Source organism: Calypte anna, chromosome 33 (assembly GCF_003957555.1).
Source record: "Calypte anna isolate BGI_N300 chromosome 33, bCalAnn1_v1.p, whole genome shotgun sequence".
NCBI lineage: Eukaryota > Metazoa > Chordata > Aves > Apodiformes > Trochilidae > Calypte > Calypte anna.
Window position 1 is genome coordinate 1,568,409 of NC_044275.1, and position 262,196 is coordinate 1,830,604.

The 262,196-nt window shown below is 52.5% G+C and overlaps 18 protein-coding genes and 1 long non-coding RNA gene across 37 annotated transcripts in view; 7 read left to right on the top strand and 12 right to left on the bottom strand.

Moving 5' to 3' along the window:
- The window catches only part of ACVR1B (activin A receptor type 1B), an 18,681-nt gene extending 1,254 nt beyond the window's left edge, over positions 1 to 17,427 (bottom strand). Inside the window, exons 1-10 of one of the 3 annotated variants that reach the window (XM_030468246.1) lie at positions 17,243 to 17,425; positions 10,343 to 10,379; positions 8,936 to 9,175; positions 7,400 to 7,648; positions 5,951 to 6,181; positions 5,466 to 5,633; positions 4,760 to 4,916; positions 4,189 to 4,313; positions 3,224 to 3,354; positions 1 to 1,917 (exon numbers count right to left, since the gene is read on the bottom strand). The exon at positions 1 to 1,917 is cut by the window's left edge and continues 1,254 nt beyond it. In XM_030468246.1, coding sequence (XP_030324106.1) covers positions 1,792 to 1,917; positions 3,224 to 3,354; positions 4,189 to 4,313; positions 4,760 to 4,916; positions 5,466 to 5,633; positions 5,951 to 6,181; positions 7,400 to 7,648; positions 8,936 to 9,110 — 1,362 coding nt within the window. In that variant the 5' untranslated portion in view covers positions 9,111 to 9,175; positions 10,343 to 10,379; positions 17,243 to 17,425 and the 3' untranslated portion in view covers positions 1 to 1,791. Of the gene's footprint in view, positions 1,918 to 3,223; positions 3,355 to 4,188; positions 4,314 to 4,759; positions 4,917 to 5,465; positions 5,634 to 5,950; positions 6,182 to 7,399; positions 7,649 to 8,935; positions 9,176 to 10,342; positions 10,380 to 17,242 lie in introns of all 3 variants that reach the window. The other 2 variants (XM_030468244.1, XM_030468245.1) reach the window with 2 other exon arrangements.
- Positions 17,428 to 18,658: 1,231 nt separating this feature from the next.
- On the bottom strand, positions 18,659 to 26,881 carry ACVRL1 (activin A receptor like type 1). Of its 3 annotated transcripts, none has more exons than XM_030468241.1 (10): positions 26,628 to 26,881; positions 24,324 to 24,394; positions 22,908 to 23,132; positions 22,441 to 22,640; positions 22,257 to 22,356; positions 21,854 to 22,000; positions 21,498 to 21,773; positions 21,099 to 21,296; positions 19,765 to 19,895; positions 18,659 to 19,660 (listed from the first exon to the last, which is right to left on the bottom strand). In XM_030468241.1, the coding sequence occupies exons 1-10, from the start codon at positions 26,735 to 26,737 to the stop codon at positions 19,526 to 19,528; spliced, it is 1,593 nt and encodes a 530-aa protein (XP_030324101.1). In that variant the 5' UTR covers positions 26,738 to 26,881; the 3' UTR covers positions 18,659 to 19,525. The 3 variants fall into 3 exon arrangements, with proteins under 3 accessions (XP_030324101.1, XP_030324102.1, XP_030324103.1); XM_030468242.1 differs by having other exon boundaries at positions 26,624 to 26,721; XM_030468243.1 differs by lacking the exon at positions 26,628 to 26,881 and adding an exon at positions 24,675 to 24,720.
- A 2,428-nt stretch (positions 26,882 to 29,309) lies between these two features.
- Positions 29,310 to 32,083, bottom strand: ANKRD33 (ankyrin repeat domain 33). The gene is made up of 4 exons (XM_008492282.2): positions 32,024 to 32,083; positions 31,644 to 31,773; positions 31,038 to 31,178; positions 29,310 to 30,097 (listed from the first exon to the last, which is right to left on the bottom strand). The coding sequence occupies exons 2-4, from the start codon at positions 31,762 to 31,764 to the stop codon at positions 29,310 to 29,312; spliced, it is 1,050 nt and encodes a 349-aa protein (XP_008490504.1). The 5' UTR covers positions 31,765 to 31,773; positions 32,024 to 32,083.
- Positions 32,084 to 65,011: 32,928 nt separating this feature from the next.
- Positions 65,012 to 67,180, top strand: FIGNL2 (fidgetin like 2). The gene has a single exon (XM_030468176.1). The coding sequence runs from the start codon at positions 65,012 to 65,014 to the stop codon at positions 67,178 to 67,180; it is 2,169 nt and encodes a 722-aa protein (XP_030324036.1).
- A 5,352-nt stretch (positions 67,181 to 72,532) lies between these two features.
- On the bottom strand, positions 72,533 to 125,568 carry SCN8A (sodium voltage-gated channel alpha subunit 8). Its single transcript, XM_030468075.1, has 27 exons — positions 125,478 to 125,568; positions 117,511 to 117,846; positions 110,617 to 110,735; positions 109,963 to 110,052; positions 109,720 to 109,848; positions 107,525 to 107,616; positions 104,178 to 104,399; positions 103,458 to 103,521; positions 101,833 to 101,974; positions 100,963 to 101,169; positions 100,162 to 100,449; positions 98,569 to 98,961; positions 96,644 to 96,779; positions 94,610 to 94,848; positions 94,094 to 94,267; positions 92,818 to 93,174; positions 91,633 to 92,103; positions 91,144 to 91,261; positions 90,383 to 90,537; positions 89,423 to 89,596; positions 85,851 to 85,973; positions 82,415 to 82,699; positions 80,856 to 80,909; positions 80,044 to 80,181; positions 79,417 to 79,521; positions 78,548 to 78,818; positions 72,533 to 77,441 (listed from the first exon to the last, which is right to left on the bottom strand). The coding sequence occupies exons 2-27, from the start codon at positions 117,790 to 117,792 to the stop codon at positions 76,294 to 76,296; spliced, it is 5,976 nt and encodes a 1,991-aa protein (XP_030323935.1). The 5' UTR covers positions 117,793 to 117,846; positions 125,478 to 125,568; the 3' UTR covers positions 72,533 to 76,293.
- A 4,153-nt stretch (positions 125,569 to 129,721) lies between these two features.
- Positions 129,722 to 132,888, top strand: METTL7A (methyltransferase like 7A). Of its 2 annotated transcripts, XM_030468128.1 has the most exons (3): positions 129,722 to 130,467; positions 131,266 to 131,535; positions 132,491 to 132,888. In XM_030468128.1, exons 1-2 carry the CDS (start codon positions 129,964 to 129,966, stop codon positions 131,500 to 131,502), a joined length of 741 nt encoding a protein of 246 aa, XP_030323988.1. In that variant the 5' UTR covers positions 129,722 to 129,963; the 3' UTR covers positions 131,503 to 131,535; positions 132,491 to 132,888. The 2 variants fall into 2 exon arrangements, with proteins under 2 accessions (XP_030323988.1, XP_008490477.1); XM_008492255.2 differs by lacking the exon at positions 132,491 to 132,888 and having other exon boundaries at positions 131,266 to 131,730.
- A 164-nt stretch (positions 132,889 to 133,052) lies between these two features.
- TMPRSS12 (transmembrane serine protease 12) lies at positions 133,053 to 137,616 on the top strand. Its single transcript, XM_030468086.1, has 5 exons — positions 133,053 to 133,158; positions 133,559 to 133,757; positions 135,376 to 135,647; positions 136,381 to 136,523; positions 137,383 to 137,616. The coding sequence occupies exons 1-5, from the start codon at positions 133,053 to 133,055 to the stop codon at positions 137,614 to 137,616; spliced, it is 954 nt and encodes a 317-aa protein (XP_030323946.1).
- Positions 137,617 to 138,281: 665 nt separating this feature from the next.
- On the bottom strand, positions 138,282 to 152,332 carry ATF1 (activating transcription factor 1). 8 transcript variants are annotated; one of them, XM_030468210.1, is made up of 9 exons: positions 152,079 to 152,332; positions 148,460 to 148,505; positions 147,349 to 147,465; positions 145,412 to 145,540; positions 143,554 to 143,651; positions 143,266 to 143,396; positions 142,333 to 142,512; positions 142,081 to 142,240; positions 138,282 to 141,144 (listed from the first exon to the last, which is right to left on the bottom strand). In XM_030468210.1, the coding sequence occupies exons 3-9, from the start codon at positions 147,460 to 147,462 to the stop codon at positions 141,000 to 141,002; spliced, it is 957 nt and encodes a 318-aa protein (XP_030324070.1). In that variant the 5' UTR covers positions 147,463 to 147,465; positions 148,460 to 148,505; positions 152,079 to 152,332; the 3' UTR covers positions 138,282 to 140,999. The 8 variants fall into 8 exon arrangements, with proteins under 8 accessions (XP_030324070.1, XP_030324068.1, XP_030324067.1 ...); XM_030468208.1 differs by lacking the exon at positions 148,460 to 148,505 and having other exon boundaries at positions 138,282 to 140,887; positions 140,991 to 141,144; positions 152,079 to 152,330; XM_030468207.1 differs by lacking the exon at positions 148,460 to 148,505 and having other exon boundaries at positions 152,079 to 152,330.
- A 1,670-nt stretch (positions 152,333 to 154,002) lies between these two features.
- On the top strand, positions 154,003 to 159,337 carry MARS1 (methionyl-tRNA synthetase 1). The gene is made up of 21 exons (XM_030468206.1): positions 154,003 to 154,138; positions 154,329 to 154,404; positions 154,680 to 154,758; positions 154,850 to 154,984; positions 155,163 to 155,238; positions 155,328 to 155,500; positions 155,628 to 155,740; positions 155,860 to 155,976; positions 156,086 to 156,289; positions 156,415 to 156,616; positions 156,717 to 156,791; positions 156,863 to 157,033; positions 157,125 to 157,220; positions 157,317 to 157,434; positions 157,618 to 157,831; positions 157,912 to 158,043; positions 158,156 to 158,260; positions 158,329 to 158,512; positions 158,614 to 158,685; positions 158,942 to 159,049; positions 159,125 to 159,337. The coding sequence occupies exons 1-21, from the start codon at positions 154,003 to 154,005 to the stop codon at positions 159,275 to 159,277; spliced, it is 2,739 nt and encodes a 912-aa protein (XP_030324066.1). The 3' UTR covers positions 159,278 to 159,337.
- On the bottom strand, positions 159,305 to 160,652 carry DDIT3 (DNA damage inducible transcript 3). Its single transcript, XM_030468215.1, has 4 exons — positions 160,514 to 160,652; positions 160,159 to 160,206; positions 159,928 to 160,084; positions 159,305 to 159,839 (listed from the first exon to the last, which is right to left on the bottom strand). The coding sequence occupies exons 3-4, from the start codon at positions 160,057 to 160,059 to the stop codon at positions 159,378 to 159,380; spliced, it is 594 nt and encodes a 197-aa protein (XP_030324075.1). The 5' UTR covers positions 160,060 to 160,084; positions 160,159 to 160,206; positions 160,514 to 160,652; the 3' UTR covers positions 159,305 to 159,377.
- A 3,447-nt stretch (positions 160,653 to 164,099) lies between these two features.
- ESPL1 (extra spindle pole bodies like 1, separase) lies at positions 164,100 to 175,211 on the top strand. The gene is made up of 30 exons (XM_030468087.1): positions 164,100 to 164,288; positions 164,394 to 165,491; positions 165,688 to 165,792; positions 165,947 to 166,067; positions 166,285 to 166,421; positions 166,623 to 166,816; positions 166,969 to 167,211; positions 167,405 to 167,549; positions 167,729 to 167,873; positions 168,006 to 168,145; positions 168,245 to 168,379; positions 168,460 to 168,579; positions 168,756 to 168,927; positions 169,100 to 169,228; positions 169,324 to 169,480; positions 169,972 to 170,081; positions 170,422 to 171,521; positions 171,607 to 171,907; positions 171,966 to 172,187; positions 172,535 to 172,748; positions 172,858 to 173,042; positions 173,145 to 173,272; positions 173,353 to 173,472; positions 173,553 to 173,708; positions 173,783 to 173,953; positions 174,036 to 174,140; positions 174,259 to 174,377; positions 174,463 to 174,546; positions 174,641 to 174,805; positions 174,878 to 175,211. The coding sequence occupies exons 1-30, from the start codon at positions 164,208 to 164,210 to the stop codon at positions 175,077 to 175,079; spliced, it is 6,504 nt and encodes a 2,167-aa protein (XP_030323947.1). The 5' UTR covers positions 164,100 to 164,207; the 3' UTR covers positions 175,080 to 175,211.
- Positions 175,212 to 176,085: 874 nt separating this feature from the next.
- On the bottom strand, positions 176,086 to 190,528 carry CSRNP2 (cysteine and serine rich nuclear protein 2). Of its 2 annotated transcripts, none has more exons than XM_030468073.1 (5): positions 190,438 to 190,528; positions 182,314 to 182,546; positions 181,199 to 181,458; positions 179,786 to 180,082; positions 176,086 to 179,086 (listed from the first exon to the last, which is right to left on the bottom strand). In XM_030468073.1, the coding sequence occupies exons 2-5, from the start codon at positions 182,462 to 182,464 to the stop codon at positions 178,220 to 178,222; spliced, it is 1,575 nt and encodes a 524-aa protein (XP_030323933.1). In that variant the 5' UTR covers positions 182,465 to 182,546; positions 190,438 to 190,528; the 3' UTR covers positions 176,086 to 178,219. The 2 variants fall into 2 exon arrangements, 1 of the variants encoding a protein (XP_030323933.1); XR_003988759.1 differs by lacking the exon at positions 190,438 to 190,528 and having other exon boundaries at positions 176,102 to 176,146; positions 176,227 to 179,086; positions 182,314 to 182,540.
- Positions 190,529 to 190,652: 124 nt separating this feature from the next.
- LOC115599991 lies at positions 190,653 to 191,610 on the top strand. Its single transcript, XR_003988760.1, has 2 exons — positions 190,653 to 190,813; positions 191,402 to 191,610. It is a non-coding gene; the product is annotated as an uncharacterized LOC115599991 (long non-coding RNA).
- Positions 191,611 to 192,316: 706 nt separating this feature from the next.
- Positions 192,317 to 205,910, bottom strand: TFCP2 (transcription factor CP2). Its single transcript, XM_030468074.1, is given in 18 exon segments — positions 192,317 to 193,635; positions 193,781 to 193,832; positions 194,386 to 194,528; positions 195,606 to 195,689; positions 195,692 to 195,711; positions 196,524 to 196,614; positions 197,209 to 197,287; positions 197,289 to 197,303; positions 197,763 to 197,811; positions 198,383 to 198,471; positions 199,013 to 199,123; positions 200,095 to 200,247; positions 200,772 to 200,846; positions 200,849 to 200,880; positions 201,064 to 201,169; positions 201,568 to 201,644; positions 202,193 to 202,344; positions 205,544 to 205,910. Coding segments are annotated over 18 exon segments (1,488 nt in total). The 5' UTR covers positions 205,666 to 205,910; the 3' UTR covers positions 192,317 to 193,597.
- Positions 205,911 to 206,577: 667 nt separating this feature from the next.
- On the bottom strand, positions 206,578 to 221,586 carry POU6F1 (POU class 6 homeobox 1). Of its 4 annotated transcripts, XM_030468237.1 has the most exons (12): positions 221,256 to 221,586; positions 216,647 to 216,737; positions 214,129 to 214,222; positions 213,254 to 213,452; positions 211,378 to 211,502; positions 210,712 to 210,848; positions 209,804 to 210,039; positions 209,316 to 209,444; positions 208,928 to 209,146; positions 208,332 to 208,446; positions 207,817 to 207,988; positions 206,578 to 207,661 (listed from the first exon to the last, which is right to left on the bottom strand). In XM_030468237.1, the coding sequence occupies exons 4-12, from the start codon at positions 213,296 to 213,298 to the stop codon at positions 207,316 to 207,318; spliced, it is 1,524 nt and encodes a 507-aa protein (XP_030324097.1). In that variant the 5' UTR covers positions 213,299 to 213,452; positions 214,129 to 214,222; positions 216,647 to 216,737; positions 221,256 to 221,586; the 3' UTR covers positions 206,578 to 207,315. The 4 variants fall into 4 exon arrangements, with proteins under 4 accessions (XP_030324097.1, XP_030324095.1, XP_008490481.2 ...); XM_030468235.1 differs by lacking the exon at positions 221,256 to 221,586 and having other exon boundaries at positions 206,642 to 207,661; positions 210,712 to 210,937; positions 216,651 to 216,734; XM_008492259.2 differs by lacking the exon at positions 221,256 to 221,586 and having other exon boundaries at positions 206,642 to 207,661; positions 210,712 to 210,937; positions 216,647 to 216,725.
- Positions 221,587 to 227,964: 6,378 nt separating this feature from the next.
- Positions 227,965 to 232,532, top strand: DAZAP2 (DAZ associated protein 2). Its single transcript, XM_030468180.1, has 4 exons — positions 227,965 to 228,079; positions 229,219 to 229,334; positions 230,222 to 230,464; positions 231,114 to 232,532. The coding sequence occupies exons 1-4, from the start codon at positions 228,067 to 228,069 to the stop codon at positions 231,240 to 231,242; spliced, it is 501 nt and encodes a 166-aa protein (XP_030324040.1). The 5' UTR covers positions 227,965 to 228,066; the 3' UTR covers positions 231,243 to 232,532.
- Positions 232,533 to 232,972: 440 nt separating this feature from the next.
- SMAGP (small cell adhesion glycoprotein) lies at positions 232,973 to 236,541 on the bottom strand. 3 transcript variants are annotated; one of them, XM_008492261.2, is made up of 4 exons: positions 236,366 to 236,541; positions 234,243 to 234,315; positions 233,486 to 233,560; positions 232,973 to 233,408 (listed from the first exon to the last, which is right to left on the bottom strand). In XM_008492261.2, exons 2-4 carry the CDS (start codon positions 234,271 to 234,273, stop codon positions 233,239 to 233,241), a joined length of 276 nt encoding a protein of 91 aa, XP_008490483.1. In that variant the 5' UTR covers positions 234,274 to 234,315; positions 236,366 to 236,541; the 3' UTR covers positions 232,973 to 233,238. The 3 variants fall into 3 exon arrangements, with proteins under 3 accessions (XP_008490483.1, XP_030324037.1, XP_030324039.1); XM_030468177.1 differs by having other exon boundaries at positions 233,486 to 233,563; XM_030468179.1 differs by lacking the exon at positions 236,366 to 236,541 and adding an exon at positions 235,604 to 235,666 and having other exon boundaries at positions 233,486 to 233,563.
- Positions 236,542 to 236,915: 374 nt separating this feature from the next.
- On the bottom strand, positions 236,916 to 241,768 carry BIN2 (bridging integrator 2). The gene is made up of 12 exons (XM_030468139.1): positions 241,526 to 241,768; positions 240,408 to 240,488; positions 240,225 to 240,279; positions 239,926 to 240,020; positions 239,672 to 239,767; positions 239,482 to 239,589; positions 239,311 to 239,396; positions 238,701 to 238,776; positions 238,415 to 238,497; positions 237,432 to 238,143; positions 237,208 to 237,288; positions 236,916 to 237,075 (listed from the first exon to the last, which is right to left on the bottom strand). The coding sequence occupies exons 1-12, from the start codon at positions 241,688 to 241,690 to the stop codon at positions 236,986 to 236,988; spliced, it is 1,728 nt and encodes a 575-aa protein (XP_030323999.1). The 5' UTR covers positions 241,691 to 241,768; the 3' UTR covers positions 236,916 to 236,985.
- A 5,383-nt stretch (positions 241,769 to 247,151) lies between these two features.
- SP1 (Sp1 transcription factor) lies at positions 247,152 to 262,152 on the bottom strand. Its single transcript, XM_030468088.1, is given in 15 exon segments — positions 247,152 to 247,478; positions 248,346 to 248,436; positions 248,438 to 248,546; positions 249,378 to 249,546; positions 260,260 to 260,353; positions 260,355 to 260,429; positions 260,432 to 260,558; positions 260,560 to 260,992; positions 260,995 to 261,168; positions 261,171 to 261,242; positions 261,245 to 261,395; positions 261,397 to 261,552; positions 261,555 to 261,583; positions 261,586 to 261,772; positions 262,054 to 262,152. Coding segments are annotated over 15 exon segments (2,289 nt in total). The 3' UTR covers positions 247,152 to 247,155.
- Between the last annotated feature and the right edge of the window lie 44 nt (positions 262,153 to 262,196).

Below are 262,196 nucleotides of genomic sequence, written 5' to 3' on the forward strand. Positions count from 1 at the left end.
TTTTTTTTTTTCTTTTTTTTTTTTTTTTTAAAGTGATTTCTTTACAAACAATCAGGTTGAGAGGTAATCATTATAGATTGTTTCTCTTCTCTTAGAAAGAACTGACAATATTAAAAAAAGTTTAAAATCCAGAGCCTCCCATAAAATAATAATATTAATTAATAATAATAACAACAATAAAAAAAAAAAACCAAACCAATCATCAAACCCACTCCAGTTAAAAGTTATGGCTTCAGAGTTAGATATCACAGACACTGCCCTATCCACCCAACCACTGGTGCTGCTGGCAGCAGCAACCACTACACTACTGCACCCTCATTTGGTTTTTAACCAAAATAAAATTCATGCAGTTTCCCCCCCCACCCCACGAGTTATACACAGCCACGTCCAGACTATGAGATATTTATATATGTATATTCAAAAATGGACATTGATTTCCACCCCCACCCACTGCTGGGGGATCCTGCTGGGTGCAGAGCACCCCCTGACTCTCCTCCCAACTCTGCCCCGTGCTGCTGGGGGTCCCTGGGTGGTGGAGAAGGGAATGGTGCTCCCAGGGGGTCTTCAGCAGGTCCTTGTGGCCTGGTCTCCTTCCAGCTCCCCCTGACATCCCCCCCAGCTCTTTCCACCCTACCAAAAAAATTCTGGGGGGTTGAGACAAAAGAGAACCCCAAAAACCTGGATTCCAGGAGTGAAATCAGTTCCTTTGCTTTGTCCTTAAAATAAAATAAAAAAAAAAAACAGGGAGAGGGGGGTGGCAGTGAGACAACCTGGTGGGATGCTCCTGCAGCCAGCGTGGGGATAACCAGGCCACAGCACCCACCAGAGAGCTACAGGATCTGGTGTGGAGCAGTTTGTCCACGCCAGACCAAACGCTCACGACTCGACGAGGAAGGAGAGCACCAGCACGCACAGCTCCAAAACCAACCCCAAAACCAAAACCAACCCAAGCAGACAAAAAATCCAGCAAAAAAAAAAAAAAAAAAAAAAAAAAGGGACACTGGAGATTATTTGCACATGCACAGAAAGCACAAAGAGAGATGAGCCACCCTAGGGGCAGACACAGCACTTCCACAGAGGAGAGGACAGGCACAGGGGACACGCGCACCTCGCGCATGCAGACACCAACAGCCCCAGCCCCTCACTGGTCTGGGCTGGGAAGTTTTCAAGCTTAAGTAAAAATGAACAAAAAAAATTCATAATAATAATAATAATAATAATAAATCAAACCCAGGAGGAACCGGGTTTGGTGAAGCTGTTCAGGCTCAGCCTCTTGGAAGGGAGCACCATTTGTTTTGCAAACGCTTGGTTTTTTTTTGTTGGTTTCTTTGTTTTTCCTGCATTTCACCTGCCAGTCCCTGGAAACATCCTCAGAGGATGGCAAGAAAAAAAAACCTTTCCCTTTCCCTTCCCACTCCCAGCCCCAAACCCCACCGAGGGGCACGCACGGAACTTGACACAAGATTTCCAATAAAAGGAACAAAAAAACGAGCACAGGGCTGAGATCCCCTCAGGTGAAGTCCCTCTCTCTCTCTCTCTCCCAGTCTTCACGCTGTCAGGAGGTGATCATAAAAGGTTTCTGATTTTGTTTCATACCCAAGCAGGGAAGAGAGCAATTCCAGAGGCTCCATCACCCCACCGAGCAGCCTGGAGCTCAACGCTGTCTGGTTTGTAGCAGTAGATTGGGCAGAAACACGAGGTAGGCTCCTCCATCACACGTTTTAACTCCAGCATGGCAGCTTCTGTGCAGCTTCCTCCTCCTGCTGGGGGGGTAAGGGGGGTGCTCAGGGCTTAGATTTTGACATCCTCCTGGACACTCAGCTGCGAGAGGGTTTTCTTGATGCGGAGGGCGGTGAGGCGAGCGGCCCCGTTGGCGTACCAGCATTCCCTCATCATCTTCCCCATCACCCGGAGAGCCTGGGAGGGAACCAAGGGCAAGGTGTCATAAAATCACAGAATCACAGAAAGGGCTGGGTTGGGAGGGACCTCAGAGCTCATCCAGTCCAACCCTTGATCCACTCCCCCCGTGGTTCCCAGCCCATGGCACTCAGTGCCACATCCAGGCTCTTTGGAAAGATCTCCAGACACGGAGAATCCACTACTTCCCTGGGCATTCCAGTGTCTGGTCACCCTCTCTGCAAAGAATCCTTTCCTAATATCCAACCTAAACCTCCCCTGGCAGAGCTCTTCCAGGGGAGGTTTAGGTTGGATATTAGGAAAAAATTCTTTAGTCCGAGCCCTCTTATCCCACTGATACCTCCCCGACCCCCCCCTGGCTCCAACCTCCTTTCAGGGAGTTGCAGAGAGTGATGAGGTCTCCCCTGAGCCTCCTCTTCTCCAGCCTCAACACCCCCAGCTCCCTCAGCCCTTCCTCACAGCAATTCTGCTGGATCCCTTCACAGCCTCCTTGCTCTTCTCTGGACCTGCTCCAGCACCTCAAGCTCCTTCCTGAGCTGAGGGGCCCAGAACTGGACACAGGACTCAAGCTGTGGCCTCCCCAGAGCTGAGCACAGGGGCAGAATCCCTTCCCTGGACCTGCTGGCCACGCTGTTCCTGAGCCAGCCCAGGAAGCCATTGGCCTTCTTGGCCACCTGGGCACACACTGCTGACTCAGATTAACTCCACTGTCAACCAAAACCCCCAGGTCCTTTTCCAACTTAGGAACACTGTGGCCAGCAGGAACAGGGAGGGATCATCCCTCTGTACTCAGCTCTGGGGGGGCTGCATCTCGAGCAGTGTTCAGTTTTGGGCACCTCACTATAAGAGGGACAGAGAAGTGCTGGAGGGTGTCCAGGGAAGGGCAACAAAGCTCAGGAGGGCCTGGAGCACAAGACCTGTGAGGAGCAACTGAATGAGCTGGGGGTGTTTAGTCTGAAGAGGAGGTAAGAGGAGACCTTGTGGTCTGCCTCAAGGGTGGTTGGAGAGAGGAGGGAAACAGCCTGAGTGGTGTGACAGGACCAGAGGAAACAGATGGAAACAGATGGAAGCTGTGCCAGGGGAGGTTTAGACTGATGTTAGGAAACATTTTTTCACTGAGAGGGCTGTCAGGCATTGGGATGGCCCAGGACAGTGGTGGAGTCACCATGCCTGGAGGCATTTAAAAGGTGTTTGGACCTGGTCCTGAAGGACATGGCTTAGTGTTGGTCAAATGTTGGGCTGGATGATCTTGGAGGTGTCTCCCAACCTAAACATTCTGTGATTCTGTGATGGAAGCAGAGCTCACCTCATAGCTTTGCCACCAGTTGGGGATGTTGGGGCGCAGTTTCTGGTCACAGACAACCTTCCGCATCTCCTCGATGGAAGGATCAGAGGGAACAAGGTCGTAGTAGGGAAGTTGATATTCCTCATGGATCCCTGAAAGGCAGAGGAGAAGGAGAGATGCAGCTCCTGGAGGGACAGTTCCTCACCAGAGTGTTTGCCTGAGGCAGCCAAGCTCCTGGTTCCCACTCCGTGAGTCAGCGCTGAGCTGCGTCAACACTCTGCGGTTATTTAGGACAGAAAAGGAAGGATCTGGGATTGGAGTTTACAAGAAAAAAATATAAAAAAAACCTAAAAAAAGAAAAAAAAAACAGGGAAATAAAGTGCAGCTGCCCCAACTGGAAGGGAGTCAACCAACACCTCCCAGCAGAAGGGCAGGGTCAGTGAATCTGGGCCAAGGCAGAGGGGTGGGCACATGCTGCTGCCAGGAGATGTTTTGATACTGATTTTGGGGGAGAAAGGCACCCAGAAAATGGCACCCCCACTTCTGCAAAGCCACCCAAAGGCACAGGGGTCAGCAGCCAGAGCACTGACACCCCCTCCCACCTCCAAGGGCCATCCTGAACTGCTGGCATGGGGCACTGCTGTTAATTCCCTCCTCGGAAGCAACACACAGACACAGATTCACGGCCTGGGGGGGGGCTGGAGGTCACCCAGTGCCACCCCCTGCCAAGGGGACATCTCCCAGCAGTCTGGGTGGCTCCAAGCAAGCCCCACCCAACCCTGCATTGCAAACTTCCAGAGCAGCCACAGCTTCCCCACTCCAGGGTCTCACCACCCTCACGAGGAAGATTTTCTTCTTAATGTCCAACCTAAACCCAGGCAGGTCCCCAGCCTCCCCTCAAACCTTCACATCACCTCAGCAACAGGAACCAGCAAGGACAGGAGACCCAGGAGCCAGCCCATGGCCAGAGGAAGGGCATTAATTACCTCCAGCATTGCACCTTCGAGCTATTTCCCAGTAGACCAAGCCCAGGGCGTAGATATCAGCACATTTAAAGGAATCAAAATGTTTCATGTTGATGGTTTCATCCAGAACTTCAGGGGCCATGTATCTGGAAAAGGACAGAGTGGTGATTTTTGAGAAGGGATTATCTGGAAGACAGCAAATGGCAAACTTCCCCACTTCTCAGCAGACAGAACTCTGCTCTGCACAGCCTTAGCTAGAGCAGGAATGGGCCCCATGGCCCAACAGAGCAAACAAAATAATAAGAGCAGCAAGTTGGGTAAGAGGTGATGTCAAAAAGCACATCAGACAGCAGGCCTCAAAAGGCTGCTGAGAAGGCCAGGTTTGCTGTCAGTTCTTATCCAAGCCCCCTGGAGCTGAGTTCCTGTGGTTCCTACACCTCTCAAGCCTGATGACACCTGGAGATCCAGCACCATCAACCCAGGCTCCCTGCTGACCTTCTGTGGGAATGCTTAAGAGAATTTCACCCGTGTCCAACCAGCTCAAGCTCCTGCTCTGACCCCTTGGAGAGCTGTCCCAGAAGAGTTCTCTTACCGTTTGGTTCCAACCCTTTGGTTTGGGGCAATATCAATGGTATCTGTGACAGAATCGTGCCGGACAGCCAGGCCAAGGTCAGCGATGGCACACGTGCCATTCTTCTTCACCAAGATGTTCTTGGATTTCAAGTCCCTGTGAGCAATCCCAGGCTTTCCTAACAGAGCAAAATTAAAAAAAAAAAACAAGTGGGAGGACAGGGGTCAAGGTCTGGTGCAATCTGTCAGTGAAACTGGCGCAGAGGCAGCACCGGATTTCAGGGCGTTAGTTAAAACTCTGGAGTGTTGCAACACATTTTCCTGTTTGGATCCACTTGGGCTCTGGAGAGCTCTGCTGGCAGCCCGGGGCTTTGCTCTCTGCTCGGCGGGCACTGCTGCTGCAGTTCCAGCCGGAGGCCTCCAGAGGGACATGAACTCCACCATCGCCAGCACCAGGCATGTGATGGTGGATGGGAAGCTTGTAATTCTGCTGCTGTCTGCACTAATACCCCACCCAAGCAGAATGGGGTTTAGGATGGGGATGTGCAATGCTGACACAAGGCCCCAGAGGGAGGAGTTAACCTGCCCTGCAGCCAGCCAAAGCATCGATATTGACCAGAGGAACCCGGGCTGACACAGCTGGTGCTTTCTGTGGTTCCCTCCTCATCGATTCCCCTTTCTTCTCCCCCAAAGAATTGCCATGCACCTTTTAAAACTTTTGCTCTTACCCTGAGTCCCCACAATCTCCATGTGCAGATGGGCCAGCCCACTGGCAGCAGACAGGGCAAGCTTGATCATCCCCTCGATGGTCACCGTGTAGCGGTTCAGGTAGTCAAAGAGGGAGCCATGCTCGTGGTAATCAGAGACAAGCCACAGCTGGGTCCACGTCCCGTTATCTGCAGCAGGAAAAAGAGACACAACCATCCAGCATCCTCCACCCTGAAGTTCTGGTGGAGTGGGAGAGCTGTGGGCTCAAAGCTGGGGCTCAACAGCCACCCTGGGGGCAAAAGAGGTGAAGGACTTGGAGGCAAAACCCAACGTTGTGAGGTGCAGCAGGTGAGTCGCTGGCTCCCAGCAGAATTTTTATCATTTTTGGTGAGAGAAGTGATTAAGAAAGCACCCTGACTGCTCTTTTAACCACTTAATTGTCAGCTGCAGCCCCCTGGAGCAGCCTGGCATGCTGGGGAAAGTCTCTCCCTTCTCCCTTCCTTACCTTTGTTATCGGCAGCGATGAATCCCAGGATGTTCTCGTGACGCAGCATCACGGTTTGGTAGATTTCTGCTTCCCTGAACCAGGAACGTTCCTCCCGGGATGAGAAGATTTTCACAGCCACGTCCCCCCCACGCCAACGGCCACGCCAAACCTCCCCAAAACGTCCCTTCCCAATGATCTCCTGCAGGACAATGGTCCGAGCCACCGTCCGCTGGACGAAAAGCGGCAAACCTGCGGGGCAAGAAAAGGGGCAGTGGTTTCAGAGGAAAAGGGAAAATTTTAAAAAGAGGGGAGATTTAGGTTATACATGAGGAAAAAGTGGTTTGCTGTGAGGGTGGGAAGACTTTGGAACAGGCTGCACAGAGAAGCTGTGGCTGCACCATCCCTGGAAGTGTTGAAGGTTGGATGGGGCTGGTGGGAGGTGGCCCTGTCATGGCAGGGGGGTTGGGACTGGATGAGCTCTGAGGTCCCTTCCAACCCAAACCATTCCATGGTTTTAAGGAATGGGAAAAATGAGCATCTGGTGCAGCAAAAGAAACTCCTGAACCACCCCCAGGCTGAAGCTGAGCATCACCAAAATGAGAGTACTCTGCATTTATTAACAACCAGCTCTTTTTTTTTTTTTTTTTTGTAAAAAACAACAAAACCCCAAAACTTCTCTAGAAAGGTTCTAACAGAGCTTCCACCTCTTACATAAACTCCTGAGCTTACCTGCTGGGAGTCTGCACAGCAGAGATCCCAAACCATGTTATATATAGCAGATGTGGTGCTAAAGGTTTATTCCCTGGTTGAATTCAGGCTGCTATATTCACTGCCTCTGGGAAGCACCTCAGGTTTCCATCTGCTGCAAAATTAATTTTTTTCTTTTTTTCTTTTTTTTTTTTTAACCTAACTGCTTCCATAGTTCAAAGTCAGGAATCAAACGATGCTTTCCCTGCCTGTTTATGGGGGTGATTTCTTTCAAGTCTGCTTCAGGAGACCCAAGGACTCTCTAGGCTGAGCCAGGCTGTGCAAACACAGTATTTGGACACAGCAGAATGCTCACTGCTGGGATCTTTCCCATTTTCCTGCCAGCTTTGATGCAGGTGACATCCTGCATCCTTCTTTGAAAGCCAACAACCCACAATCCAATTCCAAAGCTAAACCTGGGATAGGTGCAGCCACCTGAGTTGTCCTCTCGTAGAAAAGGAGTTAACACAAAACTATTTTTAATTTTTTTTTTCTTTTTAACACATCAGCAGTTAGGGAGGGGTTGAACTCTTGCTCTCACCCAGCCTAAGCACTCACCACCAACCTGGGGCTGTGTTGTCTGCTGCAGGAGTGAACACACACCCTGGCATTACTCACGAGAGGGCTGGCGGGGCAGAGCTGGGGCAGTCAGAAGCCCCAGAGCAAGCTGCTCAATTTCTGCAACTTCTCCATTTGTCATTTCCAGACAGATCCCAATACCTGAGCCAGAGCCAGAGGTGGAGAGATCGTAGACAAGATCTTGCAAGGTCTTATCCTTGGACAGGCACATTTCACAAGAAGGGTCTTCCATGTCCAGGCGCTGGCGGTTGTGGTAGACTCGTTGGTGGTGATGAAAGACAAAAACCACGATGATCATGACAACAAACACCAAGAAGACAGGTCCAGCAATCACTGCCACCAGCTCCACAGGACCCCAGCTGGAAGGGGGCTCGTTCTCTTTCAGGTGGCCTTGAGAAGAAAGGGAGGATTAAAACCATAAAGGTTTCAGAAATTTTCACAGGATTTTCTTCCTGTGTGTGAATTATCTGCTCAGAGCCCTGGATACTGGCACAGGGAGGTTGTGGAGTCTCCTTCCCATGAGACATCCAAAGCCCCACGTGTTCCTGGTGACCTGCTAGAGGTGACCCTACTTTGGCAGGAGGGGCTGGACTCCATCTTTCCATGCCCCTTCCAACCCCTCCCTTTCTGTGATTCCATGGATTTCAGCAGGATGGCAGAGGACACAGCAAATAACCAGAGTTAAGATGGGGCTGAGTTATCAGGCAGGTAAACTACAGCTTGAACCCCTCTGGTGCAAGAGCAGAGGGATCAGGGGTCATGGCACTTGCTTCAACTCTCCAAGTGGGAGTTAAAACCAGCAAGGAATTGGCTCTTTTCTCTCCTTCCCTTTGCTCCTGTACCAACTCCTGTCTGAAGACAAAATTTTTCCCTTTTTGAGAAAAAGCCAAGACCTCCCCACTGCACCCAAGGGAACCTGATCCCACAGCCTTCCTACAACCCACTAAACAACAGCCAGAAGGGAGAGGGGTGAGGCCTGAGGAAGCTCTGCATGCCCTCTGTGTCCCAGGAAGCAGAGAATCAGACGCTTCCCACACCCTCACTCAGAGGCAGGGCTCCTTCCTCTCCCCATTTGCCCAGTTTGGGCACCTCACAGACTTTACTCTGAACCTGCTGCAACTTCTCCTGCTGGCTCATCACTGGAAAGGTTTGCAGGCTTCAAGGAAAGCCACTCAACCTGATGAAAAGCAGGCTGCAGCCCAGCTCAGCACCAGAAAAAAGGATCTGAGCTGTGCAGGAACACACACCACCCCCAGGCCACTGCAGGCACTGAGCAGCAGGCAGCAGAGACTTAAATGTAAAAGTGTAGATGAACACAGCTGCTGCTTTCAGGCTACCAGGGCAGATAAGGAATCACATGGAGCTACTGGGTGCAGGTGGGAAAAAAAAAATCAAAATGAAACTTAAATTTTGGAGACTTCTCCTGCTCCAAAGGCCAACCTCACCATCTGGTGAGATTTTGTTGGCCACAGAGGAGTTCAAGCAACTTCATATTTTAATTTGAAGTGGTTTGTTATTATTTCCACTTGAAAGATCAAGGAAATCAACCAAGTGCCTGAGTTCACACAGCATCCTGAGGGAAGGAGTGAAAACAGGGCCGAGAACTCCTTGTTCCCAATCCCAAGCAGAGGGTTTTTTCTCCTCCCCACTTCAACCAGAAATCAGCTCTCTACTCACCACTGGGAACCATTAAATCGATTTTGTTGCAAAAATCAGAGTAGCAGCAGTGAGTATTACGCAGATCTTCTGAGCTCAGACAGTAGAAGGGCTTCCCAGCAGGAATCAGCTTTGCTTCAGGAATGCAGGTCCGAACGTGGTGTTTGACACCATCCAGGTTGAAGACTGAGACCATGCAGGCCCCGTCGGTCTCACAGGTGGAGTTTGCTTGTTTGCAGTCAGAGCACAAGCAAGTCAGAGCTGCAGAAAGCAAAGCAAAGCCAGCTCCTTAAAAATCCACCCAGTGCTGGGAGCAGAGGAAATGTTTTATCCTGAGATCTCCCCCTCGAAAAGGAATGGTTGATTCTCAGCAGTGGGAATCAGGCACAGCACAAACCACACTCAGCATTCCAGACCCACAAGAACCAAGCACAAAACACATCCTGGAAGGAGAGGAACCATCCCAGAGGACAACAGCTTCCACAGCCTTTTTCCCTGACCCTGCCATCCCATGTCATCCCTGTAGACTTGACTCAGATCCAATCCCAACCCAGTGCAGGGTCAGAACACAACACCACCAATTCCTCAAGCTGACAGACTGGGTTACACCTGAACTCCTTGTCCTGTCCTGAACTTGTCTCCCCCACAGATGAGCTTGGCAAGAGGTGACCACCCCAGCTCCAAAGAGCCAACAAGCAGTTGGGAGATGCCAAAACAAAACCCACCCATAGCCACCCCACAATCCAAGTGTGCTGCACCCAGCCAGATCAGTCACTTCTTTGGTAACTGCTTTCCTGATCCCAGACACTACCTTGGGTCAAACACATTCTTGGCTTTTTGCCTGCTCACTGTGAAGATGATTTAGGTAAAGAGAGAAGAAAAAAAATCTCCAAGGCAGATTCCCACATTTTTCCTCCTCCCAGCTGTCACTCTGCTTTTCTCAAGCTGCCTGACAAACTGTAAGCAAATCCCCCGGCATCGCCATCCTTGGGAACAAAGAGCCAATGCAACAATGTCAAGAAGAAGGGTGGGGCTTGTTTAGCAGCAGGCAGGATTTTCTTCAGCTTTCATCAGATCTTTCAGCTTCCCTGGAGGGATTCAGAAACATGTACTTACCCGCTAGAGAAATGCTCTTTCAGGTAGAGAGAGAGAGTTTGGGGAAATGTTTGAAAAGATACAAGCACCCATTAACTCTCCCCAGCCCCACAGCCAAACCCTCTACATCTGCTTTACCCTCTTGGTTTAAAAAAAAAAAAACCAAAAAAACCCCCAAAACACAAAGAAAAGTCACTGTCACTGCTGTGTGTGCCAGACACCTTCCCGTGGGGTAAAGGAAACACCAAACCCTCAGCCAAGCAGGAGATTCCAGGAGGTTGTGGGCACTGTGCTCCCAGCCAGCACAGGGTCACACTGCTGGGGACACCTTACCTTGAGCTTCAGGAGAAAAGAGCAGGTTCTGACCAAACTGAGGGGTTGGTTAGGAAGAAGACACCCATTATCTCTCATCTCTAGTGTCCCAGGCAAATCAGTCAGGCTAACTGCATTACTGTTCACTTCATTCTCCCTGCACCCTGTCCTGGCTGCTGCTGTGAGCTGCTTAGCAGAATTTCAGAGAGGTTAATGCAGAGGTGAGGTCTGACCCACCAGAATCAGCAGGGCAGGAGCAGTGAAAAGCAAAACAGGAGGCAGAAGAGCTGCTGAGGGAGGTGTCTTTAAAAAGCATCGCAAGCAAATGTAGCTCAGCACAAAGAAAAGGGACGTGGAAGAGAAAATGGAGAGGGAAGAGACTGAGATGGAAGCAGGGCTGAGAGTTCTGTCCATGGGTTGTGCATTTCAGGGGAAACTTGACAACAAAAGCAAGAAAATCAGCACATCAGTGTTCAGCAGAGCACAGAAAAGACAATTCTTCTGAAAAAAACAGACACTTGGGGGAACAAAGGCTGGTTAGACAGAAGGTTTTATGAAAACATGAGATAGGGAAGAGCAGCCGGGGCACATTCCTACCTTCAAGTGCACTTAAAAGGAAAGAAGTGTTCTAAAGAGTCTCCTTTATCAAAAACTCAGGGCAGAAATTAAAAAAACTTAAACCACACACACTTCATCATGCTCTCCAACTTGATTTAGATACAACTGAACTTGGTTCCTGTTGGGCTCATCTTGAAGGTCTCAAACCCCAGATTTAGGCTATGGCTGTTTTGCTTCCAGAAGCAAACAAAACACTTCACTGCACTTAAAAAACTGGTTTTGTAAACTTCAATAAGAAGTATCTAGCCTGAAACTAAGCATCCCTTTGAGGAGGGAAGCAGAGGAGCTGGTTATATCTGCTCAGTTTCATTTGCAGAATTAAAAAAATAAAATAAAATCAGTTTACCTGCAAGGTATGAGACCAGAACCTCAGTGAACAGAGTTAAGATTTTATCTGCTCTGCACAGCAAGCAGAAGTTTCCTGCTACAGGAGGGCTATTTTTGTTATGAAAAAGCCCAGGATCCATGTCTGCAAGCATCACCCCCTGCCAGTGCTGCACACAGGATTCTTCTCCTATCACTGAAACCAGAAGCCAGGAAAAAGGCAATTGTTGTTTTGCAGAAACTGGACAGGTAGGTGGAACCCCCAGGCTGGGCACCTCGGGTGCTGCTGAGAGCAGCTGGGGACACCCGGGTGAAGCAGGAGGCAGAAGTGAAGCAAAGCATTGTTCATGCCAACAGCATTCTTTCTTTATTCGGGAAGAAAAGCTCCTATTGAGCAAAACATATAATCTACTTAATAAAAGAAAACGACTGGGATGATATTAAAAAAAAAAATAAAAATAGATGGGGCAAAGGAAAACAAAAGAGCAGTTCAGAGAGCTCCCCTCTCACCCAGGGGATGAGGCTGCACCGAGGGTGCTGGGGAAGCTGGCAGCAGAGCTGGCTCTATCTGCTCCACACACTCCTGACATTCTGCTCACAGACAAACCCAACCCTTGAAAGAATCTGTTTAAACAAGCCTAACATTAAGCTGCAGCTCCTCAGAATGCAAGCTTTGTTCTGGAGCTGGAGCAGGCCCGAGGCTGCACCCAAGCCAACCCTGGCGGTGCCTTCATCCCAGCCTCATCCTCTGCCTAAAAACTGACACTTGGCACTGCCAGAAAATGATCAGTTCTCCTGGGTCCTTGACTAACGCGGCCCAGGGATTCCCTGAGTGACCACCTGGAGCCCAAGAGGTGTTGGGAAACTTCACCAGCAGAGAGGAAAGCAGGAGAAGGCCCCTTGGTACCAAATCCCCCCCCAAAGGTAACTTATTTTGCAGAATTAATCCAAACAAACAGACGTGGGGCTGTGGATTAGAGCTCTGGGCTCCAGGGAGACCAAAATATGAAGCTCTGACAGTGAAAGAACATTTCCTTTTTTTTCCCCAGCAGCTCTCTGAGCTCATTTTTTTGCACATATTTATTCTCACAGAGACTGCATGTGTCAAGATGTCGACACAGCGAGACAGGGAAAAGTTTCACAGCAAAAAAAAAAAAAATCAGAAAAATCTGATGTGGTGGTGTTAACCACCTCTTGGAATACATCTTCCAAAGAAACCTCCTGGAGCCCTGCTCTGGGAGATGATGTTTCCTCAGGGTCAATCACTACCTGCTCAAGATGCACCAAGCTAATTAACCTGCAGATGATCATTGGTAAAATTGCCAATAACCACCCCCGTATTTACCAGATAAACAGATTTTTTTGCAGAGACTGTAAGCTGCTGTTCTTTTTCAACAGTTTGTAGGGAGAGGGGGGGTGGGGAAGAACAGAAGAACAATGATTCCCCTGACTTCTGAGCCTTGGTGAGGCTCTGGAAAGGGAGCTGCAATTTATTCTGTCTCTGCACAGCACCTAACCTAATGAGAGCCAATCTGGCCATGAGGTTTCAGTGCTGCAGCAGCATCATTTTAGCAAGAGAAATGGAAAACAATTGGATTTGTACCTCTGCTCTTTCTTTAGATGCTCTAACAAAGAGGGACATGTGTAAACATGTTGGGTATAAAGAAATAATTTTCAGTGTTCCACTGGATGCTGAAGTAAATCAAGAACAACCTTTATCACAGAGCACTTTAGGATGAAAACCCTTCCCCCTGAGGCAAAGGAGTTCCAGGAGTCTTTGTGCTGCTCCTTCCACCACCCTGGGACACTCAAAGTCATCAAAAACCAAGGATTCACTTTCCATTCTGTTTCCTTCAATCCTGCTGCTGCCCAGGGTCAACAACTGGGATCCCTACAGCCCTGTCCAGGTCCAAACTGCCCGGCAGAGCACACCAACTCCTCCTGGGCTTAGATCTCAAGATCTCTTTTGCTCCTTGCTGGTGGTTAAGAAATCTACTGACCTGCTGCTGCTAAATGAAACAGAGTTAAAATTAGCTGCAAAGTACTGTGGAAAAAAAAAAAAAAAAGAAAAGCACTTTCAAGCAAGACATTCAGAAACTAAAAATTATACCAGGATATTTAAAGTCAGAAACAAGACTCTCAACTTTTTTGAGCTGGCTGCAGTCCCCTGGCACAGGTTGAACCTGACATGAACACATCATGGCTGACTAGAAAACATACCAAATGGGAAAGAAAGAAAAAAAAAAAGGCAGGAAGAACATGCTCTCACCTCTGAAGTGAAGAACTTTCCCTGCACCTACTCAAGACAAAAGGATGGCTCCTAAATGAATTTTAAATAAGCAAATTGACAGGAGTCTCATCATTAATAGCTAATTAGAAGCAGCCTTGGCATTTCTGCTGCTGTTGCTCTTCAGCACAGAAAACAGACAGAGGGCTCCTGAGGCTCTGGTCTGACACCTATTTTGTGTTTTAACTTGTTAGGAAACCAGTTGAGGAGCCACCCATTCCATAGCAGGGCTGCAGAAGAAAGTCCTGCATGGTGAGGCAGCAGTGCAGGTCAGTACTGATGGTTTCCAGGTCTTACAACCAGTGCTGGGTGTTCCCAGGCACGTGTCTGAAGAACCATCTGGGGAACTGTGACACCCAAGGGGCCACAGTGTCCTTCTGAGGAACCCACAGGAGGCCCCAAGAGAACCCTTTGTGGAGGGGCTTTAACGGGGAGTCTGCTTTTCTGCTGGAAAGAAGGAAACACACGGGAGAGGGGAAGCTGGAGGACTAAAAGGACAATAAGGACTGCTCACACACAAGGGGCTGACCCAACCAGCCTGAGTTTCAACCCTGTCAAAGCTGCTTTCTCCCTCCAGACGAGTGATTCCTTGGAGAACCACGTTGTCTGTGCAGTGGGGAACATATTTTCACTGGTCACCACCCAGTGAACTTTGCTTGCTGTTCAGAGAACTGACGTTTGCTCCTTTCGCAACAGCCATTTCCGGAGCATCCACTCCTGGCAGGGACTCTGTGCCCAGGGAAAGAAAGAAAAGAAAAGAAAAAAAACCAACCCAAAAAACCCACCCAAGCTGTCTGGCCAAGGAGCTGAAGGAGTTCAAGAATGTGTGTTGGACACTGGTTTTCATTTCAAGTCAGAGAAGGCTTTCTTGGAAAGCTGTAAGATGGAACTGAGGGAGTTTGCCTGATTTAACTGGGTAAATATTTTAAGCAGGTGTTAATAATAATAATAAAATCTGCTGGCCCAAGGTTGCTCCCCATGGATCTTTTGCTTTATTTCAAGCAGGCACACAAAGCCTACCTAAAACCACCTTTAACCATCACTGCAAAACACATTTTTCCCCTCCCCTTTTCCTTTTTTTAAAAGGAAAAATGGGGTGTTTTCTACTCTTATTTTACCAACACACACACAGGTTCACAGCTCCCAAGCACTGTAGAAATTAGGATTGTTTTTCCAACCTACCCTGACATAAGCAGCTGTTAAGACCTCTGGTATAAAGCACAGGAGCCTGGGCAGCTCTTGCTGGCTGAGAAGCACATGCTGAGTGGGCATCATGGCTGTTCAAGCAGCAAACAATCCCCAGGATCAGAATCCCTGTTGTCCCTGTTCCTGCCACCCTGCTCCTTGGAGCTCACATCTTCCACAAAAACCCCAGAGCACAGAGAGGAAACAATAGCCAGGCTGACAGGCCCCAGGATCAAAGGCACTGAGGGTTTCCAGGAGAGACACACACACACTGAATTGGCCCTTTCCTGTTTATTTATTTAATTCTTTTTTTTTTTTTCCTCCTCCTTTTTAATAAACACCAGCTGTACATGAAATGAGAAGTGAAAGTCTGAGAGCAGACGGGTGAGGAGTCTCTTGTTTGGGTCCTGGCTTTGCCATTTAGCACAGAAAAGCTGAAAAACACCTTCTGAAGGCTGGAGCTGACTTGGGGTTAAAACAAAGGCCCAGCAGCTCTCCTCCCTTTGAGCACATTCGTGGTTCCCGATTCAACAGGACTCCCAAATACACCCCTAACCTACTGCCCTAGTGGGGGGTTGAAGCCATTTTCTCTAGCTAACAAGTCCAGATCTGCAAGGCACAAAGTTATTACCTCCTGACAGTCGGTTGGTAACACAGAAACACGAGCGGCGAGAGGGCTGGGGAGGAGAAAAAAATGTTTCAGCTCCGTTCCTGTTGGAACAGGCACCGGTTACACAAGCAGCGATCGCCCTCGATAGCCACAGAGGGACGGGACCCAGCAGCAAAGCCTCGGATGCCGGAGAGCCACTGCCACCAGCTCCTCCTCTGTCCCTGCCAAAAGGTGCTCAGAGATGCCCTGGGTCCACCCAGCCCCCGAGGAAAAGGGCAAATCGCTTGAAAAACGTGGAGGAGCCGATTTCTCTCGCTTTTCCCCCAGAAAGCAGCAGTGGCAGCACCCTCCCCCCAACCCCCCCTCCCCAGGTAAAGCCAAAGGATCAGCACAGAACAAACAACTGAAACAAAGAGTTTTCCCTCATTCACCTCCCTCCAAACAAATATTTACAGTTGCTTCAATCCACAGGCACTGAGGTTTAGAAAGGTTTGTGTTGTTTTTTTCAAAAAAAACCCTTCCACAGACTCCCAGAGGCTGCATATTAAGCATAAACAGCAACCTCTGGTGTATCGGGGGGCTGCTGAAGCCCCTCCCCGGTCAACCAAACTCCCCAAATCTAACCAAAGCTCCCCAAAAACATGATGGCACTTTCCCCCTTCTCCGGGGGCTGCTCCCTCCTCCTGCTCCTGCTCCTGCCCCAGGCCAAGCCCGGGGTGACCCCCACACCCAGAAGCCCCCAGGGGCTTCCTCACTCAATGAGAAAAATCCCATAAATTTCCAGTTTTCTCCCTCACATCCCGCAGACAGGCTGGGAGCCTCCCAGCCAAAGCCAAGGCTGCGTCTCCTCCGTGCAACCCCTGCCCCCCCCTCCTCAATTCTGCTGCCTCCTCATCCTCTCTATAGAGGCTCTGCCCCCCCAAAACAAACTCAGTGGTCCCCTTCCCACCACACACCCTGGCAAATGCCCCCCAAGCCACACTCGACCCCCCCAACCCGGGGGTCGGTGCTATCAAGGGCCATACCCCAAATAAAGCTCTTTGATGCCCCCCCACTCCATGGATCCCCCCCCAAACCCCTTCCCCACCACAAAACACCCCTTTGCCCCAAACCCCTCAGAGCCTTCCCTGCAGCCCCAGAGGAACTTCCAGGTCCCCAAACCCTCCCGCACCCCCTTCCTCCCCCCCCATAACTAAAACCTCATCGCCAGACCCAGGCTCACCCCTACCAGCCCCCCTCTTAAGCTTCCCCCTTCCCTTCTCTTCACTGACCCCCGAATCCCTACAGAATCCCCCCCTCCATTGCCCCTTCCCTCCGGTTCTCCCCCTGGGGTCTCCCCTCAGCGCCCCCCAACCCCAACCCTCACTTCTCATTGATCCCCTCTTCCCCACAGATCCCCCCCCTTCTCCTCACCATTTCTCCCCCCTCCCGTTCCCCTCAGACCCTCCCCGGTTCCTCTCACCCCCCACAACCCCGCTTCCCCTCAGCTCCCCCCAACCCCATCTTGGGGCTCCCCTGACGATTCCCCCTCACTCCTCCTCATTGATTCCCTTTTCCCCACAGATTCCCCCCCCTTCTCCTCACGATTTCCCCCCCCTCCCCTCGGTTCCCCTCAGACCCTCCCCGGTTCTCCTCACCCCCCTCTTCCCTTCCCAATTCCCCCCCCGCGTCTCCCTCAGCGCCCCCCAAGCCCCCTCCTCAAGCTCCCCGGCCGATTCCCCCCTCGCCTCTCCTCCTCGACCCCCGCTTCTCCTCGACCCCGCTGCCCCTTCCCCCTCACGATTCCCCCTTCCCCCTCACGGTTCCCCCTTCCCTTCTCCTCCCGGTTCCCCTCACGGCGCCGGGCGGGGGCGGGGCGGCCGCCATGTTGTGCCCGGGCCCGGTGGCCGCCACTCACCGTGAGCCCTTCCGAGCGGCCCGGCCAGGAGCAGAGCGAGGAGCAGGAGGAGAGCAGCGGGAGAAGAAGGAGGAAGAGGCGGCAGCGAAGGGAGGAAGGATCGGCGGGCGGGGGTCGGCGGCGGTGGGGAGGGGGCGGCCATGGCGAGCGCCGCGGCCTCGGTGGCGAGCGGCCGCCAGCGCGTGCGGGAGGGGCGAGCGCCGGCGCGCGGCCGGGCGGGGGGCGGGGCCAGGCTTAAAGGGGCCGCGCGCCAGGAAGGGGAGGGGCGGCGGGAAGGGGAGGGGGGGAGAGGGGGGGAGAGGAGGGGGGGGGGGCCCCGAAACACGGGAGGGGGGCACCCCAAAACCCCCCAGAGGGAACCCAGAGCCCCGCAAGGGAACGCAGAACCTTGTAAGGAATCCCGGGATGTGCGCCCCAAAACACAGCAGGGCCCCCGTAAACACCTCAGGGCCCCCCAAAACACGGCAGGGCCCCCAAAACACGGCAGGGCGCCCCAAAACACCTCAGGGCCCCCCAAAACACGGCAGGGCCCCCAAAACACGGCAGGGCGCCCCAAAACACGGCAGGGCCCCCCTAAACACGGCAGGGCCCCCGTAAACACGGCAGGGCGCCCAAAAGACGGCATGGCGCCCCAAAACACGGCAGGGCGCCCCAAAACACAGCAGGGCCCCCGTAAACACCTCAGGGCCCCCCAAAACACGGCAGGGCGCCCCAAAACACAGCAGGGCCCCCAAAACACGGCAAGGCACCCCAAAACCCCTGCTCAGCATCCCAGATCTCAGTTGAGCTCCCCAAAACACGGGCTGGGGCACCCCAAACCCTCTGTTCAGCACCCCAGATCCCAGGCAGAGCACCCCAAAACACGGTATGGTATCCCAAATTTGGGGGCTGAGCACTCCAGCCCCTGGACTGAACACCTCAAATCCAAGGCTGAGCACCCCAAAGCACAGCTGAGCACCCCAAGACCTAGACCGAGCACCCCAAACCCCGGGCAGAGCTCCCCAAATCACTGTTCAGCCCCAAAAACCCTGGATTGAGCACCCCAAGCTCTGCTCAGCTCTTCAACCCCCACTGCCCTGCACTTCCCAGTTTCTCCCAGTCCCCAACTGGGAGCCACAAGAGCGGGACAAAAACACGTCACGGGGGGCCAGGAGCACACGGGGATTTTTTGGGAAACATCGAGGTCCAGTGGAGACCAAAACCCCCCCAAAAGCTGCATTCTTCGGGAGCATTCCGGGGGGGTTCTCCACCACCCCCAGACCACCAGTAAGACCAGTAGCCCCCCACTGGTGCGGTCCCAGCCCACGGAGGCTGGGGCAGGTTTATTGGGGGCTCCAGCATTTCCACGACACGGAAATAATAAATCCAGTCATGGAAAAGGTCGCGTCCTGCCCGATGAGAGAGGTTGGGCGGCTCTGGAGTGATAAAAGAGCTTTACACTTTATTAAATATATTAAATCTTAATCATTAAATAATTCTGCGGGAGGGCGCAAAGCTGGTTCTGCTGAACAGCCCTTGGAAAACGGGGGGAATTTTGGGATGGGGGGGCTGGAGCTGGCCACGAGGTGCACCAAAACGCGACAAAAATACCCAAAAAACCCCAAAAACCACCAAAACACAACAAAACCACCGAAACTTTGGCAAAGACCAAGAGGCTCCTGGGGGTCCCTGCAGCCCGGGGGGTGCTCGGGAGCCCCGGGGGGTGCTCGGGTGTGGATCCCACCCAACTGGGGCTCCCGGCTCAGCCTTTTCCCAGCCCGGATCCAAACCTCCTGCGGCAGGAGCTGTGCCGGAGCTGCCGGGGAATTCCTCAACCTGCCGCCGAGCATCCCCGGGGCTGCACCGGGCGGGCGGGTTTGGGCACCCCCCGTTGCCTGGGGGTACCAAGCGTGGCGTGGGTGCCCGAGTGGGTGGGTGGGGGGGCTGTGGATGGATGGATAGGATGCCAGAGCTGCTTCCAGCTTCCTCCTTGGCCCTGGGGGTGTGCTCAGGGTGGGCCCATCCCCGCCGGGCCGGCGTCGGGTGTCGGATCCCGAGGGTATTTTTGTAACCGGGCTGGAAGATTCCTTTCTTTTTTCTTTTTCTTTTTTCTTTTTTCTTTTTCTTTTTTTTTTTTTTTCTGTTTTTTTTCCTGCTTTGTTCCCTCCTTGCTAAGGCTCCCTGGGTGGGTGGGCAAGGTGGGGGCTGCTCCCACCATGACCAGCAGCCATCCCGGTGTTGACTTCACCCCCATCCCCGGGGCAGCTCTCAGCGGGTCGGGCACATTCCCGGTATTCCCGGTGTTCACTGCTCCGGTTTGGGCTTTTCCAGGGAATTGTTCAGCTTCTTCAGAGTCTTTTTAATCCTCAGGGCGGTGAGGCGGGCCGAGGGGCTCTGGTACCAGCACTCCTTCATGATCTTTGCCAGCGCCGACATCACCTGGGTGGTGGTGGGAGGGGGGGAGACACAAAAAAAAGGGGAAATGGAGGGGGCTGCACGGGGAGCAAAGGTTGGGGGGGTCTGGGGGAAGGGGGGGAACTCACCGAGTCCGAGAAGAGACGGTTTGGGATGCTGGGGGTCTGCATGTCGATGCACACAACCTTCTTCATGTCCTCGAAGCTGGGGTCGCTGGGCACAACATCAAAGAAGGGCGGGCGGTACTCCTCCACGATGCCTGCGGAGGGGATGGGTGGGGGTGAGGGTGGGGGGCAAGGCAGGGGTCCCCCCCCCCCCCTTGCACATCACGGGGCTTGGCAACAGGGGGGACACCTGGGGCCCTGGGAAGTCCTGGAGTGATTTGACCCCCCCTGTGCCCCTGTGCTGGCTGCACCCTGGGACCTTACCGGGACGGAACCGGGAGGCTGGGGCCTCCAGCACCGGTTCCAGCACCGGTTCCAGCACCCATGACCAAGATCTCTAACATCTCTACCATGAACAAGAGCTCCAGCACCGGCTCTGGCATTAACGGTGGTTCTGGAACTGGTTCTAGCATCAACCACAGCTCCAGAACTGGCTCTAGCATTAACCACGGTTCTGGTACCGGTTCTAGCATCAACCACAGCTCCAGCACCGGCTCTGGCACCGGCTCCCGGCAGGGCGATGTGCCAGCTGGCCCAGCTAAATCCCCTTTTAGTGCCTCCATATGTTCGTGTAGCCGCGGGGTTTAATCCCCTTGGGGCACCCCAAGCACCCACCGGCTCCCAGCACCCTGGGGGAGGCTGAACCCCTTAACTTCGGGCTCTCCCATCCCTGATGTCCCGGGGCTGCTCAGCCCCTCCTGGAGGTTCAGAGCATGGGCTGAAGGTCACCCCCGGCACACGGCTGCTGTAATTCGGAGTAAATGTTTAATCTGAAGGAGCCCCAGGGAGGGAAATGAGATTATCCCGGCCAGACTGCGCCCGGGGGGACCCCCTCCTCCTCCCCCGCCAGCGCCCACCATTTCCTTAATGCTTTTAATGGACTTGGCCTGGCAGCCCTGAGGAGGCTCCTCCGTGTCCCAGGGGACCCGGTCCCTGTCCCTGTGTCCCTGTCCCCCAAGCCGAGCCCCGCTGGCCGGAGGTCCGGGCCGTGGCCGCTTTCCAGGCAGCGCTCGCCGCTGCTTGTTTTCTAATCAGCGCTGAACAAACAAAGCGCTGATTGAGTCTAATGGGCCCTTTAATCAGGGAGCCGGGTGCTGACACTAGATTACAGTGTTTATAATTTACAGCTAATCTGCTGGGCGAAAGGAAAGGGGGAAGAAAAAAAGAAAAAAAAAAAAAAGAAAAAAAAAAAAGAAAGAAAGAAAAGAAAAAAAACCAAACCCGAAAACCAGCACCAACGAAAAACTCCCCCATAAAAAGGAGGGAAGGAGGGAATGCAGATCCCAGGAGCTGCTCACCGTTGACCACTGTCCTGCGGGTGATCTCCCAGAGCACCAGCCCAAAAGCCCAGATGTCTGTCTTCTTGTAGGACTCGAAGCAGTCGGTGCGGATCTGCTCGCTCAGCACCTCGGGGGCCATGTAGCGCTTGGTGCCCACCCGGGGGTTGTTCCCTATGTCCAGGTAGTCGCTGCCTTGGGAGTGCATGACAGCCAGCCCTGAGGGGTGAGGGGGACAGTGTCCTCAGTGCCCTGCTGTGTCCCCAGGGTGCCACATCCCTGCGGCATGGCATCCACGGAATGACACATCCCTGGGGTGCCCCAAACCTGGGGTACCACCTCCCTGTGCCACCACCTCCCTGTGCTACCACATCCCTGTGCCACCATGTCCCCAGGGCTCAGCATCCCTCCCCGTCTCACCCAGGTCAGCGATGCAGCACTGTCTGTTGCTCTTCACCAGGATGTTCCTGCTCTTCAGATCACGGTGGGCGATTGCAGGCTTGCCCTGGGTGCCAAAGATCTCCACGTGGAGATGGACAAGGCCACAGATGATGGAGGAGGCCAAACCCAGGCAGGTTTCCACATCCAGGGCTGTCCTCTGCAGGTAGTCGTAGAGGGACCCGTTCTCGTGGTAGTGGGTGATGAGCCAGAGCTGGGTGCTGGAGTTCCTCGATGTCATGTCAGAGGCAATGAAACCTGGAGGGGAGGAGAAAAGCTGGGAGCATGAAGCCACCCCCCAGCCACCCCCACTCCCCACCTTGGGCCCCCCAACTCACCCAGAATGTTGTCGTGCCTCAGGAGGACCGTGTTGTAGATCTCTGTCTCACGGAACCAGGACTGCTCATCCCGGGAGGAGAAGATCTTCACGGCCACGCTCTCCCCGTGCCACACACCTCTCCACACCTCCCCGTAGCGTCCCTTGCCTGCCATGGCCACGCCACTGTGTCACACACAGCCCCTTGACCCCACACCCACTCCCGTGGGGCCCCGTGGGGATGGACCCGTGGGGATGGACAGTGGGGTGGCATGGGATCCATCAACCTTGGCCCACCCAGATCATCATCATCCAGATGGGGAGAACTCCCTCTTGAGGAGGTTTTGGCTGAGATGGTGGGGTCCAAACCCTCCCTGTCCTGGGTCTGGTGTCCCGGTACCATCAGCACCCAGCCCCCTCCTTACCCACACACTCCACCAGGGTGATCTGTCGAGCCACCGTGCGTTGGACCAGGAAGGGCAACCCCGAGCCGCTGCCCGTCGTGCAGTCATCATTCAGCAGGTCCTGCAGAACCAGGGTGACAACGGGGTCAGCTTCCTCCCCGCCACACCTCCGGGGCTTTTGAGGTCCCCCCTGGAGCTCACCCACCTCCATGGTGCTGTCTCCCACCATGGATGCCTTCAGCATGAGGTCCATGTCCCCCAGGTCACTTTTCTTGTGCCGCTGCTGGGTCACCTTCCAGCAGAAGAGCCCTGTGAGCGCGGCGAGGATGAGGAGGGTGAGCAAGGGGACGAAGATCATCAAGAGGAGGTTGGGCATGGAAGGCACCTTTCCCAGGGCCTCTTCTCCTGGGGGGAGGAAATGCTGGATGAGAGCATGAAGGTGATGTTTGGGCTTGGGAGGGTGGAGGTGTTGATGCTTGGACCTTGGCCCTGCTCTGCAGGTGCAGCCCAAGAAGGAACAACCAAGGACATCTCTGTCCCAGCTGGGAAAGGGTGACCCTAGAGATGCTGAGCGAGGAGGGGATGATCTGGAGACCCAACCACATCTCCAGCCACGTGGGCAGCTCTGCTCCTCTCCCCTCCGGCTTCTTGAAGGTGCCCCAGGCCCTGTACCTTGCAGGAAGATCTCCAGCTCGGCATTGCACATGCTGGAGTTGCAGCATTTCATCCCATACTGCTCCGTCACAGGTGTCTGACAGTTTTCCAGGATGTGTTGGGAGAAGCAGCCCCGGTGCTGGGTGATGGTCCCCTCCTCCTTCCTCTTGCTGACGAAGCAGATTTTCCCCGTGCAGGTGGGCAGACTGCAGTGGGGCACATCACAGGCACACAGCAGCTCCTCTGCAGGCAGGAGGACAGGGGACAATGTGCCACGGGGCATGCTGGCAGTGCTGGGGACAGGAACATCTGTCCTAAAGGCTCTCCAGCCGAATTTTGAAAGTGGGAAGCCTGGGACCACTGTGGGGAAGCTCAGGGCAGGTGCTCAGTGCCATTTCCCATCCTGAGCCATCATGGAAAATGGCCTCATCCTGGCTGGGACCCAAGCACCAGCCCCGAGGTTGGGGGCCACCTCCCCCCGCATCTCCGAGAAAGCAGAGGAGGGGCCGTGCAGGGGACACACATCCACCCCGACCAACTGGGATTAACTGGGAGGCTCTCGTTCCCATCCTATCTACAGTCCCAGTGGGTGCTGGTGCATCCCTCTCCGGACCCTGGTCCCGGGACCAAGATGGGTCCAAAAGCCCCAAACTCAGGCTGTACCTCCCCAGGGGTGGATGCTGCGATTCGGGTGCCGACCCCGGGGTCTTCCCCGGAGCTTTGCCACGGCCCTGGGACCGGCAGAGCTCCCGATTTAGCTCTGCCCTTTCGCGCAGAAAATATCCCTCCTGGAATCAGCGAGTTCAGCGCGGGGGCAGCCAGACGGACGGCGACCAAGGGACGGACAGACGGCGGAGAGGGGACAGACAGCTGTGGCCAGGCCCCCTCCCGCACCCATTGCCCCCCTGCCCCGGTGCCAGGGCCAAGGGATGGTTGGGGGCTTGGCGGGGGAACCCTGGGGGTTGGTGGCCCCCGTGGGCAGGACGGGGACCCGGTGGGGATTCGTCCCCTCCATGGGTTCTGCTGCTCCTCGCTGCCCACGCCCCCGGTCCAGCTCTGTCCCCAGGTCACCCTGGTGGTCCACGGGGGTCCCGAGCAGCCCATCCCGTCTCCCCGCCACCCTCGTGAGAAAAAACCCACGCATTTTAAGCGTGTGCGTGCCACCTCCCCGTGACGCCAAAGCACTTGATGAACCCTAATTAATTAAGCCGAGCTACCCCACGGGAGGCAGGTCAGCGTCCCCGAGGGGAGAAGCCCCTCGCTGGGGACAGTGCGGGTCCCCCAGGGAGAGCTGCAACCAGCCCCCCCCCCTACACCCCAGGCTGGTTTATTTTGAGCCAGAGACGACGCTTTCCAAGAGCCGAGGAGGTTTATTTCAAACCCCCCCCGCCCCCTCCTCCCCGCTCTTGGCACCGGCACCGGTTCGGTACTTACCGGCTGCGAAGCCGAGGGACAGGGACATCAGAGCCAGCACTGCCGGGCCGCAGGCTCCGCACGGCATCGTCCTGCGGTGAGAAGGGGGGTGAGAGGGATCCCCACACGCTCCACAGCCCCCCACATCCCCGCACAGCCCCCCGCATCCCCGCACAGCCCCCTCGCAGCCCCCACAGCCCCTCCACAGCCCCCACAGCCCCCGCATCCCGTGCACCCCCTCACAACCTCCGCACATCCCTGCTCAACCCCCGCACCCCCTTCGCAGCCCCCCGCATCCCCGCACACCCCGCAGCGCCCCGGATCTGCAGGACGGAGCTGAGGACCCCCCCGACCTCGCTCTTTATCTCTCACCAGAGCCACCGGGGTCTGAGCTGGGGGGGGGGGGTGTGCGATGGAACTGATCGGTGACACAAGGGGGGGGGCAGCCAAAAATGTCCCCCCCGGCGCCTTTGGGGGGAAGTTTGGCTATTTTAATTTTTTTCCCTCTATTTTATTTTTTTTTTCTTTCCTTCTCAAGGAGCCATTTCACCCCCAACCAAACCCGATGGGGCCGACGCTGCCCTCCCGTCCCCTGGTCCCCCGCCCCTGTTCACATAGGGGGGGGCTCACCGGGGGCTCCCCAGCCCCTTCCTCGCCTCATTCTTCGGCGTTCCCGACATAAACACGCCGGGCTCGCCGTTTCCTGGAATTGAAGGAGCCCAGCCCAGGGCCGCCGGGACAGGAATCAAGATTGTTTAGATTCTGCCCTTGATGGGGAAGAGAAGTCACGCACTCCCGGACCCCTCCCGGTTAAGGCCCCGGTTGCGCCTTAAAACGGGCTTTTCCTCCCCAAAATAGCTCCTCGGGTTGGTGCTTGCGGGAAGGGAGCTGGGGTACCCCGCGCCCGAAGCAATTCCGGGAGCGATTCCCATTTCGATTCCCGGAGCGGCTCCCAAACTCATCTCCAGCTGAAGCACCTCCCGCTCCCTCCGTTGCCCCAGGATCGATTTTATTTAAAAAAAACCCAAAACTCTCCAGCGCTCGCTGTTGCTTCCAGAGCCTCCGGGATTATCCCGGGCTCAGCTCCTCTGCAATTCCCAGAGCTACAAAACCCACTTTTTTTGAAGGGAAGGCGAGACTCCCTGCGGTGGATTCCCTCCTCGGGGACACTTCCATAAAATCTTCCAGAAATCCCGAGCCAAGAGCAAACCCTGACCCAGAGCATCCCATGGGAAAACCACCCCGGGTGCCTCGTCCCTGTGACGGGTCGTGTCCCCATCCCTGTCCCCAACCTCTCTCCTCCTTGCTGGACCTGCAGCTCCTGCACCCTCCAGAGCATCTTCCCAGCCCGAGAGGTTCCGGAGCCGCCTTCCAGCCTTTGGGATTCGAGGCATAAGCCGGAAAAGGGGGAAAAAACCCAAATCAATTCGGAGTTCAGGTGCCGGCAGAAGCGGCTGGGAAGATCCGGAGGGGCCCTGGGGAAGGGGAATTTCCCCACGAAGGGGCTCTGGGGAAGGGGGTGGCTGGGGGGAACATGGGAACATCCCCTGCCATTCCATGGTGTCTGGGTTGAGCTTTGTCACCCCGTTGCTTCCATCCTCCCCGGCGGTTTCTGCCGCTTCCCGGGTGTGTGTGTGTGTGTTTCACTGCGAGATGCCGTTCGTGACTCAGTTTCCCCCATGCTGCTTCTCACAGGGAGCCAGACACGGCCCGGACCTTCGTGCGGGGGCAGCTGCCAGCCACGAGTGACACCGGTGAGGTGCGAAGGGCTGGATGGACGCTTCTGAGAGGAGACAAAAGCTTCGCCCCCCGAGGCTTCAAAACTTTGCTCCCCAAACGGAGCCTCTGGAGCTGCCGCTCGGCTCCTCCTCGCCCACCCCCGCTCGGGGGGGACCCGGGGTTTGGCGTGGCCGGAGGATGAGCCCCCCCTTTGGGTCATTCCCATACTCATTCCATACTCATTCCAGCCCCTGCTCAGCCCAGCCCTCACCTTTCCTTCCTTTTCCCTGTGCCTTCTTAAAATAAACCCAAATTCCCCATTTCCCAGCTCAGCTCCGGGCTTGGCGCAGGAGGTTCTGCCAGGACCCGGGGACCGATCCTGCCGCTCTCCCACCGCTCCCAATCCGGATTTATCCTCCCGGACTCTGCCAGAGCCCCAGTTCCAGCCTCTGCCTCACTGACGTCAACCTGGAACGTGAAGGAAACGGGGCCAAATCCTGATTTCGCCTGCCCTGGGGTCACTCAGGAGGGAAAGCACTGAGCTTGGGACAGCTCCGGACTCCTCCAGCCCCCCACAACCCCCCCACGACCCCCCCACTCACCTACAGCATCCGTGCCCCCCGGCAATGCCCGGTCTCGGCAAAACGCTCCCGGCCGCGGGGGTAGCGGCTGTGGCTCAGCTCGGTGCCGTGTGTCCCAGCTTGGAGGAGCTTCATGGGGCTGTCCCCACCCTGTCACCTGTCCCAGCACCCCGGGGCTGCAGTGTCACCTGTCCCAGGGAGGGAAAATCCCTGTCCCAACCCCGGGCTGAGCTCGGTGGTCCCGTTATCCGCAGGCAGCCGCTTGCCGAATGCTTCTGTGGTCTGGATGTGGGAGAAGTCAAAGTAAAAAAAAAAAAATGTTTCTTATTACTGCCTCTTCCTGCCTGGCTTCTCTCCACCACTCCCAGCTAATAAAGCATTTCCTATTGCTGAGCACACATCCACGGCTGCCCTCCCTTCCTCCTGCACACCAGGCCCCAGCTCCATCCTGGTTCCTTTCCCTCTTCCCATTCCTCCTGCCCTCTCCTTCACCAGCAGCTTCCCTACCCCCTTACCCAGCCCTCCTGGCAATCCCAAACCCCTGGGGAGGGAATACCCATCACAGCTCCTGCCCCAAGCACCCAAAGGTCTGGGAGAGTGGGGTTAATGGTTGGACTCGATGATCTTCAGGGTTTTTTCCAACTAGAATGATTTGGTGATCCTGTGGGAATGGTCTGGAGAGGTGCTGGAGCAATGACCTTGAGGTCCTTGGTCACCCCAGCATCCAGCCCAGGGGTGGCAGCACCAGAGCAGAGCCCAAAGGCTCCCTGGTCATTTGGTGCTTGCCATGATGTTTTTGGAGTTTTCTCCCCTTGGGTGTGGGGAGATCTTCTCTCTCTCCCCAAGTGCCTGAGAAGAGGTTGGAGCCAGAGGGGCTTGGTCTCTGATCTCAAGAAACAAGCAACAGGACAAGAGGAAAAGGCCTCAAGCTGTCCTGGGGATGTTTACATTGGAGATTGGGAACAATTTATTCTTGGAAAGGGCTGTCAGGCCCTGGAAGAGGTTGAGCATCCATCCCTGGAGGTGTCTCCAAGCCATGCAGATGGTCCTGAGAGACATAGTTCGGCACTGGGCTTTTGTAGAGTTGGGTCACTGGTTGGACTCAATGATCTTCAAGATCTTTTTCCACCTGGAATGCTCCTGGGATTCTGGAAGCTGGGCTGTGGGGAGCCACAGGGCCTTCCTCAGTGCCCCCAGCCCCCAAGGTGCCCCAGAGCTGGTGCTGGGGCCATGCCCATGGGGAACTGGGCACTTCCCATTCCCCCAGGACCCAGGAGGCCACAGAGGCTGCAGAAACATCACTTCCCCTTTGCCACATCAGCCTCGTGTTTTGGGACACCCCCTCCTCAGCTGCTCCATGTCCCCCCCTGCCCCCTTCCACCACCTTTCCAAGCCCCATCCTTGCTGGGTGACCCCCACCCACTGCATCCCCTGCACTGACCAAGCTACAAGGGCTCCGTTCCTTCTCCATCCCCAGTCCCATCCTGGGCACGGAGCCGAGGGACGGGGGGGTGGGAAGCGGCTGCCAGGCTTTGAGGTCTTGCCGGCCGCCTTCCCCCCTCTTCTATCTCCCGTCATCGAGGAAGTTCCAACAAACAAAAGCACAAAACCAGGATAAAACACCAAGAACCTTCCCCCGTGACCTTGCCCACGCGGGGTGCGGGGGGAAGCGGGCAGTTTCCATCTGATAGGAGCCCCCCGGGAGGAAGTCGGTGCCTCCAGACGCTTTTATCACCCCTCACCATCTTTGCACCGGGCTCGGGGGATCCGAGCAGCCTCTCCCAGGGTTATTCCTGGATGGATCCGGGCTCCTCGTTACTCTCCCGCAGCACAGGGCGGGCGCCAGGATCCCGACTCTCCAGGCAGGGCTGGGGCTGGTTGCTTTGATCCCAGAACTTTGCCTCTTTCCAAAGGGGAAGATCTCATCCCACCCTCAGGGATGGGGCTGGATTTAAGAGAAGCCTGGAATCTGGGGAGCTCCCTGCAGCCACCAGAAAATTCCATCTGCCTGATTCCCTGCAGGATCCTGGGGGCTGCAGGAGAGGGGTCCCAAGGGGTTTGTCAAGGGTTTGCTTGGGAACAGGGACCACGGGTCCTGTCCTGGGTAACAGGGTACAAAATCTGTTCCAGCTCCAGAGGGCAGCTGGGCTGTGGGGACCCCAGGTTTGGTTTCCAGCCTCTTCCTGGAACCCAGAGCTCCTCTGAACCCTCCCGTGGAGAGGTTTTCCCAACCCTGAACCTCAGTTTGTCCATCTGCAACCCGGGAATCTGGAGGAGTGGGGGAAGTTAATGTCACCCAGAGGGTGACGAGGTGGCTGCCATTCCAACAAGCAGCCCTGAGCCTTTATTCATTAAATCAATCTCGTTAACATGGCAACTGCTCCCGTTTTAATTTGTGGGGCCGCGTTCCGCTGCGAGACCAAGATCTCAGGAGATCAAAGAGGCAAAAGAAATAAATAATTAATAAACAAATAAGAGGGAAAAAAACTAAGAAAAACCCCAAGAACCTTTCCTCCAACAGACCCAGCCCAGAGCAGGGGCTCAGCAGTACCAGAGCCAGCCCAGAGGCTTGGGGACCTTGGAACCACCAAGGCTGGGATGTCTCCACTGGTACCTCCCCAGCATCCCCTTCCCTGGGGCATCACCCCCATGCCAAGAGCCATCAGGTCCAAGGGGACCTCACCCCCACCCCAACACCTCCCTCCCCTTAACTTTTCTTCCCCTCTTTCTTCTTTTTCTCCCCCTCTTTCTTCTTTTTCTCCTCTTTCTTGGCTGCTTTCTTCTCCTCCTTCAGCTCTTTGTACTTCCACTTGGGGGGCTGCAGGAGGTGCTTGTCCTTCCCACGCCTCCTGTGCTCCTTGGAAGGGGCCCCGGGGGAGGAGTCTTTGCTCACTTTGATTTTGGGGACAGGTTCTGCAGGGAAGATCATATTTCCAAACCTCAAGCGCCGGGGCAGGAAGCTCAGGAAGCCCCCGGGGGGTTGGCGTGGAGGCAGGAGCCGAATTTCCGACATCACTTGGCCATTGCAAGAGGCCAGGCTGGAGGAGCAGGAGCTGGATTCTGTCTCATCCTCTGGATCCAGCACGTGTTGCCCCAGGATCTCTGGCACAGACAACCTCCGTTTCCCCACCTCGGGGGGGCTGTCAGGGCAGATGGTTTGGCAAGCAGTGGCCACGAAGGGGCTGGCAAGGGAGGTGGTCATCCTCACCATGTGGTCCATCACACCGTCCTCCTCTGGGTCGCGGGGGATGTTGAAGGTGAACACGGATTGGATCTTCTCAGCCAGCCTCTTCCCCCGGGATTTGGGACTTATGGCTTTGGCCACCAGCTCAGGCAGGGCTGGCCACTCGGGTCGGTACCGGGTGCTGAACTGCTCCGCCCGTGGGTGCCTCAGGAGGCTCCGGATCCGCACGATCGTCTCGAAGCGCCCGGTGAAGGACGCCCACTCCCTGGCTGTCTTCCCTTTGATGGGATCTGCAGCTTGGAGGTCTGCTCCTGGAAACACCAGGACACAAAGAGCATCACCCCAGGGGCCCAGCCCGGAGTACAAGGGGTCGGTGTCCCCCCTGTGCTGGGCACTGCTGGGGCCACACCTCGAATCTCAGGGTCAGTTTTGGGCTCCACAGGACAAGAAGGACATTGAGGGGTTGGAGTGTGTCCAAAGGAGGACAAGAGAGCTTGGGAAGGGGAAGGGGTTGGAGAACTTCTGAGGAGCAGCTGAGGGTGATGGGGGTGTTGAGCCTGGAGCCTTCTGGCTCTCTGCAACTCCTTGAGAAGATGCTGGAGCCAGGAGGGGTTGGTTCCCTGCTCCAAAGGAAGGAGCAATGGGACAAAAGGAAATGGCCTCAAGTGTAGTGAAATGAGGCAACCAGGTGCTGCTAATTACCAGGCAGTGGGGATGAGCTGTGTTAAGCCCACCTGTACCTGATTAGGGCAGAGTCCCCACTGCCATGAGCAGGATTAGGGGGCCAATAAAAGGTGAGGCTTGAAGCACAGGCTCAGCTCAGTCCTGAGCAAGCCAGCAGAGAGGTCAGATTGGAGCAATAGCACCGAGCCAGGCTGGTCAGCCCTGAGGGCTGTGGGCTCAGAGCACCATTCCTGAGTCTCTGCTGGAACACCTGGCTGGACCTTGGAGCACCGTGCCCTAAAAGAGGTTTGTCTTGCAACACTCAAGTTGCACCAGGAGAGGTTTAGGTTGGAGATTAGGAGAAACTTCATCCCAGAAAGGTTGTCAGGCCCTGGCAGAGGCTGCCCAAGGTGGTTGAGCCCTAATGTCTGGAGGTCTCTCCAACCCTTGTAGATGGTGCTGAGGGGCAGGGATCAGCACCAAACTGGGTGGAGTTGGATGAATGGTTGGACTGGATGATCTTTAAGGTCTTTTCAGCAACTCCACCCCTTCCCAAGAGATCCTGGGAAGCCCCTGGGAGGTGCTCACCAGCCAGGAGCAGGGCGGTCACGCAGTCCTGCCGGCCCTGCACCGCTGCCTTCATCAGTGCTGTCAGGCCCCGGTGGTCCCTCTTGTCCACCTCCAGCATGGGGTAGTAGTTGAGGAGGTAGTTGACAATGGTGATGTGTCCTGAGGAGCCAGAGAGAAGCTGTGTTAGGGCTTGGGAAGTCGAGGACTGGTGGAAAGTGCTGGTTCCCTTTGGCAGGAAAAGGGTTTCACAACTGCATCTCACGAGGCCAGAACTGAAGGGACTTGGAGGGATCAGAACCAAAAGGGGTTGGGTCTTGGGCTGGTGACCAGCTGCTGGGGCAGAGGATGTAGGAAAGAGTCCAAAACTGCAAAAAAACCCCATAAATCCCAGCAAGGGCAACATGGGAATAAAGGATGACCCCGACTTTGAGATCTCCCTGCACACCCCATGGACAATCAGGGTGGAACTCTGCTGCTGGGAGGAGGAACCTATCGTGGCTGGAGGTGTGAGCCCAAGATAAACTGGGATGGGGAGGCTCACATCCCCCGGGATCATTGGGTGCTTGGAGGGGAGGGGTCCCATCACTTCCCAGGGGGGTCACCAAGGTCCAGCATGGTCCCTACCTGCCTGGGCTGCAATCATCAGGGCCGTGTTCCCATCCTTGTCCTGCTGGTTCACATTTATGTAGGGGCACTTCTGCAGCAGGGGCACGATGTCCACAAAGCCCTTATAGCAGGCGACCATCAGCCCGTTCTGGAGAGGGGACATGCTCAGCACCAGGGCTCTCCCTCCCCAGACACCCCCCCCCCAATTCCTCTACCCACCCAGATGGGCTCAGGAGGGGAGGCTGGATGAGGTTCTGCTCCAAGGATTTGATCCATCAACCCAACCCTTGGCAAAACCATCCCACCCAGCCCTCTCCTTCCAACCACCCCCTCTTCAGGCTCTGCCTGCTCCTGGGAAATCCTTTTCCTGCCCCACCAGGTGCCCCCCAGCCTCTCACCCTCCCGTTGATGTCCAGCTCCGTGGCCTCACTCCTGCTGACCCCTCTTTCCAGTCTCTCCTGCACCAGTCTGGCATCGTTCTTGGCGCAGCGCTGGTAGAGGCTGAGGTCCCCATCACTGCCAGGTCCTGGGGATGCCTCGTAGCAAGGGTAGACAGAATCATCAGAGCAGACACTGCTGGTGTCTGAGGGCTCCAATTCACTCTCCTCCTCCTCCTCCTCGTAGTGCAGCTCTGGGTCAGAGGCCTCCAGGTTGGTGGTGGGGTCTGCAGCATCTTCTCCTCCACCACGGGCATCAGTCATCCGGGCTGGCAAGGGGGAGTGAGCCCAGCTTGGCCCCGAGCCCTGCCTGGGGCCAGGAGCCCTCCCAGGGGACGAGGAGATGCTCCAAAGAGTTCACACCCAGCTGTGGGGACACAGAGTGGGACATGGGAACCATCCTGCCCCCCCCTGCACCATCACATCCCATCCCAACCCCATCCCATCCATCTCATCCATCTATCCCGACACATCCCAACTCAACCCCACCCCATCCCCATCCCATCCATCCCATGCTGGGCTCCCAGCCCTCCCCACTGCACATCAGAGCAGCTCCAAAGCCCTTTCCCAGCAGCAGCCTTGGAGCAGCCTCCTGGGAGGAGGGATAAAGCTGGAGCAGTTCCCAGTTCCTCAAGGAGCCCCTCAAACCCCACAGCCCCAGGGACAAGTTCCAGCCTGGTGGCTGCAGGAATGAAACCCCTTCTGCTTCTCATTAGCAGCAAACCCTTAACTCCTCAGTGCTGAGAAATTAAACGTTACCAATTCCCTCCATCTCTGCCACCCCTCTTAGCCCTTCCTGAAGAAAACCCCAGGGATGAAGGACGATTTTCTCTTACCTGGGGCAGCTCAAACCTTCCCTGCGAGTCCCTCTGGGGCCAGGCAGCATCACGGCTCAAGAAAGAAAAAAAAAAACCCAAAACTTTGCAGGAGAGGGTGGGAAATTAACCCCAGGCTGTGGAGAGAGGCAAAGGCTCCTGCTGAGGGGCTGAGGTGGCCTTTGAGCACCCAGAGCTGGGTTAACTCCTCACGTTGCTGTGGGCTCAGCTCCCCAAGGTATCTTAATTTAAACTGTTGCTTAAAATGGCTCCATCCAGGCTGAGCAGGATCAGGGCTGCTTGGGTAGGATTTAGCATCTTGAGCTAAATGAGGAGCTGGTGGGAGCCCTGGGCTGGACTTTTATACCTGCCTCACCTCAGGAAGATGCTGCTGGGTGAGCAGCCCCACACAGCTCAGCTGAACCCCCCCTCCCTTCCAGGTGGATTTATTTGCTGATGGGATAAACTTGGGGAAACGCCTTGGCCAAGGGCAAAGACATCAAGACCTGCACAGGTACGTGCCAGAACCTCAGCAATCCCCCTGGGAGTGCCCCAGAGCCTCCCCCTCCTCTCTTCTTCCTCCTCCTCCTTCTCTCTTTCTCCTCCTCCTCCTCCTCCTGTCCCCCTATTCCTCAGGACACCAAGGAGCCTGCAACAACCCCTGTCCTGAATTCCACATCAAATTCATCTCCTTTATCTCCATCTTTAAAGGTTTTTTTTCTTATTATTGTTGTGGGTTTGGGTTTTTTTTTACTTTTTTTGTTTTTTTTAAATTATTAATTGCTTTTTTTCTGTGGTTTCTGAGGTCGAGGGCCCAGCTGGGCTCTGGGAGCTGGGAAAGGGCACATCCAGTCCCCAGCTCAGCAATTTTCATGGCAAAAAAAAAAAAAAAATAATGGTTGGAGTTTGGTCCCAGGGCAGCTGGTGGGTGGCCCCTGGTCCCCGTTTGGAGCCATCCTGAAGGCAGAGTCCCAAAGGTCACTTTGTTGGCAGCTTTGAGCAGGAGGAGGAGACAGAGGAGCTGAAGGCTCCCAGCTGCTTCCTCCTCCATGCTGGGAGCATCCTGCCGGGAAGCACGACCTGAGGATCCTGGTGCTGGAAACTGGTTCTGGAATGGGAAGAACAACTCTTTTCCAACACTTAGGTTCAGAGAATTCCTGTGCAGTGGCAGATGGGATCCCGGACCCCATTAGTACTGATGAGAACTCCCAGAGTCTGCTTAGTGAAGGTTGGATAGCAGGGTTCAGAAAATGGACCTGGCACACCAGATGTAAATATCTGTGGCATCCCTGAGCAAACCAAACCCCAGCTCTTCCCTTTTGCAAGGAAATTGGATATGGGCAAGCTCCCAAAAGAAGAAATCTGTTCTGCCCCTTGGGCTGATGGGTTTTGCCTTGTTTCTATCTACCAATCTCCAGCCAACATGGGGCAGAAGATGTAAAAGTTTTCTTGCTGTATCCAGAACTTTCCTGGTCGAGAATTTTACTGGTTTCATATGGAAAAGTTTTATTTGAAGCCCTCCAGACCAGTCACCAGCTTCCCACACCAGGATCCTGATGATGAGCACAAAGATCCCCATGACAAACACCAGGATCCTGATGCCAAACACTGGGTGGACAGAGCCAGGCTCTGCTCCTGCGTTGTCCTCCCAAACCCTGGTGTCACCTCAGCCATGAGAATCCCAGCAAGGGGACAGGACCTGTCCCAAGCCCCCCTCGGGGACCCTCAGAACCCAGAACACCAGAACCCAGAACACCCCCCCAGCCCCTCACTTCGGGGCTGAGCTCTTTGGTCCCAGCACCCCAGAAGGATGGCGTGGCCAGCACCGTGTCACCTTCTGTGTCACCTCCAGCCCCACGGCCACCCCAGCACCGTGTCACCTTCTGTGTCACCTCCAGCCCCACGGCCACCCCTCCCGTGCTGCCTGATCTCGGGAGAGGTTCGGGAGCAGATTTAGGGCTTAGGGAGTTATCCGGGGAGCTCGGGGACGTAATCTGCTGCCTGCAAGAGAGAGCCCTGAGCCTGTTGCATAAAGGAGAGGTCGGGGGGCCCCGGGCTCAGCCCCCCCAAAGTCTCAGCCCCCCCTAAATCAAGGCTCAGCCCCCCCGGTCTCTCCCGTTTGCCGGAGCCCTCGACGGGGCCGGGAATCCGAGGTCCCGGGAGGTGGGGGGGGGGTCTGAGGTCCCGGGGGATTCCCCGCAGTCTCGGGGCGAGGTGGCCAGGGAGGGGTGGCAGCTGGGGACATCTCCTGCGGGGACTTCTGCTCCTGGCCGGGCTCTGCAGAGCCTCCGGCTACCACAAGGGGATGCCGGAGCCCACGGGAGGGACTGGGCTTGGGGGGGAGTGAGAGGGGGGCTGCGGGCAGGGGGCCAGCATCGCCTCTGTCCCCTGCCCGGCTCAAAAGGCTCAGGGGACACCTTAGGGACAGCGGGCGGGCTGGCTTGGGGACTTGTGTATATATTTATTTATTATTCCTATTTATTTTTTTAAGAAGTTTGTATGGTGTGGCAGCCTCCCAGACGTCACAGCATCCTTCCAGATGTGCCGGCATCCTTCCAGATGTGCCGGCATCCACCCAGCCGTTCTGGCAGCCTCCCAAGAGTCACAGCATCCTCCCAGCCACCATCGCATCCTCCCAGATGTCACAGCATCCTCCTCGAGCTCACAGCATCCTTCCAGATGTCACAGCATCCTCCTCGAGCTCACAGCACTTTCCAGATGTCCCATCACCCTTCCAGGCACCCTGGCACCCTCCCAGATGTGACAGGGTCCTTCCAGATGTGTGAACACCCTCCCAGACATCACAGCACCCTCCAGGTGTCACAACATCCTCCCAGGTGTCACAGAATCCTCTCAGGTGTCACTGTGCTTCACACCTCATTGCCTGGGAAGGTCCCTTCAAGTCACCCTGGACAGACAGAGGGGGTTGAGGCACCAGCCTGGAGATGAAGAACCCAGCTGGGAGGTGGGATGGGTGGTGGGACAGGGACATCCCTCCCCAGGGAGCTGCTCCTCTGTGCCCCACCTGCACTAAATCACAGCTCAGGAGCACCCAGACAGGTAGGAGGGGAAGGAGGGGGGGTTGGGAAGGGGCTGTAGGACAGCTCTGATCTTTCACCCCTCTCCCAGGGTCTGTTTGGGACCACCGAGCCTGGTGGTCTGGCCCAGGTCACTCGTCCCTCCCTGCTTGGTCATCTCCATCACAAAACCAGGGGCAATAACTCAGCCTGGAAGGGAAAGTAGTGGGGGGGTTGATTTAAACCCCGGGGCTGGGTTCTCCTCACCCTGGGATGTCCTTGGGACGAGGCACAGCTGAGTGCAGGGGTGTGGGGGGGACACGGTGACATCCAGCCCCCCCAGCCCCCCTCGGGTGGCACCCTGGGAAGGAGCAGAGCAGCAAGGGAAGGGTGAGGAGGTGCCCGGGGTGTCCCAACCCCCTCATAAATCAGTGGGACAAGGCCACCCTTGGGCAGCTGGTGCAGACCTGGGGGGTCAAACCATGATTTACACCCTGGTGCCTGGACAAGGGGGGACTTTGATGAGTCTGGGGGGGGTGACAGCAGGGGCAGGATGGGTGATTGGGGGTTTCCATACCACAACCCCATCCTGGGCTTGGTTTTGGTCTCCAAATCACCCTTCTGCAGCCCTTTTCCTCCCCCAAAACACTTCGGAGGGGAATCACCCCCCAGGAATGTCACCTCCTGCTACCAGCCCTGACAAAGCAGTCGCTGCATCCATCACACCTCGGGGACACCTCGGGGACATTGCCAGGAAGCTGGACAGGAACCAGCAGTGTGCCCAGGTGGCCAAGAAGGCCAATGGCATCCTGGGCTGGCTCAGGAACAGCGTGGCCAGCAGGTCCAGGGAAGGGATTCTGCCCCTGTGCTCAGCTCTGGTGAGGCCACAGCTTGAGTCCTGTGTCCAGTTCTGGGCCCCTCAGCTCAGGAAGGAGCTTGAGGTGCTGGAGCAGGTCCAGAGAAGAGCAAGGAGGCTGTGAAGGGATCCAGCAGAATTGCTGTGAGGAAGGGCTGAGGGAGCTGGGGGTGTTGAGGCTGGAGAAGAGGAGGCTCAGGGGAGACCTCATCACTCTCTGCAACTCCCTGAAAGGAGGTTGGAGCCAGGGGGGGGTTGGGCTCTTTTCCCAGGCAACTCTCAGCAAGACAAGAGGGCAGGGTCTCAAGTTGTGCCAGGGGAGGTTTAGGTTGGAGATGAGAAAGAATTTCTTTCTGGAGAGGGTGCTCAGGCATTGGAATGGGCTGCCCAGGGAAGTAGTGGATTCTCCGTGTCTGGAGATCTTTCCAAAGAGCCTGGATGTGGCACTGAGTGCCATGGGCTGGGAACCACGGGGGGAGTGGATCAAGGGTTGGACTGGATGAGCTCTGAGGTCCCTCCCAACCCAGCCCTTTCTGTGATTCTGTGATTTTATGACACCTCGGGGACACCTTGGGGAGGAGGGGACAATCACCCTTGCCTGGTGCCTTTTGGGGACACCCCGGGGAGGTGACACACGTTGAGCAGTGATGCCACCCACCTGCCCGCTCCAGCACATGCTCAGAAACGGGGGATGGCACCGGGATTTACCTCGGATCCACTTTAAGTCCAGAAAGCGCCTTATCCACGGGGACTTTTCCTCTCGCGGGACAGCCCCGGCCCACGGGGCTGCAGGGAAACCTCTTCGGCACTGAAAAAAAAAAGTCAAGACACCCCCCAAATCGAAACCTGGGTTTGATTCCCTTGTTTGTCAGAGTTTCCCAGCCTGGAAAAGCAATTAAGGACCCGGGCAAGTGGGTTACAAGGATTTCTGGCTCGTTCCTGCTCCCGTCCCAGCAGTGTCAGGTTTTTTATGAGGTTTTTGCCTCAGGGTTCTGCCATTTGCTTTGGTTTTGGGAAATCCAGCCCGAGGCCAAGGAGTTTCCCAGCCCCGAACCCAAACCGGAGCAGAGGCACCGGACTGAGGTGGCTGCGGGGTGCAGGATGGGTCCATGGGGTGCAGGTTGGGTTCATAGGGTGCAGGATGGGTCTATGAGAGATCAGGGGGGGTCCATAGGGTTCAGGTTGGGTCCATAGGATGCAGGATGGGTCCATGGGGTGCAGGATGGGTCCATGGGAGGCAGGATGGGTCCATAGGGTTCAGGTTGGGTCCATAGGATGCAGGATGGGTCCATGAGGGATCAGGATGGGTCCATAGGGTTCAAGATGGGTCCATAGGGTTCAGGTTGCGTCCACGGGGAGCAGGATGGGGACTGGGACACGGAACCAGCACAGAACCACTGGTAACCCATTGGCAAAGCCCCGGGGGTCTCCATGGCCAGGAGAAGCTTTGGCCCCCACTGCTGCTCCGGAACCTCTCAGCTGGGGCTCGGGCTGCTCCGCTTCCCACCCCAGGAGCCTCCTTTTTAATTTAGGACCTTGGGGTTAAAAAAAATAAATAAATGCCACGAGAGGAGCTTTTCTGATTAAATTACAGCCCGGTGCCGGAGCCAGGGATCAATTTCAATTTCTCCTTTTTTTTTTTTTTTGGGGAGGGGGGGGAGGAGAGGGAAGCACAGGGGAGGGCAGAGAGAGGAGGGGGGCTTGGGGGGGAGGGGGTTGAAAATCAGACTTGGTAATTCCCTGGCTGTAATTATACCTAAAGAGAGCCGGGGCCGCATCCAATCCCTGGGGGGCTCGGGGTAATTTCGGGTTGCTTTGCCAGGAAATTCGGAAGGAGAGGGGCTCGGGGGGTGGGGGGATGTCGGGGGGGGGTTGTGTGTGTGTGTGTCCCCTCGGTAATTGGATTTCTGGTGCCGCAGATGGTGCCGGCCCCGGCTCGGTGCTATAAAGAAGATGAATCGTGGCAGGGGGAGGGAGGCGAGGGGACAGATCCCGCGTGGGGTGTGATCCATCAGCCCCTTTACGAGGCCGTGGGGACAATAAGGAGCCCCCCCAGCAGGTAGAAGCCCCCACACCCCCTGCCCGATCTCCCCGCGTTTGTTCCCAGCCCGGTTCCGTTGTCGCCGGCTCCGTCCCCGCACTCCGCAGATCCAAGGAGGTGACACGGGGGGGTCTGAGGTGTCCCCCGTGGGTCCGTGGCCCGGATCAGCGGAGCTCGGGGGTATCTCCTGAGTCTGGGGGTTTGGGGTGTGAGGAAGAGCCTGAGAAATCCCGAGCGCAGCAGACGAGCTCCGTGGGCTGGTGGTGACCGTGAACGAATTAATTGATTTTATTTTTTATTTTATTTTATTTTATTTCATTTTATTTTATTTTATTTTAGTTTAGTTTAGTTTAGTTTAGTTTAGTTTAGTTTAGTTTAGTTTAGTTTGGTTTATTTTGGTTTATTTTATTTTATTTCGCTTTGTTTTGTTTTATTTTATTTTGTTTTGTTTCATTTTGTTTTCCTTTATTTTATTTTACTTTATTTTATTTATTTTATTTTTATTTTATTTTATTTTGTTTTGTTTTATTTTATTTTACTTTATTTATTTTATTTTATTTATGCATTGAGCAGGCGAGGCAGCTGCCTCGCAGGCCGGGATTTCCCCGCCTTTGGGAACCGGGTTTCTTGGGATATATCCCATCTTAGGATCCTGCTCAGCCAGGCTCACCCCCCCCTCCCTTCCTCCTCCTCCCCATCCCCACCAAATCCCCACGGAGAATTTTCCAGCTGCTGCCAGGGAAAAAGCAGATCCTAGAAAAACCAAAAAAATACCAAAACCCTAGAAAAAATAGGAAAAATATAAGAAATAGAAAATAGGAAAAATAGAAAAGATCCCCCCAAGGTGTAGAGAGAGGCAGAGGTCTCTTTTTTTTTTTTTTTTTTTTTTTTTTTTTTTGAGAAACGGGGGCTGGAGGAACCTTAAAAACAGCTCCGGGGCTGCTGAGCACGGGGGGGGCTCTGCAGATCCACGTGGATCTGGTCCCACGAGCAATAAATAAGGAGAGGAGTGGGGTGCAGGGTGGGGGGACACCCCCAAAGCCGGTTCAGGGGGGGGTCCGGGGTGATGTACGAGATGTGACAAGGACAATGATGGATGGGGAGGGGGCCCGTGGCTCCCCAGCTGGGGACAGGAGGGACAGGAGGGGACAGGAGGTCCCCAGCTATTTGTCATCTTCCCCAGACCCCTCTTGTAGGGTGGGCACCCCGCAGCCCCACACCGGGGGGGTTTAACCCTTCCTGAGGGTGCCTGGGGGTCTCTGTCCCCTGTACCCCCCCTGTGGTTTCTCTCTTCTCTGTTGTTTTTTGGTTTTTGGGCTTTTTTTGCCCCAAAACACCCAGCCACGGGGAGGAGGGGCTGGGTCTGCTGTGGAAAACGAGGTTTTTAGCCTTTTTCCTGGATTTTTAGGGGTGAAGCAGAGGGCGGAATAAAGGGGGCAAAATACAAGCAGCAGCTGGAGCCCCTGGGACCCCTCCCCAACCCGCCGGGTGTTCTCCTTCCCCCCCCCCCCCCCTCTTGGTCCCTTATTAGATTTGCCAAAAAATTAGGGGAGTGTTTGGGAGGTTAATTAACACAAAGCACAGCTGGACGGGAATGCGGGGGCACCAGGGGGTTCCCCCCCTTCCATGCCCCCCCCCGAGCTGCCTGGGACCACCCGGGGTATCCTGTGGATCCCAGGATCCACCCTGGGGAGCCTCAGAGCATCCCCTGTGTGATGCTTCCAGCCCTGCAGGAACCGGGATCTCTCTAAATCGATGTATTTAGGGATGGAGAGAGGAGGGATCTGCTTCCTGAGGGGGGAAACTGAGGCAAGAAGCTGCCAAGGGGGAGGGGTGGGGGCTGCTCTGGGGCTCTGCTCCCCACCCAGAACCTGCTTTGTGCTCTCACCTGGGTGCTGCTGGGTCCCACCTGGACCCTGAGGACCTGGCGGACCCAGAACCAGCTCCTCGTGGTGCCCTTTGGGCTGAAGTTTTTCCTACAACATTTCCCACCCCCCCTAAACCCGAAACGGTTCGGCTGAGGGCGGTCCCGATTGGGCTCCACGCTCTTTTCCAACCAGAAGGGTTCTGGGATTCCAGGAGCTGCGTTTTAGAGGAAAATCCTGGCAGCTGGGGGGGGGATCTCCCCCAGCATCACTGTTTGGGAAGAGATGTGCCGGGAAATGTCCCTGGGATGGGGGGAAGCCGGGGAGCTGAGCTGGATCTGGGGGGGCAAATGGAGCAGAAATGGATCCAGGATGGGGATGGGGGGGCAAGTGGAGCAGAGATGGATCCGGGATGGATCTGGGGGGGCAAATGGAGCAGAGATGGATCTGGGGGGATAAATGGAACTGAGATGGATCCAGGATGGGGATGGGGGGGGCAAATGGAGCTGAGCTGGATCTGGGATGGATCTGGGGGGGCAAATGGAGCTGAGATGGATCTGGGGGGATAAATGGAGCTGAGATGGATCCAGGATGGGGATGGGGGGGCAAATGGAGCTGAGCTGGATCTGGGATGGATCTGGGGGGGCAAATGGAGCTGAGATGGATCTGGGGGGATAAATGGAACTGAGATGGATCCAGGATGGGGATGGGGGGGTAAATGGAGCTGAGCTGGCTCCGGGATGGGGCTGGGGGGGGAATGGGGCAGAGCAGGAGCTGCCTGGGGGTCGTGTCCCCCACCCCCCCGCTCCCTGCAGCCCGGTGCAGGTCTGGGTGCTGCCCGTAACCCGATGCTCCCATTCCTGTCATGTTTTACATGGCCGGGCATGTGGTTATATTTTGTTTTGCCAACCTTTGCTTTCCCCAAAGGAGGGAATGAAAGGGCCACTGTGCCTCCAGTTTATTGTGCCTCCCGAGAGCCCCCGGCTGCCGAAAAAAGCAGATGCCTTCTTGCTTAATCTGCCCTGTTGCTATGTAAACCTCCTTCCCCCTTTGATGTCCCCTATAAATACTCCATGTGTTTCCAATAAACTGGCATTTTTATCACTGGAGCTGTTAAAGGCAGATCTGGGTCAGATTTGTCCCCGGGCTCGGCCGGGGGTGCTCTGGGGAGCTCCTAAAGGGGAGCTGGGGCTGGGGGCCAGGATTGGGAGGGGACGATGCCACCGTAGCCCTGGCACCTCTCCCGGAACCAGGAGGATGCTCCTCAAATCCCTGAGACCACTGGATCTCCCCGGAGCTGCATCTTCCTCCTCCTGCATCCTTCCCAGAGGGGGGGGGGTTGGTGGGGAGGGTCCTGGTTGTGCTCCTGCAGCTCCAGCATCTCCATCCCGATGTCTGGACCATCCCCTGGGTCTGGGCATCTCTGTCCTGTTGGGAAACTGGAGGAGGGGTTGGGTTTTTTTTGTTTTTTTGTTTTTTTTTTCGGGGGGTTTGCTTGTTGGGGTTTTTTTTTGTTTGTTTGTTTGTTTTTTGGATTTGCTGTTTGGGGTTTTTTTTTGTTGTTGTTTTTAATCCCTACTTTTGGTCTGAAACCTGGTGTCAGGAGCCTGGCTGATCTATGCTGCAAAAAAAGGGGTCGGGAGCTCCCGTATTCTTTATTTTGACAGGGCAATGAAAGTGTTATGTAGTCGTGACGCCTCCCTGCTGCTCCACCCCCCCCTCTCGGCCTTTATCAACCTGAAAGAGCCCCGGATCCTATTTATAACCCAACCTGAATCGGGCTCTGCGTGGGGAAGGGGCCACAAAGAGCTGTGATTTATGGAGGCGGAAAAAACAATGCAGCCCCTCCCGGTTCCCCCCTTCCCAGCCCCCAGGGGAGAGCCCTTCACCCAGCCCCAGCCCCAGGGGGATGAACTCGGGGGGGTTGGGTCTGAAATGCCCCCACCCAAGGTGGAAGCAGCCCCCGAGGTTGGGAGGGGGGAGGTTTGTTGGTGACATCTGGATGTCCCTCGTGGGACCCCTCCCCTGGGAGCTGATGATGGGTGAAGCATCCCAGGAGGGTCTGGACTTTCCCTGCCGGGGGAATGGAGCTTCCCTGGCTCTCCTGGGTTTGGGAAAACTCACCCTGATCCCAGCATCCCCCCGGGAAAGCTGCAGCAATTAGATGCTGAGGATGCTGATGAGATAATTTCCAGGGGAAAAGTGTCTGGAAGCTGAGCTGAGAGGTTCCTGAAGGATTCTCTGCCTGCTGGTGGCATCTCCTCCATCTCCTCCATCTCCCCCATCTCCCCCATCTCCTCCATCTCCTCCATCTCCTCCATCTCCCCATCTCCTCCATCTCCTCCATCTCCTCCATCTCCCCATCTCCTCCATCTCCTCCATCTCCTCCATCTCCCCATCTCCTCCATCTCCTCCATCTCCTCCATCTCCCCATCTCCCCATCTCCATCTCCCCATCTCCTCCATCTCCTCCATCTCCTCCATCTCCTCCATCTCCCCATCTCCTCCATCTCTTCCATCTCCTCCATCTCCTCCATCTCCTCCATCTCCCCATCCCTGGACCCTCAGCAGGGTCCCTCTGCTGGGTACCACCACCCACCAGGGCTCCCCCCTGCCTGCACATCCACCCCTCCCCAGGCTCAGTTTTCACACCAGGAGCTTAACGAGGGTGTTTCTTCTCTCTGGACTAATTTATTCCCCTGTACATGGAGGTCAGGCAGGGTGCAGGGCCCTGCAGCCCGGGTGAGAAAAGCTCTTGACAAGGCAGATCTTGCTCTGCTTTCCATCAAGTGTCAGCCCTGCTGGGATGGTGCTGGGATCCCACAGCCACGTTCTGCTGAGGTTGGGTCCTGCTTGTGCTGAGCCCCAGACCCAGCAGAGCTGCTTGGGAATAACAGAAAAGGGATTTTTAGGAATTATGGGGAAAGCAGCTCCAAGGGCTGCACTCACCCAAGCACAAAAAACAGGGAAGAGGGAGGAAGGGAGGGACCTGCAGCTTCTTCTCCCTTGGAGCCCTTGAGGAGCTGGAATCCCACTGGGTAAATGTCCCCATCCTGGGTGTCACAGCAGTGATGTCCCAGCCCTCTCCTGCTTCCACCACAGCCTCAGCCCAGAGGAAAAGCTTCTTCTCACTGCTTTCAGGACCAAGATCCAAATCCAGACTTTCACAAGCCTGGAGGTATCCATAGTGTTGGTTCTTTGTCCTAAATCCAAACCAGGGTGGGACTGGTGTAAACCCACCCTGCCCCATGGTTTTCTCCTTCCAAAACTGAGCCAATTTTGAGGTCCAGAGCTGCCAAACCTTGGGATTTCAGACTTTTTTCCTCAAAATTCCTCTTTCCTGGTGGCTGGAGGTCATCAGGACCATCCTCAACGTGTTTGGAGTCCTGCTACCTCACCAAGAGTCTTGCAGAGAGTCAAGAGGATCCTCAATGGAGAGATTCAGAAGGCAACAAAACCCACCCGGAGTTCATGTTTCATTGCACGTTGATTTATCATCCCTTGAGTTAATTATTGACCTTAGCTTTGCCTTGGTCAATATTTACCTCCCCAGGTCAATAAATCTTGACGTTCACCTTAACAGAAGTCAATATCTCCTTAGTGTTTATCTATTCCTTCTGTTGCTAATTTTGCTGAAAGCTTTTATTTATTCTTAGGAAGAGGTCGCCCAGCTCTGGGTTTGCTTGGAGAGGAGAATCCTGGCTCATCCACCATGGACAAAGCCTTCACTTCCCTGCTGTGGCTCCTGGGGGGACATCCTGGACACAAAGTGTGAGTGCCAACCCTCCTGACACTGCTCTCTTCCATCTGGTGTTTTCCAAGACCAGTGGCACGGGATTTTCTGAGGCTGCTGAGAGGCCCAGGCATGGAGCTGGGGCAGGAGAAAGAAGAATCCCAGTTTTTCTTCAAATATTTATGGAAACAAACCCTCAGGGATGTCTGTTTGGTCCCTGAACTTCCCAGGCAGCTCGTGGGTGTTGTTCTCATGCCCCTGCTCCCAGTGGAGATGTGTCCATGGTGGGGATGGAATCATGACTTTCCAGCTGCTGTTGCCAAGCTCTGGAAATCCTCTGCTCCAGCTTCTCCTTCAACCCCCAAGGCTGGGGGGCAGGAGCACCCAACTCTGTCCCACTGGGCTCTGGGGTCCTCTCCAGTGATGTCTCTGCTCCCCCTTTCCCTTCCTTCCATGAAACAGAATTAGAGGAGCTGCTGAGGAGGCCATGAGTCCCATCCCCTCCCCTTTGGATCCCCCGTGACAAGGATTAATTGGAGTAGCCTCCTCCTGGCCACCATGTGCAGAAAAACCCCAGAGCCCCTGGAGGCCCCGTTCCCAGGGATGGAGGTTGGGGACATGTGGGCTGGAGGTGGCAGTGGAGGACACACAGTTTAGGGGATTCCTCTTTCTCCCCCCCCAACCTCATCTGCAGAGCCCGGGGAGAGCTCTGGGAAAAGCTGGATCCTGGAGCACTGGGTTTGGCCAGAGATTTCATCCAATTTGGGTCTAAACCTGCTCCTTGCCCCTGGCTGTGTGTCCTCTTGTCCACCAGGACCCCCTGCCATAATCCCTGATCTCTCTCCCCCTGTCAAGAGGAGAAGGGAATAACCTCCATCCCTGGGCCCTTGCCTCCAACTTTTAATATTTTAATTGAGTGAATTGACCTGGAGTAGTCTATTGAACTCTGCCTGACCTTTTAAATAACAGGTCAAGGATTTAACTTTGCAGCTCTGACCTCCTCCCTTATCTCCTGGCCCTGCTCCTTTCTCAATTAGCTGCCACCCCCCTGGCCCGTTGGGGCTGGGACCACTCGGCAGGAGCCAGCGTGTCCTCCAGGCACGAGTGGGAAATGCTCTGAAATGGAGCTCACTGGGGCTCCCTTGGCCTTTGCTGTCCTGCAGGAACCTTCTGCAGGGCCAAACATCCAGGAGCATCCCAGCAAAGCTTCCTCCTCATCTTTTGCTGCTAGAGAGGAGGGGTGGGAGAGGGGAAAGCAAAGGGAAGCTGAGGGTCCTGGAGCAGCCCCAGCTTCGTCCCAAGGTGTTTGAGGAGACTCTGAGGAATGTTCCTCATCAAGAGCTCATCCAGAGGAACAGCTTGAGGTCCCACCCACCCTGGTGAACCAAAGAAATGACCCCTCAGAGCAGATGCATCTGGAAAGCACTTGCTAGGGGGGGTTGTGTCAAGCTGAGGGTCAACAGAGTTTTTTTTTTTTTTTTTTAGCCTTTCAGCAGACCTGGGCCATGGGACCCTCCACAACCACATCAGCTTCAGCAAGAGGTCCTGTGCCAGCAGCCTCAGCAGGTCCCTCGTGCTCTGTGGGCCGGGGGGTGTCCAGAGGATGGACTCAGGTCCTGGCAAACCCTTGGGAGCTTTGAACCTCCCCAGGTGTCCCCTCCTTGGAGGCAGCTGGTGGCCATGTCACCCTCTGCCACCCAACAAATCTGGCTGGGCCATTGCCCTCCAAGGTGTCTGGTGCCATCCAGACAAACATCCTTGAAAATATTGCTAATTAAATGACAGGAACAGGATCCAATCATTCGGGTCAGAAAGAACCTCGAAGACCAAACCAAAGGGAGGAGGGGGGGAAGAGAGCCAAAGATTCCCAAAACCCCAAAACCTCCTCCTGGTCTCATTTTCTCTGGGGGAAAAGCTCAGGTTGGAGAGGAGCCCACCCTGGGGTTGGTTCCCCTGTTAAATTAGCGCCGGGCTCCACATTCCAGGGTATAAATATCTGCTATTGTGGTGCTGAGGAATGCGAGAGCAGCGGAGGCTAAAATTAAAGAGCGGGGACCGGGCAGCTCGGGTTACCGGGAACAAACCCTCATTGTGCTTCCCGGGAACCCGAGGGCCGGGGCTTGGAAACCACCCGGCCGAGACACGAAGTGGTCTTTAGTGACAATATTTGGACACAGACCTGAGGGTAAATCCACCCCCCACACACCCTAAGACCCCCCGAGGTTTCACGGCTTTTTCCAAGGGGGGGTTTCCTCTCGTCTGAGGGATGCTCTGACTGAGTCTCCTTCTCCTGCCCCGGCCTTAAGGATGAAATTCAGCCCCTCTGAGCCTCGTTGGGAGCTCCGAGTCCTTGCTTAAGGTGAAGGGGGAGGAGAAAGGTGAGAGCCCCCACCCCTGGTCTCTGCCCCTAAAACGCTCCCGTGGCAGAGCCGGAGATGCTGAGCTGAGATTTGCCAGCAGGGAGGCCACGGGGAATTCCTGGCCCCTGGAAAAAGTTGGTAATGGGCAAACGAGTGTCTTTAAAAAAAGAAAAAAAAGAAAAAAAAGAAAAAGTCTCGATAATCTGCAAAGGAGTGAGACTGGGGTTGTGCTGAGGTTGCTCTGGGGCCGTGGGGTTGGTGTTGGACATCCTGGGGATCCTGGTGCTTGGGGAATCTCCATGATGGCACCAAATCCTTCAGGAGAGCCTCTCCCTGTTTCCCTCCTCAGATGTGAAAGTCCCGTTGGCTGAAAACAAGGAACAGAGTTAGGAAGAAGGCAGAGGATGGAGGAAAGGAGAAGAAACCCATCAGATTTGCTTCTTATGTGCTGTTCTGCTCCACTAGTTTTGGTTGGGGTGCTGCTCTCAGCAAGGAGGGTGACTCTGGAATGTTGCTTCCCAGCTTAGTGCCAGTTTGGCTCCACACTCCCAGTTCCTGCATCCCAGCCTCAGTGTTGGACATACAGCTGGAATTCCTTGGGATGGAGCCTGGAGCTCCTCTACCTCCACTGGGGGTTTCATCTCATGTCCCAGGGGTTCCCTGGGATGTTGAACCCCCCTTTGCCCAGGGTCCAACCTCCTCTTTTCAGTCCCACTCCGGATTTCCACCTGGGGTTTCAGCCCCAATTTGTGCTGCAGAAAAGCCCCAGAAACTTCAGTAACTCCGGAGCCGTTTCCTGCTGCCGGCTCGGCGTCCCCAGAGTAATCAATTTATGGCCCCTAAAGCTCCTCTAAGTGGATTTAGCCTCTCCTGATAAATCTTTTCCCTTTGTCCGTGCCGGTTCTGCAGCCCCGGGCGTCAAATCGGCTGCTGGGGGGGATTAAACCCCCGTGGCTGGGACCCCCGCCCCACGCTGGCATCACTGCTGGGGCCTTGTGGTTGCTCCTCCCCCAAATCGTGGGAGAAATCGTTGGTTTTTTGTGGGTTTTTTTTGTTTTTTTAATTTTAGTTAGGTTTTGTTTGTTTGGTTGTTTAAGGGGAAACCTTGCTCCTGGGGTAAGTTATGATTTTTCTTCCACAAATGGACTAAACAAAGAACTCCTGGAACGGAGTTCTTTGAACCCCCTGCCGAGACAAAACCACCGGGACCCACTCGTGTGTTTATCCCCAGGAGACACTTGGAATAAATAAATAAAGTCACAAATGGAACCCGGCTCCGCGGGGGTCGGTGTTTTGGGGGTGACGCTCGGGCTTTCCCATCACTTTGCTCCTCTCTGGAGGCGAAGCCACCAACCCGGGGCTCTTCCTTCCCTCGGGAACGGGTCCGGCTCCAGGGGGTGGGGGTGGGTTCGGTGCCGGAGGGGTGGGGGATGCTCGGGCCGCTCATTCCCCGGCTCCAGCCTTCTGCTGGCGTTGCCGAGAGCCCCCTGAGCTCCACGGCTTTTAAGCACAACCAGATGTGGGAGATGAAGCTGTTAAAACTCCTTTTGTGCTCCCGGCTGATGCTGGGGGGGTTGGGGGGGGAATTCCGGGCTCCCACCCCCGTGCCCCCCCCGCTGGGGTTGCTGAAACCGGAGGCTTCGCTGGGGCTGGGGAGGGGACGGTGCCACTCGGATAATTCACGGGTGACAATTCGCTCGTTGTTCAAACCCAGATTGAGTTTTGTGCCCTGAGTCCCTTCCCCATTTTTTTTTTTTTTTTTTTTTTGCTCATTTTCAGGCGTCGCCTCCTCCAGAAACTCAGTGCAAGTTCTTGTAACCGGGGGAGCCTCTTCCCAGAGGCAAACCCCAAATCCTGGCAGGACTTTGCTTCCCAAAAGCACCTGGGGATGCAGCAGGGAGGGTCCCTCTGAGCTTGTGGTCTTGTCACCGGGAGCAGGTATCCCCCAAATCCCAGGAGAGAGCCAGGATCCAGCAGCCAATAAATCAGCAGCTCTCTGTAATTTTATGTAACCTTAATAAATCAGACAAATGAAAATAGCTCCAGCCTTGTAAGGCATAAATCAACCTTCTGCTCTGGCATGGTGCTTTAAAATAATTTGTAGATTGATGGTTGTCTGCCCGAAGGAGGGAACTGGGGGCCTGGGAAGATTTTTAATGACCGCTGCGGTGCGATGTCCCCCGGGCAGAGCCCCAGCTCCTCCCCCCGTCCCAGTTTGCCAGAAGAGGCTCCAGGGGAGCTGGGGGGGGGCTGCAGGGGGACAGGTCCCAGCCAGCTTGGGTCACCTCCCCCTGGCCTCGGGGTGGCAGGAGATCCGTGTCCCCATCAGGAGGAGCTCCAAGAGCTCCTGCCAGTCCCCAGAGAGAGCTGGTATCAAACCAAAGGGACAACATCAGTTTTTTTTTTTGGTTGGTTTGTGTCGTTCATTTCTATCCTCGTTTAATTTCTGCTGTGCTCCCAACCCCAGCCACTTCCTTGGGGTTCCCCCAAACCCACACAGGGTTTCTGGGGAGATGCTTTGCCTGCAAGAGCTGGGGTGAAGGTCTCTCCCCCACACCCTTCACCCTGATGGGATGATCTGTGGGGATCCCACCTTCCTGCCAGTGCCACGAGGTCGTAAACCCTCGGTCTGCTTGTTTGGAAGAGCTGCAATGAGCTTTTCTCCAAAATGGAGCTTGTCTCCTGGACCAGTATCCCACCTCCAGCATCTCCCTTCCACCCGGAGCTGAGCCATGACTGCTTCAGCTCCCCCTTCTCCTACATCCAAGGCCAGATTTTAAACCCTTCCGAGTGGGAATTTATAGCTCTTCCCAATCCCCAGGGAAGTGGGACATTAAATAATTAGAGGCCTCTTCAATGAATGCCTCTGGCTGGGCGTGGGGTGGGTTCAGAGCCCCAGCCCTGCTCTGGGCACAGCTGCTCCCACCCAGGGAAGCTCAGGGAGATGTCACCCGGCCATGAACCTGCAGCAAATATTGGGCATCACATGTCCCAATCCCAAGGATTATCATATTTGATCGTTAAAGCCCTGATGTGAGCTGTGGAATGCCAGCTTCCCTGTGGGAGAAGAGAAACCCCAGTGTTTTCCAGCAGAAGGTGTCAGCACAGATTTTTGCTGATGGTTTCTATTGCTGATCAAACGGGGGAAGAATTAACGAATTCGGACTTTTGATTAGGAGTTTATTTCTCTGAAAGGAATCATGGGGAGTGATTAGTGAAAATAAATTGCATGACCCCGTGGTTCCCATCCAGCGTTTCCTTGGCTAATGAGGTGAGGCTGAACTCTGCAAGCAGGGCTAGGAACCTGGTTTCCCAGTTTAATAAAAGTCAGCTCATACCCAGTGAAACCAGAACCATGGCCAATGTCAGGCTGGTTTTATTGCTGGCTGGAGTGACTGTCATTAGGTGCTGCCTGCAGGACAAAATCCTGGTGATCCTGGCAGGGATCTGCTGCTGGAGCTTGCTGGGTGACCACGATCAAGAGGATGGAGGGAAGGAGGTGGTGGGACAAACACCTTCATGGGATCCTGGGTGCTTGAGCCCATCAGCAAACACCTAAATATCCAGTCCTATCCCTACCTCCCTCTGGCAACAGCCAAATGTCCAGTGGGGAAACGCATCCAGGCCCCTCTGGGATGCAGAAAGAAGCTGAGTTCATTCCTTGCCCTGTTGAAGAGCCCTGGATGTCCCTCCTGGAGCACTGGGATTCCTGGAAAAATGAGTGGTGGGCGCAGGGGTGGGTGATGGCCCTGGGTGGGGACAGCTGTGAGGCAAATCCCCTTGTTAAAAAAATGTAGTGGTGGAGATGAAATGGGAAACTCCAAAGCCTGGAGGTTTGGGGAGAGTGGGAGGAAAGCTGGGACACAGAATCCCTCTCGGAAAGCTCAGAGGGACAAGAACTGAGACTCCAGGGTTGGAGCTCCACGTCCACGCAGGGCTCTGGGCTTGCTAAAAACCATCTGCTGCTTTGTCCCACCCAAAGCAAACGGCACAATGGTGCATTGTTAAATCTGGGGGGGGAGAAGAAAAATTAGGATTTTTTTTTTTTTTTTTTTGCATGTAAATAAACAAGGTGGGAGCAAAACACACTCGCAGATGGGGCAACCTTTGAAGCAGCAGAGGGGGAAGGAGTGAGGAGCTGCCCGAGTTGGTCTCGGTGGGAGAACCCCAATTAGTGAAATCGTGTCAAATCGCTGAGGCCAACACGAGGCCCCTTCTGCAAACGTCCCCTTTGTGCCCTCGGCCAGCGGGGTCTGGAATCACTCCCGGGGCAGGGCTGGGGCCAGAACGACAGCCCCGGGACGATGGGGCAGGGACCCGTCTCCATGCTCTGCCCAACTCCAGGCTTAAAAATCTGACTAATTTGCCTTTTTCCAGGCTTTTCCCAGCCGGAGAAGTGTGTGTGGGGGGTTCCAGTGTAGGATTGCAACAGGGTTAAAAGAAGGAGCTCCCCCATTCCGCACCCGTTTTTTCTGCTGCTGGTTTATGGGAGGGGTGGATCCGGGCAGCTCCAGCATCTGCCCCAGAAGTGACAACGCTCGGCTGCTCCCGAGGAGAAAAATGTGTCCCAACCCCTGGGGAAAAGGACATTTGCCGTGATGTGATTGCTGCAGGGAAGAGCCTGAGCTGGGGACAGAAAATGAAGCGGGATTGGGAGGAGGGGGGGGAAAGCAGGGAGCAAAGGCTGCGGGGCATGCAGGGAGAAAACCCACCCCCAAAAAAGGGTGAATTTTAGGCAAGTGTCACCCGCAGCCCCAGCCTGGGCTGAGCAAACCCTGTGTGGGTCTGGAGGGTTTTCTGTGGGGTGGGTAATGCCTCAATAAATGGGTTGTCCCGCGGCCACCCCCCAGTGACACAATATCCTTGGGGCAACTGTTTTATTTTTGCACGGTAAACTAATAGTAGGAAAGTATTCCAGGTATTTGGGATTCCTCTGAGTGCAGTGCGGCAGCTGAAGACCCAGCCCAGGGCTCCCCACAGCCCGAGGGTCCCCGGGGGGATGGCAGGGCTGGAGCTGGGGTGCAGGGCCAGGGTGCTATAGGGTGCATAGGGGATGGGGTGCTGGGGTTCAGGGGGCTGGGTTGCCGAGGTTCAGGGGATCGGAGTGCCAGGGAGCAGGGGGTCGGGGCGCTGGGGTTCAGGGAGCCGGGGTGCTGGGGTTTAGGAGGTCGGAGTGTCAGGGTTCAGGGGTTCGGGGTGCAGGGTCGCAGGGGTTCGGGGTGTCCCGCTGCCGGGCTCTCAGCTGCCCGCCCCCCCGCTCCGCCCCCTCCCCAGCCCCTCGCTGGACTCAGGGTCGCCCCCGCCTCCCCCCGCCCCCTCCCCAGCCCTGGGGCCGGCTCCGTCCCCTCCGCTCCGCCCCGCAGCGGCGCGGGGGCGGGTCGGTGGGCGGCGGGGGGCGGCAGCCCCAGCCCCAGCCCCGGCCTCGGCCCCGGCCCCGGCCCCAGCCTCAGCCCCAGCGCCGGCCCCAGCCCCGCCGCCCGCGGGCCGCCCCGCATTGTCCGGGCAGGATGCGGGGCCCCGCACGGCCGCCCGCCGCCGGGCTGAGCTAGAGCCGGCATGAGGAGGTGAGTGGGGGGCCAGGGGGGGTGGCAGGGGGGGCAGCAGGGAGGGAAGGACGGGGCAGACCCCCCCCCACACCGTGACCAGCGGGGCTGCCCAACGCCAGGCGGAAGGCACTTCCTCCACCCCCCTCCCCCGGCCACCCCTTCTTCGGTATCCTCCGAGCTCGGGTTTTGGGGAGAAAAGAGCCGGATTAGGGGTTCCGTAGCAGGGGGGGCCGCGGGGGGTTGGAGCGCCCGGTAACCCAACCCCTCCCCGGGGGCCGGGGCATCCCCCGCCCTGGGTTTTGCCTTTCCCCTCCCTCCTTTCCCCAAAAAGGGCTCAGAGAACGTGCTCATGACATGAGCCTGCTCGGCCGGGACCCTCCCGCCAGGGGGGCTCAGCGGGCGGCCCCGGGGGGAGCGGGGCCCCGGCAGCTCCGGTGCGCACAGAGGAGGGGACTGTCCGTCTGTCCTCCAGCCGGTCGGTCCATTAATTCCTCCATCCATCCAGCCATCCCCACCTCCATCCATCCCTCCATCCCCCCCTTCCATCCATCGATCCATTGCCCAGGAACAATGCGCGCTCCCCTTGGCCGCTGCCGCACGTCAAGCGCACGCTGGAGCGCTCGCCTTCAAAACAGTCCTGGTGTTGAGTTGCTGATGGCAATTTCTAATTAGCTGCTTTGCCTGAAAGGTCCTTTTCTTTTCGGTTTTGTTTCTCTTTTTCTCCTTTTTTTTTTTTTTCTTTCCCTTTTCCTTTTTTTTTTATTTATTTTTCCCCTTGAAGTGAGCTTTTCCCACTCGGGGGGACAAAAGGCACTTGGAGGGAAAAAAAAAAAAAAACCAAACCAGAAAGGTTTTAAAATAGCTTTAGACTGCGTCTTCCCGTGTCAGTTCTCTCGGGTTTGGGTGGTGTGCTGGTTTGGGTCATTGCTGGCTTCACTCTGAGATCCCAGAAGTGAACGCTGGCATTAAAACTGGACCTTGGGGTTGTGACAGATTTCAGGGGATTTCAGTGATTGTGCCGGGGTGAATTTGTCAGAAGAGACCTTGGACAGGCGAGGTGTTTGCTTGGGGTACCTGCTCGATTGATTTACTGGTGCTGTGTGTGGTTTTGAGGTGGTTTTTCCCCCTGATTTCTTTCCAGTGGTGCCCAGAGCTGGGGATTTCTGGGGTCACCACTCTGGTTCTGGGGTTCCTGGGTCCAGCGTGCGGCTCTGGTGCCTTTTTGCTCTTCGAGGTGGTTCTGAATGAAACATTTCTGTGGGGGGCTGAGGCCCAGGGGTTGTTTAGCACATTAAACATTTGTTTTAGCTCTCTTTAGCAGAAGTGTGTTGACATTTTCTCTTGGGGGACCGCTGGGGATAATGAATGGCACGTACTGTATTGTGCTGCTGGGCCAGCAGTGGGATCCTGCACTAACATAAACATCCAGGCCTGAATCCAGCCCAGATCCCAGCAGAATGGGCTCCCTGTTTACAGCAGTGCCAGTCCTGAGCCACAGCTCCCATTTAAAGTTTATTCTTGATTACAAAACCACCCCTGTTAACACTTGCCAGCTCTGTAGATAGATAATATTTTTAATTTTGGCTTGCTGACAGCTCCACCTTCACTCCCTGCTCCCTGTCCAAGCTCTGAAGCAGAGGAGAGGGAGCCAGCTGGGTGGGTTTCAGGGTGGTTGGGCCCTGGGAGGAGCAGCCCCGGGCTCTCCCTGCTCAGGATTCGTTTTCTCTGGAGCTGGGAAGGGTTTTGCAGCCGCCTTTGTTCTCCCTCTGAGCCCCCGCCGCATTCTTCCCTTTTGCCATTATCATTTTGGTTAAACAGCAAGGGGAGTTGTGGACCATATGGATCATGTTAACAATTGCTTATCTGGAACTGGTGTTTTCTCCTTCCTCCCTTCCCCCCCCCCCCCTTTTTTTTTTTCTCCCTTTCGGGGGTCGGGGCTTTGGGAGCATCTTGGGTTTGGTGACCCTGTAACTCTGGGCTCTCCTCTTGCATCCCAGCAGAGTTCATTCTCCCAGGTTAAAACAGGGAATAAAAGCTGTGAAACCTCCAAAGTGGGTTTCCTGGGATGGTCTGAAACACAGAAAGCAGTCTCTGAGGAGAGCAGCATGAGTACATCCATGAAGGAGCTTCTCCTCCCCCTGCAGCCCCCTGGTTGCCTTTATTTGGGGAGGAGGTTGGTGGCCAGGGGACCATCCCCGTCCTGCTTTGCCTCCTTGCTCAGACAGATGCAAGCTGAGGCCGTGGCTTTCCCAAATCCCCACTTCCCATCACTCCCAGCCCTGGACTTAGGTGCCTGAGTCCAAGTTTTGAGCCCTTACCCCATCTCCATCCACTGCTCCTGGGAATTTCAGCAGCTACCCGGGAAAAAAAAAAAAAAAAAACAAACCATCTGTAATTTGTATGATTTGGGGGCTCAAATACAGATGCGAGGCCCAGCCTTGGGCCACAGGAGTGGCTATCAGGTCACTGATTCCCCTCCTCCTTCCCCTGCAGAAAAAGTAAACACAAAAGCCTGCAGGAGCCGGGATCCCAGCGCCGGCCGATTCCCAGGAACAGTCGGGGTCTGTGTGGGGTCACCTGGGACGGGTGGCAAAATATCCCTGGTGTCCTTCAAAAATATCCCTGGAAGGAGCCTGGCACCCTGGGCTGGGGCTGCTGCCCTTGGCAGATGCTGGGGACTTGATTTGTGTCTCACTGAGCAGATATTCCAGAGGGCAGGAATGCCACCTCCGGATTTCTGTGCAGCCAAATCCTCTCCTTTCTTCTTCTTCTTCTTCTTCTTCTTTTTCTTCTCCTTTTCCTTTCTCTTTCTCCTCTTTCTCTTTCTCTTTCTCTTTCTCTTTCTCTTTCTCTTTCTCTTTCTCTTTCTCTTTCTCTTTCTCTTTCTCTTTCTCTTTCTCTTTCTTCTCTTTCTCTTTCTCTTTCTCTTTCTCTTTCTCTTTCTCTTTCTCTTTCTCTTTCTCTTTCTCTTTCTCTTTCTCTTTCTCTTTCTCTTTCTCTTTCTCTTTCTCTTTCTCTTTCTCTTTCTCTTCTTCTCCTTTTCTCCTTTCTTCCCTCCTATCCCTGCTTGGTTTTTTAATGGTTTGGGGGATTCTCCACCTCCCTACTTTCATCCCTACAGCTGGAAGGAGATGGATTGTGTGGAGGGTAGGAGAAAACCCTCCCTTCCTCCTTCCCTCTCTCCATCCATCCATCCATCCATCCATCCCTTAGGGCAGCAGATGTGGGAGCAGCAGCTTTGAGCAAGGATTCCTACAGGGAATTTTCCCCCAGATGACATTAATGCATCTCCAGGAGCCATCGTGACCCTTGCACCACTCTGACCCCTCCTCCGTGCCACACTTTGCTGGTTTTTTGTTTGTTTGGTTTTTGTTTGTTTGGTTTTTTGTTTTGTTTTGAGCTCCAATGGGTCCGGGGCTGGCAGGGAGGTTCCTTTTGTCACCCCAAGGCCACATCCCCTCACATCTGCCCAGATGTCAGCTGTAGGGGTGGTGGTGACCCCCAGCTTGGGGATGTTCCCTCCCTCTGCCCCAGTTTGGGTGCTGCTGGGGCAGAACTTTTTCCTGCAGCTTTTCAGCACCATAAAAACGTTTTTTTTGTTGTTGTTTTCTTCCTTTCTGGGGCTGGTCAGTGCAGGTGGGGGGCAGCTCTGTGCTGGTCTGCTCCAGGGGACTGGTTCTAGGGGTACTGGTGTTGCTGGTTCTGCTGGTGTTGCTGGCATCTTGTCACCCATCCCTGGGGACACAGCTGATGGATCCCCTGGGTCCAAACCAGACCCAGGCTTCAAGCAGGAGAATTCCCTGGGATCCCTGGGATCAGCATCCCAGCAAAGAGTAAAACCAGTTCCCCCCCAGTGCAATTCCCTGAAAACCAGTTTAGCCCCTTTGGAAGGTGCTGCTGCCACCAGTTTTGGTGCTGTGGCTCCTTTTGGCACCGTGGGATGTTTTCCTGTATTGTTTTCTTTGTGGGGACACAGACACAGCCTGGGGGTGCAGTGGGTGCTGGTTCTGGGGGTGGGTGATGCCGTGGGTCCTCCTGAGGGCAGGGGGAGCTGGGAGCAGGGGTGGGATACTGGGATGTGTTCCTGGTGGGATACTGGGATGTGATCCTGGTGGGATACTGGGGTCTGTTCCTGGTGGAGAACTGAGGTGTGGTTCCAGTGGGATACTGGGATGTGCTCCTGGTGGGATACTGGGATGTGGTCCTGGTGGGATACCAGGGGGTGTTCCTGGTGGGGATACTGGGATGTGCTCCTGGTGGGATATTGGAGTGTGTCCCTGGGTGGGATCATGGGGTGTTTTCCCAGCAGGATACTGGGATGTGATCCTATTGGGATCCAGGGCTGGACACTCATCTGGCCGAGTGTTTTCCCTCCAAAGATAAAAGAACCAAATTTTATTTTTTTTTTAAATTTTCTTTCTTTTTTTAAAATTCTTTTTATTTTTTAAAATTAAAAAAAAATAATATTATTTATTTATTTTCTTTCTTTTTATTTTTTTCCCCTCTCCCTTTTTTCCCCCAGCAAAAAAAAAATAAAATAGCTGAATAGTAGCAGAACGAGTGCCCCTTCCCCTTCCCCTGCCCTGGCAGCCCTCGGGACAGGACCCATCCCCTCTCAGAGCCTTCGTGGTGTCCCCACAGGGGCAGCACTGAGAGGGAGGGGACTCGCGGCATCGTTTGGGGACACCGGGACCCGGGTCCTTTCTCTGGGATTTTTTTTTTTTTTGGGACCTGCAGCCGGGCTGCTTTGTCTCCGGATCCCGAGGGAGGTTGGGACCGATCTTTGGGAAGAGGCTCCGGAGCACTTGGCTCTGGGATCGGGATGGGCGGGGATGGAATTGATGGCGAGGGGCTCGGTGAGGCCACGCCGGGGCTTGGAGGGGTTGTGTGGGGTTTCTGCCACCTTGGGAGGGAAGCTCAGGGGGTGCCCCGTGTCCTGTGTCCTGTGTCACCATCGGGACACCGGGATTTGAGTCCCGTGCCCCTGTGCCGTGTCCCCATCGCAGCCCCAGGCAGGGGGGTGGTGCCCGGGATGGGTTTGTGGTCCCGGTGCCACTGGCAGGGGACACGGTGACACTTCTTCAGGTGACACTTCTTCAGGTGACACTTCTTCAGGTGACACTTCGCAGCTTCACACTTTTCCCAAGCCGAGTTTTAGTAAAAACCCAAGGAGATTTTGGAGATTCAATGCAGGTGCCACCAAATCCTGAAGTTTGAGGCCACCACTTGGACCCTGGGGGTTGGTGGCCACGCAGCCCCCTTCCCCCCAGCTGGTGATGGGGAGGGGATCTCTCTGTTCCTATCAAGAGATTTCCCTAAATCTATGGATAATGTGGGATATTTGGATGCTCCCACTTCCACCTTCATCACCCCCAGCTCGAGGGGCAGGGTTGGGGGTTTGTCCCAAGCCCCATAAAGAATATTGTGACCTTGGGCTGCTCTCCTGCTCTAAGGTGATTACTTTTTAATGAGTGGCTGCTGAAAAGGGAGAAAAAAATGAATTATTTCTGCCCTAGGATGAGCTCTGGGAGACAGGAGTGGCTCTGCCCCCATTGATTTGCTCCTGTGTGGAGCCAGAGTGGCACCAAAGTTCTCCTTGGGTTCCCTGGTGACACCTTCACCCCCACTCTGCTGCATCCTTATTATTCTTTAATAATGTATTTTTAGCCTTATAAAAATATTAACAAGAATAATTAATAATAATAATAACAGCCTTAGCTTTTTTTAATTTTTTTTTTTTTGAGCAGCCGTGGCAGGTTGAGGTGTTTGCACCCTGCTCTCTGGAATTACACATAATTCTTGGCTTGTAAAAAAATATATATGCATATATAGATAATTATATATAATAATTAGCCTACAACAGCCATGGAACTGCAAATTCCTGGGTGCAGGGAACTAAATTCTAGGGCCCAGGGGATCCCCAAGTCTGTGCCCACCCGTCTGAGTGAAGCTGCAGCCTGGGGGCTGAAGCAAAGAAAGAAGGAACTTCCCCCCCCCCCAGAAGAAAAAAAAAAAAGGAAAAAAAAAAAAGAAAAAGGGAACTTCTGGAAAATCCATTAGTGAATGGTGTGCGGGAGGGAGCTTTGCTTTTCATGCTGCTGAGGCTGTGTTTAAAAAAAAAAAAGAAGCTGGGAGTCAAAAGGCTTCTGAAAACAAAAGCCACGGAGAGGCCTCCCCCAGCCCAGCTCCAGGCTGGGAGGCTGCAGGAAAATGGTCCCAGGCCTGGGGTCCTTCATCCCATGGGGACCAGGAGCTGCAGAACTGGTGGGAAAAGAGGACTTTTTGGTTCAGCACGGAAGGGTTGGGAGGTTCCTTGGGATGAAGAGATTGGTTTGGTCCATGGAGGAGATGAGCTGGAGCCTTCCTGCTCCCACTGCCAAGAGGCTCTGGTGCAATATTGCTCCTTGCCACAGCCCCCGGCACAACCCCAACCCAAGGAGAAGATGCACCAAGGGTTGGTGGCTCCTGGTTTTGGGTCCTGAGGAGCTTTTTGTTGGAGCTTTATCAGGGAAAACAGCTGGAGAGGAGAGGGCTGATGGGTGCCCAGCCCCTGGGCCCCTTTTGAGCATCATCTGCATCAGATGCATCCAAATGCTTGGAAGATGCTGAAACCCTCAGAGGAGCCCATCCAGGAGGACACAGAAAGTCCTGGGGGGGGTTCCAACAAGTGGTTTAGGACAGAGCAAGGTCAGGCAGGACAAAGAGGTTTTCAGAGCAGCTTCTGACAGCACAACCTGTGCTGAGTGGCTTCTGTAGGACCAGAGATGATCTCGAGGTGCCTTCAAAGCCATTTCTCTCCCTGTAAACCACCTCAAGGGGCATCTCCACAGCCAGGATCTCCACGGGTGGCACATTTCCAGGTGGGCTTGAGGAGGACGTGGCTGTGGTCAACTCTTGGCCAAGCCCAAGCCAAGTCCTTGCCTCTCAGTGGCAAAACCCTGGGGTGTCCCTGTGGGCTTGGGTGGTGGGACCAGGAGCCTTGGGGTGTGCTCATCACCATTGCTGGCTCAGCTGTTGTTATGCAGATTGCATGCAAATTGGGCCCCATTTGACCTCCCAACCTTTTTCTGGGGCCAATTTTATGGGGGGAAGGGGTTCTGCTGATTGGAAATGGATTTTTCACTCCAGTGTAATCCCCTGGAAACGGGATGGGTCCAATCCTGAGGAGCTTGTCCAGCATCAAGGAATGAAACTGGGATCTGAGCAGCACCCGTGGGCTGTGGGACCCTTCCCTGAGGGTTCTCCTGGCCCTTGAGCACCTGCTTTGAGGGGTGGTGGGCTTTGAGAACCTGAATGCTCAGGGATGCTTTTCCTAAAAACCTCCTTCCTACCTCATCCCTCAAGCAGTGAACATCCCAGCTGGAATGTCACCCCCAGGAGTGTCCTATGGAGGAGACACAAGAGTGTGGACAGGAGCCACACTTTGCATGTCAGAGGGTGCCCATAGCTGGGAGTGGGAGGGAGGAGGATGGATTAATGCCATAATTCATCTTTTGGGATTAATGTTCCTCTGGGGAACACTGGAGGGATGTGCCAGTGGTGTGGCAGGAGCAGGCGGCTCCATCCAGGCCCCCTTAGGGATCTGGAGACCCAAACTCGTTGTCCCTGTGTTCCTGGGGGTGATGAGAGATGCAGCCCAGGTCATACACCCAAGGCCTCAGATATAAACCCCAAGAAAGAGGCTGATTTGTTTATTTGGTTTTTTTTTCCCCACTTGTAGTGAAATGAGGCAACCAGGTGCCACTGATTGCCAGGGAGTGGGGATGAGCTGTGTCAAGCCCACCTGTGCCTGATTAGGGTATGGTACCTTTTATTGGCCCCCTAATCCTGCTCATGGCAGTGGGGGCCCTGCCCTAATCAGGCCCAGGTGGGCTTAACACAGCTCATCCCCACACCACCTGGTTGCCTCATTTCACTACACCCACTTTTATTTTAGGTCCCTTTTCTTGCTGCTCTTTCTCCCCACGCTGACCCCCCTAGAGCAGAATTCCTCAGATGCCCCAACTCCATCCCCTCTCCCAACAACTCCCAGATTTCCTCCCCACCTCCCCTGGCTCTGGGGACTCCCAGGGACACCCTCTTTGCCTGGGTCCCTCTTGGTGACATTGAGCTGCCACTTTCTCCCCTTGCCCCACCAGGTGGGGGATGCTCAGCTCTTCCACATGGCATTTGGTGGCCAAGTGTTGGCACCCAAGTGCTGGGTGCTGGCCCATTGGTGACTCCTGGGCTGGGTTGGTCTCCATCTGCTCCACACTTGAGAGATGAGTGGGAAAACTGGAGCTGAGGCTTCTTCTCCTGGGGGTAGGGTGAGGGCAGGGGGTGGGGAGTTACCCTAAATCCTTTTAACATCTGTACATTGACCCTGTTGATTGAAATCCCATCCCAGGCTTGGTCAGCACCCGTGGGGAGGGGATGGGATGGGGAGGGGTGGGGGGGTGGATGTGGTGGGCAAAGAATTGCAGCTCCTCGATGGATTTGTTGCCAAACAACCCCCAAAAATTGGGAAAATGTGATGGGTGGGGGGTTGAAAGGTCCTGTGCTTGGCTTCCATCACATCCAAGTGTGGCTTTGGGCTCTCCTGGTCCTGGTATTGGTGGTGGGACTGGTTCTGCCACCAGTACCAGGCTGGTTTGTGTGTTCTGGACCCGTCGTGCAGGGATGCAGCAGGAATGAGCAGGATTTAAGTTAAATGTATGCAACAACATCCCCAGCAGTTGCTGTAACCCACAGCTGGGATGTTTCAGAGCCATTGGCACAAGCCTCAGGTTCACAGGGAATGTGAGCAAAGGATCTGCAGGGGTCATGGTTCTGATTTACAGCCATGGTTGGACTTGTAATGCCCTTGCACTTTGCCTCCAGTGCTCTCAGGAGGCAGGGACAACCAAAAGGATCATTGGGAAACACCTCCTTTAAGAGAGAAGAAGTCATTCCCCTGCCTCCTGCTCTCTGGAAAGATTTGGGGAATTTCTCCTCCTGCCTCCTTTGGCCTTGGAGACATCCCTGGAACCTTCAGGGTTGCAAAATCCCTGGAGGTTGCTGGGAATCCATCTGCAGCAGCCAGAGTCTGCTGGATTCCTGCACCTTGGGGGGCTGGGAGCAAAACCCAGCCCAGAAAATCCACCACACACAAAACCCTGGGTAGGAGAAGCCTCGGTGAAGGACGTGGAGCTTGCAGGGTCCAGGTTTGCTCCTGCTGGGCCCAGAGGTTGCATGTGGGAGATTTAAAAAGCTGGGAATTGGGACAGCAACTGGAGATGGGCTGGGAAGAGGTGGCATTGGGCCATCAGACCCCATCTGGGGGTTGCAGGGCTGATGGAACCACTCAACCTCTGCTGAAAAAGGCACAAATCCTCCTGTCTGGCAGCTCTGCAGAAAAAGGAGCCATCAGCATTTCAACCAGCAGGACAGCACGAGCAAAACCAGGAGCAGAGGGAATGGATGGAAGCTGTGCCAGGGGAGGTTTAGGCTGATGTTAGGGAATCTTTTCACTGAGAGGGCTGTCAGACACTGGGATGGCCCAGGACAGTGGTGGAGTCACCATGCCTGGAGGCATTTAAAAGGCATTTGGACCTGGTCCTTAAAAACGTGGTTTAGGAGTTAGATGATGGTGTTGGTCAAAGGTTGGGCTGGATGATCCTGGAGGTCTCTTCCAACCTAAACATTCTGGGATTCTGTGAAATCGTGAGCTCCTCAGCTCCTTCCTGCATCAGGACCTGAAGGGTGGCAGTGTCTGCCCCTTCCCAGGGGCTGGGATGCTGCCAGGGGACCTCAGGACACATCCACCAGGCTGGAAGTGGCTCCTTCTGGGATGGAAACCTTTGGCTTTCTGCATCCTCAGCCTGGCTCTCTTTGCTCTTGGGCCATCCTTCTCCTTCTTTGCCTTCCAAATCTATTCCAAGCCTCTCCCTGGGGACACTGGGGGAGGGGGGGGGCTCAGCTTTGCCATCACCCACCGAGGTTCTGCCTGCGTGTGATGGGACCACGACACGCAAAGCACACGCGTGTGTGTGGGGTGCCCCGTGTGCAGGCTCGAGAGATCCATGCTCCAACAAAGAGGGGATGCTGCTAAGGGGCAGCAAAATCCCCTGGTGGGAGTTTTTCCTTGTGGGGGTGGGGGGAAGGAGGGAAAAGGGGGGGGGAAGCACCCCAACGCTCTGAGCCGTTGGACACCCTCGGCCCCGAACAAAAGCCCAGTTCAGAGAGGCTGCTGAATAGATTAACAAGATTTCCATAATTAGGGCAGGAGGGAACAATAGGATTCTCCCCTGCCCAGCCCCCCCTGGCTGCCTTTGTCTTGGCCTGGGGGATAATGGGCAGCAGTGAGGGTGGGAACCAGCCCGGCCATTTGGTCACTGGACAGTAATTTTCTCACACTGCCAAGGGGAGCATTGAAACATCTGTCCCGCTCCGCACGCTTCGTTTCAAACCCCCTGACAACTTCTCCCTGCCCTCCCTTCCCCCCCCACCTCTGCCTGGTTTTCCCCCGGGAAAAGGGAAACTTTGGGTGTTTCTTATCATAGAATCCCAGAATCACAGAAAGGGCTGGGTTGGGAGGGACCTCAGAGCTCATCCAGTCCAACCCTTGATCCACTCCCCCCGTGGTTCCCAGCCCATGGCACTCAGTGCCACATCCAGGCTCTTTGGAAAGATCTCCAGACACGGAGAATCCACTACTTCCCTGGGCATTCCAGTGTCTGATCACCCTCTCTGCAAAGAATCCTTTCCTAATATCCAACCTAAACCTCCCCTGGCAGAGCTGAAGCTCTGCCAGGGGAGGTTTAGGTTGGATATTAGGAAAAAATTCTTTAGTCCGAGCCCTCTTATCCCCCTGATACCTCCCCGACCCCCCCTGGCTCCAACCTCCTTTCAGGGAGTTGGAGAGAGTGATGAGGTCTCCCCTGAGCCTCCTCTTCTCCAGCCTCAACACCCCCAGCTCCCTCAGCCCTTCCTCACAGCAATTCTGCTGGATCCCTTCACAGCCTCCTTGCTCTTCTCTGGACCTGCTCCAGCACCTCAATCTCCTTCCTGAGGGGCTGAGGGGCCCAGAACTGGACACAGGATTCAAGCTGTGGCCTCCCCAGAGCTGAGCACAGGGGCAGAATCCCTTCCCTGGACCTGCTGGCCACGCTCTTCCTGAGCCAGCCCAGGATGCCATTGGCCTTCTTGGCCACCTGGGCACACTGCTGGCTCCTCTTCAGCTTCCTGGCAATCCAGACTCCCAGGTCCCTTTCTGCCACTCTGTGTCCAGCCTGGAGCTCCCCATGGGGTTGTTGTGGCCAAAGTGCAGGACCCGGCACTTGGAATGTTGAACCTCATCTCATTGGAATCAGCCCAACTCTTCCCCCAATTCCATCTCCTTGGGTTTGCTTCTCCCTTCTCCCTTCTCCCAGGGTTCTCTTGGCTCCTCTCTGCTCCTGAGGGACAGGCCAACCCCAGTCCCAGGGTGCTGGGTTGTCCATCCTCTTGCAGGCTCTTGGCCAAAGCAGTTCCTGGTATTATCTTTGTTTGGAGATCCCAATGTTGAGCTGGCAGTTGAGGTGGTGGAACCCATCTGGAGAGAAGTTGGGTGCTCCTGGGAGGGATGGGCCTTGGCTGCAGGGTTGTCCTGTTGTCCTCAGGGTCTCTTGTCCTCAGAAATGAAGCTCATGCTGCCTGATTCCATATTGCAGGAGAAGACAGATGGGGACTTGCTCAGGATACTGGGGCCTCCCTTCTGCAGGAGCAGTGGGTGACATTGTCCAAGTGACCACTGAGGGTGGTTTTGGAAGAAATGGCCTGGAAATGCCACCACTCGTGGTGATGGTGGCAGATGATGCAGATCCTCAGGGAGTCACCCATTCTCCCCTTGAATAGCTTCTCTGTGCAAGGCAAGGCACTTCCATCCCTCTTCTCCTGGCCAGACCTGGGCTCAGGGATAGGGGGAGAGCGGTGGCATCATCTCAGGCAGCATCTCCTTTGTGCTGGTGAAAAAAAAAGTCCCTTCCCCCCCCCCGGGCTCTGCCGGGGCATTGATCTATCGGGAGCACTTTAATGATGGGCATTAAGTGCCGGGAAGCTGCCGGCTCTGGCTCGCAAAGCCACCATTTCAATCCTCTTGTGGAAGTTTGATACCCAAAGTGGAAGCACAAATGCCGGGGGAGGCAATTAAAGCATTAAGGAAATCTAATTGTGCAGCTGAAAGGCTGAGATGTCCCCAGCCCGCACAAGGTCCCCTCCTGGCTCCTGCTTCAGTGTCCCCCGAGGCGCTGGGGGAAAGGAAGGGAAGGGGGACAGGGGGGTCCTGCAGCAGGGTGGCAGTGGGGGACACTGCCACGACCCTTGGGGGGTGCTCTGGGGCCACCTGGGATTTGGGCTCTGGAGAACAAGAGGATGATGTGTCCCCAACCGTGGTGTCGTGGTTGGTGGGGTGAGTGGGGGGACCCCTGGCATCTTCTGGAGAGCCCCCCCGCCCCACACGGGATGCATTTCCACTTGGTGGAGCTGGCTGGTTCTCCCAAGTGCTCCTGGTGGCTCCTTTTGGGGACATTTGTACCAATGGTGGTCGAGGAGGAGCTGGCACGGAGAGCTGCTGGCTCAGAGTGCTTTGCAATCAGGAGGTGACACCAGGACAGGGCGCTGGGGGGGGGGGTTTGGAGGTTTCCCCCATGTAGGGAAGGAAGGGCTGGTCCCCATCTCCCCCCCCCACGCTGTCCTGTCTCCCCCACAGGTCTGTTGAAGATGCACTGGTCACCAGAGCATGCCCAGTCCCTCAACCAGTGGCCGGAGCAGCACCTCGACGTCTCCTCCACCACCTCCTCTCCAGCCCACAAATCCGAGCTCTACCCCAGCACCCGACAACGTTTCAACTACGCTTGGGCCAACGACGACATCTCGGCCCTCACCGCCTCCAACCTCCTCAAGAGGTACGCCGAGAAGTATTCGGGGGTGCTGGACGCACCCTACGAGCGCCCGGCGCTGAGCGGCTACGGGGATGGAGCCTTCGGGACGGTTAACGGGCAGAAAGGGGACGGGGAGCCCTGGCCGGGGGCTCACGGCTCCGACGGCTCCTACCCCCTGACCCCCCTCCACGATGCTCTCCCGGGGGCCAAGGGGGTGGTGCCCCCCGCCGTCCCCCCCGGCGGTGGAGCCATCAGCCTGGGGGGTTCCCCCGTGGTCTCGGCCAACCTCGCCGACCCCATTTATCCCGGGAATTCCTGCGGAGGAGCCGCCGCCGGTTCGGCTGGGTTGGGGTCATCTCAGGAATATCCCTCAGGCTACGGCGGCACCTACTTGCCCTCCGGCTATTGCACCCAACCCGCGGCCGCGCTTCCCCCCCCGCACCCCCCGGGGCTCCTGCAGCCCCCGCACCCCTCGCCCGCCCTCGTCCCAGCCTACGGCTCCTCCGGTCCCGTCTACAACTACGCGGCCGGCACCTACCCGCCCCAGCCGGGCTACGGGGCCATCCACCCGCCCCATCCCTCCGCTTCCTACCTCCCCTCCGCCATCGCCACCCCCACCCCCATACCGGCCCCCCCGCCCCCCACTCGCCCCACCTATGGCTACCAGGGGGCGGGTTTGGCCCCGCTGGCCGTGCCGCCCCTGGGCACCGAGGCGGCGGGAGCCCTGAAGCGTAAAGCCTTCGACATCTCCGGCGGGGAGGACGAGGGGGAGGGCAGGTACAGGAAATACAGCTACGAGCAGCCAAAGTCCCCCTACCCCATGTCGGACAACGGCGAGTGCCGGGGCAACGGGTTCGGTGGCAGCACCGAGTCCCCTCAGGTGACCTTCAAGCCCGGGAAGCGGCCGTCGGGAGCCGGGAACGCCGAGGAGCACAGCGGGAAATACGGGGGGCAGGCAATGAAGAGTATGGTGTCACCACCCTACGGTGCTGGGGATGCTCCTCTGAGGCCACCCGAGCCCTTCGAGAAGTTCAGTCCCCCCCTGGCCAACGGGGAGCGGGCAGCCGAGCCGGGCCCCCCCTTCCCGTTGCGGCTGCCCCCCAAAGCACCGCTCTTCGGCATGGAGGAGCAGCCCAAGAACGTCGACCCCATGGTCTTGGAGCTGGTGAACACCAAGATGGTGGAGAGAGGGCCCCCCGTGCAGTGGGCAGACATCGCTGGGCAGGTCTCTGTCAAAGCCACCATCGAGGAGGAGCTGGTGTGGCCCATCCTTCGTCCCGGCGCCTACACCGGGGCCAACCGGCCGCCCCGAACCATCCTGCTCTTCGGTCCCCGGGGCACGGGGAAGACCCTGCTGAGCCGCTGCATCTCCACCCAGCTGGGCTCCACCTTGCTGAAGCTCAGTGGAGCAGCCCTGCTCTCCACCTGGAAAGCTGAAGCCGAGAAGATCCTGCAGACCGTCTTCTTCGTGGCCAGCTGCCGGCAGCCCGCCGTGGTGCTCATCACCGAGGCCGAGTCCTTGCTGGTGGCCCGGGCCAGCGAGGATGGCAGCCAGGTCAGCAACCTCAAATCTCAGCTCCTTTCCTACATGGACAACGTCTCTACCTCATCCGAGCAGAACGTGGTCATCATCGGCACCACCTCCAGGCCCGGCAGCATGGACGAAGCTTCCCACCGCCGCTTCGCCAAACGCTTCTACATCTCCCCCCCCGACAGCATCGCCCGGAGACAGATCCTCCACCACGCCCTGGCCCAGAGGAGCTCCTGCCTGAGCGAGAGGGAGATGTCCTCCTTGGTGCAGCACACCGAGAGCTTCTCTGGCAGCGAGCTGGTCCAGCTCTGCCAGCACGCCGGGGCCACCACCACCCTGCACGCTTTGCCGGGGCAGATCCAACCCACCTCCTACCAGGACTTTGAGAAAGCCTTCTGCAAGGTCCGCCCTGCTGCCTCCCAGAAGGAGCTGGACTTGTTCCTGGAGTGGGATAAAATGTATGGCACCCGGCACTGATGGTGTGGTGGTGGAAAAGTTGGGGGGGGGGACAGGCTTGGACCCTTGTCCCCAACCCCAGGGACATCCCGGGGACTCGGGTGAGGGATGGAGCCACCTTGGGCTCCGTGGGAGTTCCCCATGAGCCAGGGCCAGACCCATCTCCTGAAAAGCAGGGAACCCTCTCCCTAAAACCCTCCCCCCCCTCCCCCCGGGCCTCTTCTTTCCTATTTTGGGACTCAGCTGGGTTTTTCCTCTCCGTGGTTTTTTGGGAGCCCCCCAAACTCAGGACAACCTATTTATTATTTTCCCGTTCAGCCACCCCTGGACCAGCGAGCGCCTCGGATCCGGCCTGGGATGCACCAGCTCCCCCTCTCCCCACCCCTCCTAAGCCTCACTTATTATTATTTTTATTTTTTGGGAGGGGGTGGGGGGGTTTGATGGCTTTTCTTGTTCCTACCAGAAATACCTCGGGCATCTTTCAAGTAAAGCAGCCCCCTGGCACATGGCACCAGCAGAGTCCTTGAGCAGGGAAGGGGGGAACGGGACACAACAGACACAAAACCAGGGAGTTTTGGAGTAAAATGCTGTAGATGATTATAGTAGGCTCCTTTCTGTTTGTTTGTTTTTGGTTTTGTTTTATTTTGTTGTTTTTGTAAGGTATGCAGTAGTTGTTTTGATTTTGTTTTCTTTTTAACTACTCAGGAAAAGAATTACCTCAGAAAAAAAATAACACGAAGAATGTGTTTGTTGTTTTTTTTTTTTAAAAAAAAAACCTCTTTTTAGCTTTTCAGAAAAGGAAAAAGAGATTTTTTTTTTAAAAAGAAAAAAAAAAAAAGAAGAGTTTTCAGACCTGGGCAAAAGCTCCTGGATTTGCTTCCAAAGGGGCAGAGGAAGAAAGGAAAAAAAAAAAAGAGCGAAACAAAAACTTGAAGCTGTTACAAAGATGAAAGTTGAATGTATTTTGGGTGCTTTTTACTTATATTATGCCATTATTTTCCCTTTTTTTTGTTGTTAAAACCTCATTTTACTGTAGCATTCGGGGGGAGTCATGTCTTAGTGCTGTAGCTTGGAAGCTGGTGCCAGCACCACTTTTTGGATCAGGATGGTTCCTCCTCCCCCCCAGCCATAGGAGGGACCCCAAACCCACCCCCCCGGTGCCCTTTTTAACCTGGGGTGGAACTGCAGGGCTCAGTGTTCCCTTTTCACCCCCAAAAAAGGGATTTTTTTGGCTTCAGTGTGGGCTCAGTGCTGAGAAGCCCCTCAGAACCTGGTAATTGGGGCACAAAAATTGGAGAAATATTTCCCCCCCCCCAAAAAAATGCAGCAGGGCTGAGTGGAAGGGGGTGATGGTTTGGTTTGGGTTTTTTGGGTTGGTTTTTTTTTCCATTTAAAAAAATATTAATTTTGGGGGCTTTTAGAGCTTTGTGTTCTGGGGGAAGCAGCTGCTCTGGGGCCACAGCTCGGATCAGCCCCCCCATAACCTCAGGGTCTGCACAGGCAGAGAGGATGCACCCCCCACCACTGGGCACCCCACACACACACTTTGGGCCATTTCCCCCATTTTTTTGCAGTTTTTTGGCATGCTGGGTGTGAGGGCAGCTGCAAAGGGCATTACTGGGGCAGACACCTCCCTGTTCTCCCTTCCTCCAAAAAGTGGCACTGGGTTCCTGAAGACTTTTTTTTTTTTTTTTAATTATTATTATTATTATTAATATCATATTTGACTTTGTACACTCTCTGTAACCATTTCTACCTCATTTTGCAACGTATTGTACATGAAAGTATTTAATTCCTGGCTTATTAATGTCGGAGAAAGAAAAAAGCTTTTGAGCTGTAATTCTACCTCAAGAAATGCTGTATTTTAAAAAAAAAATATTACACAGTATTAAAGAGATTACATGAACTCCTGACCCCCCCACGATGCTTTCCCCCCCCCAGCCCCCCCTTCCCAAGGGTTTTATCACCCCGGGTGTGGGTGGGGGGCTCTAAGGGGGTATTGGGGGGAATGGGGGGGATATAGAGGGGTATTGGGGGGGGGGAATTGCAGCCAGAGCCTCAACCCCCCCCCCCACTTTAGGAGGGTGTTAGAGGGGGGGTCTGTGTGTGCCCCCTCTGCTTCTGGGGGGGTTGGGTCTTTAGGGTTGGGGGTCTGCTCCTGACCCTTCCCCTCATTATCATGGGGGGGTCCAAGTGTGTCCTCTCCCCTCATTAAGGCGGGGGGGGGGGATGCGGCTGCATCCTTGGGTCCTGCTGAGGGGGGGGGGGTCCCTGCTGGAACAGCCCCCCCCAAAACTGGGGGGTCCCGGGGGGGCTTTGGCTGTTTGGCTGGTGAGGTCTCACCCAGGAACGAGAGGGGACATGGAGGGGGTTACCTGGGGGGGGGACACCCATCCGTACCCCTAAACCCCCCCAGCGAGGCGGCTGCAGGGGGGGGTGTCACTCGTGGGGTGGGGGCTCCATGGTGGGGATGTCCTCGTCCCCTTCTCCTTCTTCCCCCAGCCCTGGGGAGGGGGAACCGAGGTTCTGAGCCCCCCCAGGAGCAGGGTCCCCTCGTTCCCATCTGTATGATGAGGGCCTCGGGGGGTCCCCACCTCGCCTGAGCCCGCAGAGAAAGAGTTTGGGTGAAATTCGGCTCCTGAGGTTTGGAGGGGTGGGGGAGGAAAAACTCCCAGCAGGGTGGGCTGGGGGGGAGCAGAGGTTCGGGTGGGGACAAATGGCCCCACGAGTGGGGAAGGTGCCCCTCAAGCTCCTCACAGCCAGCACTGAATGCCCACCTGTAGTGGAACAGAGCGACCAGGTGCCTCTGATCATCAGGAAGTGGGTGTGAGCCGCTATCTTTAGTGATAACTGAGAGATAATGGATCTTCTTACCCAACTGCCGGTTGTCGTTTGCCCTGGGTCAGGTCCTGTTTTTTTTCTTGATCTGACGGAAATTTGGGCTAGACCAAGGTCTATGCCCACATTCTCCACCAGATGTAGCCGGAAAGGAGTCTCTTGTCCGGAGTCGATGCGTTGATACGGTGATATAGACTCGGATGTGATCTGAATCTATTGCCCACAGTGCGGAACTAGCAAAGATGTTCTGCTGCTAAGGAAGCAACCAGTCACTCTCTCAGCTAGCTCTAGAATGAGCTGCCTCGGTGGGTGTGAGCCTCACTATTTATTGGCCCCATGGTCTTGCACATGCTCCATAGGGGCCCTGCCCTGACTGGGCACAGGTGGAGTTGATAGCGGCTCACACCCACTTCCTGATGATCAGAGGCACCTGGTCGCTCTGTTCCACTACACCCACCCTGTTAGGATCGTGGTTGGAAAGGACCTTCAAGACCCTCGAGTCCAAAGTCGGGAACCAAAGGGACCATTTGCTGCCTCCCCACGTCCCCCCCTCCCTGGTCCTGCAAGTGTTTGGGGCTTGGGTGGGCTGCCTGGGAAAGGAAGGGTGCCAGGAGGGGTGCTGGGGCACCGCAGTGTGGGTGGGGGGTTGCTTAGTGTGTTTTTTGGGTGGGTGTGTGACGTGGGACAAGAGAACGCATCCCTGGAATGGGTTTGGTTTGTGAGGTCAGGTGGCGTCCTGCATTTGGGGCCCGATCCGGTGCTGAGGAGCACCCAGGCCATGCTGGCACCCGTGGGACTCCTCGTGCTCGTGGTGGCCGCGGGTGGGAGGTGCGACAAGGCGGTGGCTGCCAACGTGGGGCACCACGCCATGAGCCGCATCGCTGAGCTCCTGTCCCCCTCCGAGTGCCGCCGTCTCCGGGGGGGGTTGGAGCAGCCCGAGGTGCTGGGGGGCTCCCAGGAGAAAAAGAAAACCCAGCACCGAACCCTCCGCGGCCGCTCGGGATGCTCGGAATCCCTAAGGGTCTGGCTGGAGACGGCGGGAGAGGTGACAACGTGGGACAGGCTGACCGGCGTCCTCCATCAAATCGGGCGTTCGGACATCGCCCGGGAACTGGGGAAAAACCTGAACCAGGACAGGAGCCTGGAGCTGAAGAGGAACGTGGAGGGGTACGGGCGCAGCTTGCAGCACAGCACCTCCTCCCTGCTGCTGGATGTCTGGGAGCACGGAGGGGAGAGGGGCAGGAGAGCACCGGAGGAAGAAGGGGACCCGGGGGACCTGCGCTTTGAGAGGCGCCCACCCCCCCCCTACACCCGCAGCCTCCTAGGCTGGGTGGGTCCCGTGGTCTCGGGCATCCTTGGGGGGTTCCTCGTCTCCCTCCTCTTCACCGTGGGTGCCCTGTGTTCCTGGCGCTGGACGCTGGGCTCGGGTGGCACCGGGATGTGGTCCAAAGCCGAGCATCTCCCAGGAGGGAAAAGGGGACTCAATAAAGCCTCGTGGAGGAGCTGAGATCCAGAGACTGAGCCCGTGTGTTCTCCTGGGGCAGGGAAAGTCCCACCCGTGTGTTCTCCGGGGGCAGGGAGGGTCCCAACCCCCAGCTCAGACCCTGCCCCCGCTGCCGGGTTCTGCTCCTCATGGAGCAGTGACCTGGGGGGGCTGGGGACGTGGGGACGTGGGGAGGGACAGGGGACAGGGCTGGGGGTGGGTGCTGAGGTGCAAAGGTAACAGAAGGACAGGGCAGGCAGGAGAAGTTGTTAAAACAAGACGGACAGAGCTCTTTATTGCAAATTCCAAAGTAAAAAGCTGTACAGTACAAAGTTGAGACAGGGAACGCGTTTCATTCCCTTCCTCCTCCCCTCCCCTCCCCTCCCCCGGCTGCCTTCATCCTCCTCCTTCCCTCGTGTGAGATGGAACAGGAAAAAAAAAACCAAACCAAACGAGGAGGGGAAAGTGAGAGGGGGGAGCAAGAACAGCGCAGAGAAAAATGGTGATGGGAGCAGATTGGGTGAGGGCCAAGGCAGCTCTGGTGGGGGGGTGGGGGTCACTGCACCCCAATTTGGGGCCTTTCAGCACCACGGAGCACGGGGGGATTGTGCCCCACGAGTGGGCAGGGACCTGGCCTGGGGACACCTCGACAGCCAGGTGGGTTGGGACCCCGTGGTCCTGCAGGGATGTGTCCCAGGGGATGTCCCCCCAGGAGCTGCTGGCCAAGGCTTGGTGGCTGCTGGGGACTCTGCTTTGCAGCCTCTTTCTAAGGGGCTCCAGGTGGGGGTCTGGGGGCTGCAGAGCCAAACCCCCCTCCCCAGGGCAGGTCCAAGAGCAGGGGCCGTGTCCGTGGGTCCAGGCAGAGGCAGGGACCGGTCCCACAGCCCCCAGCATCCCGAGTGACCCCAGCCCCTTCCACCAGGATCTCCTGAGCCTTGTCCTGCTCTGTGCAAGCTCCAGATGAGCCCCAAAAAACCCAAAAAGGTTCTGCAGGAGGGGGGAGGAGAATGCAACCAGGCAAATAACTGGGACACCGAGACAACCTGACCTTGTACAGTGAAAAGGGTAACATTTATTTCGTTTTCTTTTGACTTATAGTAACGTAATCGTTAATCATGTTGGGTAAGATCATTATGAGCCACCATGCAATTTCTAATACACTAATCTTCACTATTGATCTTTTACAGCTTTAACAGTTGTTTGTTTGTTTGTTTGTTTAATTTTTTTTTTATTTATTTATTTTGCGGCAGAAAAATCAAATAATTGGAACTCGGGTGTGGCCTCTACGTAAAGTCCTGGTTCTCTTTGAATTTGGTTGGTTCCACATTGGCTTCTCCAAGTTTTTTTTTTTTTAAAAAAAGGTGAACAGGAAAAGTGAGTAAAGCAGCTGGAATTGGTTCCTCTCTCGCCCTTCCCCCTCTGGCTCTTGGAACAGCCACAAATTAACCCAAAAGGGAAGATTTGTTTTGGAAGTGGGGGGAGGAAAGAGCCCGACTTGTTGTAATTTCAGTTTTATTTCCCCTTGGCTTCTCCTTTTCCACCCCCACCCAAGCCTCATTCCCACCACTTGGAATCTCAGCTCCCTGCAGGTGACCCCGAGGTCCCCGATGCTCTTTGGCCTCCACTTTGCCAGGGAAGAGAGGCAGAAATTCTGCCCCACCACAGGTGCTGATGGAAAAATTCGACCCTGGGGAATAAATGAAGAGAGGAAAAAACCACCCTGACCCCCCCAAAAAACCAAAAATAATAATTCTAGGAGCAGAAGAAGTTCAGCCACCCAAGAGCTGAAGAACCAACTCCTTCCCCTCCTCCCAGCGCTGCCATCGTCCTCTCCTGGTCAGCACAGATCTGATGGTACAAAAAAAAAATCAAAAAAACATCCTTGGAAGGGATTTTTTTATTATTATTATTATTATTATTTTCCAGGTGTTGAGGAGCTGAACGGAGCTGCCAGCACCAATGCTGAACGTACCAAGCTTCACCTCCGAGTCAAGAGCTCAGCTTAAGAGCAATGATGAAGTTTAGCCAAATTTTGCATAGAAGTGGTCAACTTATTGCACGTTGGAACCCCCCAAAATAAATAAAAAAAAAAAGGTTTTGCTGTTGCAAAGGTCATTTGCAGGAAAGCTTTTTTGTTTTGTTTGGGGGGTTGAGGTTCTACGTGTCCTTGTGGGGTTTTTCTTGGTTTTGTTTTAGGGGCCGTTCACTGGCTATCTAAAGTCAAAGGAAAACAGAAAAAGATTAAAAAAATAAAAATAACCATGGACAATGGCATAAGCCAGAAGCCATTCTATTATTTTTTTGTAGTTCTTTGTATTTACAAAAAGGCATGCTGATAAAATAAAATGATATATTACAGTATTTATAATATTCTCTTAAAAAGTTCAACCACACTTTTCAGCTATTTTTTTTTCCCTTTTTTTGTGCTGTTTACAACATTAGCCTGTACATATGTTTTTTTGTTTGTTTGTTTTTTTCTTTTTCTCTTTGTTTATTATACACCATATCCTAGGAGCAAGTAGGGTCAAGAGCTGAGAGGATAGAAAAGGTTCCTCACTGTGTTCCTGGGGACAGCAGAACTGCTCCAGGCTTGGCACAGATGGCTGCTGGATGGCTTCCTGCTTGGGGTCATGGTGGGTTTTTTTTAATATTTAATTGTTTTGGTTTTTTTTTAATATTTGTTTGTTGCTTTGGGTTTTTTTTAAGTCACTCCTGTAATTTTCTGGGTTGTGAGATTATGGGAACTGAAATTCAGCTTTGCCATCAAGTTCTCTTGTCTTGGTTGGTTGGGGGTTTTTTTGGTTTTGTTTTTTTTTTGGGTCTGGGCACCCTGGGGGTGGTGGTGGCATCCCAAGGGCACCTCCTTACCCTGGGAGGATCCCCCACCCAAAAAAAAAAAACCACCAAAAAACCCCCAAACCATCTCAACCAGAGCAGCAGCTGGGAGCCAGCTTAGTCCTGAGGCCACCACAAAAGGAAAACCCTTAAAAAAAAAAACCCAAACAAACCCTAAACCAGGATCTGGGGATGGCTGAGTCTGCTGATTGAGGAGAAAAAAATTACAAAAAAAAAAAGAGAATTGCTCAAATTTGGCTTGTGATGGTGCTTTCTGTGGCTTTATTTACTGCTGAGGCAAGAGGTAGCTCTGTGTCCTACCCAACCCACGGGGCCCTGGGAATCATCCCTGGATGGACATGGAAAAAATGGGAAGAAGGTGAAGGCACCCAGCTGCCCCCTTCCTGTGCTGCACCCCCCAAAACCCCCATGGCAACCACAGAGGGACCAGGAAGCCCCCCAGGGGTCTGGGTCCCACCTGGAGCAGGAATCCTGATGGCCATGGGACAGGAGTTAAGTCCCTGTCCCCTGTCCCTGCTCCCCAGGTGTCTCCTGTGGATGTAACACTGCCCTTAGGACTTGTCTCTACACACAAAAAACCCCCCAAAACAACCCCAAACAAACCCAAAATGTCAACACTGGAGGATGGAGAGTGATGGATATTCGTGGTAAATATTGCAGGGTACAATTTAAGCCCTAAAAGTTTGGGGTTATTGGTGACAAGAGCATCTCAACCCCTTCTCAGTTCCATCACCTCCCCTTGGCTGAGGTCCAGAGCAGCACTTGGAAGTTTTGTCAGTGAAATCTAACAAACAAACAAATAAAAATGTCTGGATGGAGTGAAAAAAACAGAAAAAATACCCCACAGAGCAAACTGTTGAACAGACACACACAATTATTTCATCTGCTTGGGTTTTGTTGTTGCTGTTGGTTGGTTTCTCACTCCCCAAGCCCTGGGGAAGTTGTGGTGAAGGGCAAGGGGTTCCTGGGTGTTTTTTTTCTCTCCAAATCCAGTGTGAGGAAGTCAGTGGAGTGCCTGGAATTTATGGCTTTCAGAGAGTGCTGGGGCCATGGCCCAGCTGGGGGATGGTTCCTCATGCATGGTCCCTGGTCACAGCATGCCAGCATGCAGGGTGCTTCTGGGCATCACACGAGCACGTGGGGGCTGGCTCCAGGCTGAAGGTCCCTGAGCACCCCAACTCCCAAACCAAGAGTAAAGCCCACGGAAGGAAGTAGAGTGGAGGTAAGAAAACAGCAAATAAACCAGAACAATCAGATGGCATTGGGCTAAATGGGTGCTTTGTGTTTCCTTTTTTTTTTTTTTTTTTTTTTGGTTTCTTTTCAATGATTTTAATTTTTTTTTTTTTTTTTCTTTTTTTTTTTTTTTTTTTTTTTTTTTTTTTTTTGCTGCTTAACTAAATGCAAATCTAGCTCTGCATGAACAAACCCTTTCACGCTGTGACTTCTGGGTTTTCTTTTCAATAATAATCAACAAAATGGGAAAATAAAATCCTTTTTTTGTTTTGTTTTTTTTGGCTGCTTTGGAAAACAGGTGAATCCCAGCAGCAGGTTTTGTTTCTCTCTCTCTGTATGTGTGTGTGTGTGTTTTATTTTGCTTGGTTGTCCTAAGTTGCATTGACTGACGTGGAACATGCAGTATCCACCTGCCCAAATAATAGAAAATCCTTTTTTTTTCCTTTTTTTTTTTTTTTTTTGTGTGTGTGTGTGTTTAAATGTTTGTTTACAAGGGTCCTTTACCAGGTGGTAGGTCACTGCTTTAGATGCAACGCTGTCACACAGGAAGCAGACTATGTTTGGTATAAGATCTTCAGCTAAGTGTCTCCACAGCTGTTCTGTATTGATATATTTTTTTTTTCCATGAAGTTTGTAAACAACCTTTTCGACTTGCAAATATTGTTAATTTGTACAACTCTAGTATTTTTTATTTTTTTTTTAGGGTTTGTTGGTTGGGTTTGTCTCAACACTTGGATTCCCTGACATCTTTTGGTCTTTTGGCTCTTTCTCTTTTCCCTTCCTCTGCCCGTTGCTGTTTCTCCTTCTCGGGTTTGGTGACGCTGTCGTAGGAGGGGAGGGAAGCAGTGGAGGGGGTCCCTTCTTTTTTCTCCCTGTTTGCTCCTCCGTTTTCCAGTTTTGTGGAGACTCCCCTGCGACTGATAAAGCCCCTTCTGGCCAAACGAGCCCTGTAAGCCCTCTGGATCACCACTGCTGACACCTCCTCCTGTTTCCTCCGCAGCGTGGTGGTGATGGGCTCGTAAGACACTTTGGAAGGGTTGGAAGCCACAAACCTCTCCTCCATCTGCTGCCTCAGGATATCCAGCTCCCCGCTGTCCCCCAGCACACGTTTGGTGAAGGCAAAGAGGATGTCTAAACAGTGGATCCTGTCTCCACTGACCATCGGCAGGTCCATGGCAATGAGTTCGATGGTGTTGGGTTTGGGGACGCGCAGAGGATGCTCCAAAGCGTCGGCGAAGTCGGCGAGTTTGCTGTACTCGATGAACTGGGTGGCATCGGGGTCAAACTTCTCCCAAATCTCATAAAAGGTCTCAAAATCATCCTCGCTGAGCGGGTCGGCGCTCTCCTCGGTCGCCACGCTGAAATTCTCCAGGATGATGGCAATGTACATGTTGACCACGATGAGGAAGGAGATGATGATGTAACTGACGAAGAAAAAGATCCCCACCGAAGGGTTCCCACAATCCCCTTTAAAACCACTCCCGGGGTGCTCCTTATCCAGGTCGCAGTCCGGGGGTCTGTTGAGGATGGGCAGCAGGAGCCCATCCCACCCCGCCGAGGTGGTGATCTGGAACAAGCAGATCATGCTGTTGCCAAAGGTCTCAAAGTTGAACATGTCATCGATGCCAGCCTCGTGCTTGACGTAGGCAAAGTTTGACATGCCAAAGATGGAGAAGATGAACATGACCAAGAAGAGCAAGAGGCCGATGTTGAACAAGGCAGGCAAGGACATCATTAAGGCAAAAAGCAGAGTACGGATCCCTTTGGCTCCTTTGATCAGACGGAGGATGCGGCCGATGCGAGCCAGGCGGATGACTCGGAAGAGAGTGGGGGACACAAAGTACTTCTCAATGATTTCAGCCAGGAACATTCCTAGAGAAGAAGAGAAGGGACAGGTGAGACAACTGAAACCTGCAGGTTGCTGCTGCTGACCAGACCCAAGGGGCACCCAGAGCTGGCTCCCTAAATATTGCTCCAAAATGAGGTGGGAAGAGAGTGGGGGACACAAAGCACTGCTCAATGATTTCAGCCAGGAATATTCCTAAAGAAGAAAAGGAACAAGTGTGACAATGGAGACCTGCAGGTTGCTGCTGCTGACCAAGGGGTTGGGCACACAGAGAACCTTGGTCATATTTGGTTTTTTAGTAAAATGGGGGTTGTGACTGAGAGCCCTCCCCTTCAGGCAGCCAGGTCTGAGCTGACTGCTCTGGCTCCATAAATTCCCCAAAATGAGGAGGGAGGGAGTGATCTGCTCCACCTGGGTGAGGATGGATAAGCTGCTGCTTGGAGGTGTCCACCTCTCAGCACCAAACTCTGGAGCCAGACCACAGACTTGATTTTGAAGCTGCTCAAAAGGTGGATTTTGAGCAGCAGAGAAACCTGGATCTGAGTCTTACCCTGCAGGAGGGTCTCTAAATGTTGGTGCTTTGTCAAACACCCCGGGCAGAGCTGGGGGCAACCAAGGTTTTGAGTGCCCCTGCTTTATTTGGGGAGGTTATTTGTGTTTTGTGGATTAAGGCCTTGAAAACACCAGAAACCTGGTGGAGAAAACTGATGATGATTCAACATTCAACCCAAGGAATGCTGCTGGAGGAAGCCCTGCAGTGGTGTTTCCAGTGGTTTGTAAGCATCAGAACACTCTGGTGAGGGGACCAGAATTTCTGTTTTAAAACAGGGATTAAAAATGCCAAGGGGTTTACTCCACACAACTGGAAACGAATGCCAGGACAGAGGGTGGAAGGTCAGGACTCCCAGATCTCTTCACAGGGCTAAAAAGAGAATCACAGAATGGTTTGGGTTGGAAGGGACCTTAAGGATCACCTGGTTCCACCCACCCTGCCACGAGCAGGGACATCTCCCTGCTGGGTGTCCTACTCCCTCTATAAAACCCCTTCAAAACCAAGCACCTGCTCCACTTTTCAACCACTAAAGAAGACCCAGCCAAGCACTCAGAGACCTCTCCCTGGTGTCACACTTACCCACGATGGACAGAATCACAACCACGAAGTCAAAAATGTTCCACCCGATGGTGAAATAATAGTGCCGTAAGGCGAACATCTTCAGCACACACTCACAGGTGAAGAAGATGACAAACACAAAGTTGATCCAGTAGAGGATGTCCTCCATCTGCTTGCTTTGGGTGTCTGTCTCCACCATCATGGTCACCATGTTGAGGCAAATGAGCATCATGATGACAATGTCAAAGGCTTGCTGAGTGACAAAGTCAAAGACGGCTCCTTGGATGCGGTTCTGGGGGAGAGGAGAGAACAGATGAACCCAAGGAGGCTGAACACAAACTTATCATTAGGTAGGCAACAAATTATTGGTGGAAACAGGGCTGAGGACACAGTTTTTCAGGTCCCTCTAAAGCTTTCAAGGCAAACTCCAGCCACGATTCAATCTGTCTGCAGGCAAAGTAGGAAAATTCTATTATTTATACCCCAACCATGCTACCAAAGCCCCATCTGCTTGGCTGAGACCAAGGGTGGTGCCCTCCCACCTGCAAAACTTTTCAGAGAGCTGAGGTTTCCATCGATGAAGCCCCCAGGGCTGATTTTCCAAGCCCCAAGCTCACTAATGGCAGGAGGTCTCCTGCTTTCCACCTTGGCCAGAGAGGGTTTTCAGGTTATTTTCTTGATTAACATCTGCTTAACATCACCCCCAGTGAGAGGATTTGAACCTTTCTCAGATCATACCTGAAGGAAAAGGACAAGAAGAGCTTGGAGCTCCACATGGAGCTGTGGAGTGCAGCACCAGTTAGAAGGAAGGATGCTTTTGGAGTCAAAGCTGCTGTGAAAAAACCTCATCTGCAGGTTTTCCCCTTAGGTTCCCTTCCTAAGGTACTCACCAGAGGTCGGGGAATAGGTTTCTGAGGCTTCTTGGAGCCCAGTTTTTTCATGGCATTATAGTACTTCTTCTGTTCTTCTGTCATGAAAATATCTTGACCTCCAAAGTAAAGGGGCAAAAAGAAAAACTGGTTACAACCAGCAGCAGGAGGGAAAGGAAGAACATCCCAGCTCAGTCATGAGGATCCCCACCAGATGGGGAGTTGGTGGCAGCTATTTTAGACAGAAATAACTTCTTATTAGATCCTTTACAGAAAACTGAGGACTTTTCCTATGAATAACCTGATTTTTGGCATTAGGTCCTTTCCCATCCCCTGCCTCAGCTGTGACCCCCATGCAGCAGAGGACTCAAGCTTGGCTTGCACAGAAAAGCAGGGAGGGATGAAAGAGAAATACCCAGAAATGCCTGAAAATGTAGTCCAGGGAAAAGCATTTCATCTGGGGAGAGTTTTACATAAAGCTTGGGGATGTGCTGGTATTCCCTGAGCTTGTTCTGCCAGCCTTGGTTGGGCAGCTCTGAGAGGAGAAGTTTTTGCCCCAAAATGAGGGTCCTCAGCCTTTATTTTTGCAAAGAACCCCAAAGCCCAAGTCTCAGCTCCCCTCCTAACCAGCACCCACAGATCACTTATCTTTTTCTTTTGTTGATTGAAGTTGTCAATGATGACACCAATGAACAAGTTGAGGGTGAAAAAGGAGCCAAAAATAATGAAGATGACAAAATATATGTACATGTAGATGTTGTCCTCATACTTGGGCTGCTCTTCTTGCTAGAGAGGGGGGGTGAGAAGAGAAAGAAATGACATTTCAGAGACATCATGTGAATACAGACAAGGGGAGAGTTTTTCCAAGCACAGTCAAGCTCTGGTTACATCTGGACAACATTGTCCTCCCACTGTTTAAAGTGAATTTAAGTACATGGAGCCAACCCTGCCTTCAGTCTGGGACAAGAAAAATCCATTTTAAAATCATTTCACATAAAACCAAGAGAAGAGAAGGGGAAAAAATTAAAAAGCAAAAAAGGAAACCATGGTACTTGCATATGATTCCAGCATGCAAGAACAAGAAAAGTGCCTGAAGCTCCAACCCAGACAGAATTTCAAAACTGGATTTAAACCAACACTTGGGCTCCTATGCAGATGCAAGGTTCAGGGAGAACCTGCTGGTTAATTCCTCCTCATGATTTATTCTGGTGAGGAAACACACAACTTTGCTGTATTCCTTTTTTCACCCTATTTCTACTCCAGCAGGATTTTCCCTGCCCTGAAAGGAACCAGAACTCTGCCCCTCTGGGGATTTTCTTGAGCATCTTTTACCATCTCACATGAAACAATCACAGCACTGAATACAGACCACAAGCACAGTTCTATTCTTCTTTTTCCCCTCTTGCTTTTACCAAAGCAAAGCAGCAGAGTGAAATATTGGGTGGTGAGTTTGTGGTTACCTTTCTGGAGTCTACTGCTGCATACATGATGTCCATCCAGCCCTTGAAGGTAGCCTGGCAAAAAACAAGACAGAATTCTCTTAGAATTCTCCCCAAAATAGAAGAGCAAATGTGATCTGTGGCACTTTCTTGTCTTTCCAGAGCATTTTAATGTTACTTCAATATTTCCTTACTTCATCTACATGAAATTAAACAAATCTGAACAGGTTCATTGTTGGCTCGTGAAAGGTTTGGGAGCCTCTTTGAAGAGCAGAGGCTCAGAACACTTGCTCATTTTGGGCAAAGATAAGAAAAAAGCAGCTTTATCCCAGGCCCAAACCCCCCCAGGGGTTCTTTGCTTGGAGATCCCTTCAGGGAATCAGTCAGAAAACATCAGAAGCAGCTTGGAATTATCAGGACAGGAGAAAAGGGAGAAAAAGGAGATCATAGAATCATAGAATTGGCTGGGCTGAAAGGGACCTCAGAGCTCATCAAGTCCAACCCTTGATCCACTCCCCCCGTGGTTCCCAGCCCATGGCACTCAGTGCCACATCCAGGCTCTTTGGAAAGATCTCCAGACACGGAGAATCCCTTCCCTGGACCTGCTGGCCACGCTGTTCCTGAGCCAGCCCAGGATGCCATTGGCCTTCTTGGCCACCTGGGCACACTGCTGGCTCCTGGTCACCTTCCTGGCAATCCAGACTCCCAGGTCCCTTTCTGCCACTCTGTGCCCAGCCTGGAGCTCCCCACGGGGTTGTTGTGTTGAACCTCATCCCCTTGGGATCAACCCAACTCTCCAGTCTGTCCAGGTCCCTCTGCAGAGCCCTCCTGCCTTCCAGCTGATCCACACTCCCCCCAGCTTGGTGTCATCTGCTAATTAATTAATTCTGGACTCAATCCCCTCATCTAAATCATCACTAAAGATATTGAACAGCACTGGGCCCAACACTGATCCCTGGGGGACACCACAGCCGCCATTTTGATGCAGCCCCGTTCAGCACCACTCTCTGGGCCCGTTCCAGCAGTTCCTGACCCAGCACAGAGTGCTCCTGGCTGATCCATGGGCTGACAGCTTTTCCAGGAGAATCCTCTGGGAGATGGTGTCAAAGGCCTTGCTGAAGTCCAGGCAGAGCCCATCCACAGCCTTCCCCTCATCCACCAGGCAGTCCCCTGATCATAAAAGGAGCTCAGGTTGCTCAGACAGGACCTGCCCTTCCTAACCCCGTGCTGGCTGGGTCTGATCCCTTTGTCCCTCCTGTAGGAGCTGTGTGATTGCCCCCAGGATGAGCTGCTCCAGAACCTTGACCATAAGGTCAGGCTGACAGGTCTGGAGTCTCTCGGGTCCTCCTTCCATCCCTTTTTGTGGATTGGCGTGACATTCCCCAATTTCCCATCGTCTGGGATGTCCCCAGTGAGCCAGGACTGTTGGTAGATGATAGAGAGAGGCTTGGCGAGCTCTTCTGCCAGCTCCCTCATCACCCTTGGGTGGATCCCATCTGGTCCTGGATTGATGATGGACTCAATGCCCTCATCTAAATCTATAAAGACATTAAACAGAAGATGGGGAAAGCCATACTTACAACTTGCAGAAGAGCCAGATATCCTGCCCCAACGTTGTCAAAGTTAATTTTCACGTTCTTCCAGCGAATCTCAGTGGAGTTGGGAGGCATCAGGGCTTCACAGTCTGTTTTGTTGTTAACAATTTCGATCTCAAAGCGTTCCTCAGCTGTTTCATTAAAGCAGTAATGATATTTCCCAGCAAACAGGTTAACCCCCATAATGCTGAAAATCAGCCAGAAGATAAGGCAGACCAACAAGACATTCATAATGGAAGGGATAGCCCCAACCAAGGCGTTGACAACCACCTGTGTTGGAAGGGGTGGGAAAAAGTTTCAGTATAAAACACGAGGCAGGACACAGCAAGCATCAGTTTTGTTGGGTTTTTTTCTTTTTAGGGGAATGGGAGGCAAGGCCACTGCCAGAGCTGTGGTGGTTACTCCAGCAGGAGATATCAGAGAACTTAGTCTGAGCAGGTTAAAAGAAAAGTAGAATAAAAGCCACCTCTCCAAGCTATGTTATTTTTTTAATTATTATTATTTTTTTTTTAATTTTCATTTTTTAAAAAGCAGGCCTGGTGGCTGGATTTGCTGGCTTTGCTTTTGGATTGTTACTTACATTAACCAGCAATTCCTTGAAAGAATTCAAGCTGCCAGCAAGGCAGAGGGGACATCCCTGAGTGAGACTCAGCCCCTCGGTGACAAACAGCCTCCTGGCCACAATTTTTTTTCTCCAGAACCAACCTGGAGGACACATTTGGTTTATTGGGTCTTTTTTTTTTTCCTCTTACCAGCCATTCCCTACTTTCAGCCAAAGCTGGGACCACTTTAGAGCCTGCCTCCTGCTCCCACCCAGCCCACCAGCCAAGAGGGGGTTGGTGGCACCTGGTGGGGACAGGACCAAGCTTGGCATCCCCTCTGCTCAGTGGCTCTGAAAATCCAGATTGTGGTGGTGAGGAAGCAAGGCCAAGCCTGGGCTTTCAGGCAGAGAGCTGAGCATGCAGCTGGGCAGGCTCACCAAGACAGAAAAAGCCATGTTCCTTCCTCCAAAATGCAGCAAAAGCAGCAGGGAAGCCAGGATGGGGTTTGTCAGAGCTTGGATCTTCCACCCAGCTCCTAACTTTAGCCTTTTCAGAGTTTGGGAGCACCAGGTCCCTTAAGCATCCCTGGCCCAACACATGAAAAAAAAGTAAGTTTTTAATAGAGTGAGGTCAGAAGGGTGTTAAATCTTCTATTATCATCTTCTCGTTTGGATTCCTTTAATAGAAAAACAGAACCTAAACTGTTTGGTTTTGTTGTTGTTTTTTTTTTTTTATCCAATTTTGCCCTGGTTTTGAAAGGCTCCTCAGTTCCACCAGGACTTGGAAGTCCTCAAGCAGTGGCACCAAACCACAGCCACCACCCAGTGTCCCCTTCTCCTCTCCAAAATGTTTGCTGGATGCAACCACCCCACCCAGGAGCTGCTCTGAAGGCTCAACAAGCTGGGGGTTTCATCCAGGAAAAAACAAAAGTGTCACAATCCCCCCCAACATATGGTCACCTGTGGGATGCTGAATTTATACAGTGCTCAAAAAAACCCAGATTTGAGAGAAGGAACGTGGCTTCTGTGTGCAGAAGGCATGCACAGGTCATACACAGCACCAAATACCCCTGAATAATTTAAGATGCAGGTTGCTATGGAGTAGAGGAAAGCAAAGAACTACAGCTTGGATTTCCTTTGCAAAGGCATTTGAAATCTCCTCTGGCTGGACAGGGCAGCAAACACTTCTCTTCAGGTCAAAATAAAGTGAAATAATTAGGTTTAGGGAACTAACAGGTCTTCAATCTCAGTTTTGCCGTTGAGAAAAATCCCTCACTTTAAGCATGAGAATTCCCTGAACTGGAAACCACAGCTTCTCTCCTGCATGGCTTAAAAATCACTTTAATATCTACATGTTTACTGGTAGGACTTCTCCCCTGTGCTCCTACTCTTAGATGGGACCTGAGCCCAGCCCAGCAAAAGCTCTGGCTTCCTCCTGATGGAAAAGTTCTCATCCTTTGTGCACATATTACAGAATAAAATTTAGAATTGAGCTGCCACAAAGAAATAACAGCAGGGGTAACATCAGGGAAGAAACAACCCTGCTGGGATTTGTTATCATTTATTTCTTTATCATATATTCTTTATTTATTTGAGGGCCCCTGATCAGCTCATTGCTTCTCATGCTGGATTTTGTGCTCTTTTACACTACAGCAAATTCAAGGGAGATCAGAAGGATCCAGGTGAAATGGCTCCAGTCAGACCCTGAAGTAAAACTGCAACTGCTCATCCCCTCCCTGCTTTTTAAACCAGGTAATTTTATCTATTTTAGTATCTCTAATTGTCAACTTACTGCTATCTGGCACAGGAGCCCTACATCATTCTAAGAGCAACTGGGAAACCCATAACACACCTTTATTTTTTTTTTGCCTGTTCTGGTAAGACTTTCAATCCCAAATGGAAAAAAAACAAACAAAAAAACCAAGATACAGAAGATTAGTGGCAAAGTGGCCATGATTTCAAATCCCCCCAGAGACTGGGGCTGATTCCCAGTTTGGGGAAAGCTTCTGGAAGTTCAATGCTTTGCTTGTGCTTTGTTGCTGGTTGCACAGAGACTGGACAGGGGACCATAAAGCATGGGAAAAGGGAAGGGAGTGGAAAGGAAAAGCTTCACCATCAGACAAGGCTTCCAGTCAGCACCAGACTGGACTGAGAACAACAAGGTGCAATGAGAGGGAATAAACCAAAGCTCTTTTTTGTTCGTTTTTTGTGTTAGGTTTTTTTTTTCCAAACATCTGAGCTCCCCACCAGTCCCTTCCTGAGCCCCCCTTCCCCTTGCAAAACCCCTCAAATGGAATCTTTCAACCCAATTCCACCAGCAGCCAACACCTTGAGGGGGCTGGGGACCACTGGGGTGGTTCCAATTCTGCTTCTTTGCACCTGGTGATTCTCCCTAGGATCAAAAAAAAAACCAACCAAAAAACCAAAAAAACAACCAAACAAAAAAAAACCAAACAAAAAACCAAACATAAAAACCAAACCCCAAAGTGACAGCTGAGAAGCCCCCTCGGATGCTAGAGGTAAAAGCCAGGCTAGATGAGAACAGCCAAGTGTTAAACATCATCTCCAAATGGCAGGAGGGCTGAGCTCCTCCTTCATGTGATGAGGCAGCTGAATGCATCTCCCTTTTTTTAGGAGGGGAGGGTGCAGCAGTGGGCACAGGGTGAGGGGACATCCACAGTAGAGGTGACCGAGTCAGCAGCTGCATCATGATTCTGTTTGGAATTTTCTTCCCACCGAGTTTTGATCAGTTCTAGCATGCTTTTAAAAAGAAAAAAAAAAACAACCCAAAAAACCCCAAACCAAACCGAAACCAAAACCAAACCAACCCAACCCAGCTCCACAGGCATGCAGAAGGATCAGCTGCTAATGGCATCTTACCCTCATCCCCTCAAATCGGGACAACGCTCTTAAAGGCCTCAAGGCTCTTAGTGTCCTAAGGGACTTTATGGCACCTAGTTCCGAGTAGCCCAGTGCATTAGCTATAAGGCTGACTAAAGAGACCTACACAGAAAATAGAAGAAAAAAAAAAAAGAAAGAAAAAAAAAAGAAAAAAAGAAAAGAAAAAAAAGAAAAGAAAAAAAAAAGGTTCCAGACAACTGTTAGAATAAATCCCCTAGCGCTGCTTGCCCAGCCTGGGGCTGCCCCATAGTAAATCCCGAAGACATGACACCAGCTGCCTACTTCACTTGACTGAAACGACCTGGAAGGAAATAATGAAGTTGAGAAAGGTGTAAGAAAAGACCAGAGGGGCAAAGGTAAGTGAGAGAGAGAGGCAGAGACACACAGACGGAGGAAGGGTCTGTCGGAGGGAAGAGCCCAAACGATGACAAAATCCTTACCCTCGCCCTGTACTGGCTGCAGGCTCCCAGCAGCTCCCATTAAACTGAAGCCAGACAAATGTTAAAGGGACCTATGAGAAAGAATACAGATAAATACACACACTGCACCAGCTGCCCTCCACTCCTCCAGCAAAAAAACCACCCTGGCTCAGGCTTCACCCCTGGACTCCAAAAACTCATCGGGGAGCACCCAGCCCAGGCAGGGGGGATGGAGGCACCTGCACCATTCCAGGGGTGATGGAGACACAGCAAACCTGGAAGGTTTCTGCTCAGTTTACAGCATCCTAGACACAAAAGCAACCTGGTTTTTTTCAGCAGTCTGGGGTCCAGGTCAGGTTCTGCACTTGGGAATGAAGGAACAGCCCCAAGCAGCTGGAGCCAGAGCAGCTCAGGGGCCAGAACTCAGCTTGGTGCTACCAAAAGCCTCCCTCTAGCTCTGATTTTTTTTCTAGTGATTTTTGCCATGGGGAGCTCTGATTTTTTTTTACTACAGACACAGGTAAAAACTTTTCTAAGGGGAAAAAAAAAAAAACAATATACAGAAACAACAGAAAAATGTGAGACCTCCTCTAACAGGGGGGGTTCAGCTTCATTTATCATCCAGGGCTGGAGCAGATGATCCTGGAGGTCCCTGCCACTGACATTCCAGGATTCTTTATTAAAAAAAGGAATATTAAGCTAATAATGGGGAATTAATTACCAGGACAGTTCTTATTCACTGGAAGATTTCATTTGACTGCTTGTGCTTCATACTTTTTTGTCTTCACATCTGCTCCAAAATCAAGAGCCCCAACAGATGGTTAAAATTTGGGTTGGTTTATTTCTTTGTTTTCTTTTTTTTTTTTTTTTTTTTTCCCATGTGGTTTTCTGGTTTTCAAATCGAAATTTTCACTTTTTAAATTTCAATTCTGATTAAAAATTTCACTTTAAATTTACATTTTCAAATTTAAATTCCCACACCCAGGGCTGTTCCAAAGGGTTTAGATCTCTGTGTGCAGACAACTCAGGAGGGGACCCAGCCCACAGCAACAGTGGCAATGCTGAAATTAAGGTCCCAAAATTCCAAGTGTGGATGTGAGGGGTGGGATGGAGAGCCTGGAGAGGCAGAACTGCAGTGGTTTACCCTGTAAATATTACACAGGATTCACTGAATCCTCCCTCTTTGAGCTCCTTGCCCTGGGGATAACTCCTGACTCCCAAGGAGGAACCTAACACCAGGGCAGCAAAAGGTCTAAAAGGTTTTTTTGGGGTTTTTTTGAGCTTTCAGGGGGTCTTTTCAGAACTGTTCTCCCAGGACACTCCAACAGAAGACAGAGCAGGCACCGAAGTCAGACAAAAGGAATTCCAGACTGACTGTAAAGCAGAAGCCTTCATTATTACCCAGAAAAGGACCTTGTCGACACAAATACACCCTGCAAGCTTGGGGAAGCAGAGGAGGGTTATTTGACAATGCTAGCAAACCTGGAAAATAACATTCAAGAGGGTTGTTATGATGCAAAGGCTCAGTCTCTGTTATCTAGGGCTGCCATCCTGCCTTCCCTCCAACCCCAGCTACAGCACAGCAGAAAATTTGGAAAAAAAATTAAAAAAAAAAATTTAATTTAACAGCTTTAGCTTTTTTTTTGGGTTTTTGTCCAGGAGTATTTTGCTATCTCAAATTCACATTTCTGATTTATTTTTTTTCTGCATGTGTGCAACTCTCCTGCCCATGATTCCGAGCAAAACAAAGAATTCCCCCCAAAACTCTGGGAATTCAGATCCCTCAGACTTGTGGACACCCTGTGCATGTGCCCAGGGAGATTTTTTTTCTTTATTCCACAGAGATTGGGGAAGTAAATGAAAATCTTGTGCCAAGGAAACTTCACTTTGCTCTCCCCAGCTGGGATTCACCTCCCAACAGGAAGCATAAGGACTGGAAGTGTTATCTTTGTGCTGGGTTATTTTTGGGTTATTTTTGGGCTGATGGTCACTTTTTAAAAATTGTAAAGAATTTTGGGTGCTGAAAGCCTCTCCTCAAAGAAGCAGAGGGGAATAAAGTGTCAGCTTCCACCTGAGCACTTGTGCTCCATCTCAAGGCAGTGAAAAAGCTAGAGGGTTATTTTCAGACAGGAAGAGTAACTTCTTCAAGACATATGTTAAAGGGAAAGGTGTTGAGGGGAGCAGAGAAGACTCTTTTTTTAAAGAAAAAAACAATTTACAAAGTCAGTTTTCCCAGGAAATGCAGAGATATTGAGTCACTTCTGCCCCTGAATTCCAAGCATGGTTCTTCCACCTACTCAGAAATATTTCCAGAGTGATAATGTCACTGAGCAGCAACTTGGGGTAAGTGAATCATATTCCAAATGTTCCAAATGAGAAAACTTGGAGAAATTCTGAATTTTTTTTTTAATACCTGCTCTGGGGGCATTCACTCAGGGCACTGATTCACAACTGGACATGATAAAATGTCATTAAAAGAATCCAAGCACTTGGGATTCAAAAGTTCCCCTTTTTTGCAGTTCTTTGGGCCTCAAATCTTACTGAATTCCACAATTTTCTACCACTTTGGACAGCACAAATTCCATTTATTTTAAAGGGCCTTGCTGTGCTTCAGAGCCATCTGCATTGCTGACCCTTCTCTCCACTTTCTCCTTTTAATTCTCAAATTCATCCTCCCTACCAAGATGTTCTGGAGGGGGAATCCAGGGTGATCATGTGCTGAGTTTCACCTCCTTCATTCTACAACCCCTGATCTGCTGGGTGAAGCAATTCTCCTTCTTTCAGAAAATCAGAATTTTTATGGTTTTTTTGACAGGAGGAGGATGATGCTGAGCTTCATTTTGCACACTCAGCTTCCAAAGTCCTCAGATCCCCACAAATGGATGTGGTGTCCAACAGACCTCACCAGGTGGTGGGATGGGAGGACTTTGCCTCCCTTATCATCTCCCATCATTATTAACACAATAATAAAATGAATAACACCATGATTAGAGGAGGGAGTCCCCAAGGAACACTGCACTCTGTTATCCTCAATAAATGTGATTCTTAGGACACTTCTCAGGAGAAAACATCCCCCAAACATTCTCCTAACTCACATTTTTTTTTCCAAGTAGAAATAAAGAGGATACATACAGCCACAATGAGGAAATCCAGCCAGCACCAGGCATTGGTGAAGAACTTGACAAATCCATAAGCACACCACTTCAGCAACATCTCCAGGATGAAAATGTAAGTGAAGACTTTATCTGCATACTCCAGGATGGTCCGGATGGTTTTTCTCTGTTCTATGTAAATATCCTCAAAAGCCTGGGAAATGACCAGGGATCTGTGTCATTACAGGGGATTTATTCCACAGCTCAACCTTGTTATCCAGAAGGTTAATCAAACAACACTGAGCAGCAGATTTGCTCTGCAAAACCCAAAGTTGCCAAACCCAAACCAAAAAAAAAAAAAAAAAAAAAAATCAACAAAAAAGGCAAAGTCTTGAAAAAGCAACACAAGAACACTTCTGCCTTTAGGAATCTGGGCACAAACCTTTAGGGATTAGGGTTAGCAAATGGTTGCACACCAGTAACACACCAGCAGGTTTTCCCTGCAGCTTGGCAGATCCAAAAGGGCCAAATTTGCTGGCACAGGGGCTGTTAATAACTGTGGAAGCTGTGAAAGAAAAGCAGGCTACAAATCCTTCTAAAAGTGGTGAGTAAGGGGTGAAGTTGTCTGTGGTCTAATCCTACCTACCAAACACTGTGGGAAAACAAACAAATGCAGTGACTGTGGGACAGCAGGAGGTTGGGGAGCTCTGCAAACATGGGAAATAAAAATGTTATTGCTCCATAATGTGAAAATCATACAAGCTGACTTCATCCAGAGTCCTCACCTTTCTAGCCAACCTGTGCTCACAACCCCATTTGCAGGCTTGCAGGCTTCATTCTTAATTTAAACAAAACTCATTAATCAAGCTTTGGGCCCTCCCACAATGGAGCTGTGCTGTTTTCCAGCTAAGAATCCTCCCAGCCCCTTTTTTCACCCCATTCCTTCCATGCACCTTTCCCAGTTCCATGTCCCCACCTCAGCTCCCCAGGTTTCACTCACCAGAGCCCCACTGCTCAGCAGGATCATAAAGATGATGAAAGTCTCAAACCAATTATGTTCCACAATCAGGAAACAAGTCTTCCTCAAGGTCCACCAAGACTTCCCCAGCCCCTCCTCAATATTCACCTGGCAACACTTGCAGCGCTGCACACAACCTGCAAAGGGCAGAAAGGGGGGGTGAGCCCAAATGTGGGGAGCTTAGGGGTAATTTAATAAAGAACATAAATTTGTCATTGTCTTGGGATGCCAACAAGATCAGGCACAGTGAGTTTCAGTTAAAATTCCTGCTTTTTTAAGGATTTTGTTGTTGCTTTTGACACTTCTGGAGCTGCCATCAATTTGTGAGCAGCTGGAGCTGGTTCCACTGGGTGAGGTATCCATGCACTTGAAAGATGAGGAATGGAAAACTTGCTGATAAAAAATAACCTTGAATCATTTAAAGTCTCATTTGCCATGGGAATACTTGTAATGGATCAGCTGCTGAAAGACATCCAGGCCAGCCAGAGGAGGGAAAAAACCCCAACCAGAAGCCAGGTCCCTCTGCTCCTCAGTCCTCAAGGGATCAGTTGTACAAAAGATCAACTTGCAATGGCATCCCCAAGGCTTTTACTTTGCAGATGCTTCTAAACAAGTTCCCCTGTGCTGCAGGGTCCAAGAAGGGTCTCAGAATCAGCTGCCAGCCCTGATCCCCAAGGGAAGGTCACAGCAGAAATGTCCCCAACCACTTTGGAGGCTTCTTTTTCCACTCACAGTCATCTCACCTTCTGTGAAGCAGGCATCTGGGTCCAGATATTCTTCTGGTGCCTCCACAGGGACTTCTTCCACTTCAGGCTTTATATCAATGGTGCTGCCTTCAGAGGAGCTGGTGTCATCAAGTTTCTGCAACACAAAATAAAAGCCAAGTCCATTTATGATCAGTGCCCAACAAATATCCAACTTCCTGATGATTCAGCAACTTGTTCATCAGATTTACTGGAACAAAAGTTGTTTCCTCACTTCTCCTCTTTAAGATCCTGACACTGCTTACATCTGACAGGCACTACTAAAATTTATCTTATAAGTAAGTATCTGTGGCTCTACAGAGAGCAACTGGAACAAGAAGCTTCTGTCCTGAGTGCAAAGACAACTTCATAATACAAACAGAAATTTGGTGCTGGAACTATCTGTAGTTCTCCCTCCCAAGATGTTTCCAAGGAGCTCACAGAAGGGTCAAACGAGTCAACTCAATTTTCAGCCTTTTCAACCCCTACCTCTTTGCTGCCATCAGGATCTGTATCACTGCTGAAATCTTCTGTGTTGAGATTTTCAAAATCTGATTCCCCCACAGCAATTGGGACCCGGACAGTGAGGTTTGGGTTGTTGATGAAGGACATGTGATCCTCATCAATGATGTATTTCTCCACGCTGCTCCCGATGCCGCTCGTCGTGCCGTTGCCGTTCTTCTGATAATCAATGTCCCTGTTGATATCAGGCCCCGTGTGGTTGGCAATGCAGTTGACCTTCTTGTCATAGAGCTCATCCAAGGGTTTGACCTCATCTCCTTCCCTCTGCTTGAAGTGGGCTTGCATAAATTCCCGGACTTTGGCTTTGGTCCAGGCGATGCCCTTCTTGATGCGGATGACGGAGATCTGCAGGTTGTTCATCTCCCCATCATCATCCGTGGCTGCCAAGTTGTCTGCACTGAAGGAGCTCAGGAGCAAGGCCAAGAAGAGGTTCAGCACCTGAAAAAGAAGAGGGCAGGCTTGGCAGAGCTGCCACACAAAGGGTTTCTTCCAGCTTGAGCCACCCCAGCTCTGTTCCCTTGCCCACATCCACCCGTAGTCCCCAAGGCTTATTTTGTCAGAAGTCTTCCCAGAGAGAGCTCACAACACTCCTTCAAAGACATCCAACTGTTCACACTACTTCATTCTTCCTTTTACATTTTCCTCCACAGGCTTTTTCTCCAGAAAATTTAGGACCAGAAGGAAACATCATGATCCAGCCTTAACCTCCCACACACCAGGCCGTGCGATTTCTCTTGCACACAACTCTACCTCATGACTGAGCCAGTGGGAAGATCTCCCCAGAAAACTTCCAACCTGCTTTTAACACTTCAGGACCTTCCCCTGCCTACCACGTGATTGCCATTTCAAATGCTGCCTCCTCTGAAGCTTCTTTTAGCCCCTCAGACAAGGTCTGTCCCCTTTGTCTGAGGGTTTTGTACCTCGAGTTTTTATTGCAAAGGACTCGGATGTTTTATTTACAGGCAACTGTTGAAGGCCTTAACAGGGAGTATTTAATATTGTGCCACCACTCAACAGGACTTGATCCATCAAAGGCCACGAAGAACCCCAACAAAGGGAGTGCTGAGTCTTCCAGCCAAGTCCTCTGCTTCCCCCATCTCCTAACCCCACCCAGAGGCAACCAACAAAGCCCACCAGTAACCATTTACTGACCACCAGATTTCCGATGACCATGACCATCATGAAGACAATCAAGCACATGGCCTGTCCTGCTACTTCCATACAATCCCACATGGTCTCAATCCATTCCCCACACAACACACGGAAGACAATAAGGAAGGAGTGGAAGAAATCGTGCATGTGCCAGCGGGGTAGCTCACACTCCGGATTGATCTTGCAGACACACTCCTTGTAGCTTTTGCCAAAGAGCTGCATGCCCACCACAGCAAAGATGAAGACAATGATGGCAAGCACCAAGGTCAAGTTCCCCAAAGCACCCACTGAGTTCCCGATGATTTTGATCAGCATGTTCAGTGTAGGCCAGGACTTGGCCAGTTTGAAGACTCTCAGCTAGAAAGGGAAGCAAAAAAAAAAAAAAAAAGGAGAAAAATAAAAATGTCACTCGGTTTCATTTCATCAGGCAGAACTATTTGGGACTCAGTTATCCCCCACACAATGGTCTCCAAAGGAAAAACACAGTGCTTTCTTGTTGCTTGCAAACTCTGGACCATTAAGGAGACTTATTTGAAGAGTATGTGTCCCCTCAAAATTCCTTTTTCTTTCCTAAATGCTTCTCATCTTCCCCTGGGAAAACGAGGACTGGTTTTCCTGGCATATCCAGAACACACAATCAAAGTTGACCAATTTCCAGAGATCACAGAATCACAGAATGGTTTGGGTTGGAAGGGACCTTAAAGATCATCTGGTTCCACCCACCCTGCCATGAGCAGGGACATCTCCCTGCCAGGTGTCCTGCTCCCTCTATATCCCTTTCAAAACCATCTCGTTCAGAGACAGCTGGATACAAGCAGGAGGTTCTGAGTTCTGTGCTCCTTGCAAAGTCTCACCTAAGTTCTGCATCTCTGCACCCAAAAATCTAACCTTGAGGTTCTCATGATTTCATTTTCTAAAGCTTAACCAGTGACAGCTCAAGTTAAAGTGCTCACAGGCTGTAGGTAACCAGCACTTTTATTCTACAGCCTACAAAACCTGACCACAGGGATCAAGTGGTGCATTCTGAGATGGTCCAGCTCCATCCACACCAAGTACTCTACACCAAAATACCTCCCAAGTCATCCCTCACAGCCAAAATGCCACAATGATCTCAGAAACAGCAGTTGGGAAGCAGAAGAGACCATAAAAATGACACTGCTCCATCAGTGTCCTCCCCAGACCCAAAGGAAGGTGGGGTTTGCCTTTGCTTGTGTAAAAAGCTTTCTAGCAGCTCCAAGCAAAAAAAAAGAAAAAGAAAAATTGAAATATTGAATACCAATCGAAAGGATCTCAGCACAGAAAGTCCTTCCACATCTGCCAGACTCAGTTCCATTAAGCTGAGGGAGACAATAAAGCCATCAAAGATATTCCAGCCTTCTTGGAAATAATAGTAGGGATCCATGGCAATGAGCTTCAGAAACATCTCTGCTGTGAAAATTCCAGTGAACACCTGGAGGGGTGAGGAGAGAGACAAAGAACAGGCAAGGATTTGTTTCTGTTTTATCTTCTGAACTTCAGGCTCAGTATCAAACCATGCAATTTGTCACAGCCACACACCCCATCCATCACCATGTCCCCATCCAGAGCACCACAAACATCTCTGACCTGCTGAGGAGCATCAGCAACTCAGAGATGGGGTTTTAAGGAGGAAAAAATTCTGACCAGAGAAGTTCACCCTGAGCAAACTGCACTGAGGACGAGCTCACATCACTCTGGAGCCTGGACCAGCAGCTCCTTCAAGCTGGCATCCCAGCCAGAGCTGTGTAAGGAATTTTTCCCAATCCTTTCTTACCAGGTTTCCCACAGAGAGCACGTGTTCAAACTCTGGGGTCATGGGGTGATGCTCCATGGCCATGAACAAGGTGTTCAGCACAATACAGATGGTGATGGCCAAGTCAACAAAAGGATCCATGACAATTAAGTTCACTATCTCCTTCAGCTTGATCCAGTAGGGGTGGCATTCCCAGATCAAGAACGTGTTGGCAAACTTGTACCAGCAAGGGGGACACTTCCTCTGGGACTCTTCCAGCTCTACAGTGACAAAAAAAAGAAAAAACAGCAACAGGGTTGAGCCTTCAGCTCTGAGGTTTTTGAATCTGCCTGGTGCTCAGCACAGCTAAAACACTGATTTTTACATCATGATTCTATGATGACTCCATGGCCCCCCTTGTGCCCCAACAACTCATGGGACAAAGACGTTTTTGCCCTAAGAAGCACAACACTCAAAGCCAAAGAACTCCAGGATGCTCAGCAAGAGCTTTCAGGAGTTCCCAAGCCAGGAACCTCATGAGCACAGCAAATCCCACAAGGTCACTACAAGAGGACTCAACTTTTTCTGCTGAGCTTCACCCATTTCTCCTCTGCCCCCACCACAAGAGGTGACCTGGAAGCACAGCTTTCAACCTGGGCACCAGCTCCACGTGGACCTCATGATCCAACCCAAGTGATTTTAGCTGGAGGGATATATTTAACTCGGAACTGATCAAGGTAAAATGGTTGAAATTAAAGTTAGATTCTAAATTGCCTTTGCTGACAGCTTTTAAATAACTGAAATTAATTCCGTGCTGAATGCAGACAGGCTCTAAAAGAGGAAAGACATGACATAATCTTGCAAAGGATTTTCAGCAGGAATAGCCTGATTAACACCAACCACGTCCAACCAAACACGATGCTGTGGTCATTTATTTTTTTTTTTTTACACTGCCTTGGGGGGAAAAAGTTAAATCAGGAGTTCCCCCCCTCTATTCCTTGACTTGCAACGATTCCGTTCAGACTACACCGCTGTTCATGCTGAAGTTTTGGGGTTTTTCTTTTATTTCTATGGGAAGGGAAAGGACCACTGCACTCTCCCTCCCATTGGTTCTCTGGTTGCTTAGTATTTAGTTGCCTTGGAATTTCTGAAGTTAAAAAAGAAGCCCCTGGCACTGCAGCCCTGTGGGCGTTTGCGCAGGAGGGAAGCAGCAGCAGAACCCTGCTCTGTTTCAAAGTATATTTAGTTTTCATACAATTTTCTTGCAGGAGACAGCAGGAATTGGAGATCATCAACCTCATATGGCTGCTGTTCAGAAATTCTTGCTGGCTCCTGCATAACAGATTTGGAAACCTCAGCTCCGTGTGCTGCCCCTTCCAGCATCTCTGTCAGCCACAAGTCCCTTTCTCTCCTGACAGCTGCCACACTCCAGCTCTTCAAGCAGCTCAAATCCTCTTCTCCCGTGGCCTGGAGGCAAAGGAGGGTTCTCCCCACTCCTGGGGAGGTGGCAGAAGAGAAAAAACCCTCTACCAGACATGGTCTTGCTCCTGTGATCTCCACACCGCATCCTCGTTATTGTAAAATTACAACTTTTTGGTGCCTTATCTCTGTACTCAGACAATTCAGGTGCAAAACCAAATAAAATGAAGTCCAATAAATCCTTCTGTATCAATAACGACTCAAAAGGAGCAGGTTTAGGCCCAATGAACACCTGACTACGTATTCCAAAGCAGAGACACCTGGATTTGGTGGGTCTGAAGAGCACGCGTGTCCTTGGCCAGGAATCTGAGGCTCAGAATTGATCTGTGCTGTGCAGACCTCAGCCTGGAACCCCTGACACCCTTCACCCCACTCCCTTCCACTCCAGCCACAACAAAGCCACCTCAGGAAGTTGGGACATCACCACTCAGCATCCTCTTGGCCACGCTGAGTGTGCCCATCCAGGTGTTTTGAGACCCCTCTGGACACCCAGGGCAGATGTGGTGGGAGGAACTGGTTCCTACAAACACACCACGAGAGGGCAATGGATACAAAGCTCTGGAACAACCCCAAAACACAACATCAAACCACACCTACCCTCCACAAGGGTGTTTGTCAACCCGGTCATCACGCTGTTGGTCCGATCCTTCCTTCCATAGGATGCATTCACCTGATCCATGGAGACCATGAGGGAGCCACCAGCTTTCTTCCTGATCTCAATTTCAGTCATTCCCTGCAAAATTCAGATTCTGATGAACACAAACTCCTCATCTTCCTTCTATTTCACCCACTACCAACCTAGAAATGCAGCCCTTATGCCCAAGACAAAAGGCATCTTCACTCCTGCTCTCCATCTCACTGTCCCATATTCTGCAAGTGGCTCAACCACATCCCAAGCCCTCATTTCTGTAGCCTTAGAAAAATGAAGGAGTAGATTTTAAAGACCATTTCTAAGGCTGCTGTGATTAGAAAGGAGTTTATAAGATCACAGCCTGGCAGTGGCTCCTTTAGCCCATTCACTTTACAACCCAGCTGCTTGGATGTGAGCTCCACCCCAGCCTCCTTTGAGTCACCCCAACTAAGTAAGGTTTAGGTACCCAGCACTTCCTTGAAATAAACCAACATTTATTTCAAAATCTGCATCAGAAAATTAGGATTAAAAAACCAAACTCTGCCTCATCACTGCCTGAAATTTCTCCCCTTTCCCATCAGTGATTCCCTAACACAAGGGGGACCCACAGCCCAATTTCACTCAGTGAATTCAGTCACAGTGAACTCTACAAACTGCTACAAACACTTCTTTTAATACTTTCATCATGCAGTTTACTGCTCCTGCCACATTCATGCTGTGTTAGAAAGAGAATTAAATCCTGAAGCAAATCATTTTCTTAACATGTTAATTAGGGAAGGAAAAAGAAAAAAACCCAAACACAACTAATTGGGGTCAGACAGGCTGCAAGAGTTGAAATAACTTAAAAAAAACCAGCTTGGAACTTATAGGCATGGTAACCAGGCTTTCATCTCAGAAACAACTCATTTAGGTCTCTCTCAAATTTCTTGTTTCAGTCTCATCCAGATTCTTTTACTCCCCACTAACTAATATTCTTTTTTTTTCAGCTTTGGTTCTCTCCTGCATTCTGCTGTTCCACTTCAAAAGTTACTCAACACCAATCCAATCAGTCAAAAGGTCACAGCCAAGGCAAAGTCAAAAAGCTTATTTTAAAAAAGATTCCTCATCCTCCCAACAGCTTCCCTTGCAAAATCTAGCAGGGGCTAGGAAATGGCTTGCAGTTTCCCTTCATATCCCCAAATACTTCCTTTTAATTGAGAACATCTGCAACCCTGGGTTGGTTTCCCCACTCTCATGCTTTGCAACAGCTCCTCATGAACTGCCCTGAGGGTTCCTGCTCTGCTTGGACCTCTACTGAAGGACTCAATTCCAAGCCTTTTTTTTTCCAGGAAGCCAAAAGGTGGAGGAGGAAAGAGGAGGAAAGGGGAGGAAAGGGGAGGAAAGGGGAGGAAAGGGAGGAGAAGGAGAAGGAGAAGGAGAAGGAGAAGGAGAAGGAGAAGGAGAAGGAGAAGGAGAAGGAGAAGGAGAAGGAGAAGGAGAAGGAGAAGGAGAAGGAGAAGGAGAAGGAGAAGGAGAAGGAGAAGGAGAAGGAGAAGGAGAAGGAGAAGGAGAAGGAGAAGGAGAAGGAGAAGGAGAAGGAGAAGGAGAAGGAGAAGGAGAAGGAGAAGGAGAAGGAGAAGGAGAAGGAGAAGGAGAAGGAGAAGGAGAAGGAGAAGGAGAAGGAGAAGGAGAAGGAGAAGGAAGAGGTGGGTCACTGGGCTTGAGAGGGCAAAAGAGGGGGAGTTAAAGCAGAAGGTGTTTAATCCAAGGGAAACTCTTCTCTCCTGAGGCCAGCCAGAGGGACTCTGCTCCTGCTGACTCTGCTTCTGCTGGGGTGCCTCAAGGCTGGCATTCAGGAGAGGAGGGCCAGATGGCCAGGCCTGGGGGCTCCCTACTCCCTGCCTTCCCCTACACTGCCATCAGGAGCTGCCTCATCTGTTTTCACCTCAGGCAGAAGACGTCCCCCGGGCATGCTGGAGGGGGGACCCCCGATGAGGGAGACGACCCCGTTGCAATCCACGGTGCTGTTCCTCTTGAGGTTACGGCGGAGGTTGGGGAAGATCCGGGAGGATCTGCTGCCCTGGCTGTAACCACTGTAACCACTGTAGCTGCTCCTCCTGTCCCTGCCACGGATGGGGATGAAGAGGGAATCCCTCCGGCCTTCGCTCTCCTCCACGGTGCTGTGCTCGTCGTCTGCGAACTCGTTCTCCGAGCCCGGGTCCCGAAATCTCCCCTTGTAGCTGAAAATGCTGCTCTTGCTGTTGTGGCGGGAGAGAAAAGGGGAGCCTGGGATGCTGAGGAGAGACTGGGATGGGAAAAAAGAGAGAATGACAATGGGGTGAGCAGCATGGAAAAGAAGGGCTGCCCTGACATCAAAGAATCATAGAATTGTCAGGCTTGGAAGGGATCTTTAAGATCACCCAGGTCCAACCCCCCTGCTCCCCCACAGATCAGGTTGCTCAGATCCCTATATCCAGCCTGGTCTTCAACATTCCAGGGATGGATGGGGCTCCCACCACCTCTCTGGGCAACCTGTGCCTGTGTCTCACCACCCTCATGGGGAAGAACTTCTTCCCAACCTCCAATCTAAACCTCCCCTCCTCTAGGTTGAATCCATTCCCCCATGTCCTGTCACTCCCTGACATCCTGAAAAGTCCCTTCCCAGCTTTCTTGTAGCTCCCTTCAGATGCTGGAAGGACACAACGAGGTCTCCTTGAAGCCTTCTCCTCTCCATAACCCCAGCTCTCTCAGACTGTCCTCATAAGAGAGGTGCTCCAGCCCTCTGAGCATCCTCCTGGCCCTTCTCTGGACACACTCCAGCACCTCCATCTCTTTCTTGTAACAGGGGCTCCAGAACTGGAGTCAGGACTCCAAGTGGGGTCTTGAGAGCAGAGAAGAGGGGAAGAATCCCCTTCCTTGACTTGCTGGCCACACTTCTCTTGATGCAGCCAAGGACAGGGTTAGGTTTCTGGGCTGCAAGTCCCCACTGATGGCTCATGTTGAACTTCTCGTCCACCAACACTCCCAAGTCCTTTTCCTCAAGGCTGCTAAAGTAGTTTCACTCCCTTCTCCAGCTCTACACAAACCATCCCTCACCTGCAGCTGAGAAGCTCTTTGGCTGGCTGAGCTACTGTGGTGAAAAAGTGACCTGGGGTTAGATCAGGACAGCCTGGAAGAGGCTGCCCAGGGAGGTGGTTGAGCTGCAGTCCCTGGATGTGTCCAAGGGTCGTTTAGATGTGGTTTTGGGGGATATGGTTTAGGGGAGAACTTTGTAGAGTGGGGATGATGGTTGGACTCGATGATCCCAAGGGTCTTTTCCAAGATTCCAGGATTCACTACTCTCAGGAACAATTTATGGCAGGGTTAAGAATGTGCAAGATCCTCCTGATCCCCTGCAAGTTTAGGACAGGGGGTGGATTCCTTTGACATGCTGATCAGGATCTCAACTACAACACCCTCCTGACTACAAGGGAGCCTAAACATGAGCACAGTAAATGAAAATTACCTGGTTCATGATGGAAAATTTCCTTCCTAGCCTGTTATCTGGTAGCCTGAATGCTTTCCTCCTCATGCCATCCTCAGACTCTGACTTGAACACCTTCTCACTGTCACACTTCTCCTCTCCTTCTGACAGCTCCTTGTCCTTCTTTTTCTTCCTCCTGTTCCGACGTTCCTTGGCACTCTTGGAGCTGAGTTTGGAAATCTCTGAAGAGCTGCGGGACATCCTCACCCCACCATCATCTTCCACAGCATCTTCAGAGACTGTCCCTGCTGAAGTGACCATAGCAGCAGCCTGAGGGTGAAGGAAGGGAAAAAAAAAAATCAGATTTTACCACCATTCATGCCCCATTTACAACTTCAGCAGAGTGTGACTTAATGCATTTAAGCACAAGGGCTTGAGGGGGGGGGGGATTAAGATGCTTTTTCTTTCTCTTGGAGGTAACTTGAGAGTCAGGACTTGTAAATATTTTTATTGTCTGCTTTTGCAGGTAGGAAAATCTCTCCCAGTCCCTCAGCTTCGTTTGGAAGCATTTGAGAAAGGACCAACAATGATGTACCTACAAAAGATTTTCCTATGCTTAAAGGGAAACTCTGGGAACATTTCAAACTCCCTTAATAGAAGGGGATTTTCCTGCACAAAACAAACATAGCAAGCTTGGATATATTGAGGACAAACCAGAAGGTTTGAGCCCCAGTCAACACAGCCATGGGCTGGCTGCATTTTTTTGATTATACATCACTGCTCTGCAACTATAAACAAATAATTTGTAAATGCATCCAAAAATACACAGAGAAAACCACTCACTTGTGCCTCTTCCTGCTGCTTTTTCAATTGCTCCAACATGGCTTTAAATTCTGCCTCCTTCTGCTCTGCCTCCTCCAGCGTGGCCTGGTTCTGCTCTTCATAAGCCATGGCTACCACAGCCAGAATGAGATTAACCAGATAAAATGATCCCACAAAGATCACTAAGACAAAGAAGATCATGTAGGTTTTTCCTGCTGCTCGTAAGGTCTGGAAGTAGAAAAGAAAGGGAGAGGAAAAAAAAAAGGGGAAAGCAGTTTCAGGGTGACACTCGATCCCTCAGCTGACCCCAAATTTCTTCACCTGAATGCTTTTAAGAAAATAAGAGAGGTGCTGAATATTTAACACCTCAGCACTTCCACTGCAAAGCACCAAGATGCTGCACATTCAGTAGCCCCAAACACAAAAGGTGACCATGCCACCACCAAAGGTGACATCCCTCCTCTTCTCTAAAGGAACATCTGATGGATGCCAACCAAGAAAGGATTCAGAAGTGCAGCATGAAACCCAATGCTCAGACTCCTTCAAAACAAGACAAAACTGAAGAAAAAGCCATTTCAGCAAGGTCCCTAAACCCTCCTCAGCTTACAAGGAAACACTCTGCCCTCCAAAGGGCCTGAGGTGGGAGCTGCTCCCCATCTCCTGCAGCAGGTTTAATTCCCAGGATTAATTCCCAGCTCAGCTGCACACACACTGAGCTCCCATCACCCCTCCTGGCCCCAAAGGTGATGCCCTCCCAGCACCCGTCACTTTGTGCAGCTTTGCTTGGAGTTCCAGACAGAAGGAAAAAAACCCAATCTTGTCACATTTCCCTTTCTCATCTCACCCCTGAATTCTGGTGGGGTTTTCCAGCACAGCCAAGTGTTTACTTACTAATTGATACAAGTTTTCCCAAAAGTCCTGAGTCATAAGGCGAAATAAAGCCAGGAAAGCCCAGCTGAAAGTGTCAAAGCTTGTGTAACCGTAGTTGGGGTTCCTTCCTGCCTTCATGCATGTGTAACCCTCTGGGCATTGACTGTGGAGAAGACAAAAACCATTTCAAGGTTAACCAGTGAAAGCTTTGAATGCACCTCACCCATGCTTAGGGAGATATTCACAACCATGGTAAAAAATGGCATAAATCATGGAATCATAGAATCATTTGGGTTGGAAGGGACCTCAGAGCTCATCGAGTCCAACCCTTGATCCACTCCCCCCGTGGTTCCCAGCCCATGGCACTCAGTGCCACATCCAGGCTCTTTGGAAAGATCTCCAGACACGGAGAATCCACTCCTTCCCTGGGCAGCCCATTCCAATGCCTGATCACCCTCTCCAGAAAGAAATTCTTTCTCAGCTCCAACCTAAACCTCCCCTGGCACAACTTGAGACCCTGCCCTCTTGTCTTGCTGAGAGTTGCCTGGGAAAAGAGCCCAACCCCCCCCTGGCTCCAACCTCCTTTCAGGGAGTTGCAGAGAGTGATGAGGTCTCCCCTGAGCCTCCTCTTCTCCAGCCTCAACACCCCCAGCTCCCTCAGCCCTTCCTCACAGGAATTCTGCTGGATCCCTTCACAGCCTCCTTGCTCTTCTCTGGACCTGCTCCAGCACCTCAAGCTCCTTCCTGAGGGGCTGAGGGGCCCAGAACTGGACACAGGACTCAAGCTGTGGCCTCCCCAGAGCTGAGCACAGGGGCAGAATCCCTTCCCTGGACCTGCTGGCCACGCTGTTCCTGAGCCAGCCCAGGATGCCATTGGCCTTCTTGGCCACCTGGGCACACTGCTGGCTCCTGGTCACCTTCCTGGCAATCCAGACTCTCAGGAGTCGGAGATGGTGTCAAAGGCCTTGCTGAAGTCCAGGCAGACCACATCCACAGCCTTCCCCTCATCCACCAGGGATCATAAAAGGAGCTCAGGTTGGTCAGACAGGACCTGCCCTTCCTAACCCCGTGCTGGCTGGGTCTTATCCCTTGTCCCTCCTGTAGGAGCTGTGTGATTGCCCCCAGGATGAGCTGCTCCAGAACCTTGACCATAAGGTCAGGCTTTCTGTGGCAGGGGAGGACAGCAGAGGAGGCAGCTGAAAGGGTTTGTTCAGAGCTTTCTTGTCTTTGTCCTGCAGAAAAAAGATGCAGCAAGAGGAGGCTTTTCACCCAGCCCTAAGTGGCTTTTCCAGCTCAAGGACTGGGTGAAAAAAACACCTGGAGGGGCAACAGCACACGACGAGTTTCCACTTCTGAACCTCCATCCTCTGCTTCTCTAATGATTCTTAGGATTGGATTCAGGGGGAAATAAAATCATCACCCTGAGCCAGAGCTGTCTCCTGAGATGACACAAACAATGTCAGCTCATGTTGTATTAGTCAGAGAGTAACAATGGAGTAGTGATTAGATTAAGACATGTGAACCCTTTTACACATGAAATAACACCAGAACCAACAAAGGAAGCAACAGGAAACATTCCAAATATTCCATTAGCCAAGATCAATGGTAATTAAGAGTCTTTACTTTTAATAAAGCCCAACACTCACCCTGCATCTGAGCTGTTCCCACAGAGCAAAGGATCAGGGGCACCAGGAATGATGTAAAAATTTGCTAGAGAAAATGAAAAAGGAAAGATTACATGCACAGACATATGGAGTGAGAGGATTTAACATATTACAGCACTACAAAAACCCTTCACTTAAGAGCCCTCTACTGATAAATTTATCAGTCCACAAACACAACTTGAAACAACATTAACTCTGCCCAAGTTTAAACATCTCCCTGGAAGTCAGACTGTTTTGAGTAAAGACTTAAAACCAGCTGACTGCACAGCAGAGAAGCTCAAAATGGGACAGGAAAAAGAAAACAATTTAAAAAATCTTGGGTGCTAGTTCCTTGATCATCCCCTGCCCCATTTACAGCTCTGAAACCCCAGGCAAAGCTGAAACAGGACCAAGAGCTTCATGTGCATTCTCTGAAGAACTCAGCAAAACTCAGTGAAGTTCAGCCCAGGGGAATGGGAAGAGTCATTTGGCATTTACCATGTTTAATCAGAGACAAAACATGAAAAAAATAAGATGAAATATCAGAGCCAAGACCTTCTAAAGGATGAACCCCATAGAAACATCTTACTGAGATTTCTAAAGACTGAAATATCTCTGAGCCCAGGGTTTTTGCCCCAGATCATAAGCCAGGACAGAACTCCTGGCCATCAGCATTAAGCCAAAGGAGAAATTTTGAGGGAATATCACTGCAGAAATACCTACACATATTGTTGGTGTATTCCTCCCAGTCAAAGCCCCTCGAGCCATTATCCAGGAAAGTCTCATTCACATTAATTGGCCAAATCACACACTTGTTCCTCAAATTGCCCATGAAAAGCTGCAACCCAATCAGGGCAAAGACACTGAGACAAAACACTGTCAAGATCATGACATCTGAAAGCTTCTTCACAGACTGAATTAGGGCCCCCACAATGGTCTTCAAGCCTGCAGAGAAGAAAAAAAGATTAGAAATCACTCCTGGAAAGGGCAAAGGCATTGAGAATTCAAACCCATCCAGTACTTTCTTTGCTCTAGGGTGGCAAAAGGTTTTTCTTGGGTTTGGGGAACCCTGACTCGTGTTCAGGGTTTTCCATAGGGTGCAATAAGGGTGAGGGATGACCCAAGCTCTCCCCTTTTCAACAGTGAACTCCCAAGAGTTGGAAGAAACCAAAAACCAGCATGAGAATCTCTGAGCCTTGCAGGGGAGGAGGCAAAGAGGCTGGGGAAGGGTTTGTCCCAAACAAAGATGCTCAATCCAGATCCAAAGTGCTACAAACCTCTCCATGGACACACTCATGGTGTTGGAGCCTGGTTTATTGGCACAAACTCCAACAAATGGCAGAGATCAAATCTGATTAAAGTGTGTCAGCACTTGTGGGGCTGAGTCTTGTTTTTAGGTGCTGGGTTTTGTTACAGGGAAGGCAGGAGTGCTGGCTCCTTGGGATTTACCAAGGCTGTCAGGATCATTAGGAAATGAAAGTGAGCTCCAAACCATCCCTGAGTTGGGGGCAGAAGGCAGGACCAACACTTTCAGGAGACAGATCTAAACAAACAAGAGCTTTGGCTGCAGAAGGAAGTGTCAGGGAGCTTTAATCAGCTCTGCTGATGTTCAGTAGGATGATTTTGCATTTATAATAAATGAGTAGGGAAAGGAGGAAACAATAAATCAGAGATCCAGCTGGATTTGGGGCCAGGAAGAGAGAAAACTCTGGCTGATGCCATGACAAGAACCCTTTCTATACCAGCAGAGGTTTGATCCATATCAGGAACACAAAGATAAAAAATAAAAGGGAAATCTTAGGGAGTGGTAATTTTTTTTTTTTTTTTTTTTGTATCTTTTACTTCAATCTTCAAAACTTTTGCTCAATGCCAAAGGCCTTCTCCAAGACAAAGCAGGTTGAGGTTCTTGCTGTTGGTTCTTGCAGACAAATCTCAGTTGCATGCTCATCTCCACTGCTCCAAACACACCACATGCAGCCCCCCTGGTTCTGGTTTGGATGTTGCTCTCTCACAGATCTATGGACCCTCCACACCTGCACGGAATTTTATCCAGTGCCATGTCACCTTCTGGGACTATTTCCCAGTTTTATGCCATCTAGAAACCACACACTGAGGAGAATTCCAATTATTAATAGAAGATGTGGCCATAACAGCAAGGTCATTGTCACATGAGCTCAGCACAGTGTTGAAATTTCCATTCCATTCCTTTATCTTTTAATATTAAATATATTCTAAAAATCACTTCTGCCCTGGGACAAGCAGCACTGAAACCCATAAAGAGCATTCCAGGCCTAAATTTGTATTAAATAACCCAAAAGGAGAATTACACAAATGCTTTACATTCCTCACATTATTAGCCCCAAAATCCACAGGGGGGAAAGGAAGGTGCTTTCCCTCCATGCTGCAGAACCCCAGGGAGGGCAATCCCATCCCAGAGCCCAAGCCATCCAAAATCACCAAAGTTCTGTCACTTCCAGTTCAGTTCAGTGTGCCCAGAATTCCAACAGGATCCCCTCAGCTGGGTGCAGCAAAATCATCCCTTTGATGAAGAGTAAAGCTGCACTGAACTTAAAAAAAAAAAAACAGATTTTATCCCCCCCACACCTTGCTGTTATTTGGAATAAAGGCAAAAACTCCATTTGTGTGGAGCAGGATGGAGAGAATGGTACAAAACTGAAGGGTTTTGCTCCTTTCCCAGAGGAAGATGAAGCTCAGTCCCACGTGGAAGAATCAGCTCATTAAAGCTGCAGCATCTTCACTTTGATTAGGAAAGCAAAATATAACAAAACTACTTTTAACAGGGATGCTTTTCTTGGAGCAAGCCAAATAAACCCCGTAAGCAGGGGGACAGAAAGGCAACTGCAAACCTGCTCAAACAGGTTCTGCTCTTTGGATGTGCAGTGCCAAACATCAAGGAAGGCTTTGGAAAAACAGGATTCCATTCAGTGCAAGGAAAGCAGGTGCCACTTCAGAACATCATGCATAAAAGCCATGAAATCTGATGGGTTTAGCAGTCTGGAATGGGGACAAAAATGATGGGGCCCTAGAATCCCACAGGCTCTTTGCTGGCAAAGGTGTTGAGAAAGCAAAAAAGCACCAGGAACCAAACCACAAAGGAAGAGGAGATCAAAACTCATCAAGTGGCTGTTTTAGGTGTCTGCTTTGAGACAGGTCAAGCAACTGGAAAACTCCCAATGCTTCAGTGCCTGTGAAAACTGAGGCTGGAGCTTGCCCTGAAAAGCAGGGACACTTCTGAGGAACCATCTGCATGAGACTGCAATGCCAGAGTTCAGGATCAGAAGAATACTCCCAGCCTACGTTGCTTCCAGGGTCTCTTGCAAGAAAGAAAGGGTCAGTGCTCACCCTTTGGCACCCAGATGGAGCTCAGAATCTGGAAGGAACAGTCCTGAAGCTCTGGTGAGATGAGCAGGTCTGTGAATGAGGACTTCTTCTGGCTTACTGAAAGCTCAGAGACTTTGGGCCACACACAGTTGCATTATCAGCTGTCAACTGGCTCCACTACAGCATCCAAAGGGAAAAGCTGGTAGTGCCAGCCCTCTCTTTACCTTCATCTGTCTCAAAATGGTAGCATCAACCCTTCCTGGAGGCAGGGAGGGAAATTTATTGCCATTCCCTGCCCCAGGCACCAGATGCCTCCAACTCTTGGTTGGGTTTTGCTCACTTGCTTTAGAAAATCCTTCCCCAGAAACATTGATGGGCTGGGGATGATTCTCTGAGCAAGACACTGCTCAGCAGCAGAAGGGAGGGAGTTCCTGATCCCTTCTTCACCTTTGTTCACTCTGGATTTTATGTCTGGCTTTGGTTTCCAAGGTCCAGCAGCCCCAGGGAGAAAGAAAGATGGAAGAGCAAGATGTTCACCCCATAGCCCAGAAGCCTTGATTCCAACCAAGGGTTTGGGAGAAGGGATTGTTTATCCAGACTGCAAAGCCCATCACAAAATACCCCAATGCCACTTCTGGGAAACAAAGCAGTGCAGGAGGAGAAGGGGAGCAGTGGAAAAGGGGGACACACACACAACAGAGCAGCTGTGAATGCTTCATGGTTCTCACCTGGAATGACAGAGATAGTTTTCAAAGCTCGGAGAACTCTGAAAGTTCTCAATGCTGAGACATTCCCAAGGTCCACAAACTCTGTGACATATCTGCAATGAGGGAGGTTCACACAACAAAAAAAAAAGAAAAAAAAGAAGAAAAAAAAGAAAAAAAAAACGAAACAAAACAAAAAAAAAAACACCATGACAATACACACACCAAAATCAAAGCACCACTACAGACAAAGCAATAACATCACTCACAGGGGCCCTGTACCCAACAGCCAAACACCAACTGGAGGCCTTACCTGGAATTACAGAAATAGTTTTCAAAGCTCTCAGAACCCTGAAAGTGCGCAGAGCTGAAACATTGCCTAGGTTTACAAACTCTGTTATATACCTGCAGAATTAAACCAGAGTTAATGGCACCATTGGGGTCACCTCCCTCTGCATACAGCTCTCTCTGTTTGCAGGAAACAGCTTGTGATTCCCAATGCTTTACAAGTGGCATTGAAAAGAGAGAAAGAGAGAAGAAAGTTTCAGAGCCAAAACAAAGTTTTAAATTTCTCCAGGCTGCAACCAGCTTGCCCAGGTAATTCTTGGCTGAGCAGGACTTGAAAATTTATTGCTATTTCTGCAGAAGGCAGGAAAACTGTCAGGGAGAGGAGGAGACTCAGCTCAGCTCAGTGGTTTCAGGTATATTCCTGTCTTTACTGATCATTTTGGCTTTGATTAGTGCCTTTCATATTAATCCTTTCTGCTGGAGTCTGGGAGCCACGGGTGGGTGTGATTGTCCCCATTTTTCAAGGGGAAAACCCCTGGGATCCACAGATGAAAAGGCTGAGCACCAGGGGAACAGAATTCCATTTTACCAGAACTCAGAACATTTCCTCTGTGCTGCCTGGGGAGGAACCTGGTGTGAAAACAAAACAAAGCAAAACTAAAAAAAGCCAAGAGCTGCACAATAGTCCAAGATTCTCCTTGCTGCAGAAAAGTGCTTCATAAAACTTCTTGGTGGGATGGAAAGAACACGGGGCCACAAAAAGTGTTTGAAGTCAACAGGCAACCCCAGCAGAAACCAGGAGGTTATTTAGAGTAGTGAGAGCTTTAACACATTTATTTAAAACCAATGCACTGAGCCTTTTCAAGCTGGCAGGCTGTTCCTTGGGAACTGAGCAGGAAACAAAGGGATTGGAACACAGACTGTGCACAGGAGTGGGGGGCAAAACCCTCCCAGCTGTTCCCAAGTGAATCCAGAGTCCCAGTGAGTTCCCCCTGATTTGCCTTTGGTGTACAATGTTCAACCCTTTGCATGGCATTTAAACACAGGACTAAGAGGCAAGTAGAAAAAAAAAATGCTCAAGAAAATTAACAACCTTGGGTGCAGAATACAGGAAAAAAAAAAAGAAAAAAAAGGCATTTTATAGGATCGAAGCCATCGAGTGCTCTGAAGCCTTGAAAGTCAGGCTCCTGAGCCTTCCTACACGAGCCCTCAGCTGTTGGTTCCCCAAACCAATGGAAAAGGGAAAAGAAAAATTCATCTCTCCCACCCACAGCTGTGAATTCAGACATCCCCACAAATCTGCATTATGAGCCCAAAGAAATTCAGGCATCCCCACGAATCCGCATGGGGAGACCCAATGCCCCAGTGCAAGCTGATCTGGCATGAAAGAAAAGAATGAGGAAGGAAAAAGAAAATTGTTGCTTTTCCTGACACTGCAGCTTCATCAGGAATGGGTTTGGAACTGTTCAGCCTGAAGTGGCAGCTTGAGGGATGTTAAACTGCAAGCCCAAGGAGGAAGGAGGGGTAGAGGTGAGAACTGGAAGATGTTTGGCTCCTGGTCTTATGCTGAACAGAACAAGTGTGTGAGCAATGCCAGGTTTATATTAATAAAAGGTTTATATTAATTATTATATTAATTAAATCATATTATTATAATTAAAAGGTTTATATTAATAAAAGCAGCTTTCAAAAAATCCTTTTTGCAACAGGAGCTCCATCCAACTGCATTTTAAATCTGTGACTGTGTCAGGGTAAAGCTTTCTTTGGGGAAAAAAAAACCCCAAAAATCAAGAAATAAATCTTCTGAGGGGATTCACTTCAGTTTTCCTTGATTCATTTTTTTTCCTGACACACCACCCACCCTCTTCCTAAGGTCTCATCCCCTCCTGTACTCCCCAAAGCCCTGAAACAATCTGGAAAACACAACTTACGCCATCATGATGACACTGAAATCCAACCAGTTCCAGGGATCCCGCAGGAAGGTGAAGCCATCTATACAGAAACCTCTTGCAATAATTTTCACAAGTGATTCAAAGGTATAAATCCCAGTGAATGTATACCTGGGGGAGGGAGAGAGAGGCCCTGAGGAATCTGTGCCAACTTCGTCGTGGTTGTGAAACGAAAGGAGAGGAAAGTTCTGGGAGGAGGGGTAAAAACATCAAAAATTGACTTACTCCACATTCTTGGACCACTCAGGTGGGTTACTAAAAGTCATGAATACACAGTTGGTCAAAATAGTGCACATAATGATCATGCTAAATACTGTGGAACAAAGTCAAGGATCAAAGGGACCCCAGCGTGGCTCCTTCCAGCACCTCCCAGCTCCCTGAAAATCACAATAAAACTCAGCAGATATTTCCATTCCGTTGTCTGTGCACTGCAAGTACAGCAAAAACTGTGTCCAGGGGAAACAAGACTGGGGTGACCTGATACAAACAGGAGTTTTATCTCCCATTCCATTTTTTTTCAGCTCCTGCTATGTCTTAGCCCTTCCAGAATCACACTCACACACGACAATGTCTCCCTAAATAATCCCATCTATTCAGGAACATCAAAAACACATGACTGCTAAAATCAGCAGGAAAGGGGTGTTGTTACCAGTGGAAGGATGCAAGGATGCATTGACACAGACAGGTACAATTCAGCAGTGAAAACTAAATAAAATATTTAAAATAAATTCTTTTTTTTTAATGTGTGCTCTGAATCCAGCCCAGCATCACCAGGCACAGAACTGGAATTCTGCTTGAACTGAGCAATAATCTCATAGGTAAAAGGTTTTTTTCCCTGAATATCCAAAAGCAGCAATAACTCAGTAATGAAAAGGATATGAATGTATCAAAATTTTAATAGCTATTCTTCTAAAGAGATTAAAAGGACTTAAAATGTACAAGGCAGGTGTGGCACTAAATCGGAAGAGTGTTTTCCCTCTGTTTAGTACTACAAAGGTCTGCAGAGAAAAAAAGAAAGAAAAAAGAGAGTTAATGCATGGAAATCAAGGCATGAATTGTATTTAAAACAAAACAAAAAAAAGGATTAACAATAACATTTTATATAACATTTTATATAACATTTAATAACGTTTTGTGCTGTTTTAAAGAATAATTTCCCTTATGAAATAAAGGAAACCAATACATCATGAATAATTCTACTCAAATTTTCTACTCATTTTCCTAGACACCTTGGAAGCAAAATCTCCCATCCAGGAGCACCTACTGCTCCAGGAGGAAAAAAAAATAAAATAATTTAAAAATAATAATTTGAAGGAACCAAAAGGTCAAAATTAGAACTTAATATCAGCACACCCAATGCACCTACTGCTCCAGGAGGAAAAAAAAAATTAAAAATAATAATGAGAAAGAACCAAAAAGCCAAAGCCCTTTCCTCAGCACCTTCTCCCATTCCCCATCCCCTGTGGGATGCAGCCCCCAGGCCAAGCCCAGGGAATCCCCGAGGGCTTTTTGCCAGCTCTGTGCTTCCCCAGGAGATTCTTTTCTCTGAGATTTTGTCATTTCCCTCCCAGGGAAGCAAAACGACATCTCTGGAGTTCACCTGGCTAAATGAGCCCATTGAGCAGGAAATGATTTGAGGAGGAAATCCAAATCAGGTTGTGGCTGGGAGCTGAGTGAGGAGGATTGTTTAGCAGGACCACTAATGCATCTCCCAAAAAAGCAGTTTACAGAACAGCCCTGGACAGCTCTGAAATTGCAGCATCAAGAATTAATGACCAGATTTACCTTGGCATGGAAGAGTATTTTAAGAGGCCCTAAGTTTTTCAGATCAGGTTTTAAGACCCAGCTGCCCTGACGCCACCAGAATTTCAAGACCCAGAGCTCATTCATTTTTAAATCTCTTTTTCTTGCCTCCTGCAGAGGTTTTGGGGCAGATCCCCACCACCCCAGGGTGCTCAACACTGAGCTCTCAGCTCCACCAAGCAATGGAATCTCCAACATGACTGTGCTGAGCATGAGGTGGGCACAAAGTGAGTGGATTGAGAGAGAAAAATCCTCCCTAAAGTCCATGCAGTGGTTCTGATCCATTTCATAGGAAAAAAAATACAAATCACTGTGCAGGAGCCCTCTGGTTGGCTGAGATACAGCTCAGAAAGGTAGAAACAAACCTGTTCCTCACCTGGAGGGATGTGCACACTGCTGTAGGGTCTTGCATCTGGGTAGGAACAACCCCAAGAACCAGAACCCCAGGGACAGGTTGGGGATGGAGCTGCTGGAGGGACCTGGGGTGCTGGTGGATGGAAGGATGAGCACGAGCCAACAGTGTGGCCAAGGTCAGTGGCAGCTGGGGGGCATCAAAAGGGGGGTGGTTGGTCAAGAGAGGTTCTCCTTCCCCTCTGCTCTGCTCTGGTGAGGCCACATCTGGAGTATCATACCCTGTTTTGGGTCCCTCAGCTCCAGGGAACTGCTGGACAGAGTCCAGAGCCACCAAGATGATGGAGGGAGTGGAAAATCTGGTGAGGAAAGGCTGAGGGAGCTGGGGCTCTGCAGCTTGGACAAGAGGAGAATGAGGAGTGACCTCATGGACATTTATAAATACAAAAGGGAGAGAGCCAGGAGGATGCCAGCCTCTTCTCAGGGATGCCCCATGATAGGACACGAGGCAATAGACAGAAACTTTTGGGAGGTTCCACATAAAACCAGAAGTTGTTTTACTGTGAGGTGACAAAGCACAGGAGTCTGGGGGGGTCTCCTTCTCTGGAAATATTCCAAACCCAGCTGGAGGTGTCCTATGGGACCTCCTGGAGGTGACCCTGCTCTGGCAGGGGGTTGCATCTCTTCCAACCACTCATTTTCTGTGATTCTGAGCCTCTCAGTACAGCCCAAACACAAATCAGGGGCAACCACTCCAGCAGGCTCATTGACTCTGAAGGTTCCACAGTGCTCCAGCTCTCCTGTGCACCTCCTAAAATCCTGGGTAAATCTCTGCTCAGCCTCCTCAATAGCTGGAAAAGCACAACAGCCAAAAAGCTCTTTGGCCATTAAAAACCTTCTCTGAGGTTCTCTTTCTGCTGCTGAGATAGGAAAACACCATTTCAAGATGGCTGCAAGCTCTCTTAAAATGTTTCCTGGTTCAGGTCCAAGAACATCTTTAAAGGCCTTTTAAAATCTGCTGAGGCAAAGCTCAAAACCCAGGGAAAGGTGATACCTGGAGGAAGAGCTCGTCCCATCTTCTTCAGAGAGCTGAAGCCCAGGTGAAAGCTCAAGAAGTCGTTGTTGGAAGAGTTGTGCTAAAAGGCTTTGTCCACTTGAGTTTTCCCAAAGCTGCTCTACAGAGCTGCTCTATGCTCTACAGAACCCTTCCAAATAATTCTGGCATAAAAAGAGGAGCAGTGACAGAGGATGGGTCTTCTCTAAACCCAACTGTGAACCCAACTCTAAGCCCAACTCAAAGCAGCAACGCTGGAGAGCGCACGGGATTGATGGCCAAAACCATCCCAGTTCCAGGAAGACTGAAACCCCTCTTGCTTCCTGCAGGTTTGGTTTGGTTTTTTTTTTACATTTCAGCATTTCTGTAAGGGCTGAAAAGTAAGGAGGAGTGGGCAGAAGATTCAAGAACAGCCCAAGAACATATGGAGCCACGTTCCTAGGCTGGGAACTGGTTGCCAAGAGCAAGTGAGGACTTTCTGGTGCCACCCTCAGCAAGTGCCTTCACCACAGCTACCTCCAAAATTAATTTACAGGGAACTCTGGCACCCCAAGGGCTGAAGAAACACAAGACAGAATGAAAGTCAAATATCCTTCAGCTCTGCTTTGGCTCAGGGAGGTGTAGTTTGGCTCAGTGTAGTTCCTCAAGCAGAACATAAATTATCTGATATTTATTTTTCCCCCAGAAAAAAAAAAGGAACAATTTTATTCTTAGTGATTTAGAATCAGAGAATCACTGAATCATAGAATTGCTCAGGCTGGAAAAGACCTTCAAGATCATTGAGTCCAGCCTCAACCTAACCCTACTGCCCTACTCTTGACCCATCACTAAACCATGTCCCCAATTTTAAATCACAATTTTAAAACACATTCAGGGATGGAGACTCCACCACCTCCCTGGGAAACCTGTTCCAGTGCTTAACAACTCTTTCTGTAAAGAAGTTTCTCCTGATATCCATCCTAAATCTTCCCAACTTGAAGCCATTTCTCCTTGAATTTATTCCTCACCACTGAGAAGTTTTTAGGGAAAAAGCATCTGCTACATCTTGCTCTTGCTCTCATAGGGAGAATCTTGCCCAACACAGGGAAAACCCTTGACACTTTTTGAGGAAGAAACACACCTGCCAGTGGTGACATTTTCCTTCCTTTGTCCCACCAGAAGAGCAGGAACAGAGGTAGGAAGAGCACAGTGGCCTCCCCTGATCCTGCTGGAGAGATGGAGTGGAATTAAAAATAGCATCAAACACAGGAGACCTGGAAAAGGTAATTAGCTTGTTGGAAACCGGGATTAATGACTGATTTTTGAGATGCTCCTGATTCCTCCTCCTGTTTCAGTGACCTCCCCAAAACACAAAACCCCTTCACAGTCCCACGACCTTGCAGGACCATTACCTTGTCCTGGAAAAGTTGGAAGCCAAAGCTCCTTGGAGCACATGCTAGAGCCAGACGTGCCTCCCCCAGCTGGTCTCTCACATCCCTGTAATTTTCCCAGGTTCAGGCAGCCAAGGTGACATTCTGGACCAAAGGGCCCATTTCCAAAGCCTGCATGTGACTTGACGAAGTTGCAAGTCACTCCACTGGCACATCCTCACCAGAAAGATCCTCAGGTGCTCATCTGCAAGCTCTGGGTGACCTCAGAGAATCCCAACTCCAGCCTCAGATGTCCTGACTCTCTTCTAGATTCAAATCAAACCAAATCGACCTCAGTTGATACGAGGGAAATGGGAGAAATGTGAGGAAAACGACCACGACTTGGGAAAAGTCATGGGCAGTGGGAAAGAACAGGGCAAGGAGTTGTGGAGTGGGCTTGAGTCTTTAGGCCCTAAGTGGAAAAGAAGGCAAGAAAGGCCTAAAAGATGGAAAAAGAGTTAATAAAATCAGAAATATTAAGAAGGTGCAGAAATGGAAGGGGATGATGGTCACTGCCTCTTGCAAACACTGAAGAAAGGACCACTGGACCATGAGGCAGCCAGGTGCTCTGATTTCATGGCCAGGGATGCTCTCCAAGGCACCTTTCCTGAGTTCTGTTTGCACAAGTAAAGAAGGAAGTTCATATCCCTGCCTTTTGGGGGTTTTAGTTGAAATGTTTCAGGTTTCCACAACAAATACCATGGCCAAGTACTGCTCCCCCCACATACTTCAGGCCAGGAACTGCAAGGTCATCACTATATGAAAAACAAAGAATCACACCAAAAAAATATCCCTGGCACCCACATAAAGGCAGAAAGCAGTTAAAGAAGCTCCAAAATCCTGTGGGCAAAGGGGCTTTCCTGATTCTCCTAAGATTCATTTGCAAAATGAAACTGAGCAAAGAGAAGCAGGTTGGGCCAGAACCACAGCTGCAGGGCTGGGCTCCAAACCCAGGACCTTTTGGCTCTCTGTTTCTAGGTCACACTGTTTCTCCTTTAAATATCAGTTACCAGGCCACTGGAAAGTTCAGCTTCTCAGTTAAAATGCAGCTTCAGTTCCTCAGATAAACCAAGATCACCATATCCTCCTGCAAGGAAAAGCAAGGAGCTGATGTGTCCTCTGGAAGCCAAACTTTACAAGACAAGGCCCATGATGTAAAAAGCCTTCTGGCAAATGCTGGAGAGAAATGGAATCTTGGAAAACTTCTCATGATTCAAGCAGATCTGCAATTCCTGGTGATTCAAGAGGTTTTGGGTTTTTTTTTAATGGCCTTAAAAAAACCTTCTTGGTGGGAAGTCACTACTTGAAGCTGCAAAGCAGCAGCACCTCAGCCACCACCGTAGCCAAGAGGGTGCAGAAGAAACAGAGCTGGGAAAAAAAAAGATGAAGCCAATGTTTGAGGGAAGAGGCAGCAGGAGGTTGGCAGGGCTGTGCCAGTTTGCTTCCCATCTCCAGAACCTTCTCTTCCATCTGCAGCTGCTCCAGCTCCACATGAACCAGAAGGAACTCTGCAAGCAGCCATGTGCAGAGGCATCCAGGAGAGATGCCTTCCCTTCAAAGTTGGGAAGGGGGTTTATTTTTCCAGCCTCAAAATTAAATATTTATTACTAGCATTGTGTTAGGAGGGAAATACAAACTGACAAAGCTTGGGGGCTTCTGATGTTCCCCTCTGCCTCCTACTTCTGGTGGAACACGAAGACAACCAAGAAGCCTTTGCCCAACGCTCCAGGATGTGGCAGCCACGTGTCCCAACATCTGCTTTGGGTCACACACATCCATGGAAAACCTGGGAAAAGCTCTTCAGCCATGTGTCTCTTTTGGCCACACCAACCCTAGCCACCACCAGATTTATTTAAAAAAGAAAAAAATATTTCTGAGGGATGAGGGTGGCTACCAGCAGCAGCCAAGGCATTTCTGTAAGCACAACTGGACACCAGTCTGGTGCCATTCAACACAAACTGCTGGAGTTCCAAGCACACTGACACACCAAAAAGCATGAAATCCACTTGTGTAAACACAGCAAAGAATCATCAGTTATACCCCACATCAGCAGCAAATTCAGTTGATGCTCTGGGAAGGATGCCCTGCCCTCAGCATCACTTCTGGACAAGAAATGGCAGCTCCCAACCCCAGGTCACAAAGCACTTTGTTCCCCTGGCTGATTTCACATCTCAGCCACCCCACCCAAGTTTGGAACATCTGTGGTCAAACCTCCAGCTTCACCAGTGGCTCAGCTGCACCCCAGTTTCAGATGGTAATTATCTCATTGAACCACATCACATTTCTATCTAAGCAAGCAAGGAAATGAAAGAGTAGAAAAGAACCTCAGGTTGAAGTCATTCAGCCTTTTAAGAAAAGCACTGATCATGCTCTTCCTTTTTTCAGCAGTAGAAGAATCCCCCCCCTCCATTTCCAGCCTACTCACCACTCCCCTCATGACACTTCAGGTCTTAATAAACCTCAGCACCCACAACTGCCTCCTGCCACTCCACAGGCAGAGATTTGAAACAGAAAAATGATGAAAAGCCAGTTAATTCCTTCATCTCACTCCTTTTTTTTGCTCAGGACACCCCACTGCTTTGCTGAGAACAAATTCCAACTGAATTCCATGCAAGTGATGAAACACACACGTGGAAAACCATCACCCCTCCCTCTGAATCTCCTTCTTGCCTTCATGGTTAAAACTGGCACATTCTCACAACTTGACCTATTTGTAATTTCCAGACCTTGCTCTCCTAACTCCATCCAACCAGGTGATTAAAGATTGATCATACAGACATCAAAGAAAAAAAAATACACCCAACCAACCACCCAAGCCCCATCCAAAGGTTCCATTCTTTGTCTTCTCCTCAAACCATCCCATGCAAGTCATGAAACACACGTGGAAAACCATCACCCCTCCCTCTGAATCTCCTCCTTGCCTTCATGGTTAAAACTGGCACATTCTCACAACTTGACCTATTTTTAATTTCCAGACCTTGCTCTCCTAACTCCATCCAAGCAGATGATCATAGAGACATCAAAGAAAAAAAAAAATACACCCAACCAAGCCCCATCCAAAGACTCCATTCTTTGTCTTCTCCTCAAACCATCCCCCAAACCTGCAGATTTTCCTAAGCCAAAGGTGCTTCAGCCACTTCTTCCTTGCAGACTCACTTTCTGGGTCATATAATAAGGGTCAAAGTCCTCCAGTGGAACAGCAACCAGGCCTTTAGGGATGTCCCCATAGATGAAAGGCAAATTCTTCCCTGCCTCAAGGTCACTGTTTGGTTTGGGTTTGCTGTCTTCGTCGTCATCCCGGTGGCTGCTGTCTTGCTTTGGACGTTGCTTCTGCTTCTTTTTTAGCTCTGCAATGTGTTTCTCAATGTTTGCCAGAGACTCCGGAGTGAAGGGTTTAAAACTATCAGGGCCTGGTGGTGCGAGCAGCCGTGCTGCCATCTTTTCATCCTGCAGCAGCTTCTTTAGTGATGTTGCACCCCGGACAGGTCAGCTCTGCAGGGGAGGGAAAAAAACAGAGGCAGAAAAAAGTCAGGGACAGCACAACCAGCACAGAGGAGCCAAAGGCCATGGTGGGCTTCAAGTCCACCAAATCTGCTGCTTTTCAACCCCAAGACAAGCTCTAGGTGGTTGCTGGGGTGAACCTGCCCATCCCACTGCTTCACCCCCAGGTTTTACAGCCCAGGAAGGCTCAGGATGCAGAGCTGGGTCTAACAGCTGGGTTTGGGTGGCTCCTGACCACCAGCTCTGTTCTAGATCACAGAACTTGTTCTGAAAAGCAACTTCATCCCAAGCAGGCTTTTCCAGCAGAAATCAACCCACCAGTCACTGCTCTCCAGCAAGCTGATTTTAGAGAAAACTTCATTTTTTGATAAAAATTCCAAGCCAGCTTTATTCCCACGGGCAGGGTGGGGTGTTGAGAGGTCTCTGCAGAGCGTTGGGTGCTGGCACCTTCCTCACCCTGGTACCACCTGGGAGGAAGAACCCAGGACTGGGTTCCTGAGGGTACAGGAGCCAACATCCATGGAATGTGCTGAGCTCTTGAAAACCAAATCAAACCAAACCAAACCCAAACCAAACCCAAACTAAACCCAAACCCAAACCACTCCTTCCTGTCCTATCACGTGAAGGAAAAGTTTCCCCCAGGACTCTGGCAGGCATGGGAATGATGAGCCAAGGATGAGCTTCAGGCATGGCCAAAACCTCTTCCCACTCCATAGCACATCCCATCCCTATTCCAGGAAGCCAAACTGCACCTTTTTCATGTTCCATGTAGCCAGCTCTCAATGCTCCTATTCATTCCAGGCCTTCAGAGGGAAATAATCCTAAAAGACTCTCACCAAGTCTAAGAGTAATTTCATATAATAATACACATGAAATCCAACAGTGTTGGATTTCTGGGATATGTGGGTTGGACACGGTCTCTGCTCCACATCAGGTGTGGTGCCAAGGAGAACTTCTCCAGCATAAAAAGAAAAGGGAAGTGGGGAAGGAACAAAAAAAAAAAACCTGCAAAGGAGCAGAGAACTCTGCCAGGATTTTATCCTGTCCCTCCTCTCTCCCTCCACTCCTCCAGAAGGGAAGAGCTGTGAGGAAGTTCCTTTATCCGAACCCATCCACCTCCAAACCCTCTGCAGCTTTGCACCTTTTGCCAAGCTCTGGCTTGAGAAGCAGCACCAGGAATTGCATTTGGGAGCTTCCTGGTACCTCTTCAAGCTTCTCCCACTCCAGGAGGAGGCCAAGAGAGGAGAGGAATGACAGAAACCCTGCACTGATGCAACAGCACTGCAGTGCTGCAGGCTGGGAGACAACTCAGCCCTGCCACAGCCTGGCACTTCAGGGAGGAACCCAAAGTGGCAACAAATTCCAAAGGAAAGGCAAAAAAACCCACGAGGAAACGGGCACAGAGGGAACCCCAAAGGCAGGCAGGGTAAAGGCCACAAGAAGAGCATCAGATCTTTTAAGCTCACGTGCACACGGAGTCAAAATACATATTAAAGGTTTTGAATCTCTGAAAGAAGGACTTCCAGATGCTTGGGAAACTGTGATATGGGGCTGAATCCTGAAGATTCAGCTATTTTAGCCTGATGTCACCCACCAGTGATCTGTAAAGCCTTTGGCTTTGAAGTCTGTCCTGTAGCTGACGGAAATCAGAGACATGACACCAGGGATGCTCACTCTCACCCTAGGGACCAGCTGGGACACCTCTGCCCAGCTCCAAAACCAAACACCACAGCCCTCAGGGATTGCACTGGACTTCATGGATAAATACAGCACAAAACCTGCCAAGTAATTTTTTTTAATAAATTTTTTTTTCTGTTTAAATATCTATTTAAAAAAAATGCACACTCCAGAACATCGAGGGCAAAGCATCCTCCCCAGGCACCTCAGTTTATTCCTTGCAACTTTGTTCACACACAAATCTAAAGCTGCACCACACACCCAGGACTTAATCAAACACCTAATAAAATAAAATAAATTGGGAAAATAAAAAACCAAACAAAACAGCCAACCTCAGCAGAGCTGTTCCTCCTTCTGCAACTACACAGGATGCTCTGGGTGAGGATTCTTCTCACAGATGCTTGACCAGGTATTTCAAGACAAAAACCAAACAAGGTGGCAAGAGGGGGAAAGAAAAGCCAGCTTCTTAGTGACATTATCTCTAGAAACATCACAGAATAGCCTGCTGGTATTAAGGAAAATTTAATTTATTCTGCTCTTGCAGCATTTGCATGCATTTCATAACTAAAATTCCTGCATCCTCTGAAACTCTGGAGCAGCATTGGGGATGTGGTCTAATTGAATGGCACAGATAAATATGTAGGGCCTGAATTTAGAAACCAAAGTAGCTCAGGGACACAGCAGGAAAAAAAAAAAAAGGAAAAAAAAAAAGGTTTGTCTCCTGCTCCTGGTGTCACACACGGCTCTGCTGAGGTGAGAAACTCACTGGTTTTGTGGCAGGGACTCTTAGGGCTGTTACCTTCTGGTATCAAGACCTCAAAGTGAGCTCCCCCAGTAAATGATCCCATAAGAAAGGAATGGAATATTTCCCTAATTTCTTCAGCTGGAGGTGTGGAGCATTCCAGCTGTTCCTGAGAGCCTCAAGGATTTTCATTTTCAAGATTTACTCTTCTTCTCAACAGGTAGGAAACCTCAACAATAAATTTTCCCTTGAGGATACAATCACATTTCTTGCATTCACCAAGGAGAGATTTCTCAGAATGAGTTGAGATTGCATGAACATAGGCAAAAAAAATCCCAAACACATAAAAAAAATCCCCCTTGACCCAGTGCTCAGCCTCCAGTCTGCCTGTTCCAGTCCAACTTCCTCTGCAGGATGAGCTGCTCTTTGTTCCTTTCCCTTTGATTGTATTTCAATTAGTTCCTAGAGGGTATTCAAAAAACATCAGGCATTTGCCTATCTGTTTGGTTTTGGGTTTTTTTTTTACATAAAACTACTACTTAGAGACCTGGTCCTTCTCCAGGTTGACTGAAAAACAAAATCTTCAGCTATCTTCATCCTGAAGACCTCAGGATTTAAGTAGAAAAGTTTCCTCTGCAAAGAGTGAATCCTAGAAAGGGAAAATAATTTCTCCAAAGTCACCTGGAAATTGGTGGTGGAACTGGAAGCTTCTGACAAGCACCGGGACTCTGCCAGGCTCCAGTCCTGTAAACCAAGGGCCATATGAAAAGCTCCCTCCTCTAAAACCATCCCCAGCCACCCCAAACCTCCCTGCACTGAGAAACAACTCCTGCATCTCACAAGGAGCTGTCCTGGAGGAGCTGGATCTCATCCTCATCTCCAGCAATAAAGACACCCTGGGCTCCAAAAGTTTTTCCTTAAAAAACTGCATTTCATTGCCCAGCTGAGCATGGTCCTGCTGGGATTTGCAGAAACTGGTGGAAAAATAAATACTAGAATTTATTTTGGCACTTTCCACATGTGGTTCTTTAATCTCTCAAAAAAACCTGTGACAAAGAGCATCCAGGTGGAGCAGGAGAGGGGATGCACTTCCCCAAGCTACAGAAAACTGCATCAGGAGCCACACCAAGCTGCTGGAGAACACAAAATTCATCCCCAGCACCTGGAGTTTGGTGCTCACAACTCCCTGGGGCCAGGTTCCATATTTACAAACACATTTCCCGAAGATTTTACACCAGAAAAAACACTGGTTTTGAGGTGCCTACTTGCTAAGGCTTAATTATTTTTTTCTAAATGTTCCCAGCAGTCCATTTACTGGCACATTATGAAATATTCTACTAAATTATTCAAGCTGATTGTCAAAATAAATTAAAAAACACTTTTGAGGCAATATCTTTCCTTTAATACATTTCTTCATTTATTAATTTGCCAGATTTAGTCATTCACAGCCCAACTTTCAGCTCTGTTGAGAGGGAGCCCCCTTTTTGATGTGAATTTTTACATAACCCACACAGACACACGTGGGTCAGAAAAGAAAACCCAGAGTAGATGAAAAGCCCCCTAAATGTCTGCAAACAAAAGCCTAAAAAGCTTCAAACCAAACTAAAACATCCAGGCATGAGCAAATCCCTGACTGGAAACTTCCTCCAGATCTCTGAGTCCAGGACAGAGCAATTTTATCCATTAAAAGGTCCAGAACTCTGCAGCCAGGGAGGCAAGGGGAAACCTTTCCCTTAGAAAAAGCTCTGAGGTCACATTTGATGCTGTAAAAGAGGAAGGAACAGGAAATCTTTTCACTTTCCAAGCAACATTCCCTGGTTTGTGTCCATGTTCCCTATGTAAAATATTGCAGAAGTTTCCGGGCTCTGAGCAGAGCTCAAGGGCAGCTCTGGGCAAGGCAGGGAAATGGTTTTGCTCTTGATGCCAGAACTGAACTGGAACACAGACCTCAAAAGCAGAAAGGTAGGGAGGAGAGAAGAGCAAAAGCAACAGCAAAAGAACTCCTCTAACTTTGGAACAACACTTGAAGAGTTTCATCTGACAAGAAAACTGATGCTCAGTGTTCAAAGCCAGCCTTGAACCTGAGCTGACACCAAGGAGGACTTGAAGCAAGCTTCCTATCCACAATCTGCAGAACAATGGAAAGTGAGGGGGAAAGTCTGAGCATTTAGTTATTTCTGAACCCCACCAGATTGAAGCCAACACCACCAAGCTCCTTGTCCTCCCAGCACTAACACAAACCACCCTCTTCACCTCTGGGTCAAACTCCAGGTCTTGTTCTCAACTCCAGAGCTTTTGGATCTTACTGGTCCCCATCTTCAATCCCAAGAACAGAAGACAACAATCAATTTCATTCTTGATCTGGCTGGGTGGGGTGATGTCCATGGCTGTTGCAGCCTCTGGATCGATAGTGAATGGGAAGCATGTGACTGGGCTCCTGCTGCCAATCCCCTCTCCAGCCATTGAAAACCAGCCAGTATCAACTGATAGCTGAAGCTGGATCAGGTTATTTTAATGCAAAAGCATGCTCAACAAGGCCAGCAAAACCCACAAACGAATGCAGACATGACAACAAAAAAAAAAAAAAAAAAAAAAAAAAAGGAGGAAGGATCATTTAGATTTTTAAGCCACTTCGTTTTCGCTCAACGCCGACTCCGTTCCCGGTTTATTTCACCCCTTTGGCCTCAGGATGGAAGTACATCCCTGCTCCATTTCTTGCAACATGCAATCACTCTCTCTGGGCACAAAATATTCACGTTATTGTACCTGTCCCCCCTGAGCTATGCCATGATCTAGAGAGAAGCCAGACCCATCAGCTTATATAACTGCTTAAATCATTGGTGCTGGGTCCAGCTCCTTCCACCCAGGCTGAATGACACTTGGGAAGTGCTGAAACACACCCAAAAAAAGGATCCAGGAGCCCTTGGGTCACACTGTTAATCATCCTAAACATCCCTGAAGCTAAGAGGAACTTTCTAAACACAGAGCAGATGGAACACACACCCAGGAGAGCTCCGAGGGGCCTTGTAGGGAAAGCAGCGTTCCGGGGCCAGCACTGACCACTTGTTCATCAGCCTGAGATGCATCAGCTCCCCTCCCGTGGCTTTTACAGCACCAGAGGCTATTTATGGATTACAAAGATCTTCACCACCTGTTCATCACACCCCCACCCCGAGGAAGAGTGAGAGGTGGGAGCTCAGCTCCATCAGGATGGAAAAGTGGCCGCAGTTCCGGCCCCACCACCCCCCAGGCTGCCGGTCCTGGGGCTCCTCTGCTCCAGCATCCAACACAGCTCCCACCACAACACATCACATCACATCCAACCTTCTTACTGGAAAAGAAAGGAGAGGAATCATCCCCCCCAAGGCTGGGAAGGAAGTGCTCCAAGAAGCCACCCCCTGCGCATCGCCTGTCCTGCTCCATGATCTCCTTCTGGAAGAGCATCCATCACCAATGCACAAAAAAAAGCACTCCAGTTCATTGCAAGAAGATTCCCAGGCCCTCTCTCCACAGCAGGCCAGCCAGCCAGCACCCATGAGGGAAAGCTGTATGAAATGCTTTCCTCCCTGTTTTTGCTTCTAAAGATATCAGGAGGAGGGGGCAATCCTAGAACACCCTCACTCCTCGTAATTAAATCTTCCCCCGTGTGAAATGAGGACATACGGGTCATGGGTTCCCACCGGGGGTGGAATGCTGCAGTGTTGTTGCACAGACCACAGTTCCACACAGCAGAAACACAACTGGCAGCCCACAAACCCACCCAGCTCCTCAGGGGTCTCCCACCCATCCATCCCCTGCAAAGTGACCCACACGGACAACCTGCAGGGGATGAAGCCACCACATCTGGGACCCCTCTGAAAAACCAACTGGAGCCCCTTCCAAGGGATCAGCTCCAGCTGTGCTGGCCCTCACCCCCCAGGCTTCTGCTGGCACACACACACTCCCCTTCCCGGCAGACTTTTAGATTTTACCTCGGATCATCTGCAGCTACTGCTGTGGAGCATCTCCTCCAGCTTCCCCACCCCCACGTCAGCTGGGCAAATTTGCACCAGAAAGGAGAAGGGGGAAGGGAAGGGAAAGAAGACACTCAGATTTTTAATAGAAAACGTGCTGCAATTCCCTCTCCCTCGGTAGGAAAAAAAAATAAATAAATATAAAAATAAAATATTCCATCTCTCACCATTCTCCCCATATCCGTGGTGTGGTGGAATGAAGCAAGAGAGCAAACCACATCTGGGTCAGGCTGGAACCTCAAAGCCGCCCCATCCATCCCCCCCCAAACCCCATAAAACCCCAAACCAACTCCGTCCTCCAACTTCTCCCCCTCCCCTGGCAGCGGAGTCCGAGGATGCTGAAGCGGAGGAGAAGGGGGGGGGCTGTACCAGCTCTGCAGCGAGAGCTGAGGGGGAAGGGAGGCCGAGCACAACTCGGGTTATCCCTCCCCACAATGCAGACAAAGAGCAGAGCCCCCAGTTGAGGGGCCTGGGAGGAGAAGGGCCCCGCGGGCTCCCCGGGATGGAGCGAGGGGGGAGGATGGAGAGGGTGGCCCGGGCGGAGCTGCGGCTGCTCCAGGATGAGGGAAGGGGGGGTGTGGGGTGTGCAGAGGGACATCGCCCCCTCCCAGCACCCAACCTCCCGACCAGGGCTGGTGGGTGACCCCGAGGCCCGGCTGGAGGGCTGGCAACCCTCCCTACCCCGGGGGAGGAATGGAGATTCCCCCCCAGCTGGGGCAGGGACCCCAAGGACCCCGCCTGGGGCGCCGAGATGCTCGATGGGGAGCGAAGCGGGGGCACCCCGGCCCCCCCTCCCTGAGCGAGCATCCCTCGGGGCCAACTCTTCTCCGAAGGGTGGGAAAGGGCCAGGCCCACAAGGTCCCCCCCCAGCCCCAGCCTGAGGAGGTGGATTTGGGGCTGGGGGCTTCCCCAGTTCCCCCACTGCACCACGCAGCGCTCCCAAGAGCTGCCGGCGACCAACCCGCTCTGCGGCAAAGCCCGGGGTGGGGAGGGGGGGGGGAGAGGAAAAAACGTGTGCTGGGATGGGGAGGTGAAGGGGACGGTTATGAATTTATTCTTTTTTTTTCTTAAAATAAAGAATTTTTTAAATGGGGGGGAGGGGGAAAGGGGAGAGGGGGAACAAAGTCTGGAAGCCCCCCCGAGCGCTGCCCGTGGCGGGTGGGGGTCCCCAAGCCGGGGTTGTCACTTACTGTGGCCGCTGCACTTAACGCGTCTCCCGCAAGGCGTTGCTGGACTGCGGAGGTGGGGGAGCTGCGGGAGGAACTGCGGTTGTCGCCATCTTGGTGCGCTGCCTGCGCTGCCCCCCCCCCCCATCCCCCAACCCCCCCTCCCCGCACCCGGCCTGGCCCCCCCCCTCCTCCCCCCACCCCCCACAGGGGGCGTGGCCAAACTCCCGCCAAAACGGAAACCCCCGACCCACCCCCCGGGTGTCCCCCCACCCACCCGTGGCAGCCGGGACACCGCGGGGGGTACCCGGCACCCATCAGCGCCCGCGGAGCTCAGCTCTACCTAGGAGGGGAGGGGGGGTCGGTGCCCCCCGCCCGCAGCGCTGCCGCCGGTTCTGAGCTAAGTTTTGGGTCAGCGGGGGCTGCCCAGCCGGTCCCGGTCCCGGTTCCCCCCCCCGCACCGAGCAGGGACCCAGCTCGCAGCATCAGCCCCCCCCGCGATCATCCGAGGTACCGGGAACCATCGCGGTTCCGGTGGAAAAACCCCACCCGGCTGGCGGGGGTGGGGTGGGTGCGAGCGAGCGGCCCCCAGGGTGCACCCGGTTCCACAAGAACCATTTCTGAACCATTTCTGAGCCTTTTAGAGCCCAACTTTGCGCTCCCTTCCCGGGCTGATTCCCGGCGGAGCAGAAAGCGGTGCCCAAGTCCTGGCAGAGGCGGGCACGGAGCGCGATCTGTGACAATGTCAGCAGCAGAGCAAAAGGAAAACTTGGAGCCAGCCAAACATCCCCTCTTTTCCTTTTTTTTTTTTTCTTATCCTTCTTTCCTTAAGCTTCACCGTGGGTTGCATCCCCAAGAGCTCCCTGACCTCATCCCTGCACTCTCCGGGAAGGAAAGGACATTTTTAAGTGTCCAGCTGCCCCTTCTGTCACCCCCGGAGTGCTGCTGCTCTTTGTGTGTCGGTTCTGGGCGCTGTTTCAGGTTCTGACTGCGAGCTGGGCTCCTTGGTTCCTCCCCAAAATTCCTTCCTCGACTCTGGAAGGTTTCTTGGGGAGCTCCAGAGCAACACTCACTAAAGAGCTGCTACAGAAGTGTCCTCAGCTGCAGTCCCATCAAACACCCATCTTTTTGTTTTGTTTCTTTTATTCACTATTTTACTGGAAGAAAAAAAAAAGTGCTATGAACTAACCTAAGTTACTCATCTGCTGTTAACTCCTCATTTAGACATGGAATTTATGCCTATAATATCACCCGTATAATTTATTCCTTCAATTTTAGTATCATTTTTATTGTTATATAGTTCTTCTTTCCAAGACTGTGCCTGTGTTGCTGAAAGAACACCCTGAAATGCTGTATTAGGTTGCTGGGTTATTAAAAACCAAACAAACCAGCACCTCCACCTTGCAGAAATGTCCCCTTCAGAGCATTTTAAATCTTTGTCCTCTGAGCAGAGCTTTAGGAGCTGTGTGCTGAGCACTGGAGAACTCATTTATCTTGCTTTAGAAGTGAGACAGGGATTAATTCTGCCCTCACTTTACACCATGGACTTTTATGGGTTTACCTGAGGGTAGAGGCAGCCTAAAAAATGTGGACATCTCAAAGCCAGAACTAATCAAAAGCTCTCAGACACACAGGAAATAAACTGCTATAGGTGCTGAGAAATTTCCAGTCCAAACTGGGTTGTCACTTAAGGGCTAAAATTTCCATCAGATTAAAAAAAAAAACCAGAATACAGGGGGGAAATCAGCTGGTAACAAGTTGCTGAGAAACAGCTCCCCAAAACAGAGTGTTTAAGTGTTCAAAAGTGGAAATTAAGTCACATAAAGTAAGAAAAAAATTCTTTCCCTCCACAGCTAGCAATTCCAGCAGCTTGAAAGCCAGGGTGCTGCACCCAGGGGTCACTGCTGGCCCCAGGCAGCAGCAGGGAAGCCAAACCCCAACCTGGCAGCACACAGGGCTCCCAACTAGGGCACCCCCAGAGCTGCCAGGAGCTGTGGGGACATGGGTCCCCTTGGGGCAGGCCAGGCACCAGAAATACTTCAAGGACATTCTGAAACCCCAAGGCTGTTATTACAGTTTGTGTAAGTTATCTTTAAGCAAGAAAGAAATAGGTCAGAGCCCTCAGAGGTTGAGCAGTAGTAACAAAACAAAATAAAACAAAACAAAAGTTCCTAATTGACCCAAACAATCCTGGCACAGCCTTGGAGAGACATTATCCCAGAAAAGGGGCATGAAGTTCAGCAAAACCCCAATATTACCTGTGCAGAGTGCCCCATCCTCCTGTCTGAGCAGCTGTCAGAGCCATCTAGTTCATTATCCCCATCCAGGTGGAAAGGGAATCCTGAGAAAAAGCACAAATAAAGCAGAGTTTGAAAGTATTTCCAAACTGATGCTGCCTTGTGAAGCAGATAAATAGTACAAGTCCAGCTAATGGTTTTGCTTGCCTTTATTTGGAACAGTGAAGCTGAGAAACCCCATAAAACCCCTCCTGGGGGTAAAAGAGAACAAACCCACCCAGAACTCAGAGAGCAGAAGAAATATAGTTCTGTAATTCTCAATCTAGCACTGTGCTGTCTCTTTAAGGAGCACACAGCTGCTCAGTACAAAAAAAATAATAATAATTAAAAAATTGCCTGATAAGGAGGCTGCCTTTTCTTTATTTCATCATTACAGCTCTCAGTACTCCCTTCACCTTTGGTGGAGTGACCTCTGGATTGCCTCAGCAGCTTTGGAGGCAGGGCCGTGCCATACACACACCTCTGCAAAGCTCAAGGGGTGTCTGTGCTTCCGCAGGAAGAACCAAAGGACTGGAGATCTTGGGTGTTTTAGCCAGCATGCAAACCAGCTGAAGCTAAACAAAGTTTTGAGCTGGAATGGCTGTGATTTAAAGGGGTTGTTGGATGTGGGGAGCCCAAGAGATTGCTGTCATCTAAAAGGTTTATCCTGTATCATGGGTGGGATCTCGTTGTCACAGCAGCAAGGTCTGGTTTGCCTGTTGATGAGCTGGTACCCAGGGTGCTGGGAGAGGCAGAGGCACCACAGCCCAGCAGTCACAAAACTGAGCAGCAAAATCCTGATGGAGTTTGGACCAGTTTTTTCCCCTCGACAACAGGCTCAATGCAGGCAGGACCTGAGCTGTTGCATTCAGTTTAGTTATACACTTACCTACAGGCAAAATCTCTCTTTTACCAGCTAAGGGTTTCATCAGGAATGTTTTCTAGTTAAAAATCTTCAAGGACACAGCAGGAGGGGGCTGCTCTCTTGGCCACTCTTTAACCTCTTCTGTCATTTCCTGCAGTACAGCAGCGAGGAATTAAAACCTGGTACAGTTTGTATGTAATAAAATAATAAAATAATGCAGTAATGTCTCTATTCTGTGCTCTGCACACACCCAGCTGATCTACCCAGAAATTCCCACTGCTTAAATTGATTTTTCCAATGCAGCTGCCACAAGGTGGAGGTATGAAGGCAGTAACACCAGAGCTCGTTGATAAAGCAGCCTGAAAGCGACGGTGCCTTCTGCTGGATTTCGGATTTATTACCACTAGAGGGAGGAAAGAACTCGTGGGACAACGGGGCTACCTCTCACTCACCAGAGAAACAAAATTCTCCAATGCAATTCACAACAGAGCTTTGTTAGGGACCTGAAGTCCTCCCTTCCCTACTTCAGGCTCACCTGGAGCAGATCAATGAATACCTGGCTGCAAATCTCCTTTGCTGCCAAGTCCTCTGAGAAAGCACAGCTGATTGCAAAGTTCCTAAAGTCTTACAGACTGCATTTGGTGTGGAGCAGCCAGCTCCTTATTGACTCAAGTTTATAAAGTTAATAAAACCAAGCCATACCCTGCATGCAGAGACTACTGAATTAATAAATCTCTGCTCCATGATTCCCACCAGAGGTCTAAAAGTTGTCAGACTTGATATCTCAAGTGTTGATATCTCAGACTGATATCTCAAAGTATTTCAGGTGTCCACAAACTGAAAAGATTGGAAACCGCTGTTGCAGAGAGCACAGAGCACTAGCAACTTTACAACAGGGTGGTTTACAACTCTGACACACATGCTTTTTAACTGCAATGTTAATTAATGTTCTACCAAAAAAGCCTACAACAAATCCGGAGCTCAGCCTCGTTTACTTCAGCTCACAAAAGACAAGGGCTGCTTTAAGAGATATCACCTGTAACCTGAGACTGCTCAAATTTAGGCATCATTTGACGCTTTTCCAGTGGTGACAAAGTTGTTCTGCCCAGTTTACCCAGGTTACATAAGGGACTGGCAGCTCCTCCTCTGACAGAGCTGCCAGAAGCAGCCCTGCTTCTCCCATCCCTGCCTGTGAATAGACTTTCAAACCAGCTTTAGAGAAAAGTCTTTGCAGATCAGTCCAAGGAACTGGATATACTTCAAGAGGAACATGGCAAGTATCTGAAAGCAGCTCTGGCTGAACTGGAAGGGCTCTAATACACAGAAGAACAAGTTTAGCCCAGCACGGATCCTCTGCCCTACACAAAGGATGGCAGATCTTACCATCCTGCTCCTCCGTGCCTGCCTGGCACTGCTTGCCATGCCCATCTACCTCCTCTCCTTCGTGGGCATATGGAAGCCTTTCTGCAAGAAGGTATTTATTCCTTACGTCTTAGGGCATATTTCAGATATCCACCTGAAAAAATCAAAGAAGCAGAGGCAGGAATTATTCCAGACCCTCCCTGACTTCAGGAGAGGCTCAGGAGAGCTGAGACTGCTGGAGATCGGCACGGGCTGCGGTGTTAACTTTGAGTTCTACCCACCAGGCTGCAAAGTCACCTGCACTGACATCAACCCCAACTTCCAGCAATTTCTTTCAAAAAACATGGCCAAGAACCAACACCTCCACTTCGAACAATTCCTGGTAGCCTCAGGAGATGATCTGCACCAAGTGCCCAGTGGTTCTGTGGACGCCGTCATCTGCACCCTCGTCCTCTGCTCTGTGAACAACATCAGTGGCACCCTGGAGGAGGTGCTGAGAGTGCTGAGACCAGTGAGTATCTGAAAAAAAAAGTTATTACCTTTATTGCCCTGGTTAAATCAGATTTATGACCACTCTGCTCTGCTAAATGGTGCAAAGCTGGAGCAACACGCTGGTCAGTGAGTCCGAGTCTTAAATGGAAAACCCTAAAAACAACGTGGTCTGCTAACCAGGACTGCCACTAATTTTATAAGTATTTATAATAATTTAAAGCAGAACCGGTTCCTCTGGTGTTTTCTCCCCTGGTTTGCTTTGTGTAGGAAGATCTCTGATCAAGACTGAAAGTCTGCATTTTAAATAAACTGCCCTAAACTCTTAGAAGTGGGGCTGATCTACCCCACCTTCATTCCCTAGAGTCCACTAATCAAGCTAAAGATTAAACGAGCTGCTTTGCTGAGGTATTTTTGCAGTGGACTTTCAGCCTTTAAAATGGCATTTTTAAAACATTCCTCTGGGTTGTCAAACACTTGAGAGTTTGAGCAGGATTTATATGTTGTTCTTGTAGTTCCCCTGTGAAAAAAACCAAAAAAGACACACTAGGAATTGAAACAGAAAGGCAACAAACTATTGCTATGAAAAAAAGAAGGATCAAGTAAGTACATTCTTTGTGCTTTTGGAACAGGAATTTGAACCTCTGGAAGATTCCTGTTTACATTCAGACACCGTAAGAGCAGGCAGGGAAGGGGTCGGGGAATACTGATGAGTGAGCAAACTGCTCTGCATTTGAGAAAAGGTGGGAAGGAAGGAGAAGTTCAGCAAAACCCCCCCGTGCCTGTTGGAATTCCGTAAACCAACTTTTGCTTCCTCCAGGGAGGAGCTTTCTACTTCTTGGAGCACGTGGCTGCGGATCCTTCCAGCTGGAAGTACTTTTGGCAGCAGATCTGCCACCCGACTTGGAAACTCATCTTTGATGGATGCTGCCTGACGAGAGAGCTGTGGAAAAACCTCCAGCAAGCCAACTTCTCGGAGCTGAAGCTACGACACGTCAGCGTGGCCCTGCCTTGGACACCCGTGGACCCTCACATCGTGGGCTACGCTGTGAAGTAACGCAGCCATGCCCGGCCTCCTCCAACCCCCTTGATATGTTTGATTGATTTTGTATAATATTGATTTATGTATTGACTGGTATGTGACCGATCCAGCCCAAGCAAATCCAAACGTTTCCATCTTGGTAATGCAGTGTCCCGGTTTGGGCCAGAATAAAGGTGGTTTTCTGTCTTGTACTTTTGCTTTCAGCTGAGTCTCTTGGAAGTTGTTGTACTTGCTGAAATTAACAGCAAGTTTCTCAGGCAGTGGCTGCTTCTAGGACTGATAACACTCAGTGTTTATGGTTACTGCTAGAGACTGGTGTGCAGAACCAAGGACACTGAGGAACATTTTACCCTCCAGAAGGAATAAAGAGGTCCCACCTGCAGCCTTCCTTTGGGGAGGAACAGACAAGAGAGATGCCAGAATTGACCAAACAGAGAATTCCATCCCATACACCTCATCCTCAGGATAAATTTGAGGGATCACAAGGGTCAAGCCAGCTTCCAGCTTCCTGCTTCCCCTTCTTCACCTGTTCCCTGTTTCCTTCAGCATCCTGGGAGGATTCCATCCCTTCCTCTGCCTGTGGTCCTGATCCATCCCAGCCTGAATCTGTGTGTTCCTGCCTCCAGTTCCCAACTGCTTCCAGAAGTCCAGCCTGGACTTTCCCAGGGCTGCCCTGCAGCCTCGGTGGTGACGTGAGAGTTACTGGGGGATACGGGGGGAAGGAACGTGGTATCAGTTTCCCTGTATATTTGTCTAAATTTAGTAATTTTTCCTATTTATCATTACTGTTTCATTAAAGCTGTGTAGTTTAGTTTCCAGCCCATCAGTCTCTCTCCCTTATTCTCTCTCCTTTCTTTATCAGGGAGGAGAGAGGGATTAATAGAGCATCTGTTACTCCTCGGTTTAATTGCTGGGCCAGCGTTAAACCCTGACACGCAGTGAAGCACTTTGAGTTAAAGTTTCTGAACCGTGTGTTAAATAACAGGTTCTGTTTTCTCTGAAGGCCTCGGAGGATGTGAAACAACCCAGCGGGCAGAAAATTGATGTGAATTCAAAGGAATTTCTGCCGACAACTGGTTAATTCTGGGAAAGGCTTCCCTCAGGTGTTGTTCCCTGTGCTGGGGCAGCCATGATAGGTCCCTGGGTTTGACCTCCTCACGCTCAGTCCCAGCTCTTCATGTTCCAGCCTCAGAGGAGGAACAATCAGATGCAAACCTCTAACACCGAACTTTTGCTCAGATGCGAGGATTTATTTACAGATTTATTTACTCTCCCGACAGTGCTGGGGGTGTGTGGGGGAAGTGCACCCTCCCTACCTTCTCTCCGGATAACACCAAAGCCTCCCAGGCACTTGGCAGCCTTCCTGCGCATTTCTAACTTTATTCACCCCCACCAGATTATTAAAAGACTCGAGTTTAACGTTAAACGAGCTCGGGAAGTTTCTTTCAGAGACGCCGGGGCTGGCTCGGGAGCTGCCGCCTCTCCGTGGGCCGTTGGCAGCGCAACCCCCCCCCCCTTTCTCCCCCAACCCCGGCCCCACCGCCATTTTCTCCCCTCGACGGAGGATGCGGCGGGGCCGGGCCGGTGCCGCCCTCCTGCTGCTCCTGGCGGGCAGCCTGCTCGGTCTGGCGGCCCCAGAGGTGCTCGCTGAGGGTACCGAGGCTCCACCAGGTGTGGGAAGTGCGGAGGCGGGCGGTGGAGGGGTCTGAGAGAGGAGGAAAGGGAAGGGGAGGGGGTGAGGGGTGGTGAGAGAAAAAGGGGGGAAAAAAGTTCATCTACGCCTAAATATATGAGTTCACATACCCGGAGTGTACCCACGAAGCCATCCACACGTAACCAGGTGAAACACACCTCACCCACCTGAAGGAAACAGCCTCGGCACCTCCAGGAATCCTGCAAACACCCCAAGTCCTGCAGCAAACACTCAGAAACAAACCGACCCTCCCCAAAGCTGAAAAAAAAAACCAAACCCAAACAACCCCTCAAACGCTGCCAAACGCTCTGCTTTTTGGGTTTTGTTTTTTTTTTTTTTCAGTTTGCAGGATGTAACCGACTCGGTGCTGTTTTGCAGACTGCGGGCAACGGCCGCTCCTGAGCGGGACCTCAGAATCCCGGATCGTGGGGGGACAAAACGCTCCAGACGGAGCCTGGCCCTGGACAGTCAGCCTCCAGCTTCGTCATTCCAGCCTGAAATATGCCCATATTTGTGGTGGGGTTTTAGTCAGTAAGAATTCAGTGCTGACAGCAGCTCACTGTGTTAAACAAAGGAGGTAGGTATGGCTGCTAGGAGCTCCTCTTGGAGTGTGGGAGATGGATGAAACATCACCTTAAATCATAGAAAGGTTGAATTTTCAAAGGGTTGGAAGGGACCTTTAAGATCATCCAGGTTGCTCAGAGCCCTGGGTGAGCAGTATGGAAAAGAAGGGCTGCCCTGACACCAAAGAATCATAGAATTGTCAGGCTTGGAAGGGATCTTTAAGATCACCCAGGTCCAACCCCCCTGCTCCCCCACAGATCAGGTTGCTCAGATCCCTATATCCAGCCTGGTCTTCAACATTCCAGGGATGGATGGGGCTCCCACCACCTCTCTGGGCAACCTGTGCCTGTGTCTCACCACCCTCATGGGGAAGAACTTCTTAACCTTCAATCTAAACCTCCCCTCCTCTAGTTTGAATCCATTCCCCCATGTCCTGTCACTCCCTGACATCCTGAAAAGTCCCTTCCCAGCTTTCTTGTAGCTCCCTTCAGATGCTGGAAGGACACAACGAGGTCTCCTTGAAGCCTTCTCCTCTCCATAACCCCAACTCTCTCAGTCTGTCCTCATAAGAGAGGTGGTCCAGCCCTCTGAGCATCCTCCTGGCCCTTCTCTGGACACACTCCAGCACCTCCATCTCTTTCTTGTAACAGGGGCTCCAGAACGGGAGTCAGGACTCCAAGTGGGGTTTTGAGAGCAGAGAAGAGGGGAAGAATCCCCTCCCTTGACCTGCTGGCCACACTTCTCTTGATGCAGCCAAGGACAGGGTTGGGTTTCTGGGCTGCAAGTCCCCACTGATGGCTCATGTTGACCTTCTCCTCCCCCAAGTCCTTTTCCTTTTGCAGTCCCTGCCTTTATGGGTGCTGTGGTACCCCAGAACCCAAGGGACATCAGTGGGCTCTCATCCTGCAGAACCAATGTGCAAACCCAACCTGTGCAGCCCCAGTTTCCTGGTACAGTCTGGAGGAAGGACTGGGCGACCAAAACCTGTCCCCTTGGCTGTAATGGTCTGGTGTGGTGACAGTCACACTCAGAAACTCACTGCAGGTCTGCTGCATTTCAGCCATCTCATCACTGTTGTCTTTATCCTTTAACATAGTTTAAAAATCTAGAGCATGCCAGCTCCCATCAGCTGTGTTGACCTAAGGGAAACTGAGCTCTAAAAACCTCTGAGCTTTGTAATTTTATAATTTGTTATTTCTTTAAATGTACTTTTACAAACATTAATTTACAGAGGTGTTATATTGCAGGTAATAATTTCAATTTTTCTCTTAGGCTTTGGAGATTCATCTGAATTTTATAGCCTGCCCTTTGCCCAGGCCAAATTCAACTCCCACTTAAAAAGATTTTTTCCAGCATGCTTGAAGAGAAATTAGGTCTGAATGAATCTGGGCGTATTTCTAAATTTAATATTAGGTTGCTCTTCATTATTTGTAACTTCTCCTTAAAAGATTTCCCAAACCTAGCTACAGCCACAGCCTTTAGAAGCATCGTGGGTATAAACAGAAAACACTACAGAATTTTAATGTGTTGCTACAGGTGCACAAACCAACAGGAAAATAAATTGAAAACAGTGCCACTGAGCAAGGTATTTACTTTCACATAACTTAAAAACCACATTTATTCTCTTTTAGGAGCCCCTATTTCTGGAGAGCAGTTCTGGGTGTGCATAACCTTAGGAAACCTGGCAGCCAGACAGCAAGAAGAACCATCAGAAGCATCGTGGTGCACCCAGACTTCAACAGAGAGACCTTTGAAAATGATTTGGCATTATTTCTGCTGGGTTCTGCAGTCCAGTTCAGTGACTCCATCCAGCCTGCCTGCTTGCCCCCCCAGGACCTTGCCCCACACCTCTACAACCAAACCCACTGTTTTATCAGTGGCTGGGGAAGGACAGAGGAAAAAGGTAACACTTCACTTGCCTCCTTGAGCCTAGGAACTAAGAGCAGGGTCCATTCCCTCCAGCTCACTGGGGATTTGTAATTGAACCAACCTCTGCTTTCAGTGTTTCTTCCACTGAAACCAGGTGTAGGTCCACAGAGATGCAGACATTTTTTAGCCTTTCTTCCAAGAAAAGGAAAATAAAGTAGCCTGGACTTTCAGATTCAGGGTCCAGCTTCTCTGTGCTGTTGGCTACAAATAACTTTTTAGTTGAAACCCAGCAATTCTTATGCTGTGCACTGCAAATTTCTGTATTTTAGAGGTGGCTGCCCTCCCTCCAGTTCTTTCTTTAACCACAATAAGCTTGGTGTGATGTCAGGTGTGGGGTGCATCTTTCCTCTCTGGAAATTTCCAGGACAGGTGGGGATCCCATGAGCTTGTTTGCTAAGTTAGCTCTGACATTTTGAGCAAGGCCAGCGAGGAGTTTTAATTATAATCAATGTTTCTTCAGAGGAAGAACTGCAAGAACTCCCTCAAATCCAAGCCTGCAAATCTTGAAGGCACTTCAGTTTAAATCCATTAGAAGCAGGCACAATCTCCACATTATTTATGCATGTCTAAAAATGCACAGAAACATCCTTAAGCTGGCTAAAGAGGACAAAAAAAAAAAAAAAAAGAGCAAGAACTAAGGAGCAAGAACTGCTACACACACAGCAGCATAAATATTTTACCTTTCTCTGTGCTGTCTTCCATTAAAGGTAAAACTTCAGATGTGCTACAAGAAGCACGAGTAGAAATCATTCCTTCTAATATCTGTAACAGTTTTGGTGCGTATTCAGGTGTGGTGAATGACAAGATGATCTGTGCTGGCTCCATGTCAGGGAGCATCGACGCCTGTCAGGTAAGAATGAAGCTTGTGCCCAATCTGCTGGTAAAAAAAACAAAACCCAAATCAGAGCCTCAGGGGCTTGGTGGTGCCCAAAATTCACTCCCATGGCACAAATACGAAACAGAAAACGTTGAGCTGCAAAAGAAACGTCTTAAAAATGGTGATTTTAGAGGGAAAAACCTGGCCCAAAAGTCCACAAAGAATTCCCATGGTACTCAGAGAAGCAGAATACCTTAAAAGAGAAAGTCTGCAGGTATCTTTATGCACCACTTGCCACAAAAACGTCCATAAATGCTGCTGCTTTACACAAACTGAGGTATGGATGCCCACACCTGCGTCTTGCCTGGTTTTGAAAAGACAACAGCAGGCTGGAAAATGATCCAGTTCGGTGCCATGGCAAGAGTTTTGTGTGCAAGTTAAGGAATCAGCATCTCTTTCTCAGAAAAGCCAATTCAGTTGAGGCATTTATAATTAAACCCCATAACATATTAATAAGTGGTTCATCTGATGTGCTTCCTGCTTCCCTCAGCAGTTTGTCTTTAAGTAGGTGATGCAGCAAAGATTCAGGGTTCTGCGTTCATTGCCCTGTTTCTTGGTACTTTTCACACTGTGTGGACAACACATTTTTAAATTAACTGATGAGTGAGAAAGTTTAGGGCTTTAGAATTAAAAAGTGCAGAGAGAAAATACCAAACCTTTAGTCCAAGACAGTGAAACAAATTCAGGCACAGGATTGTCACCGAGGATCACTCAGCATTGATGTCATTATTATTGCCCTCTGAACTTAACTGACTGAAAAAAAGGTTAAAAAATCTACATTGTCTCCTGGAAAGGAATCTGCTAACAAGGTTTTTGTGTTTTTTATGTACAGGGAGACAGTGGAGGACCCTTATCATGCTATGACCAGAGCACCAGCAGATACTATGTCATAGGGATTGCCAGTTATGGGCTGGGCTGTGGCCGACCAAGGTACCCTGGGGTCTACGTCCATTTACTTCTCTACAGAGAGTGGATAAAAGATGAACTGCTGAGGAACAAGGCTGGCAACCCAGTGAGCACAACCCTCCCCATCCTCCTCTGGGTGATCCCTCTAGTGCTCGTGTAGCTCCTCTGATGGGGCAAAAAATGGTGTGTTGTCTGCTCTGCCTGTTGAACTCTGACAAGAAACAAACTCCTGTTTCAGAATAAACCCCAGAGATAAAGGAGACACACTTACTTTTTTGGAAGTTGTGCTTGCAACTCTGTTATTTTATTTATTTTTTATCCCTGCTTTTGATATCCATGGAAACAGCAGAAAAAATGATAATGGCCTTGACCCTAAATAATGAAATTGAAAGGTTACCAACTGAAAATACTTTTTCCTTACCCTACTTTCTACACTTTCCCAGCTACCAGCAGCTCGGTAGGTACTACTTGGTAGGTGCTGCTTACTGCTGCTACCCGGGTTCTGTAGTTGGCAGTCACTCCCTCTGCTGGGTGAATACCACAGAGCACAAAGTCTGCTCAGCTCATTGAAAAGGAAAAAAAAACCAAACCCTGCAGAAAAAGAAAATGTTTTCTCCAGTAATTATGTTTTAGTAATGACTAAATTTATGCACAAATAACTCAGTTCCCTGCCTGCTGGAAGGACACATCAGATAAAGGATCTCTGGGTGCTGTTTCACAGACTAAATATTTCCTCTTGGCCACCTGAGAGCACAGGCTGGATGCACATCTGCCCAGGAGCACTGCAGAAGTGTGTTAATTAAAAAGAAATCAGGAACATCAGAATGATATTTTGGCGACTTTATTTATCAAGGTCAAAATTTGCAACCATCTAATTGTTTAGACAAATATTTACAGTTCATATAAAGCATGTACTTCTGTTTGGAAATAACCAGCAGAACAGTATTAGGTGCTGCATCTCTTACTCTCATTTTATTCTCTTATCTAGATTTTGAAATAAACCCCAAATAAGTACTTCATGATAAGTGATTACTCAAAGAGCAAACTCAGGTTACTTGTTTAATATTTCCAGGCTGAAAAATAAGCTGCTCTTCCCAAAGCAGTGTGTCAAGAGGATAAAAACTGACTCATGTCAGGTCTGGCAGCACTTACTTTTGTTTCACTTCATACAGAAAGAATTGGCCACCGTGGTTTTACAGTTTTAACACTTGATAGCTTGTGTTGTTTTAATTATTATTATTATTATTCTGTATTTCAAAAGAACCTAAAGGAACAAGAGCACACAGTGAGGTTCAAAACACCACACAGGAGTTACCAGATTAGTTTCAGTGCTGTCAAACCCTCTGACACCTGATGGGAGGCAGAGGTCCAATTTCTGAGGTGCTGAGCATGTTCCAAGGTATTTTTTCTTCCCTAATCATGTAAGGACTTGCTCAGCCTTGCCCATGACTTTTGATGAGCACCAAAAGCACTTGTTTGGACGTGGTGGTGAACACAAACGTGTGGCTGGAAGGGAACAATGATGGGTTATGTCCAGAACCATCAAATACTTAGAAACTTGAGGAAAAAAAAAATAAGATTTTTGTAGCCTACTAACAAGGTGATTGTGGAATGCAGTCTTTCTCCTACCATTTTCAAAGAGCTCTGCTTGCTAAAGAGTCCATTAATTAAAAAATGAGTAAAATAAAATAAAAAATAAAATACTGACTGACCATATGGTAAGCATCAGACACCTAGGGAGTGAGCACACCTTTTAATGTCACTCAGATCCGAGCTAGCACAAGACACACATGGAGCTCTAACACCTCGTGAGAAGCAGAATCCATAGTGCAATTCCCACTGACAGAACTGGAAGCAGGATTCAATCCTAACTATGGAAAAGAATCTTATTTATTATTCATGCAATAAGCACTGCAGACACATCTTGCTATTTCACAGAATCACAGAATGGTTGAGGTTGGTCCAACCTCCTGCTCAAGCAGGGTCACCCAAAGCAGGGTGCCCAGCACCACATCCAGGCAGCTTGGAGCATCTCCAGAAAGGGAGATTCCACACCCAAAAGAGTCCTGATCATGTCAAACATTGAATTTTTCACCTGAAACAAATTAAAATCATATAAACTAGAGTCTCTGATAGCAATCAGATATAATGTGCAGGTATTATTATCTCTGGGGAATAAAAAGCCCTGATTTTTTCTTTTTCCCCCAATACTCTTTAGGATCCTTTTTTTTTTTTTCAAGTTGCCTACAGACATACAAAATTAATTCAAATATCTCCTAAGCCAAAAAGGATTTCATTTGACTTTGTACTATCCATAAAAATATAGGCTTGAAAATCTGGTTCACAAAATATTTCATTTGCTTACTAAAATGAAATATATAAACTGTCAAAATACTCATAGAAACTCAACTGCAGAGTTTGCAAAGATCACAAATTTAGCTACAAAATATAACAACCATCTACCTGTTTCTCAATAGAATATTTTTCTTACAAAGGTACCATTACTTTGCAAAATATCACCTACCTTACAAAATTAATCCAGAAATTTTGCATCACTTTCAGCATGTAAACCATATATTAGAACCTCATTAACCCTTTGGTATACATCTTCCTTTTTTTATCTTTTTATTTCTTCTATTTGGTTTAAATGTTCCAAAGCACAGTAGAATCTCCAGACAGAACAATCAACACATGGCTAATTGGTATAATCAGCACACATTTCAATTACTGATGTTGATCATGCCCAGTCACTAAGAAAAAATGATTGTGAAACCATTCTTCAGGGATATTTGCTCACCATACTTGAAAATTATTGGATTTGTTGATTTCTCTTAAGTCAACACCTTATTTCCTGTGCCTCAGACATTTTCAGGACTATCCCTCTCACTGCTTTCTGCAGATCCCTTCCAAAGTTGATAAACACAGCAAACACTGAAAAAAAAACAAACCACCAACCCAACTTTTAAAACTGTCAGCTGAGAAGGAGTAAACATAATTTATACCTCTAGCAAAGTAGTAGCTTGGTTATCACCTGAACCTGTAAAAAAAAAAAAACACCTTACAGATTCAAATAAAATTATTTACATACAAATAACTGAAAGAAAAAGCAAGGATTGAAAAAAGAGTAAGAAATCAAGAGATACACTGGGTATAAATGTTACTAATAATGTCAGCTATGGCAAGGGTTCCATTTCATCCACATTGGATTTGTAACCTCCATTACCAGAGGGATTTGTAGAAATTTTCAACAGAATTCTCATCACCTGCCTCATGAAACTGTCCAACTCTCCTTCTATTGCAGATGCAATCTTGGCTTTCTCAAGTTTCCAGTTGTGCCAGCAGGAATTTGGGCAAGGTTTTCTTGTTTCCTCTTTGTACTTTGTCACCAACGTGTTGTAAATAAAATCTACATTGTCTTTCAGTTGTGAAATCTAGGTAGAAAAGTTTCAGTTTTTTGACCTTTCATCTAGTTTAAAAAATTCAGTATAAAAAAAAAAAATCCTCTGGAATTTAAGCAGTCCACAAAATGTTTACCTTCTTTTCTTACACACTTTTATGACAGTAAAGATCTTTCAAAGTTTTTAGCTCTTCAATTAGTGTTTTGTTCTGGTTTTCCAGGACTGCAACTCGATTTTCCAGACATTTAACATATTCCTTCTTCTTCCTGCGGCACTCCCGAGCAGCTTCCCTGCAACACACAAACACAATTAATGGTTTACACCGGACCTGAGAGGTTTCTGTTTCACCAGCAGAGAGGAAAGGGCTGGTTTTGCAGTCAGAACAAAACTGAAAAGCACCCTGGAAAGGGCAGGTGGAAAAACAGAATTCCAAACAGGGAGTAACACACATTCAGGACTTTTTCAGCCCAAATCTCTCTGAAATTCAGAGCTCAGCTCAGCCTCTAGCATGAAGCCTGGCTGGTTTGATGACTCTCCTCCTAAGTCCATGTCCATATTTCTTGGGGTTTTAAGCAACAAAAAGTATTTTTCATGCTGCCAGGGGTGAGGGCTGGGGGCTCGAGGCTGGATTTTTCTGTCAAGGAAAAGCTTTGCAGTGTTCAGTCTGCACCAACTAAAACCCCAAAGTTCCCTTGAGTAGGGATGGGACGAGTCCACCCTGGCACCCAAAGGTTTGAAACGTTGGAGCTGGGGCTGAATCTCCCCTGCAGGATCCCTCTTGTCCCCAGCCTCCTCCTTGATCTTCTGTAAATATAACTTCACAGAAGCAGAAATTAAACCCTGCAGGACCTGAGGAGGAGCTTGGCTATTTGTCTATGATTCTCTCCCAATCTAAACTCCAGGAATTCAATCCTGAAATCAGTCCCTAAAACCAAAGCTTAATTTTTCTGCTGCCTGGAAATGCAAAGTTACATTTTGTTTATTTACCTAAACCATCTTTTTCCAAAATTCCACAAATTCAGTAACACACATGGTTTATCTGCAGGGAAAAACCAATCTGCTCTCTTCAAACTGCAGGAGACAGAAGTTTGGGTCAGAATTCTCCCTGGTTTTACTCTCCAGATGCAGGATTATCACCCCGATGGCACCCCCAGCTCATCATGTGTCCTCTGAAGATTTCTTTCAGCAGCTCCACAGCTCCCAGCAGCCCCTCTGCACTCACATACCTGTTCTTCATCAGCCTGATCTCTCGTTTCAGCTGGGGATCATCTGTCTTGCTTGTCTGTGAGGTCAGAGTGACAGGAGATGTCATCACCACAGTCTGAGGAAGGGAGGTGGTGGTTGGGGTGGTTCGGATCTGGTAGGTCTGCATGTCCCCTGATGCAGCTGCAAGAACACAAAGACCCCAAGAGGTGATTTGGGCCACGAGTAAAATCACCCTCAGGTTCCCAGTGAGATTTTCCAAGCTTTTTACTCACTCTGCACCACCACCTGGTTGCTGGGGACGAGGATCTGCTGGCCATCTGATGTCTGAGCATACTGCAGGATGGTTGTCCCAGGCTGAGTGCCACCAGTGTTGGTCATTGTCAGTGTCTGCAGCCCCTGCACTCCATCTGCCCCTGGGCTGGCCAGCTGCAAACCATTGGCAGCAATGGCAACTGGAATAAAAAAGCAACATGGACAGCACTGCTGGGAGCTGTGCCTGACAATGTGCTGATAAAGGTTGTAGATAAAGTTCATCTGTTGTACATCAGTCTGAAAACCTCTTCTCTCCTGTCACCTCCACTCTCAGATCCTGCTGCTGGGTGGAACTGGGGGGAAATGGTGGGATGCTGGAGCAGGGTGGCCTCTGAAAGGAGAGGAGGCACCAGCTCTGTCCCCACTGTGGAAACAGCCTTAAAAAAGGGGAAAAATCCACAGGGGCAAAGGTGGGAGGTGAGACACAGCAGTAGGAACACAGCCCAAGGACAGGGAAGAGGTGCTCCAGGTGGCTTTATTGCTGACAAGCACAAGGAATGCCAGGTGATAAAATCAAAGGCACAATTCCTTTTTTTTTTCTACCTCCCTGATGCCACAGGAAGAGCTTTCCACGTGGCCACAGGGGTATCTGCACTGATCCTACATTTTCAGCTGAATTTAACACTAGAAGGCTGCTCCATTTTTTCATAACAACATCATATGAATGTCTGCTCTTCATGTGCAAACATTAGGATAATGAAGCACCAGCTTAACCTGGGGTCTTTAGATACCTGTCTGTTTCCATGTAATCACAGTACCAGTGTTACTGACTCCTGGATAAATACTCAAACCTTTTGAGCTTCACCTTAGTCAAATATGTAACAAAAAGGAAATCTGTCTTTTTAGAGAAGTTGAAGAAAAAAGTGTGTCCAATTAGGCATGCTGTGACATACTGTACTGTCCAGTGCTTGTCTGGTAGATGGGAGTGGGAACAGACATGGATGTAACAGTGGAGACACCAGGACTCTCCTCATCTCCTTTCCTATCACGGGTGTCTTCAGAAGAAAGATCTTTCAAAATTTTTCTATAAAAAAAAAAAAAAGAGTCTATCAGCTCCAACAAACAACCACGAATTCCTGCAACAAGTGTTACAAGCTGCTGTTCTGAACGACAGCAATCAACACTGGGATTTTTGTGGAGAGCTTTTGGAATTGCCAACATGTGGCAGAGGAAGCACTGACCTGTAAGAGGGACGCCGAGCCAAGATCCCCCGAGCTTTCTGTGAAGAGCCTATGCTGTCTGAGGAATCCTGAGAATCTTCACTCTCAGACAAAGACACCTGAAGAACAAACCCCTGGTGGTTACCTGGTGCACGTGAGCAGAAACACCCAGCAGAAATGACAGAGTCTGTATGAGAGCTAAAGCCACATGGAAACGACACAAACGCAGCTAATTACAGAATTTTCAGGGTTGGAAGGGAATTAATTACAAAGAGAAAGTAAAAATGGAGGAGGTTTTATTTCTAGTTTCAGTCTTATCTGCTGTTTCTAGCAGTTATCAGAGACTGTTGCATTAGGAACAGGTCATAAACAAACAGAACCCTTCCAAAGAAACCAAACGCTCGAGAGATTCTCTCAAACTTATTGATCCCATTAAAAGCTGGAGAAGTTCCCCACCTTGGAGCTAGCTGGAATAAACTGCAGGATTAATCAATCCAGAATGCTTAAAACAGGAAGACGTGTGAAGACACGTGTGAAGACATAGGAATGGTTTATTATTTTCCTTAAAATCATACAAGCTCAGCTAGCTTGGAGCTGGTGAGGTCTGTGACCCACATGTGGGTTTGTGTGAAGAGGAAACAGGAACACCACTTATGTACACAGAAAAAACACATAAAACACTTGAAATCTTGTGTGTGGAAAGAAGAGCAGTGTATTTTGCTGGTCAGAATACAAGAGTCAAGTGAAAATAACATTCAGGGCATTCAGGGAGCAAATACATAGCTTTTTCTCTAATTTTTCTCTTTATTCCACTGTGTCCTCATCCAGTTGGCAAGTGTTATTTTTTCTCTGATGCTCCTTATTAAACACAAGGTAACAAAACATTATCTGGGTGGCAGCAACAAAAAGCCAGGAGGAATGCATGCAGCTCTGGGAAAAGCATTGCTCACTTTACTGCTAGAAACAAAAGGAGCAACCTGCTATCAACATGGGAAGAAAAGCTACTCATGGATTTTCTTTTTTTCCTCCTTTGAGCAACAAGGCCACAAAGTTCATCAATTACAGGGGGAAAAAAAAAGGAAAGAATAAAGTCAGTGGGGAGCCTGCAACTAGAAGAGGGTGATAGGAAAGGGATTAGTGGAGACTCAGGTTAATGACAACCTCCTGAACCAGCTGCTTGGCTGGTTTTAAAGGTGTTTTCTTTTCAGGATCTGATGGTGGAGGAATAATGAGAGCTGGAACCACATCAGGAGTTGCCTTTTCATGGTTTACCAGTTGAATGTCACGTGAACAGATAAGCTCAGGACAAAAGATCAGTGACAAATCCATGCTTTTTAGCACAGCTCCTCCAAGCATTCAGCTGCCAGGGTCACTCCAGTGCCAGGAAGTGAAGTGGTGACAAACTCAAGTGCAAGCTCCCCAGGGCCCCTCTCTGAAGAGATCTGCCCAAAAATCAGATGAACAAGAGACAAGCAGAATGCTGAGGTCCCACAGGAAGGGATTCCAGCATGCAGGAGGTGAGCAAGCAGAAACTCATGCACCATGCTGCAGGTCAACCCTTTTCCTCACTCATTTTTCCTCCTTGGGGTCGTTCTCTGCTCTCCCTGTTTGGGTACTTTAAACACTGATTCCTTGGCTGTTTAGAGCACTGCCTCAGAGTTGTGGTTTTGCCTTTTTACCCAGGGAGGCAACCCCAAAGAGCTGAATTTCAACTCCAAAGGTAACTTTAGCACTACAAATAATTTCAACATCACCAATGAGGGGTCCCCCAAATCCTGCCAGTGGCTGGGGGCCAGGAAGGAGCCAGGCAAGACTTTCCAAGTCTTTTCATGTACAATAAACAGGATTTGGGGTTGTTTAACAGACAATCTGTAGTTACCTGCACTGTTGGCACCTGGGGTGAGTGGATTACAGAAGAGGACTGAGCTGTCTGAATGACCCCCTGGACCTGGACTTGCTCTCCAGGAAGCTGAACAACTGTCAGGGGAGCAGGACCTCTTAGAGACATCTACAACAAACCAGAAAATGAGTAACAGGAGCTTTGGTTCCATTCAGAAACTGCATTCACATGTAGGAAAACTACTGCAGAACATGCATGAGCTGAAGGTTCTTTTCAGTCTTTAATACAGTCACAGAAGGTATCCTTTAAAGATACATTTTTGATAGATATCTGCATTAAAAAAATAAAAATAAAAAGGCTGAAGAGTTACTTCTTGCCTTAGGGTAGGGGGAAATCAAATCTGTAGCCATCTGTGGAAAAGATTAAAGTGCTGCAAGGTGAATGCCTGCAGCTCCAAAGGAACAAGGAAGCAGATTTCAGAATCAGAGTCCACTCAGGGAGCACCATGATGCACACACAGAACCCATTTCTGTGGCATTTTGTTTTTTTAAGTTTTTATTCCATGTCAAGAGTGTCTCAGGCCTGGATAAGCAGAAATCAAAGAGCCTGAGAAGCAGCTTAATTCTTGCTAGAGGTAACAGGAGCTCAGCACCCTAAAATCTAAAAGGATTAGATGATCACCAAGGGTTTAGGACAGCTCAGGGCTGAAGTAATGCAGAAGTAGCATGGATAATGTACATATTTGGTGTTCTTGTTTTATTTTCTTTCTCAAGCAACCACTATCAGGTGAGGGTTCAAGGATTTCCCAGAGAAGGAATCACAACTTTAGTGTAGCAGAAGCCAAACAATTTCCTTGGAAAGCTCAAGGCTTGAAGCAGAGAGTGTGCAAGCTCTGGATGAGGAAGAACAAAGAGCACATTTTTCCAAATAAAAACATGTTTGAAAACTATCAATAAATGTTGTAAAATTAAAAAATTAAAAATCAATTACTACTGCCCCTATATAAAACACTTGTTACTTCCTAACAGATCTGGGTTTTTGTTGAACTCACACCAGCACTTCAAAAATAACTCAAGGTCTAGAGGGAGATGCATAAATAAATACTCAGTGTCCTCACCAAACTTCTTCACTACTTTTATTAATCTGAAATATATGAAAAGATGAAGGGATCATTAAAACTCACACAGCTACCTTTCCATTCATATTACTTGCATTATTTTACAGGTGAATTAACTTAAATTGGCAACTTAATATAAAAAAAATCAGCAAAACAACCTGCAAACAAACAAACAGGATGCTTGCTGATGCCCTAGCCCATCTTTAACTCAATTACCTAAATTTTGCATCAAAATCTACATCCACAGAGGACAAGCTGCAAAACTTTGCAGTTTCCCTGGATGGCTCTGTGGCTACAGGAGCAGATTTACCCAGCAGGATTCTCCCAGGAGCAGAAATCAGGAGGAATTCAGGATACACCTCTGAGAGGCTGCCAGTTTTCCAGCCCTGTGTGATTTGTGACATGAAACACATTCGTTTGGGTTAAAATCCAAGTGTTTCCATGGTGCTGAGCACCCAGAACTACTACAGAAGGAGCTGTAAATGCTTTTTCTGGTAAAAAAAAAACCAAACCACAAGTAGGCTCCTGATTCACTGCTCAGCAGCTCCTGATGAAGATTTCAGAGGATGCAGAACCTGACAGAAAGGCTGGGCTGCATCTCCACATGTTCTCTGCTCTCCATAGTTGGGTATTTAAAACCCATGAACATGAAAATCAATTTCAGTCCTTTGAACACAAGCCCTTTGCTTAACTCTGTGCTGCCCAACAACAAACCAGCTTGGTGCTTTCAACCTCCTTTTGGTTTTGTTTTTTTTTCTCTGTGGGTTTCTAAAACTCAGGAAATAATCCAGTCTGAAGCAGATAACAGGGTGGCTCTGCAGTGCCCTGGGTGTTTGCTGAGATTTGGGCCAGGCTTTACCTGTTGAGCAATATGAGAGAGCTGAGCTGCCTGCAGGGCTGTACCTTGGACAGCTGAGGTTTGGGGAGGGCTCACTGAGGTGTTGCTGCTGCTCTTGGGCACCTCTTCCATCATCAACTGCAAGAAAACAGAATTCAATTAATTTAATTCAGTCTCTGATAAACCCAACCAGCAGAGAAGTTGGAGAAATCCAACCAGCTGCTTCACAGAATCCCCAATTTTCAGCCTTTTAGCCACTTTCTAGTAGGGAAATGCAGAGCATTTGCTCCCTTCCCCTGTAACACCCCCAGCAGCTTCCCAGGGGGACGAGAGGGGAGAGACCCAGAGGGACCCCCAGGAGCCCCCATTTCAGGAGGGGTGACAAGTCCTGTTTCACCCTGACAACACCCAAACCCCAAGTGTCAGCACAGCTCCTACCCCTGCTCAAGCTTCCTGTCAAATCTGCTTCCTGAATTTTCTGGGTTTTGGTGAAAAATAAAGCAGTCAAGTCAGGGGATCTTGGGGAAAAAACAACAACAAACCAGGTGAAGCATGAATACCAGAGAATATCTTGCTCTAAGTCAAAGAGTTCTCCAGAAGTTGTTACTCTCAACCTCTTTTAAAACATCTGAGGGTGCAGGAAAACAAAACGGGGCTTCAAACCCCAGAGTTTGGGACCTGGAGCCCTGCAGAGGTTTCTCCAACCCAGCCACAAACCCTCCTCTCATTGTAAGATCTTATATTTAACTGCTCAGGCTCTCTTGCAGCATCCCCCCACCCCCCTTTCCAATATTGGGGGATTTAGTGCTGGAAAAATGGATGTTTTTAGGTGGGGTGAGTGGGTGGAGCAGCCTGGAGCCTGAAAGGATGATCAGGGAGTGTTCAACACTTTGTCAGAGAAGGTTTGGAGCTGCTGGGAGTTGCTATGAGACTGGAAATGAGGGGTTTTCTGTGGAAATGTGAGTCATTGATTTCTTTTTCTCTGCTGAGATCAAGCAGCACAGAATCCTCTTCCTGAGTCCTTGCTCAGCCCACTGGAGAACTCCCCAAAAAAGAAAAAAAAAAAAAAAGGACTTTATGGAGAGAAGAAACTGAGGGTTTGGGGCTGCATCCTGCAAAGCATGGGACAAATCTGAGCTGAGTTGTGATGCTGCCTCCCAGCACCTCCTGGGTGGGAACTGAAATGAACTCAGACAGGGTTTAAGCAGAAAAAAAAAAAAAAAAAAGGTTTCAGTGCAGAATCAGCAGCTCAGGATCTTGAAGTTATCAAAAAAAATATTAAAAAAGCAGAATTATTGACAAGGATGAGTCAGGGATGAAGCTTTCTTTCCATACCCTCTCATGTAGCTGTGAAGATTTTGGTCAAATGTTAATATTTGGACAAATATTTGACAGAATATTAAAATCTTTTGACAGAATATTAATAGATATTAATATGAGAACTATATTACTTTTGACAGAATATTAATTTTTTTGATATGAGTATATATTAATATAAGAGTATTATATTTGACAGAATATTAAATCTTTATATTAATATATATTAATATAAGAATTCTATTTGACAGAATATTAATATATTCATATTTTATCAAACATTAACCCCACATGTTTGTACCCCTGCAAAGGGAGACACCCCACGTGGCACCACAACCAGGGCTCTGTCACCCTGAAATCCAGCAAAAAATCCATTCCCAGTGCTCCAAAAACCCTCAGTTCATTTGGGGAAAGGTAAAAAATCCACTCCCTGCCTCTTTTTGCTTTTTTTTCCATTCTTGTTCCCCAAAAGACTCAAAACAGCAGCAAAAGAGACTGCAAGAAACACTGAAACTGGGAGATGGAAAAGCAGCAAAATAAAGGAACTGGGGAGAAAGCACCAAGGGTTTTGTGGAGACCAAGAGACAGAATTCCTTCCCAGGAAAATGTCATTTTTCTCCACTTTTTCTGCAGTAGGGAACTTAATATTCAGCCAACACCTCCAAATCTTAGTAAAACAGTATTAATAACAACAAAAAAACAACAAAAAAACAAAATAGCAAAAAAAAAATTTCAGCAAGTGATTTTTTACAAGGTGAAAATTGCCACAACCAGTGAAGAGAAACCAGCTGCAGAGTTTGGGGTGAAAAAAGGGATTTCCACATCAGAGGGTGCTGACAAGAGGGAACCCAGAAAACCAAGTTTGATTAGGCAGGAAATGATCACTCTGCCTGAAAACCAGAGGTTTCTGCTCAGACTGGGGCAGAACGAGGCTTCTGAGCACAAAACCAAAGCCAGGTCTGAAAATTAATTGGATTTAAACAGAAGGATTGTAAAAAAAGGGCTTTTAAACCTCTGAAAAAGCAGCCAGAGCAGCTCCTCCCACTTCAAAACGAGTTCTGGGTCTCTCTTCCTCCTTCCCAGAAAAGGGAAGATCAGGTTTTCCTGTGGGCAATCACCCCACAGCTCCTGCCTGACCCCCTAATCCGGGCTCCTTGGCTTCACCCATGAGCTGCCTGCTGCAAAGAAAACCAAAAAAAAAAGGACAAATAAAAGATATTTTACCAATCCTGATGAACAAGACCCTAAAATGCCAAAGAGAGCCCCGTGGGGTAAAGAGCTGCACAAGGTTTTACCCTTTGGTGTCCCCAAACCCCAAACTTTGCTTCTACCAAGGGCAGGGAAGAGCTGAGCCACTGCTTGGCTGGAGTGAAATGCTCTAAAAAGTCTGAAATTGGGGATTCCCAGCCTCAAAACAGAACCAGGAGGCAAAGAACAGAAAAATGGAATAGAAAATAAAACACAGAAGTGAGCTGTGGTGTGAGAGCACCCCCTGAAAAAAACACAACACAAAAGAAGTTCTGTTTTGCTCCTTTTTCAGCCAGCAAAGGCCTGAGTGGTGTTTCAGGGCTGAAATGTCTCAGGAATTAGTTGATTTATTTTGTTTTTTAAAGACTTCATGATTAAAAAAATCCAACTGTACAGGACACAGAATTTTATTCTCAAATAACAGAGGACAAAAGCCACAGGTAACAGCAACTCCAAACAGTTTGTTGATCATTAATCTGGTGACATTTCTGCATTCCTTACCACCTGGAAGCAAGCTGCCTCCACAAGTCCCAGCAGATCAAACACTATTTATTTTGAAATTAAACACACTTGGGGCAACTTTGGTTTGGTTTGCAGAAAACTGACAGAACTCCCATTTTTATCCCCAGGAATCCAGAGGCCAAGGGCACACAGGGGCCAGAAAGCAAGTGAGGAGAATGGAGTCACAGCACCCAGCTGGAGCTTTGGATCCCAATCTCCAAACACAGACCCCAATTCCTCCTTAAACCTTCAGCAGTGCTTTCCACTCCCTTTCTCCTCCAATCCCTCCCCCTGCCCCAGCCTCCTCTGCTGGAATGAGGCTTTGGGGAGCGTCTGAGCACAGATCCTGTGAGGAAGGGCTGAGGGAGCTGGGGGTGTTGAGGCTGGAGAAGAGGAGGCTCAGGGGAGACCTCATCACTCTCTGCAACTCCCTGAAAGGAGGTTGGAGCCAGGGGGGGGGTCGGGGAGGTATCAGTGGGATAAGAGGGCTCGGACTAAAGAATTTTTTCCTAATATCCAACCTAAACCTCCCCTGGCAGAGCTTCAGCTCTGCCAGGGGAGGTTTAGGTTGGATATTAGGAAAGGATTCTTTGCAGAGAGGGTGACCAGACACTGGAATGCCCAGGGAAGTAGTGGATTCTCCGTGTCTGGAGATCTTTCCAAAGAGCCTGGATGTGGCACTGAGTGCCATGGGCTGGGAACCACGGGGGGAGTGGATCAAGGGTTGGACTTGATGAGCTCTGAGGTCCCTCCCAACCCAAATGGTTCTGGGATTCTGTTCTATGATTCCCATGGCAAAGCTCTGAAGAAATCAGAGCCTGCAGCCTGAAACCGTGGGCAGGGCAGTGACACGAGGGACCTGGAGATCCGTGAGGGGGGAAACACCAAATGAGACGGTTAAAAGTACATTATATTCCATATTATAGGTCTCAATTGCTTTGTCTGGCCCCATATTCACTTTCTCCTTAGTTTAATTCTGAATTTACCGGTTAGGAATACAAATTCATTAACATGTTACAATCAGGTATCACAAGAGCATTTCACATCCAACCAACCCCACGCTCCCTGCCCCGAGTGCTGGAAGAGCCGGCTCAGAAAAAACAAAAATTTACAAAATTTTACGGGGAAATGATCATCAATTTTGGAAAAAAAACCCCAACAAGATTCTTCAGTGCCAACAGCAAGGAACCACTCCGGGGTTTATGGCTCGCTCTAAAGCGACCGCCCCGGGGCTCAGAACCGGCTCAAACCCCGCTCCAAGCCTCTCCCCGAGAGCTCCGCGCTGGAGCCCCAACCCCCCGCGACCCAACCGGGCCCGGGAGGCTCCTCAGGCCCGGAGCTCAGAAGGGTTCGGTTCCCAGGCCCCGCAGCAGCCGCTCCCCAGGCCGCCCCTGCCCGGGAACACCCGGGGGATCCCCGGCAGGGGAAGGGGCGAGGAAGGCCCCGGGCGAAGGGAAGGGTTTGTACCGGGGCTCAGCCATCCCCTCACGGCCCGCTGCGGGGACGGAAGGCGGCGGAGCGCTGCGGGGAGCGGCGCGGCCTGGCCGGGCCTGGTTGAGGCCCCGGGGGCTGCGGGAGCGGCCGGGCCGGGCCCGGCGGGGGCGGGAGGGAAGGGGCGGGCGGGCCGAGGGGGAGGGGGCGGCCTCCCCTGTCCGCCACGGGGCCTCGGGAGCGGCCGCTCTTACCTCAGAGCCCAGCCGGGCCCCGCCGTGGCAGCGCCTGGGGAGAACCGGGGCCGGGGCCGTTCCCGTCTCCGCCTCAGGGAAGCGGCGCCGGCGGCATCGTGAGGACGGCAGCGACCATAGAGTCCCCGCCGAGGCCTCGCCTAGAGAGCCCCACCATAGAGTTCCCGCAGCATAGAGCCCCGCGGGAGGAGGGATAGAGCGGCCGTCCTGGCGCCGCCTCCAACCACGGCTACCATAGAGAGGAAAGGCGGAGAGCGCCGCCGCTGCCGGCCTCCCAGTCCCGTCCCGTCCCGTCTCCCCCCCAAGGCGGGAAGCGGCTCCAGGCGGCTCGGGCGGAAACTGCGGCTCCAGCACTCGAGTTCCGGGCTGGGGGAGCGGAGCTTTAAACGAAATAAAACCCAATAATTTGTTTTTCTTCCTCAATCCGGAGGCGGGTGTGCGCAGCCAGAGGTTAAAACAATTTACGTGGTAGAGAAAGTGCGGTGGGGAGGCGTTAAACCCCCCCGAAAGGCCCTTTCTGCAGAGCAGAGGCCCCGGGGTTGTTCGTTCATCCCCGTTACCGGGGGGAATTTGAGGCATTTTTGGGCTGTTTGACTAAATAAAGGTGAAAAATGCCAAGGGCAAAGGGGGGGTTTTAGCTCGGCTGCTTACAGGCCGAGTGATGATTTTTTTTCCTCTGAATTAAAAGTTAAGGAAAGAGGAAAAGGTGAGCAGGGGATTTCACTGAGGGCCTGAGGTGAAACTGGTGAATTCTGGGGAAAAACAAAAAAGAAAACCTGAAAGTCCCGGGAAGTTGTGGGAATTGCCACAAACTCGTCCTGGGTGGGGAGCTCAGTTTAAAAAAAAAAAATCTAAAAAAAAAAAAGCTCTTCCCAAACTGAACGTTTTCTCCTTCCTGCTGCAGGCTCCACGCTTCTGTATTTCTATAAAGAAGTGAGAAGAGATTTACAGGAATTCTCCCTTTTGACAGGAAAAAAGGGTGATTTGTGCTTTTGGAGCAAAAACCCAAGGAGAGCAAAGCAAGCAGTGGGGTGTCAATACGTATTGGAAACAGAATAAAATCATTAATCACACTTTGCAGCCAGGTTTAAATTAGAAAATGTATCTCTGAATTAATTTTAAATAAATAAAACTTTATGAACGATTGCATCGTGCTGCAGTCTGAGTTTCACAGTGGTAATGACAGGAACTAAAAGGAAAAACTTGCATTTGGGGCAAAAGTTGATGTTTTGCACGGCCTGGGTTTTAGGGCAGTTTTGTTGCATTTATTGAACTCAGAAACGCAGTGGAAATTGTGAGGAATCAGGAAGTTGAATTACCAGGAAAAAAACAAAACAACGATGCCGAGGGAATAATCATAAATATAAAATACGGAACAAACCCCAAAACTCCACATAGTGGCACCTGGCTACCAAAAGCCAGCAGTGGCCACTGAAAACTCCCAGGAAACCCAAACCTCAGCACCACTAAAAGTTGGGTTCTGGTTTTTCTGAACCTCAGCCATTCACCTACACCGATTTTCCTGATTTTGGCTCAAAACTCCACATAAAGGGAGCTGGCTACCAAAAGCCAGCAGTGGCCACTGAAAACTCCTGCTGGGCCTCAGCAGGAACACAACCCAGCGGTGTCACCATGGAAACGGCGCCTTGGGAGGGGGCCCATTGCGTCATCACTGTGCGGCTGCATTGCATCATCAGCGAGTGAACATATGACGTCATCACCGTGCGGCCATATTGCGTCATCACCGTGTGGCCGTATGACGTCATCACCGTGCAGCCATATTGCATCATCACTGTGCGTCCCCATTGCATCATCACCACGCGACCATATGACGTCATCACCGTGCGGCCACGTTGCATCATCACCGTGCAACCAGATTGCGTCATCACCTCGTGGCCACGTTGCGTCATCACCAGGCGCCCACATGACGTCATCACGGCGCTGCCCCGTCGCGGCCATGCGGCTCCGCTTGGCCCCGGGCGGTCCCGCCGCGCTCAAGGTGCTCGCGGCTGCCGGAGCCGCGGCCGCTCCGGTGCGGCTGGAGTGGAGCTGCCCCTCGGGTGAGACCGCGGCGGTGCCACCTCCCCCGTCACCCCCTGTCACCCCCTGTCCCCTCCCGTCACCCCCTGTCCCCTCCTGTCCCCTCCTGTCCCCTCCCGTCCCGTCCCCTCCCCACCGCGGGGATCCCCTCGGCACCGGACCCGCCGCTCCCTGCCCCCGCGGGACTGAGGGTCCCGCTTCGCCCCGCAGAGCTGAGTCCCCCGTGGGTTCCTGCGCTGGAGCTGGAGAGCGGCACCGTCCTCTTCTCCCCCAACGCCATCTGCCAGTGAGTGCCCGGGGAACAGGGGGGGGATCGGCCCGCAGGCTGCAGCTCCCCCCTGCACCCCTCAATCCCCCCCTGCACCCCTCAATCCTCCCCCTGCCCCCTCAATCCCCTCCTGCACCCCTCAATCCCCCCCTGCACCCCTCAATCCTCCCCCTGCCCCCTCAATCCCCCCCTGCACCCCTCAATCCTCCCCCTGCACCCCTCAATCCTCCCCCTGCCCCCTCAATCCCCTCCTGCACCCCTCAATCCCCTCCTGCACCCCTCAATCCCCCCAGGTTCTTCTTCCTGTCCCGCGGGGAGGAGCCCACGGACCTCAGCAACCAGTGGCTGGAGTGGGAGGTGACGGAGCTGGAGGTGGGTGCTGCAGGGGGACAGCAGCCTCCATCTCTCCCCCCTTTTCACTGCTGTCCCCCCCCTGAGCTCTCCCACTCGTGTCTGTCCACAGCCGGCAGCCTCGGCAGCTCTGTACGCCCGGCTGGTGCAGGGCAGGAAGGGGCTGGAGGCCGTGGAGGTCCTGGGGAAGCTCTTGGCTCACATAGAACAGAACTTGGCCAGGAGAGGCACTGGCTACCTTGCTGGGGTGAGTGGGTGGGCACCCACCAGTGGGTGGGGGGTGCAGGGGCACTCAGCTTCGTGGGGGAGGCCACCAGTGAGGGGCTGGGTCCTGGAGAGCTGAGCTGGGTGCTCCCTGCCCTGTGGCAGAGCCCTGAGCTGAGCCTGGGGCCACCTCAGTGCCTGCTGCTGCTTTTCTGGCCCAGGACACCAAGTCGGTGGCTGATGTGGTGGTGTGGGGCACCTTGTTCCCTGTCCTGCAGGATGAGACCAGCCTGCCAAGTAAGAGTCCAAGCAGGGCTGCCAGAGTGTTCCCTGGGTTCTTAGCATGGTGCTAAGGATCACACTGCTTTCTTTCTCCTCCCCACAAGGTGAGCTTCCTGCCCTGAAAACCTGGTTCCAGAGCATGACGCTCTCAGAGGCCTGCAGGAAAGCTGCTGACTCCGTCCTCATCCCCAGAGCACTGCAGGAGTTCACCTCCTACCTGCAGAAGCAGCCTCCCCCCTGCCTGCCCGTGCAGAGAACCACCAGCAACGAGCCCGAGGTCTGGCCCTGGCCCCAGCCCTCCCTCCACCTCCTCCCCTGCACAGCCCTGGGCTCTCCTGGCTCAGCCTTAGCTTGGGCTGGGGGTGTCAGGGCGAGCCCATCCCTGGGAGCACTTTTCTCTGCAGGAGGAGGAAGGCTCTGAGCGTGCCCTGACGGAGGAGGAGATCACAGCTGCTGCCAGTGCCTGGGCCCGTGGTGCTGCAGCACTGCCCAAGCCCTGGCAGCCTCAGAAACCTGTGTGAGTCCCAAGAGAACGGCTGTCTCAGAACACCAAGGGGTCTTGCAGGGACATTGCTCTGGAGCTGGGGTGGCCCTGTTGCTCCTTGTCCCTGCTCTGACTGCCCCTGTCCTCGCCAGGCTGCCCGTGGAGGGCATGAGGAACATCCTGATCACCAGCGCCCTGCCCTACGTCAACAACGTGCCCCACCTCGGCAACATCATCGGCTGCGTCCTCAGTGCTGACACCTTTGCCAGGTGAGACCCCTCCCCAGGGGTGGGAAGGCTCCCCGGGGGTCTTCAGGACCATCTTGGGAGCTGTGGTGCCCTCAGCAGCTGCAGAGGTGTCAGAGGTCCCTGTCCCCAGGTACTGCCGCCTGCGGAACTGGAACACCCTCTACGTGTGCGGCACGGATGAGTACGGCACAGCCACCGAGACCAAGGCCCTGGAGGAGGGGATGACTCCTCAGGAGATCTGCAACAAGTACCACGCCATCCACGCTGACATTTACAGGTGGTTTGACATCTCCTTTGACTATTTTGGCCGCACCACCACACCCCACCAGACCAGGTGAGAGGCTTCGTCCCACTGGTGTTGAGGGATGTTGGGAGGAGAACCCCAGTGTGCCTGCTGGGTGCTCTGGCCCTCCAGGAGCTGACAGGAGCTGCCTCCATCCTTCTCCTCTCTTGTCCCAGGATTGCCCAGGACATCTTCAAGCGCCTGCTGGCCCGAGGTTTCCTCTTGGAGGACACCGTGGAGCAGCTGTGCTGTGAGAGCTGCCAGCGCTTCCTGGCCGACCGCTTCGTGGAGGGCACCTGCCCCTTCTGCAGCTACAGGGAGGCCCGGGGTGATCAGTGTGATAAATGTGGCAAACTCATCAATGCTGTGGAACTGAAGGTGGGACAGGAGAACTTGGGAGGGGGAGCAGCTTTGCCTAGGACTCCCCAGCCTTGTCCTGGGCTCTCTGCAAACCACGTTCTGTTCTTCCTCCTGACAGAGCCCACAGTGCAAGCTCTGCAGGAGCGTCCCCGTGGTGAAAGCCACCCGGCACCTCTTCCTGGACCTTCCCAAAGTGAGCTTCATTCCTGGGGGAGGGCGTGTGGCACCCATGGTACCATTGCCATCCCTGTCTGTCCTCTGCAGCTGGAGGAGCAGCTGGAGCCCTGGCTGGAGCAGTCCCTGGCCACGGGGGACTGGACCCCCAACGCTCGCTACATCACCCGCTCCTGGATCAGGGATGGGCTCAAACCCCGCTGCATCACCCGTGACCTCAAGTGGGGCACACCCGTGCCCCTCGATGGCTTCCAGGACAAGGTAGGTCCCACCTGGCCCCTTGTTGGCTGTCTCTGTCCCCCAGACACCCGACTTTGGGGGGTCCCCTGCTCAGGTGTCATTCTCCCCTCAGGTTTTTTATGTGTGGTTTGATGCTCCCATTGGCTACTTGTCCATTACAGCTAACTACACCCAGCACTGGGAGAGGTGGTGGAAGAACCCACAGCAGGTAGAAGGCTGGTGCTGCTGCAGGGTGGAGGTAGGGACAGAGCTGGAGGAGGCCAAGGTCCAGTGATCCTCTCCTGCCTCCCCACCTCTCTCTCAGGTTGAGCTCTACAACTTCATGGCCAAGGATAATGTCCCCTTCCACAGCGTTGTGTTCCCCTGTTCACTCCTGGGTGCTGAGGACAACTACACCCTGGTGAACCACCTCATTGCTACAGGTACTGGGGGGTCACCAGGGGTCCTGCACAGGCACAAAACCCCATTTACCCTCCTGGATTTGGGGTCACCTTTGAGCTCAGCCTATGCCCCTCAGCACTTGGCTGGTGTCTCCCTGTGCTGTGGAGCTGCCCCAGGCTGGGGCAGGGTGGGATGTGTGCTCAGACCTCTCCTCCCCTCCCCAGAATACCTCAACTATGAGGATGGGAAGTTTTCCAAGAGCCGGGGTGTGGGAGTGTTTGGGGACATGGCCAAGGACACAGGCATCCCTGCAGACATCTGGCGTTTCTACCTGCTCTACCTGCGGCCCGAGGGGCAGGACAGTGCCTTCTCCTGGAGTGACCTCATGCTCAAGAACAACTCTGAGCTGCTGAACAACCTGGGGAACTTCATCAACAGGTTCTAGGCCAGCCTGGGAGCTGGCAGGGGCCATCTCTGCCCTTAGGCTCTGCTCATCCCTGCTCCACTTCTCTCTCCAGAGCTGGCATGTTCGTCTGCAAGTTTTTTGGTGGCACTGTCCCCAGCATGGTCCTGACACTGGATGACAAGAGGCTTTTGGCCCGTGTCACCCTGGAGCTGCGCCAGTACCACCAGCTGCTGGAGAAAGTCCGGTGGGTGGCCGAGACCCCAGGATGGGAGTGGGGCTGAGGGTGTCCTCAGGGTGGGAAAGCAGAGTCCAGGCACCCCAGCAGCCACTCAGCCCCTCCTGTCCCCCCCTCCCAGCATCCGTGATGCCCTGAGGTGTGTCCTGAGCATCTCTCGCCACGGCAACCAGTACATCCAGGTGAATGAGCCCTGGAAGAGGATCAAGGGGGATGAAAAGGACAGGTAAGAGAGGCTGGGGGTTGGCAGGGAGGGAAGCTGGGGGGTGCATTAATGGTTTCCTGCCTTCCCAGGCAGCGTGCAGGCACGGTGACTGGCGTGGCCGTGAACATGGCTGCCCTCCTGGCTGTCATGGTGCAGCCCTACATGCCCAGTGTCAGCTCAGCCATCCAGGGGCAGCTCCACATCCCCCCAGACTGCTTCGTCCTCAGCCACGACTTCACCTGCACCCTGCCCCCTGGGCACCATGTGGGCACTGTAGGTGATGGGATGGGGAGGGGGCCTGTGCCCCACAAGCAGGGGAGCTCAGGGTGCTGGTCCTGCAGGGCTGAACCCCCTTCTCTTCTCCCTGGCTCCAGGTGAGCCCCCTTTTCCAGAAGCTGGAGAACGATCAGGTTGAGGCCCTGCGCAGGCGTTTTGGTGGAGGGCAGGTGAGCAGGGGCTGCAGTGCCCCCTCCTCGACTCCTCCATTTTGGGCACCTCCCAGCCTCTCTGCTTTCTGTCCCTCCTCACTTGCTGTCTCTCCTTTCCCAGCCTAAAGGCTTTGTAGAGCCTCAGGTAACTCCCTGGCTCCTCCTCAGAGGTGGTAAAGCACCCTGCCCACCTCCAGCACAAGCAGGGGGGGCACAGAGCTCAGCCCCTGGGGGAGTGGGAGCAGGACTCAGATTCATCTCTGTCCTTCCACAGGCCAAGCAGAACTCTCCAGCCTCAGGGTCCCCTCCAGCCCCAGCAACCCAGGTGACTCCAGGTGACCCCCAGCTGATCCAACTCTTGACAGAGGAGGTGGCCAAGCAGGTGAGTGACAGAAGGGACAAACCCTGTTATGTCCTGATGCCACCAGGCCCTTACCCCCTTCCCCACCTGCCCCAGGGCAACCATGTCAGGCAGCTGAAGGCCAACAAGGCAGAGAAGGCCCAGGTTGATGCAGAGGTGGCCAAGCTGTTGGAACTGAAGAAGCAGCTGGCACTAGCTGAGGGAAAAAGCCCAGAAATCCCTGTGCCCAAAGGGAAGTCGAAGAAGTAACAACTGAGAACTCAGAGACCACGCTGGCTGTTACAAGTGTGTAATAAAATGCAAAATATATACAGTGGTAGCTGGAAGCAGTCGTGTGTGTCCCCCAGCATCAGTCTGTGCAGAGCCCCTGCAGTCCGTGGCTGCTGGGGGTTGGAGTTTGGAGGTTGACCATGCGGTCGATGAGAGCTGCCCGTGTGCTTTCCACCTCAGCACTGAGCCTGCAGATCTCTGCCCTCAGCTGCTCGTTGTGGGCTGTCAGCTCCAGCACCCGCTGCTCGTTGGCCCGTTCCTGGTGCTGCTTGGCCAGCTCCTTGCTGGACCCTGTCCCACTGCCCCTCTTCCTCTTCACCCCACGCCCTGCAGCCACCCTCACCTCCTCCTCCTCCTCCTCCCCTCTGCCTGCCTGGGCTGGGGGGCTGCTGCTGCTGGAGGCCAAGTCCAGCAGTCCCAGTGGCTCTGACCCAGCTGTGCGCTCCAGCTCCAGCAGCTCTGCAGCCAGGGCAGTGTCCAGCTCGCAGCCCTCTGGGTCACTGCCAGCCCCCTCTGTGCTCCACAGCGGGGCCATCTCGGTCTGCAGGGAGAGAGGAGGAGCCGTCCTCAGGTGATGGGTGCCCCACTGGGTCCTCCCCCCAGCCCCAGGGGGACCACTGGCCCCTCACCTGCTCAGACCCCCAGGGCAGGGAAGATCCACAGGGCTCCGATGCTGCCAGCACCTCCTGCAGGTCCTGGTACCAGGCTTCGAGCTCCCAGACGGGCAGAGTGCTGCCAGGTGTCAGCCCCTCGGCTGCCATCCTCACCTCCGGGCCAGTGTGGAGGCTGCAGAGAAAGGGGGGGTCAGGCCCAACATGGGGCGATGCTCCCTGTAGGGCGCCGCTTCCCTGCCCCCTTACCTGTTCTCAGGTGTGATGGCCGACGAGGACAGACTTTCCCCTGGATGCCTGAGGGAAGGGACAGGGTCAGACTTTGCTCCCCACCGCCCCGCTCCTCCGGGCATCGCCAGCTTTGAGGGGGGAGGGTTAAGGATACAGAGGGACCCACGGGACGGGACGGGACGGGACGCACCCCCCACGGTGTCTCCCCAGAAGCCTCCGTGCCGAGACCGGACGGAATTCCTCAGTCACCGCATCCTCCGCACACGGGGCCGGCTCCGGGCCCCCTCCCCAACATTCCCGGGGATGTTGATACCCCTCCCCGCACACACACACACCTTCCCGGGAAGCCCCGGCAGCCCCTCTCCCCACACACCTTCCCGGGCGGTCCCAGCTGCCCTCGGCCCCACTCCAGCCGCCGCCTCTCTCCCCCTCTCATGCTGCTCCGCTTCATCCCGCGCTGCTCCCGCGACTGCCGCTTCCCCCCTGCACCGCTGCTTTTAACAGCCCTCGCGGCTGACGCAACGCTCTCCTCACCCATAGCCAATGAGCGCTCGCTACGCCGTGACGCAGCGGGTAGCGTGAGCCAATGGGAGCGGGTGGTAGGGAACGCGGCTCCGCCCCCCCCGCCGAGTTTCCCCCCCCCGAGACTGCGACCCTCGCGCTGAGTCACGGGTGCGGGTGATGCAATGGCGGGAAAGCGGGAGCGCGGGAACGCGGGAGCGCGGGAACGAGGCTGCCTCAGCGCCTCAGCGGCTGCGGAGCTCCTGAGGCACCGGGCGGACAGGAAGGAGACCAGGAGCCAGCAGTGTGCACGGGTGGCCGAGAATCCCAACGGCATCCTGGGCTGGCTCAGGAACAGCGTGGCCAGCAGGTCCAGGGAAGGGATTCTGCCCCTGTGCTCAGCTCTGGTGAGGCCACAGCTTGAGTCCTGTGTCCAGTTCTGGGCCCCTCAGCCCCTCAGGAAGGAGCTTGAGGTGCTGGAGCAGGTCCAGAGAAGAGCAAGGAGGCTGTGAAGGGATCCAGCAGAATTGCTGTGAGGAAGGGCTGAGGGAGCTGGGGGTGTTGAGGCTGGAGAAGAGGAGGCTCAGGGGAGACCTCATCACTCTCTCCAACTCCCTGAAAGGAGGTTGGAGCCAGGGGGGGGTTGGGCTCTTTTCCCAGGCAACTCTCAGCAAGACAAGAGGGCACAAAGGGTCTCAAGTTGTGCCAGGGGAGGTTTAGGTTGGAGATGAGAAAGAATTTCTTTCTGGAGAGGGTGAGTTTGATCCAAGGATGAGAGTTCTCCAGGTGATACCCTCAAACAAGTCTCAGAAGGGGGGGAATTGTTGAAAAATAACTCAGATTGTGAACGATGTGATGATTTTTCTGCAAAAAATCTCTTCACAGGTTAAAGATGTAGAAAAGGCAGACAGGATTGCTGGTAGGAAGGAGCAAGGGAATAATTAGGCCTTGGACATGGAAATTAATCAAGATGTTTTGAGGGTTTTTTGTTCATCACTGACTTGGCAAAGAACACTCAAGGTCTATGCAGATAATTGGACCTAAAGAATGTGATAAAAAGAACTGAAATTGAGGGGAAATCGACTGCTGGGAAATCAAGTCCTGGGTGGTTGGAGCAACAGAACTTGGGATATTGTGTCCTTGAGGTGAACTTGGGTCATTATAATGTTATTATGATGCTAAAACTAACAAAAGACTCCCAGAAAGGGTGGAGCCCTCCCCTGAGCATTGTGATGGGAGGAGTAATGATTTAACTTAAAGTTCTCTGTTAATTGATAAGCAGTCAGTGTAGAGAGGGTGGGTTTGGGAGCTGACTGAGTTGTGTGCATAAATAAATATATGGTGGGAAATGAATATATGGTGGGAAATCTTGTTTTGTGCTTTCTCTTTTGAGCACAAACCTGAAGTCAGCAGCAAGGACTCCTCCCTAATATTCTCTTTTTGCCAGAGAACAGTCCCACTCCCACACCCACTCCCACTCCCACTCCAGAGGGGTCCCAGAGCTGGGTGGGAGCCAGGGCTGACCTTGAGGTTTCTCAGACAAAACACCCCTGATCCCAAGGCTTCTCCTGGGAGAAAAAAACCTCGTCCTGGGCAGAGCAGCACAGTGACAGCTGCACAAGCACCCCCAGTGCAAGGGGAGGCTGTGCACCCGTGCACCAATTTGCACACCAGCTGTGATGACACAAGGGTCCCACACAGGGGACTCTGCAGTCACCACTGTGTTCTTGGGATGATTTTAGGTTGGGGAAAGAGACTTAAAATGCTCCATTTAATCAGCTCCACCTGCACGAGCAGAGAACTAGACATTTATTTCTTGGAAAATGTTTCCCTTTGGAAGCAATGCAGGGAATGCACAGGGATGTGCAGGGAATGCACAGGGATGTACAGGGAATGCACAGGGATATACAGGGATGCACAGGGAATGCACAGGGATGTGCAGGGAATGCACAGGGATGTGCAGGGAATGCACAGGGATGCACAGGGAGTGCACAGGGAATGCACAGGGATGCTCCGTGAAAAGAACAAAACAAAGCAGGTAGCCAGTGTTGTCTTTAGTTAATTGTCATGCCAGTCCAGGGAAAGCAAGAAGGAGCACATCACCTGGAGGAAGAGGATCCACACTCTAAACCCAGTGCTGGGTCTCTTGTGTCTTTGGTGCCTTTTTGTTATTTTCTGTTGCACGAACAACCAATGGGTGGATATTGTGAACATCAGTCTCCTGAGTGGTGTCTCCTGTAATCGACATGACACGGGGGCTGGGGGCAGTTGCACGGGGGTCCTGGTGTGTTCCCCACCCCCCCCTTGCACGAGGGTCTCTGCACAACACACTGCAGGGAGGGGCCCTTCACAATCACTGCTATTCCACAGGGGTCCCCGCACACCCACCCACAACCCTACAGGGGTGCTCCTTTCACACCTGCTCTCTCACACGAGGGCTGCTGTTGCACGAGAGGCTTTGCACATCTGTTGCACGAGAGGTTTTGCACAGTCCCCACCATTGCCCGGGAAGGGGGTGGGGTGTGGTGGGGGTGTTCCTTGCACACTCACCTCCTTGCACGAGGGTCCCTTCGTCCCCCGCCCGCGAAACCCCGGGCAGAGACTACAACTCCCATAGTGCCCCGCGCGAGGAGAGGGGGCGGAGCCACACGCTGATTGGCTGAGAGGCGCTATTTGAACGGGGCGCGCGGCGCTGCCTCCACGAACGGCGGCGGCGGGAGCGGAGCGAGGGTGAGGGGACGGGAGAGCGGGGTCTGGGGGCGAGGAGAGCGGGGTCTGGGGGCGAGGAGAGCGGGGTCTGGGGACGGGGAGAGCGGGGTCTGGGGACGGGGAGAGCGGGGTCTGGGGACGGGGAGAGCGGGGTCTGGGGGCGAGGAGAGCGGGGTCTGGGGCCGGGGAGAGCGGGGTCTGGGGCCGGGAGAGCGGGGGCTGGGGCCGGGGAGAGCGGGGTCTGGGGCCGGGAGAGCGGGGTCTGGGACGGGGAGAGCGGGGTCTGGGGCCGGGAGAGCGGGGTCTGGGGCCGGGAGAGCGGGGTCTGGGGGCGAGGAGAGCGGGGTCTGGGGGCGAGGAGAGCGGGGTCTGGGGGCGAGGAGAGCGGGGTCTGGGGACGGGAGAGCGACTGAGGGCCGGGATAAGAGCTTCTGCGGACACCGTGGGGCGAGGAGAGGGGGTTCAGGCTCGGAGCGAGATCGGGGACAGGATGTGGGGAACTTGAGGCCGCGGAGGGGCTGTGAACGTCTGGGGCTATGGGGTGAGGGGGTGTAGGACAGGGATGGTGCTGTAGGTCCTGGAAGTAGGGGACGGGGAGAGCTGTCAGGGAGCTGGGAAGTCGTGTTAGGGCCTGTGTGCCCTGGGGAGCTGAGCAGCGGGGCTTGGGGAGGCGATTTCTGTCATCTCAGGGGCTGGGCAGGGGAGTGGGGGACGGGACTGAAACCCCCAGAGAGCTGGAGATCGGGGGGAGGGGAGTGGGGGGTCCCTGAAAACAGTGGGGATGTGTGAGCCCTGAGGGGAGGTTGGGGAGAGGGGGTCCCACACCATTGCCTACCCCCCCCTAGCCCCCCTCACACATGGAGCACCCCGAAGGAGCTGATCCTGCTGCCCCACGGGACTGTTGTGGTTGTGTGAGCGATTTGCTCCCCAAGCTGCGGGTGAGTTGGGGGCTGGGAAGCTCCAGTGCCATCCCTATGGGGGGAGGACCCACCCTGGGGTGTTCTGGGCTGTGTTCTGGGGGTCTGACACCTTCTTCTCCCCAGAAATGCCTCTTCAGCTCCCGAGGAGATGCCTCTGAGCCCAGCCGAGCCTCCCGGCTGCAGACAAGCCAGACCTGTGACAAGGTCCTGCGTGTTTGTGTCGAGCGAGTGGCCGAGTCCTGTGGCTGCCCAGCCCACACCTCCAGTTTGGTGGCCGTGGCTGAGGACGCTTGCCATGGCTACCTGAGAGCCACTCTGCAGCCTGCTCCTCTCTACCTGGAGAAAATCCTCTACCACCTGCTGCGGAACGTGGCCAGCCAGGGGATCGGGGATGCCTGCTGGAGGGTGGCTGAGCTCCTCCGTGCCAGGCTGCTGACTTACTGCCTCAGCCAGGTGCCCTCCAAGGACTTCAGGGCCATCGCCCACAGCAGCTTCAGCGTCCTCTGGAGAGGAGGGGACACCTTAGCCCAGCAAGAGGACGAGGGCAGAGCTGCCCTCTTGGTCCGGCTGCGAGCGCTGCGCTTCCTGCTGCTGCTGGAGGAGGAGGAGGGGGGCCCCTTGCCTCCTCTGCAGCCCCCCTTCTTTGCCTTCCGTACAACACAGCAGGCAGTGTCTGCGGCTGCCCTCTACAAAGCCCAGCGGGCACCATCCTTGGCTTTTCTCAGCCAGCAGCTCCAGGATTGTTTGCTCGAGGTTCTGCGGAAGGAGGGGACGGATCCGCCCTCCCCCCAGCGAGCCCTCTGCTTCTTGGAGCTGACGCTGGAGCGGTGTCGGCATCTCTGCAAGGGCGACCTCCACCGCAAGGCTGAGGAAGTGGTCAAAGATGCAGGAGTCTTCCTGAGGGCCAGCAGCAGCTCTGCAAAATCTTCCAGTCATCTCCTGTCCCTCCTGGATGCTGGGGTCAAGCTGAGCTGGGTGCTGGCCAAGAGCACTGGCTCTGTGGGGCCACCCTTGTCCCAGGCTGCAGAGGTTCTTGGGGTGGCAGCAGAGGCCTCAGAACAACTCCTCAGGTTGATGGCTGAGACCTCCCAGTTCATCATCTCCTCCCTCAATGAGTTTGTGAAGCAGAGCAACCATCTGCCCTTTGGACAGGAGGATGTACTTGGCCTCTGGGCCTTCACCCAGGGGCACTGCAGGGTCCTCCACCAGCTGCTGGAGAGGGTGAGGCTGGGCCTGGGGGTGGCAGGACCTGATAACATGCTCAGTCAGAGCCTCTGTGAGCAGCTGGAGGCTTTGGAACCCTGCTCCAGGCTTCCTCCATTAACAGGGTGTTCCTCTGTGCTGTCCCCATCCTGACCAGCACTGCCTGGGGCTGCCCGGGCCCCATCAACACCACTTTTCTCCTTCCCCTCTGCAGGTTCCTCCTGATGGTGTCACACAGAAGCTCAGTGTGAAGCAGCTGCTCTACCACAGCCTTCAGCTCTTTGCCACCATGGTCTGTGATGCCTTCCAGTGCTCTCAGGTACCAGGAGCTGAGGGTGGGTGAAACCCTCTCAGCACTGGGTAGCTTCTCCCTCTAGAGGGGGATTGCTGGTTAGAAGGGGCTGCTCAAATTGTGTGGGGGGGTTTCTGTGGTCCCCAGCAGCTTCCTGCTAGCCACCCTTCCTCTCCTGCAGGCTGTGGGCTGGGCAGGTCTGGAGCAGCTGGTGGCAGGCTGCCAGAGGAGTGTGGTGTGGATGCTGGAAGGGCTGGAAGGGCTCCCAGAGAGTGAAAGAGCCAAGTACCTCGACATCACTGGTGAGTGAGGTGCTGGGTGGGACTGTACCCAGAGCCTTTGCCTCAGGGCCAGAACTCACTGTCCTTGTCCTTGGGAATCAATAGGGGGGATTCTCTGCCACACAGTTTGTGGCTGATGGAGCCAGGATGGAGCAGGACAGGCCCTGGGCTGGAGAAGGGGAGGGCTCATTCTCTTTCCATCACATTTTTTTTAATATTTGGGTTTCACTTGTGGCAGCATCCTGCACGTTCAGGCTGGCTTACATCTTTTACAACCAGAACCTTTACAAGGAGGCCAGCTCTGTCTGTGAGATCTTCTGCAAGGGGCTGCAAGCAGCAGATGCCTCCATGCATGGAGAGCTCCCTCCAGAGAGGGTAAGTGCTTGTCTGGCAGAAATTGAGCTGAGCTGAACTGATCCCAGTACCAGGCGATCAAAGGAGAGGATGGCACCAGGGGGACAACCCTAATTCCCTGCTCCAGGGTGTTCTCTTCACCCAAGGGAGGGAAGGGGTGTTAGGATCTGGGGATTTGCTCCTTTGTGGAGCTGAATCTGGTTCTCTCTGCTCTCCCTGCAGCTGCACAAATGCTTCAGGCTGTGTGTGGAAAGCTACCGCAAGCTGGGGCAGCTGGAGGGAGCCCTGGAGTGTGTGGGGCAGTGGTTGGCTGCATTTCAGGGCCAGCTGGGGGAGGTGCTGGCAGAAGCTGTGTCCCTCTGGGTCAGAGTCAAAACTGAAGCTGCAAAACGAGGAGCTGAGAACTTGAAGCTCCGGTAAGCCCTGGGAAGCTGCCTGGGGTCTGGGGAGTGGATGCTGGGAGAGCTGCCCAAAGGGAGTGCCCCAAAGGGTAAAATAATGATGTTTCTCCTTGGGAGATGTTCCTGGCTCTTGGCAGAGCCCCAACACAGGTTCCTTTTTCTCCCAGGACCCTGAAGGAAGGCTTGGAGAGGCACAACCTGGACACAGAGGCCTTGGTGACCATCCTCCTTGCAGAGCTGAAGGCTTACAAGAGCCTCCAAGGTGACACGGGACAGGAACGCTACAGTGTCCTCTGTGACCTGCTGGAGCTCTGCTCAGAGGAGAGAGGCTGCCTGCACCAGAGAGCTGTTGGCTTGATAGAGCTGGCCCAGGTCTTGTGCTACCACAACTATGCACAGCAGATGGACTGGTGGGTGGACACCACCCTGATCGCCTCCTTCTGTCCCTGAAAGTCCCCAAGGAGCATTTTGAGGCTCTCAGAATTTAAGGAGCTGGAAAGTTGCTGCTCTGGCAGTTTGCTCTGGGGTGTATCTGTCCTTCCCCTTAAAATACTCAAGAGGTTTTGGGGACCAAAGGCTGTTTCTGATCCCTCTCTCTGGCAGCTCCTCTGTGGACTCAATCCATGAAGCCTTGAGGCTCCTAGAGTTGGTACCCAGGAGTGCCCAGAACCAGGCCCAGCTCCTTGATGACCAGGCCCAGGCTCTGCTCTGGCTCTTCATCTGCACCCTGGAGTCCAAGATGGAGAAGGTGGGTGGGAGATGGCAGAGCAGGGCTCTGGGATACCCAGACATGTCTGGATCTGGGAACACCATGGGGCTTGTGTCAAGAATCCTCTTCAGCCTTGCTCATTGGGATCCCCCAAATCCACCTGCTGGAAACCCCTGGAGTGTTAATGTGGATCATGTTTGTTTTCTGCCCTGCTGCAGAGCATAGAGAGGGACCAGAGATCCAAAGATGAAAAGCTGAAGAACCTGGATGAATTTGAGCCCAATGACCTCAACCATGAGGACAGGCAGCTGGAGGACAGGTTCCTGTGTGATATCATCTCCTTCAACCTGGCAGCAGAGAGTGGTGAGGATGCTGGCAGGTTTGGGCCCTTTGTACTAGAAAGCCCTGTGTGGCTTTTTGGGAAGGTTTGCTTTCAGGTTAGGGTTAGACCCATGGAAGTTTAGGCTTCAAGTTAGCCCCCTGGTATTCCCTCAGCTCTGTCCAAAAGCCTGGATGATGCCTTTGCCTTGTGGAAGCAGCTCCTGGAGGCACCAGGTGTCCCTGCTGTACGCAGCCCTGAGCAGACTGTGGCTTCCCTGCACCTCCTGGCAGCTCTCTACAAGCTGATGGCCAAGGTGACACTGCTGGAGAGGGGTGGCACTGTCCCCAGGCACCCAGACTGTCTCTGAGGTGGTCTCTGAGTGTAACCATGTTGGTTTTTTTCCTGCCTCCAGCCCTTGCAAGCCATGGAGAGCTTCCTCCTGGTCAGAGACCTGTGCAGGGCACTTGGGGACAATCTGGGCATGGCTGGTGCCCTGTGCCAGGTCACCAAGCTGCTCTTCCAGCTGGAGTGTTCCAGCTATGCCCAGGTAAGTCTGGCAGGGAGGAAAGGAGCCGTGGGGCTTGCTCTGCTGATCCCAGATGCCACAGCCCTCGTGTTGGCTTCCAGCTTTTCCTGCAGGAGGTGGAATCCTGCCTGCAGCAAGCTGACCACAGTGACAGCTCCTTCCCGGTGCTGCAGCAAACCTGCCTCCTGCTGCGCAGCCAGCTGTACTGCACCACCTCCCGGGTAAGGCTCCTAAAAACCCTTTTTTTGTCTTGGAAGTAGTGTCAGGGCAAGAGGAGACCACAGCTCTGCCTGTTTCCCTTGTTTCCCATTACCTCTCCCTACTGATCTTCAGCATGAAGAGTCTCTGGACCACAAATGGTGCCTCTCTCTCTCTTTCTTTCTTTCTCCCTTTGCAGAATGAAGAGGGGCTCACCCTGTTGCTGGAAGTGCTCCAGAACCTCCCTCACCAAAAAACCACAAAGCTCTGGTACCTGCTGAGAGCCCACATCCTTCAGCTGGTGGCTGTCTACCTGAGTCTCCCCCCTGCCTGCCTCTCCCTGGAGCTCAGGCAGCAAATCTTGGCACGAGGTAAAACCCTCCTTGGGAGCACTGGGCTGAGGGGAATCGTGGACAAAGCTCCCAATAAATGTTTGACCTCTGGGTTTTTCCAGATTGGCCCATTTGGGGGTGATGAAAGGGAATCTGGGGGGAGTTTCTCTGTGCTGGGGAGGGTCCCTAACCCACAGCCATCCTTACACAGGCTGGAAGACTCCTGAGACAGCTCTCAGTGAAGCTCAGAAGGTTCTCCGTAGCATGATTCTCCTGCTGATGGGCAGCAACGTGCTGGGCTGTCGCACAGTGGTGTCTGACGTTCAGTTTGTGGATTGTGGTGAGCTCATGTGGACAGAAACCTGGCAACAGTCCTCTGGAAAGAGTCAGGCTCTTTGCCTGCCTCTCTGCTCATCTTTTTGTCCCCTCTCCTAGGGGACAACCTGCTGCTGAAGTGGCAAGTGCTGGCTGACATGCTGGTGTGCTTGGAGCACCTGGTGGCTCTCCTCAGCAGGTTGGAGATGGTGTCTAAAGCCAAAGCATTTTGCTTGGAGGCCACCAAACTAGCCAAGAAACTGCAAGGCACTCAGTGGTGAGTTAAAATCATGGAATCAGAATGGTCTGGGCTGGAAAAGACCTTGGAAGATCATCCAGTCCACCCTTTAACCTGACTCTACTGACCCAGTTTAGCCCACTGCTAAACTGTGTCCCTCAGCACAGGATCTGTAGGATGTCTCAACACATTCAGGAGTGGTGATTCAACCACTGCCCTGGGCTGCCTGTTTCAGTTGGTTGTGGAGGTGGGGGACAGCCTGGCTCTGAGTTTGGGAGATGCTTGGTGAGGGATGAGCAGCCCTGTGGCCTCAGGAGACATCAGTGTCCTTGTCCTTTGGTGGGGGTACTGGTCCTGGTGGGTGGGTTTGGCACCTCAGTTCGGTCTGGAGCAAGCAGCTGCTCTGGTTTGTGTTAGCCCATCTTGTCAGATGAGGTATGAGCTTGCTCCTTGCTGCTTTTCTCCCTCCTGGCCTTGGGGATTGAAGAGTTGGAGGTTGTTGGGTGCTCTGAGGGCTGTTGTCCCCTCAGGTGTGCTTCCTTCCTGGTGCTGAAGGCCCAGCTGGAGCTGCAGCAGAGTCACCTAGAGCTGAGTAACTTCAACCTGGAGCAAGCTCTCTTCCTCCTGGAGTCTGACACCAGTGAGTCCCTGCTCCAAGCTCAGGGGAGGGAAATGGGGGGGATGAGAGCTTGAAGTGAGCCCTCAAACCTTGGGCAGTGCCAGGGATGGCTCCTTTTGGGCTGGGGTGAAAGTTGTGCCTTGTGCAGATGTTGCTGGGTTGGCTGACACCCTGTCACCAGGAGGTTGCAGAGGTTTGGGGTGACTGTTACCTGAATTTTGGCTCATTGAGAGATGACTCCAGCTGGTAAAGATGTTTTTGAGAAAGCAGAAGGATCTTTCCTTTCCACACCCCTCCTGGGGCTGGACATGGTGGCAGCTGGAGGGGGAGATCCTGAACTAATCCTCTCCTCCACCCACAGAGTTTGAAGCCAGCAAGGAGCAGAAGGACCAGACAAAGATCCTGCCCAGGAAGGGCAAACTCAAGGGCAAGAAGCTTCAGGACCCCAATTCTGAGCCTCCTGGGGAAGAGGAGTTTTTCCTGAAGGGCCCTGCCCTGGAGTTTGTGGCCCCAGCCAGCGGGCTGGCCAAGGCAGATGCTCTCACAGCCTCCCCAGAGCTGAAGCACAAGAAGAAGCAGCAGCAGCTGACTTTCCTTACCCACCCAGTCTCCTGCTCGTGCTGCCTCTGCTCCAGCCTTGTTCTCTCTGCTCTCTGCCTACGTTGGCTGCTCTCCTGTGCCCAGGGCAAGCTGGCAGCAGGCAGGGTGGCCCAGGGCCTGGCTCTGCTGAGGGCTCTGCTGCTGCGCTGCTCCGCTCTGCCCGCTCGTTTTGCTCCTCTGCTGAGGGACAAGCTGTGGGGTGGCTCTGCCAGCAGCCAGGACCTGCCCGTGCTGGAGCTACTGAATGATCTGATGGCTGCTGGTTATGCTGTGTTGGCTCTGCAGAGCTTGGCTAACCCTGGGCTGGCTGAGGAGCTGAAGGAGGAACTGGAGATGGGTTTGACCTTCCTGGCATCCTGCAAGCCCCACTTGCCCAGTTGGGGAGTCTCCAAGGCCACCCTGCTGCTGGCCAAAGCTGTGGCTGGCACTTGCTGCCTGGCCTCCCAGCATGGTGGCTCTGTGGATGGTGTCTTCACCACTTCTTGGACCTGGCAGCTGCCCACACCAGCTCCAGCAGAGCCCAGGGCTGCGGTCGTGCCCCAGACTCTGCAAGCAAGCAAAACCCAATCCCAAAGGTGCAAAACTGCCCCCACTGTGCCCAAGCCCAGAGGAAAGAAAAGCCAGAGAACCAAGTCTGCAGCTTTGCCCAGCACTGACATCTTGGCTGTGGGTGATTCAGACAGTGAGGTGCCTCCCATCATCATCCGGGCAGGGCCAGTGCCCCACACCCCTCACCAGAAAGCCCCAGCCCCCACTCCCAGGACTCCCTTTACCATCTTCAATGAATCCTCCCCTTGGGCTGCCAAATCCTGGCTCCTGAGAGCCCCCAGAGGCTTGGGGAGGGTCAAGTCTCGCCTAAAAGTGAGTGAGGAGGGAGGAGGGAGGGGGGGGAGCAGCCCTGGACACATCTCAGCAGCCCTGACACCCCTTTGTCCCTCTGTTTTAGGTGACATTCAGTGATGACAGTGATGTGGAAGATCCCAAAGTGGGGCTGACCCCCAGAGCTGCCTGCAAGACCTCCTGTGCCCAGAAAGCTCAGCCCCAAAAATCCCCCCGGAGGGGTGGACAGAAAAGCACTGCCCAGCCCCAGAGAGGGAGGCCACATGCCCACCAAGCCAGGGCTGGAGAGAAGAAAAAGCAGAGGACCCACAGGACAATGAGCAAGAGGACAGAGGAGGAGAAGGAGCTCCTGAGGGCCATTGAGGAAGAGCTTGAGATCAGCTCCAAAGAAGAGAAAAGAGCCCCAGGTGAGCTGGGCTGGCTGCTCCAGGAGCTGGAGGGGGGGGATATTGTCTTCATGATCCTTTAAGTGGTTGTGTCAGTCTGTTCCCACTGCTGGCAGCAGTCCCAGGGATCAGGTGGCTCCTTCCCTCCCCACAGGTGGGAGATGGCCCAGGCAGGAGGGTGCAGACAGGGAGCACAAGGTCCTGTGGCAAGAGGCCAGTGAGGACATCATCCCAGTGCAGTGTCTGCAGAGGGGACAGTCCCTACAGCCAGAGGGGACCCTTTCCTCTGCCCTGCCCACAGGTGGGGGTGAGCACTCAGTGCTGGGAGGGGAGGGGGGGGGTGTTTTGGGGGCTGGTAATGGGTTTGTGACCTCCCTGTGTTGATCTTGACCCATGGGGAGGACTGTCTGATTTCCTCCCCATTTCTTGGGAAGGAGAAGCAGGTAAGGAGCTGGGTGGGTGTCAGGCTGTGGGCTAAGAGTGTCCCAGGGCCACTCTGAGAGCCTCCAGTGTCTGGGATACTGGTCTGCACTGGGAGCTGGTGGCTGTGCTGGGGGTGCTGTGTCTGTCCCCTCACCACTGCTCGGGGCATTGCCCAAGACCTTGGTGGCTGATCCTGTCCTGGTTTTGCTGCTTGGTTCCTTCCAGATGTCTCCTCACTGAACACAGTCCTTGAGCTCCTGAAAGATGCTTTCAACTGTATCAGCCACTGCCCTCCTGGGGTGCTCTACAGCCATCTCTGCCAGCTCCTGGCTCTTGCCATGGGGAACCAGGACCCCTTTTCCACTGCCTACCTGCTCTCCGAGTCTGTCTCTGTCACCACTCGCCACCAGCTGCTCAGCATCATCCACAGGAAGATTCAGTGAGTTCCTTGTTCTCTTCCCAGAACACACAGAAGGGTTCATCCACCGGCACCCCAGGATGGGGGTTTAGGGGGCTTCTTCCCCCTCTGACTGCTGTTGCCTCCTCAGCAAAGAGAAGAAGTTGGGAGTGGATGTGACCGAGCAGCTCCGTGGGCTCTCCCTGCAGGAGGGGAATTCTGACCAACGCAGCCACCACCTCACTGAGCTCCAGAGACTTTTCATGTTCAGCTCCACAGGGTTGGGCTCTGGGGAGCAGGATGACTTCCAGACACAGCTGGAACAGATCCCCAGTGGTAAGGGGCTGATGGGCCTGGGCAGCTCATCAGCCCGGAGGGTGCAGCGGGCTGGATGGTGCCTTTTGGGTGCTGTCCCTAAGGTCTGGGTGTGACTTTCAGGGGTGACTGTGTGTGTGTTGACCCTTGCCACCATCCAACCTGGCTCCCCAGGGCACACCCTGCTCCTGGCACGACTGGAAAAGGGCACCACTCCTCTCACCATCCGCATCCCCCCCACACTCAACAAGGTGAGAGAGGGCAGGGGGTGGGAGAGGGGCAGCCCAGGCACTTTTTGGGGGGTGGGATCACAGCTCCCTTTCTCCTGCAGGTGCTGCTACGTTTGCTGAGTGACTTTGATGCCATCCAGAAAGAGCAGAAAGAAGCCAACAGCTGCACAGACAAACAGAGCTGGTGGCTGCGTCGCTTCGAGCTGGATGGCAGGATGAAGGTGAGGGAAAATCATCCTGTGCTCTGCTGGTTTGGAGACCATTGAGGGATCTGGACCCCCTGGTGACTGACTTTTTACAGAGCCTCATTGAGACCCTGGAGATGGAGGTTTTGGGCTGCTGGAGGGGTGTCCTGATCCCCACCAGCCCTGAGCCTGCTCTGGCCAAGGAAGCTGCCTGCTTGCACCCCCAGCTCTGCCACTATGGCTGGAGGGACTTGGATCCCACCCTGCTCAAGGTGCCTGGGGCTGGGGTTGGGTTCTGGGGAGCTCAGCTGCTTTGCCACCACTCACCTCTTTCTCCTTCCCACAGGTGGTGCTGAATGCTGCTCCCCTCCTCACCCCCCATGATGTGCAAGCTCTGGCCTTTGGCCTCTGCCCCACGCAGCCCCTCCAGGCTCAGCTCCTCTTGCAGGGGGCGGTTGAGAAGTGCAGAGCTTGTGCCAAGCAGTCCCCAGGCTCCCTCGTCCTGGTGCTGGATAAGGTGAGATCCTTTCTCTGCTTCACTTCCTCCAGGCTCTGCTGCCTCCTCCCTCCTGCTGCTCAAACCTTCCTCTTCCTCCCAGCACCTCCAGAAGCTGCCCTGGGAGAGTATGGCCTGCCTGAAGACTGTGCCAGTCACTCGCCTCCCTTCCCTGCGCTTCCTGCTCAGCTACTCCCTGGCACAGAAGGTGATTTGATGATGATGGGGGGGGGAACGGGGACAACCCCACATGCCCCATGGTTTGGGGGAACCCTCCCCAAACTTTTCCCTGATCTGGCTGCTCTGTGTCCCCCTTCCATCTCCAGCAGCAGCAGGCAGGGTCTGTGCTGAGCCGCGGTGTGGACCCCAACAGCACCTTCTACGTCCTCAACCCACACAGCAACCTCCTGGGCACTGAGGAGCGATTTCGGGAGTGGTTTGAAAGGTGGGTGGGGATCTCGGGGAGCTGGGGAATTAGGAAAGGGGGTGGTTTATGCCCCCTTGATCCCTGCTCACCAGCAATTCTGCAGTGAACCTGGCTGGAAGGGGGTGACAGGAGCCGTCCCGAGCCCTACACGGATTCAGTCGGCTCTGCAGGAGCACGATCTCTACATGTGAGCATCACCAGGGCTGCGTGGGAGGGGAACACAAACACTAGTGGGGGGTGTACAAGAGCAGCTGATGCTCATTAGGGCTCTGTCCCTGTAGATACATGGGGCACGGAGCAGGTGCCAGGTTCCTGGATGCCCAGACCCTCTCTCGCCTGGATTGCCGCTCCGTGTCCCTGCTCTTTGGCTGCAGCAGCGCCGCGCTCGCCGTCCGCGGGGGCCTCGAGGGCTCTGGGATCATCCTCAACTACATCATGGCTGGCTGGTGAGTTAGGGCTGGGGTCTCTCCGAGCTGTTATTTGGGTGGGAAAGGGGCTAATTCTTCCTTTCTCTCCAGCCCCTTTGTCCTGGGGAACCTCTGGGATGTGACAGACCGGGACATCGATCGCTACGCCCAGGCACTGCTGCAGGGCTGGCTCCGGGGGGGCTCTGCTGCCCCCCTCCTCTCCTATGTTGCCCAAGCCCGCCAAGCCCCCAGACTCAAATACCTCATTGGGGCAGCCCCTGTGGTCTATGGGCTGCCTGTCTGCTTGAAATGAGGGCAGGGGGGAAGTCCTGTCCCCCCTGTAAGGCAACAGTGGGGGTTGGCAGGGGACAACGTGGCAACAATTTTAATTTATTTTAATAGATGCATTTTATTGCTGTATTCTGTGACAATAAAGCTGCTGCTTTTGGCCCTCCTGTTCCCTGTTTGTTCTCAAGGTTGGACCCCGTGGCCTCCTGTCCTCCTCCTGGAGATGACCTGGAGCTCCCACCTTTCTTCTCCCTCCCAGTGTTCCTTGTTTTTTGTGGTGGGAGTGGGGGTGCTGCTCAGGGCTCTGTCCTCAGGATCCTGCTGGGCTTTAACCCTTGGATGCTGGATGAGCTGCTGGACCTGGAGAGCACTGGGCTGGGAGCTGGGGGGCTGGACTGGGGATGACTGGGGGGGAGACTGGGATGTCTTTGGGGGTCTCTGGGCTCCTGACCTCCCTCCTTAGGCCACTCCTGCCTCTCTCCAGCTCTGTGGCCCCTTTTTTAACTCCATCCAGGGCCTCCTCCCCACTCCTGAGCCCTGTTCTCCTGCAGGAGGTGGAGTTCCCCTTCTCCTCCATCACCCAGCTCCAGGTGCTGCACACCAAGGATGTGGAGGCTGAGGATAGGATCAAAAAAAAAAAAAACCTCATCCCAGTGAGGTTTAGGGGGGCTGTGCCAGGTCTTGATAGCTCTGGTTGCCACCCTCCCTCTCTGGTTGCCACCCTCACCTCCTGCAGCCCCCCCCATGCTCTGGGGGCTTTGGCAGCAGCTCCTGTTGGAGGGATGAACCCCCTTCCTCTGGCTCTGCATGAAAAACATCCACCTGCTGGATATTTTAAAGCATTTTTAGGGTACAAAGCAGGGGGAGGAGGCACCAGCCCAGCTCCAAGCTGCTGCTTTCCTTCCTGGAAAAGAAAACCCTTTCCCAACCCCCTTTTTGCAGAAATTCCACACACCCCCAAGAGAAATTTGCTGGGCTGGAAGCCACAGCTCATTGTGCAAGTTTGAGGAATTTTTTTTTTGCTTTTTTTATTTTTACACTTAAATATTCTCTTTAAATACAGCATCATCACCAGGAAAGGAACAGAAAAGGCTGGGAAAAAATATATTTGGAGGACAAGCTTTGAATTCACACTGGAAAATTAAAAAAAAAAAACCCAAACCTAACTGCACCTTAGACAGGATGAGAAGGGTTTTGGGAATTGCAGAGTCCAGGGGATGCCAGGTCAGGGTGGGGTCATGGCTCCTGCAGCAGTTTGGTAGCACCAGAGAGATGACAAGGGGTGTGGGGTGTCTTAGATGGCAGCAAGTTGAGCAGGAACCAGGATTCAGCTCAGTGAGTGCAAGAAAAAACAAAGAGAAATAGTGAAAGAAGGCAGAAATGTGCTTTCCTTGCACCACCACCACCAGCAGCATCAGCTTTGTAAAAATAGAATCAATCCTGTGAGTTCTTTGCTTCTCCTGAGAGCACCAACCTCACCCCCAGCTCAGGTTTTATTCTGGCAGCTCCTGGAGCCTCTGGGCTCCCCCAAGGAGCCACATCCTGGCCCAGGCAGGTCCTGACCTGGAGCTGAGGGGGGGGAGCACCAGGGCTGTTGAAAATAAAAAAAAAAAAAGAGGGAAAATAAAGATTTGGACATATTTGTGTGTGAGAATTTGCTCTGCTTTTGCAGCTCAGAATTGTTTTATTTTATGTGGGAGCTGAAAAAAAAACCCACAGCCATGGTGGCAGCTGGGAGGTGGCACCAGGATGGGACATGGGGACATCACCAGGAGAAGTGCCAGGGGGATCAGTGCTGTCTGGGTACTGTGCACCAGTAACATGGTTGGAAAACCAGTAAACTGGTTGGAAAAATATACCTTGTCCCCTCTGCCCTGCAACAGGGTCCCCTCCTGGGAGGGGAGGGAGGGGACAAGGGGGGAAAAGCCACTTCACCAGGCTGTGGGGTAGCAGCAAAGGGGCTCTGAAGCCCTGAAACAGCTTTTGCCAGAAGGAGGCAACCACCAGAAGAGCTTTGAGCTGCAGAGCAGGGGTGTCACCCCCAGCAGTGTCCCTGCCCTCAGCTGGGACAGTTCTGCAGGGGCAGTTTTAGGGTTGTTGGGTTGAACTCTCCTTGGGGAGTTTTTCTGGGGCTCTTTGCTCCCTCTCCCCCTCCTTGATTCTCTCCCTCTGCTCATCCAGTCTGGTGCCTGGCAGGGGATGGAGGGGAGATGCTTCCCCTTGGCTGGAGTGAGGGCAGAGGATGCAGCCAGGGAGGAGGGGGAAGGGGAGGTGACAGAAATGTCCCTCAGCCCCCATCACCCTGAGACTCACCCAAGGGACCATCAGTGGGGCCTCTTTGGCAAGACACACGGGGTGGGGGATAGCCAGGGGCTACCTGGGGATTGAAAGTGCTTTTCCTGCCTGTCCAGGGACGTGGCAGCCAATTGCCTTGACTTTTCCTGGAGGCTGGAATGGAGCAGAGGGATGGGCAGAGCTCTTCATTGTGTGCTGCAGTTTTCTGAAGTGGCTGATTACATCTCCACCCTGATTTTTTAGAAGAGTTTGGGGGCTGCAGCCTTGCCTCTGTTGTCCAGTGAGAGCCTTCCTACCAGCTCCAGGTCCTTCCTGATCCATACTGGTCCCACATGCCAGGGGGAAGGGCTGCAGGGCAGGAGGAGCAGCACCTGGAGCCACTGGGCTGTGACAGGGCCTGGTGATCATTGATTAAAAAGGGGAAAAAAAAAAAATGGAAAAAAAGGTCTTGTTCCCCTAAAAGCTAAAGAGGGCAGAGTCTCCCAGGGTATGGAGGATGAGAAGGAGCTGCCATGGGAAGCAGGAGGCTCCATGTCTGGCGTGTCCTGGTGTGTGAACAGCAACCAAGAGGCCACCAGCATTGGCCAAACCATGAAAACTGTTCCTTCCAGTGTGCTGGGTTGGTGGGGAAGGGCTTTGGTAGCAGGGCTACAGGGGCAGCTCCTGGAAGAAGCTGCTGGACTCAACCCAGGAGAGCTGGGCAAGCAAAGAGCTCCCAGCCCCAGGTGAGTGACACCACGTAAAATCCTCTGTACAAAGCAGCCTCAGCTCCCCCCCTCCCTGCAATTAAATTACCACCAGTGGCAACTGCCAATCCATAAAATATTATTGTCAATAAATAAATGAGTGCTGAGGGGGAAAAGAAACCCCTCAGATGGGCAGGACAGGCCCCAGGGAGTGCTCCTCAGCAGAGGGTGGCTCATGCACCCACTCCGGGGCTGACTCTGGTGGCCCAGGGGATGGGGAAGGTGGGCAGCAGGGAGAAGCTGCCACTTGGCAGCCTCTGGAGGGTGGCAGGGCCTCTGGAGGACAGGGAGGACTTTTGGGGGCTTCCCCCTTGCTCTCAGCTGTGGCAGCTCGGCTGCAAGTCACCGCAGGGCCAGGGAGGTCGCTGAGGTCCTTCTCACCCTGGCAGGAGGACGAGGATGGCAGCAGTGGCTCAGCTGGGCTGCTCTCCCCCTTGGCACCCAGGTAGTAGAGCACTGGCCCATTGTTCAAGTAGGGCTGGTTGCCCACCCCTGAGCCCGCTTGCTCCGGGCTGTCAGTGAAGCAGAGGACGGAGGAGCCTGGAGACAGCTGGGCCTGGATAAGGATTGGGGCAGCAAGGCCGGAGCACAACCCCTCTGTCACGGCCAGGGGCTCTTCCAGGATGCAAACACCCAAGCTTTCCACACTGGAGCCGTTGCTGGAGTCTTCCTCAGCCTTCAGCCTCTCCAGCTCCTCTGCTGTCTGCAGGTGCATGACGGCCGTCTCGTTCTCCGCCATGAACTCCTGGAAGTCCTGGGTTTCAGCTGGCTGAGGGCCCAGCCAGTCCCCAGCAGAGCCATGAGAGGCAGTGGCAGCCTCCTCCTCCTCAGGCACAGGGGGACGCCCTCCCTGCCGTTTGTTCTCCAGCTCCAGCTTCATGATGGTGTGGAGGTAGTGAGTCCGCACACGGATGGGATTGAATTCGATCCTTCCAGCCATATTTCCACAACCATCCCGGGAGCAGCCACAGGGGAAGGACATCCGATCCACCTGGCAGGGAGACAGGTGTGGCAGCTTTAGCACCTCAGAGCATCCTCCCCCAGAGCTTAAAACCCATCCCGGTGCTGCCTACCATTGGGAATCACAGAATCACAGAAAGGGCTGGGTTGGGAGGGACCTCAGAGATCATCAAGTCCAACCCTTGATCCACTCCCCCCGTGGTTCCCAGCCCATGGCACTCAGTGCCACATCCAGGCTCTTTGGAAAGATCTCCAGGCACAGAGAATCCCTTCCCTGGACCTGCTGGCCACGCTCTTCCTGAGCCAGCCCAGGATGCCACTGGCCTTCTTGGCCACCTGGGCACACTGCTGGCTCCTGTTCCCCACACTGGTGGCCAAGGTCCATCCTTGACCTTTTCTAAGCCCCTCCTGGCACTCACATGTCCTGAGGTGTTTGGTGATGATGGGGAAGGGGACTGGAGATCAGTTGTGGTGGCAGAGTGGACACAGTTGTCACCCAGCATCAGCTCAGGGCCTGTTCCTGATACAGGCCAGGATGCCATTGGCCTTCTTGGCTACCTGGGCATTTATCACTGACAGTGATATTTCTTTATCACTATTGGGAATTTATCACTTCCCCTCCCCAGAAGAAGCTGGAGCTGCACCCCAGCCCCTCCAGCACGCCAAGGAGAGCAGGCTGGCACCAGGACCAGCCCTGGCAGAGCCAGTTTTGCCACCTCCCTGGCCTCACCTGACATTTAATCCCTGCCTGGCTGCAGGCACAGGCCTCTGGGTCGCAGTAGAGGCGACAGTCACAGCCACACTCCTCCCGGGAGAGGCGGATGGCTCGCAGCTCCTGCTTCTCCTCAGCATCAATCCTGTGAACACCAGAGGCTCGGAGCAGAGCCCGGCGACGTTTGGTGGGCAGTGGCTGCAGGAAGAAATAATCATCCACCTCCACGTTCTCCACGTCGATGTCGTCGTCCGAGACGTCCTCCAGGGTCAGGCTCTCAGCCTCCTCCGACTCCACTGTCCCGTTCTTGGTGAGCTGTGGGGCAGAGGGGCAGAGTCAGAGCCCCCCCAAGGGATCCTGGCAACAAGGAAGGGTGGGGGATGCCTCCTCCTCCTCCTCCTGCTCTCCTTCTTCTCCTTGCTGACCCCACAAGCCTTGCCCCCAGCCCCGGGCAGGGACAGGCATGGGTGAGTCCTAAAGCCACACCCGGGCGATTCTGTCTCAGGCAGAATGCAGGGGGGCTGGGAGTGGTTTACAGGAGAAAGGAGGAGGGGAAAAATTAATAATAAAAGTATTCAGAGCAGAGGTTCCTTCTCCTGTCTTCCCTCTGCTCTGATGCCCTGCAAACTGACAAAAAAAGGAGGTTGTTGCTGCTTAAAATATCAGGATCCTGGGAGAGCAGCAGTGGAGCTCAGAGCTCCCCCCTGGGAAATAAGGTTTGAAAGCAATGGAGGGGGCAGAGCCAGATCCCCTGATTTGCCTTCACCCCTGTCCTCCAGCCCCTCCAATTCCCTCTCCATGCACTCAAGTACCCCCAGAATCTTGGCACTGAGGATAAATGGGGGTCCTCAGCCCTCCAAAAGCTGGCACAGGCAGGAGCAGGGGATAGAGAGGTCCATAGCCTCCTGAGGAGCTGGTATTTTAAAAGAAAATGAAAAATTAAAGAAAACACAGAGGCATCCAGCTGGATTTGTGCTCCTTTGCCCAAGGCAGTAGGAGCTGGGTCACAGGCTCTGGAGCATCCCACCAAGAAGAGCCCAGAGGCACAGACCCAGCCCAAGGATGAGCTGGAAAACAGGCAGAGCCACCTGAGATCCCACTCTTCTCCTGACACAGCCTGGCTGCCTCCTCCCAGACTGGAATTTCTACCAGCACAGAGCTGCTGAGGATTTGGCTGGTGGCTCCAAACCCAGGAGAGGTTGATGCTGCCCAGCTGGCCACACATCCAGGTGGAGCACTGACACAAAAAGGAGACAAAAGTGATAAAAAGGAAGAACCTAGTGGGGATAAATCCTCCCCCAAACAATGGAAAATGGCAGTCTGCCTCCCTCCTCTTCCCTGGCTGATGCTCAACCTCCACCAGCCACGGGGATTTCCTAGAGGCAGGATGGCCAGAATTTCACCAGCAATCCCTCAGTTCCCCACCAATACCTTCATTTTCTTGGCGTGGAGCTTCTCTTCCTTGAGGTGCTCCCGGAGGATCTCCCTGTGATTCACCTCCTGCTCCTGAGCAAACTCACAGAGCGTGTAGCGACGGACGGAGTTGTGGCGTTGGGCCATGCCCAGGGAGCTGCCACCCTGGCTGGGGACACTGGTGAAACCCTGACGTCGGGCAAAGTAGTAGACAGTGACCTGGTCAAAGCGAACATTTTTCCTCCGAAGCTGCTTCTGCCGTTTGAGGATGGAGGTGGCTGTGGGAGGGGGAAGCCAGAAAAGGGGCTGTTAAGCATAAAAAGCCCCCTCGGGGTCCCACAAAGCTCCTGTCCCACTAGAAAGGGATTTTTTCTGCTCCCAGAGAAGGTTGAACTCATGCTGGGGGCCCTGAGCTGATGCTGGGTGACAGAAGCGTCCACTCTGACCTCCAGTGCCACCACAACTGACCCCACTGATCTCCAGTCCCCTTCCCCATCATCACCAAACACCTCAGGACATGTGAGTGCCAGGAGGGGCTTAGAAAAGGTCAAGGATGGACCTTGGCCACCAGTGTGGGGAACAGGAGCCAGCAGTGTGCCCAGGTGGCCAAGAAGGCCAGTGGCATCCTGGGCTGGCTCAGGAAGAGCGTGGCCAGCAGGTCCAGGGAAGGGATTCTCTGTGCCTGGAGATCTTTCCAAAGAGCCTGGATGTGGCACTGAGTGCCATGGGCTGGGAACCACGGGGGGAGTGGATCAAGAGTTGGACTTGATGAGCTCTGAGGTCCCTCCCAACCCAGCCAATTTTAAGATTCTGTGATTCAGGTGAAATTCCCCAGAGCTTGGGATGACCTGTGTTCCTGGGACCATCAACGAGGTCTCTGCTCACCACCCTAAATGGGTTATACAGCACAAACAATAATAAAATAATAATAATAATAATAATAATAATAATAAGAATAAGAATAAGAATAAGAAGAAGAAGAAGAAGAAGAAGAAGAAGAAGAAGAAGAGGAACAAGAAGAGGAACAAGAGTGGAGCCAGCCACACGTTCAGGGAGAAGGCAGGGCCAGCCCCACACCAAGGTGCTCAAGGCAGAGTCCCCTGGGTGCTGAGGATGAGGATGGGAACACTCACGGATGAAGCCAGAGGAGCTGGAGGGGTTGACGCTGTCGCAGCTGTCGGCGCTGTCGCTGTTGGAGATTTCGTCGTCGGAGTTGGAGCCGGCTGAGCCCACGTCTGCATCTTCAAACTTCCTCTTGAGGCTGCCACTGGTGATCCCGTCCATTTGCTCTGCATGGAGAGCCAGCCAGAGGGTGCTGGGGGGGATGGTTGTGGCCCCCAGAGCTGCCGGCAGGCTCACCGCATCCCTGTGGGAACACAAAAAGCTGGAATGTTGTTCTGGATAAACCACCAGCCCTCAGGGGAACCAGGAAAGGCTTCCCTGAGCAGCTGCTTGGTGAGAGTCTGGCTCAGGGTACCCAGAGAAGCTGAAGCCCCATCCCTGGAAGTGTTGAAGGAACCAATTTCAAGAAAAAAACCACAGGTAAATGGTTTACCTACCTCCCTGCCTCGGGTTTTGTCTGTCTTCATAATTAAACTGCTCTTCCTCCATCCCTTCCATGCACTCACTGCAATATTTATGCTTCCCTGTACACAAAGCACAAAATTTAACGCTGTCCCTATGACAGTTTTATCCTGTCTGTCATCAGAAATTGCTGTCACCTCAGTTTCTTTTTGTTTTTATCAAGAAACTGCACCCAGGCAGCGAGAATGAAAGCTCCTTCCAAAGGTTTGGTTTCTGTTCAAACCAAAATAGATCAAATGCTACAAATAAAAGCAAACCTCCTGCCTCTGCTTTCCTCTTGAAATTGTTTCCTTCAACACCTCCAGGGATGGGGTTGGATGGAGCTTGGTCTGGTGGGAGGTGACCCTGCCCATGGCTCTGGGTGAGCTTTAAGGTCCAATTCCAGCCCAAACCATTCCATGATTTCATTTTTTCCATCCCTGCACTTCCCACCCCAGACAAAGCCTCTGCTCCTCCAAGTTCTCTGGGGTGAGCCCATCCTCCCCACCCCTGGTCTGCAGGCAGGAGCTGCACACAGTTATTTAATTTTATTTAATGATCTGGAAGTTTTGGGCAGCCATGGAGGAGTTCGGGCAGGGTGAGAGCTGCAGCTCCCTTCAACCCAAATCTGTTCCAAATTGATTCATATTCCAATTAATTGAAACAAAAAGGAGGCACTGGTTTTATAAGGAAAGGAGCTGGCACTGCCCTGGCACAGCACAGCACTTTGCTGGTATTCCCATTAACTCCCTCCCTAAGATTCCTAAAGCTTAAATGGACCTTGGGATGTGCCTGGAGTCCCCCACCCCTCCCTGACACCGAGCAGCAGCTCCATCCAAGATGTCAGGAAGGACCAAAAGCCTCCTGAGAACCTCTGGCATTTTCCTGCCCCCATGCTCAAAAAAAAAGCTGCTTGTCCACAGGGAATCACTCAGCTCCAGCTTGGATGAGGAGTTTTGGGGAGCCACCCCCAGTGGGAAGCACCCAAGGCTTTGGGGTCACCCCAACCCTGGCAGGTTCTGCTCTGCTCCCAGCCCAGGAGACCCCGGGGTTGGGCTGGAACCCCCCGGTACCCATCGCCCCCCCATTCCCCCATCCCGGGGGAACCCAGCACCCATCCACAGCCTCACCCTTTCTCCCTGCTTTGTGCTCCCTCTGCTCCCGCAGCCGTTCTCATGGCAACGGAACCAGCGGCTCCCAAAAGCAGCACCAGGCAGCGGCACCGCTGCCGAACCCCGGGGGGATTTGGGCTCCGGGGCTGCCGTTCGGGGAGCAAAGGGACGGAGCAGCCCCCGGGATGGGCTCCGAACCCCCCTGCTCCCCCCCGGCCCAAAAGGAAGCGCCGGGAAGGGACCCTCCCCCCATAAAGGAAGCGACGATGCCAAAGCTGTAGCAGAGCCACAGCTCTGGGTTTAAAAACGGCTTTTTTTGGGGTATTTAGTGCTGCCTCCTGTGGCTGAGGGAGGTAAACTGAGGAACGAGCCGGCTGGTTAAGGAATGGAGTTAATGGCCCCAACCCCATCCTCCCTCCATGGCAAACACCCCTCCACCACCCTCCCTCCCTGAGCCTCCTCATTCTGTTTTGCCCCCTCCCTCACCTAAAAAAAAAAAATTAAAAAATCTCCATTTCCACGTCCAGGTAGGGCCCTGGCTTCGTTCCTGTGTGTCCCAGGGCTGAGCCAGCTTTATTGGTCTTGTTTTAGGGAGGAGATAATTAATGAGTGCCTGGGGTCTTGCCCATTCCTTCCAAATACCCATCTAATCCCCCCCTCCTTATGGTGAGGAACGTCAGGGGTGACAACCAAGGGGACATCACACTCCAGACAGGGACAGAGACCAAATCCTTCCCTGGAGAGATCTGTCTGGAGATGGTTGATACAAATTGTGTTCCTTGTGAAGAACCAGTTCTTCTGTGGGGGTAAAAACTGCCCCAGAGCTGAGGGCAAAGAAGCCAAAACCAGCAAGGTGGGCACCCCATGGGTGCTGCCCCAAGGACAGAGCTGGGGGAGATGCTGTGGGGGTGCCAGGGAGCTGGAAAATGAATTTTTCATCCTATTTCTTCACAGCAGGAGCTCCCCCACCTCTGCAGCCTCGATGCAAAGGTTGATTGAATTAAATTTATTAGCTCTGATTATTTTTTTTAATAACCCCTCCCATACACACAGTCCCCAGGGGGCAGAAATAACCCAGCAGCTCAAAAGCCCCAGCACAAAGCAGGGGGCTGCATGCTCAGAGAAGCTCCTAGACCCCCATCCTCACACTGGATTTTAGTCTCCACCAGGAGGAACTTTTTTAGCACCAAGGTTGGGGTCTGGAGTAAGCAAAGGTTTAAGGAGAAAGAAGGCAAAGAGCCAGAATCCTCCAGACACAGCAGGGATGCTCATCCTGACCTAATCCCACAGAGAATGGGTCTCTTCCTCCCTCCTGACCTTCTGAATTAAACACACACCAAGGAAAAAAAAATAACATAATAAAATCTATTACTGATGGTGGCAAGAGTCAAAGAGTGTGTGTGGGGAATTAAAATAAATTATTTGTTTTGTTGAATTTCTCAATGGAGATTAAGCCCCAAGGAGGAGATGTGGGACAGGGAAAGAAAAAGCTCAAATAGTGTGAGACAGGGGCCAAGTGACCCCAATTCCCCTTTTCTTTCCCCTGTTAAACCACACTGAATGGAGCACAACTAAAAATATTAATTTCTTCCATGTCAGCAGTTGCTGAAATTGCCTTTGGGAGCTGGGAGAGGTTTGGGAGAGAGATGGGACTTGCATGATCACAGATGCAAAGAGCCTCCTGAGACAGAGCCAAGTTCAGCCACAGGGATCCAAGACCTGGGTGGGAAATCCTGCTGTCTCAAAGCACCTCAGCAGAGTAATTAATTTTTTGTGCTGCAAAAAAACCCCCATAGTTCTTGCTTGCCAGTTTCCAGCTTTTGGAAGAGGAAGAAGGGTGGGAGGATGCTCCGTGGTCCTTGAAACTCAGCTGATGCCAAAGGTCCAGGTCCCACTGATGAGTTTTGTTTCACCTCCCATGGTTCCCAGTGAGCCCCAGTCCATGTGGGATGTGCCCTTCCATCACTGCTCGTCCAGGTGGAGACCAAAACAGCAATTCCAGAGTGATGAGAGGTTTTATTCCAGACATTCCAGAGTCATCAGCAAGTAGGGAGCCTTGGGGCATCTTGCAGATCTTGTGATCCTCCAGGCATCCTATGGATTTTGTGATATTTCACAAGGATCAAGGGCTCCAGGATTGGGTAACTCAAAGGAGACTCAAGATTTCCTCCTTGCATTTGCTCCCATCTACAAACTGTTGAACTCCACCCCTCAAGCAACAATTTTTTTTTTGGGGGGGAGTCCAGTTTAAATATTTCCTGCAAAAGCAAGAGTCAAAAGTGGATCCTGACAAATCTTCCCAGGGTTACAAGGCAGCAGAGATGTCAAGTACAGGACAGGATTATTTTAGCAGCTGGATGAGGAGAGAGTGGGAATTACATGGGAGCAGGACTAAATACATATATATATGTACATATATAGATATATAGGTGGATATATATATGTATGTATACACAAGGGGAGCCTCCTGGGCTGAGCAGGAGCCCGTCAGGCCTTGGAGAAGCATCCCTACCCCATCGGGGTTGATATTAAGTGGATGTAAGACCTGATTGTGGCACACAGGACAAAACCCAAAAAATATAATAAAGGAATAACTGAAGGCACACGTTTTCTCCTGTCACAGCACTCAGCATCTCCCAGAAGGTGACACTGGAGTGCAAAGGCAGCTGGAAGGAGCCAGGCCTGCAAATTGTCTTTCACCTCCCCCCAAGAGGTGAGGGGCTCTTTCACCAGGAAAACATCTCACCCCCTGGGCTGAAACCCACCCAAAAAGAGGCTTCCCTCCAGCAGCCACCCCCTTTCCCACTCTACTCAAGCTTGGCTCTTTCCCTGGTTTCCAATGATGCAGCAGGATAATGGGGGGGGTGACACGGCAGCGTCACTGCAGAGCAGCACTCGTGACGTGGAGGGGAGGGTGGCCCAGGGGCTGAGCAGCCCCTGCTCACTGCCACCCCTCACTCTGGGGCTGTGCAGGAACACAACATCATTCAGATCCCCCCTGTGAGTGGAAAAGAATCTCCCACCATTGCCCTGCATCCAGCAAAGCCCCAGCCCCACACCAAGGACAGAGGTGCTGATCCCTGAGGAGAACCAAACCCTCACTCTGTGGCAGAACAAAAAATCCTTCAGCTCCCCTCATAAGTAGAAAAGAAGCTCCCACCATGGCCCTGCAGCCCCAGCCCCACACCAAGGACAGGGAGGAGGTGCTGAGCACTGAGGAAGAGCAAACAGAAAGCCAGGGAGAAGCCAAACCCTTGCTCTGGGCTTCCTCTGAAGAGCAAACAAAGCAGCTCAGCTCCTCAAGGACAGCTGGAGGGACACAGAGTCCCCAACATCCCCAGGGTGGCAGGAGGGGCTTTGGTTTAGGCCTGGCACCCCTAGGAAGAGGGTCCAGTGGGTGGCTGGACGTGGTGGGGGCACATGAAACCTCCCTCTAAGCAGGAAATAATGAAAGCTCAAGCTCAATAGTCCCTGCAGAATTAAACCAGGAGCCACAAAAATGGTTGGATCTGGAGGCAGCTCCAGCAGCTCAGCACCCAGCACAGAGCTCACCACTGCCCCTCCAAACCCAGGCCTTAAGGTCAGCACAGCAATCAGGGCAGAAACTCCTATGGACAAGCCCAGAAATGAGACTGAATATTTTCCAGCCTGGTGGAATGCTCAGGATGGATTTTGGCCACTCTGAAGGGCTCAGCAGCTCAGCTCATCTACACCTGAGCCAGGGCTCTCCTGCTGGATGGGGCTCTGTGGGCAGAGAGGGGATGATGTGCTGGGCTGCATTTCAGGAAGGCTGCAGCCACTCAGCATCCAGCAATCCAGCTTACACCACCAGCACATCAACCAGGGTCATTCTGGGGTTTTAGGACAAAAGGCAGAAGATTCAGCTTCCTTTTCTGCACTGCCACTAATGCAGCTAACAAGGAAATCTAGGCTAGAGCTCCCCTGGTGCTGGAGCCCTGTGCTTACACAACCAGCATCTCAGTTGGGAGTGATGGGTCTGACTTGTCCTAAAGCCCTAAATCACCTCTGAGTACCTACCAAGGGCACCAAGATTTCCCCCTAATGCTTCCCAAGGAAGGGATTCTGCCCTGTGCTCAGCCCTGGGGAGGCCACAGCTTGAGTCCTGTGTCCAGTTCTGGGGCCCCTCAGCTCAGGAAGGAGATTGAGGTGCTGGAGCAGGTCCAGAGAAGAGCAAGGAGGCCTGTGAAGGGATCCAGCAGAATTGCCGTGAGGAAGGGCTGAGGGAGCTGGGGGTGTTGAGGCTGGAGAAGAGGAGGCTCAGGGGAGACCTCATCACTCTCTGCAACTCCTGAAAGGAGGTTGGAGCCAGGGGGGGTTGGGCTCTTTTCCCAGGCAACTCTCAGCCAAGACAAGAAGGGCACAAAGGGTCCTCAAGTTGTGCCAGGGGAGGTTTAGGTTGGAGATGAGAAAGAAATTTTTCTGGAGAGGGTGATCAGGCATTGGAATGGGCCCCAGGGAAGTAGTGGATTCTCCGTGTCTGGAGATCTTTCCAAAGAGCCTGGATGTGGCACTGAGTGCCATGGGCTGGGAACCACGGGGGAGTGGATCAAGGGTTTGGACTGGATGAGCTCTGAGGTCCTCCCAACCCAGCCTTTTCTGTGATTCTGTGATTCCCCAGCCCCTGAGGAGGCTCAGACAGGAGCCCAGAAAAGCCTCAATGCCAAAAACTTCCAACTGTCACAAGAGTCAAGTCAGAAAAAGTGGGTCCATCCACATCCATGCATGGCAGCTCCATGGAACACCTTAATCCAAAGACCTTTTAGGGGATTGAGACCCTAAAGGGAAAGCCAAGGGAACTCTGAAGGGAAGGGCAGGGGAAAGCTCAAAGGTGAGGGGCAAATGAGACCCTGAAGGGATGAGTAGAGCAGGAGAAGGTGGTTGTCCCACCAGCCCAGCTCCTCCCCAGGGTAAATGTGGGGTTGCTGAGCTCTTGACTTCTCTGCTCACCTGAGTGAGAGGGGCCCAGACCCATTCTGGCTGCCACAGGCTCCATTTCTGAGGAGATCCATTTCTGGATCTGAGCCCAGCTGCTCCTGGCCACCACAGAACACCAGACCTTCAGAGGCCTCCAGTCTTTGGGGTCAGCTCCTTGGCTCCCACCAGTTACCCTGGGGAGGGTCAGGGTGGAGGGCTGAGCAGGAAGGCACCTTCTCCACCACAGGCTGGAGGAGACCCCCTCAACCACCCCCCAGAGAGGGGTCACCCCAGCCCTTCCTCACCTGATGGGGGCAAGAGCCCACGACCCCAACCCTCTCTGTGCCAACAATCCCTCCCTGCCCCTGGGGACACCAAGCCCATGGGGAACAGGACCCCCATGGCTCCCTGGGGACACCAGCCCCATGGGGACAGGACCCCCATGGCCCATGGGGACACCAGCCCATGGGGACAGGACCCCATGATGGCTTCCTCCTTCCCAGACCACCAGGTCCAGCACCAGCAGCTCTTTCCCAACACCCCACAGGACCCTACTGCTATGGGACTTCTCCAGAACCACCTTTGCCCTCTACCTCAAAATGCCCCTTAAGCACCTACAAGGGCCCCCTGCCCCATCCCCTATAGCCCCCTAAAGAAATGAAGCAGCTACAAGGACACCCCACATCCTCCATGAGACCCCTCTGAGTGCCCCCACAGGCACGGGACAGGGGACATCCCGAGCTGCAAGCATCCCCACATCCCTCCCTAATATAAGAGTGCCCCATAACCGTGCAGCCCCCTTGCACAGGAGAGGGCAGAGTCCCTGCTACATCCTCCCCATACATCCCCTACAGGCCTCTATAGGGTCCCCCTATACCCCACCACCTCACTACAGCTCACCCCAGCCAGAAAAGGCCCATGCATCCCCTAGAGGCTTCCCAGCTATAAGGGCCCTCCACATCCCTATATATGGAGCTAGAAAAGCTCCACATCCCCTATAGGCATCCCCTGTACCCTATAGACCCAGCTGGAAAATGGCTTCACATCCCTTACAGGTCCTGCATCCCCTAGAGGCTCCCCAGTGTAGGGCCTCCACATCCTCTATACCTCCCCCAGCTAGAAAAAGCTCCATATGCCCTATAAGCATCCCATATACCTATGACCTCAGCTGGAAATGGCTTCACATCCCTTACAGGTCCTGCATCCCCTAGAGGCCTCTTGCTAGAAAAAACCCTCCCATCCCTTATACCCCCACTAAAGAACCCCACAGGGTCCCCCAACTTCACGCTTCCCCCATCCCCTACAGGCCCTGAACCCCACAGAGGCTCCCCACTGCAAAGGCCTTCACTCCCTCACAGCCTCTACATCCCCTGCAAGCCCCGCACCCAGCAAAGCCCCACACACAGCTCAGTTGTCTCTACAGGCCCCCGCACCCCTAGATGCCAGAAAAGGCCTCCCCATCCCTCACAGAGCCCCCAAATCGAAACCTTCCCTCAGCTCTAAGAGTCCCCTACAGGCTCCCCACCCCTCAAGCTGCCACAGGAGATCCCCGCCTCACCAACTCCCCTCCCCCGGCTCTCTCAGCCCACCGGACCGGGGCACTGAGGCACCGAGATGGGACCCCCCCCCCTCTCCCCTCACACTCACCGGGTCCCTGCGGGCGGGGCGGGCCCGGGCGGCTCCCGGGGGCGGCGGGCGCGTGCAGGGGCTGCGGACCCGCCCCGCGCCGACACCCGACAACAATGGAGCCGCCGGCACTGCGCCGCCCCTTATATAGCCCGAGTCACGTGACAGGCACCGCCCCTCCCTCCCCGTGCTACCGCTGGGCACGCTGGGAAAGCGAGTTTGGCAGCGGGAGCCGCGGGGCACGCCGGGAAATGTAGTGCGGAAGTGATCGGAGGTTTGACGGGAGCGGGGGGAGGTGACGGGACCGGGCCGGCCCGGTTCGGTTCGGTTCGCTCCGCCACACGGGCCAGGAGCTCGGCGAGAGCTTCGTTCCCTCCTGGGGACAGGTCTGAAGGGGGTGAGAAGCCACTGAGCACCCCTGATCCGCCGGGGATCCTACAGGCCGCAGCCTGCGCTGGAGGGGGGGGGGGGGAGCGCAAACTGAGGCGGTGGAGTCTGGAGAGGAGATGAGCGAGGCTGGAAACCCCAGGAAGGGGCCAGAAGCGCCTTATTCGAGCAGTAAGGGACCAGCTGGAGCTCCGACAGCGGGAGGCCCCGGGGCAGCTCAACACGGGGGGGGGGAACCAGGTTGGGCTCGGGGAGAGGTCTGAGGGGTCTTGGCCTGTCCTCAGCCCCCACTTTTGGGGGGCTCTGCCAGCTCCCCTCTAAGGGGACAAACTCCTGGCTCCATCCTCCCCGCTGCTACCGGCAAGGCTGAGCTGGGACACAGAGCAGCTTCACGGGGGTGGCCCCCACTTTGGCTTCACCCCCCCTGAGGACTCCCACACTCAGCTCAGCAGCCCCTCTGACCCCTCCTCCCAAGGCTCAGCAAGGACACTGCTTCCCCCCAGGATTATGGAATAGCTGGGTTATTAATTAATAAGCAGGTCAAATTATAAGATGAAAAATCCTCATTTCTGACCCCATTCTCTGCTCTTGTTTCCAGGCAGCACCCAGGGCTGGAGGAAGGAAGGAAGGACTGCTCTGTTGCTACCCCTCCACCTGGGGGTTCTCCTCATCTTCCCTGAGCCACCATGCACAACAAATCAGCAGCATTTTCCTCATCTGATGGATTAAAACCAACTGCACCCAGCAACACCAGTACAGAAACTTGGCAAGCTTCTGTCTCTAGCCAGGTCCATCACATTTCTGGCACCCTAACAGAAAAAAACAGAGCTGGAAGACATGTCCTGGAGGTACCACCAAGTGAACAAAAGGCAAGTGGCCAAACAAGGCCCATCACAGAGGGAGAAGCAAGCAAAATTATTTTTTTAAAATTCCTTCTCTTGGCATCTTTTCCCCAAAACCAATTTCTAAGGCTTTGGTGGCTGAGGGCAGGACCTGCAACAGCTTGAGGTGTGCTCACATCTCAGGTCCAGCACCAGAGAAGAATCTGTCTCATCCCCCAGCAAGGAGAAAAAGCAGCTTCCTCCTCCTCCTCCCTGCTGGAATCACAGCCAGAGGCTTTGGCCTCCCCAGATCCCCTCTGTGCCCACATGGAAAATCTGGGATACCAAAATCTGGGATGCCAAGCCCTGTTCCCAGCATTAACCTCTCCAGTTCCTCACCAACCCTGCTGCTACCCAGCCCAAAATGCAGCTGAAAAGCAATATGGGGAGCAGTTGCCCCATGTCCTGCCTCTGTTGTGGGGTAAGGGTGCCCTGAGCACTCAGACAGGATGGAGATGGGAGTTGGGGGGCACTGAGGGGGCCCCTTTGCACCAGGAGAGAGCCACAGGCAGCAGCTGGGGGAGCTCAGCCAGTGGTAGGTGGAGGATTGGAAGGTTTGGCCAGGACTGCACCAGCTCTGCTGTGTTGTGCATCCTGACTGCATCTCCATGAAGACAAGAGGTGGCCAAGGAAAATGGGGACAGGATTTTTTATGGGTTCTGCAGCCAGAAGAGGAGCTGTCAGGTAGTGGCAGGATGGGGCTGTTGGGATTTTCACACCCAGCAGTGCCCCCTCTGACCCCACCAGCCCTCCCCAGCCTGAGCTGCCTTGGGCTGGGTCTTGTCACAGCCTGTTATAAAAATAAAACCTGCTTTAATTGTGTTTTTTCCCCATTTTTCAGCTCCAAATGTCCTTGGGGAGTGCTGATGGTGAGAGGGTGGTGTTACCCCAAGCATCTCAGTCTCTGCTGGAGGATTTTAGGGATAGGGAATTGGATTTTCCACCACACCAGGGAGAATCCTTCACTCCAGAGACTTCACTGCTGGCCTGGAAAGCTCCACAGAGGAGTTTTTGTCACCCTCAAATCCAGCAGCTCTCAATAACCTCTTGATTTGCTCAGTGGACACAAAGCTGCCCCATGGTGTAGGGGGAGAAAACAAGGGCAGCAGGTAACTACTGCCCCAAATTCTGAGCAGAGTTGTCTTTTTTTTTTTTTGTTTTCTCCCTAAAATATGCAGAAAAGAATCCCCCAGACCAACCTAGGCAGCTATTCCTTTATCCAGCTCCACTCCACACTCTGATCCAGCCTTGTCCAACTAAACTTGTATAAAAAAAAATCCTTCCAGCCTTCCACTGGGGAGGGAAGGAGGCACCACAGCCCCCCCTGCACACACACACTGCTTTTTTTTTGTGGGTGGAGAGGAGAAAACCAAAGTCATTTCCTTTGTCTAACAGATGTGCTGCAATATGAAATGGAAGCTTAATAAAATCTTTGCAGAAAACCCCTCTCAGCCCTGCCCTGCCACTCCAGCAGCACAGAGCACAGGGGCTCAGAGACTCAACATGCCCAGAGGCCACTTGGCTTTTGCTGGGCCAGTCTGATTTATCTTTTTTTGCCAGTCCACAAGAGCCAGGGGAGCTGATGCCTCTCAGACAAGCAGAGCACATCTGCCATGGAAAAAGCCCTAAGCAGGGCTGGGGGTCCCAGTGGCAAATTTCTCCTCAAGAGCACCAGGAGCTGATAACTTCAGGCTCAGAGCTCCAGCAATTAAGCAGCATTTTAGCCTCAAAGGCCTTTTAGATGCCATCAGAGCAAGGAGATTCCCCTGCAGGAAAGAGCTGAGTGTACCCCAGTCCTGGGTCTCTCCAGAGGGTGCCAAGGAGTTTCCAGATCTCTGCTTGTGTCCTCGTGCTGAAGTGATGGATCTGCAGGTGTGGTGAGAGCATCATGGGCACTCCTCATCCCTCTGCTCCTATTTTAAGATGATGTGGTAGCTGTCATTGGTTTCAGCTGCAAAAGAAGCAAAGCTCATGAGACACCCACAAGAAATGGAAAAAATCCATGAAGGAATCTCCTGGGAGGAGTGGATCTGACACAAGAGCTCCCCCAAAAAGTTGGGAAGAGAAACACAAGAGAGAGCTGGGCAAGTTCTCACCTTTCATGGTGTCCAGAACGAAACAGGATTCATCTTGGAAGTTCTGTATCATCTGAAAGAAGGCACAGGAGACAGCTCAGGCCAAGGCTGCATTTAAATACAAAACCTTTGTGTTCTGCCAGATTTAGGGCACTGAAAAGCCTAGAAGCTGCTCGGGCAGGAGCTTAGTGCTCTGGGAGGGAGGAAAGGCACCAGCCATAAATATTTATTCCTTCCTCCAGCTCCCTAGAACAGGAGGTCCAAATCAGCAAGCTGAGAGAGGGATTCTGGGATGCAGGTCTGAAAGAAAAGTCCTCCCACAGCAATTCCCATCCCTGTTTTCCTAGAAGAAACCCAAGCATGCAGGAGGGTGAGCAGACAGCTCCAGGAGAGCTGTTCACACCTGATGAACCTCATGGGCTGTGCCCAGTAGCACAACAGCATCCCCAGGCACAAACATCCAGGGCTCTGCAGGCTTCAGTTATTAACTCTGAGCCTTTGGAAACCAGATGTGACTGAGATGGATCCTTCCCAAAGAGGAACCCATTCCCAAGGGTCCTGCACAGCACAGCCAGCCACAAACCAGCACAGAAACTGGAAAGGAAGGAGCACGTCGAGGCTGTTACCTCATCACTGATCAGCACGTGGATCCCTGTTGGACCTTGCTTGTAAATCTGGCTGATCTGTTGGGAGGAGATGCTGAAGAGCTGGGCCAGCTTTTCTGTCAGTTCCAGTGCTGTCAATTCCTCCAGATAAATTGCATGGTACACTGGGGGAGAGCAGAGCTGTCAGAGTGCCCACCAAGTGTCCCTGGCTGCAGGGACACCTCAGGCAGTGCCACACAGGGAGCAGCTGCTCTGAGGAGCACCCAAGATGCTGCTCCCTGCCCAGAAAGTTACTCAGCACATCCCATCTATCCAGCAGGGGAAATTCCTATTTCTGCTGTGTCCAACTCATGCAGCTGCCACCTTTCCAAGCTGCTCCATCCCCATCCCTGCAGTGTTTCCAGTGTCTGCTCTTGCTGCATGGCTGCAGTGTGTCCTGAGCTACAGCAGCTCCACAGTAACTTGGCAGCCATCAGCATCCTGCAGTGCTTCTTCTGGACAGTTTCTTTAGGAAAATCCTTATTCTATTTCAACTAGCAAGTATTTTGCACCAATCCTGGTGGTTTTCAACCCCAGCAGGGTGGAAGTGCTGCTCCCCCCCCTGTTCACCCACTCCTGTGTGGCACATCCTGGGGGGAGCCAGAGGATCTGAAGTGGAGCAGGGCAAGGAAAGGACAAGCTGGCTGCTTTGGCACTTGCTGCTCCAATCAGGGAGGCAGATAAATGAGTGCCTGGCTGCTCCCCAAATGTAGGTCACTTGTTGTCTGGGCAATGCTGGATTTCTCACAAGAGTTCCCATTTGTCAGCTCAGAGTCAGCAACGTGCTTGACAGTCAGATTCTACAGCCACCCATTTGGTGAAAAATCATCTGGAAAAAATAATTTGGACCAGGAGAAAAGGTTTGCTGACATATTTTAGGCCCCTTACCAAAGGCAAGCACAGCTCCTGGGGTTGTGTATGAGGTCAGAAGTGACTTCACACGTGAGCTCACTGCCTGCTCACAGTGAGATGGGAACACCAGCATCCTACCAGTCTGAAAACAAAAGCCACGTGGCCCTTTGAGGTGACACAAGAAGCCCTGGCTGTGACAGGGACCTTTTTGCCAGCCCCAAACCTGGGGGGGGCAGTGGTGTGGGGATCAGACACAACTGGTACTGACTGGGAACACCTTCCACCACATTTCTCTTTGCTCAACTGTTGTTTTCCCCCCCTCACCCTCAGCCAGGTTTTGAAAGCCTTACCAAAAAAAGTGCTGGTTACTGTGTCCACATCCTCCTGTTTCTGCTGGAGGTCCCTCAGCTGCTGGGATTCCTGACACACATAATGGTCAGTCTGGGCCTCACCATCCTGTGGAGAGAGCAGGGAGTGAACACCACAGGGTTTGCTCACAGAAACCTCCAGATCCTGACACTTTGCTCTTCCCTCTCCAGCATCCTCAGAAGGAAAAGAGATCAAGGAACTCATTGAAAGCAAAACCATCATGCTCATCCCCACCTCACTGACAAAACGAAGGTTTTGTGAGAAGGGGAGGAAGAAGTTGGCATGGGAACACAGTGCCAGCCAGCTACCAAGCAGCTCAATTTGATGGTTCACTCCCAAGGATTGAGCAGCCACAATTCAGACTGAGCTCTGCCACTAACACACACACTCTCCTCCTCCTCTTCCTCCTCCTCCTCCAGGTCTCATTTTGCAGTCTGAAAGCTGGCAGCATTCTCCCCAGCACCATGCTTCCCTGCCTTTTCTCAAGCCATCCAAGGCAAGACATGAAGGGTGGAATGTTTCCCACCCACACAGCTCCTGCTGACCCACAGCAGACACCTGAGCTGATGCCCCCCAGACTTTCCCTCCAGGACACAGCCTGCCCTGTGCCTTCTGAAATGCTCAGTCCCTGCTTCCTCAGGGGAACATGAAAAAGAATTTTTCCTTTCTGGGAAGATAAATCCACTGAGAGGCAGCTCAGAGGATGAACAAAACAAGTCCTGTGCTGGCAGGACTTTCTGGCTGGTGACTTGGTTCTCTGACACCCAAAGATAAGATAATTTCCAACACTTTCTCACTCACTTGGGGTTTTTTCTTGTTTGGCAAGAGCCAAACAAAAAGGTGAAACCCAACACAATTTACCTGCCAGGCACAAATCAGCTTTTCAGCAAATAACTCACCTTCCTTTTAATGCATTGAAGAGCCGAATGCCATCTGCAGGGCCACAGATCTGGATAACATCTTCTCTGGTCAGCTTCAGTAAATCTGCACCTAAAATGTTAAAAATCAAAAGCAGAGAAAGTCAGAGGACTGGTTGGGCACCAGTGCTACCGTGCCAGCTACCTCTCCTCCTGCTCCCAGAGCTCAGCATGTTCCCAGACTGGCTTCTGCCTCCTGCTAACAACCTCCCACTGCTGCCCCCAGAAGGATGCCCACAAATTATTTTTTTTCCAGACTGGTTTTGGAGGAGTGTTTTGGTACAACCCTGCATCCTGTATTACCACTCACAGCAGCTATCCAGCACCTTGGATAACAAAGGCTGCATCACCAGGGAAGGAGAGGAAAATCAAGGCCAAACATTGCTTTTTCCACACAGTGCTCTCCCCTGGGTCAGCATTTGCTTAGCTTGTTTTAAGGCTGAAGGGTGGTGGGAGCTCTTGGAGGTGAAACCACCCCAATGCCCTCAATTTCACCAGCTGAGAGCTGAGAAGCACAGAAAGCAGCTTTTCAGGGAGCCATTTTATTGTGTTACAAGAAAAAAACATTTCTTTTTAGGACAGGAACAAGAAGATGGCCTCAGGAGCAAGAGGAGGAAAAGAGACAGGCCAGATAAGGGTCAGACAGGGAAGGAATGTCCCAACCTACCTGAAAAATTCCTGAAAAGCCGAGAAAAAGTGGAGAAACGGTTTCGGTGGAGCCACTGCTGAGCCTCCTGGGGTGTGCTGGGTGGGCAAGAGGTTCTGCAATGTTGGAAAAGAAGGGTCACAGCCTCTGAGGTGATGTGGAACATTTCCACTGAGGAGTGAGCACAGGTTAGCTCCATCAGTGCTTATAATCACACACAAGGAAGGCTGCAGCCTGGACAGGTTTTTGATTTAAAAGGCTTCAGAGGGACAGAGAAAGTGGAAGAAAGCAAAGGGGAAAGCACAGAGAAGATCAAGGCAATAAGTAAAGATCACAGAGAGCTACAAGAAGCTTCCTCACTGCTCCACATCACTGGGCTGGACATTTTTCACCCCATCACCTCTCCGAGTGAAAAAAAAAAAATTAGTAACTGCCCCAAGCTGTCAAACTAGAAGAGTCTCTTCCCCAGCAAACTACAGCCACCCACAAAACTGTCCCCACTCCATCCCCAAACCCCATTTTCCAACCTGTGCCCTCATCCTTACCACAAGCATAAGCTCTGAGGTGTGACTTACATCTGTGATCGGAGGGGGTGGCTCAGGCTGATGGTTTGGAGAGCCATTGCTAGGATGGGAACAAGAGCACATGAGGAGGATGAGGATGGGAACATGAGGCCAGCACAGCTCTTCCCCTTCCAACACACAATCCCAGCAGGCAGCAACCACCCCCTCCAAAATTTCCCCACCAAAACCCAGGGACAGTCAGCTAGGTGGCTGCAGGAGCACAACCATCACTGGGGCAATGCTGGGGGAGAACAAAACCAGCTTCTGTTGGAGAAGGAACATGATGGGTGTCCTGGTTTGGGCCAGGATAAAGGTGATTTTCTGTCTTGTACTTTTGCTTTCCTCTAAGTCTCTTTTAAGTAGAGAAAGGCAGAGCAGAGCAGGGGGGAAGCTGCTGCTGCTCAGATGCACTTGGGCTCCTTGTGCTGAGTTCTGCTGCAAGCCAGGAGGTGCCAGGGTTCAGCATCAAGGGCTCTAATTTTATTTTTCCCCACTCTTCGGCTGCCTCCCACTTCCCTGTACACTTTGTAGCACACTTCCTCTCACTCTCAGTCACTGCCAGCTCAACACACACTGATCTCTTGTGGGGAGGGGGTGCATAGAAAGCCAGCCAGCCCCTATCCCAAACTTACCCTTCCCCAATGGAAAAGCTGCTGTGGGAACTGTTGAAGCCAGGAGATGGAGAGTTATTGACGTATGTAATCTCTGGCCAGGGAGAGCACTAAAGGAAAAAACTCAGGAAAGTCACAGGAATGCTCTGAGTGCTCCAGGCAGTGCAGGTGAAGAGCAACTTGCTGACCAAAAACTATGAAACAGAACTGAAGCAGGAGATTCTAGAAGAAGCCATGCCAGTTCATCACAGTCACTGAGCTCAGCTCTAGCCATTCTTCATCTTAAAAGGCCAAAAGTCACAAAATTTAAACACAGTGGGATGTGGTATCTGAGCTTTGGCACCAGTCAGGGCACCTCTGTGCAGAGCCAGGCAGTGGGCAGAGCCCAAACTGGGCACTGAGGAGCATCCCCCAGTTCAGCCAGTATAGGACAAGGGCTCCCTCCCCAGGCCTGTTCAGCACCAACCCCCCAGACAATCACATTTTAATTAACTGACACTTCCCACTAGAACAAGGAGGAAATTAGAGGGTTTTCTGCTGTCTCAGTGGCCTGGTGCCACATGGGCCAAACAAAGCTTGCAGGGCAAGGTAAAAATCTTTTTTAGATCATCTTTTAGAGCAGAGAAAAAAAAAAATATCAGGGCACTGCACCTCGGTGAGGATGGTGGTTTCATAGGAAGGTTGGTATTTCTCTTTCTCATGAGGTGTTCTCTTCTCCATCTTTTCCCTGTCTGTCTTCTGCTTCCGATCAGCTCCTTTGGGCTGGAAAGCAGAAAATCCTGTGAGAACAGCAGCATGGAAAGGTGGCAGCAAATAGCTGGGGAGATGTGCAAGAAATGCAAGAACCAACAAAGCTGACTCAATCTTCCATTCACTCCTTGTTTCTTGGCAGAGGCAAAAAGGAAGAGAGCTGGGATGGTCTGTACAGCAATTAATTACAGTGACAACATCTCTTCTGCACCAACCTGCTCTCCCCATGCCCCTAAAATGTGGCCCAGAACATCTGAACAAGGAAGTGAAATATTATTTAGAAGAAACTTCTGACAGCCTATGTTGTCTCTAAAGGGACAAAGGATCTGAGCTGCATCTTCATCAATGACCCTGAAAGTGGCATTTGGGAGGCACAAACTGCACCAGAAAACAAGAGCTCAGTAGTGTCCTTGCCTCTGCCACAGCCTTGGAAAACCTGTGTGTGCTTACTCATTGTCACACTCTGTCTGCTGCTTCCAGCTGGAGCAGCTCTGCTCTGAAGCTGAGAGCTGGGATTTTTCAGCCAGTTTCAGGGAGACCTTAGAGCACCTTTCAGTGCCTGAAGGGGCTCCAGGAAAGCTGGGGACTAACTTTGGACAAGGGGATGGAGTGATGGGATGAGGCTTTAAACTGGATATCAGAAAGAATTTTTTTTCTGGGAGAGTGTTGAGAGCCTGGCCCAGGTTGCCCCATCCCTAGCAGCACTGAAGGCCACGTTGGATGGGGCTTGGAGCATCCTGGTCTAGTGGGAGATGTCCCTGCCCATGGCAGGAGGCTGGGACTAGAGGAGCTTTAAGGTTCCTTCCAACCCAAACCATTTGTTGACAGAGAGGAACCAGGGAGCAAGTGGCAATGCAAGGCCAGGAGGATGGAGAGTCCTTTTTGCTGGCAAGGTCAGCCACATCCTTCCATCCATGATGTTCCCTGGGGCTGTTTCCTAGCAGGGAAACAAAGTTTTCTGAGCCATCAATGAGTTCAGGTACCTTGAAGACCTTGATCTGGCAGCTGGCAGAGTGCAGGTGCTCTGTGTACTCCCCATTTTCATTCTCCTTGAATGTATCTATCTGGACACGGAAGGGAACCCCCTTCTCTCCCCCATGCTTCCTCATGGTGAACTCTGTGCTGATACAGTGAACCTGAGGAAGGGAAGAGGTCCTGACATCAGGAATTCTGCCATGTCTGACTGACCACAAACCTCCTGGGAGCCAGGAGAGTGCTCAGTTAAAGGGGAGCAAAACACAGAGCTGCAAAAGGAGCACAGAAAGTACCCTCAGTGCTGAGGAGTGAAGGGGAGGCCACAGCAGAGCTGGAGCCACTTTCCTCCAAGTTTTGCAACCTCTTAACATTACCCACAGGCTGCAACCTGTGACCCTGGGCAGGAAGGCCAGACTTCCAAAAGGTAATTTAGCCAACTGGTGAGATGTGGAAAAGCATCAAAGTGAGATGGAAACCACGAGAAAAATGTTTAAAACAACTTATTGGTGGTCAGCTGTGCCTGTGGAGCAGCAGCTGCTGCTCTCTTGCCTTGCGTGGGGCAGGAGGTGGGGGATATTTCAGCATCTGGCTGCTATTGCAGTGCTCCAAGTTTAAAGAAAGTGTCTTCTTCCCCCTTGGAAAACTGATTTTCTTCCCTAGGAGGAGTTTTCCCACTTGTCTTTACCTGAATAAACACAGAAGTCCTCTTTGAAGGATCCCATAGGAACTCCACTGTGTTGAGCTGGGTTGGGTTTTGCTCTAGGGTCCAATGATGCCCACAGACATTGGGATATCTGTAGGGATACAGATGGAGAAGCAGCTGTGGTTTGGAGAAGATTCCCAGGGAACACATGAAAGAACCAAACCCCTCTCTCCAAGTGCAGAATCACCACCAGACTTTGTCCCTTAATGCCCCAGGGGACAGGTTCAGGCTCCCACATGTCCTCCAGCCCCAGAGTGCTGCCATGGGGACTCACCTATGTCCAGGATCCTGTCCCCAGGCCTGTTCCACCTCCAGCCCTCCAGCTGCTGATGCTCTGTGTACTGCAGCCGCCGGTCGTGGAACACCACCCGGAATATGCTCTGGAGAGAGAAATGACACCTGCCTAGGGATTCCCAGGAAACATGGCAGTTTTCAGGATATGAGGCATCTCCCAGAGGAAGAAGAGGGACCTGAAAGCTTCCTGGAGAAGCCAAAGCAGTGCAAAAAAGTCCAGAGGGACCCTGGGAACAGAAGGACAGTGGCTGCAGCTGATCCCTCCCGAGGAAGGATTGCAATCACCTCTTGGCTTGACCCCAGGTCCCATGGGACTGGTTAGACCCTCCCAGCCAGGACTGGACCCTCCCTGCCAGGGTCTCATCAAGGGAAGAGAAAAGGGAAGGGAAATAATCCCTTGCCAAAGCAGAGCTGTCCCACACATGCTTCATGAAGGCTGCTGCAGGGATGGAGGATAAGACCTCACTCACTGCTCTCTGCTTACCTTTACCAGTTTCCCATTAATCTCTGGCAGCTCCCCAATTTTCCTGTTGTCCAGCATCCGGATTTCATAGGACTGTCCTGGGGAAAAAGGCACCTCCTGGTTAGCTGGGCTTCCCTGCTGCCTCTCCTTTAGCATTTTGACATCTTTTTCTGCCACACTGGACTTCATCTTCTTGCCATGTTTTAGTGAGGGCACAAGGACAAGCCATGACAGCCACAACTGATAACCCTTCCAGGAACTGCTTTCCAGGAATTACCCTTATTAATTCCAGACCAGGAATGGGGAACAAATCGATTACACAAACTCCACCCTCAAAGATCACCAACCCTGATCTTCCAGTTCTACTTGAAAGCAGTGGGTACAGCTTGGACCCAGCAAACACACTCCACAGAGCACCCCAGCACCTTATATCACACAGAATTTAATTAGGTTAAATCCTACAGGTGATTCACACCAGTCCTGGATGCAGAGGCCCAGAAAGTGGCACTTGGATAGGAGCAATCTCAGCTTTACTGTCGTGGCACTTCCCATTCCCAAGGGGAAATTTCCAAAGGCAGAATTTTATTTTTTTAGGGTGTTTACAGAAGAAACCCATGGCCCACAGAGGGCACGGGGCTTCTCTAACCTTGGTTGAGATAGGTGAGTGTTTCATCATGGAGCTTGACAGCAGGGGAGGTGGCAGCACACAGCACATACTGGAAAGGCAGAATTTTGTTCTCGTTTTCAGGAGGCAAACTTGACTCTTCCTGCTTGAAGATGGGCAGGGCAAGGACATCACTGTGAAGAGATTTGTGAGACAGATTCACTTCAGCTCTGGCTCCACAGAAATGATGAATTTGTATTTAGTTCCTCCTCCACCTAGGAAGAGCTTTCATAGAATGGTTTGGGTTGGAAGGGACCTTAAAGATCATCAAAGGGAAGGGACATTTTCCACAAGACTACACAAAGCCTCAACCATCCTGGGCTTGAACACCTCCAGAGAGGCAGTATCACCAACCCCCCTAGGCAACCCCATGGTGGATAATTTCTTCCTGATATCTACCTTAACCATTACCCCATTTCTCTCTGCCACTTCTCTCTGGGGTGAAAAGCTCCACCCCAGCTTTCCTGGACTGGAAAGCCTCCCTGGAGCCTTCTCTTCTCCAGGCTGAATAACCCTCAACTCTCTCAGCCTGTCTTCATAGCAGCCCTTTGATTATCTTTGTGGCCCTTTGAGGATTTTTTTTGTTAAAAATCCCCACATGCCCAGACATCTTGCTGCAGAGCTGCAAAGGACCATTAAAGCAGCCTGAGAAGGGGGCCTGGCACCTGCTCTTTTTTCCAACTTATCTTCCCTCTCCACCCCAAACCACACATCTTCACTTGCCTCCAAAGCTAAGAGACAAGAATCTGTGCTTCAGACTGAAGTGCAGCTCCTCCAGCACCACTTGTGCCTCAGGGCAGAGCTGCTGCCAAGGTAGATGCTGCAGAACAGCACTCCTGTCATGCTGAGAAACCCTCATCCTTATTGTCACCCCCACAGCAAACCAGCCTCTGACCCTTTCCTGCTCCACACAGAGTGCCCAGGAGTTCATTTACCCTCCAGGAGAGGCCTGGCAGGAATTTGAAATCTTGCTTGGGTGAAGATTGCTCATTTTTTGTCATTGCCTCCTCTGTGCTTATAAAACCTGACCCACAACCCATGCCCCAGTGAAGGGGGTGTCAGACAGAGCAGAGGCACCAGGGCACATGGGACAGGGGGGACACAAGGTCAGAGCACCAAACCCTCCCTCCCACAGCCAAAAGCTGCTGCACAAACACATCAGCACCTTGGGGGAGCAAATCCTGCAGGTGCTAACATGGAAAAAGTCCTTCTGGCCAAGGCAGCAGGAGGTGGACCCCCAGCTTTCCCCCAGCTCATCAACAACCCCCAGACCAAGCCCTTTTTATGCTGGGCACCACACACCCTGCCAGCCCTGCCCCAAACACAGAGCCTGGGGGGTCCCTGGGGCTCAGAAAACAGATGGCACAGCCCACACCATGGCACATGGGAGAAACCAGACCCAGGTTTCTGAAACAACTGCAGGCACCCTTCCCATCTGATGCCAAAAGCCCCCATGAGTCCTGCCCAGCTCTTAATGCCAGAAGGAACCAGCAGGATGGTTTCACCACAAACTACAAACCTGCAGCAGCCCAAGCCCTTCCTGGCTGTCAGGTTAGAGGATGTGGGTCCTACAGGAGCTCCACACCATGCCCCAAGGCAGCACAGAGCTGCTCCAGTTGGCAGAATCTCAGGCTCATCCTCCTCTGGGTGCTGTCACACCACTCTGGGCACTGGTTGAGAAATGCTGCCAGCTTCTCCCAGGAGAAAAATGTCTCCAGGTGCTTATAACTGTGCAAAACCCACAGTTTCCAATCTCCTTTGACCACAGACACCTCTTCATAGGCAAAAAGCCATGTGGCAGCAAGAGCTTGCTGAATAATGTTAAAGAATATCAGGAATACCCCTGAGGGTATGGGCATGCAGGTAATAAAAACTGTTTGAGAAGCTCTCAGCAGTTGTTCTGAGCCATAACAATGGCCAAGAGCAATCACTCCATAGCACATAACCAGAACATCCTCCCACCCACCCATCCAGCCCAGCAGGGACCAGAGCAAAAGCAGAAGCTGGGCAAAGATGCCTGAGCACAGAGTTGAGTGAAGCACTGCAGATCTGCTGCCATCCCACTGCCCCCAGGTGACACGGGGACAGAGCTGCTTGGGACCCTCTGAAGGGCAGGAGTGATTAGGAAGCCCTGATGAAAAATCCAGTTGTCTTTCTCTCCTCATACAGCCTTTGGATGCCCAAAGGAATGAAAGGAAGGAGTAGTTAAATCAGCTTTTTTTTTTCTAGTTGAACATTAAGAGCTATTCCCAAGGAAAACTGGACTTACCTGGTCACATACCAGCTCCCACCCTAACAGAGCTCCAACTCTGTGATCTCAAGAGGCCAAATATTCACCTTTGCTCCAGCACTGTGCAAGTAACACCCATCACTGGTGCCCAAAACCCAGCAGGGCAGCCCCTCCCCACCTAAACCCTGACTTACGAGACATCAGACAGAGCCCTGTGGATGATCCTAACCTTGGACCAAGGCAAAGATTGCCACGATGGAGCCAATTAATCAAGGATGGTGGTGGGGAAACACCTGGCTGTGCACAGACCCATGGGGCATCTCCCATGTTCTTTCCAACTCCTCATCCCCAAGCTCAACTCATGGAGCCAGACATGAGGTGCTACTGGGTATGGACAGGCTGAGAAGTTGGATGCTTCTGCCAGGATTGGGAAAACAATCCTGAGAGAAACAATCCTGTTTTACCAAGAGAGGTAAAACAACCTGGGACCCATCTCCAGAGCACAGGCCAGGGATTTGGATGATGTGGTTTGAGCATCTGATGCTCCAAGGTCCTGATCCCCATCACTGCACTTGTGTGGGGGGGTGTTTGACCCTGGGGGAATCCTCCTCCTCCTCCTCTCCTTTGCTCTTGGTTTAGCTCAGTCAGGAGGAAAGGGCTGGGCTGACCCCAAAATACGCCAGCATTCCTCTGGGAGGGTAATTTTTTAGGGCAAAGTACTGCTCCTGTAGAAAACCAAAGCAAAGGGCCACGGGCTATACACAACAGCAGGAGAAACGTGGGACTAACACCGGATATTTTGAGGACTGGATATTTTTGACAGCTTGAGGCCATCAGAAGGCTAAAACCAGTGCAGGGGCTGCGCTGCCACCCACCCTCCACCGAACCCCTAAACCCACGAGCAGCACCCGCGGGCTCTTTGCCACCACTGCTCCATCCCCTGCCCCCGAGGGCACGACCCAGGCTGGGTGCCGGAGCCCAGCACCCAGTTCCCTGCCCAGCAGACCCGGCCCCCACGCATCATTTCCCGGCTCCATCGCCCCCTCCCCACCCCCTCGCCCCAGGACGGACCCTCCCGGGTGTCCGCCGCCTCCCCCACCTACCTCATGCTGTAGGCCCCCGCTCCCAGCTCCTGCCCGATGCCCGAAAGGCTGGCGTCGAAGTCCTGCACCAGTCCGGACTCGATCACCTCGTCGGCCAGCGGCAGCTTCAGCGCCCAGGCCATGCTCCCCCGGCGGGACGGGCCCGCAGGCCCCGGGGAGGGAAGCAGCGGCGGCTCCGAGCCCCCCGCTCCGCCGCGTTACCCCGAGGGCACCGAGCCCCCCAGCCCAACCTCTGGAGCGCCCCTCTCCTGGAGACCCCTCCGGACCCACAGTCACCCGCCGACCCCTTCCTTCTAAGGGGCCACCCCGATCACCTCAAGTCCTACAAGACGCCCCCGACAGCGCCTCAGCCCCACGGCCACCCCTCTGCCCCTCGGCCAGGGACTGCAGCTCCGGGGACCTCAAACCCTGCTGACCCCCAGGACCGGCTACACCCCCAAGACCCCCCAGGTCCTACAGCCCCCCCAAGCCCTAGAGCCCCTCTAAGGGGCGGCCCCCCCCATGGGGAACCCCCAAAGCCGCGCGCTGTCCCCTGTCCCCCGCTGCCCAAAGCCCCGACCCCGCCTCGCCCGCTCCCGCTCCCGCCCCGCCAAGGACCCCCGACCCGCGGCCCCCGCAAGATGGAGGCGGCGGCACCGCGGACCTCGCAGCCCCGCCCCGCCGCGCGCCGCCGGGTGACGCGCGCCCGGCCGTAGCCAATGAGAAGCCTCGCACCGCGCCTGCCGCGCGGCCATTGGCTGGCGGGAGGGACGCGGGAGGCGCGGCGCGGAGGAGGCTCCGGAGGTCGCGGGTTCGAGTCCCGGCCCCGCCACATCCGTGCGCTGAGCTGCGCGGACCTCAGCCGGCAGCTTCGGGGTTTTTCTTTCTCGTAGCCGCTTTCCCAAAATCCCGAGTCCTGGTGGCATCGGGAGCCACGGCAGGGTGCAGGAGCAGCCGCCTCCCCAATCCCTCAGGGTTTAAGGACTGGGCAGGGTGAGTGGGGAGCACCCTGCACTCTTCCTTCCCCCCCACTCGGGAAAAAAGGAGAAAGGGAAAGAAAAAATACTGTTTATTTCACACCACTACATCAAGTGCATCAATCTGCCATGTCCCGGGCGCGGTGACCCAGCATCCCCTCCCCAAGCTCTCAACCTCCTCCCTCCAGCCCTCCCCATCGCTCCCCAGGCACGGGATGGAGCCCCCAACCTGCCTGGCACCCTAGTTGAGGGGATGGGTGCTGCCTCTGCGATGGGTTTCACCCCACCAAACCCCTCCTGGGACAGGGGGGAACCCATCACATCCCCACCAACACCCACAGCATCATCCCCGTGGTGGGGGAGGTCACACCAAGCAGCCCCTTGCACTCTGGGGGCAAAGGAGCCTCAAAATCAAGGGGGAGTGACAGGAAATTTGGGCTCACCCCTAGTGAGCCACAAGACTACCTTGGAAAGAAGGGAAAATGGCTCAAAAATGAAAATCACTTCTCTAGGGGGAGGTGGGGGGTGGTTTACACGTGGGGAGCAGGAGAGGCAGCACGTGCAGGCAGAGGGTCCGTCCCCACGCACGTCACAGGCGTGGGGACACACGAGGCAGGCATGACACCCAGTGTGAACACGCTTAGGTCATGTGTGATGTGGAGGGAAGGAGACAGAGAGAGACACACGGGCACGGTGAGGGGGGCAAAGACCCCTGCACCCACCTCAGGGCTTGGGGGACAAAAGGCGGTGGCAAAAGTGCTGATGGCAGGAGGAGGAGGTTGGGCTGGGAGATGTCCCCACGCCCACCCCCCTGCTTTAGGGGATCTGGAACACGTTGAGTTTACTGGTGTTTTTGAGGGTCTGCCGGCGGTTGCAGAACCAGACACGGACGACTTCACGGTCGTAGTTGAGCTCCTTGGCAATCTCAGTGATCTCCTGGCCCGTGGGCAAGGCGTTCTTCTCGAAGTAGGCGTTGAGAGCCTCGATGGCCTGAGGGGTGAAGGAGGTTCGGCGCTTCCGTTTTTTGGAAGGTTCCCCCCCCACGAATTCCATCAGGTTTTGTTGCCCCTCCTGGTTACGCAGCTCAGCTTCGCTCAACCACTTCTCCAGCACTGGTTTCAACTTCTGGGCGCTCTTGGGGGTGATGTCCAACTTCTCAAACCTGCCACGGGCATCAAGAATCCCTCAGGGATGTGACAAGGTGACAAGGTGAATCTCTCAGGGTGACAAGGTGACAAGGTGAATCCCTCAGGGATGTGACAAGGATGTTGGGGGACACCAAAGAGGACACTGTGACCCATTTGGGCCCAACCCTACCTGCAGATAGCTGACTGGCTGTAGGCAGGTCCCTCGGTGGCTGTCAGGGCCTGTCCCACCTGTGTCTGTGTCAGTCCCAGGGACAGGCGTCGGATCTTGAAGTTCTTGGCGAATTCCCGGATCTCCTCCAGGTTAATCCCGTCCTCTTCTGTGCTGTTGGGAGCTGGGGGCTCTGCCGGCGGAGGGACATGGGGGCTGCCATGAAACAGCCCTGGTGCTGCCTCTGTCCTCCCCCCATAATGAAAATCCCCTTTGTTAGGCTTGCGGGGACCCCCAAGGATGCTTCCTCCCCCCATTCCAGGGGATCTCAGTCCCCTCATCCCCCCAGGACCCCTGCATCCTATCCCAAGGGATCCCAGACTCCAGGATCCCTCTCCGCAGGGGATCCCAGTCCCCTCATCCCCCCACTACCCCCCACATCCTCTCCCTATCCCAGGGGATCTCAGACTCCAGGATCCCTCTCCCTAAGGGATCCCAGTCCCCTTATCTCCCCAGTACCCCCCACTATGACTCACTGGAGACCAGCTGGCTGATGGTGGGGGTCTCAGTGCAGGTGATGGGGACAGGCACCGAGGTTTTTGCCACCGGGGCAGGGTTTGCCATCACCACGGCCGGCTGGATGGGCTGCACCTGGGGCAGAGGGGGTGGTCAGCACCCCAGAGAGCAGCTCCCCCTCTTCCAGCACCACGGTTGGGGTGTTCCCTGCCCAACAGCTCCAGCCCTGGGGGAGCAGGAGAGCAGCCACCACGCTGCTCTTGCTTACAGTGGAAGTGAGACAGCCTGGGGCAGATCATACACTGGAACCCACACAGCTCTGTGCTGGGATGGGGGGCACTGGTTTTGGGGTGTCCCACCCTATAGGTTTGGAGATGTCCTGCACCTCTGCTCACACAAGGATGAGACTTGGTCCCTCCCATCCCAGCTGGGAAATTTGGTGGCCCCAGAGAGCAGGGCAGGAAGACAAACGTCCCTGGGATGTTTAAGAGCTCACAAAGTGGTCCCACAGCAATCTGTCTGTCTCCCAGAGGTGCCCCACAGGGACTCAAAGCATCACAACTGGGGACATTTGTTCCTCTGGCCAGTGGCCACCAGCCTGGTGCCCGTGGCTCACCTCACTCTTGGTGGGGGGCTCAGGAGTGCCAGTTTTCTTGACGGTAGCCGCCTGGATGGTGCTGCTAGCCAACGTGGCGATGACCTGGCCCTGGGCATTGAGCAGCAGCTGCGGGGTCACTGCCTGCACCTGCAGGTTCTGGGCTGGCAGAGTGGCTGGGGCAGGGCTGGTTCCTGCCATACCGGGGGGATTCACCACCCAGGGCAGCGTCCCGATCACCTGGGCAGAGGGAGGAGAGCCAGGGCTGGGGGTGTCATCCAGCAAACACCCATCCTCAGGGTGGGAAACACACACCCCCTGGCTGTGTTTGTCTCCTCCTTCCTCCTGGGGGAGAAACAACCCCAAGGAAGGGGGGGGCAGCTGGCAGTGGGTCCCTCCCCAGAGGTACCTGGCCCTGGGCGTTGGTCAGGATCTGGCCTGTGATGCCCTGCACGCTGGAGATGGTGTTGGTGATCACGGGGGTGGCTGCCAAGGAGCCCAGGATCTGGGGTTGGCCCCCCAGGGAAGCTGCACTGATCTGCAGAGAACCGAAAGCTGAGGGTCAGAGACACGGGGGAGCAGCCGGGGCCACCATGTCCCCCCCTCCTGCATGGTCAGCCACCCCCTTCCCCGTGGCAGGTGACTGACTCCTGCCTCGCTGCCGTGGGGGCTGCAATCCCTTGGCATCCATAAATCTATCCCTGAGGCTGTGCATAAAGTACAGGCAGCGGCAGGGAAACTGAGGCAGGGATCTTGCACCATCCCTCGGGAGGTGATGGCTGGATCGGGGTGCTTCATCTCCAAGGAAACACGACTTCTCCTGGCTCTCCACGGCCACGGGAGGCACCGGGTGCCAAACTTGCCCAGCTCCATGCCACGGGCAGCCAGATTCCTTACTATGCCAGGGTTAAAGGCAAATCCAGCCGGCTGGACGGTGATCTGGGTCTGGGGCTCCAAGGGCTTGGCCACGGGTGGGGTTGGTGCTGCAGCGGGCTGTGGCAGGATGGGGGGCTGGCTGGCTGAGGCTGGGAACATCCCGGGGGGCTGGAGGGGGGCTCGGGGCTGGACTGCAGCCTGCAGGGCTGGGACAGGAGGCATGGGAGCTGAGATGGTGGCGTTCAGCACGGCGGCAGCTGCGGGGGGAAGGAGATGGAGACAGAGTGAGCTGGGTACAAGAGGGACAATGGTGGGGCCTCTGCATCACCCCACAGCTCGCTGTCACTTCCCAAAGGGAACTGAATCACCAGGTGATTCCTCTCTGCCCCAGAACCTGTGGAACAGGCAGGGCTGATCTCCCTGCTAAGGCAGGACTGGTCCTGATCCAAAACGCTAGATCTGACCCAAAGCAGGCACTGCCAGCACATGGGGTCAGGGCCACCTCTGAGCTCCTCAGTGCTACAAATCACTCCTGGGCAGGCTCCTTCCCTCACTATAGCTCAAGAAGAGACAACTCCCTCTGAAAGGGAAGGGCAGGAATCCTGCCTGGAGAGGCACCCAAACCCCTTCTCTCACAGCTCTCCCCCTTGCCAAACATCAGCCACTGCAAGGGATGCTACACCCAACCCCTGAACCTCACCCAGGCCTCACCCCCCAACCCCTGAACCTCATCCAGGCCTCACCCCCCAGCCCTGGGTGCTGCCATCACACCCCTGCCCTCCTCTCATGCTCCAGGCACCTTTTGTACGCAGGGAGCCCCAAAAACACGAAGCTTTTTCAGACCCCTCCTGAAAGAGGATGGCCTGGATTTGACACAAACTGGGGGGAGAGGAATTAAGGAGGCTGCAAAGCAGAAGGGCACGGGTTACCTTGCAGATTGGCTACAGGTGATTTGAAAATTCCCCCTGTAGGAGAAGCAGCCGTCAATCCGGGGAGGGCAGCGACCGTTGCTGTAGGAAATGTCCACACAGCCAGCCCCTGCTGACCTGCCACTTGACCTGCAATACTGATGGGGATAAGAAGAGGTTGAGTAACTGTCCCTGCTGGAACCATTACTCCTGTCACAACTGTTGCTAAGTTTTCCTGAGTCAAGACCTGCAAGAGTAAACAAGATTTAAAAAAGAACACAAATCAACGCCACTGCAGACAGCATCAGCGGAACAAAAGTCTTTGCAAAAGGGGGCTGCAGCCCCCGTGGCTGGGCAGCCCAGGGTCCCCTCCCATCTCAGCAGCTGGGATCCCAGCTCTGTGGAGCCCTTTCTCCTTCTGGGGAGACAAGGGGGATCTCCCCACCTCCCAAACCACCCCGACTCTGCATTCCTGGCAGCACCTCGGTGGCACGAGGCCCTTGGCGAGGGCACCAAGCAGAAGGAACCCGCTTTGGTTCGGGGCATAGATCCTACACCCCGTGCCACAAGCAGCTCCCTCTGCCCTCAGGTTTGCCTACAGCAAGCAGGGGTCCCCCCCAGACGTCTGCCCCCCACTCCACCCCTCTCCCACTCTCCCCTCACATTCCGTGGCCGTGGGGTAGTTACCTGTGGGGTGGCCTGCAGGGCCAGTGGGGCCAATGTCTGTGTCTGCTGGCTCGTGGTGTGGCTGAAGGTGCTGATGGAGGGGACGGTGCTGGGGGATGCTCTGGCTTCCAGTTTGGTTTTTTCTCCTGGAGAAAAACAGAGGAGAGATGTTGGAGTGGATGCTGCTTGGCTGGGCAGCTCGTCCGCACCAAGGATGGGGATGAGGGTAAAGGGGGCACCCAAATTCCACACACCCAGAGCATGAATACCCTCTGAAGGGTGTCCCAGGTGAGCAGCATGGAGTCACCCAACGTGGGGTGTCCCCAGGAGGTCCCCTGAGGTTGGGTCACCCTGAGCCAGGTCCAAGGGTGCAGGGGAGGCTGCCTGAGGGCTTCTTATGGGATGTTTTGGAGGAGAAGGAGGGAGAAGGGAGAGGTTTGGGGAGTAAGTGTGGGAAAGAGGGAGGTTGAGGGGAGAGAAGAAGGAGTGGTGGTTGTGTGAGTGGTTTGCTGGGCTGTGGGCACCTCTTTCAGGCTGTCGGATCCAGCGGGAGAGATTTTCCTCCACCAGCAGCCGGCTCCAAAATTAGCAGCAATTAAAGCGGTGTCAGCCCCTGAGCTTGCTCCCCGGGAAGGGAGAGCTGGAAAAAGGGAAGGGACCTCAATCACCCGGCCAGCAGCTGGCAGAGGGGGAAGGAACTTCGTTTGGTGTCTCTCAACCTCCTGCCCAAATTCACAGACTATGTTCATCTTCCTGAGTTATCACCAATAAGAGAAAGAGTGGCTCCTAATCCATGTTTATTACCTGTGTTTTTTGGGGAGATCTCTTATTCTGCTCAGCTTCTAATAATGACAAGCCTTGAGTACAAAATCCACTTAATTCTCTTCAATTTTTTGTAACAACAAAACCACCCTTTTCCTGCTTTTTCCTTCGGCAGAAAAAAGTTTTACCAAATAAATACTTTCCTCAGCTAAAAGCCAGGCATTTCTTGGCTTTTATTCTTCACTCAGATATAACTGCAGGTCTGGAAGATTTTTAAAAGCCTTTTTTGTTTTGTTTGACATTTCCTACCAAGCCCAAGCACTGATCACACAGCCCGTGCTATGGGGCAGTGATGAGTTTTGTGCAGGGCTCCAAGGCTTGAGCATCCCCCAACTCATTTCCTCCTCTCACCAACCAGCCTCAAACAAACTACATCCTGCCTTTTTTTTATTTGGTTGGTTATTTTTGTTCTTTTTTTCTTTGTTTTTTACAAAAGTGCAGGAATCTGGGAGTGTCCTGGAGGTGACACCAAGAGAAAAGTCCTGTGAACAACTTGGCAGGAGAGGGGACAGCACAGGGGCACTTGCAGGCAGGCTCAGGATGGATCTGCAGGAGGACTGGCCAAAACCAGCAAGGAATGAAGTGGAAATCTCTCCCAAAAACCTCTTTCCAGAGCTGCATTCCTCCCCACAGTGAGCTCCAGGCACCCCAGGAAAGGGGGAGAGGAACCCCAAGCCCCTGCTCTATGCTGCTGAAGGAAAAATGCTCTGCCCTGCAAAACTTCCGATCCAGAAACATCCTCTCCATTTTAAGCTGCTGTTTCAGGACTGCCCTCAATGCAGGAAGCTTTTCCCCACAAAACTTCTCATCCAGAAACATCCTCTCCAATTTAAGCTGCTGTTCAAGAATTGCCCTCAATGCAGGAAGCTTTTCCCCACCACTTATGTTTGTTTTTTTTTTTAACTCCTGTGTTTGGTACCAGGATGCCACAGAGCAGGGTGTGTGTCTGGCTCTGCCTGCCCATCACCCTCCCTTCCCCTCCTGCCTCCAACCCTTGGGTCCAGAGTCCATTTCTCCTGCAGGGATGGGACAAGGGCAGGAAAGGGATGAGCCCCAGGGACAGAAAACATCTTACCAGCCACCTCCCCGCTGCAGGGGCTCTGGGTGCTGGGCAGCCCATCTGCTCTGCCCACCTGAGTGGGCTCTCCCAGGGAGCCTCCTGTTACCTCCCCTGGGGACATTTTCAAGGGTTTCTGGTCCTCCTCGGATGAGAGTGGGGTATCCACGCCGACTTCCAGCACTCGGATAGTTTCATGGCTGGACATGACAATAACCTGCAAATTTGCCCCAAAATGTCCATCAGCTACGAGGCACCTGACCCCCCATCCCCACCCAAGTGGTGTCCCCAAGGCAAAGCAAAGCAAAACCCTGCCCTGCAGGACATGGCAACCCCTAAAACAAAGCAGGCAGAGGCATTCCTGTCCCCTTGAGGAGGGGGACCCCAGCCTCACCAGCACCTCACTGGTACTGGCCCAGTTCTGGGCTCTGATGACACCAGCAGAACCAGCAGCACTGGAGTGAGTGCTGATCTGCAGCCCCATGGCTCTGCCCCGGGTCAAGCAAGGACTCTGCATCACATCATGTCCCCTGTGGGACATTATTTGGGGACAAGCAGAGAGAAGTGCTGCCCCTCCAGCTCTCCCATGGCTGCTGGCCATGCAAAGGTCCCTTGCAAACAGCACCCACAGCCCCACCAGGCTGCCCAGATCAGACCTTTGCTCCTCATCATTAGAAACCACTAACATGAGGCAGCCAAGCTCCAAAAGATGGAGCTGAACATCTGCACCCCCAGCCAGGGGGACAAACAGGTTGTGAGCATGGGGCAGGTACCCAAGGGGTGGTTTCACCCCATGCAGTGTAGCTCAGGCTGCTGCCAAACCCCAGCCCTTCAGCTCCCCCAGTTTTGGGGTGCAAAGGGGAGCCAGGGGATGGAGCTGGTGGGGCCCATACCTGCTCATTGACCATCAGGGAAGCCTCCTGGGGCTGCACAGCTTCAGCATCCATGGTGTCCCAGGAGAGGGAGAGGACTCAGACCTTTCACATGCTGCAAGCAGGGGACACAGGAAAGTCTTGTCACCCACCCCATGATAGGCTCAGGGGTCACACATTGCCTCAACTCAGAGCAAACCTGGTCTCTCCCACCACCTCCCTACTTGCCTCTGGCACAACCATCCCCCCTCTCCCCCTCTGTGCTGAAAACCACAGCTGAAAGTCAGGGCAGTGCAGAGTTTGCCCTCCTGCCCCACACCTTAGGGTTGGCTTTGGCATCTCTGCTACCTCCCAGCACCTCCTGTCCTCCTGGCACAGACCTGGGGAGTGTAATTTGTTGGGGAAGCATCAGATGTACAAGCAGCAGAACAATGGAAGGATCATTCCAAGGGCCAAACCTTTCCCCCCTCTCCTCTCCCTCTGGGAGATGAGGATGCAATTCCTACAGCCTGGCTGAAAACCCAAAAAAAACCCAGACAGAGCCCTGAGAAGGTCCCCAAAGTCCCTACATGACACTTTGCAGCTCTCCCAAGCCCCTGATACTGGGCACAAGGAGACTCAATCTCCCCCTTTTTCCTGAGGGGACCTAAATTAATGGGGATACTGGTGAAATGAGGGAAGAGGATGGAGGGAAGGGGCTTAGCCCACCTCTTCAAGACAACTCTTCTTCCAGTGCCCTTCATTAGCTCATTTGGTCGTGTCTTGGCCTCTCAGTGCCTTGAAGAACCATAACTGCCTTTATCAGGAGCTGATGAATCTTTTATTAGGGACATCTCAGGGATGTGTTTAACCAGCCAGCCTGGATGACACTCAGAATTACCCAGTGCATGTGTGAAGGTGTTCTTGTTTCTGTAACTACTCAGGAGGAGCCTGAGGGCAAATTGATGCTGGGATGTGCAGCCAGACCCCAAAATGCACCAGTTTGGGTGCTGACCATCCCTGTGCTTGGTCCTAACCCTGTCTGTACCCCCCAAGGCCTCACACAGCCTCCTGCCCTCTGCAAATCTGAGCATGTGAAAGAGGCAGAGTTCAGGCAGAGCCACCCTGGGTTCCTAACTCATCCAAAAGGGGAATTTCAGTCCCAAACTTGTGGGACTGCATCTCATCTGTCTGTTTTAATCTCTGCCAGGGAATCTGCATCCCCTGCTGCTCTGCTCCTCTGTGATACTTGGGCCCATCACATCAGCCAAGGAGGCACTTCCAGAATCCAGAAAATATTTCCCTGCAGCTGTTTTCTAAGCCCTTTATCATTTCCCTGTGTCTCAGGAGCCACCAAGCTCCTGCTGAGGCCACTGAGTGTATCCTGAGATGGAGATGGCATTTCTATGCAATTAGGAACCAGAGTTCTTGGGATCCTGCTGATCCAAGGGGGCCTAAATTGAATTAAGAGCCAAATTCTCATTTGAAATTCAACATGCTGAGCATCTCATTCCCTTTTGTACACAACACTCATTTTTTTTTTATCTGCAGCAAAGTGACACTTGGGGGCCCAGCAGAGATGAGGGGACTTCCTTCACCCTCTTCCTTGGCCCTGCCAGGCTCAACCCAAAACTTCAGGCAAGACCCAGAAACATCCTTTGTGGCAGATTTGGGGAGGAATTTCAGAGCAGAGAGTGTCTGATCTCTGGTAACTCCTGTGAATTTTCCAACCTGGTGCAGAAAACCACCCTGGGATGCCAGTGCATCGTTTAATTAACAATTTATTTTAGTTTTGAATAGAGCAAGGGACAACTGAGTGGTTTATGCAGGCAGCTGGTATGATAAAAAGTTAATGAGCTCTCTCCAGCAGCCAGAACCCAGCAAATGGTGAGAAAGGCAGAGCAAGAACTCCCTGTGCAGGCAAACCAGCAAAGCCAAGGTACAAAGTGTCCCATCAAGGGAAGGGAAATGCTCCAGAGGAACCTTCTGAACTTTTCTGGAGAGCAGCAGGCAAGGGGAAAGGATGTTGGGGACACAAAAGGGGGGTGTGAGCCTATGTTCTGCTGAATTCACCCCACAAGGAATGCTCCAGGTAGCTGCTCTGTGTCACTTTATCTTCCCTCTGGCCCAGCCCTTGGGGTTTTGCTAATGAGGGTCGAGCCCCCTGAGTTTTGGAGCAGCTTTTTCCTCCCCCTGAGCCCGGAAGAGGTGGGAAAGCTTCCTGCCCTCATCCCATCACCTTCCTGCTTCCATCCTTGCCACCCCAGGGATCTCTCCCCAATTCCTACACAAGGGACCTCATCAGAGGAGGCAGCTGAGCCCAAATGGGAAGACAAGGACACAGTGGCTGCAGCTGACAGGGACTTTTTGGAGCTTTTTGGGATATGGGGAGACCCCTCCTGCACACCCAAACCCACTCATGGTTTTGCACAGTCTTCATAAGGCTACCACAGAGCAGGGCTTGGGGTGGATGGGGAGCACAGAGCTGGGATCCCCCAGGAATACTGCAGTGGTTTGGGGGGCAGCGTGGGGGAAAAGTGGGAGGCAGCCCCATACTCACTCACTGGTTGTTCTGGGATGAAGGGACACTCCAGACAGGAGACAGGGGCTGGGTGCTCTGTTCTGCTCTTCAGGAGGGCTGATGGGTGAAGCTGTTGGGAAAAAAAAAACCCAGAGCTGCCTCAGTGCCCAGCTCAAGCTACAGGGACAACTCAAGAGCATCCCCAGCCCCAGGGATGACAAATCCTCCCTCATCACTCCTGCAAGCTGTCCTCAAGCCAGCAGCACTGAAAAGTTAAAGGACATCTTGGATTTGAATTCTGGTGCCCCAAGGAGCCCAGACCCCACTTGTCACCCCTTCCCATTGCCTGTCCCCAAGGGGGGTCTGACACCCAGTGTACAACAACCCAACCACACACACACAATTTTGGGTTGAATTTTAATTCCTGGCTGCAGAGAGAGGTGCTGGGCAGGAGGCAGAGAGGTCACCCCCCCCCCCCCCAGAAAGCATCTTTTATCCACAGAAAAATGCAAACCTACTTTATTTCCAGTTATATTCTATCACTAATATTGGTTAACTAGTTCTTAGCTTCCTGAAGTGGCAGTGCTTCATCCTTTCAGGACATATGCTCCAAAAGTTGGGGGGGGGTTTGTTAGCAGCCTAGGGGTGTGTATTTTAGTATTCTAATAGTATGTTAATGAGGTAAGGCCAATTAGTCAGAGCTTTTTATTGGGTGTTTCTACCTCACACCAAGCTAAGTTGTAGGAGTATTCCCTTTCATCTCTTCTCTTGGCCTCTTTTCAAGGACAGGTTGTTGACTCCCAGGAAAGTTTCTTCTCCAGTTCCCAGTATTTTTTTTTTCAGTCTTTTCTGAAAATTCTGTGTGCTTCTGTTCTCTTACATGATTTTCTTTCCCCAAATTTTACTTGTTTTAATTAGTAGGTGACATCCCATCGACTTCAGCCTCTCTCAGCACCACAGATTTATCCCAGCCAGAGTGGTCAGAGCCTGAAAGGGGTGGGTGATGTCCCTGTCTCTCTGATTTATCTTTGCATCAGCCTCACCAGGCCTGCCCCATGGGAGAAAAGTCAAATAACACGGAGAGAAAAGAGAGATTTTTTTCCTTGCTACCATGCAAAGAGACCAACTAGTGCCCTGGATGATTAAACAGATATTTCACAACATTTCAACAATTTGGTGGTATGCTTTGGATTTGGGACTCAGCTTCCTCTCCTCCAGCAGACACGTGGAGGTCAGCAGCCCCATTTCATGACGTTTCTCCACACTTTATTATATATATTTTTTTTTTTTTAATTAATGGGACAAATCATTCCTCCAAATGGTGGTGCTAAGTGCACATGGCAAGGTGACAGCCATTTTGCAACAGATGGCCACAAGAAAATTAAATGCACAAAATAATAATATTTAAAAGGAAAAAAAGAAGAAGGGGGGGGGGAAGGGAAGGATAATTTAAGATGCTCCGAGTCTCACTGTGAATATAATTGCTGTGTTAATTACAAGTGTTGATGAGTCAGAGATGTAGCCACTTAGATCCCAGGTGGGTGGAAAGCTAAATTTGAACCAACTTGCCACAGGTAAGAAACCCTAAGAGGTTAATTAAACCTGCTCCACCAAGAAGACATTTTGGATGTGGCTACAGCTGGTTAATTACTTGATGTCATTATCCTGGATTAATTCCTTTGGATGGACACTGATCCCAGGCTGAGGAGGGTGAAGGTGCCATAAGCAGACACGAGCTCCAAAGATGAGCCCTAAAGGCTCCTGAACCACCAGCTCCTGCCCAAGGACACAGTCACAGCCCAACACAGACACCCCTGGACCTCCCAGTAAAAAGTGGAGGACCACCAGTACAAAGTGGACTGGTCCAGGTTGAGGTCACATTCCTGGGAAATGAAGCCATCAAAGCCCCAAGCATCCCTCACCCCCATCTCACCAACTCTCATGACTTTTCTTCAACCCCATTCAGAGCACAAAGATCCAGGCTGGCAATGATGCCACCAGAGGGAATTATTTTTCAGAGAGTATTTCCAGGTCTCACAGCAGCAGAGACCTGGACCACAGTGTCCCTCTCCTTGCAAATCAGCTTCCCTCTTAAAAATTACTTTCTACCCTTGTAAAATTCATTGATTTTAAGCCTTTACTGTGTTCACTGATGAGGAAACTGAGGCAGGGGGTGAGATGGGACACATTGCCCCCAACAGACCTTAAACCCATCCATCTCCAGCAGAAATAAGAGGGCAGCCAGCCTGGCAAGCATCCCTGCAGCCAGGAAGAAACAGAAAACCAGCCTCTGATTCCAAACCATTACAATTAAGCAGCAGAATGATGTAAATAAAATTTCCACCCCAATTTTCCCCGTTCTTTTTCTCAGCACTCCTCGTTCACATAACTTCATGCCTACAAAACCCTGCGCCAAGGTTAGGGCAGCTGAATCCCAAAGCAGAGATCAGAAAGAAAACTCAACTACCAGCCCAACCCCAACCAAAAGGTGCAGCCAGGGCCACCTGGGGACAATCATTAAAGTTTATCATTAAAGCAACCCATGTGGCTACATTAAGCTGGATGCCTGGCCATGGGGAGTTTGCTGGGGCAGGAATTTGCATCTGTGGAGCAATGGAGCTGCAGAGATGTAGAGGGCACTTCCCTGCCTGGATTATCTCATTCCAGGGATACAGAGAGCACGGGAAGGGAAGATGGAGAGGTTGGCTGGCAGCAGTTTGGCCCCAGCCTTAATAATTCTGCAAGTGCAGCTCAGTCTGGCACCCCAATCCCTAGGACAAATACAGGGGATCCTTGAATTGCTGCAGCAGGGAGGAGGAAATGCCCAGTGGAGCGTCCCAAAACCTGCTTCAAAAAAGGGTGAAACCCCCAAACCAGTTGACCAGCATCCCCTGCCAGCTTGGCAGTTTCACTGTTATTTGCAAAATCCTCTTGGAGCCACTAAAGGACCCATTTTTTCTCTTGGCCATGAAGATGCTTGTGAGATTGGGATGCTCCATCTCCCTCTGCTACTCCTGGGCTGCCCAGCCCTGCTTGAACCTCTTCATCTTTGCTTTGCCACCCACCTTCATGGGGGTTTGGAGGCAAAAGCTTGATCCCCCCCCCCAAAATCTTGCCTGTTTGGCTGTGCCAGGGGTGATGGGGCTCCCTTTTTCCCCGCCTCTTTGCAATGCCAACCCCAGCCAGCTCCTCCTGCCAGCCAGATCACCTTACACTGACTTCCCAGGAATCTGCTCCTTTCTCCAGAGAGATGGAAAAGTATTTTTATTCCCTATCCAGAGAGGGAGGAGATGACGGGATTAAGTTCACCTCCCAAGGTCATCCCAGAGGAGCGGGGCAAAACCAGGAGCAGATTTGGGACCTCCCACGCCAGTGCTCTTGGATGCTCCCAAAAGAGCACCCGGAGCATCCATCACTCTGTGTCCACCCAGCGCCTCGGGGCTGGAACAAAAAATAATCGAGGACCCAGGACACCTCGGGGGGGACATCGTCCAGAGCTCAGGGGTCACAGGACCCCCCTGGTGAGCCCCCAGTCCTGGGGGAGCAGCCCAATGCCTCTCATCGCCACTTCCAGGGCTTTTTAAGGCGGGTTCAGCGAAAGAACCAAGCCTGACCCCGAGGTGGCAGCAGGCACTGGGGGGGGGACACACACACAGAGCCCCTCGAACCCCGAGGAAGGAGCGAACTCAGCCCCTTCATCCCACTTCTCAGCTCCCTGGATTGTCGGGATCCCCTGTGCTATCGGGGGGGAATCTCCCCAGCCCCCCTCAAACACACCTCGAGGGGTTCAAGGGTGACGGTGAGAGCTGCCCCCAGCCCCCTGCCCGCCCGCCCCCCCGGGCGCGGGGGCATCACAGCACCTCATGCCTTGCCCCACACCCTGCAGGGGCACCCCAAAATCGCCCTCTACCCTCCCAGTCCTACTCTCCATCCACTCCCCAGCTGCAGCAGACACCTCCCCGCAGCTCTGCCCACCCCCCCGAGCACCCTGCGCACCCAAATCCCTGCCTGGCACCTGCACCCACCTCAAGGGCAGGGCCACTCCTTCGTCTCCCACCCTGGGGGTCCCTTTGGGGGACCTCAACGCTGTCCTGCCACCCCTCCAGCGTGGTTCACCCCCAGCTCTGTTCTTCCTCTCCTGCACCCCAAAACCCAAGTCCCACAGCCCTCAATTTCTCCTGTCCATCCCCCCCCCCCGTCTCCCCAGAGCACTCAGCTCCTTTCCCTGCCTCGCTGCCCTTTTTCCTCCCTTCCTGGACACCCCCAGTTGCGGGGTTCCCCCAGGGACCCCCATCCTGTCTCCCCTAATCCTACTCCCCCATCTCCATTCCCACTCTTACCGTGCAGCCCCCCCCCCCAGTTTCTTCCCCATCTACCACTCCCCAAACCCAGTGCCCCCCCCTCCGCATACCACTGCCCCCCCAAACCCTACCGAGCCTCCTTTTCCAAAAAAATCCCCCCACCCCCCCCCCAAAGCCCCATTTCACACACACCCCCAGCGCTGTACCCCGTTTCCGCCGCTTTCCCCCTCCTCCCCCCCAATCCCTCTTTATCATAAATATATAAATTATGCTAATTACGGCATTGCATATTCACCGCGGCGGGACCCGCCGCCCCCCGCCCGGCCCCGCTCCGGCCCCGCACTCACCGCACCGCAGGGGCCGAGCTCCCGCCTTTGTGGGGGGGGACGCGGCCGGGGGTCTCCGCGCTGCTCCGCGCCGCTCCGCGCCTTCCCCTCTGCCGGGGAATAATTAAAAATTCATCTCACAGCGGCGGCGGCGGCGGCACAAAGGGGGAGGGAGGCACCGGGGGGGGAGGCGGGAGGCGGCCCCGGGACCCCTGAGCTTTGCGGGACCCCCTCGGAAAGGGTCAGGTTGGAGGGAGGGGGGTGCAGGAGGATGGGTTGCGGTGTGGGTTTTTTCTTTTTTTTTCCGCGGGGTTAAGTGTTGGGTTTGTTGAGGTTTTTTTCCCTCCTCCCGGGGATTTTTTAGCTGCTGCGTCATGAACATAATTTATGCGCAGGCCTTTGCCGCAGCCGCGGGGCTGCCGCGCTCCCCGCCGCCACCGGGGGCGCACGGAACCCCCCCCACATCACAGACACCCGGAACGGAGCGGATCCCCCAGCCCTGACATCCCCCAGAGACACAGCCCAACCATCTCCAGAACTCCCCAGCTAGAGACTTCCTTGACACCCCCTAACCCCAAACTGCCCCGAGACCCCCAAACCAGAGCTTCCGAGGTCCCCCAGCTACACCTCCCCCCAGGCCCCAGTCCTGACACCCCCAAACCAGAGCCCCTTCAGGCCTCAAAGAGCCCCCCCAACCAGGGTTCACTCCAGACCCCCAAACCAGAACCCTCATCCCTGGCATCCTGCAACCCCCAGGTCCTCAAACCTGGTATCCCAAAAGTCAGACCTCTGCAACTTGGGACTCCCCAAAAGCACAACACACCCCAATTAGAGCATTCCCAAATCCCAAACTCCCCCCAAAACAAGAGCACTTCAAACCTGGAGATCCCTCAGGCTCCCCCCAGCCCAGAGACACCCCCAAACCTTGTCTGGAGCTGCCCTCAGCTTGGAGACCTCAAACCCATCACAAACTCAGAACACCCCTAAACCCAGATACACACCCCCAAACTTAGAGCCAAAAATCCCAGATGTCCTCAGTCAGTCCTGTCCCCCAAACCCAAAAGCTCCCAAAAGCCAAATACTGGAGCCCAAATCACTGTTATTTTCCTCCACACACCTCCCCAAATCCCAGACCAAATCTCACCTGTAAGGTGAGGCCCTGGTGATGCTAAGAGACCCCACAGCAGGATGTTGCCCCTTTTGCCTCCCAAGGAGGTTTTCCTGCAAGACTCATCAGATCCTCCAAGCCCCAAATGCTCCGAGTTCCAGAGTCCCCTGAAGCCCAGAATCTGAAACCTCAGACTCCTCCAGCCCCATTTAATCCCTGACTCCTCCTGATTCTGTCCCCAGCAGTCACCCAAAGTTTTGGGGTCACCTTTTGCCAGCTTCAAGCATCCCTGTCCCCAAGGTGGGTGCCAGGAGGATTGAGTGCCTGTCTCTGCATCACCCCAAGGAGCATCATCCCTTCTGACCCCAGCTCTGAACCAGCTCATCAAGCCCTAATACAGCATTTCATCATCATCATCAGTTAATGCATTAATCATCACATTAGCATGAACCACTCCAGGGCAACACAAAGGACTAAATTTGTCCCCCCACACACCCCATTATTTGCTTTCCTCCACAGCTTGGGATAAGAGCCCTGGTGCCAAACCTGCTGCCCTGCCAGGGCTCAGGGCTTTCCTCTAAAGTGATCAAACCCCACAAAAAAAACTTCCTGAGGCTTTCAAATGGTAGCTGGAGGCAGGGCCTGGCTGGGGCCTGCCTTCCCCTAGGGATGCTCCAACTTCCTGCATCCCACCCTGGTTGGGATCCTGCTCCCTGGGTCTGATCCTCTGGGGCTCCACATCCCAGGGGGGAGCTGAGCCCCTTGCCCTACCTTGGGTCTGAAATAGTTTGGGGGGGGGTTGGACACCCCTTAGAGCTGCTCTGAAAATCAGATGGATCCCTGACCCCCATCTACAGGACCTTGGGATACCCTGGGACCACAGTTTGGGAGCTTCAGGGATGCTCTGGGAACGAGGCAAGACACAGAAAAGTAACATAAAATGAGGATGTGATTTGCTTCTGGGGGGCTCCAAAAGGGAATATTTTACCAAAGGCTCTCCAAATCCTACCAATAATTTTGATTTCTTGGTGTGACCACGCAAGCTGCTCATGAATTCGTCCCTGGAACTTGTCTGCCAGTTTAGAGGGACATTTTTTTTTAATATTTGAGTGAAGGTGCAAAGAAATAAGTGCCACAAAGGGAACTTGGGTGCCCCTTTAACCTCGTCACTACAGAATTAAAAGAAGGAAGAGAACTATTTCTGTAATTTCCAAGCTCATTAGAAGCACAGGTGCAATTCTGTGGCTTTTCAAGGCAACTTATGGACCAATTATAGTTTGAAATAATTAAAAAGAAAGGAAGCCAAGTCTATTATCTTGCATTCTGTATTTTTTAAGAGGTTTCAAATTGTAACCTTATCTCCTGGAAGGAAATAAAGGAGGAAAATAAAGGACAAAACCTCCAACATCACATCTCACTCATTGGTACCTCTTAAAAATGAGCTCACCTTGATGAAGCCAAATTATTTCTGCTCCTTTCCCATCCCTATTCCCTGGAATTAATTGCACTGTTTGTCTTCCCTGGAGGAAAAGTTCCTGTTACCCCACAGCCCCTCTGGTGGAATTCACCACGAGACACCCACACCCCACTCCCACAGCAGCTCCTCTGCAGAAACCTCCACTGGGAGGGATGGGACAGGCACTTAAAAAGTGCCAGAATATTTTCCTCCCAAGGCTGAGCCCATCCCATGCCCTCTCCTTAATGCACAGGAAGATTTCTGGAGTTACCATCACTCAGAGCAGCCTCTTAGTCCCAGTTTCATTATTTTAATGTTCAGAGCTGCTCAGCAGCTCCAGCCCAGGCTGAGATTTAAGAGGAATTAAGCGAGGACTTAATGCCCAGGTTAATAGTGAAGCACAAATCCTGGTGAACAGGTCCACATCCTCATTAATAATCAAATTAAATATTTTACAGGATCTCTGCCCCATTACAGCTTTTATTTGCAACTCTAGCACGACTCAGCCCAGAGCCTGGTTTGCATCTGATGATGAATATTTAAATACTTGCAGCTAGTTGGATTTCAGGCTCATTTGCATACATTGGCATAATAGCTAATAGAATGCACATGGAGAAAAGGGTGCACAGTGCATTTTTAATTTTCCTTGAAGAGAACTTGATTTTATGAGTGCTGAACCTTTTTTTTTTTTTCCCTTCAGGAAAAGAGCTGATTTGGAAGGGGAAGGGGGGTTTCATTAACTCTTTCATAGAAAGAACAAGAAAAAACCAAAATGCTGAGGGCCAGGCTGCATCTCCTTTGTTCCAGAACTTGCTCTGCCACAGAGAAACCTTGGTGTCTGACAAATTATTATCTTTTGCTGTCCTGAAAGTGCAGAAAAAGGGAGCCAGGGTTTTATTTGGCTTCCCAGGCTGCTCCAAAGGGACTCCAGCTGCTCAGAAACGTCCTGAACCTGAGCTTTAAAGACTTTTTAAAGACTGCAGTAGGATTTAAGGTGGTTTGGTTCTTCCCTTCAAGCTGGAAACAGGCTCTAGAATTTTCATTTTGTTTTCAATTTTTTTTTTCAGGCCACTTTGAAGTGCTGGGTAAAGTCTGGTCCTGCCAAAGCCAAGGACAGAACCCCTCTTGATTTCCATGAAGCATTTTCCCAGGGTGGAAGAGAAGAATCCAGCTGCTTTTTCATGATTTTTATGGAATTAATTATAACCCTACACCCACTTCCAGTTCTTCTTACTCACAGGAGCAAAAAAAGTTTCACAAAAAGGTGTCTGCTGGGAAGCCCACAGATCCCAGCTGGATTTCTCCCTGGTACAGCTTATTTTAAGGAATAATCCTGGATCATAATTCCTGAATTTAAGGAATAATGCAAAGGAATAATCCTGGGCAGCTCTCCTTCTAGTCGAGGGTTAAACATCTCTGTGTAAATAAAAACTTCCAGCCTGGGCACAAAGTTCTCTGGCACCCAGCCAGAATCTGCCTCAGTTTCTCCAGGTCTGGAGGCACAAGACAACTCCTGAGCTGATTTTTCAGAGCTTTTTGACTTTTACTGGAGGTTTTTGGTTTTTTTTTTTCCTCTTGGGAGTCCCAAGAGGCCCTTAAAGGAGGTAAAACAGTGATAAAAATAAAACCAAACCCAAGGGATTTGAAGGTAGGTGCCTCCTGAAGAGCCAGGTCCCACTGAATAGAAACTTATTCCCCTTTTTAAGTGTTGTCCACTCTTCCTCTGCATGGAAGCTTTTTGTGGAATGACAACAGAACGATGGAAAAAAGGCACTTTTAGTAGAAAAAATCAGGGTCTGAAGCCAGGAGCTGCTGGGCTTAACCCTGAGCAGCTCCAGGGCTTGGCAGGGTTTAATTTCCAAAGAAATCTGGGCTCAGTCTCTCTGAAATCCCCTTCCCAGAACTTCTCTGCCCTTTTCTTCCTTCCTGCACAGTTATTTACACCCCACCTCCCTCCACGATTCCGTGGGCAGCTTTCAAACTCTCTCCTCTCCCACTTTAAAGGGTAAATTTATTTTTTTTTTTAATGTTTCCTGCACAGTTGCAAGGTGAAAAACATTTTCCAGGCATGAATTATTGATGAAGGCACAGGAGCCAACGTGCATATTCATCAGGCAGCCAGTACATTATTCATGAGCAGTTCACCTCAATAGGGACAAGAACAATGATATTCTTGATTGAGATGCCTGAAAATCAGCTTGAAAAAGAGCCCATAAAATTCTGGCCAAAATGCAGCCAAGGAAGTCAACCAGAATCACCCAAAATGGGGGATGGGGGGGGAGAGTGGCAGGGGGGGAATTCTACACTTTAAATGAGGCTTTAGCATGGTCCTTTAAGTGCCAGCTGTAGATTTTATTTTTAAAATAAATAAGATTTTTTTTTTTAAATAAGATTTCACCCACAGCACATGGGTTGCACCATACCTGCTGCACCTTCTGCTGCCATATCCATCATCAGCAGACCTAGAACAGGATTTAGGACCTGTTAACTCAAGAAAACCCTCACTTTTTTCCTTAAACCCCACATTCCCAAGCCCAGGCAGATGCCAGAGCTTTGCTGGGCTGGTGTTGGATTCCTGCTGGTACAAAACCATCCCTAAAAATGCATCATCCAAAGGGGAGCTTTATTGCCCGCACCCTCTGAGGTCCCTCCTGGGCTGTTGTGGGATGAAGGGGAGAAGAAATCTGAGAAGTTCAGGTGGCACAGTCAGCTTCTTGCCAGGGTTTTGGCTACAAGGGGACACCACAGGCACTTTTTTTTGGGGGGAAGGAACCTGGTTTTCCCACACCCCCCATGTGTAAGGTGAGGCCCTGGTGATGCTAAGAGACCCCACAGCAGGATGTTGCCCCTTTCTCCCCCCAAGGAAGTTTTTCTGCAAAAATCCCAGGTCCTGTGGAAGACTCAGGGCTTGTAACAACAACCACAAGGATTTGATTTAGAAGAACCAACATAACCTGGAGCTTGGGCTGAATTTACCAACTTTTAGGCCAGTCAGTGTGCTAAATAAGCAGCTCTGCCTGCTGATGCCTCACACAGCCCTTAAGGTTTAATTAAGCTTCAAATATTTGGAGGTTACCAACCATTTCCCTTGATCTTTTATGCACGAAAGCTCGGGGGCAGCTTTTTTTTTTTTTTTTTCCTGAGTGCAACTCAAGAGGAAGCAGGGAGAAAACTGGGGGCTCCTTTGCTCACCAGTTTCCCCAGTGCTGTCCCAGGCCCTGGGCTGAGCTGGGAGGCCCCAACCTCTCTAGGTCCCTTTCAGCCCCTTCTTGGTGAGATAAATTCTATTTTTTTGTAGTAGCAAAGGAGCCTGAGTTTTATTTTGGTGAATAAAGGCAAAGCAAACAGGGCTGGGGGGGTGTGGGGAGTCTCCCCTCCACTCACACCATATCAAGTTTAATCTTTTTGGCTTATATTCCATACTTTAATTCATATTTGTAACTGTTCAATACATATTCATGACTGTTTAATACATATTCATGACTATTCCAGGAATAGTCTGGGTTATGTTTATCAGTTCTAGGAAGAGGTTTGTCTTTAAACCCACGTTCCCACTTTACCTCTGGGGTCTTTTTGCCCCCCATCTGGTGCTCCTCGTGTCTTCCTCACTCTGCCCTCTCCTTATCCTTCCATTCCACCCCTGCCCAGCAAAACCCCCTTAGATGACCACAACAGGATGCACACTGCAGCCTTTTCTAGGGGTACAACACCCAGAAACCCCCCCAGCCCTAAGGCCCTGCCTGGGGACCCCCCCTCTGCACCAGGCCCTACAGAGGGACCCTCACCCAGGCCTCTTTAGGAGCCCCCACATTTTGGGATCTCCCCACACCTCAAGGCTGTGTCTGGGCCCCCTCCAGTCCCTGCTTAGGAACCCCACAGCCCCCCACTTAGTGTCCCCCTTCAGCCATCCATCCCCAGGCCCCCTCAGCTCCCTCTTCCTGCCTGGGCCCCTCCTTCCACTTCAGACCCCCGCCCCCCAAGCCCTGTCCAGAGACCCCTTCCCTTTCCCCTCCCCCCCCCCTTTCCCCCCTGGCCCCGCCCCCTCCCGCCCTCACCAAACCGCGGCCCCGCCCCCTCCCGGCCGCCATGACGCCACCAGCGCGCGCCTGCGTGTGGCACCGCTCCCGCCACCCCCTGCCCCTCCCCTTCCCTTCCCCCCCTCCCCATCCCCGCCCCGCCCCCCCCAGCAGCTCCGCGGTGACACCGAGCAGGAAGTGCGCGGCGGGGGCAGAGCGGGGGCCGCTGCTGCCGGAGCCAGCGCCGCCGCCATGAACAGCAAAGGCAAGGACCGAGCCCCCCCGGCCGCCATCTCTCCACCCTCCCCCCCTCATCCCTCACCCCCCCCTCGCAGCCCCGGGGCAGCTCCCGGCTCGGGACGCGGCGCCTTTAAAGGCGGCGCCGCAGCGCGTGACCGCGCGAGCGAGCCCGGGGCCGCGCGGCCACCGGGCAGCCAATGGGAGCGGGGCGTGGGGGCGGGCGCGAGGGTCGCCATGGCGGCGCACGCGGCCGGGGCGGCCTTAACCCTGTGAGCGCCGGGCGGGGCGGGCCGGGCCCTCGTTCTGTGCGGGGGGGGAGAGCTGAGGTGCGGGAGAGCCCCCTCGGGTGACATAAGGGGGACCCCAGGAGGTGGAAACACCACCCTTGTGTCCCTCCCCCTTCCCCTCGTGACGCTAGAGGGAACCCGTTACAGGGGTGGGCTCTGAGGTGGGGAAGCCCCCCACGTGTGACGTAGGGGATCCTCTGGATGACGTCATGAGGGCCTCCATTTTATGGCGGGGTGTCGGACCCCTTGCCCGTGATGTACTGGGGGAGCGCTGGGGGAGCGTTCGTGCACCCCGGCTGTGGGGGTGGCTCTGGGTGACAGCAGGGACTCCCCCCTGGGTGACATAGGAGGAGGGTGACGAGACCCCTTTGCCATGGGGGAGGACCCCAGGTGGGACCCGCTGGAAAAGGGGGCTCTGGACCAAGGAGACCCCCAGGGGGCAGCCGTAGGGGGTGGGACCCCCGGAAAGGTCCAGTTAGGGGGACACACATGGGACAAGACCTCTCGATGCCACCTTAGTTTGTCCCCCAAAGCCACGAGAGGCTCTGGAGGTTTGGGGGGGGGGAGCAGGTTCTGTTTCTTTTCGTTGTGGTTTAAGAATTCACAGACCCGGCTCCCGCGCAGCAGAATTTGGGGTTTTTTTGGTTGGTTTTTTTCATGACTGGGGGGGTCCCACTGGTCCTGGCTCAGGGCCACGGGGTTTTTGGGTTTGTTGGTGTTCAGGTGGGTGGGCTGGGGGTGATTACCCTGATAAAACAAAATCCAAGGATCTGATCCTCCCCTTTTTTCTCACGTGAAAATTCAACAAGCGGGGCTGTCCAAAGCCTGGGCAGGTTCCTGTTCTGGTTCCGCCCAGCTGAGCTCTCCTGTCCCACAGGACAGTTTCCTGCCCAGCCCTCCTACCCGCTCCAGTCTCCAGCCGGTGTCTACCCCCAGACGCTGCCGCTGCCGCAGCCGCCCCCCTACACCGATGCCCCCCCGGCTTATTCTGAGGTGGGCAGGGAACAACTGAACCGAGGAGAAAAGTTGGGGCTGTAGGGTTTTCTTTGGGGTTTTTGGGTTTGGTTTTGTTTTGCATGGAGGATTTGTTTGTCGGGGAGCAGCACGGGGGGTGGGGGCGATGGGGAGGGGGTGTAGGGGGTGCAGAGAGGGGTGGGGAGGGGGTCAGAGGGAGGGGGGTGCCGGGGGAGTGGGATGCAGGGGATGGGGAGGGGGATGCAGGGGGGTTGGGGAGGAGGCTGTGGGGGTGGGTGTTGCAAGACAAACCTCTTTTAGGGCACGGTGCTCCAAGGTCCAGCCAGGTGTTCCAGCAGAGACTCAGGAATGGTGCTCTGAGCCCACAGCCCTCAGGGCTGACCAGCCTGGCTCGGTGCTATTGCTCCAATCTGACCTCTCTGCTGGCTTGCTCAGGACTGAGCTGAGCCTGTGCTTCAAGCCTCACCTTTTATTGGCCCCCTAATCCTGCTCATGGCAGTGTGGACTCTACCCTAATCAGGTACAGGTGGGCTTAACACAGCTCATCCCCACTGCCTGGTAATTAGCAGCACCTGGTTGCTTCATTTCACTACAGGTGGGGAGGGGGACGAAGGGGGGGTAGGGAGGAGGGTGCAGAGGGGGTCAGAGGGAAGGGAGTGCAGCTCTCTTCTGAGAGCTTCATAACCTGTTTAAAGTCCCAAATGTTGAAAGTTTTCCCTTGAGTTGGGGTGACAAATGTCCCTCACCTGTAAAACTCAGCTACATCCTTTCTTGTAGCCCAGCCCAAACACTCAAGGGAGGGGAGTCCCATGTGGAATGGAGAGGGGGGGAAAGTCTTGCTTGGACTGGTGCTCATCACCCAAGGGTGGGGAATCTGAACTCACTGACAGTTTTTTTTCCCCCAGCTTTACCGTCCCAGCTTTGTGCCTCTGGGTGCTGCCACTGTGCCTACAATGTCTGCAGCATATCCAGGAGCTTCTGTCTTCCTGCCCATGGCCCAGTCTGTGGCTGTGGGGCCCATCAGCTCCTCAGTCCCCATGGCCTATTACCCTGTGGGACCCGTGTATCCCCCGGGCTCCACAGTCCTTGTGGAAGGGGGCTTTGATGCTGGAGCAAGGTTTGGGGCTGGTGGGACAGCCAGCATCCCTGTAAGTACTCACAAACCCTCAAACCCCATTTGCTTCAGTCTTTGGGCTCTGCAGGCAGGAGTGGGGGAGAAGATGTCCTTGGTTTTTCTGAGAAAAATTTATTCCTTACCCAATCTATTGCTTGGGAATGGAGCAGGCTCCTACTTCCATGCTGTTCCTGGCCAGCCTGTGGCTCATGTTGCCTCTCAGGTGGTTCTGGTTCACTACAGAAGCCTTTCCATGGCCAGTCCAAGCCCTGATTCAGCCTGGGGGTCCTTGGTGCAGTGTTCTTTGAGCCCAGGGGGAGGAGGGGGACACAAGCCAGCAGGGACCTGACTGTCCCTATCCCCAAACACAGCCTTGGCTTCTTCCCAGTGCTCAGGGGTGGAGCTGTGGGAGAATCCTGCTCCACCAGGCTTTCCTTGGCCACTTGAAGACCTTTATTCCCAGTTCACAGGCTGGTTAAGAGCCAGGGGGAGCTGTGGGCTCTGAAAAGAGAGGGTGGGAAACCAAGAACTTCCCATCAGCTCTTGGGTCCTCACTCAGTCTTTGCACGCTGGCAAGTGAGACATGGACTGGGAAGTCCCTGCAGGCCCCAGTTGTGTTGTTCAAGCTCCTCTCCTGTTACTGACCTTGTTCAATCCTTCCTTCTCTCCATTTTATTGTGCAGCCCCCCCCTCCTGGCTGTCCCCCCAATGCTGCCCAGCTGGCTGTGATGCAGGGAGCCAACGTCCTGGTGACACAGAGGAAGGGAAACTTCTTCCTGGGAGGTTCAGAAGGTGGCTACACCATCTGGTGAAGAAGGAAGGGGAAAAGTGGGGGGGGTGGGGGGTTTCATTTGTGTAAGGAAAGACATCACTTACTGTCAGCACTTCTCACCATGTAACTGCTTTCATCCATATTAACCTGAAGCTGCAGGTGAGGCCCACAGGGGGGAGGTGTCTTCCTGTGCTCAGCCCTGCAAGCCTTTTCCAAGGGAAACAGGAAAACCCTTTGGATGTCAGTGGTGCCTCTGGTCAAAAGGGGAGGGAGAGGTTTAATTTGTGAAATGAATGTGAGCTCAGCAGCCCTGCCTCTTCCTTTCATTTCACTGGAGTAATCCCACAGTGCTGAGCTTTTACTAACACTGACCTGGGGAGGGAGTGGATCTGGTGTCTCCTGCCTGCCCTGGCTGTGCTGGGCTGCTGGTCCCACAGCCACAAACTCCTCAGGTTTCCCCAGCAAAGGTGCTGGGTGGAAAAGCAAGGCAAATTTTGCTTCCTCACAGCAGGGGAGGCATCTTGGCCCTTCTTTCTTCCTGACCTTGCTCTAGAAGGGATCTCTGGAAGCTCGCTGTGCTCACATTTGTCCCTTGTTTTCCTCCAGGAAGGTGTGCAGCTGGCATGGATCATGGGCTTTTTTTTATACACTCCAAGTAATCTTGGATTTCTTTGCACATTAGATCTGATCAAAGCCATGCTTTGGTGCCAGAAACACAATGCAACTCATGTTGGAACATTTCATTTGATGCTAATGAGGCTTTTAGAGCGATGCTTAATAAAGAAACTTTTTTTTTTCTTTTTCTTTTTTTTTTTTTTTAAATTCAACCTGGTGTCCTGACACCAAATCTCCTTATGGCTGTTGTTCAAAGACTGTCTGGTTCCCATCTGTCCCAGAGTGTGTAGCAACCCTCAGTCAAAACACAAATTAACTTGGTTAATAGGTTGTTTCATGAATGCATACTTTCAAAATTACTTGGGTATAGTGGAGTCTTATTAGGGTTAGGAAGAATATTTCAGGGTTCCTCAATGTTTGGGGTTTTTTTTTGCTTTGTTTTATGAAGAAAAAGATCAGATTCAAATATATTTTATCTGGAGGTTTCTGTTTAATCTAAATCTGTCTTGTATATGTTGTGTTTAACCATACAACTGACTGTTAAAAGTCCAGCATTATGTCTCTTTCTGTATACACTGTGGTGCACTTAACTTGTGGATTTTTTTATACTAAAAAGAAAAAAAAAGAGTAGAATAAAGACTATTTTGAACATTTGAATAAAGTAGCAAATTTGCACTAGACCTCAAATAAAACCCCAGGCTCCTGCCCACCGCAAGCCTCAGTGTTTCTTCACTTCTTCTCTGCTGATAGTTTGTGAACTTCCTCCTTGGTTTGTTTTGCCTTGTTTTGTTGGTTTTTTAATTTTTGTTGTAGGGATTTGATTTACAGGCAGCATGGAGCAGAGGAGGGATATCTGGAGCTGCTCCTCAACCAGTTCTTGTCTGTAACAAAAGTGGAAAACTGGTGCCTATGCCTACCTGAACCTGGATGTCAGTGGTGAAGCTGGTTCTGTGTCCAGTTACTGGGGGGACAGGCACTTTTTGGGGCTCCCCCACTTTCCTAGGCTACAATGGAGCATTCTGTAACTTCCATAAACTTTAATTAATTTGCACACTTAACCTTGGCCTCCAAATGAGCCATGCTAATAGCCCCTTTCCCCCCAGATCAGCAGCAGAATAATTGTTTTGTGAGATAAGGAAAGAAGAAAACAAAGAGTGACTCTTCAAGCATTTTTTCACTGGGTTGTATTAGAAAGTGCCAGGGTGTGGAGATTTTTGGGGTGCAGGTAGCTGGAGCTTCCCCCCTCCACCCTGCCCTTGCTCTGCTCTGGGCAGAGCCTGGGGAAGCTCTGACACACACCCAGTTATTCCTCCATGGTTGGCTTAATAAATTAAAGAAAAAAAACCAAAAAAGAAGTGGCTTGCATGTCCCTGATTTCAGGGAGAGCAGAGACACTGTGGAGCTGAGTGGTACCTGCTGGCTCAGATAAAATATTCTTCTTTTTCTTTGGCTGGAGCCTCCTCCATCTGCACTGACACGGCCTCTGCCACAGGCTGCTCGTAGGTGAGGTAGCTGCCTTTGTTTCTGTACAGGTAGATGATGATCACCACCAGGACTGTCAGCAGGGTGAGGAACACCAGGGTGATGACAACTACCAGAAGGCAGAGAAAGGAGCAAGGTTCAGCCCCGAGCAGTTGGTACCCAACTCCTCCTGGGTAGAGCCCCTACCTGCAATGACCACAGTGTTGGCATCCTCATGGAGAGGTGGGCTGAGGGTCTTCTTCAGGAGGGGTGTTGTCAGCTCTTCTTCACCAAGCATTGGGAAGGGAGAGGGAAAAGGTGAGGAAGGTTGGGATTGGCCCAGTTCTAAGGCAGGTTTAGCCAGACAGGGCATGGGGTGGCCCCAGGCAAGGTGGTACTGGAGATTCTGGGCCCCCCAGTTTAGGAAGGAGATTGAGGTGCTGGAGCAGGTCCAGAGAAGAGCAAGGAGGCTGTGAAGGGATCCAGCAGAATTGCTGTGAGGAAGGGCTGAGGGAGCTGGGGGTGTTGAGGCTGGAGAAGAGGAGGCTCAGGGGAGACCTCATCACTCTCTGCAACTCCCTGAAAGGAGGTTGGAGCCAGGGGGGGGTCGGGGAGGTATCAGTGGGATAAGAGGGCTCGGACTAAAGAATTTTTTCCTAATATCCAACCTAAACCAGAGCTTCAGCTCTGCCAGGGGAGGTTTAGGTTGGATATTAGGAAAGGATTCTTTGCAGAGAGGGTGATCAGACACTGGAATGCCCAGGGAAGTAGTGGATTCTCCGTGTCTGGAGATCTTTCCAAAGAGCCTGGATGTGGCACTGAGTGCCATGGGCTGGGAACCACGGGGGGAGTGGATCAAGGGTTGGAGCTGATGAGCTCTGAGGTCCATCCCAACCCAGCCCTTTCTGTGATTCTGTGATTATTTGGCACAAGCAGATTGGCAAAGCCATCCCGGGGTGCTCACCTGCAGTCAGGGAGTGCTGACTTCCTTCCATTGCATCAGTGCCTTCCAGGCAAAGGTCTGGGTTCCTTCAGAACTGCCAGAAAAAAGGAATTAAAGTGATAAATGCCTACGTGACATCCTGAAGGGCTCAGTCACAAGGAGAGATTCTGGCAGTGATGCCCAGGGTGGGCTTGGCACACGCTGGGAGTGCAGGAGGGCAGGGAAGGCAGGGGCAGCAGGGAAAAAACAGGGAAAACCAGGCATGGGATCTGCAATTAACTATCAAATGCTGAGAGCTTCAAATTGCCCATCAGGCCTTGAACATGCTATGCTTGGGGTCCTGAGGCTGATGCCACAGCTGAGACTTTTTGCCTGCACAAAGCAATGGGAACAGCAAGCAGCCTGGGGTGGGGGGACACCCCTGTCACCCCCAAAGCCACCTGCAGCCTCTCTGGGACCTGAGTGACTCAGCAGGTCTGTGGAGACTCAACTGGATGTCAGGACCAAAAAAAATTATGTCTTTTTTTTTTTTTTTTTTTTTTTTTTTTTTTTTAGAAGAATTTTAACTGCTGGAGCTCGGCCCAAGAGTCAGAGTGTGGCAGGAGTCAGGATGCATCCCACAGGGCTGGGGGGACACTGCCCCCAGCCTGTGACCTCCCGGGTTCTGGAGAGGGGAATAAATCCCAGGATCCTGCCCTGTCCTGGCTGTTTGCTGGTGCAAAGCATCCCTGGCAGGGTTTGTTCCTGCATGCTGCCATGCAAACCTTCAGGCTCACAGGAATTTGGGAAAAAATTCCCCCCACTTCCTAGCATCGTGCATGGACGGGTGAGGAACTCACCTCCCACCACCAGGGACCAGGATTCCCAGTCCAGCAGCTCCCCCCAGGCACAAAGTCCCTGAGCTTAGGCTGTCACAAGGCTCTGTCTCACCTGAACCCAGCTTTGCTTTAAACCTGGTTTTGTTTTAATCCCACTGCTTTAATCTCAGTTTTTTAGGAAATCCTGCTTTGCTTCCAAGTCCAGCAGTGAATGCTTTCCAAAACAAAAGTTTTCCAAAAGCCAACCACAAGATTCCTATGGAGCAGCAGCTGCTCATTGGGGGCTTCAGAGCCAAAAAATGGATAAATTTTTCCCCAATCCATCAGATTAGGGTTTAAAAGAGGAAATGGGAGTTTTCTTGGTGGAAAGGCAGCTGTGCCTTGGGGAGAGGGGTGTTTGGGCAATGCCAGTGGGAAACACAAACCAGTTCTGTGCCCAGGGCACTGGGAAAATGGGGTCCTGGGACCCACGAAATGTTTAAACCAAATCGGGGGGGGGGGGGGAAGGTGTTCTGCATTCCTTGGTAGGGATGCCCCCCCCCTGAGTCCCTGCTCACCACTTACACCTTGGGATCTTGGGGATCCAAAACCCTCCAGGAAGGAGTCCTGAGTGGGGAAAATAATGGGATATTTTGCAGCAGCAGGGAGACCTCCAGGATCCAGCCAAAGCCTGGTTGGAGGCTCTGGGTGTCCCTGATGTGTCAGGGGGTGACGTGGGGTCACGTTGGGTCCCTTTGGATTTACACAGGGGTTGTAAAAAACCAACCAAACCAACCAAAAACAAGCAAGCAAACAAAAAAACCGAACAACAACCCATAAACTTCCTCATTCTTCCTCTCAAGAGCCTTTTCCACAGTCAAACCTTCCCCACCCCTCAGTTTTCCTCTTGGAAATCTCTCCCAAGCCCATCCTGCTGCCCCCATTCCCATCCTGCTGCCCCCATTCCCATCCAGCCTCCCGAGGGATGTAGGATGGGAGCAGCAAAACCATCCCACAGCTGCTCACCCTGCTTCTCCTCCCTCTTCCTGCTCTCCCTGGGATGCGTTCCCCATTTTCCCCTCTCTGCTCAAGCTTTCCCCTTGGCCTGGAAATGCCAGGATTTTCCCTTTTTCCCTTCCAAAACTCCACAGGAAAACCCCCAGCCAGGAGCTGACATTCCAGCTCCTGCCTACAGCCCCACTTCGATGTCCCCAAAGTGGGGAGGACCTTTACCACCAGGTACAGACCCACACACCCGATACAACCAACCCCTCACAACCCCCTGGGGAAGGGTGGAAACTGGGGGTCACCTCGGGAGAAAAGTCCCCCCCAAACCCCAGCTCTCACCTGTGCCCACCGTGCCGGGGCAAGGAGCTGCCAGCACCATGAGTGTCTCCCTCCAGCCCTGGTTCCCAAGGCGTTGCCCTTTTCCTGCCTCACCTTTCCAGTCTGGCAGCAGCTCTGATGAAACCCCAAAACTGGCTGCTCATTTAACCCCTTCCTACCCGAGCCAGCCCATCACTGGGGCATCAGGGCGGCCACTGCCAGCTCTTGCCCCCCAGTGACTGGTTGTAGGGTTTTGCTTTGATAGGTTGGAATTTTGCAGCATAAGGGGCAAGGGGCTGAGATTAAAATATTTTTTTTTTTTTTTTCAATGGCAGCACATTCTTTCCAAGCCAGCAGAACCGGTTCCACACCTTTTTCCTGAGTCACAGCTGAGCATAAGGTAAAGGAGACAAAATCCCTCGGGCACCCAGCTCCAGCCACTGTAAAACCCACAGGTGGGACACCCCCCACTCCACCCCCCCAGGTGCCTCCCATCCCAGTGATTGCAGGGTGGGAGGTTTGACTTTCACAGCATCTTCTCCCACTTCCAGCCACTTTTATTTCAGACAGGATGGGGGGGGGGGGTGAAACAACATCATCTGCAACCAGAAAATTCCTCTTTTCCATGCTGGGTGAGGAGCTCAGAGGGGGGTGAGGGTCTCAATGGGGTCCTGGGAGGAGGTTGCTGCTGGTGGTGGGTCCTGGTCCAGCATCCCAGCACGGATTTGCTCCTGGGAGGGACACAGAGGTGATGCTGAGCTGGGTGGGATGGGAACTTTGTGCTGTGATTAAATCAGACCCAAAGAGACTCAAGTCTGATTCTAGGGGGATCTCAGGTCAGGATCTGCCCCTGCTGCACCTACCTTGGCCGTGGAGCTGGAGGGGGGGCTGCTGTCCCCAAGGAAGCTGCTTGGTGACACATCTGAGGTGAGCTCCAGCCCCATCTGGAAAAAAAGAGCAGGTCCTGGAACACCACATCCCCACCAGATCCCCTCTGGCAGGGTCTGGGTCCCCAAACAGCTGGGACATCACCTCCTGACCATCAGCACCGTGGTTTGTCCCCTCCCCAGCACCAGAACTTCCTCACCTGAATTTTGGCCACTTTTGGCTTGACATCCACTGCCACGATCTTCTCGGGGTCACTCAGCTCACCCGTGGCCCCACTGAGCCAGAATGGTTCCTGTCCCCTGCCCTGGGACACACACACTGCTGCCTCTGCCACTGGTCCAGGGACATCACGGGGGACATCCTGGCTTGGGGACAGTGGCTCCCCAGGATGCATGGGATGCTCTGTGCCATCCAGCTGAGGGGCATCCCCTGGGGCAACTGGGGCTTCACTTGCCTCCAGCTTGCCCAAGGTGTTTTCTGGCCCAGGTTGTGCAGTGCTGGTGGCCTGGGCCATCGCCTTGGAGAGAATCAGTGGGGCCAGGGAGATGGCAATGGCTTCAGCACCCATCACCTGCTGGCCCTGGCTCCTGCTGAGCCTGGAGCAGTGGTTCCCTGGCTCCAACATTCCCTGCTCCTGGAACACAGCTCCAGTGCCAGTGCTGGTGTCCAGAGCCTCCTTGCTGGAGGCTGAAGCTTCCTCAGACCAGGACCCATCACTGCTGGGTGAAGCTGGGGGCACACTGGGCATGGCAGCCCCCAGCTCCCCAGGGGACACAGCGTTGGTGGCACTGCTGGGCAGCCCTGCTGTCACGTCTGCTTCCACCACGGGGGACCAGTCTGAAGCCTTCCCCGGGCAGGGGGATGTGGCTGGGGGGCTCACAGGCAAGGAGATGACCAGGGAGCTCCTGTTGCTGTGGGGGGACACACAAAGGGGTAAAAATCCCAAAGGCATCACCCTTGGGGACACGTGGCAGCCAGCTGTCACACACCCAGCTTGCAGGTGATGCTTCCCCAACCAATGGAAATGACCCCAAGTTCTTCACCCAGCAGCACCAAAGCACGCTGAATCCTGCAGAAGGAGCTGCTCACCCATCCCAGCACTGGGAGCTGCTCTCCAGGATGGGGGGGGGAAATTTGGCCCCTTGGAGCCCCCACCCCAGCAGAGCTCCCCCCCTCCTTTACCTGGGGATGCCTTTAATGATAAAGACTTTGCTGGAGTGCTGCTTGTCCAGTTTGCTCATCACCTCATAAAGGTCATGGTTGAGCTGGGGGGGGAAAGAAAGGAATCAGAGCAGCTCCCCAAGTGCCACCTGTCACACAGCAGCACTAAAAATGAAATTATTATGGTGTAAATTATTGAATTAAAAGAGGAGCAGTGAGGACTCAAGGTAGGAGGCTGGAACCAGCACACCAAGAGCACATGGGGGGGGCTGGGGGGAAAAGGGGAGAGGTGATGCCTTGGCCCCACCTTACTCATCTCCTTGTAGAAAACATCCTGGAGGTTGGAGATGTTCTGGAAAATGGTCACGTAGCAGGCAATGCGGCTGTAGGAGGCAACACATGGCAGAGGTGACAACCAGGGTGTTCCCCAGGGACTCAGGGTGCTGAGCACCTGACCTGTGAGCTCCCACTCCCCGCGGGGAACAGCGAGTAAAGCCTTGGAGCAGGTAAGGACTGGGTCTGCCTCCTCCTGGCTGTCACTGTGTCACCAGTATGGAGAAAACCCCACCAAAACCCCACTTGCCCACCAAGAGGGAGCAGAAAGGGCACCCCTGCACCCTGCCTGCACCCAGTGCTTGTCCCAGAGCTCAGCGTCCCCTCCTTGGGGACCTTTTGCTCAGCTGATGCTTTCTCACAGGGACCCTTTTCGGGGGGGGATGGAAGGGGCTGCCAGCAAACTGGGGTTGTGTGGATGCCACAAGCTCCTGGGCAGGATCATCCCCTGGGGGCATGAGAGGAGCCCCAGCCCCATAATGTCCCCTTGTCCCTTCCATGTCCCCCAGCCCCATAATGTCCCCTTGCCCCTTCCATGTCCCCCTGCCCCTGCCATGTCCCCCAGCCCCATGACACCCCCTTACCTGCCATAGAGAACCGGCAGCTCCTCCCGAAGCTCCTTATTCAGCTCTTCAAACACCACTTGGGCTTTGTTAAACTCTTCCTCAGCCTGTGCAAAGGGACCAGGGGCCATCAGGGTTGGGGACACGGGAGGGGGGGCTGGGCAGGGCAGGGCTCCCGTGGGAGATTTTGACCTTGATGATTTTTGCCTCGTCCTTTTTCTTGGCACTTTGCAGAGCTTCCAGGTGATGCCGGGCGCTGTCGTAATCCACCAGCTTACGGCCCCTCTTGGTGATGCGTTCCTGGGATGGGGGGGGGGAAAAAAAGGTGAACAGGAGCCTGGCTGCTTCCTCCCATCCCTTTTACCACCCATCTGGGGGGTACCTTAAAATCCCTGAATTGAGCCAGGTAATTCTCCATCAGCCTCAGTGCTTGGTCGGTCAGCTTTGCCTCGTAGTCATCCCACAGGAGGTCATTGCTCTGTGGGGAGGAACATGGGGGGGATGCCCAGAATTTCCCCCCCCCCCCCCAACCTCCCCTCCGGCTCTACGTGCTGGGCTGCATCCCCAGGGATCTCCCTGGATCCCTGAATTCTCCAAGGGGATCCCTGGGGAAGCAGGGGAAGGCAAAGAGCTCACAGCTGCTATGTCTTGCAGCTCCTCGTGACCATCCCACTCTGTGCTGTAAAGCTCCTGCAGAGTTTCAGTCATTTTCCTTGAGCTCTCGTGCATCACTGTGGCCCAGGATGAAAAAATGTTATATATTGGTATACATTATTATTGCTATTTATTTTTTATTATTATTAATTTTACTTTCTTCAAAAGTTACGATTCTGGGTGAGGAAGAATAGTGATGCTCAACCCTCTCCCACCTCCTTGGTGGTGCCCACAGGGTTTTCATGACAAATTTTTGGGGGGGTGGGGGACAGGGGCTGTACCTTTCACTGCCCCCAGGAAAGCCTTGAGGTCTTTGTAGAGTTTATTGCCTTCATTCTGCAAAGCAACACAGTGAGGTCAGGGCTATCCCACGGGGAATTCTACAGGATGGAGGGACCCCAGGAGGCAGCAGGGCCAAGAGATGGTGTTGGTGGGTTCCCCCCCTCCCCCTGTCCCCGTGCAACCTGTTGCAGCTGGAAGTTGGAGGCACTTTGCTCAAACTGCTCATCTCTGGTTTCCACCGTTTTGCCCAATTTTTGCAAAACCTGGGAAGGAGAGAGATGTAAAAAAAAAAGCCCAAAGTCATTGTGGGTGCTACCCCCAGGGCTGGCCCCAGGGAAAGCCCCTCCTGGGGGATGCTGAGGATCTGGTGAGGACGATGCCATGCAGGGATGTAGCTGGGGGATGAAAAATTTTGGTGTGACCCTTGGTGTTTTTATTTTTCAAAGGAAAATGGTGACTTTTTGGGTGCTAATTCATCGTGCTACAAGTAAAATCCTATAGGTGCAGCTCTACCTACCCCAAAATATCCATGCACATGACTGGGTGCAAGTGAAGCCCTGGATGCTGCCTCGCCAGGAACCAGTGATGCTGGGCTAAGGATGAGGATGGCCAAAGGAGCATGGCAAGGCCAGGGCCATCCCAGAGGGAGCTTTGGGGTGTCCAGGAAGAGCTTCATCCAGATAAAGCCTGGGCCTTGCTGATACAGCCACGGAGGAGCTGAATTTAGCACCAAACCCCAGCAGGGAAACCCAGGGAGTGGGTGGGTTTGGTGACGGGAGCCTCCGCGTCGCTTTCAAAATGAGACTTGTGGCTTCTTTTTTGGCAGAAAGGGAAATAAACACCACCCCAAATTGCCCCATTTCTGCCTCCTTCCGGAGCCCTTCTCCCTCACGTCCTTTATGGCCAGTTCAGGCTCTGACTGTGTTTCCTGGGACAATTCCTGCTCCGGGTCCTGCTGATGCCAACAACACCTCCAGCCAGTCCCAGGGACCCCATGCCAGCAGCACACAGCCCCCTATAAGCTCTGGAAGGGATTTTTGGTGGAAAAATCTCCCTTTTGGAGAACCCAGGGGTTGCTAAAGAAGCTTGAGGGGCTTCACAAAGATGCTGGTAAGCCCAAAGCCTTGGAATAACAATGATGCTGACCAAGAATCAACCAAACCAACACTCTACAAACACTCATGGGTGCCAAACAGTGCCTGTTTTGCCACCCCTCTGGGGCTGGAGTAGAATAAAATAGAAGAATAAACTAAAAGAAGGGATTTTGGGGGTTGTATGGGGGGTGAGTACCGTGCCATACCTTCTCCTGTGCCCGGCTGAAGTGTTTCTGGACTTGCTTGGCGAAGAGCCCAGGTCCCCCAGTCCTGCCCTCAGCCATGGCTGCATCTGAGTTCCTGCTCACAGCTCTGCTCTGGGGTTGGGTGTTTGCTCCAGAGGAAGTTTGGGGCGAGGCAGCTGCCAGCATCCGCTGAGCACCCAAGGGTGCTCCCCCATCCCCCCTAAAAAGGCTCCCTGTGTCCTCAACGAAGAGGGTGGGACACAGGGGGGGACAGGAAACCCCTGCCTGCCTCTGAATTCTTGTGTGCTCATCTGGTTTGTGGTTTAAATTTGGCTTTTGGTGCAGTTCTGGTGCTGGGATTTCAGCCCCTGTGCCAGGCACAGTCACACTTCAGGGTGAGGTGGCAACAGCCCCCAACAGCCCCCGTGTTGCTCCTTCTTTCATAATTTATCCTCTAGCTTGTGGGACAGATAATAGATGACAGATGACCCATGAATCCTCATGCCAGGGATTACTGAGAGTGCAGACTGACTGGAACCAGGTATCCAGGGTGGGACAGAAAGGCAAGAGCTGGATGAAGTAGTATGGGAGGTCATGGAAAGGACTTCTCAAATCCTGTCCTCAAGAGATTTTCTTTTGAGTTAGGTGGTTTTTTTGCTTTTTTTTTTTTGGTTTGGTTTTAATTGAGAAGGAAATACAGCCCAATGTGCAATGACAAGTGGCAGCTGTTTGACAGATTTTTCCACTGGTCAGGACACACCAGTACAATATCCATGATTATATCATGACACACATAGCAACACTATACACAAACAGTTCTACAGGTAAGCTGCATTCAGTTTACTATTTTTGTAATTTCTATTTACTTGTGTAAAAACATTTACATATGAGAAGCATTTAAGATAGGACAAATAGGATGAAAATACAAGTAGCCACTTTAGGAAAGGGATATACAGGAGAACTAACACAGGTTTTCTCAGCACATCTTTTAACTACTTGCATGAATATATTCACTTACCAATGGAAGAAGCCCTTTTCCATTGTTGGCAGACACCTACAACTCAAGAAGAAAAATAGCATTTAAATGATCCAAATGTAAAGACATTTGTCAACAATCTCAGGTTGTTGAAACCAAGATTTACTTGGTATCTTCAGTTCATGAGTCTGTCAAATCTCAAGGCCTTCTTTCACCATGTGTCACAGTCCAAAAACCAGAGGACACAACTGGTGTCCGTTCCCACGTCGCGGTGGTCGATGCCCCAAACCTTGATCCCCCAGCGCCATTACCTCAGCCAGGAGCACGAGCAGCCACAGAGGCACAGCTCAGCTGTTCCAGTGCTCTGTCACCCTTCCCTTGAAGAAGTTCTTCTTCATCTTTAGATGCAACTTCCTGTGTACGTTTTTCTCCACAGAAGTGGCACTTCGAGAGTGTCACCACCAACAAACGTCACGGCGGTCAATGCCCCAAACCTTGATCCCCCAGCGCCATTACCTCAGCCAGGCCGGTTGACCCTGGGCAGCCGCGCGGTGCAGCCTGCTCTGCTCTGCCTCACGTTAGGGTGTCAGGAGGGGGTGTCAGGGCTCTGACCCCAAGCAGAGTGGCTGCCCAGCTCGTGTTTGACCCCCTAAACTTGCACCATCAGTGACTTTATGGTAGCTGGAGATCCTCCTCCTCAGAAAGGAGGAGTTGCAGGCCAGCTCTGCCTCAAGTTTCCCCCCAGCACTGCCCCCCCAGCACTAACCCCCCCAATCCTGTGCCTCAGTTTCCCCCCAGCACTGCCCCCCCAGCATTAACTCCCCCCAATCCCGTGCCTCAGTTTCCCCCCAGCACTAACCCCCCAAATCCTGTGCCTCAGTTCCCGCCAGCACTGCCCCCCCAGTCCCATGCCTCAGTTTCCCCCGTGCCCCCCCCATCAGTGCAGCCAGCACCAGGCACTTATGGTCATTACAACCCCCCCCCCCCGAAATCCCCCTTCCCACTTACAAAGGAGCCCCCCCTCCCCTCTGCCCCCCTTCCCCCCCAAAAAAAAAAAAAAAAAATGGACATTTTCATTGAAATTCCTTTTTTTTTTTTCTGTACAAAAAAATAGCACTTTGGGAACACAAACCCGACCCTGAACCCCCCCTAAAATGAACCCAAACCAAATCTTTCCCATCAGCCACAAAAAACAATTTCCCCCCCCTCCAAAAAAAAAAAAATCCCAAACAAAACCCTTGGATTTTCCAGCACACGATGGGATCCATGTCCTGACAGGGAATTATTGCCAGTGGGTGGGGGGGGCACCACCCCCTCAGACCCCCCCTGCATACACCAGACCCCCCCAAACCAAAAATTTAGGGTTAAAGCTGGGAAAAAGGGGGGGGGGGGGGGGCAAATTTTCCACCCTCAACTCCTGGAGGGGGAATAAAACTTGGGGGGGGAGCGGGGGAGGTAAAACTTGGGGAAGGATAAAATGGGGGGGGAATTAAAGTGGGGGGGGGCACAAAGTTTGGGGGGGATATAATCCTGGGGGGGTGGAAAATTGGAGGGTTTATAAAAAATTGGGGGGGAGAGAAAAAGGGGGGGGGAATTAGGGAAGGGGCTCGACCCCAGGCTGACACCCCCGTATCAAGGCACATTTTGGGTGACCCTCCCTTGGGAATAGCTGGGGGGGGGAGTGTTTTGGGGGGGGGGGGGGCTTCTTTTTATTTCTTGAGGAGGGCACCTGCCTCCCAAAAACTCTCTTAACCCCCCCAAATAAACTGTGACCCCCCTAAAAAAATTGTAACTCCCCCCCCCAAAAAATTTATAACCCCCCCATTAATAAATGCCCCTCCCCTACCTAATTAAACCCCCCCCAAATATTAAATCTCCCCCTAAATATTAAACTCCCCCCTAAAATTAAATGCCCCCCCTCCCAAATATTCCCCCCCCAAATCATCTCCCCCAGGACTCCTTCCATAGGAAAATTAAGGAGCAAAAGGGAATGTCAGCTGGGGGGGGGGGCACACAACACCCCAAAACCCCCCCCCTGGGTTTTTTGTGTTTTTTTGTTTTGTTTTTTTTGGGGGGGGTGGGTTTGGCACTTGATTTTTTTGGGGGGGAAAGGGTGTTTTGGGGTAAAAAAGGGGGGGGGGTTAGCAAGGATTGAAGGGAAATCATTGGGGGTTGAGAAGGTTTAAATTGGGGGGGGCTTAAGGGGGGGAGGGGATGATTTCGGGGGGAGGGGGAGGGGGTGGGGCTCATAGTGCTTCACAGGTTATTAAAATACAAATGCGTAAAGTTTCCTATATAAAAATATACAAATGCAAAAATAGAGCTCGAGAGAGAGCAGAGAGAGCCTGGCCAGGGGTGGGGGGGGAATTTAGAGGGGGGGGGTGTCACCCACCTGCTGCCCCCCCCCCCCCCCCAGGCCCCACACGGTTTGGTTTTATTTCCTTTTTTTTTTTTTTTAATAGAAAATAAAAATTATATATAAAGAGAGAAAAGCCCCAAAGCAGCTCCATGGGGGGGTTAAGGGTGTTGTCCCCCCCTGTAAAAAGGGAAATTATTGGGGGGGGGATTAATGACCCTCCCCGTGGAGAGAAAATGGGGGAATGGCCCCCCCGGGGAGAAAAAGTTGGGATTCTCCCTTCCCTAGGTGCAAAATAAGGGAAATTCCACCCCCCCACCCCCCCCAGGGGAGAAAATTGGGAGAATTTTTCCCCCCTGATGGAAAATAGGGGGAAATTTCCCCCCCAGGACCAAGGGGACAACCTGGGGGGGGGGTGTGTGGTCACTTTGGACCGTTCTCTATTAATTCTCCCCCCCCCCAGGTCATTCCCAGCCCCATTTCCTGCTCTTTTTTCCCAAAAATTCTTCCTCAAGCCCCAGATTTCCCCTGGGGAGGGGGCACCCAGCACCCAGATCCCAGCACTAATTTTTTTTTTTGGGGGGGGGGGTGTGTTAAGCTCATTCTCACCCTGAGAGGAAATTCCCCCCCCTCTTTAAAATTTGGGGGGGGTTCTAGGACCCCCCCAGCTCCTTGGTACTTGGGGGGAGGAAGAAGGGAGGTGGGAAAAGCCCAAAATGGGAAAATCCCGAGATTTTTCCCCCAAATCATCCCAATTTCCAACATTTCCAACATAATAGTGTTGGGTTTTTTGCTTTTTTTTCAGGGGGTGGGGGCACAACCTCCCCCCCCCGCCTCGATGATTTCCCCCTGCCTCACCAAAAATTCCACTTCCCACTGATGTGGAGGTTTTGAGCCCAAATTCTGAGTTTTTTAAGCCCAAAAAAGGTCCCTCCCAAAAAAAAAGTGTCACCCCCTCCTCACGGGGGGGCAGGGGGAGTGTCAGTGTGTCGTCCCCCCCCCCCAAATAAATCTGCTCCTGGTGCTCAACCTGCTGGAGAGAGGAAAAAAATGGAAAAAAATTGGGAATAAAACGGAAAGAAAATGGAAATAAAATAAATCCAGTGAAGGGCGAGGGAGGGGGGGAAGTCCTGGAAGGGGGGGGGGGCAATAAAAGAAAGCAAAACCTCACCCAAAATGGAAGAATTTTCAGGATTTCAGGACAAAAAATGACCTGGGGGGGGGGGCTAGTGATTTTTTTAGATTTTTGGGGCGGTTTTGTGAATTTTTTCCTGTAAAAAGGGGGCAGAGGGGGAACTTTTTTCCCCAATCCCCCCCCCCAAAAAAAAAGGGGTCCCCCTGCTCCAGGATAAGGCATCCAAGAGACCAAAGCCATGGTCACAGCAAACATCTCTCCTCTCTCAAACGAACACAGTTTAGATTTTTTTTTTATATATAATAATAATATAGAATCTGCTTTTTTTTTTTTTTTCCTTTTTTTTTTTTTTTGTTCCTTTTAGTTTTTTTTGTTGTTGTTGGGTTTTTGGATGGGTTTGTTTTTTTTTGCCTCGCTAAAAGTACTCCAAGGATCTCATATATATATATATAAATTTTTCTTTTTTTTGACCAAGGCATCGAAGGCTACAGAGGCAGGGGGGTCTCGTGGAGCTTTTCTGGGGGGAGAAAAGAGAGGGAAAAGCCCCTCCCCCTAAAGAAAACAAAAAAAAAAAACAAAAAACAAACAAACAAAACCCCCCCCACAAAAACAAAAGAAAAAAAGAACAAAAAAAGAAACAAAAAAGAAAAAACAAAAGCCCACAAAGAACAAAAAAACCCCTAAAACAAAAACAAAAAAAAAAAAAAAAAGAAAAAACAAAAAACCCCAAAAAACCCACCAAAAACCATAACACCAAAAAAACCTAAAAAACCAAAAACCAAAACCAAGCCAAAACGAAAAAGCAAAAAAAAGAAAGAGAAGACAAAGACAAAAAAAGAAAAAACAAACAAACAAAAAAACCCAAACAAAAAAACCCCACAAAAACAAACAAACAAACAAAAAAACGATCAGGTCAAGCAAAAAAAAAAAAAAAAAAAAAAAAAAATCTCCATCGAGCTCTTGGCCTTTTTATGGGGAGGAAACCCAGATTTGGGGCGGAGGAGTTTAGTGCTGGGAGGTCCCACAGGACAGGAGCCCCCTCCCCTTGAGCCCCCTCCCCCTGCTGGTTGTGACCCGAAGCCACCTGCTCCCCCTCGGCTCCCCCTCCGGCCCCGTGGCCTCTCCCCTGCCCCACGTTGGGCGCCGCCCCCTCCCTCCCCCCTTCTCCCCCTTTCCCCTCCTCCTCAGAAGCCGTTGCCGCTGATGTTGATGGATTGGAGGTCAGCCACCTGCATGACGTTGATGCCACTGCTGGCCAGGCGGGCGATGCCCTCGGGACAGATGGCTTCCATGGCCACCATGTTGGTGGCGATGAGGGCGGAAGGGGTGGCCCCCCCATTGCCCTCCGCCGAGGCGCCGGTGTCCATGGAGACGGCGGAGACGTTCATGGTGACGCTGTTGGCTGCTGGGCCTCCTTTTTTGTTCTGGTGGGTTTTGATGTGCTTGGAGAGGTGGTCACTCCTCATGAAACGTTTGGGACACTCCGGGCAAGCGAATTTTTTCTCACCTAGAAAAAGGGGGGGAGATAAAAAGAGGAGGGTGAGGGGGACACTGGGACACCGAGCAGAGCTTTGCTCTTCCAGGCAGGAAGAAAAAGGGAGGGGGGAAATGGAGGCTGAGCTGCTCTGCCCCACAAATCACTGGGGTCCAGGTTTCATAGAGCCATGGGAGGGACCCTAAAGCCCCCACAGTGCCACCCCCCTGCCATGAGGACACCTCCCCCCAGCACAGGAGGCTCCAAACCCCATCCCAACCTTCAGCACCTCCTGGGATGGGGCAGCCACAGCTTCTAGGGACACCCAGGGGCTCCCCACCCTCCCAGGGAAGAATTTCTCCCTCATCTCCAACCTCAGTCTCCCCTCGGACACTTTCAAGCCGTTCCCCCTCCTCCCATCCCTCCAGGGTCTCATCCCAAATCCATCCCCAACATTCCTGAAGGAACCTGGAGGTGCCTCCTGGAGGTCATCAAAGTCATCACCAAATCATTTAGGTCAGAAAAAAACCCTTTAGGGTCATTCACACCAACCACCAGCCCATCCTGACACCAAGTGGAGGAACTGGGTGGAAGCACCCACTGGAGGAGAAACCTACAGGAGGAGAAACCTTCAGGAGGAACCTACAGGAGGCACCTACAGGGGGAGAAACCTACAAGAGGAACCTACAGGAGGCACCTACAGGAGGCACCTACAGGAGGATCCTCCAGTTACTTCCAGAACTGGAAGCTGCCCTACAGCCTCGTTGGATCCTTCTTTTCTCCACTCCACCTCTCCCAACCTCTCCCCAAGGCAGAGCAGCTTCAGCCCTCAGCTCCAGAATGTCTCAGCACCCCCTGCAGAAGGTGGGACCCCTGGGGAAGGTGCTGCCCCCTCCTCACCTGTGTGCGTGCGCTTGTGCCGCTGGAGCTCGTCGCTCCTGGTGAAACGCTTCCCACAGAGGATCCAGGTGCAGACAAAAGGTCTCTCCCCCCGTGTGCCACCTCAGGTGGGCCCTCAGGTGAGAGGTTTTGCCATAGACCTTCCCGCAGCCCGGGATGTGGCAGATGTGTTGTTTTTTTTTCCCTGGATCCCCAGAGCTCCTGGAAGGGAAAGAATGATTAAAAAAAAAGGCAGAAAGTTAAAATAAAAAAAAAACCAAAAAAACAAAAAACCACCCAGCAAGATGTGGTTAGAATGATGGGATGGGTTAGGAGTGGGAAGTTCATCCAGTGCCACCCCCCCTGCCATGGGCACCCCTCCCCAAAACCCCATCCCAACCTTCAGCACCTCCTGGGATGGGGCAGCCACAGCTTCTGGGGACACCCAGGGGCTCCCCCCCCCCCCAGGGAAGAATTTCTCCCTTATCTCCAACCTCAGTCTCCCCTCGGACACTTTCAAGCCGTTCTCCCTCCTCCCATCCCTCCAGGGTCTCATCCCAAATCCATCCCCAACATTCCTGAAGGAACCTGGAGGTGCCTCCTGGAGGTCATCAAAGTCATCACCAAATCATTTAGGTCAGAAAAAAACCCTTTAGGGTCATTCACACCAACCACCAGCCCATCCTGACACCAAGTGGAGGAACTGGGTGGAAGCACCCACTGGAGGAGAAACCTACAGGAGGAGAAACCTTCAGGAGGAACCTCCTCCTGGAGGTATCTGAGGGCACTTCAGGCACTGGAAGTTGCTCCAAGGTCTCCCTGGAACCTTCTCCAGACTTAACCCCCCCCAACTCTCTCCCCCTGGCTCCAGAGCTGCTCAGCCCTCCCAGCAATCTCCAGGACTCCTTTGGACACATTCCAAGAGCTCCATGAACTCCTGGTGGTTTGGCAGACCCCAGACCTGGATGGAGACTCCAGAACTGAACCAAACTCTGGTGAATGGAGCTAAAAAAAGGCACTTTTAGGTTTTTCCACGTGGTGGAGCAGCCTCACCTCCCCTCGCTGTCCTTGCAGTAGGGGCAGGTGCAGGCTTCCCTCCGTGTTTTCCTTCCCTGCTGGGGCTGGGGGTCTGGACTGGTTTCTCCTTCTTCCACAGCCGGGTTCTCCTCTCCCAGTCCATCCCCTCCAGTGCCATGAAGACCCAACTGAGCTCCGTGGTCACCTGGAAGGAAAAAAACCAAAAGAGGTCAGAGCAGGTCCTGCAGGAAGATCAGGAGGGAAGGAAAAGGAAGGTGTGGAAGTTCTCCAATTCCAACTTTTTCTTCCTTGATTTCTCCACCATCTCCCAGCCCTGATCGCCTCACACCAAACCTTCTCCAGAACCTGCCCCAAAGCAAGGAATCCCCCCCCCTCCCCAATCTCCTCTGAGTTTTGCTCCAAAACCTGGAGAGAGGGGAGCTGAGTCCCTCAGGACAAACAACTCCCCCCGAGCCACCTGGAAAATATTTCAGCTATTTTAGAGTAGAAAACAGAGAAAAAAATTAAACTGAACGGCACTGGGATGGTGCAGGAGAGCAAAGGAGAAACATCACCAAGGAAAACCTGGAGTTCTCCCAGTCACACCTGCCTGCTTTCCAGGTGGGTTTTTGGGGGCTGGAAAAGGGAGTTTTCCCCCTTTTCAAACATTTGGGTGAAAACAAGAAGCTGCAGAGCAGATGTGAAGCTTCCTGCCAACCATAAACCCACCAAAAATAAGATGAAGATAAATAAAACAAGGCTGGAAATCTCCAGGAGTCTCCATGGCAGCTCACTGGATATTTTGGATTAGAAAGGGAGATAAATACATTAAAAAGGTTAAAAATCATCTGAGGAGGAAGTTTTTTGAAGATTTAGGAATGAGAGGTCATGCTGCCAAGCTTCCAACACAAAGGAACAGCAACCAATGGTCCTGGTGGGGTGGAAGGGGAGGAATTTTGGAAGCCCATCAGTTTCCATCACTGTTTCCTCACTGGCCATCACCCCATTGCTTCTCCAGCACTCCCAAAAATAGTTGATTTCCCCTCAAACTTGATTATTTTTGCCCTAGAAAGGCAGAGAGGGTTTAGAGTCAGGGTTAGGGATCTCTTTTCTGCTGCACTTCATAAATTCCAATGGGTCTGGTGGCAAATTGAATGCCCAGATGCACCCATGGGTGGGGTGGCAGCACCCTTGGCTGGTTACAGCCTTGGGTTCCAGCCCCAAATTCACCTTTTTCTCCACCAACTTCCTCACTAGGGTTGAGATCTCAGCCTGGACGTGGTGGGGATGGTTGGAGGATGGTGTCAAAGGCTGATGAGCCCATGGGGAGGCAACAGAAGTGAGGGATGTGCCCTAGGGGATGTTGGTTCCCTCACTCCATCTCCTCTTCTTAGGTCCTGGAAGCTTCTTAAAAGAAGCTCAAAGCTGGGATTTCCAAAACTGGGATTTCCTCAAAACCAGCCCATGGGCCTCTTGGTGGTGTCCTCCAGAGCTCCATCATGGCAAGAAGGCTGCAGCTGTGATGGCCAAGCTGGTGGCACCACCTTTGAGAAGCATTGCTGGGACAAAGGACCTTCAGCCAAGTGGTGGAATTTGTTTTTCAAATCCAGGTTTTCCAGCAGAACACCTTCTAGCCAGGAGGAAGCCAGGAGGAAGCCAGGAGGAAGCATGTGGAGCATCCAGAAGAGTGGTGCTGGAGCTGGAGAAGGATGAACTTCAGGCTTCAGTTGGGCAAAAGGTCTCTGACACAGCCTGAGCTCTTCTCCTGCATCTAGGAAGCAATTTCACAATTTTGGGAGTCAGGGAAGAGGGAATGACAAAGAGTTTCTGGAATTGGGCACCCTTCCTGGAGCCCCAGGGCTGTGCCATCACCAGCAGGTGTCAGAGGAGCTCTGCAGAGGAGAGCTTTGCCAAGGATCTGTGGGACCACTGTGGGATTTAGGGGTTGTGATCAAGATCTGGGCCATGGTCCATGTCTGGGAATCCTCCAGTGAGAGGAAAAGCTTTGGTTTCACTCCTCTGGGCTGTGGTGGCACCAATCAGAGCTTTGCTCTTCCAGGCAGGAAGAAAAAGGGAGGGGGGCAATGGAGGCTGAGCTGCTTTGCCCCACAAATCACTGGGGTCCACATTTCATAGAGCCATGGGAGGGACCCTAAAGCCCCCACAGTGCCACCCCCCTGCCATGAGGACACCTCCCCCCAGCACAGGGGGCTCCAAACCCCATCCCAACCTTCAGCACCTCCAGGGATGGGGCAGCCACAGCTTCTGGGGACACCCAGGGGCTCCCCCCCCTCCCTCAAATTCCAGAATTTCTCCCTCATCTCCAACCTCAGTCTCCCCTCGGACACTTTCAAGCCGTTCCCCCTCCTCCCATCCCTCCAGGGCCTCATCCCAAATCCATCTCCAACATTCCTGCAGGAACCTGGAGGTGCCTTCTGGAGGTATCTGAGGGCACTTCAGGTGCTGGAAGGTGCTCCAAGGTCTTAAGATCTCCCCAGAACCTTCTCTCCTTCTCCTTTTCCTTCTCCTTCTCCTCCTCCTTCTCCTCCTCCTCCTCTCCAGACTGAACCCCTCACCTCTCTTCCTCTCTCCACACCTCCTCATCCCTCCCAGCAGCTCCAGAGCCTCCTCTGGGATGGTTCAAACACCTCCGTGTCCTCCTGGGGCTGGAGACCCCAGAGCTGGACACAAAACTCCTGAGATTCTCCTCCACTCACACCTCCTGGGCTAAGGCAGAGCTTTGCCACTGAGGAACAAGAACACCAAAGCCCCAATCACCAGGTTTGTTACTGAGGAACCTGAGGCATCTGCTTGGCCCTCCTCAGGTCACCTCCCACCTGGGCTGGTTTGGCCACGGGGAACAGAAGAGGAAGATGCCACCAGGGGATGTCACCCATGTCACAGCCAGAGGCTGCAGAACTCGGGGACATGGTTCCACCAGGGGGGATCCCAGCTGAAAGACACCAAGAACAACACCAGTAACAAACTGGGACCAGTTCAGCCACCTCCAGCCCCCATACTAAGGTGGAGAAGAGCAGAGTGACAGCCACCAGCTCCAGTGACAGCCACCAGGCCACATCCTGCTCCCAGGGAACAGGGGCAGCAGGAGGGGAACCATGTGTCCCTCCAGAAGTGACATTTTTTAATTAAAGATATAAAGGTTTTTTTTTTCCTGTTAAGGCAAGAATTCCATCCTGCTGCTAGGCTCCAGCTTTGATTGATTACAGAAAAAAAAAATAAAAAAGGCTCAATTACAGTGAAAACGAAAGTATTATGCTTTTAAGACAACTGAGAATAAAGAACTAAAATTAAAAAAAAATCCAAATACTGTCCTTCTGATTACCTATCCTGAAGTGACACTTCTGGAGCTCAGAACTCATGGCTGTATCCTCCTGTACCTCACCAGCTCCATCCCTTCTGCTCCCTCAACACCAAACTCCCCAAACTCAGTGATTTTAAAGCAAAAACCTCCTCAGCCAGTTCCTCCCCAGCTCTGGTGCCAGGTTACAGGGCTCACACCAGCACCCAGCACCCAAGAGCAGCTTTTTTAAGCTTTTTAAGCCTCCCAGAGCCAGATCAGAGATTTCCCCCTGACCTGGGTGCAGGCTGAGAGGAGCTGTGGTTGGAAAAGCATTAAAAAAAAATTAAAAAGTTGTATTAAAAAAAAAGGGAAGAGATGGGTGCCCTCCCCCAAAATGTTTGGGAGGAAGGGGAAAATCCAAGGCCTGATGTCTTGGAATGGCTTCAATCCACCCTGCAAGAGCCAATCTGCAGTTTAAGAGCTGGGTGGGAGGGAGAAAAAAAAGGAGAAATAGAAACACAACACCCAAATCCTCCTCCTGGCTTCCATCTAATTAAAGCAAAACCTGAATGAGAGGGAGAGGAGGAAGATCTGGTAGGAGGGAAGGCAGATCCTGTAGGTCCAAGCTTCCCTCTTCCCATCTTGGGATGTGGTGAAGTCTCCAGGATATTGGAGTTTGAGGGGGTGGGAAAGTTGGTGGAGAAAAAGCAGCTGAATGATTTCTGGTTATTATCTCTGCTACTAAAAAAGATTTCCAAGTGTAAAGCTTCCCTGAAGGCTGCCAAGGCCCTTGGGCAGGGTCATGAAGTCCTGAAGAAAGAAAAAAAGATATGAATAGAGCAAGGAGTGGGAGTTAATCCTTGGAAAAAACCAGGAGGGAACTGCCTGGGGGAAACAGGAGCCAAGGAGCTGCCCCTGGTTCCTGGCCCAGACCTGGAGGGTGGGACTAAGCCCTAAGGACCCCCCTCAAGAAGAGGAGGGGGGTGGAACCCCACTGAAAAATCCCCAAAAGGATCCAAGTTTGGGCTCCTGAGGTCTCCCAGCAAAATGTTTGGTGGAAGAAAAACCTCTTGGTTTGAGTCCTTTTCTTTAGCAAACTGACAGGAGGTGAGAAATGCCCTGGGAAAGGGGGGGATGGGGAAAGGAGCATTTTTAGATCCACCCCAGCTAACCTCAGGAGAAGGAAATGTGGTCAATTTAGGGAGGATCTGGGAAAATTACAATTAAAAAAAAACCAACAAAAAACCCCAACAAAAACACAACAAACACTAAAGCACCCAACCCCCCCCATTTCTTGTGCAAACTCTGCAGTCTTGGCAGCTGCAGAGGAAAGGGGGGGCAGGGGAGTAAGGGCTGTCACCACCAGCAGCTTTGGGCAAGAGGAAGTTTTGGAGCCAAAAAAGAAAGCAGAAAAAAGAAAAAAAACAAAACACACACAAATCAAACCTTTCCAGCTCACAACTTGAGTTCCCTCCTCCTCCTCCTCCTTTTCATGCAGCTCTCCCCAAAGCACAGCTCTGAGGATCAGAGCCACAGGGCTGTACCCAAGGTGGGGTTTATTTTGGGCTAGAGTCCCCTCCTTTTTTTTATCTCCTTTGATTTCCTTGCTCATTTGCAAGAATTCACCTGCAGGAGGAAGTCACTGCTGTCCCTCAGCTGAGCTCTCCACTCCCCACTCATCATCCACGAAGTTCAAGGCCAAGTGGAAGGTTCTGCACTTGGGGGGAGGTGACCCCATGCACCCATTTTTGAGAGGAGAAAGGACTGAGGACAACCCTGAGGACAAGGACCTGGGGATGCTGGACCAGAAGCTCAACATGAACCAAAAATGGGTGTTTGCAGCCCAGAAACCAACCACGTCCTGGGCTGCATCAGAAGAAGCACAAAATGCAGGTGGAGAGAGGGGATTCTTCCCATCTGCTCTGGGGAGACCCTTCCTGGGGTGCTGGGTTCAGTTCTGGTGTCCCCAGGACCAGAAGGACACAGAACTCCTGGAAGGTGTCCACTAAAATGCTGGAGCAGCTCCCCTGGGATTGGGGGTGCACAGCCTGGAGAAGAGGAGGCTCCCAGGGGAGCTCAGAGCAACCTCCAACATATGGGGGGGCTCCAAGAAAGCTGGGGAGGGATCTGAGATGGGGGTGGAGAGAAGAGAGGATGTGGGAAAGGGGTTAAATGTTGAAGAGGGGACATTGAGGCTGGAGATGAGGGAGAAAACCTTGGATTTGAGGGGGGAGAACCCCTGGGTGTCCCCAGAGGCTGTGGCTGCCCCATCCCTGGAGGTGCTGAAGGTTGGGATGGGGTTTGGAGCCCCCTGGGCTGTGGGGAGGGGTCCCCACGGCAGGGGGGATGGCACTGGGGGAGCTTTAAGGTCCATCCAACCCACCCCATGATTCCATTATATGAACACAGAGGCTCAGGGTCAGTGATGCCCATGGGTATTTTCCCACCTCCTGGGTGTGCTCTGCGCTGGCCTCAAGCCAGCATCCTCCTGGGTGATCACCATCATCATCCTCCCCATCCCAGCATCTCCTTTTCCTCCTCCTGTGCTCCTCATACCATCAAGCATTTCTCTTTTAAGCTCATTATGGGGTTTTTGGCCTGGTCTGGTAGGACCTGCCCAGGCTTACAGGGTGCTGCTGGTCCCCTTTTCCCTGGCAAAGCCACCCCAGGGAAGGCTTTGGCAGGACTAGAGGCTTCATCGCAGATTTCCCAACAAGCCAGACTGGAATTAAAGGGTCTAAGGAGATCTGTGGTTACATTGGCAACGTGACAAAGGTATTTAGCAACTCTTGGCAAGGTTAAAGGGTCTTGGAAAAATTGGGTGAGGTGATTTCTGAGCTCCCCTTCACCTCACAGGGCTGAGTGCCCTTCCACCCCAGCTCTCTCTTGATCCCACACCTCCATCCCTCTTTCCTTCTCCTCAGAAAGGAAGTCTTGAATTTATCTGGATGCCCAGAACACCTCCCACAATTAACAAGATGCCACAGAACTTGCCAGGTGGCTTCTTGACTCATTCATCTCCAGAATCAAACACAACTGACTCATGGAGCCCAACAACCCCATCACACACAGCCTTCCCCTCCTCCCCAGGAGTCACAGAATCCTGGAATGGGTTGGAATGGAAGGGACATCAAAGATCCTCTCATTCCAACCCCCCTGCATGGTCAGGGGGCTCCAAACCCCATCCCAACCTTCAGCACCTCCAGAAATGGGGCCCCCACCCCAAAAATCATCTCCTGGACCCCTCAGATGGGCTTTAAGGTTCCTTCCAAACCATTCCATGATCCCAAACCATTCCATGGGGACACCTCCCACCCCCCCAAGTGGCTCCAAACCCCATCCCAACCTTCAGCACCTCCAGGGATGGGGCAGCCACAGCTTCTGGGGACACCCAGGGGCTCCACCCCCCTCCCAGGGAAGAATTTCTCCCTCATCTCCAACCTCAGTCTCCCCTCAGACACTTTCAAGCTGTTCCCCCTCCTCCCATCCCTCCAGGGCCTCACCCAAAGTCCATCCCCAACATTCCTGCAGGAACCTGGAGGTGCCTTCTGGAGGTATCTGAGGGCACTTCAGGTGCTGGAAGTTGCTCCAAGGTCTCCCTGGAGCCTTCTCCTCTCCAGGATGCACACCCCCAACCCTCTCAGCTCTCAGGACCTCCTCTCCCCCACCACAGACCAAGGGCAGATGCTTTGCCCCAACCTCAAACCTTGGGGTTTTGCCTAGAATTTGTGGCTTTGCCTCACATCTCCCTCTGGACCTCCTGGGTTGGGGAAGGCCAGAGAAGTTTGAAGGACAAAGCACGAGCTGACAGTCTGGAAAAAAGCCAGGGCTGAAATTACCCCAAAGTCCTCGGGGCTCCTGCAGAGAGATGATAAAGAGCAGAGAGCCCCAGGGTGAGGAGGAGCTCAGATAAAAAGGAGAGGGAAGATCAGGGCCTGGGCAGACACTGCAGCTCCAGGAGAGGAAACTCTGCAGAGAGGAGACAAAGGGTGAGCAGCACCCAACCAGTCCAACCAGCACGGCTGCCAACCTTGAGCACTGGTGTCCAGGAGGAGAAGGAAGAAGGTGGAGAAAAAGCAGGGGAAGGAAGAGGAGTAAGAGGAGGAGGAGATGGGAGAAGGAGGAGGAGGTGATGGGAGAAGGAGGAGGAGGTGACGGGAGAAGGAGGAGGAGGAAAAGGAGGAAAAGGAGAAGGAGGAAGAAGAGAAGGAGGAGGAAGAAGGGGGAGAAGGAGGAAAAGGAGGAAAAGGAGGAGGAGGAGGAGGATGAAGAGGAGGAGGAGGAGGAGGAAAAGGAGGAGGAGGAGGAGGAGGAGGAAAAGAAGGAGGAGGAGGAGAAGATGAAGGGAGGAGGAAGAGGGCTGCCCCCCAGAGCCCCAGAAGCTGCCTGGATGAAGCAGTGAGTGCAGTTCCCTGGCAGGATCCAAACTCCCTGTTCTGAGCAGAGCCTGGAATCTCCAGGGACTTTGTGTCACTTTGCAGTCAACTTCCACCCCCCCCACACCCCTTCTTTTTCTTACAGGGAGGAGGAGAGGTCAGCCAAGGAAACTGTGAGGGGATTTCAAGTCCATCCCAGCTCCAGTTTAGAGAAGGAAATTTCACAATCTCATGATTTGGTGACGTGATGAAACAAAACAATTCCAGCAGGGGAAGGAGAGATCCTGTCAGGGCTTGATTCCCTCTTCCCCTCCCATCCCATGTGGATGTTTCATCAAGGCTACAAAGCCTTCCCTTAAAAACCCCAAACCCTGAAGGAGACAATCAGGGCTTTGTGTGAGGGCTGAAGAGCCCGGCGAAGCAAACAAAGTGGCAGTGGAGAGCTCAGGGAGCAGATTTCAAAGGGTTATTTCTCCCCACTACCCCCTCCCCGAGGCCTTTTTCAGAAGAATGAGACCTCAGAGCTCCAAAAGGAGGTGGGTGCTGCCCCAACCCCCCCCAGAGGAAGAGATTGAGGTGTCCCAGTCCCACCAGTGTCCTCTGGAACCTTCCCAGCTCTGTGCCTCCCCTGAAATAAAAATTCCTTGGGCTGGAAGGGGTTTAAATCCGGCACTGACCTAATGGGCAGGTTGTTTACCCAGCACATATTATGGCCACAAAGGGCACCCAGGTCCTGGCAGAGGGGACAGGGACAGGTAGAGGGGACATGGAGACACTTGGCTGATGGAACCTGACAGACACAGAGTGAACTGTCCTCTCTTCCTTCCTAAAACAGGCTCAGAAGGGAAAGCAAAACCCCAGGCTCACAGACATCTCAAAATCCCACCCAGAATGTCCCCTCCCCAGCACTGGGGTGACATTCAGGTGACTCCTAAGGTGACATTTGGGTAACATCACGCTGTGAGGGACATCCCACAGGGTGTTTCAACCCCCACTTTTGCACTCTTTCCACCCAAGCCCTCTTCCCTTCACCCCATGGGACTGCCCACTCGTGAGGGGAGGGATGGGGGGGGAGAGGCGGCACCCACACCCCCTGGTGATGCCAAGAGGGGACATTCCTGTCCCCACCTGTCCCCAGAGCCACCTGCAAGGCCTGTCTGCCTGCATACCAACCTATTATGGTCACAGAACCTTCTCAGCTGCAAACCAAGCACCTCATTAACAAACCCAAACTGAGCTAAGTCAGCTCCAGGTGCAACAAAAAATACCCACTTGGGTTTTAGGTGTGGTTTTTTTTTTTCCAGGACCTTTTCTCATTATCTCCAGAAGGGATTTCTCTTTGCAGAAAGAAACCCAAAAAAGCAGAATAAAGCTCACCAACCACTCACCCCCAGGACTGGAAGACTCCCCCACTCATGCCCAGGGTTCAGGAGGGGAAACATGAACCCCAAAAAGAAGCTGTCAGCCCCAAAGATGGAAGGAGGGGGTCTCAGTGGGTCAGAAACCTAAAGCCCACTTTGTTCCAACAATAAAGTTTGGCCTGAACGTCACCTCCTCCTGGGCCACCTCCTCGGTGAATTTGTCACCACGGGATCAAGAGCTCAACGAGCCTGAGCTAAAAAAAAGGAAAGGAGGAAGGAGGAGGAGCAGCAGGGTTGGGTGGGGGGGTGGTCTCTGGAGCGTTCCTCCCTTCCCACCCCCTGGAGGGCAGAGCAACAACTCCAGGAACTCAAAATCCCCGTGCAAAAGCTGAGGAGATGCCCCCAACCTGCAGCACAACTCCACCCCCGTTTCCAGATCCAGAAGAGGAACCACGCCAAGCTGCAAGCCCTGTGGGTACAAAACCCAGCAGGACCCGGGGTTTAAATCCAAGGATCAGGTTAATCCCTGGAGCTGCCTGTAGCAACGGCCCCAAATAATGCTGCAAAAAAAAAAGAAACAACAACAACAACCCTGGGAGAGCAGAGGCTGCCCGCCGTCCTCTCACCAGAAGGAAAGGGGTTGAGCAAAGGCACTTTGTGGGGTTTGAGTTTTGCTGCCTCTCAGTGTGGACTACACTGATCATCTCCCTGAAAAAAAAAAAAAAAAAAAAAAAAAAAAAAAAAAAAGGAAAATCCCTGGGGAAAAGAAAAAACCCTGGGGAAAAGGAAGCGGAGTGACCAACTTGTCCCTTCCTACCCTGGGTCAGTGGCTCCTGGGGGGAGCTGAGGGGGTCTCAAGCTCCCACCTCACCCCCACACCAGATCTTGGGAGGTTTTGGGGCTGCTGCCTGTCAGGGATGAGCTGATGGAAGCCCACAAAGCAGAAGCTAAATCCTCATTTCTGTAGCTCCTGTCTCCAGCAGGAAATACCCCAGGGCTTTGCTTGGTTGACTGCCCAGGGTGAAAAGTGGAATTTTCCTGGAGTTTGGAAGGTTCTGGACCTCTTCTGCTCAGCTCCATGCCCCAACCCAACCCCAGACTTCCCAGGAGACCACCAGGGCAGGACAGTGGCCCCACACATGCCATATGTCACCTCAGTGCCACAGTGTCCTCCCTGTCCATCTCCACCTCCCCAGGCAGCTCCTTTGCTTCTTGTGCCAGCTCAGAGAGAGCAAAACCTCCCCAAAACCATCATCACATCATCATGGGCTGGGGCTGGGAGGGAGGGAGCTTAAAGCTCCCCCAGTGCCATCCCCTCTGCCATGGGGACCCCTCCCCTCAGCACAGGGGGCTCCAAACCCCATCCCAACCTTCAGCACCTCCAGGGATGGGGCAGCCACAGCTTCTGGGGACACCCAGGGGCTCCCCCCCAACCCCCCCCCCAGGGAAGAATTTCTCCCTCATCTCCAACCTCAGTTTCCCCTCAGACACTTTCAAGCCGTTCCCCCTCCTCCCATCCCTCCAGGGCCTCACCCAAAGTCCATCCCCAACATTCCTGAAGGAACCTAGAAGTACCTAGTGGAAGAACCTACTGAAGGAACATAGTGGAGGATCCTCCTGGAGGACTCCCCCATTGCTGGTGCTACAGCAGGAACCTCCTGGAGGTACTTGAGGGACTGGAAGGTGCTCCAGGGTCTCCCTGGAGCCTTCTCCTCTCCACCCCAAGCTTACCCCACCCCAGCTCTCCCAGCTGACTCCACAGCAGAGCAGCCATCACCCTGCACCCTCTTCCTCCCCCAGAAATTCCCACAGCGCACCACATCATTTCTCCTTCCATTTCCTGGCTCCAAACCCCCTCCTCCCCCAAAAACCAAACTCACCAGTGGTGTTTGCTATGGCCAGTGGCAACCCTTGGAGCTGATGGACCTGGATTCCAGAGGCTCCCAAGGCACTGAGGTTAATAGTCTGGAGCCCCTGGCACCGAGGAGAGCTGCGCAGCGTTGACGGTGACGGTGCCGCTGGGGAGGGAGGCGATGGGGGGTGAGGGTGGTGGTGGCTGGTGCTGCCTGTTTGGCCCAAAGAGACACCTTGCATGGCGGCCAAGGTGATTGTCTGGGCTTGAGGGTTCTGGACCTGAAGGTTTTGGAGCTGGATGGTTTGCCAGCTGACTTGCCCGTTGGCCCACCGTCGGTGTTCGGATGATGATGGGCCCCGAGTTGGGGACAGCTTGGAGCTGGAGGTTCTGCAAGGTGTCCTGGGAGATGGCTTGAGTGGCAAAGGTCTGGCCAGAGAGAGGGGTGGTTTGGAGGGCTTGGATCGTCTGCCCACCTTGGACAAGTTGGGGTTGGATCAAGATTTGCTGCTGCTGCTGCTGTTGTTGCTGTTGTTGGGATTGTTGGCCCTGCTCTCCTCCTTCCTTCTGCTGCCCTGGTGGCAAAGCCACCCCTGACACTTGGTTCTGCAGAGAGTCCGAGCTGGGGACACTGCTGACCCTCTGGGGCGTCTGAGCTTGGACATTGGTGCTCCCCACGGTGGGACTGGTGGAAAAATTCATCACCCCCACGTTACTGGTGGTGGTGGTGGTGGAGTAACTGTTGGCATTGGTAAAAAAGCCCCAGAACTGGCTTGAGAAGTGGCTGAGGTGGTGGTGGTGGTGGAAGGTCCCGAGGTGGGAGGCTGAGAACTGCTCTCGGGGGAGCCTGAACCGCTCAGGGTCACCGTCTGGGAGGTTGGGGCCAAGGTGGCAGCCACGCTGTTGACAGGTAGCAAGGTGATGTTGCCATTGAGGCCACGGGGACGTTGGCCACGTACTGGGTTTGGCCCGAGAGGCTGTTGTTGGCCAAGCCAACCCCTTGGATGGGACAGCTTGTTGGAGCAGGTTGGGCATGGCAATGAGGTTGCTGGTGCCAGCACGGCCAGTTAGGAGCTGCTGGTTGGTGCCGGGGATGATCTGGAGCTGACCTGAAGCATCTTGTTGGACTTGAGCTGGGGTGGTGGCAAACTGGAGCTGCTGCCCCGTCGATGGTTTGGAACTGGGGAATGACCTGGTACTGGATATTGGGGATAACCCCAGGTAAACCCGTCAGAACCTGCTGGTTCTGCAGGTTGGAGGAGGTGGTGGTAACCACGTAGGGGCCCGTGCTCACCGGGCGGCTCTTGGAGGCCTCTCCACCCCGTTGCTGCCGTTGCTGCCGGGGTCTTTGGAGGGGTGGTGGAACCCGTGGAGATGATCTGCCAACCATTGGCTGACTGGGCCAGCTGGGCAGCAGCTGCTGTGAGGTCCAGCTCCCCACTGCCACCTTGCTGGCCCTGGGAACTGTTGGAGTTCTCGTTGGGAGACTCAATCCTGCTGCAGGTGGCGGCCAGCAGAGCCAGTGGGGATGGCTGAGATTCCTGGGGGAAGGAGGAAGGAGAGGGAGGAGGAGTTAAGGAGGAGGAGGAGGAGGGAGGGAGAAAGGGGGAGAGGGAGGGAGGAGGAGGAGGAAGGGGAGGGAGGAGGGGGAAGGGGGAAAGGAGGGAGGAGGGAGAGGAGGGCCCGGTGGTGGGCAGGACAAAAATAAAATAAATAAATAAATAAATAAATAAATAAATAAAAGGTGGGGAGAAAAAATCCTAAAGTGGAAAGCAGGGAGGAGTCTCTTTGGAAAAGATAAACACTGCTTCCTGAGACACACCCACAGGCGGAAAAATACAACCCGGCTGCCAGGCCAGGGAGTCCCCCAGGGACAAATCCTCCGGAGGGGGGAAAGGGAAGGGAGCAGAGACCTCCCCATAGCCCCCCCCCGCCCCACAGCAGGGGAGGAGAAGGATTCCAGGA

Bases quoted from the DNA above. Each gene is read 5' to 3' on its own strand.
- ACVRL1 (XM_030468241.1), bottom strand. From the start codon at position 26,737: ATGAAGCTCCTCCAAGCTGGGACACACGGCACCGAGCTGAGCCACAGC. The intron at 21,774-21,853 runs GTGAGTTGGGGG...CCTCCCCTCCAG, and splicing joins GAGGCACGACAACATTCTGG to GTTTCATTGCCTCTGACATG. The intron at 19,661-19,764 runs GTGAGTTCCCCC...ACCACCACCCAG, and splicing joins ACCGTCTCTTCTCGGACTCG to GTGATGTCGGCGCTGGCAAA.
- ANKRD33 (XM_008492282.2), bottom strand. From the start codon at position 31,764: ATGGTCGCCTGCTATAAGGGCTTTGTGGACATCGTGCCCCTGCTGCAG. The intron at 31,179-31,643 runs GTAGGGACCATG...CTGGCTCCTCAG, and splicing joins GATGATTGCAGCCCAGGCAG to GACACATCACCATTGTCAAC. The intron at 30,098-31,037 runs GTGAGCACCTCC...TGGTGTTTCCAG, and splicing joins GACCGCCCTGCTCCTGGCTG to GAGCAGACCTCCAAGCTGCA.
- FIGNL2 (XM_030468176.1), top strand. From the start codon at position 65,012: ATGCACTGGTCACCAGAGCATGCCCAGTCCCTCAACCAGTGGCCGGAG.
- SCN8A (XM_030468075.1), bottom strand. From the start codon at position 117,792: ATGGCAGCACGGCTGCTCGCACCACCAGGCCCTGATAGTTTTAAACCC. The intron at 82,700-85,850 runs GTAAGATGCCAT...CTTCCAACACAG, and splicing joins CCCGATTTGAGGGGATGAGG to GTGGTTGTCAACGCCTTGGT. The intron at 78,819-79,416 runs GTGAGTACCTTA...CCTCTCCCCCAG, and splicing joins AACCTATTCCCCGACCTCTG to AACCGCATCCAAGGAGCCGT.
- METTL7A (XM_030468128.1), top strand. From the start codon at position 129,964: ATGGCAGATCTTACCATCCTGCTCCTCCGTGCCTGCCTGGCACTGCTT. The intron at 130,468-131,265 runs GTGAGTATCTGA...TGCTTCCTCCAG, and splicing joins TGCTGAGAGTGCTGAGACCA to GGAGGAGCTTTCTACTTCTT.
- TMPRSS12 (XM_030468086.1), top strand. From the start codon at position 133,053: ATGCGGCGGGGCCGGGCCGGTGCCGCCCTCCTGCTGCTCCTGGCGGGC. The intron at 133,758-135,375 runs GTAGGTATGGCT...ATTCTCTTTTAG, and splicing joins CACTGTGTTAAACAAAGGAG to GAGCCCCTATTTCTGGAGAG. The intron at 136,524-137,382 runs GTAAGAATGAAG...TTTTATGTACAG, and splicing joins GGAGCATCGACGCCTGTCAG to GGAGACAGTGGAGGACCCTT.
- ATF1 (XM_030468210.1), bottom strand. From the start codon at position 147,462: ATGATGGAAGAGGTGCCCAAGAGCAGCAGCAACACCTCAGTGAGCCCT. The intron at 143,397-143,553 runs GTCAGTGCTTCC...TTTTTTTTATAG, and splicing joins GCTCGGCGTCCCTCTTACAG to AAAAATTTTGAAAGATCTTT. The intron at 141,145-142,080 runs GTATGTGAGTGC...TGTGTGTTGCAG, and splicing joins ATCAGGCTGATGAAGAACAG to GGAAGCTGCTCGGGAGTGCC.
- MARS1 (XM_030468206.1), top strand. From the start codon at position 154,003: ATGACGTCATCACGGCGCTGCCCCGTCGCGGCCATGCGGCTCCGCTTG. The intron at 154,139-154,328 runs GTGAGACCGCGG...TTCGCCCCGCAG, and splicing joins GGAGTGGAGCTGCCCCTCGG to AGCTGAGTCCCCCGTGGGTT. The intron at 155,239-155,327 runs GTAAGAGTCCAA...CCTCCCCACAAG, and splicing joins GGATGAGACCAGCCTGCCAA to GTGAGCTTCCTGCCCTGAAA.
- DDIT3 (XM_030468215.1), bottom strand. From the start codon at position 160,059: ATGGCAGCCGAGGGGCTGACACCTGGCAGCACTCTGCCCGTCTGGGAG. The intron at 159,840-159,927 runs GTGAGGGGCCAG...CTCTCCCTGCAG, and splicing joins TGCCCTGGGGGTCTGAGCAG to ACCGAGATGGCCCCGCTGTG.
- ESPL1 (XM_030468087.1), top strand. From the start codon at position 164,208: ATGGAGCACCCCGAAGGAGCTGATCCTGCTGCCCCACGGGACTGTTGT. The intron at 168,928-169,099 runs GTAAAACCCTCC...ATCCTTACACAG, and splicing joins GCAGCAAATCTTGGCACGAG to GCTGGAAGACTCCTGAGACA. The intron at 172,188-172,534 runs GTGGGGGTGAGC...GGTTCCTTCCAG, and splicing joins TTCCTCTGCCCTGCCCACAG to ATGTCTCCTCACTGAACACA.
- CSRNP2 (XM_030468073.1), bottom strand. From the start codon at position 182,464: ATGGACGGGATCACCAGTGGCAGCCTCAAGAGGAAGTTTGAAGATGCA. The intron at 181,459-182,313 runs GTGAGTGTTCCC...CCCCTCCCACAG, and splicing joins CAGCTCCTCTGGCTTCATCC to CCACCTCCATCCTCAAACGG. The intron at 179,087-179,785 runs GTGAGGCCAGGG...TCTCCCTGCCAG, and splicing joins AGGCAGGGATTAAATGTCAG to GTGGATCGGATGTCCTTCCC.
- POU6F1 (XM_030468235.1), bottom strand. From the start codon at position 214,182: ATGGATGCTGAAGCTGTGCAGCCCCAGGAGGCTTCCCTGATGGTCAAT. The intron at 210,040-210,711 runs GTAACCCGTGCC...TTCCCCCCGCAG, and splicing joins ACCTGTAGCCAATCTGCAAG to CTGCCGCCGTGCTGAACGCC. The intron at 209,147-209,315 runs GTACCTCTGGGG...CCCTCTGCCCAG, and splicing joins TGACCAACGCCCAGGGCCAG to GTGATCGGGACGCTGCCCTG.
- DAZAP2 (XM_030468180.1), top strand. The intron at 229,335-230,221 runs GTGGGCAGGGAA...TTTTTCCCCCAG, and splicing joins CCCCCCCGGCTTATTCTGAG to CTTTACCGTCCCAGCTTTGT. The intron at 230,465-231,113 runs GTAAGTACTCAC...TTTATTGTGCAG, and splicing joins GTGGGACAGCCAGCATCCCT to CCCCCCCCTCCTGGCTGTCC.
- SMAGP (XM_030468177.1), bottom strand. From the start codon at position 234,273: ATGGAAGGAAGTCAGCACTCCCTGACTGCAG. The intron at 233,564-234,242 runs GTGAGCACCCCG...TGCTTGGTGAAG, and splicing joins TCAGCACTCCCTGACTGCAG to AAGAGCTGACAACACCCCTC. The intron at 233,409-233,485 runs GTAGGGGCTCTA...GCCTTCTGGTAG, and splicing joins CAACACTGTGGTCATTGCAG to TTGTCATCACCCTGGTGTTC.
- BIN2 (XM_030468139.1), bottom strand. From the start codon at position 241,690: ATGCTGGCAGCTGCCTCGCCCCAAACTTCCTCTGGAGCAAACACCCAA. The intron at 239,397-239,481 runs GTCAAAATCTCC...CCCTTTGCACAG, and splicing joins ACGAGGCAAAAATCATCAAG to GCTGAGGAAGAGTTTAACAA. The intron at 238,777-239,310 runs GTAAGGGGGTGT...TGCCTCCTACAG, and splicing joins CTGCCGGTTCTCTATGGCAG to CCGCATTGCCTGCTACGTGA.